General features: G+C 36.5%; 19 protein-coding genes across 31 annotated transcripts; 11 read left to right on the forward strand and 8 right to left on the reverse strand.

The window, feature by feature from the left end:
- Positions 1-657: 657 nt before the first annotated feature.
- On the reverse strand, positions 658-5,117 carry LOC306860676 (2-aminomuconic semialdehyde dehydrogenase). Its single transcript, XM_079402489.1, has 7 exons — positions 4,885-5,117; positions 4,077-4,224; positions 3,418-3,573; positions 3,174-3,323; positions 2,388-2,644; positions 1,420-1,581; positions 658-1,239 (listed from the first exon to the last, which is right to left on the reverse strand). Exons 1-7 carry the CDS (start codon positions 5,017-5,019, stop codon positions 787-789), a joined length of 1,461 nt encoding a protein of 486 aa, XP_079258615.1. The 5' UTR covers positions 5,020-5,117; the 3' UTR covers positions 658-786.
- Positions 5,118-6,707: 1,590 nt separating this feature from the next.
- LOC306861043 (HBS1-like protein) lies at positions 6,708-37,197 on the reverse strand. Of its 3 annotated transcripts, XM_079403107.1 has the most exons (19): positions 37,027-37,197; positions 36,443-36,508; positions 35,933-36,073; positions 33,633-33,842; positions 32,769-32,975; positions 23,961-24,069; positions 21,702-21,928; positions 21,330-21,495; positions 21,117-21,234; positions 15,786-15,932; positions 15,573-15,647; positions 12,660-12,777; positions 11,966-12,034; positions 11,663-11,767; positions 10,623-10,713; positions 10,416-10,524; positions 10,199-10,299; positions 9,187-9,331; positions 8,217-9,058 (listed from the first exon to the last, which is right to left on the reverse strand). In XM_079403107.1, exons 1-19 carry the CDS (start codon positions 37,067-37,069, stop codon positions 9,047-9,049), a joined length of 2,259 nt encoding a protein of 752 aa, XP_079259233.1. In that variant the 5' UTR covers positions 37,070-37,197; the 3' UTR covers positions 8,217-9,046. The 3 variants fall into 3 exon arrangements, with proteins under 3 accessions (XP_079259234.1, XP_079259235.1, XP_079259233.1); XM_079403108.1 differs by lacking the exon at positions 32,769-32,975 and having other exon boundaries at positions 6,708-9,058; positions 37,027-37,194; XM_079403109.1 differs by lacking the exon at positions 32,769-32,975 and having other exon boundaries at positions 8,216-9,058; positions 23,961-24,063; positions 37,027-37,194.
- A 3,984-nt stretch (positions 37,198-41,181) lies between these two features.
- On the forward strand, positions 41,182-51,214 carry LOC306860129 (transcriptional activator Myb-like). Of its 3 annotated transcripts, XM_079401673.1 has the most exons (16): positions 41,257-41,403; positions 43,267-43,384; positions 43,877-43,948; positions 44,615-44,707; positions 45,117-45,337; positions 45,419-45,644; positions 45,777-45,845; positions 46,163-46,267; positions 46,564-46,755; positions 46,855-47,022; positions 47,834-47,958; positions 48,138-48,249; positions 48,727-48,849; positions 49,131-49,214; positions 49,315-49,416; positions 49,830-51,214. In XM_079401673.1, exons 1-16 carry the CDS (start codon positions 41,381-41,383, stop codon positions 49,941-49,943), a joined length of 1,947 nt encoding a protein of 648 aa, XP_079257799.1. In that variant the 5' UTR covers positions 41,257-41,380; the 3' UTR covers positions 49,944-51,214. The 3 variants fall into 3 exon arrangements, with proteins under 3 accessions (XP_079257801.1, XP_079257800.1, XP_079257799.1); XM_079401675.1 differs by lacking the exon at positions 46,855-47,022 and having other exon boundaries at positions 41,182-41,403; positions 49,833-51,214; XM_079401674.1 differs by lacking the exon at positions 46,855-47,022 and having other exon boundaries at positions 41,211-41,403.
- Positions 51,215-64,005: 12,791 nt separating this feature from the next.
- Positions 64,006-69,023, reverse strand: LOC306860390 (uncharacterized protein). Its single transcript, XM_079402062.1, has 2 exons — positions 67,187-69,023; positions 64,006-65,582 (listed from the first exon to the last, which is right to left on the reverse strand). The coding sequence occupies exons 1-2, from the start codon at positions 67,217-67,219 to the stop codon at positions 65,253-65,255; spliced, it is 363 nt and encodes a 120-aa protein (XP_079258188.1). The 5' UTR covers positions 67,220-69,023; the 3' UTR covers positions 64,006-65,252.
- Positions 69,024-89,413: 20,390 nt separating this feature from the next.
- Positions 89,414-95,066, reverse strand: LOC306860342 (mitochondrial fission regulator 2-like). Of its 2 annotated transcripts, XM_079401991.1 has the most exons (8): positions 95,012-95,066; positions 94,526-94,715; positions 94,294-94,398; positions 93,433-93,557; positions 92,999-93,201; positions 91,628-91,907; positions 91,373-91,556; positions 89,414-90,030 (listed from the first exon to the last, which is right to left on the reverse strand). In XM_079401991.1, exons 2-8 carry the CDS (start codon positions 94,595-94,597, stop codon positions 89,986-89,988), a joined length of 1,014 nt encoding a protein of 337 aa, XP_079258117.1. In that variant the 5' UTR covers positions 94,598-94,715; positions 95,012-95,066; the 3' UTR covers positions 89,414-89,985. The 2 variants fall into 2 exon arrangements, with proteins under 2 accessions (XP_079258117.1, XP_079258118.1); XM_079401992.1 differs by having other exon boundaries at positions 94,526-95,059.
- On the forward strand, positions 94,703-99,118 carry LOC306860343 (armadillo repeat-containing protein 1-like). Of its 3 annotated transcripts, none has more exons than XM_079401994.1 (7): positions 94,703-95,189; positions 96,366-96,530; positions 96,648-96,739; positions 97,491-97,680; positions 97,803-97,919; positions 98,013-98,087; positions 98,463-99,118. In XM_079401994.1, the coding sequence occupies exons 2-7, from the start codon at positions 96,378-96,380 to the stop codon at positions 98,652-98,654; spliced, it is 819 nt and encodes a 272-aa protein (XP_079258120.1). In that variant the 5' UTR covers positions 94,703-95,189; positions 96,366-96,377; the 3' UTR covers positions 98,655-99,118. The 3 variants fall into 3 exon arrangements, with proteins under 3 accessions (XP_079258120.1, XP_079258119.1, XP_079258121.1); XM_079401993.1 differs by having other exon boundaries at positions 95,172-95,229; XM_079401995.1 differs by having other exon boundaries at positions 95,181-95,236.
- Positions 99,119-103,534: 4,416 nt separating this feature from the next.
- Positions 103,535-107,946, forward strand: LOC306860706 (uncharacterized protein). The gene is made up of 2 exons (XM_079402539.1): positions 103,535-103,837; positions 107,004-107,946. The coding sequence occupies exons 1-2, from the start codon at positions 103,589-103,591 to the stop codon at positions 107,139-107,141; spliced, it is 387 nt and encodes a 128-aa protein (XP_079258665.1). The 5' UTR covers positions 103,535-103,588; the 3' UTR covers positions 107,142-107,946.
- A 310-nt stretch (positions 107,947-108,256) lies between these two features.
- LOC306860372 (nuclear envelope integral membrane protein 1-like) lies at positions 108,257-113,931 on the forward strand. The gene is made up of 9 exons (XM_079402039.1): positions 108,257-108,389; positions 108,692-108,813; positions 108,903-109,119; positions 109,245-109,317; positions 109,540-109,633; positions 109,759-109,873; positions 111,856-112,081; positions 112,167-112,334; positions 112,919-113,931. The coding sequence occupies exons 1-9, from the start codon at positions 108,281-108,283 to the stop codon at positions 113,121-113,123; spliced, it is 1,329 nt and encodes a 442-aa protein (XP_079258165.1). The 5' UTR covers positions 108,257-108,280; the 3' UTR covers positions 113,124-113,931.
- Positions 113,932-115,617: 1,686 nt separating this feature from the next.
- LOC306860823 (ORM1-like protein 2) lies at positions 115,618-122,434 on the reverse strand. The gene is made up of 4 exons (XM_079402767.1): positions 122,253-122,434; positions 121,623-121,797; positions 117,370-117,521; positions 115,618-117,096 (listed from the first exon to the last, which is right to left on the reverse strand). The coding sequence occupies exons 2-4, from the start codon at positions 121,794-121,796 to the stop codon at positions 116,961-116,963; spliced, it is 462 nt and encodes a 153-aa protein (XP_079258893.1). The 5' UTR covers position 121,797; positions 122,253-122,434; the 3' UTR covers positions 115,618-116,960.
- Positions 122,435-128,559: 6,125 nt separating this feature from the next.
- LOC306860286 (PAN2-PAN3 deadenylation complex catalytic subunit PAN2-like) lies at positions 128,560-148,597 on the forward strand. 2 transcript variants are annotated; one of them, XM_079401904.1, is made up of 26 exons: positions 128,560-128,638; positions 131,129-131,429; positions 133,492-133,661; positions 133,863-133,983; positions 134,400-134,477; positions 135,287-135,557; positions 136,515-136,860; positions 138,000-138,096; positions 138,334-138,453; positions 138,680-138,799; positions 139,786-139,914; positions 140,014-140,213; positions 140,295-140,446; positions 140,534-140,640; positions 141,086-141,184; positions 141,444-141,526; positions 141,604-141,745; positions 141,861-141,998; positions 142,088-142,147; positions 142,276-142,366; positions 142,823-142,980; positions 143,072-143,215; positions 143,501-143,680; positions 143,757-143,850; positions 144,448-144,639; positions 148,029-148,597. In XM_079401904.1, exons 2-26 carry the CDS (start codon positions 131,142-131,144, stop codon positions 148,061-148,063), a joined length of 3,615 nt encoding a protein of 1,204 aa, XP_079258030.1. In that variant the 5' UTR covers positions 128,560-128,638; positions 131,129-131,141; the 3' UTR covers positions 148,064-148,597. The 2 variants fall into 2 exon arrangements, with proteins under 2 accessions (XP_079258030.1, XP_079258031.1); XM_079401905.1 differs by having other exon boundaries at positions 140,298-140,446; positions 148,029-148,592.
- A 2,000-nt stretch (positions 148,598-150,597) lies between these two features.
- Positions 150,598-155,997, forward strand: LOC306860809 (zinc finger protein PLAGL2-like). 3 transcript variants are annotated; one of them, XM_079402747.1, is made up of 4 exons: positions 150,618-150,824; positions 151,667-151,743; positions 152,685-152,751; positions 152,951-155,991. In XM_079402747.1, the coding sequence occupies exon 4, from the start codon at positions 152,997-152,999 to the stop codon at positions 154,134-154,136; it is 1,140 nt and encodes a 379-aa protein (XP_079258873.1). In that variant the 5' UTR covers positions 150,618-150,824; positions 151,667-151,743; positions 152,685-152,751; positions 152,951-152,996; the 3' UTR covers positions 154,137-155,991. The 3 variants fall into 3 exon arrangements, with proteins under 3 accessions (XP_079258872.1, XP_079258871.1, XP_079258873.1); XM_079402746.1 differs by lacking the exon at positions 151,667-151,743 and having other exon boundaries at positions 150,598-150,824; positions 152,685-152,836; positions 152,951-155,997; XM_079402745.1 differs by lacking the exon at positions 151,667-151,743 and having other exon boundaries at positions 150,598-150,824.
- A 579-nt stretch (positions 155,998-156,576) lies between these two features.
- Positions 156,577-159,159, forward strand: LOC306860810 (trafficking protein particle complex subunit 6b). The gene is made up of 6 exons (XM_079402748.1): positions 156,577-156,859; positions 156,975-157,042; positions 157,273-157,390; positions 157,482-157,565; positions 158,028-158,121; positions 158,337-159,159. The coding sequence occupies exons 1-6, from the start codon at positions 156,782-156,784 to the stop codon at positions 158,366-158,368; spliced, it is 474 nt and encodes a 157-aa protein (XP_079258874.1). The 5' UTR covers positions 156,577-156,781; the 3' UTR covers positions 158,369-159,159.
- Positions 159,160-159,731: 572 nt separating this feature from the next.
- Positions 159,732-168,039, forward strand: tpx2 (TPX2 microtubule nucleation factor). 2 transcript variants are annotated; one of them, XM_079402160.1, is made up of 17 exons: positions 159,732-159,844; positions 160,442-160,567; positions 161,480-161,623; positions 161,716-161,833; positions 161,933-162,007; positions 162,293-162,436; positions 162,892-163,001; positions 163,113-163,276; positions 163,363-163,531; positions 163,747-163,885; positions 163,970-164,186; positions 164,290-164,382; positions 164,462-164,632; positions 164,717-164,863; positions 166,970-167,081; positions 167,301-167,488; positions 167,674-168,039. In XM_079402160.1, the coding sequence occupies exons 2-17, from the start codon at positions 160,459-160,461 to the stop codon at positions 167,782-167,784; spliced, it is 2,211 nt and encodes a 736-aa protein (XP_079258286.1). In that variant the 5' UTR covers positions 159,732-159,844; positions 160,442-160,458; the 3' UTR covers positions 167,785-168,039. The 2 variants fall into 2 exon arrangements, with proteins under 2 accessions (XP_079258286.1, XP_079258287.1); XM_079402161.1 differs by having other exon boundaries at positions 167,322-167,488.
- A 289-nt stretch (positions 168,040-168,328) lies between these two features.
- On the forward strand, positions 168,329-181,379 carry LOC306860366 (uncharacterized protein). Its single transcript, XM_079402028.1, has 18 exons — positions 168,329-168,446; positions 169,816-170,032; positions 170,766-171,042; positions 171,355-171,440; positions 171,911-171,983; positions 172,295-173,039; positions 173,241-173,410; positions 173,867-173,975; positions 174,087-174,180; positions 175,759-175,868; positions 175,964-176,105; positions 176,277-176,347; positions 176,581-176,709; positions 177,135-177,206; positions 177,369-177,449; positions 178,082-178,214; positions 178,313-180,658; positions 181,106-181,379. Exons 3-17 carry the CDS (start codon positions 170,781-170,783, stop codon positions 178,391-178,393), a joined length of 2,358 nt encoding a protein of 785 aa, XP_079258154.1. The 5' UTR covers positions 168,329-168,446; positions 169,816-170,032; positions 170,766-170,780; the 3' UTR covers positions 178,394-180,658; positions 181,106-181,379.
- A 506-nt stretch (positions 181,380-181,885) lies between these two features.
- Positions 181,886-192,904, forward strand: cd63 (CD63 molecule). Its single transcript, XM_079402030.1, has 8 exons — positions 181,886-182,169; positions 184,565-184,649; positions 187,817-187,999; positions 188,977-189,051; positions 189,138-189,230; positions 191,738-191,884; positions 192,095-192,178; positions 192,280-192,904. Exons 2-8 carry the CDS (start codon positions 184,584-184,586, stop codon positions 192,343-192,345), a joined length of 714 nt encoding a protein of 237 aa, XP_079258156.1. The 5' UTR covers positions 181,886-182,169; positions 184,565-184,583; the 3' UTR covers positions 192,346-192,904.
- Positions 192,812-197,745, reverse strand: LOC306860367 (LETM1 domain-containing protein 1-like). Its single transcript, XM_079402029.1, has 9 exons — positions 197,445-197,745; positions 196,995-197,152; positions 196,772-196,887; positions 196,599-196,681; positions 195,464-195,650; positions 195,235-195,336; positions 194,990-195,142; positions 194,801-194,897; positions 192,812-194,014 (listed from the first exon to the last, which is right to left on the reverse strand). Exons 1-9 carry the CDS (start codon positions 197,561-197,563, stop codon positions 193,941-193,943), a joined length of 1,089 nt encoding a protein of 362 aa, XP_079258155.1. The 5' UTR covers positions 197,564-197,745; the 3' UTR covers positions 192,812-193,940.
- A 1,248-nt stretch (positions 197,746-198,993) lies between these two features.
- On the forward strand, positions 198,994-212,288 carry gtsf1 (gametocyte specific factor 1). Of its 2 annotated transcripts, XM_079402177.1 has the most exons (11): positions 199,017-199,068; positions 199,309-199,473; positions 199,580-199,689; positions 199,817-199,943; positions 200,074-200,154; positions 200,369-200,432; positions 200,659-200,729; positions 209,346-209,380; positions 209,932-210,041; positions 210,536-210,662; positions 211,747-212,288. In XM_079402177.1, the coding sequence occupies exons 2-9, from the start codon at positions 199,389-199,391 to the stop codon at positions 210,025-210,027; spliced, it is 669 nt and encodes a 222-aa protein (XP_079258303.1). In that variant the 5' UTR covers positions 199,017-199,068; positions 199,309-199,388; the 3' UTR covers positions 210,028-210,041; positions 210,536-210,662; positions 211,747-212,288. The 2 variants fall into 2 exon arrangements, with proteins under 2 accessions (XP_079258304.1, XP_079258303.1); XM_079402178.1 differs by lacking the exons at positions 209,346-209,380; positions 209,932-210,041; positions 210,536-210,662; positions 211,747-212,288 and adding an exon at positions 201,121-203,220 and having other exon boundaries at positions 198,994-199,068.
- A 1,109-nt stretch (positions 212,289-213,397) lies between these two features.
- rprm3 (reprimo, TP53 dependent G2 arrest mediator homolog 3) lies at positions 213,398-213,709 on the reverse strand (the record flags this gene model as incomplete). The annotated part of the gene is made up of 1 exon (XM_079403136.1): positions 213,398-213,709. The coding sequence occupies one exon, from the start codon at positions 213,707-213,709 to the stop codon at positions 213,398-213,400; it is 312 nt and encodes a 103-aa protein (XP_079259262.1).
- Positions 213,710-223,369: 9,660 nt separating this feature from the next.
- nr4a1 (nuclear receptor subfamily 4, group A, member 1) lies at positions 223,370-228,586 on the reverse strand. Its single transcript, XM_079401763.1, has 7 exons — positions 228,478-228,586; positions 226,040-226,812; positions 225,769-225,898; positions 225,469-225,632; positions 225,159-225,361; positions 224,892-225,070; positions 223,370-224,808 (listed from the first exon to the last, which is right to left on the reverse strand). Exons 2-7 carry the CDS (start codon positions 226,808-226,810, stop codon positions 224,552-224,554), a joined length of 1,704 nt encoding a protein of 567 aa, XP_079257889.1. The 5' UTR covers positions 226,811-226,812; positions 228,478-228,586; the 3' UTR covers positions 223,370-224,551.
- Positions 228,587-240,056: the final 11,470 nt, after the last annotated feature.

The following is a 240,056-nucleotide window of genomic DNA, read 5'->3' on the forward strand; positions in this document are numbered from 1 at the left end:
TTGTAATTGAGCTAATTCCTTTTTGAGCTAATTTGCTACAATGAAGAGCAAATTAAGTTTTATAAGTTTCACAGATGGCGTTCATCACTTTTCCACTAGGAGTGCCATTAAAAAATAAAACAAATAAATGATCTGTTTATTAATTCAAAAAATAAAATAAAAGTAAAAATACACTTAAAATGTTTATTTTTTATTCTACAAAATGTAATGTGACAATAAAAAGATGCATAACTTTAAATGCTTTTATTATACGTGACCCTGGATCACAAAACTATTCATAAGGGTCCATTTTTTTAAATTGGGATTTTCTACATCATCTTAAAGCTGAATAAATAAGCATTAGTTTCTATTTAAATCTATTCATTGTCATTTTGAAAGTGATCCATCATTTTATCTAAGTTAAGATTTGCATCTTTCTTGTTTTGTTTTTTTAAGGAATTTTAGGAACAACAAAGTTAGTTAAATAGAAAATAAGACAAAGCAGATTATTAAACAAAGCAGACCTGAGAACTACATTGTTTCTAAGATATGAAACAGCAACTTCTAAGCAATAAAATTGAAGTCTGGTATGTCTTAAAATGAAATATGCTAAAGAATATAACTGTTTAAGACCACCGAGATGATTCACCCACATTCAATCACCAAAAACAGTATGAATCACTTAGATTTTCTCTTGGACTTTATTCCCAATCATATCAAGTCTGATTGCTTCCTCTATATAATTTGTACACAGATTTGAAATGACACATGAAGCACACGGTGACTCATATACTGCTTCATTCTGTGTCAGTGTTTGATGGTGATGGACTTAACCTCAGTGAAGAAGTGGTAAGAGTCTTTTCCCCCCTCTCGACCAATGCCCGAGTTTTTCATGCCACCAAACGGGAGGTTTAAATCTCTGACCAGCCAGCAGTTGGTCCACACCAACCCAGACTGCAGTTTCCTAGCAACCCTGTGCACGCGCCCCACATCTCGGGACCACACCGTGGCGGATAAACCATAGCGGACGCCGTTGGCCCGTGATATCACTTCCTCCTCCTCATCGAAGGGTGTCACACAGGTTACGGGACCAAATATCTCTTCCTGCATCAATGCGGAGGAGTCTTTCATTCCAGAGATGACAGTGGGCAACATGAAATAGCCGCCCACATTTTGTTGTGGAAGGATAAGTTTGTCCACACCCTCCCCACAATGCACCTGGGCACCTTCTTCCAGTGCCAAAGCAACATAACCTTTAACCTGGAGGAGTAAGCAGGCAATTTAAAAGTGTCTATTTGTAAATGTAGTAATTCAATTTTATAAGAAGATAAAGACTGTATTTTTCATATATCCACTTTCTAATCCCACATTGTCTGACATTTAACATGGAAAACACTGCTTGTTTTATCAAAAGAAACACATCTGTGATTATCATCAGACCTTCTGTAGATGCTCTTTGCTGATGAGCGCTCCATTGTCGTTGGAGGGGTCAGAGGGCACTCCAGTTTTCCACCGACGAGCCGCCTCCACGAAACGAGCAAGAAATTTTGGGTAAATGCTGCGCTCAACGAAGATTCTGCTGGTACACAGACAGATCTCTCCCTGAGAGTGAAGAGAAAAAGATGTAAATAAGTTCTTAAGTAAATCTCACAATTATCACTGGGCTGTGTAAACTAATTATATACAGACACTGTAAATATTAGCACAGAGATGATGTGTTTGTGTGTGTAATGTGATGTGAAGAGAGAAAAAGAGAAAGAGAGGGAAAGAGTGTGAGAGAACACAATGTACAATGCTGCATTAACAATGTATGTGTTCTGAGCACCACGGTGTGGCAGAAAACTGAACTACATTGTGTCATCCCATTAAAAAGAAAGGTTTGATGCAGTATAATATAATGTAATTTCATAGTTGGTCCGATATGTTGTTTAATTTTGCTAATGGAGTCAGGTTATCATGTGTTGTTACTATTAACTAAAATTGAATGATTTTCAAAATCATTTTCCCTAAAAAAAAAAAAAAAAAAAAGGAAAAAACTAATTAGACATGTTGCCTTAGCAGATTACTGAAATAAAAGTGAATTACTAAAATTACTGAAACTAAAAAAAAAATTAAAGCTAAACAAAAAAATTGGAAAAAAAACAAATAAAATTACTAAACAACCGAAAATGAAAATGAAAAAGGAAAGTTAATTTAAAATATACTATAATAGTTTATAAATAATACTACAATAACAGATTATCATATATTATATTTTACTTAGAAGTCGCATTTTAGTAAGCAATTCTGCACAAAGCTAGTCTTGAATAGAGAAACCTGCAGGACTTTGATTGGTTGAGCTCAGTAATATAGTACATTTCTGCACTATGTAAAAATCTGAATGGTTAAGCTCCTCTGCATGAGCTAACCTGATTGGAGAAGCTGGATCGTACAGTAGTACTGATGCACTGCTCCATGTCAGCATCAGCAAATATAATAGCTGGGTTTTTCCCACCAAGCTCCAGTGAAAGCTTCTTACAGTACGGTGAACTGCGCTCTGTTATCAGTCTTGCTGTAGCTGTGCTCCCCGTGAATGAGATCAATGGCACATCAGGGTGGGACACCAGTGCATCCCCGGCTCGTGGGCCCGTACCAAACACAATGTTGATCACTCCAGGTGGAAAGCCTAGAACAAGCAGACACGGATTATACAGAAATATTCACTCAATTCGGGTGTTATTTAAAGGGCATGCCTGTAATAAAAGAATAACACAGCTACTAACCACAGGCTATCCAAAGATGTAGATGAGTTTGTTTCTTGATTTGGAAATATTTAGCATTTTATTACTTGCTCACCAATGGATTCTCTACAGTGAATGGGTGCCGTCACTGCAAATAATACACAAGTAATCCTGTCCATCAATTAATGTCTTGTGAAATGAAAAGCTGCATGTTTAATAAACAAATCCATCTTGTGGAATATTATGTTTTTATCAGATGTCAGATTCTCGTTCTGACGGCACCCATTCACAGCAAAGGATCCACTGGTGAACAAGTGATCGAAAGCTAAATTTCTACAAATCTGTTCTGATAAACAAACAAACTCATCAACATCTTGGATGGCCTGAAAGTGAGTAAATTTTGAGCAAATTTTCATTTTTGGGTGAACTACTCCTTTTTAAAATCTGACATAGATAAACACACAAATCCCTCACCAGCTTCCTCCAATAGCTGACACATCATCCAGGCAGTAACGGAGGTCATTTCACTGGGTTTTGCCACCACAGTATTGCCTGCAGCAACAGCCGGGGCGATCTTCCAGGTAAGGAGGTACAACGGCAGGTTCCATGGGCTTATAAGACCAGCTATAGACAGAGAAATTTAACACAGATAGACCATATGAAAGTGAGTGATGTACTAATGAGAATAATAGTATAGTATGTATAGACAGACACATACCCACTCCTACAGGACAGCGTACTGTGTAGTTGAGACAGCCCATGTGATCCATCTGACTGCAGTCATTAGTGTGATGCAGGACAGATGAAGCAAAAAAACGGAAGTTGTATGCTGATCGTGGAATGTCCACATTTTGGGCAAAAGTTATAGTCTTCCCTGGAAAGAAAAAGCAGTGGAACTGAGTCCTTTTAATGCTTTAAGAGACCTCCAAAAACAACTTGAATGAAAGTCAATGAAAATGTTCAGTGACAAAGTAATAGTGGCATATCTATCTATCTATCTATCTATCTATCTATCTATCTATCTATCTATCTGTTGATTAAAAAAATAGCTAAAAAAGTTTAAGTTAAAGCCAGATAGACAAGAGCTAGATGAAAAAAAAGAAGCTATTTCACAATATTAATAGACACTATAGCAGTATATAAATTCTATTAAATAACACTCACATATGTGGCCATTCAGCTCTCTAGATGTTATATAAGCCACTGAAAAACACCATATCTGTTGAACACTAGAAAAAGTACATTGCTGACTCACTTAAATTCTGTCTACCTTTGGTCTATTGTGCGCTAGCAAGTCCTTTGAACATATTTAGTGTAAGCTGTTTAGTGTGTCCTGTATTATGGTACTGTATCACAGTGCAGTTTCTAGTGTTTTACCCTGGTCTTTAGACTCAGCCTGGACAAACTCCTCCAGTCGAGCCTCTATCAGGTCTGCTAGTTTATTCAGTACTTTGGATCTCTCTGCTGGACTCTTTGCTGACCAATCAGGAAAGGCCTCTTTGGCTGCCCTCACTGCAGCATCCACCTATAAGCAGTGGGAAAAGGGTTAACTCGCGTCAATTGGGTATATCTTCCTTTGTACAGACATTGGCCCATTTTAGGATATGATAGTATTATGTAATGCCATCATTTCAGTATTAAAACTCTTTATTAAGTGCATAAAAATGGACTCTACTGACTATAAAATATATTTTAAAAATTAAGTGAATCTATAATATAATATAGCACAAAGCAGTAATGGACTGTACATCCTATATCTAAACTCTTTTCTGTTCCACTGACCCAGACAAGTTCTTCTGGTATGAGCTATAATAGTTACTAATTAAACACTGGACCTTGAGCGTCGCCCACCTGATTATGACCAGTGTTTACTGTGAGAAGTATATGAGACCAAAGGTATGTCACCCTGACTCAGTTAGTATCATTACTCTTGCCTTCCTTGGAATTTGTGTCTTTATCCAGATAATCTTGTGACTAGTTACATATTATTAAAGGTGAAACTACAATGATTTTTTTTACACTAGAAACAAGTGAAAATGTTCAACTCATGAAATACGCATTCAGAGAAATGTACAAGACAGTATATCTATAGCAACACAGCACATAATTGATCATGCACAACTGACATCTTCAAATATTAAAAAGAAATTGAGAATAAGAAGAAAAAGATCAAGAAAAACCTTACCTCCTCAGGTCCACTGTCTGGAACTTTGCAATAAACCTCTCCAGTCGATGGGTTGAAAGAGTCTATTAGCTTGGAACATGGTACAAACTTCCCACCAATATAGTTTTCCAGCACTAGGTATTTGTCTTTTGACATTGTAGAAAAATTAGATTAAAAATCAGTTTTGCAGACAAAAGAAAAACCTGAAATGTTTGCGCACCAGTCAGCACACTGGTACATATGAGCTTTCACCAGACTCTTATGCAATCTGTTTACTCAAGTAAATGAGAGATTATATAGTAAACTAAATGGCTCCTACAGCAGATATGACACTCATTAATAAGAGCATGAGTTGGACATTAAAAGCCCTTAACTTGCTGGAGGGTTTGAGATATTATTCACATTTCTATGAAAAGGGAATTGTCTTGAGTTGAATATTATACACTGCTATTGACGACTGACCAGTAAATTTACAAGACATTTTACTAAAAATCAATACAAAACTATATAAACTAAGACTAATCCTCAATGCCTTAATCCTCCACACATTTAAAAGGCTTATTTTAAAGACAAATGTGTTTATAATATACTGAAATGCTCATTTGAGCAAATGGAGTTGGTGCTTTTATCCTGTAACGTGCACAGAAATAGCACCCAGTGCTGATAAGGTTTTTGAGGAACACGTTTTGAGGAAGCTCGTTCTGGAAAGAAATGAGAAGCAAAATATGTACAGGTGTGGAGGAGGCTGACAGATGTGTCACAGTATTGAGGTTACATTGGGACTGTTTGTGTTTCTGAGTGTAGTACTTCAGGCCTGAAATACCCTGGGATGCGGAGGATGAGGCAGAGATCAATCACAAGAAGAAAGCTGCAAAGATAGTAACGCAAGTAAGGCTACCTTCTTTGCTTGGTGAAATGCACAACACCACAAATGATCATATACCACCACAAGTCAACAAATGTTGAGAAAAGTCACTGGTAAGGCATGTGATGGTTTATGTTCACACAGGCTAACAATGTTTCACCTTTGGTTCCTTAAAAAATCTATATAAATTATCTACATATTTAAGGATGTGGTGAAGTGGTTCGTTAAATGAACCGAATCAAAAAAAAAAAAGATTCAATCCCTTTAAAAAACTTCCTGTGCAGATTTTCAGGTCTTTTTATAGTGAAATATTCAGTTGCATGATGATATTCATTATGTTTTCGACTTGTACAAATTATAATTCATTCCAGTTTTGTTAAAAAACACTAGATTTCTACAAGAAAAAATTTGAAAAAAGATGAAATTATCATTAAAAAGGCAAAAACAAAACATTTAACTACAGACATTTACTGACTTAAATTACGAGTAAATATAGTTTGAAAATTAAGTGACTTATTTTAGGTTAATAGTAACCAGGTCTCCAACAGAAACTACAGACGTGATAAACATTTAAAGAGATCTTAAATAATGTAAAAGAGAGACAGACCACACTTAAACCAAGATAGCTGATGGATGTCTGCCATCTTCTTACTTTGCAGAAGATGGTACTGCTGGCGGGAATCCAATCTGACTCAGGTTCTCAATGCAACACTAGACCTCGATTTCCATTTCATGAGATAACTCCTCTTCACTGAGAGACCAATGAAAGAGTCTCTTGAGGCATATTTGTCAGTTTGAAGTTTAGAGCGAGATATTACACAAATTCAGAACATGGAACTTAGAAAAAGCTTCCAGAATATTGACAACAAGAGAGTCAAAACAAATAATGAAAGCGTGAGAGTTGGGATATGGAAACACACACACAAAAAAACATTGTATATACATAACTGCTTTATACAGGTCACTGAGAAGCTTAATTAGAAAGATGTTATATATCACTTTAATGTTTCATGAAGCAGCATTAGAACGAAACATGAAGGTTTTATGGAGAAGAGCAGAGAGTGAGAGACTTTGCTCATTCCAAATCAAAAGACCAGCCCCAGAGAAAAAGTGGGTGGATGTTGAAATTTCGTTCCTCAAGAAAAGATATAAACCTCCATGCAGAGAAAAATAACATCTATAAGGAGAATTAATAAACAAAAAAAGACAACTCTTACTGTCAAAATGCCATTGTATGCAGTGATACAGAAAATTAGAGGAAGGAAACGATCATTAGACAATTATTTTGGATGATTTACAAAAGAGGATCAAAGAGAACAATGAGATGAAATTAGAGAAAGACAGCATTAAAAAGTTGTCATTGTCAAAAATGTAACTTGTGGGTAATTCAGAAAACTCTTTGATGCTTTTAAAGCAGAGCTAATGTCAGGATCTCTTGAGACTGATTACTGCACTTATAATTGGCCTAACTCTGCAGCACAGAACACATACACTTAATATCCCAATGCTCAGTCGAGAAGTCATGTGTTACGCTGATTGAACCACTTCAGCAACCCCAGTGCTATAAACTAAAAAGGTCAAATCCCCCATTTTTCACTTTTGATGGTAATTATTCTTAATTACTATCTTGTGTGGTGGATAAGGTCTTAAGCAGCATATTTTTCTTCAATTTCAGCATATTTTCTTTGTGCCTACCAGTGGAAACATACTATTAAGTTTTCAGCGTATTTCTCTACAATCAAGAGGCAGAGACGAATTGATTAAACCAAGCTTCACTGAATCAATGTGTCATCATCTTTGAGTCTATCTATTCTGAACAAGCTGCATTCGTGAAATCTTTTGATTATCAGGCCATGATGTGGAAAATTACAGCAGCACATTCTCACACAAGAAAACAACTTATTAGCTACATCTGTTAGCATTTGAGCACATATAATGAGCATCTGTCAGAGTGAGCACTTTCTGGAATAAGTGGAAAATTACATGATTTGCATAACTCCCATTATACTGCAATAGTAAAGTGTGTTCACAAAACATCAATGCACTGAGATTCATGTCATTCAACATCAGGCCAAAAGGTGGTAAAACCCGAATCAAGAACTCATGAAAATTGTAAGGATGAAAACAAACAGTTTGCATGCAAGAAAAACATACATTCCCGTCCAGAGAATAATCAATGCTTTTGTAAATGTTGAGCAGGGTCATAAAGTATGAAGCCAATTTTAACAGAATAAAAAATGAAAAATGGTAATTGCAACTTTCTATCTCACAATTCAGACTTTTTCCTCTGAATTCTGAGTTTACATCTTGCAATTGTTTTGTTTTTTCCACCGTGGAACAAAAAAAGTTAACCGCAACTTTTTCATCTCACTTTATGTGCTGGAAACAGGTTTCCATGATAAAACCAAACACTTTCCAAAATGGCAAAATAAATGTAAGACTGAATAAACACTATATTTACTGGCCCAACAATACACACACATGTTTTCCAGTGATCAATATTTTTTATTTTTCTGATGAAGAAGCTTTTTCCCAATTGAACAACTTCACAAAATTACAAAATGTTCTTTAAATTAAAACACCTTAATAATCAAATCAAAACAGATGAGTAAGTCATGTCCGTTAGTCCTTTAAGTGATTACTGTTCAATTATAGACATGAGTTTCTCCACAGCCCACTGGTTCTCGATCCTTCCGTTTTCTCATTAATGATCAAAAAAGACCGAGTAGCAGCAATAGAAGGGCAGGTTTCATTCACACTGTCCCGCTCACATGAGAAACTGATGGAGGAGATGAGAGCTGCCAGCTGTGTTGCTTAATCTATTTTCCCTTTCACAAATGTACACATCCATAACTAATTTGATTAAACCTTAAAAACCTTCCATTTGAACCAAAACTAAATGTCCATTATGTGCTGCCATCTTAGTCAAAAATGATGCACTTTACAATAATCTTAATAAAATATCAAATAATAAAACAATGAGTTCAGTTTATGATGCAATCAATGAATGGAAGCAAATTAAATTACAGATAAATTATCTCTGTTTTAGGGGGGTTTAAGCTGAAATTTGGGATGAATTATTACACAAATCAATTGTATACTGCAAGTTGAGGGGCAGGCCAAAATGCAGTCTCTCTCTAACACACACTCATTCTAAGGCATTTAACAAGGTGAAACGTGAACTGGCTTGATGTTGCCTTGCGGGCATCTGTGTGTGTTCACTTTGTGTTTGTGTTACTGTAGCTCTGAGGGGAAATTGCACTTCTGTCCAGAGGTTTCGCATAGTTTTTTTCTGGAGGATCCAGTTCCAACTGGTTCTTACGCTTTGATCTAGAACAGTATAAACATTAGCAGTATTAACAAGCATCACATTCTCATGATGCAATATCAAGAAATGCTGATTAATACAAAACTGGAATGTGTTTTGTGAGAAAAGGTGGATATGTACTGCCTTTTACCTCTGTGACAACTCCAGCAGCAATGGTCGAGCCCACATATCTCAGCATGAACCGCCCCAGTTCTTTATAGTCCTTATAGAGCTCCAGAGCGACAGGCCTCAGTGTTTGAATCTCCACCACAGCATTCTGTCCTTTACTCAAACACCTGCACAACATTCATACGCCATCAACAACAAGCCGACAATGATTCTTCTGCAAAAACACAATCATTAAAGAAACAATTCACCCAAAGATTATATCAGAAAGTGTCAATAGCAAACACAAACTTGGAATACATGGAAGATTTTTATATTTGGTTGTATTTTTATTCATACTAAAATTTGAATAAATAATATTTTAGTGTCTATTAACTTTGATTTTGCGTCTTTCTTTTTTCTTTTTCATTTTATTTTAAGTGATACTAATTTTATGTGCTTTTGACATTTTTACAGGATTAAAAAAAAATAAAAATCTATTTAGCTTCAATTAATTTTTATTTCTGCTTTAGTTACTTTTAGTTCCTCAACTTAAACTTTTTAGTTGGTTTTCAAGGAAAGTTTTTACATTCAATTGTTTTCATCTAATATTTACATTTTATTTTATACATTCAGCTTTATGTTGCCAAAATTTATTTTTAATAGTTTTATTTTTAATTAACAATAACAACACTGATGTGGAAGCACAAATGAGATTTGAGAGCTAGTGCAAAGGAGAAGAGACTCCTATATATATAAATCTCTAAAAAAAAAAAAAAAAATTATTCAACCAAGAGCAGGAAACATTACACATTTATGTTCATCATAAAACAATACTTAATGTTCATCATCAAAAATCTGTCATATGGGTTTGTTTAGAACATGCCTTTTTTTTTCTTTTTCTTTTTTATATATGACAGTCGCTGTTCACTTTTCATTGTTCATTGGGCTACTAAAGACAAAGTTATCCATGGAAGTTTGGAACAACATGAGGTTGAATAAAATTATAATAAATGATCATGTGCACAAATATGACTCCATATCATTCATCCACTTACTTTGGTTTCTTCTTGAGAACTTCTCCACTGCTCTTGTGTAATACACTGACTAACTTCCTAATAGTGGCCGGTTCGCTTACGGTCTGATAATGTAACAGCACCTGACAATCAAACACAAAAAACAAGTAAATGTTAACAAATGCCCTTGCACATTCCTCATAAATAAATAAATAATAAATACAGAAGTCGTCTAAACAGAGAGAAGGTGCTTTCTTACGGGGAAGCCTTGCGTGACGGGAACTTCTATATTAAAGAGGAGAATTCTTGCTCGGAATCTTGTACAGGCTTTGATGGGCTCTTTGGGATCACAGAATATACATCCAACACTAGAAAGAGAAGAGAATGTGACGAGAAAACATCATACATGACTACAGAATCAACAGTGCCCAGAGTTTTTCACACTAGTGTTGCTTCGCACACTCACTTTATTTTGATGATGTCCATGCCAGTTACAGTTAGACTGACATGATCACCAGCAACTGCCCAGTCTAAAGCTTCATCATGGAGAGTGATCCCTAGAGAGAGACAGATGCATAAATTTAGAAAACTTTATGAAATAAATTAAAATAATTGCCATAATCAATGCCAATGAGGGCTAGGCGATACACTACCACTCAAAAGTTTGAGGCTGGTAAAATCTTTGAAAGAAGTATTTTATTCTCACCTAGGCTTCATTTATCTTATTGAAAAAAAACTGTAAAAACAGTAACATTGTGATTTTTTTTTTTTAACAATTTAAAAATCAGTTTTCTATTTTAACACTATTTAAAATGTAGTTTATTCTTGTGATGGCAAAGCAGTATTAAAAAAAAGTTAAAATTTCTGACCTGAAACATTTTTGAACTATATTTTCATAATATTCATGATGTACAGTGGTGTGAAAAAGTGTTGGCCCCCTTCCTGATTATTTATTTTATTGCATGTGTGTCACACTTTGATGTTTCAGATCAAACTAATTTAAATATTAATCAAAGATAACAAGTAAACACAACATGCAGTTTTTAAATGGGGGGGGGGGGGGGGTATGAAGGGAAAACAAAATCCAAACTCACATGGCCCATGGTTTTCACACCACTATATATGAAATGATTTTGTTGGCAAAACAAAATTATGCAATATCATAACTATTGCAATAATATTAATAATACACGTTTTGTACCATTACACTAGTTTTGCTATCTTTTCTTGTCTCAGTAGGACAGATATAAAAAGTAACAGAGTTATAATAGTTTGTATCATTATTGTGAATCAGTTCAAACTATCTATTTGAATGAATCAACTGACAACTTATGCAATGATTTGTCAAAAATGTTTTATATAGTGTTTTAATTTTTATTGCATATTATTCCATAATTCATATTTATATGTTGCACAGTCTTTCACGACAACACCAGAAGAGGGCACTGTTGCATGTACTCTTAAAGCAAATCCTGTGTGTCGAAGTAGAAAAAGCTGTGTGTTTACCTTTAACCGTGCAGGTCTCATTAGGAGGCATGGCCAGAACTTTATCTCCTGTCTGAATGAAGCCAGCCTCGATCTTCCCAGTCACACAGAACCCAGATCCCTGATCTGAAAACAGTGAGGCTGTTTAGGTGATCATAAAGTAAAACATCTCTTAACTGGCTATTATGAAAGTATAAAAATAAGGTTTTTTTTCACTTTTAGGTTTCATTGTTTAAATAAAGGAATACATGCAAAGAATCCACCTTGATATTTTTGCATTTAGGTTTTGTACATTTTGCTTTTATTTGTGGTACCAAAGCTAACCTTTGAAGACGTCTGAGACACAAAGCCTGAAGGGCTTCTCCACTGACCTCTGGGGTGGTTTAAACGCGTCTGCAGATAGACAGAGAGAAAGAGATGAGGAAAGATGCAGTCGTCTGAAGGTTTTCAAAATGTGATGAGTCAGAGTAAAACTGCTGAGGATTCGCACAAGTCAGCCACCAATCAATTCACGGCATCAAGACACAAGAACTTCTGTGAAAATCACCACAGCAGAGGATTCTACTCTTACACACACATCTCTGTACATGAAAACAGAAGCACTCATTCAAACATTTAAATGCGCCGCATCAGATTTTTGAGCCAGGTGGATGTTTTTAATGCAACTTAAAAAAAAACTTTGATAATTTGCATAAGTATTGGAGGGGAAATCACTAAGGCACAAATAACCCTTTCACATGTCTAAATTTGGTCAATTTAGTCAGTCACACCTTCTGTAGACCATTATCAACTCACCCTCATTTTGCAAAGAAGACAGGATTTTCCCACAGAAAATGTCAAAGCTCCTCTTTTCCAATTTTTTAAATAATAAAATAACATTATATTGCATTTTCTATATTCTATGCACATATAATATATGTAATAATAAATATATGTGCATGACATCTTTGCTTGAATGCAGTTCAAAACGCACACAAAAAATGAAAATGGACACACACACACACACACACACACACACCTATCTGTTCCAGTAGGCAAGGTCCAGTGTACCAGGCTGTAAGATCTGCAACTTTACTCCTTGTAGTCAGATTCTCTCCTGATAGGCCACTGGTAGGGATGTAAAACACATCAGAATCCTGCAAAGACAAGCACGTTTGTAACACATGGCACAGATAATTTCCATAGTGGAATGTGCTGTTGATGGATCAAATCAACAGTCTGAAAGGAACCATGAAATGTTGCTATACATTTCCAAACCATTCACCACCCACGTTTTTACTGGCCACTGGATGTATCCAATTACTCTTTGTGCTAGGACATCATAGATGACATATACAACATCAGTACAGTATCAATACTGCAAAAACATCTAATGAAGATCTATAAAATGCAAAAGATATACACTGAACAAAATTATAAACGCAAAATTTTTTTTGCCCACATTTTTCATGAGCTGAACTCAAAGATCTAAGACTTTTTCTATGTACACAAAAGGCCTATTTCTCTCAAATATTGTTCACAAATCTGTCTAAATCTGTGTTAGTGAGCACTTCTCCTTTGCCGAGATAATCCATCCACCTCATAGGTGTGGCATATCAAGATGCTGATGAGACAGCATGATTAATGCACAGGTGTGCCTTAGGCTGGCTACAATAAAAGGCCACTCTAAAATGTACAGTTTTATCACACAGCACAATGCCACAGATTGCAATTGGCATGCTGACTGCAGGAATGTCCACCAGAGCTGTTGCCCGTGAATTGAATGTTCATTTCTCTACCATAAGCCGTCTCCAAAGGAGTTTCAGAGAATTTGGCAGTACACCCAACCAGCCTCACAACCGCAGACCACGTGTGACCACACCAGCCCAGGACCTCCACATCCAGCATCTTCACCTCCAAGATCGTCTGAGACCAGCCACCCGGACAGCTGCTGCAACAATCGGTTTGCATAACAAAAGAATTTCTGCACAAACTGTCAGAAACAGTCCCAGGGAAGCTCATCTGCATGCTCGTCGTCCTCATCAGGTCTCTGACTGCAGTTTGTCGTCGTAACCGACTTGGGAGTGGGCAAACGCTCACATTCGATGGCGTCTGGCACTTTGGAGAGGTGTTCTCTTCATGGATGAATCCCGGTTTTCACTGTACAGAGCAGATGGCAGACAGCGTGTATGGCGTCGTGTGGGTGAGTGGTTTGCTGATGTCAATGCTGTGGATCGAGTAGCCCATGGTGGCGGTGTGGCTATGGTATGGGCAGGCATATGTTATGGACAACGAACACAGGTGCATTTTATTGATGGCATTTTGAAAGCACAGAGATACCGTGACGAGATCCTGAGGCCCATGGTTGTGCCATTCATCCACGACCATCACCTCATGTTGCAGCATGATAATGCATGGCCCCATGTTGCAAGGATCTGTTTATTCCTGGAAGCTGAAAACATCCCAGTTCTTGCATGGCCAGCATACTCACCGGCCATGTCACCCATTGAGCATGTTTGGGATGCTCTGGATCGGAGTATACGACAGCGTGTTCCAGTTCCTGCCAATATCCAGCAACTTCGTACAGCCATTGAAGAGGAGTGGACCAACATTCCACAGGCCACAATCAACAACCTGATCAACTCTATGCGAAGGAGATGTGTTGCACTGCGTGAGACAAATGGTGGTCACACCAGATACTGACTGGTTTCCGGACCCCCCCAATACAGTAAAACTGCACATTTTAGAGTGGCCTTTATGGTGGCCAGCCTAAGGCACACCTGTGCAATAATCATGCTGTCTAAATCAGCATCTTGATATGCCACACCTGTGAGGTGGATGGATTACCTCGGCAAAGGAGAAGTGCTCACTAACACAGATTTAGACAGATTTGTGAACAATATTTGAGAGAAATAGGCCTTTTGTGTACATAGAAAAAGTCTTCAATCTTTGAGTTCAGCTCATGAAAAATGGGGGCAAAAACAAAAGTGTTGCGTTTATAATTTTGTTCGATGTATTTATATAACCTAAAATACTAGAAAATGCCAATAATAACATATGCACAATAGTCTCCATTGTTGTGAGAGTAGAGCTGCATTTACATTTTAAACAATTTTAAGAATTTCTCATGTTGGCAAGAATTAACACATCACACTCATAATATTTTAGAAACTAGACATACTAGAAACAAGTTGAGCAAAGGTGAAACTAGTAAAAAGCTGAGGCCTGCAGTCAGTTTCTCTTCCGTAGCCCATATTTCATTATTACAGTGTAAGAATTATCTCCTATTCTTGTCATAATATGTACGGTTTTGAACAAAATTGAAAATTCTGTCATTTTTTTAGTCACCATTCAAACAAAAATATTTTGTATTTAGCAAAATATCCACACTGCCTTATTGTACTAAGACTTTGCAAGCATTTTAACTTAAAACGTCATTCATAATTCATAAGATGTAGCAAAAGATAAAATGTTCCTCTACACCACAGCCTTATCTTGCTCAATTAAAATATAGCATGTCAAAATGCACAGCAAACAGGTTTGATGTCAAATGTCATCGGTTCTTATATTTTCTATTAAAATATTTGAAGATTTTCAACAAATGATTTTCAATCTAATTTTCACACAGCTATATCATATCAAGCAGCATTTGCAATAAACGAGTATGGAAAATCAGGCAGAAAAGACTGACAAGTATCAGCCTGTAAGCTGATAGTGTGTTAGATTCAATCAAAAATGTGTGAAACATTTTTTAAATGCAGTTTCTGGATGTGTCATCAATCAGATAAAGCCTTACTTTATCCAGAAGCACTAACAGACAAATGCTTGCGGACACACTCAACAAACACACAAGAAAAATCATGCACATAAATGACAGTAACAAAATTACTCAGGGACAACATGTAGAGGGGGAAAATATATAAACATCCTCCCTGTGCAAAGACTACATTACCTTAAAACCAGCCTGCTTCAGAAAGTGACCGAGCTTCGAGACTATTTCCTGGAACCGCTCCTGCTGCCAGTTCACCTGCAAACACACACACACACAATGTGATGAGCAGGATTGGTGGGAGAGGGATTAAAGCAGGGTTCTCAGACATAAATAAAATTATGATTGACACTGCCGTGGTTACTCTACGCTGTTGTGGTCACCATGGTTACCCACCTGGTCCATCTTGTTGACAGCAACTGCAAGCTGCGTGACTCCGAGGGATCGAACCAACAGGCCATGCTCACGGGTCTGCCCCCCTGCCTCGAACCCGGCCTCAAACTCCCCACGACTGGCATCTACGACCAACACAGCCACATCTGCCTGCAAAACACATACACACACTACCTCAGATACTCGGACCAGAATGCACTGGAACACTGAAGTCGCTCACAAGACATTTTACTTTAGTATTGTGATGTGCAATATTGACCCAATTTTTATTTGTATTTTATATATATATATATATATATATATATGTGTGTGTGTGTGTGTGTGTGAGAGAGTGTAATATATATATAAATTTTTTGTTTCATTTATGTGAGTGAATTTTCTTGGGTGTTTGTGTGAGTGTGTCCACATAGATTTGTCTGTAAGTGATTCTGGATATGTATGTAATGCATGGCTCTACAGTACAGTGCATTTGCGACTGAAAACTACTGCGTGCGACTGACCCGATCAGCATATATGTGTTTGTGCTGAGGGAGCTTTAAAGGTTTCTAACATACTTGCGTGTTGAGTAATGTATCACAGACGTAGTCTCTCATTATAACAAAAAAAAATTAAAAAAAGTGTAGACCGTGTAAATAAGAGATTCATTGTGCAGTGTAAGGAGCTTCGTTGATTATAAGGGAGTTTTGTGAGATCGGGATGAGTGACAGCTTATTATTTTATAGTTTGCAAATGTGATATTGATTTAATACAACAGTTCATTAAACAAGAAGTTAATATTAAGTGACTTATATTGTCTGACTACAACACTATTGCCTTATTTTGCTCTATTTCATCAGCGAAAATAGTTTCAAATAACGTCCCAGCCAAGCTGCTGCGCATCTCCATTCAAACACAGCGGTGTTTCGTTTATGAATGAACTGCGTTTTTAAACGAATCTAGTGAGTCAATGATTCAATTACCCATTCATAAAGAGAGTCACGTTCTTCATTCCTGAATGAATCAGTGTTCGAACGAATCAATTAAATTAATGATTCAGTGATCAAATCAGTGACATACCGCCACCTACTGGTGGTTTCAGTTTAATTTTTAACGTATCTTTTCTGTTATTTAAATCATTTAATATTTCTACATTCAAAATTGTATATTTAAAACATTAACCTCAACATGAATTCATGAATTTAATTGCACTTATGCACCCTCTGAGCCTCATTACTCTGAGCCTCATGAGTTCTTCTGTGCCACCTCTGTAGTACAAATTTATTTCTTAAATACTGATTTCGTTTGATTGGTATCTTATTCTACTTGTTTTTATTCTGTTGTTTTAATTAGAAATGATAAAAAGCTTATAAATATTTGAAATAAAAGATTTCATACTTTTAATAAAGTTATAAAAACGCCATTACAAAGGTAAAAACAAAATTCCCTGTAAATCACTTTAAGGAGTCAAATATCACCTCATAATGGGAAGGTTCATTTTTGATCAGAATTTTTGATTATTGATTTGAAGGTGCTCCTAAATTTTTGACGTGCTCCTAAATTTTTTAAATTAGGAGCACAAGCGCTCCTAAAAATAAAAGTAAGCGTAGAGCCCTGATGTAATGTGTATATACAATTGCCTGTATTCGTCGTAAGGCCTCATGATGTCCAAGATGTCCGTACAGTGACTGTTCGGTACGAATACATGTACCGTGCCACCCCTAACATATACAGTAGGGCAAATAAGTATTTGATCCAATGCCGATTTTTCAAGTTTTCCCCACTTACAAAGAATGGAGAGATCTGTAATTTTCATTGTAGGTACACCTCAACTGTGAGAGACAGAATATTTTAAAAAATCCAGAAAATCACATTGTATGATTTTTGAATAATTAATTTCCATTTTATTGCATGAAATAAGTATTTGATCACCTACCAACCAGCAAGAACTCTGGCTCTCACAGACCTGTTAGTTTGTCTTTAAGGCTACGTCCACACGAAGACTGGTTTCTCCGTATCCAATCTTTTTTTTTGCCTCAAATTCCGTAAACACGGAGTCGTCTCAGGAAATATCTGCGTCCACACGGAATCACTGAAACCGACTGAAAACGATGTAGTACACATGCCAGACCAATATGTGGCGCTGTAATTCTGCCAAAATGATCGGTTTCACTCTTCGAAAACGCCGGTTTCGTGTGGACGAAACGCCTATACGGTAAAAAATGTATGCGTATACAGAGAAACCCGTCTAACGCATACATTTTTTACCGTTTAGGCGTTTCGTCCACACGAAACCGGCGTTTTCGAAGAGTGAAACCGATCATTTTTGAAACCGGGTCCCAGGGTGGATAAATTTGAAAACGCCGAATCAATTTTATTTTGATTCGGCGTAAAATTGATTTTGAAAAAAATCAATTTTATTGATGTTTTATTGGTTGTCTTGTTTGCTTCTTTTTTGTTTTCTTTTCTCATTTTAATTCATGTTACATTGTTAAGCACTTTGGATAGCTTTGCTATGTTTAAATGTGCTATATAAATAAAATTTACTTACACTATGGGTAAGACCAAAGAGCTAAGGACACTAGGGACAAAATTGTAGACCTGCACAAGGCTGGGATGGGCTACAGGATAATAGGCAAACAGCTTGGTGAGAAGGCAACAACTGTTGGCGCAATTATTAGAGAATGGAAGAAATTCAAGATGACTGTCAATCTCCCTCGGACTGGGGCTCCATGCAAGATCTCACCTCGTGGAGTATCAATGATCCTGAGAAAGATGAGGGATCAGCCTAGAACTACACTGCAGCGTGCGCAAGGTCCCCCTGCTCAAGCCAGCACATGTCCAGGCCTGTCTGAAGTTTGCCAAAGACCATCTGGATGATCCAGAGGAGGCATGGGAGAAGGTCATGTGGTCAGATGAGACCAAAATATAACTTTTTGGTATAAACTCCACTCACTGTTTGGAGGAAGGAGGATGAGTACAATCCCAAGAAAACCATCCCAACCGTGAAGCATGGGGGTGGAAACATCATGCTTTGGGGATGCTTTTCTGCAAAGGGGACAGGACGACTGCACCGTATTGAGGGAAGGATGGATGGGGCCATGTATCGCGAGATTTTGGGAAACAACCTCCTTCCCTCAGTAAGAGCATTGAAGATGGGTCATGGCTGGGTCTTCCAGCATGACAATGACCCCAAACACACAGCAAGGGCAACTAAGGAGTGGCTCTGTAAGAAGCATTTCAAGGCCCTGGAGTGGCCTAGCCAGTCTCCAGACCTGAATCCAATAGATAATCTATGGAGGGAGCTGAAACTGTGTTGCCCCAAAACCTGAAAGATCTGGAGAAAACCTGTATCGAGGAGTGGGCCAAAATCCCTTCTGCAGTATGTGCAAACCTTGTCAAGAACTACAGGAAACGCCTGACCTCTGTAATTGTAAACAAAGGTTTCTGTACCAGATATTTAAGTTCTATTTTCTATTGTATCAAATACTTATTTCATGCAATAAAATGGAATTAATTTATTAATTAATTATTCAAAAATCATACAATGTGATTTTCTGGATTTTATTTTCATATTCTGTCTCTCACAATTGAGGTGTACCTACGATGAAAATTACAGATCTCTCCATTCTTTGTAAGTGGGAAAACTTGAAAAATCGGCATTGTATCAAATACTTATTTGCCCTACTGTATGCATGTATGTATATGTATGCATGCATGTATATATATATATATATATATATATGTGCGTGCGTGCGTGCGTGCGTGCGTATATATATATATATATATATATATATATATATATATATATATATATATATATATATATATATATATATATATATTTATTTATTTATTTATTTATTTATTATACATGCACATATACACATACATATATTAGGGGTGGCACGGTACACAGATGTCACTGTTCGGTACGTACCTCGGTTTGGGGGTCACGGCTCGATACGATTTCGGGAAAAAAAACAACAGGAAAAAAAAATAAAATCTACTATGCTCAGTTTCTTTTCATTCATTATGAACAGACAGTAGTGCAAATTACAATTTTTTCCACCTAGATGTGAAAATACTAAATATTATTACGTTATATAAAAAAGTTTTGTTTTCATTGTGAGTGCACACGAATAAAAGCAGACCTTTATACAGTGATTATTAATAAGACAGTAAGTGTTTAAAGTTGATTCTGCTGGTATATATATAAGACGTTTCAGATTCTTAAATCAGTATTGCTTCGACATGTCAATTTCAGCTTCCGAAATCATACAGTAATAGTCTAGACCCAATACACACCCACCCTCAATATACACACACACCCACTTGCCCCCAAAAACCCTTTCTCAGCAGACTGACAGGAGGAAATGAGTAAATCCAGCCTGTACATGTGACTAATTTCATTCAATGCATTTATAGGTATCAGCCAAATCCAAACACACACTCATATACAGAGTACTTAGTGGTGGTGGCACCCAAATCCACAAAGAATAAGTTTCATTGAGACTTTGCAGTGCACAAGAAATTATGCATCGACATCAGTTGTCCTCTCGTCAACTTGTGCACACAAAAAGGGTGTAGGCAAATAAAGAACAGGACTTCATTAAAAGATTAGTTCAACCAGAAATAAAAAATTAGGTCATTTACTCACTTCACTATCACTCTGAATCTGTAAGTCTTTCTTATGCGGAGAAATTCTGAATAAAGTGCCCATGCAATTACAATGAATGGGCACTGAAGTTTTCAAATTTCATAAAACACACTATGAAAGCAGCATAAAAGTGGTTCATATGACTTGTGCACTAATTTCCAAGTCCTCTTAAGCCAGACGATAACTTTGTAAGAGAAACAGACCATAATTACATCACTATTCAAAGGTAATTTTCCCCTGTAGTGAGCTCTTAACCACTGTGGCCAGACCATTGAGCCAGTAAACTGAACTTTTGAATCAGTCCGATGTGTCAATGATTCATTCAGACCATTTTTTACCCATATCAACTGCCTCATTAAAGATCCAACTCAACAAAATGATTCATTCATGAATCAGACAACGTTACTGCACTTCTTTCAAGAACACACCAATCATTTACAGTAGGGCAGAAGTCAAGGTTTTCAGCGTACCACTTTTTTAGTTGGAAATTTCTGTCTAATTCACACACAAAGGTATTATATGGTTCTATAAGATTGGGAATATAGTGCACAAGTTGGATGGGTCACTTTTACAGTGCCTCTTAAAGCTTTACTTGATTTCTGCTCATTGCAAATGCTTGAAAAAAATTATTCAGTGTTGTGGGGAAAATTTAAAACAACATGATGTGAGAAAATGTTGGGGTGGACTAAGGAAAGTACCTGTGCAGCCCCTGTAATCATATTCGGAATGAAGTCTTTGTGTCCTGGTGCATCCATGAGAGTTATAACCTTCGAGTCGGTCTCAAATTTTGTCATGCCCACATCCATGGTCACTCCTCTGTGAAACAGAACAGATGATAAACAAATAAATCTTGGTTTGGGTCATTTTTACCAAACAGAAATGACAGCTGAATGTGTTTGTATTAAACATACCTGTCTCTCTCTTCTCCTGTCTCGTCCAGTACCCACGCATAAGCGAATGAGGCCTTGCCAGCTTTCTTGGCCTCTTGCTCATATTTATGCATGGTTCTCTTATTAACGTTCCCCAGCAGATATAACAGATGACCCATGAGAGTGCTCTTACCAGCATCTACATGACCTACACGCATACAAAATCAAAGTTCAAGTTTCATGTTTACAGCATATATACTTTTATCTAACAGAGACATTAGACATCCAAATACTTTAGGGAGTGACTTTATGGTAATTGGATTAATCAAAAGAATAAAACCAATTCAAATGCAACACCAAAATATTAAGAGAATGATAATGTGGCAGGATGAATAGTGAGAGAGAATATCATGCCTATGACCACCAGGTTGAGTAACGGTTTTCCTCTTTGTCTCTTCTCCAGTTCAGCACGAATGTTGAGCTGCTGTTTGCTCTTTCCAGCTGGTCGAGTCGGGGTTGGGGCGGCAGAGTCTTCATTCACAGCTGATGCTTTGGATGGGGTCTCTGTGGTTGTTGCAGCGGTGACCTCTGGACTCGGCCCTCTGCGAACTGACGGGGCAACAACACCGTTTTCTTCCACACTATAAAGACACAAAATCAAATGTTACCTCAGAATTTTTAGCATGGCTTGTCTTGTATTATTGTTGTTCTTACACTCAATAAAAACCTAATTTAGCTGAGGTATAAACATACATTGTATATAAACATACAATCCATTATGTCATTCGGTCTTTTTTATTTTTGGGGGTCAGTAACGTAATGTTTACATTTGCAAGAAGCTTTGCTCACCAAGGCTGCATTTATTTCCTTAAAATACAGTAATATTGCAAAACATTATTACAATTTTTAAAAATGTTTTATATTTCAATATATTTTAAGATGTAGCCATTACTCCAGTCTTCCCTGTTACATGATACTTCAGAAATAATTATTATATGCTGATTTGGAGCTTAAGAAACATTTTGTTAATTTATTATTAATATTTTTGTGGACATCATGATATGTTTTCAGGACTCTTTGATGAATAGAAATTTAAAAAAAGAACAACTTACTGTATTTGATGTGCAATGTAATTTGATGTGTAATGTAATTATACATTACCCAATTATTCATACAAGTACTGAGTAATATTAATTAACTACATGCACTTATTATATGGTTAGGGCTAAGATTAGGGTTTGGCTTGGGTTATTTGCATGTAATTGTGCATAATTAATTGTTATCATAATAGTAGTACATGTACCGTGTCACAAGTATATTTTGTAACATTATAAATGTCTTTACTGTCACTTTTGATTAATTTAATGCTTAAAAAGTATTAATTTCTTTCAAACCAAAAAATAAATCTTACTAACTCCATACTTTCTGAATGTTAATGTACTGAACAGTCTGCATTTGAACTTTTTAAACTCAAAACGCCGACATATTTTTAGTAAAAACCTACGAATTTCTTATGAAATGTAAAGATTGTGGGGAAACTTTAGCACGAGTCCTCTGACAGCCATTTAAACAAACCGTTCAGAACAAACTTAACCTATTAAATAAAAGTACACTGGTTGTTCCACCTGCAGATACCCCTACACCCTTTTTACTGAGCTTGACGGGTGTGGTCTGTGGCTGAAGGAGTGTGAGTGATAGGCTGTGGGTTTGTGAGTGTGTGAGATTAATCTACAGGCACCAGCCATCCCAGTGGTTTTGTGCTATCCCAGAATGCAATGCAGGTAGAGAAACTTGGCCTGGTTTGGAGAATGAATTCTGTACTATCTGCTATGTTGTGTATTGCAGATGACGAAGATGATCTTTTTTTTTTTGTACATTTCAAAAAAGCATGTTAACAAAGGACGCAAATCTCAATTCCACTATATCAAGACACAAGGTAAACCATCTAATTAGCAATTCATCTGACAATTTTATCCAAAACCACCTATACTTTCTATTACTTTGGCATCATGCTGCAAAATGTTAAAAATAAATGTAAAAAAAAAAAAAAAAAAAACTAGAAGCGTAATAAATTAAATAAAAATTAAATAAAAATTTGACATTTTGCTGAAATAAAATACATTTTAGTTTAAGTACTAAATTTAGTAGAAATTAGTAAAACTGAAGTAAAAAATGCATCTTAAAAAAAAAAAACTTACACAAGACAAAATACAAAAGCACATATTACTAAAACTAAAATGAAATCAGACAAGATAAAAATAAAAGCTAATTCAAAATATTACTAAATATTATAATAGTATATAAATAAAACTAAAGTAACACTACCCTGCCAATCAAAAATCTAATTCAAAACCCTGTTAATTGTAACTGTATATTGAGCTAAAAAACTACATCACATACTATGAAATATCTTATAAGTGGCTTTGAGCATTTCACTAGTGTTCGCTCTAGACTGACGGATCACTGAAAACGTGACCTATCTTGATTTGGACACGGTGATACAGTGATACTTATTTCAGGGACAGTCCCCGTGGAGTGAGCTGTGGTTAAATGCTTTGTTCAAAAGTGAAAGATCACAGTTTATAGAGCACCCCTTATAAGGTTTGAACCTACTATGTTTGGGTTACAAGGGCAGATCTTTAAACCACTTCCACGTTACCTCGATTGGCTTACCTTCGCACATCAAAGCCCATGGTCTGCTTCTTGCCTGACACAGTCATGCGGGCAACCTTTGGGACAACCTCTGCTTCAACACGACTCTCTGAAGCCTCCCGTGCTTTAGCTAGAATGTAGAAAACAGCATGCATACACTAAATTTGGATTTTTAAATAATATATATTAATGATTTTTAACTTTAACATTTCAATAAAGGTTCAAATATTAATTCACCCAAAATAATTAATTTACTCACTCTCAGGCCATCCAAGATAAGTTTGTTTCTTTTAAAGGAACAGATTTGGAGAAATTTAGCATTACATCACTTGTTCACCAATGAATCCTATGCAGTAAATGGGTGCCGTCAGAATAAGAGTCCAATTGCTGATAAAAACATCACGATAATCCAAAAGTAATCCACACGACTCCAGTCCATCAATTAACATCTTGAGAAGCAAAAGGCTGTTTTTAATAAATTTAGAATGTTTTAACTTTAAACCATTTGTAAAGCTAAATACTCGTCCTCTATAATATTGCTTTCTCAAAAAGAAAATAAAGTTATCTTGTCTGAATCAGGAGAGAAATATGCACAGATTACTTTTTCACTGGAGAAAGCATTGGATTATATTTTGGTCAGAAGCTACAGTTTAAATTTACAATGCCTTAAAGATGGATTTGTTTCATAAACGTAAAGCTTTTCACTTCACAATATGTACATTGATGGACCGGAGTCATGTGGATTGATGTTTCTATCAGCTGTTGGGACTCTCGTTCAGCAAATAATGTAATGCGAAACATTTTTCTCCAAATCTGTTTCGATTAAGAAATACATCTCATCAAGAATCTCAAGGGAGAGTACATTTAAATTTTTGGGTGAACTATTCCTTTAAAGAAAAAAAAAAAAAAAAAAAACGTTTTTCAGCATAAAGCAAGCCTTTTGCCCTATACTACTTTCATAAAATGTATGACAGTGTACATTTTATGAAGGCAAGTTTCCTGTTTGGTACATTATAAAGGGTTACTCATTTTCAGATGAGCAGATGTGTGTGTCAGTGCAATAGACGTGCTGAGCCTTGTTTTCTCACTAGCTTACTGAAATTCATGAGTCAACTCCTCCACGTTGCACCAAAACAGGCTCTCAAAGCCAGAGAGGGGGAAGGGATGAACAAAAACGAGGATGAGAGAGTATATTTTTCTGTCCCTGTAAGGTAAATGGCTACAGCGAGTGCTTGGTGTCTCGTCATAGCAGTAGAGCCGTTTCAGTAGCAACGGCCACAGCCAGTCATCTTGCACTGAGCAGTAAACGCTCTGGCCAGGAAAGGGTTAACTCTGGCACGTCACTTGTACTCCCACACTGACTGTGCACTTCCAGCACACAGAGGGTTAATGTGCTAAAATAATGCAACCTCTAACCCCCAAGAACAAAATGAGAATAGAAGCTGAGAAGACGAGTAGGTTACAGGGATCTTATATTTATTTAGAATAAAATTCAAGCGAAAAATGCAACAGGAAAAAAAACGCACTTTGAACTTCGGGACAACTTGCGAGATGTCTGACTCACCTTGGGGGAAAAAAACATTGATCTTAATCATTTTTAAGGTATCATAACGTGGGAATTTACATCTATTTGCATTGTTATAGAAACTAATGTTGATAGTTATATAAAAAATAAACACCATACAAGTCCCCAGATGTGTTTGAGTTGGAATAGCCACACCACAAGGACCCTTTACACATACAGAGCTCAAGACAACAAAACACCTGTTACAGGGACAGGAAGTGCTGGGGAATGTAGATATCAGTTCACCTGCTCTCTCGCTCACACACACTCGGCCACACCCACAAAATATCTCCCATCTGAACACACACACACACACTCAGCAACACTTTACACACAAACCACACCCACACAACATATCTCTACAAACACAGCCGCCAGAACACTCTGTGCTGCCAAATTCAATTCGATTCTGTCAAAGAGCTCACTACATACAAAAAAAAAAAGTAAAAAAAAAAAAAAAAAAGAACCATAAAATACAGAAAAAAAACACTGCCTTTTGACATTTCCACTCTGATAGTCAATTAAAAAAATAATTTTATGGATCAAGGAAATGAACGACCGTGTTAACATGCATCACCAAACAATTATTACTTTAACAGCATTTATTATTAATACTTTCCATATGCCACAGTCACTATTTAAATTCACTCCTGATAAACTCCATTTATTTTTACTATTTCCTCTATATACGTCATTTATACATTTACCTTACTGAGTATCTTGTCTATTTCAACACTAAAAATATGCTTTGGAAATATTGTAAACTTTAGCTATAGTGTTAATACGGCATTGTTGTCTCTGTGTCGGATGTTGTTCAAAAGAGCATTACTCAGCTGTGATGACAAACACATGTATAAAAGTTCTCTACAGGTAGTACAAAAAAAAACTGAGACACACACCCTTCAGGATATGTAAATGTGCTCTTCTTAGAAAAACGGATCCAGGACTAGTCAAACACAAGGGAGACATGATCCTACCTGATTATCTGTCATCTCATGTACTCACTGTCAGTCAGTGACTGTACACACATCTCTCACTCTGTTCTTAATCCATCCTTCAAGATCTGTTAACTACCTGCTAGCCCTCGCACCTCCTGTTTGCTAGACATATGAACCAAATTCAATTGAGCAATGGGGGTAGAATCAAAGTAACAGAAATCAAGAAAATTCAACTAAATTTCAAATAATAATAAAAAAGTAAAGATAAATAAAAATACAAGTTGGATTCCATCAAAACACACCATCTAACTAAAGAAGTCTGGAAAGTCCAATGTGTTGGGCATATTTTGTTCCAGGAGGGGGCGCTAGTGTAACAACTCCTGGAAAGAAACAGGACAATAAACCCATGCAAAAACCGAAAGAAGGAACGGTCGTCTTTCCAAAACACTTACAGCCTACAGTATCTTTTCTCCAGCTTATCTTTCATCCCCTTCTTTTCCATATCAGTTATTTTTATTGGGTTGAGTGTAGCACGGCTGTCCCATAACTATGGGGAATCCCCACACACTCACCTCACTACTGCCATTCAGACATCCTCAATTCACAATGACATATCGCGCACTATTACAGATTCTCTCACATACAGCCTTGCCCATGTGGTACACACCTGCTGAAAACAATACAGACACACTCGGATGCATCACAGACTAGTCTTATTTAATCTCTTACACAAACAGGGAAGGGCAAAGGTTGACAAAGGCCTAAAAGTCTGCATGAATGGGACATTCTTCAACACCTCCATCTTTAAAACACCTTTGTAACCAACTTAGAACAACTGCATTGGAACCAATAAGATTCAGAACACCCTTAGCAGCGACCTAATCTTGTCCTTTTTCAGTGTCCGAAGAAAATGTGAGTGGCAATAGCCTCATGAAAAAATTCACTACCATGATGCTAGGGGTAAAGCACTTGAGTGAAAGGCATTGTGAGTGAATTTTAGCACATTGCTATGTGATAGCACTGCAAAAAAAATAAAAATAAAAAATAAAAATCCATAATTTACAGTAAAATACCAAAATAAACTGGCAGGTGTGGTTGCCAGAATTTTACCGTAAAAAATATGGTAGCAACATTTTAGATTTTACGGATTTAATTTAAATTACATTTAAATATCGTAATTTCATTAACTGATAAAATGTTAATATACCAACCTACGGAAGTACTGAAATCTGTTTTGTACATTTGTAATACACTGATAACCACCAAAAGCAGATGGTGATGAGAAAGTCACATAATGAACCAAAGGCCATCACAAGCAGCTTTTAAACATTAACATTTAGAAGGTGCACACACAAACACTAAACACCATCATGGTAACACACAAAACTGAAATAACGAAATAAACATGAACTGTACAGCATCAGTTGTAACAACATACAGAAGAAAGTTATTTTGACGAAAATTCTGGGAATGTCAATTTATGGTTATTCCCTGTATACATACGTTTTCACTTCCAAAAACAGTATACTACCGTAAAAATAACATTACAAAATGAATGTCCAATAGAGTTTTTCACTGTATATAGTAGGGGAATTTACCGTTAATCAATTAATAGGTTTTTACAGTAGCATTTTTGAAAGAGAGAGAAATGTTGACTTGGCATCTAAATTGATAAGCATAAGCTGAAATACTAAAATTACCAATTAGCAAAAAAAAACAGTAAAAGACAAAACTATGCATCAATGCATAGCAACTATGTTCGCAAGGTCTGTTGTTACCAAGAGAGTTCAACAGAACTGCCAGCCACAGTTGGCTAATGATGCTGTTGGGAAACACACCCCTGAATGGGTATTCTATGCAACCGAAAAGGCATTGCTAAGTGGTTGCAAAAGGTGTCAGAATCTCAGCCCAGTATCAAATCAGTTTTAGTTTTGCTAATTAGTTTCTTACTTCATAGAAAAACCAACCATGAATCTATGATATTCAGACCCTTCGATATGAATTAGGTTCCTACTACTTACATCTATGGGACTGTATCACTCATTTTACAATCTGTCATATAAATAAATAAATCTTAGTAGCACAAACAGTTCAGGACGAGTTGATGCCAAACTTTAATTTCTAACATTTAGGGTTTGTTCAAATCTGCAACTCCAACAATGATGCTTAAATTGGCAAACACCACTAATAAACCTAACCATCAATTCTTATTCTTAGCTAAATTAAATAGGTATACAGATTACTGTATATGAAGCCTCTGCAGGTCTTCACAGTCTAATTTGGGTAAAATGGTCTCTAGTTCTACTGACAGGATTCAGGGGAGAGCAAAGTATGAGAAAACAAGAAACAGTCTGACAGAGAAAGAGAAAACTAGCTACAAATGATCTTTATTGATGCTCTCAAATAGGGTCAATAACCTCTCTCGTTCTCTCTCTCTGACCAATCTATGTAGTGCTGCACGTCTCGCAGCACAGGCACAATGACATACCATTTCTGCAAAAGCCACAAAGTGCAAAAAAGGGAGAAAACGTCAAAGAGCAGTAACACGACCAGCTGTAAACCAGTCACTCTTTCCTGTGTGGGTGGCAAATGAAGGCAGAGAAAACAGAGAGGGGGAAAAAAAGGGATAGATGACTTGAGGTGGTCAGATGGCAAAGAGATAGAATTTGCAAAACAGAGTGAAAGACAGCAAGTGTGAAAGGTGAGATACACCATGCTTTTCAAACACAGGCCTTCACCCACGCTTGGCTCGGCAAACAGAGAGTTAACAAGAACACATGAGAAAGAATAAAAGTCTGTTTAGTCAAAGCATCTTAACAGTAAAACAGGATTTTTACATTTTCTGACGAAAAAAAGTGAACGCTTGCCCATCCAAAACTCCATCACCATTGTCATGCTAGAGTTTTTCAAATGTTTGCCAGGGTGTTGCTAAGAACATTCAAAGAGGTTATAAAGTTGTTGCTTACGGTTCCAAATCAAAAGAGCCCATCAACAAGATATTCTGGTCCCTCGTTTCATTTAAGTCTAGGGGATTTTCACCAGTTTAATTATCTGCCAGATGCAAAATCATAACGGTGATTTCTTAGAAATGTAAAAAACACACCTCTCCTTAAACTGCAAGATCTCATTCATGTGTGACCCAAAAATACATTTACATTTATTCATTTAGCTGACGCTTTTATCCAAAGAGACTTACAATTGCTATATATGTCAGAGGTCGCACGCCTCTGGAGCAACTAGGGGGTTAAGTGTCTTGCTCAGGGACACATTGGTGTCTCACAGTGGATTCGAACCCGGGTCTCTCACACCAAAGGCATGTGTCTTATCCACTGCGCCATCACCACCCCAGATTATGCAGGAAAGGTTACACAAAGATTTATTTAAAGGTTCACACAAAAGAAAATCGTCGTTTACTCACCCTAATGTTGTTCCAAACCTGTATAACACAAACTTTTGTTCATAAAATGAAAGACAGTGTTTGGACACCATTGACTATCATTGTATGGACAAAAACAGTTCTTCAAAAGGACTTATTTTGTGTTCTGCAGAGAAATGGAATTAAATGGCAGAATTGTAGAATTTTTAGAATCTTTTAAGATTGAGTTAAAATCTCTAATTACGAATTAGAGTAATAGTGATCCTTGCTACATAAAGGAAATTTTCCACATCATGGAAGATCCATGCACATTTAAACCCAACAAGAACTGTCAGTGATTAAATGTTCAAAACTTTGTGTCTCTAAATTGATTCTTCTAGTTTATTTAGGCTTAACGAAGTCTAATTCACTAACAATCCCAATGAACACCCTTTTTTTCAAGTGATTATCAGGATTAAACTGGTTTTGGAGAGTAGGTCAGTGTGCAATGAGGAAATAAAGTCAATCTGAATGTGCATAGGGTGTATGTTGTGTGTGTTTTCAGACCATCTTCAGATCTGTGCATGCGTGTATCATCTCCCATGGTGGATGGTCTACCACAATGAAAGCAAAGCCTTCCAATATGCTCTGGGCGTGTTAACACCTTTATGTGGCCAAAAAGACTCTCTCTTTTACATGTACATATGCGCACACACACGCAGTCAAAGCAGACACACGTAGTCAAAGCAGACACACGTAAGTGATAAACACCACAAGTTAACACACCCTTTAAGGTGAGCAAAAAAAACAAGCTCAGCCTCAACACACACATCAAGTTCCCCTCCACCCCCACATATTCACACACACCTCAACATCAACCTCAGAAATGAAACTGGAAAATCTTTATTGCTGAATATATATAAAACGCCAGGCCCATGGCCACAGCAGTCACATATGTACATCAGTGCTTTAAAACAAATAAAAAAGGCAGCAAACAATCAAAACGGAATTGAAAAATATGAAAATGTGTATCAAACTTGTATTATAATAACTAAAATGCACTTTTACAGCGCTGAGTGTCAAACACGTAATAGAAAAAAACTCCAGGTGTCCCCAAACCCAAATGTCTTCCCTCTTTCTGTGTTTGTGGTAAACCAGCACTGCAGCTCATTTCAAAAGGCAGCAAAACAGATGTAGAGAGAATCTGTTGTTTTTTCCTTTATTTTTGCACTGTATCTGCTCCTGTATTTTCTTTTTTGCTAAGTAGCGCAACTCTAGAATTTAAGCATAATTTGTCATAAAACTACATAATCAAGTACAAAAATACATATTTAGCTTAATGAACCATTTTAAAAATTCTGAAAATATGAAAATCCAATTGAAAAATTTTAAATATGAAAGACTTCAAAAGTAATACTCAATTACTATGAGGTTTCAGACACAAAAAAAGGTCATTTTTTCACTTTCCATTTTAATGGTTAGCTGTAAATAAATATACAAAATTCAAAAATACAAAGTATTATTTGGGCAATAAAATAAACTAGCAGTCTTAATGATTTAAATAATTGCAGGGCTCAAATGTACAAACCATCTGAGTGCTGACTTATGACTGACATCTGAAAGTTCATATTTTCCTAAAATAATAAACGCTAATCTATTCAGTTCATTCTATATACACTACTATACACCATTCAGTCTGACAACTTCTCGATATAGCCTTGCTCCTTTAAATTATGGCCAAAAATGTGGCTGTGGCATGTAAAACAAAATGAATCTGAGGTGCAAAATACCAAGTGTTTTAAGAGAGATGTACGTTTGGGAGATGTTAAAAATTTACAGAAAAAGGTGTTTCTCAAGTCAGTCTCGAGTAAAAGCTTTTCTCTGATTCGCTTTGACTACGTCATCCGGAGAGGGTGTGTCAAAAGAAAATGGGGTGATGTGATGGAGAGGTGGACACTGCACTCGCTCTTTCACCCTCTCCATCTGTCTGTTGTATAAGAAAGCATTATGAGTCACTTTATTGCACCGGCTCTTCTCATTTCTCACACGCACACACATTGCGAATGCAAAAATCGATGGTTTAGCAAACACACGTTTTTTCTGACTGGCAGAGATGTGACCAAAACTCAATAGGATTGGCGAAAGACCGTCGGGAGACATTTTAGACATGAGTGCGCTAAGATCGACGCTCTGATTTAAGATAAGTGGGCGGGGCTTATGTACAGCTGCTGCAGATTTGTTCGATGCTTGATGCTTAGACCCATTTTCACTCTTAAGCGATGCAGTGCATGTTGGGAGTTGCAGACCAACTGACGCTTGGTGTTGGGACATGAGGTCAGACAGGGATGGTGCCTCTGAAAAGCCAGGAGGAGCATTTGCAGCAGATGTTCGGATAGGCTTTTGATTGTTTTGAGGACAAGTTGTATGCGAATTGTGTGTGTTTTGGCGTCCTGGCAAACTGTCATAGAGTTTGGGACTGTTGTCCTGATGCTCCTGGATCAGCTCAGCCAATGAAAGGCTTCCAGAGCTCTTTGCGTGCCCAGGTACTCTCAACGGTCCACTGCTTTGCAGGACAGTGCTCAAACTTCCTAACGAGACAGGAAGAGGGGCGGATGGCTTGGGATCCTGTAGCGCTAGACTACTGAGAGTGCTGGTTAAAAGAGATGAGGATGTCGCACCCAGACCAGCTGGGACAGATGTGCCCAAAGAGAGACCAGAAGAGAGTGTCGCACTAGCACCAACAGACAAACTGGACATAGTTGGGACACTAGGACCTTGAAAGAACACTGCAGAACGTGGGGCAGCAGGACCAAGAAAAGAACCAAAAGGACTGGTAGTGATGGGAACCGTGTTATCCAATGAGAGACCACTGGAGGGAATTAGAGGAGGAACATTTGTACACTTCTGTTCATGCTCAGCTATTAGGAACGCCAGTGAACTTTGTCCTAAAGTGGACCGCCCACTATCACTACCTAAATTCTGAGACGAAATCACTTTTAAATGGTCTTTTCCTAAACTTCCCAGACCAGGGGGAGGATTTAGAGCAGCAGGTATGGACTTGTTTGGGTCAGGCATGGCTAGCAGATCACTGAGGATGTAAGATTGTTCGCTGCCTCGTTTGCATGAACGTGCACTTGATACAGACTTGGTACTATTGTGTGAGGGAGGAAATAAGGCTCCTTACCTTACGAGGGCCAATCGTAGTCAAAGAGTGCAACCGAGAGGATGAGGAAGATGATCGAATTTCATTGGTTAGCCGAGACCACAGAGAAAGCAAGAAAAAGGCAATACGTTATACACTGTAAAATTAATGACATCAGCGATTAAAAAATAAAAAAAATTATAAATTTAAGCAGAGAGAAAAATTTGTATCTTATATTTTTATATTTTATAATTATAAGTTAAAGAAGGGTGTCTATAACATTTTAATTAATTTATACACAATAATAATAATAATAATAATAATAAATATTTGTATTAGTCATATTAGTACTAGTTATTTTTTTTTATTATTAGAATTTTTAAAAATTATTTAAATTAATTATTTATTATTTATTTATAGGTTCTAACACTGAAAAAAATTTGGTTCTCCCCAGTTTTGGAAAAACCCTGGAATTTAGCATTTTCCCCTGAGACCTCATGCCAACCTTATGCGTGTTTTTTTTCTATCTGTGGTCTTGGAGTGGTTTTCACTTTCATTTTAGATGAAAATACATAATAGGGCACATTTGTAAGTGGAAGTAACGCAGATGTATTCTGGGTAGCTGGGTGGCTATAAGGGTGTGTAGGGTTTTTTTTGTGATTTTGGTTTTGGGTGGAAGGGCGTATGCGTGTACCTTTCTGTGGTGCAGCTATGGTGATAGGCTCGGGCTGTGGGTTGGTTCTGGCTGTAGAGGCGTGTGTACTGGTGTTCTCCTCACTTAGAATAAAATCAAGGGCTCTGTGAGGGTCACAGTCATATTTCAGGGCTGCCTGAGTCAGTGTGGAGTCTGGAATTGAATCTCCTAGCACAGTTCTCATCTGATCCAAACAAGAATACAACTGACCTGTCCAAACACAAACAAACAGGAAAACAGGGACAACAGATGCAAATTATTCCCAATGCAATGTTAACATTCCTCAAAACTGAATCTGGATTTTGGACAAGCACAAAATATTATATGAATGATTAAATCAGTACAAAAACAATTGTTTTTGTTCATATAAAGACTAGTTGGTAAGATAGGATGCTTTTCTTTAAAACTTTATATTCATCGAAAACCCCCCAAAAATGTGTCAAGGTTTCCATAAAACAATTAAGCAGCTCAACTGTTTTCAACATTGATAATAATAAGAAACATTTCTTGAGCAGCAAATCAGCATAATGATGATTTTTGAGGTGCATGTGACATTGAAGACTGGAGTAATGTCTGCTGAAAATTAAGTTGTGTTATTACAGGAATAATTACATTTTAAACATATTAAATTGTAATGATATTTAACTATTTTACTGTACTTTTTAACAAATAAATGCAGCCTTGGTGAGCATGAAAGACTTTTCAAAATGATTTAAAAACTTTTATTTTAAAAATCTGCTAGTTTTTGGGTTGTCTGAACAAACTGGTTGTTTAGCCTGTCTTAAGGAAGCTGGTTAGGCTGATTTAGTCCACCTGACCCTGATCAGATGCATTTATTAGAGATACAACAGTGCAACACTTCAAAAGGGCAACTGACAGAAACTCACCAAATATATGCTGTAAGTTAAATAACTATTTAGTCTTTATTTCCACAACAACAACAAAAATCCATAGTTCTCACAAAAAAGCAAGTAACAAACTTCTCTGTGTGCGTTCACGGTGTGTGTGTATTCGCGTTCACTTGGATGGGTTAAAGGGTTAGTTCACCTGAAAATTCTGTCATTAATTACTCACCCTCATGTCGTTCAAAACCCGGAAGACTTTCGTTCATTTTCGGAACACAAATGAAGATATATTTTTTATGAAATCTGAGAGCTCTCTGACCCTCCATAGACAGCAACGCAACTGTAACTTAATTTGTGTTCCAAAGATGAACGAAGGTCTTCCGGGTTTGGAACGACATGAGGGTGAGTAATTAATGATAGAATTTTCATTTTTGGGTGAACTGAAGGTCATTGCACACAGTCCGAAATTTTCGCACATTAAAAAATAAATACGACCTCACGTTATGTCAATCACGTTTACACGCTGCCTCCGAAATTTTCGTTCGTCATAAAAAAAGTCGGATCGGTTTCGTTTTTTTCAATTTTTCGCATCCGTAGCAAGCATTTTGAGAGGTGTTTTGACAGATCAGAGCCACCATACAAGCAAACAACAAAATCCAGAACGGCAATCGTCAAGTTCATCCGCAGCACAAAGCACTCTATATATATATATCCTTGCACACTGAGTTCACAGAAATTGGTGGTCTTCTTTTTTATATGTGGCTCTAGTATCACTAGCAAAGCATCAAACTGACCCACTGACATCCTGAAGTAAACTTTGAATCGCCCGTGATAATCCCGCTGCTCCTTAATAAGGAGGGGGAACTCTCTGTCCTCTCTATATCTCAGGATTGGATGGACCCAATATTTTCTCTTTTTCCTTTTATTAAGAAGGGAAAGGACAACAAAATAATCCTCAATGCTTGAAGGTTCTATTCAGTAGGCTACTGTTTTGCGAATTTTTACGCAAAGGATTAATTAATACACATCAGTGTGCAAGCTTTCTGTGCATGACAAATTTTTAGGATTACGAATATGAAAAAACGCATACGAGAATTCATACGAATCAGACTCAATGACCTTAACCCTTTAAGTGCAGAGCACAAATTGATAGTATGGGTTACTACATTTCATTTTAAATTACATATACTAAGAGGAACATTATACACAACAGAAAATATGCATGCAATTGTCTTGATGGCCATAAAATTTATATAAATTTCATTCTGAAAGTCTATAGAAGCAACATGCCTAACTTTTAGACTATCTGCCCTCTGCAATCCTCTTTGAGAAGTTGCATCTCTACATTCAACCCCTTTACTTTAGGCTTACTATTAAAAATATTAAAGCTAAAAGACTTACTATCCAGCTAGTCGACTAACTGGCAATCTTAACCCATAAAGTCAGTGTGTGTACCTTGTTGTAGTGGGTCTAGTGTGCCTGCAATGGTGGGAGACGTTGGCATCTCCTCTTCCTCCTCCTCATATTCTGCCTCTTCCAGGGTCTCTACATGTCGAGCCTGCCTTGAGTCTCGACGTGAGTAGATAAACTGTGCGGCTATGAAAAACATGAATCCACAAACATCTCCATAAGAGACAAAACTTAACACCATTATTATACAGTTATTTATTCAACATCTAAATGAAAAAGTAAATAAATAACATAATGGCATGATAAATGGCATTGCATTGGCTCATACAAGCCTGTAAAATTCATAGGTCATTGAGTTCAAACCGAATCTTTTTATTAATTTAATCAAGCAAATATGGCCAAAATGATATGCAGATTATAATTAAATAAACAATCTTCAAACTAAAAATAAAAATTACATTAGAAACGTTTTGCAATTGGGTTTTATGACTGATCTAAATGACTGGCACCCTCATAATAGGGAATTTATACATTTATTTAATACTAAGCACAAACCAGTGGCAGGAGAGATGCAGTAGTCATCTTCCACTGACTGCCCGTACACGTCATCATCATCAAAGTCTATGAACAAGGAAGAAATGGAGACAATGTTAGATTCCCAGTTAGTTCAAGCAATCCCGCTGCATCAACAAACAGAAAAGCATTGATGGGGCCTAAAAAAGCTTAGCTTAGTCAGCCACTCCACCTAAAGCAATGCAAGAAAATTTATGAACAAAACTGACAGTCAAAAGGCACAAATACAGGGTTGAAAAATAGTAAATTTATGAAACCAGATGTTATTTTGTCTTATATAAACTACAAAGCTGATTTGTGCTCACCAAAATATAAAAACAAAATACAAAAGCCAGATGTACTGTAATGTTAGCTGTGTTTACTATAACTAGAAACTACTATCGGAGTTTAAAAGCACAGAACTCGTTATCAGGTGAACAGTACAGCTGTTACCATCTGAAACAGTAACACGACAGCAGTCTGTCATGATCTGCAGCACCGAACACTGCATAAATAAACCAGCTAACTAGCAACCATACAGGCCTCTTTACACAAAAGCGGTTAAATATCATATTCCTCCAATATACCTTCGTCGTAGTTATAACCTCGGACATTCCTGTGACGGGACATTTTTGTTCGACGGCTTTCTTTCACGTAAACAAAGTACGCGAATCAAGAAATCAATTATCAGTGTAAAGTTTAGACAAGCGTCTCACTCCAATGCCGCCATGTTGACGGCCATCGCGAACAGGAGAGACGCGCATGCGCAGTGAGAAAATACGAAGACTAAAAGTACATTGAAATTTAGATTCTTAAAGCCTCTAAAATTCTACGAAGGAGATTCGAGATTAAACATTTGTGTTTTTAGAGAAAGCAGTAATTTCATAACTTGAATTTAGGCCGATATTATAGTTAACATGGTAAGTTTTGTACGTTTTCATTTTGTGTATCAGAAAATATTTAGACGTAGGCTATAGATGTTTGCAGTTCAAATTATTAACAGAAGCGTAAAAAAGTATTTTTCAAACATTAATTTAAAAATTAAAACACTGACATCTATGGCATTGTGTAGCCTATCATAAACTAAATTTATGACAAGATTAACTGTTAATTATTGTGTGACTGTTGGGGAACCACTGTCAATGGATTTTCCAATATAGGTAGCCTATCTATAATGTATATATGTTTCACTTATTGTCATGTATTTCATTGATCTTTTGACCTCCATACAGCTGCCCAAGTGGAGAAAAATCCCCTGTAAAGTTTATCTGTCCTTGGAACACAAGACTCAGCAGCTGCAAAACCTACTCCTGGAAACCACCTTCGATCTTCCTCCTCCTCTCTGCTGTATCAGGTTTTTTAGGATCTTGATATTTCAGTTTCAGTACTCTACAATGACCCTAAAACCGGGGAGGAAAATCAGCTTAGTTCCCTGTTCATATCTCCTAAATTACCATTCATACTGCACTGTAGGAAACATCAGGTGAATTATCTTAAATATAAAGGAGAGGATATAGGAGTTGGTTAATGGTAAATTAATTTGATTACCATTTAATATCTTACAAGAATACTGAGGTAATGTATGAATGAGTTGTTCTGTATCAGGTAGGTACAGAGACATAATGAGAGACATTTAACCACAGTCACAGTCACTATCTCATATTGTTCGTGCTAAATAGGTTTCATTCACATCTGCATGACATTTAAAACCTTGAGTACATGTCTAAATTTAGCTTAAAAACACACTCAGCACTGCAGATATACAGATGCTTCATGCTTGCTTACAGTGACCCAGATATATCAAGTCTACATAGGCTGCAAAGACATGGGTGGGAGGGGTTATTTCCATGTGCAAAAAAAGCAACCCAATCTCAACCATTTCATGGGGTAGTGATTTTATATGTATTTTATTGGAAAAAAATTTAAGCATGAAGGTCCACCCCTCAACCAAACTGCAGTGGGATATTTGCAGATTGTACAAAAATGTATGAATGAGATTGTACGAATTCATGTGAATTAGCTATCAATTTGCCAAAACTTAAAACAATTATGAATTGCATGAGAGTGGGTTGAAAAAAGAGCCTCAATGCATGGCATGGATGGGAGGAGTTCTTATGTGGAGAAAAATCAACCTGATCTAATAAGGAAATATAACTTTTATGAGGTTGCAATTTTGTATGAATGTGTACAATGCGATTCATATGGATTTTTAGTAAAAAACGTAAGCATGAAGGTCCATTTGGAAAACTATTCAGTGCATGACCTGCATAACTACTTTGTGTTTCTCTTGCTATTGTTGACAAGGTAACCTAAACTAAACTAAGGTAGCAACTAGTAGAAGACAAAACAGGAGATAAACATTTGACTGGCCCATGATTCATGTGGTATGTGTGTGCAGTGGGGGATGTTTCTTTCATCTTTCTAAAAAGTGTTACCCACAGGCTGTGTCGGTGGCTGAGTATCATGGTGGACAGTGAGTTGGGGGGGGGGGCACATAAATAACATTCATAATTTTAATTGGGCCTTAAACACATGTCAGTCTCACACATCATTATGTCTGTATCTATATGTGGTGTCTGTTTCCAGACTGACAAATATTTTGAGGTCACAAACATGCTGCAATGGAGAACTGTGCACTTTAACATCATCATGCAGATGCACTCACATTAAGTGATTCTGCTTGAGCATTTGATGTTTCTAGAAGCCTCAGACATGTGTTTGAGTGGGGGCAAACAGGTTGGAGAGAGTATACAGTGAGATGAATCATCCAGTTAGTTACTGCATTTTTCTCAGAAACTTATGTCACAGATTAATGCTCTTAATTAATGCTATATTTCATAACTAACTGCAATAGTAGTGATAATATTAATAATAATATAATACTCCAGTTGGAATTTATTGCACATTTTTCCAGAGTAGTTAACTCTGGTCAATCTTAGCACTTTGCAGTCAAATATTTTATATAAAATACAATATAAATGAAAACATTGTAAAGGTAGTTTTAGATTCTGCTGGGCTTGATGTTAGGTTATCTACGCAATGCAATTCATACATTTTTATGTGTGGCTATTTCACCACAGCAAATAGTGACATGTTTTGATCTGTTGTGTAGTCTAGTCATAAATCACCTGCAAAATCATGGGGAAGTAGACTGCTGAAATAAAATGGCGCTTGTTTAAGTGTTTTCTCTTTTAATGAAGCACCCCCGCAATAACCCCTCCTTGTTCTGCAATGGGATGGATGGATGAGCGCTCTCAGCAAGCGCGCAGACACTATCAGCTCTGCTGAGCACGTGAGCGTCAGTGGTCAGAAACAATGGCTCGCGCTGACCGATATGATAAGTGACGGTCACAATATGCCCACCAAGTGAGCGCAATGAGCAGACAACCTATAAAACAAAACATATAGACCGCAAACCTCGAGAGTGTGTGACAGAGTGAGTTTGCTGGTGACCCTCCTCGATGATTATGCAATTACGCAGACTACCACATGGCAACAGGTTGGACATGTCGGAGAACTTAAACAAGCTGTACTACTTTTCCATCCAGACAAATAACCTGACTGTGACTTTCAGTAACAAAATGTGCCAAATGTATTGTGTAACGTGACGCAAAGTGAAATTATTAGCAACCCAGAGTTGGTACATTTCTGAAAAAGGAAAAGCGAAACTGTTGTAACCCAATGAAAGCGAGAGAAGTGAAAAAAAATTAATAATTCAACGGAAATAACAGAACATCACATTTCGAACGAATAAAATATCAAGCTGTTTTCTGGGCAACTGGCTTTCCACCTGAATCTTAGAATTGGGGACTTTCAAAAGTGCAATCTAATAACGTGAACTAAAACATGTAATTCGTTCGTCTTTACTAAAATTACTTTGTCATTACTAAAATATATTACTTAAATATTTTCTCAGTGTTTTCTGCACTGATATTAAGCGCTGAATTCACATTTCGAAATATACGGAGACAGTGCGGTCCAATTCTTAAACAAATGACTCTTATGAATCGGTTCTTTTAAGTGAATCAAAACATTCGCGCCCCTATGAAGTTCGATTCCTGAACGAATGACTCATATGAGTCGGTTCTTTTAAGTGAATCAAAAACAACTGAGTAATCAGTTACTATAATCATATCTCACTAAAGCATCGTAAAGCATCAATCAAACCATTAAATCAAATTAATCAAAGTTAATTGCTGATTGTTCATATGATAATGTGTTACACACACATTCTACGTTTTGCTGTAATTAGTGTTTTTTATAGAAATTAATAAAATGTGTCACGTTTTTAGTATTTTAATTATCATTTACAGATTTGCATTTATGGTACTTCTAAAATGTCTGGTAAAAGTCACAAAAAAGAGAGCACGTTTTGAAAGAATGTATTTATTTGTTATACTCTGTTAAACTACGATCTTATCATTTTGCAAATAAAATAAGAATAATTTTTTCACAGTATTTCATCTTCAAGAGGACTCACTTCAGTACAGCCTCAGTACCGCAGAAACAGTGCTGGGTCGAGAGAGGATGCCCAGACCCCTCACGCTCTGTTTCCCAAACTTTCACTCCCACTCAGAGTCCACATTGTCCTCTAAGAAACCCATTGCCACCCCTCCCCGTCATTTTGCCTCGAAAAACACAAAATAATTGTTCCAAAAGAACAACAGTGAACGATTAGCGCGGAGCTCTCCCTCAAAAGGCGCTCTGATGTCTGAATAGTAGAGCGCTTGTGCGCATGCGCAGAACCCGAGGCGCCAAATTTAGCGGGAGGGAGAGACAGCCCTAGCTTTGTCTGATGGATCTGTTTACAATATCGCACACTCAGTAGAGAGCTTAATATCGGCACTTCCTCCTCGAAGAGGAGCTGACAGCACTCCACTTCAGCACACTTGAGCCGAGCGCATTCACCATCACTTCTCTACCCTCCTCTTGAGCAGCGGGATGGCGAGGCGGCACAGACACAGGTGAGTTTTAAGAGTTACGCATTTTGATGAGCGCATGTATTTCCTTTATATTATGAGACTGCGCTCCACAGCCACACGCGCGCATTTAGACTCAAGACTAGCTAGACCGTTAGTGTTGACAGCATTACATTTACTAAATGCATGCTCAGAAGTGGAGCGCTTGTATTTAGTCGCATTTTTACAAACGCACTCATTTCTCCGCGGAACAGTTGTTTCTTCTGGTTGCGCCGCGCCGCGCTGAACAGGTGGATGGCATGTGCGCTCGCGCCAGCGCGGTGGTCTCGCGTACATTTAAATTTTCATTCATTCACCTGCGAGTGCAAATCCACTGGACAGGTTACGGTGAGCTCCGGTACTTCCCCAAAAAATACACCCTCGTTATGATTCAGACACAATGGATGGACGAGAGCCACAATGTCAGCGGCGACGTAGTGTGAATGAAAAATTGCGGGGGATTGCAGAAACATCTCGGCATGTTCGCCTGTAATTTTGCTGTTCACCAGTTTTTTTTATGGAGGTAATCCAGCATTATAACGTTTGGATTAATTATGAGATTATATGTAAACCGGATGGATTATATTCACTGAGTTTTCTAAATCCGCTTTACAGTTGTCGGATTTGGAATAACTAGTATTATAGTCTTAAAGGGATAGTTCACCCCAAAATGAAATACTGTCATAATTTACTCACCCTCATGTTGTTCCAAACTGTCATGACTCGTTTTTGCGTCCGTCGGACGAAAACAGCAGATTTAGGGTGAGCGTGAGGATCTGACAGCTCGGTCACCGTTTACTGCATCTTTTTTCCATACAATGAAACTGAATGGTGACAGCGGCTGTCATGCCACGTAATATTTCTATTTGAAGAAATATTAGACTGGATGAAAAAAAGAAAATAGCTTAACATGAGGGTAATTTTTGCATGCACTGTCCTTTAAGTTTGTGTTTCGAGTTTTCTATCATGCATGTGCTTTTGTGATACATCTCAGACCACAAGTTAAAAATAAGGCATTTGTTGAATTGGTCACGTGAGATGATAATGGTAAACTCAGACTGATGTTTTAAAAAAATTCCTCTGAATACGGTTTCAGCCACAGCTAGACTATTTTGACAAATATTTAAATTCACATGTACAGTTAGTCAACAACCCTCAATGCACACTAAAATGAAACTGTATCTATTTGACTAGCATATTTTTTTTAATTTCAGTGAGCTTGGTGCGTTTTGAGTTTTACATCTCCAGTTAAATACTTGTAGTCAAGGAAGTGAGCAATCATCTTAATCTTTTGTTTTAAGCACTGGCATTAAGTATAAACGTGAGGTTTAAAAGTACATAAACACACATACACCTGTGGCACAAAGGCCAGGAGAACATTGTTCTCCACGTCTGCTTGTGCTCCATCCTGATTGGCCAAGAGCCGGCCAGGTGAGATGGTTTTGACAGTACCTGTGCAGGTCTGAACACGCTCTCTCCATCATGAAATAGTGCCAGTCCACACACATGCTCGCTGTTTCTGTGGAAACCAAAAACATCAGAACAGGTTTCTCTGAGCATGTCCCCCCTGCACCCTAACCTGCCGGCTGTACTGGTTCATCAGCTCCAGTTTTGTGTTGACTGTGCTATCGCTTAATTTTTCTATAACGCATGATAGATGTATGGGGGTGAAAGGGTGTTTTTTACATATGTCATCAAACACATCAATCATGTTCATGAGGATCTGCTCCTGTCTTATTTCCTGTCCCCCACTCCCTCATTTCTTCTTTCCACATCCTTCATGTTTGCTTTTGCTGTTTCACTATTTACCCACCCTTTGATACCCTGTTCTCTTTATCTCACAATCTACCCCTCCCCCCCCCCCTCCAGTGTTTACAGTAGCGACGAAGATGATGATGATGTGGAGATTTATGATCATGACTACGATGGTCCTCATGCCAAGACAGGAAAACGCCACCTCGGCAAGACACGCTGGACCCGTGAGGAGGTATGCTAAACTGTTGTCTGGCTTTATTTGAGTGTTATTTTTTGTTTTGTTTAACCCTCTGATCCATACTTAAAAAACAAATACGTTTAAGTTCCAATTATTAATTATCTATTATTACAAATTAATTTGGATAATTTATATTATTATTATTATTGTTATTAATTTTGATAAAATACAAAAAATTAAGAATAAAAAAAACATTAAAACATATTTATATATATATAGTTCAAAGTGGGTCTTGCACCCACTAAGCTTTAGATTTTTGCACCTTCTGTTTTTGGTTGTTTTTGTTTGAGATTGTATCCTGTGTATTCAGTAACAAATTGAACACCATACTTACATTTAGTTTGACTGATAACACTTTATTTTTCAGGTAGCTTTATGTATTTTTTGTTTAATGTAAAGAGTATTTAATTACTGCTTATTTAACAATGCATTATTTATTTGTTTATGTATTCAGTGCTACAGTGTTGTTGTTTTTTTTTTTTACAGGATGAGAAGTTGAAGAGGATGGTAGAGCATCATGGTTCTGAAGACTGGAAAGTTATTGCCAGCTTTCTGCCTGTGAGTGTGTGTTTGTGTCTATGATTGTTTAAGTGTGCGTCCATGTATGCAGCTTGTGTATTTAGACTGTAGGGGGTTAGGTTAGGTTATGTTAGGTGTGGTGTTTTATATATGTGCATTTGCATGTGAATAGCCAAAGGATCAGGTACTGTAGAAGTGTGTGCACATTTTGGAAGATTTTGCATAATTGGGTATTCCTCATTGGTTGGCCTAGTTTGGAACAAAGTCAAATGGGGGGGGATATGGCAGGGTTTCAGAATCCACTGTGCACCTGCATGCACACACGGATGTACAAACAGACACACATAAATGTGCATTCAGGTAGAAACATATGTTCACATACAAATGTATAAAATTTCTCAGGCACAGTAACACACAGTACACATACACACATAACTATGAGCTAAATGCAGTCAAAAATCTTCTAATTCTTGATATAGATTTATTTTCGTCAATCTAAAAACATGAACAAGAATCAGAAACTAATGCTGTTTCATTTCTGATTCACTCTGTGTGGGGTTTCCGAAACACCTGGGATCTCTTGCGCAAAACATTGAACTCATATTAAACAACAATTTACTTTAATTCAAAGTACACACCACATTGACAACCTAAAGTTAGTTTCCATTCTCTATTACCTAACTGTTAAATGTGTGTGTGTCACAGAATCGCACAGATGTTCAGTGTCAGCATCGCTGGCAGAAAGTTCTCAACCCTGAACTTATAAAAGGACCGTGGACTAAAGAAGAAGACCAACGGGTAAGACATCTACAATTTAATTTGACGCAAAATAACCATACCACAACCAATATGTTACCTCAGATAACCAAAATACAGCCACAGGATTGCAGTTACAAAACCAACTAATCCGCATGCAACCAGGAGAAAGTTAAGGGGGAAAATAAAATCCATCAAGTGGGTGTTGTGTTGTAATGATTAACTGGCGGGACCAGGTGTTTCTCTATTTATCGTCATTTTTATGACCCAGCAGGTGTATTTTTGCAGATATTCAGCGTAATACCACTATCTGTATCTGTGTGCAATTCTAAAACACTTATGCAATGTTAGTTCCCTTTCTCTATGGGTTTGTGCTGGGCTGTAATACACCCCCTCTTTCAATTCTACCCTCATTTTCCTGCACTTCTAACTTTTTCTCTCTCTGTCTCAGGTGATCGAGTTGGTTCAGAAGTACGGCCCCAAACGTTGGTCTGTAATTGCGAAGCACTTAAAGGGGCGGATTGGGAAGCAATGTAGAGAGCGCTGGCACAACCACTTGAACCCTGAGGTGAAGAAGACTTCCTGGACTGAGGAAGAAGATCAGGTCATCTACCAGGCGCATGAGAAACTTGGAAACCGATGGGCTGAGATTGCCAAGCTACTTCCGGGCAGGTAAAGAAACGGTACTTACAAACTATATTCTATGCATTTGTATGTGATTATGACAGTCTAATATTATGTTCTTGTCATCAGAACCGATAATGCCATAAAGAACCACTGGAACTCCACGATGCGGCGGAAAGTCGAGCAGGAAGGCTACCTGCAGCACGCCGCTAAAGTCAGCCCCAGTCAGCTAAATAACAGCTACGCTAAATCTCACCTCCTGAACTACAATCAGACACCGACCAATACATCCATGCCTGCCTCTTCCATGAGCAATCAGTATCCGTACTACTCACTACTGTCTGACTCACAACGGGTACGAGTAAAATGTTTACATATTAAAATAACACTATTATTAGTCATTGAGTTAAAACAGTGTTTTGTATGAATGCTTTTTCTCAGTTGATAATTTATACCTTTTGTTTTTTTGTTTTTTTCTTGTGTTCAGGTGCCATTTCCACTCGCTGTTCAGTTGAACATCATGAACATTCCTCAACATGGCACTGCTGCTATCCAGGTAACCCAAGAGCAAATGACACTAAAATTGCTTTTAATTCAGCATGGATGCATTAAATTAAAATAACAGTAAATATATACGTGTATCTCGTTAGTAGACTTATTCAAACCAGATTATTTTGATAATCATAAAGAGTCGTCTCATTTATTTGTGAATCGAACTACACTTGTATGTTTTTGAACTGAATCCAGCTAACAATACAATTGTTTTCATTTTTTTTTTATCTAATTGCATTCAGTTCAGTATCACAATAGAGGAAATTAGAGCAATAGATCGAGTTTTGTTCACTTTGCACTGTTTTGATTCCTGTAATATAGAGACACTACAGCGAAGAGGACCCTGAGAAAGAAAAGAGGGTGAAGGAGATTGAGATGCTCTTGATGTCAACAGAAAACGAGCTGAAGGGACAGCAGGCACTACCAGTAAGTGTGTGTGTGTGTGTGTGTGTGTGTGATTAATTGGAGGAAGCATCTGGGGGTCTATTTCACATTCTAACTGCTTGGCTAAATGATGCAATTGTGCCTTATCACACCACAAGCTCTGTTTAACTCCTTGTGCAACTCCGAACCCCCTCCCAACACTTCACATCATTCAACTCGACAAGTTCCCTTTCTTTCTGACCGTTCTTCCTGCATGCATCCCTCTCTTTATTTTGCTTAATTTCTGTCCTACACCCACAGAGCTTCTCTTTAAATCTTTTTCTCACCCTCTCTCACAGATCTCCATGAGTGGCTACAGTGGGTGGAACCGAGGCTCTTTGACGGACAGCTCAGTTGGTGTGGTGGTTTCAGTCCCGGCTCCATCCCTAGAGCAGGGATGCCTTCCAGAAGAAAGCGCGCATGGCAACACGAACAGCCCAAACAATGACGCCAGCTCTACTTTACCGGAGTTTATTGACGCTATTGATTCGGTAAGAGACCATGAAAGTATCCTACGTTAGATCTAAAAAGAATGGTCAGCTGATAGTCAGCGTAACCCTCGCTGTCCTCACGTGATCTCATCTTCTCAGGCCCCGTCTATCTGGGCCAACATACACTCCAATAGGAGGTTTCCAAAAATGGAGGCTCAATCCAATCAGGGTTCGCCTGCCCACAGCGATGACAGCAGTGCCCTCACATTTCTTTGCTCTACGCCCAAACATTCAGCCACCCGACACCTGCCTTTTACTCCCTCTCAGGTAGCCTGAAAACGCTCTACTATAATCAACTAGTCACCCAATAACTCAATCATTGATTATCTGATCACCCTGAATCAATCTCTTCACACTAATGCATATCAATCTGCATTAGTCAACACGCATAGAACTCATCTAAATGTCTCATCACCAAACATAACCCATTTATAGAGCCCATGAGTGTTTTTAGGGTCATAATGTATGTGCTAACAAAATAGTAGAGTGTATTACATCAGCTCTTATTGCTACACTTTTATGATGTCTTAACTCACTATCTCTTCAGAATGAGTGTTTTAATCAGTGGCACTGTTGATTTTGCTTGTCTTATTATTGGTTGTTTTAGTAAATTAGTTTCCTAGCGATGTCAAACACTATATTCGAGACAGCATTTGACTTTAATATCAGAAATCGTTCGGGTTCAGCTCAGTATTGTGCATGAAGGAATGTTGTTGTTTTCTTGATTACCAGGGGGAAATCTAAAGAAATCTCCAATGAACAGATGTACGATTTTAAGCATGCAATCACTTTTTTTTTATTTCCTCTGACATTTATGTTGCACTTCACAATTTTATGCTTGGCAAATATTTGCAATGTTCTTCATTAAATATTAGTGATGCTCTGATCGTACAGTACCATAACAACCATAATGCTTTTAGCTTAGAGACAGTATTGTTCTTCATATGTGAAACTCAGTTGTTTAAATCAAATTTATGCTGATTTTGACCCCATTTAGAGGTCCTCCCACACCTCTGAATATTGAATATGTGGTTTTCAGTTCAATATCTGATTGTTGTCCTCTTTTTCTCTGTTGCAGTTCTTTAATGCATCAGTGAGCCCAGACTCAGACAGTCAAAACTTACCTGTCACGCCCTCGCCTGTCTGCTCCCAGAAAGCACTGCAACAAGACCTTGCTCTTCGGCCTCAGAAGGAAAATGAGCTGTAAGGGTCCATTCTAGTATTCTCTGCATTTATAGTTGCATTCTTTATGATCTGATTTATAAAGAAGTTTCCCATACACATACGAAGCAAAATCACAAGTTACATTAAATGATTGAGACTTAATGAGATTAATGTGATTGTAATGAGACACTCACATACATGTGTGCGTTCGGTTTCAGGTTCAGGACCCCAAACCTGAGGCGTTCCATCATGGAGTGCTCTCCTCGCACACCCACTCCATTCAAATCCACACTGACAATGCAAGACACCAAATACGGTCCATTGAAGAGGGTGAGACTAAATTACATAAATTTACAAAAAAATGTAAATTACATAAATTATATATTAAATAAAATATATAATTTATGTAAATATTTGCATTTTATATTATTAATATATGTATTTATTATTATATATACTTATTATTATAATATTTAATGCAATGGCTGATTTGATGTAAAATGTAAAATAAAACACTAAAAACAATAAACAATATTACTGTACATTTGTATATTTTTTTTTTTTTAGTTTTGCTAAAGATTTAACATTATTTATATTATATTATTTAATATGGTGTTTAAAAAAAAAATTACTTCGTAATTAGAAGTAGAAGAAAATGAGCATGCACAATTAAATATCCAATATTATCCAATAAGTTAAAAAGCCTTTAATATCAGCCAGTGATATCAGTAATATCAGACATGATACCGATTATATGGTACATCACTAGTTTGGAATATTTTATTCAAGACTCTGTTCTGGTTCCAGGTCCACAGTCCTTCACTGGACTCTGGAGTGGTTGGTGCTATTAAACAGGAGCCTCAGGAGTGTGAGATAAGCGTTGGGGGGGTGCACCTGGACCAGCCCCCCCTAAAGAAGATCAAACAGGAGGTCAGTTTGGGATAATGTAGGCCCCTTCATTTGAATACGTCTCAATGTGATATTCAAATAGGTGAAATGTAAGAGCTTCTTGTCTGAACATTGCTATTTGAATTTGTTAGTAATATCAGTATGCAGTCGAACTTGTCTGATCATTCTGTGTAAGAGCGGGTGTGTGAATTAGAAATGAGATATTATATGCAGGATTATGGAAGTAATATACAGTAATTTATGCATGGTGTATTTGGATGTAGTCAATAATGTAAATGGATTCTATGGATTGGGATCAATAGGTGGAGTCAGCTTGTCTGCAGTGGGAGGGGCAAGATCTCCATACCCAGCTGTTCCCTTCCAGTGGCTCTGCCCATGACATGCCTGTGAGTATTTTGAGATCGCTTGTATACATACATCAGAGTAAATGTTATTTCTCGCCATTAAGTTGACATTTGATTGCTCTTTTCTCTGTGGAACCTGTAGGATCTGTTGACTAGCTCTGTGCTGATGCTTCCAAACGCAGAGAAAACTGAGGACGGACACAAAGCCCAGCTGCCCCACAGACCCATGGGAAGCCCTATGCAGGTACCATATCTACTATCAGGATGCCCTATATGTACTCATCTAAAACGTATTCGAACATGAATTTTAGTGGATGTATCAGAGAAACCGATATGTAACTAATATGTAAAAGTCAGAAAGCATCCAAATATAAACTTTGAAAACTAAAGTTATTTAAACCTTTTTTTTTTATTGAAATGTTTTGCTTAAATATGTATTGTTGGTTGGTAAAACTTTATAGCTCATTTTGTAGTAGCACACATTGACTTTATGACTCCAGGTGCTGAATTACGCCATAAAATTGTGAAGTTATGATTTATTAGGCTATGCAAAACCTGACCAATCACCTTCATCTTTGACTTTTTCTACTTCTCTCCATCTTTACTTCCTCCCTCTCTCTCTCTCTCTCTCTCTCTCTCTCCTTTTCTCTCTCTCAGCAGTTGAGCACATGGGAACAGGTGCTTTGTGGGAAGACGGAAGAGCAGACGATGCCCTCCGAAGCCACGCACAAATACCTCAGCAATTATTCTTCACGAGCACTGGTCATGTAAAGAGACAGAATGAGATGGAGACAAATATAGAAAGGGAAGAGGAGTGAAAGAAGACAATCATTCTGAAAAGAAGTAAAAGAGGAACACTCCTACACTTGTGGTACATTATTTGGGAGAGGCTAAAAGCCATTTTGTAGACTGCACAGTCGATGTTAGTCGCCAATGTTTAAGCTGTGCCGTCATTTGATTCACGCAACCAAAGACATTTTTCATGTTGTGTTTTTCTACCTTTTTTGATTTCAATTTAATAATATTGTATTATATATTTTGTATTATATATGGGAAATGAATTCTCTATGTGGGTTCTAATTTTATGGATTTTAATATAAGGAACAATTTGCAGTAATTTATTATTATTTTGTATTAAGAATAATAATTAACTACAGTGAGCGCCTTTGCCAGTGTTTGACCCCAGTATTGCTCACTTCTTCATCGCTAAATGTGTGTTAATTGTAAGGAGTGTGTGTCCTCCTAGCATTATCAAAATCATACACCCAAAACTAGTCAGGATTTGTACTCCGTGTCTGTGGGTGTCCGATAGAACTGCCCTTACAGAGATCGTATGTATTTCAACCAAATGCCTGACAGCACTGCTATGTATTCCTGGCCAAAACAAACCGTGCCCAATGCCTAAAAATGACTTTGCCAAGTTTTAAAATTCAAGTTTGCCTAATGTAGATTTTAGGAGATATATCTAGTGTACAAAGGTACTCTGCCCGTTTAGTAGTGTTGCCATTTCAAAAGCGTTCAAGATCGAAACCACAATGTCGAGCTTTCATTGTATTAGCACTATTTCAGGATTTAGATCAACTATGCAGAGATTTCAAAAGAACAAAAAGTGTTTTTTTTTTATTTATTTTTTAGTTTTTATATTCGCTAAATAGGAAAAACAAGGTTTACCAAGCATTTTCACATCAAGGGTTTAAATGGTCACAAATTTGCCTTTGAGATAAAACATTTCTTGATCATGTTTTCATAAACACTTTTGTATGACAATTTGTAATCAGATTTACATTGGTATTTGTAGTTTTTGAAACACTGAAATGATTGTTGCTTTTATACCTAGTCGGCTTGTTTTTGATATTACAATCAGCCTTTGATACTAAGATTGCAGTGTCCAATCAAAAGCATTTAGCAATAACGTTTTTGTTATTCGCTGCCTTTTTGTATTAGCTTCAAGTACAGACACTTTTTTACACTGATTATGAACTTTTCATACGTTTTTTTTATACATACTTTTATAACTGCCTTGTAAATAAAGTGTGTTTTAGAAAAAATATCTCTGGCTTTCTGGTTTCTTTTCCACTTTAAAAAATTAATTGCTAAAGCCATTGTTTAAAAAGTGTGTTGCACAGATCTCAATACGACCAAAATAAAACTACTGTCAGCATTTGAAACCAATTTTATTATTTAATCAATTTATTTATTTTAATGATGCTAAGTGCTATACAGTGGCCCCAAATGTATTTGAAGGCTTGAGACAAGTCTTTTTAGTTTAAGAAAGTCAGTATGCAAATACATGTATATATCTTATTTATGAATAATATATAGTTTGTTTATAACAACAGAGGAATATATGTAATATTATTAAATGCTTAAAATATTTTAATTTTTTCAATAATGCAACTATAATATTTCTTGTAATAAAATGCAACACAAAAAAATGTTTAAGCTGTCTTTTAAAATATTCTTTTATGAAATTGATTCTATAAATAATAAAATCAAAATACATTTATGTGTTTTAAGTGTGGCCTTCTTCAGGCAAAGTGTATCTAATTACTTTTTGAGGCCACTGTACAGTGGCATGCGAAAGTTTGGGAACCCCTTGCAGAATCTGTGAAAATGTGGATAATTTTACCAAAATAAGAGAGATCATACAAAATGCATGTTATTTTTTATTTAGTACTGTCCTGAGTAAGATATTTTCCATAAAAGATGTTTACATATAGTCCACAAGACAAAAAAATAGCTGAAATTATTAAAATAACCACATTCAAAAGTTTGGGAACCCTTGGTTCTTAATACTGTGTGTGGTTCAACAGTTCAACTGAGCACTGTTCTTCAGAAAAATCCTCCAGGTCCTGCAGAATCTTCAGTTTTCCAGCATCTTTTGCATATTTTAACCCTTTCCAGCAGTAAATGTATGATTTTGAGATCCACCTTTTCACGCTGAGGATGATTGAGGGACTCAAACACAACAATTAAAAAAGGTTCAAACATTCACTGATGCTCCTGAAGGAAACACGATGCATTAAGAGCCGGGGGTGAAAACTTTTGAACAGGATGAAGATGTCCAAATTTTTCTTATTTTGTTGAAATATCATATTTTTCCATTTAGTACTGCCCTTCTGACGCGACAGAAGATACTTGCATGTTTCCTGGAAGACAAATGAAGTACAATTTACCTTGATCTTCAAATTCAAAAAGTTTTCACCCCCGGCTCTTAAAGCATCGTGTTTCCTTCAGGAACATCAGTGAATGTTTGAACCTTTTTTAATTGTTGTGTTTGAGTCCCTCAATCATCCTCAGCGTGAAAAGGTGGATCTCAAAATCATACAGTTACTGCTGGAAAGGGTTAAAATATGCAAAAGATGCTGGAAAACTGAAGATTCTGCAGGACCTGGAGGATTTTTCTGAAGAACAGTGCTCAGTTGAACTGTTGAACCACACACAGTATTAAGAACCAAGGGTTCCCAAACTTTTGAATGTGGTTATTTTAATAATTTCAGCTATTTTTTGTCTTGTGGACTATATGTAAACATCTTTTTTGGAAAATATCTTACTCAGGACAGTACTAAATAAAAAAAATAACATGCATTTTGTATGATCTCTCTTATTTTGGTAAAATTATCCACATTTTCACAGATTCTGCAAGGGGTTCCCAAACTTTCGATCCCCACTGTAAGTATGATGGATAATTTTGACTTTAATTCTCTTGAAGAAACAACACCACACACCACATAAGTGAAGGTAGCCATTTTCCATAGACCATTGAACCTTCTCACCAAGTGCCGTACTCAGTATTTACTCAAACACTTGTGGCAGTGAGATAACTACAATTGTATAGTAGCCTATTCAAATGGTTCTGTATAGCTCGTAACATAGGAAAGAAATGATAAAAGCTGAATATGAATGGAGAGAATCTGGAATGACCTATTAACTCTATCAGGGTTTGTAGTAGGAGATATGCAAATGCCACCAACTGTATTCTCTCAGGCTATCTTAGGAATGCTTTCCCTGAATGCCAACACACACCATCACAAACACATTAGACCAAATTAGATACACATCCTATTTGTTCATATGGGTGTGTTGACTGTTTTTGAGGGTGAATTTGAGATCTTTAAGCGAGGTGTTTTGTAGAGAGCTGTCAGTCCCCCAGGGCTTCACACTGATGGAAACACTTTCCAACTCGAGCCCTAACAGATGCTACCCCACTGTGTGTGTGTGTGTGCGTGTGTGTGTCGGTGCGGGTGAGAAAATGAAGTAAAAAAAATTAACATTATGGGTTGTATCCTAGCATTGGAACATGTATATGTGCATGTATGTGGTGTAGAAACTCTGCTCGAGTCTCTTGAGGATATTGCTTTTCCTATGTGGCTGTTGAAGGCGGAGGCCCGGATCAGACCAGGGCCTAAATTTGCACCTGCCCAGCTCTCACGTCATCCTGACCACCTGCTCGCTGGCCTCCCTACACCCACATTTAACCAAAATAAAAAAAAACAGAGGTGCCAAATATACACGGATTCAGCGCTAAAGAAGAGCTGGGGAGTTATTCATGGTTCAGTACACTAGCATAATATCACAACTTTCACACACACATAACGTTGATGTACTGTAAGAAAGATATGTGTGATCAACATAGGGTGGTTTTCTGACAGAAAGAGATGATGATGATCAAATATGAATTAACCTAAAAGTTTTTTAGTTCAAATGCTACACGTTTGGAGAGGATGCTCAAAAGGGGAAAGGGAGGTAAAACAAGGGGCAGATGAGATGAGAAACAGATAATTATTGTCTGAAAAGAGTTTTGCTACTGTGTCAGCTGATGTTCTTTTGTGCAAGCATCTGTTCACTAAATGTGTGTCATGTAATAATATATTTGTGTGTGTGTGTGTGTGTGTGTGTGTGTGTGTGTGTGTGTGTGTGTGAGTGTGAGTGAGTGCTGTGGGTTACAGGAACGGAAAGGCCTGTCAATGAAGAGACATCAGCAGACTTTCAGAACAGGAGCACAGCCCCCCAAAACCCCACACACCTGCTGTCTGAGAGAGAGAGAGAGAGTGAAAGAAAGAAAGAAAGAAAGAAAGAAAGAAAGAAAGAAAGAAAGAAAGAAAGAAAGAAAGAAAGAAAGAAAGAAAGAAAGAAAGAAAGAAAGAAAGAAAGAAAGAAAGAAAGAAAGAACGATGTGGTGCTGGTGCTGGTGCTGGTGGGGGGTGTATCACCACCCCAAAGTGACACCAAAAAACAAAAACACAGGTGCAAAGAGTTCCTTCCACTCACACACACACACACACACACCCTCTGAGCGTGACCTTTGTGTTGGAAACACAGTGTGTGGAACGTTTCCGAGCTCAATAATGACATCACATATATCTCTGTAGCCGTCCAATCAGAACTAAGGGTGTGAATTATACAGGGGGGTTGGAAGGGAGGATTTGACCCCCATGACTCACATTTTTTATGAAAATGTTTGGGGTGTTAATGTAAAAAGTTTATTAATGTAAAGAGTTTTGTTCATATCACACATGAAACATTTCAACAGCATTTTCCAACTTTAGTATAACTACAACAGTTTATATGATTATATTAGATTATATTATCAATTATTTGAAATATTGAAATATTTTATATATGCTGTTTTCCAAAAGATTTTTTAAAGTAATTAATACTTTAATTCAGCAAGGATGCAATAAATTGATACAAAGTGACTATAAAGACATTTATAAAAGTTACATAAATTTCTGTTTCAAATAATCACTTAAAAAAAAAAAGAGTTTTAAACACCTTCCTATATTCATCAAGTAATCCTGAAAAAAATATAATGGTTTCCAAACAAATATTAAGCACCAGAACTGTTTTCAACATTAATAATAACAAGAAATGTTTCACCATATCAGCATATTAGAATGATTTCTGAAGGACCATGTGACACTGAAGAATGGAGTAATGCCATCACAGAAATAAATAACATTTCAAAATATATATTAAAATTTCACAATTTTAGTTTACTGTTTTACTGTATTTTTTAACCAATAAATGCAGCCTTTGTTTAAAACCAATAAAAGCTTTTCACTTTTGAAAATGTAGAATTAATTACAATTTTAAACAGATAAATATATAATTAAAGTGTATTTTCCACTGGCACCAAATAAACGCTTGCCAAAGCAAATGTTAGCCTGAGTACATAACCGCTGCATTGAGATTTACTTTACATAACTGATTATTTATTTGCTTTAATATATTTACAAAGTATGACAAAAAAAAAAAAAAAATGTTGTTTAAAATCTTTGCTTAAAAACAAAAGTTTACTTTTTGCTAACTGTTAATAGAACTGAAAATGTGAGTGAACTTCAACATGTCCTATATAAATTACTTTACAATAGTGGACTGGGAGTCAACTTTACATAAATCAGAATGGATATCACACCACAATGATATCGTAAAGAAAACCCATTACAGTTCCATCACAAATATTACTGAATTAACTCTGCTGATGGCCCCAGTGTTGTATTTTAACCAGGGTTAAAGGTGCCGTGTCATCAAGGCGGTTTGTGAGATTATGTTTCAGGATGGTCACTGCGGTTAAAGTCAGCTCTGACCAATTTACCTGTCAATGGTTAGTTTACATGATAACACAATCAAAGCAGACACAAACATGCGCAGGCACCTCAATGCAAACTCCTCTTCAGGGCGACTGACATACAAAACCACAGACTTTGCGCAAAGCAATTAGAAACTTGCATTCATTTATGTCTCCAATTTGAATTGATTTGTATGTGAGTCTATAGGAGACATGAGGTAGCAAGAATAACTCTGGCATTCTTTCATATCTCTTGAGTCAGAGCTCCTTTTCCTCTCTGTGTTCAACAAGGCATCTGTGTGTCGCAAGTAGATTGGCACATAAATTCAGTTTGTTCAACCTGTCACAATAAATTATTAGCCGGATGTTGCAGCAGCACCATTTTCCTTATTTTTTCACTTTGACTTACCCACCCATACACACAAACACACACACACACACACACACATGCACCCACTGGGAAGATTACAATAGGCTGATTTCCTCTGTGGTCAGCCTATAGTAGCCACTCCTCATTCCACTAGCAGGTACACTGTCTCTGAGCCACCATGATAAGTCTATGTGTGTGTGTGTGTGATTGTGTGAAAGATCTAGAAGACTGACACAAAATTTGGAATATAAACATTAATTAAAAACATGGGGGGAAAAAACTCCATTCCTGTCTTTTTATGACGCTGCAGTAATGACAAATAATAAAAATGATCAAACACAAAAATAAAAAAAACAGTAGGAGGCATAGATAAACATGTTTGTCTGTTACTTAAACTTTCCAGTAACATCATCCAAAGCACAATACTCACATATAAACACTGCATGTGACGCACAAACAGCTTCATGTGGAGAAAGAGGAAAAACATTCTTATGGTAGATCATGGAGATGATCTCAATAAATACTGACTGTTAAATAGGAGTACATTTGAATATGCTTGAGGTTGTGACTGTGTGTGTGTGTGTGTGTATGTGTGTTCGTATATGAAGAGTTAATTTGCAAAAACAGATAAAAAATTTTAAAAATCATGTTTTTTCATTGTGCATTCCAATTAATCTCAATCAAACTGCAGTTGGGTTACTTTGATTAGATTAAAAAATATATAGCTAATACAATAAAACAATGAAAACATGATAACATAATAAAAAGTAACATAATTTTTGCAAATAAACTCTTCATGTATATATATATATATATATATATATATATATATATATAATTCTAACAACGAGTGTAACACTTGAAATAAATTTACTGCATATCCAAAATGGATTACACTTGCAATATTATTAATGTGCAAAAAATAAAGTGCTCAGTCACGGTCATGCAGGATATTTTTTTTTTATATATATTTTTATATACATTTTCTTACATATCAACACACATGTATTCAATCAATCTTTTATAGACCAGTTATCGTCGTATAGATTTAACTAATTTCATAACCGTAACTTGACCTACTATATCTCCAAACACCGTCAAGACTGTTCAGTTTCCAACTGTATTAATAAACAATACATTTCTTTATATTCATATGTATATGCCAAATTAATGTTATGATTTAAAAAAAACATGTTAGATGTATTATAAACAGACCAGAATGCAAGTTTCATTCATCCTCCCCTCAAGCAAGTTTATAATTTGAGAAATCAGTATCTTTGATTCACTGAGTTTGAAATTGAGAACCAGATCAGTCCGACAATGAACAAATCACTCAGACGGTACAAAAGAATGATATGTTCATGATTTGTTGCTTCTCTCATGAACTTAATATAGGGTGGATGTCAAGATTTTCAGTACTCCGATATGCTCATTGCACGAAGAATTGTACACTTTTGAGTGAACTGCCCTTTAATGTTGCCCTTTAGTGCTTTTTAAAATCATAACATTAATTTGGCATACACATATGAATATAAACAAATGTATAGTTTATTAATACAGTTGGAGACTCTGAACAGTCTGGACGGATGGTATGTTTGGATATATAGTAGGTCAAGTTACAATTATGAAATTACTTAAATCGATACGACGATAACTGGTCTATAAAAGATTGATTCATGTGTATTCAATCAAGGATATTTAATGTAGTCATTTAATGTGGTCATATGGACAACTTTTAAGATATTTTATGGTACTTTTGAAGCTTAAATGCTCCGGTTGACCTACATTTGTAAGGAAAAGAGGGACCAACACAGTATGCAAAATTTTCTATTTTGTTGCAAAGAAGAAACAAAGTCATACAGGTTTGGAACAACATGGGAATGAGTATGAAATTTTTGGGTGGACTATCCTTTCAGTAATAATCATAGCTGATGTTTTTCAAAGTACATTCATTTGACTGAATAATATGATACAAATTATTATCCAAAGTATGTTTAGCATTCAAATCAGCATTACCAATTATATTGTTTTATACAAGACAGCCTAAAGAATAAATCAGGACATTATTCATCTTACAATGCGCTTTTATGATGCACAAATCTAGTGCACATAATCCAGGCACTTGATAATTATTAAAAGTAACCATTTTCTATTTGAAAATGTTTCAAAAATATAATTTATTCCTGTGAAGCAAAACTGAATTTTGTTTTCTAAAGAATGCCATTTATGTGATATAATAGACAATTGAAATCTTTTGTAACATTATAAATGTCTTTACTGTCACTTTTGATCAATTTAATGCATCTTTCATCTACAAGAGCACATCAGTGCAGCTCAAAACAGTGTCAAAGTAAACAGAGTAAGCAACATACACTTTAATAATGAAATTATAAAGACACATTTCATCTCTTTGACAGAATTACAAGAACAGCGGAAATATGAGAAAGATGGAAGATGTGTAGTGCTGTGAAAATCTGTCTGTTAAGGTAAAGGTTGAAAGGATAAGGCAACACCGTGAGATAAAGAGAAAGCCTGTACTGATGAGTGTTAACAAAAGCGAACCAAAACCAAGTCACAAACAGACACACAAACACACGGAGGGATTGAGGTGACAGATGGTTTATTAGCGATAGAGGAGAGAACACAGGACCAGACCCCTGCCCAAAACGATCCGCTGGCAACCAGACACATGAATTCAGACACACACTCTCTCAAACTCAGAGAAACATACACAGATTGATCAGATAAAGAGAAAGCGAGAGAAAAGAAAGAGGAGAAAGGGAGGAGGGCCGAGCGAGGGAGCGCTGCACTGATGGTGATTAGCTGAATAAACCGTCTCTGTCCTCAGATTTGGCCCCGTGTTGGCATGCGTTCGTTTGACCGTTCTTTTGTGAGAGTGCAGAATCTTATATAGAGCAGCGTGCCAGTGGCTGATAATCACAGAAAAACAATATTAACTGTACACACACACAAAACAACAGCTCATAGATAAGAAGTAGGTCAAAGAGAAAAGCTACAACACAGGGCAAAAGTGATGCAAGAACAACAAGGAAACAGATAATAAAAGAATACTTAAAAAAATCACTCAAATCAGCTAAAATACTAAGCTTCTTGCAGTCAAATAGTCATTGCTTTTCACTGGCGTGCACTTCTAGCGAATTAGCGATCTAATTAAAAATTCTAGACCTAAAAGCGTAGTTCAATACTGTCACAGTTTGGAAAACAATGTGTTCAGAAGTACTGTAATTTGAGACACCAACAGTTTAAATACATGAACTCATAAATTATTCAGGTCATTCTTCCAAACGGGTGGCATTGTGTCCCCCAGATACGTTTAAAATTAAATAAAATAATGAACAGCTAACAGAAGCAACATTTTACTATGTGACAATATACTGGAGACACTTTTCTACATACATCAACTTTTTGAAAGAAAGAATACAATATATACATATATATTTTGCATACTATTATATATATATATACACATACACTCACCGGCCACTTTATTAGGTACACCTGTTCACTTGCTTGGTAACACAAATTGCTAATCAGCCAATCACATGGCAGCAACTCAATGCATTTAGGCATCTAGATGTGGTGAAGACGACTTGCTGAAGTTCAAACCGAGCATCAGAATGGGGAAGAAAGGGGATTTAAGTGACTTTGAATGTGAAATGGTTGTTGGTGCCAGACTGGCTGGTCTGAGTATTTCAAAAACTGCTGATCAACTGGGATTTTCCACGCACAATCATCTCTAGAATGGTCTGAAAAAGAGAAAATATCCAGTGAGCGGCAGTTGTGTGGAAGAAAATGCCTTCTTGATGTCAGAGGTCAGAGGAGAATGGGCAGACTGGTTAGAGATGACAGAAAGGCAACAGTAACTCAAATAACCACTCGTTACAACCAAGGTATGCAGAATACGTTCTCTGAACGCACAACACGTTGAAGCCTGAAGCAGATGGGCTACAGCAGCAGAACATCACACTGGGTGCCGCTCCTGTCAGCTAAGAACAGGAAACAGAGGCTACAATTCGCACAGGCTCACCAAAATTGGACATTAGAAGATTGGAAAAACGTTGCCTGGTCTGATGAGTCTTGATTTCTGCTGTGACGTTCAGATGGTAGGGTCAGAATTTGGCGTAAAGAACATGAAAGCATGGATCCATCCTGCCTTGTCTCAACGGTTCAGGCTGGTGGTGGTGGTGTAATCGTGTGAGGGATATTTTCTTGGCACATTTTGAGCCCCTTAGTACCAATTGAGCATCGTTTAAATGCCACAGCCTACCTGTGTATTGTTGCTGACCATGTCATGACCATTTATGACTACAGTGTACCCATCTTCTGATGGCTACTTCCAGCAGGATAATGCACCATGTCACAAAGCTCAAATCATCTCAGACTGGTTTCTTGAACACGACAATGAGTTCACTTTACTCAAATGGCCTCCACAGTCACGAGATCTCAATCCAATAGAGCACCTTTGGGATGTGGTGGAACGGGAGATTCACATCATGGATGTGCAGCCGACAAATCTGCAGCAGCTGCGTGATGCTATCATGTCAATATGGACCAAAATCTCAAGAATGTTTCCAACACCTTGTTGAATCTATGCCACGAAGAATTAAGGTAGTTCTGAAGGCAAAAGGGGGTCCAACCCGGTACTAGCAAGGTGTACCTAATAAAGTGGCCAGTGAGTGTATATACAGTATATATATATATATATATATATATATATATATATATATAAAATCAGTAATTTATCTGAATGTTTCAAAATCTTACAAAACATTTTTAATGACCTTATTAAACAATGAAATCACTACATTTCTACATTAATTCCTACCAATTATTACTTTTTTTTTTTATTATTTATTTTAAAAAAAACATTTAAGAGCAGCAGGTAACACTGACATCAAATTCATCAGCATCAATCTACTGCCATCTTCATATTTGTTATGTAAGTGAATACTTTTGTGAAATTCAGTTTTCAGTTTCTCAAATTATTAGTTTGCAAAATGGTCTTACTTGGAAACTAATAACTGCAATAGGTTCTAGGTTGAAATCTAGGTTGATTTCTTATTAAAGTGACCATGCGCTAATGAAAATTCTTTCATCATTTACTCTCTTTCATACATATAAGACATTTTGAGAAATGTCAGTGGTTTTTTTTTTTCTGTACAATGAAAGTCAGTGGGGTCCAGTGTTGTTCTTTCTTCTTTTCACATTTCACCAACATACACACACACTTTTACACAGGGGGACAAAACTAGAACTACCACTTCTGTGCAAGCTGAAAGCCCAGAGGGGCCTGTTCAGTGACTGCTGGTCCTGCTGAATATGATGACATATCCTGGCAGAGAACATTTCCTTATGGGAAATAATCTGCATACGTCCATATTGCTCATACAGGCCAAGCTATTCAAACACATAATAAGGCAAAACAGTTATGAAAAGGGCAGAAAAGTGAATATAAATGAAGAATGTGTGCACATGTATGCATGCTGGTTGGGGTCGTTTTGTTGCTAAAAAGTAAAAAGCAGCCTCTTGCTTCCCGCGCTAAGTCAGTTTGTGTATGTGTGTGTTGTACTCCATTCACCTGGTGAAATAGAGCAGAATGAAAAGACTAAATGGAGCTCATTATTCATCCCGATACACACTCCCACCACACACACACACGCATGCATGCATACCCCCTGCCCTGAACCCCCAACACCAGGCTGCTGGCCATGCTTTTGTTACACTCTAAATGATCCTGACAGCAAATGAGGCAGCACACACACACACACACACACACACAATTTGGGCCACTCGTCACTGGTCAGTGGACATCACCAGCTTGAAAATCTCTGAATGTGTCGCTCAATTATTCTATATTCATTTTGTCCCCCCAGTATCTTCATCTTTACAGTGATGCAACTGGTTCAGAATACTGTGAAATGAAAGTGAAAGTTGATCTGTAAATTACAGTATGGGTTGGTCACAAGTCTTTCCAGTTTCTCCTCTTCAGTGGTGTTTAGACGTGAATGCTGATTTTTCCACAGACCTGTCCTTTTGTAATACATGTCATTTCACACATTCCCACTTATATTTTAGAATCGAAACATTGCAACATGCGATTTGACTCTGGCTGTCATGAATGTGATGTAAACTCAATGACAGTCATTCATGAAATTCAAAGAATGAATTTCTCTGAATCATTCCTAAAAACACTCTTTCATAATTGTCACATGAATATATGTCAATTTTATGAATAATTGCAAATTGGAAAAAAAATTATAAATAAGCAACAGGTGATTTCCCCTCTCACTTTATTTGTAGATTTTTCGAATATTACAAAATTTTTCAATATTTCAAAATACAATTCCTCACTTTAACATTACATATATATATATACAGATATATATATATACATACATACACACACACACTGTATATATATATATATATATATATATATATATATATATATGAAGAAAAATTAGAAAATAAGAAACTATAATAAATAATATAATATATAATAATAATAAAATAAATAAAATACAATCAATTTTCCCCAAATGATACAATACAATCAGTTATCTCCAAAAAGGATACAATAACAGGTGATTTAAATAAAATCATTTTAATTTCAAATACACTTTACTTTCAAATACAGACATTTAAAAAAAATAAAAAAACATAACACTTTTATTCACCAAGGATGCATTAAATTTGTCCCAAGTTAAAGTAAAATTTCTATTTCAAAAAATTATTTTTATTTTCAATTCTTTATATTATATTATAAATTATTTTAAATATAGAAAAATGTATATATGCCATTCAAAAGATTTATTTATAAAAAAGTTTACAATTAATGCTTTTTTTATTTTCTATTCATCAAAGAATCCTGAAAACAATGTATCATGGTTTCTAAACAAAACAGCACAACTGTTTTGAACATTGATAATAATAAATGTTATTTGAGCAGCAAATCAGCATATTAGAATGATTTCTGAAGGATCATGTGACACTGAAGACTGGAGTAATGATGCTAAAAAAAATCAGTTTTGCATCACAGGAATAACATTTAAATTATTATTTTTTTTTTAATTAATATATATATATTAAAATAGAAAAGAGTAATGTAAAATCATAATATTATTTCACAATATTACCATAATGTTTTTATTTTAGTGTTACTTTAATCAAATAAATGCAGTCTTGGTGATCTTTAAAGATTTCTTAAAAATAAAAAAAAAATTAAAAAAATTTTTTTACCAATCCCAAACTTTTTTTAATGTCAAAAAGATTGCAAGACTTTTTTATTAATTATTTTGATTATTTCACTCTGTCTGTGTTGCATAGATGAGGCCCACTAAGTGAAAAGTTAATTTTAAAATTGTTTTTATTAAAGTTGTGTGAGTGTGTGCTGCAGGGGTGTGGCGTGAGTGCATGTAAGCCCTGATGAGGGGGTGTGTGTGTTATTGTGTAGTGCAATGCAGTCAGGGGATTCCACAACACCTGCTCAAGCGTTATCACTCATTTTATAGTGGTACATTAAATGGCAGTAGGCTACTGCTTCAATAAATATACACAAGTACAAAAACAAACAGACAACTCACACTGATATGCATCAATTCATGTTATTACATACAGTAGCCCCTCATGAGGGGGTTTCCAATTTGTGGATGTGTGGTCTTAAGTATATCCGTGTTTACAGCCAAAAGAATATTAGAAACATGAGTGTATTTTTAGTACATTTTGTACCATGAATGTGTTACATGCTCTCAAATAATGTTACATGCACACAAATACGAGTACATCATACACAAAGGAAAAGAAAAAAAGGAGAAGTAGTATATGTGTGCGATTTGTTAGTGGTTAGCGTAAGAGAGCTCGAGTACGAAATGAAAACAACTCGACAAGTCACTTCCCCTATAGCTACACACACACACACACACACAAACACACCTTCCACAATACCTTATTAGTATCATAGAAATATCCTCTTATGACAGCGAGGGGAGGGATTTGGAGATGATTTCAATTTGTGTTAGTGTGATTGGGTCAATACAGTGGAGGAGAGTCTGTCAGTGCTGGACAGTGCATGACGGTGCGAGGATGTGTGAAAAAGAGTGACAAAAGACGATACAATGGAAAGTGTTAAAAAATAATGCTGATTATGTTTAGAAGAAATGCAAAGGAAAAGCATAAGAAAAATAAATTATGCTAACTGTAAAAATTTTGCACTGTGCTTAAATTACGATAAATAAATAAGGTAGATGTAAAAAAAAAATAAAAAAAATAAGCAGAGTATAAATTTGTTTATTTGAACAAACTTGTATCAAATTCAAGAAGCGATATCTTAAAATGGTAATTACATTAAATATGTGTGTGTGTGTGTGCATGCATACACACACACACACACACATACATATAATGTGTTAAACAGATTAATAACATTAATATATCTCACATTAGTTTTACTTAAAACAGCAAATACATTTTAGTATATCAAACAGAACAGCTGAACGCACACACCATCACTGAACACATTGCTGCACATGCGCACAACTTTGCAAGACAAAAGGTGGAAAATACGTTTCGAGTTCTCTCATATCCACCCTAAACCACATCGCTATTAAACTGGGAAGCCACCACTCTGGGTTCCCCTTCACACACAAATGTATGCATGCATGCTCACACACACACATATACGTACACACACACACACACACACACACACACACACATACATACATGCAGAGAGAGAGATTTAAGTCAAGTCAAGTCACCTTTATTTATATAGCGCTTTTAACTGTAAATTGTCAAAAGCAACCGCACAATATCAAAAAAGGAAAATAGTGTGTCAATAATGTAAAATGAAAAGATTAAAAAAAAGATTTTCAGTTAAAGGCATTTCATTATTGAATTCAGTGATGTCATCATCCAGCTCAGTTCAGTTTAAATAGTGTCTTTGCAATCAGGTCGACGATATCGCTGGAAATGAAGTGTCCCCAACTGAGCAAGCCAGAGGCGACAGCGGCAAGAAAAAAAAACCTTGGGAGAAACCAGGCTCAGTTGGGTGGCCAGTTCTCCTCTGGCCAAACGAACCAGCAGTTCAATTCCAACTGCAGCAAAGTCAGATTGTAAGGGCTCAACTGGTTCCAGTGGTCTTTCCCGATGGCTGTCTAAGTGGCGGGGTCCTCACTGGGGACATGTCTCTGGAGCTTATCTCGGTGTCCTGGTCTCCGCTGACGTTCAGGGCTGTAGAGGTCGTCTCTGGGTGCTGATCCACCATCTGATCTGGATACGGATTGGATCTGGTGACTGCAGTGACCATCTGGGCTGGATACGGACCGGATTGGGTGGCTACGGTGACTGGGGATATGTCTCCGGGGCTCATCCAGGTGTCCGGCCTCCACTGATGATCAGGGCCACATACATCATCTCCCAGCGCCGATCCACCATCTGATCCGGACACGGACTGAGAAACAGAATAGAAACAGATAAATATTAGCGTAGATGCCATTCTTCTTATGATGTAACGAGTACATCATGTGTTATGGGGAGTGTTCCCGGTTCCGGTTGATCTAATTAATGCAGCCTAACAATCCTTTAACGGATTTGAATACTAGAAGTATATTAGTGTGTTATGTGTGAGCCAGGTTAAAGAAATGTGTCTTTAATCTAGATTTAAACTGACAGAGTGTGTCTGCCTCCCGAAAAGTATTAGGTAGATTGTTCCAGATTTTGGGTGCTAAATAGGAAAAGGATCTGCCGCCCGCAGTCGATTTTGATATTCTAGGTATTATCAAATGGCCAGAGTTTTGAGAACGCAGCAGACGTGGAGGACTATAATGTGATAAGAGCTCGCTCAAGTACTGAGGAGCTAAGCCATTCAGGGCTTTATAAGTAATTAACAAGATTTTAAAATCTATACAATGTTTGATAGGGAGCCAATGCAGTGTTGACAGAACCAGGCTAATATGGCCGTACTTCCTGGTTCTAGTAAGGACTCTAGCTACTTTTTATATCGACTATGCATTCCGTTAGTTTCTCAATTTGGTGTGTTTCACTGGGCCGCGAAGAAATATAGAGCTGAGTATCATCAACATAACAGTGAAAACTAACACCATGTCTGCTGATAATATCTCCCAAGGGTAACATGTAAAGCGTGAAAAGTAACGGCCCTAGTACTGAGCCTTGAGGTACTTCTGTACTGCACTTATGATCGATATGATACCTCTTCATTCACTGCTACGAACTGATGGCGTTCAGATAAGTACGATTTGAACCATGCTAATGCACTTCCACTAATGCCAACAAAGTGTTCTAGTCTATTTAAAAGAATGTTGTGGTCGATAGTGTCGAAGGCAGCACTAAGATCCAGAAGAACTAATAAAGAGATACAACCACGATCAGATGATAGAAGCAGGGCATTTGTAACTCTAATGAGAGCAGTCTCAGTACTATGATACGGTCTAGAAGGAATATAATTGCGAGGATACTACCTTTTCTAGTATCTTTGACAGAAAAGGGAGATTTGAGATCGGTCTGTAATGAACTAAATCTTTGGGGTCAAGTTGTGTTTTTTTAATGAGAGGCTTAATAACAGCCAATTTGAAGGTTTTGGGGACATATTCTAATGTCAGTGATGAATTAATAATAGCCAAAAGAGGATCTATGACTTCTGGAAGCAGCTCTTTTAGTAGTTTAGATGGAATAGGGTCTAACATACATGTTGTTGGTTTAGATGATTTAACTCTCCTATAGTAGAGAATGAGTGAAATTGTTCCTCAGGGGATCTATAGTGATGCGATATTGTAGCTGACGGCTGCATGGTTACAATTTTATCTCTGATAGAATCGATCTTGGAAGTAAAGTAGTTCATAAAGTCATTACTGCTGTGCTTTTGGGAAATGCCAACACCTGTTGATGCTTTATTTTTCGTTAATTTAGTGACTCTATTGAATAAATACCGGGGGTTATGTATGTTTTCTTCTAGAAGAGACGAAAAGTAATCAGATCTAGCAGTTTTTAATGCTTTTCTGTAGGATAGGGTATTTTCTCGCTAGGCTATAATAATACCTCTAGTTTTGTTTTCCTCCATCTGCGCTCCATTTTCCGGGCTGCTCACTTTAAGGTGCAAGTGTGCTCATTATACCACGGAGTCGGACTGTTTTCTTTGATCTTCCTTAAGTGTAAAGGACCAACTGTATCTAAAGTGCTAGAAAAGAGAGAGTCCATAGTTTCTGTAACATCATCAAGTTTTTCTGCACTGTTGGATATGCTGAGGAATTGAGATAAATCAGGAAGATTACTTACAAAGCAGTCTTTTGTGGTAGAGGTGATGGTTCTACCATACTTGTAACAAGGTGTAGAATTTACAGTTTTAGCTATATGGAGTTTACACAAGACTAGATAATGATCTGAGATATTATAGCTTTGCTGCAGAATTTCAATACCACTAACATCAATTCCATGTGACAGTATTAAATCTAGAGCATTATTTCGACAATGAGTAGGTCCGGAAACGTGTTGTCTAACCCCAATAGAGTTCAGAATGTCTATGAATGCTGATCCTAATGCATCTTTGTCATTATCGACATGGATATTAAAATCGCCAACAATTAAGACTTTATCTGCAGCCAGTACTAACTCAGATAGAAAATCAGCAAATTCTTTAATAAAGTCTGTGTGGTGCCCTGGCGGCCTGTATACAGTAGCTAGTACAAACATCACAGGGGATTTATCACTAACACGTGTTTCTCTAGATAATAATATACGCAGCACCATAACTTCAAACGAGTTATAATTAAAGCCTGCCCTCCGAGAAATACTGAGAATATTGCTATAAATTGTAGTAACACCTCCCCCTTTACCTTTCGGACGTGGCTCATTTTTATAGCAGTAATCTTGGGGGGTGGACTCATTTAAAGTAATGTATTCATCTGGTTTTAGCCATGTTTCTGTCAAACAGAGCAAATCTAGATTATTATCATTGATCAAATCATTTACAAAAAGTTCTTTTGTAGAAAGGGACCTGATATTCAGTAAGCCAAGCTTTATCATTTGTTTCTCTGTATTGTAAAATATTTGTATTTGTTGAACATCAATTAAATTGTTACTCTTAATTTGGTTTGGATGTTTTCTGTATTTTCTAGTTTGGGGAACAGACACAGTCTCTATAGTGTGATATCTGGGTGAAGGAGTCTCTATGTGCTGAGTATTAACTGACTTCTGTGACGTAAGGCGGCTAGCAGACGGTCAGTTTAGCCAGTCTGTCTGCTTCCTGACCTGGGCCCCAGTTAGTCAAGTACGAACTCTAAGACTATGTGCCATATTTCTATAGAGAAGAGCAGCACCACCCCAAGAGGGATGAACACCATCTCTTTTCAACAGGGCAGGTCTGCCCCAAAAACTCATCCAATTGTCTATAAAGTCTATGCTATTCTGCGGGCACCACTTAGACATCCAGCCATTGAGTGACGACAGTCTGCTATGAATCTCATCGCCACGGTAAGCAGGGAGCGGACCAGAGCATATTACAGTGTCTGACATCGTACTTGCAAGTTCACACACCTCTTTAACATTATTTTTAGTGATCTCCGACTGGCGAAGTCGAACATCATTAGCGCCGATGTGGATAACAATCTCACTGAATTTACATTTAGAATTAGCCAGCACTTTTAAATTTGCCAAGATGTCAGGCGCTCTGGCTCCCGGTAAACAATGGACTATGGTGGCTGGTGTCTCTATTTCCACATTCCGTACATTAGAATCGCCAATAACCAGGGCACTTTCATCAGGTTTCTCAGTGGGTGCCTCACTGAGTGGGGAGAACCTGTTTGATGTTCTGATTGGAACGGAAGAGTGGTGTTTTGACCCGCGACTAGGCCGCATCACAGTCACCCAGCTGCCCTGCTGCACAGGCTCTACCGGAACCGAACAATGTACAGGACTCCCTGAGCTAGTTGCATCCAAAGCAGTATCTACAGCCCTCACATTCTTACTATCCTCAACTAAAGTTTGGATGCGTGTCTCTAATTCTGGAACCACGAGTAACAAGCTAACGATTTTTAAAAGCGATTTTAAAAGCGAATGATCAAATTAGTTAGATTAGTTTGATAGATAATACCAGAAATATGGTGGGAATTAAGTTATACATTATCACGTTAAACAACAGAGAGTGAAAGTAAGGTAAAGATTCAATAAAAAAGCGGAGCTACAAACGCAAACCTCTCAGCAGCACAACAGACAGGGACAGACTGAAGCAATCGATCCCTTAGGCCAGTGGTTCCCAAACTTTTTGCTGTGTGCACCCCTTTCTAGTGTTTGACACCTGTCAAGCACCCCCACCACCTTTTTCCGATTAAACTCCACATTTTTTAACTACAATAACTAAATACACATATTTTCTGTATATTAGAAAATATAAAAATTTCAGTTATAAATAAAAAATATTGCTTCCTACCTTTTTTAGTGAGAAGGATGGGCCTGCATGTTTGTACACAGATCATCCAAATTCGGTGCAATGGACGACAGTTTTACTCTCAGATCATTCTCAGCATCTAGTCTTTGTCGATGTTTGGTTTTCAACAATGTCAGTGCAGAAAAGCCTGCCTCACATAAGTACGTGGTTGCAAAGGGCATCAACACTTTCATTGCTTTGACAATCCTGGATATTCCACCATTGCTGAGGCCCAGAAATCCACGAGTGACTTATTTTTAAAAAAGTATGTTGTGTCTCCCATCAGATGATAACTCTAGTAATTGTTCTTGCTCTTGAAATGAGAGATGTGGGATTGGAGGAGTGACATCAAAAGCATTCCGAATCCATGTCTGAGACTGGTCCATAGGGGGGGGGAAGTAAGTCCGCAGATTTTGGCTGAGCTGCTTGAGATGTTTAATTATGAGGCATTTGATGTAATCACTTAGTGCAGCTTCCCGGGATTGCAAAAATTCAGACAGCAGAGGAAAGCACTCGGTGGAGTTTGTATTTATCCAGTTAGCCCAGAAGACTAGCTTTTTAATAAGTGCTTCAACTTTGTCCTGGGTGTTAAAAATGGTAATACTAAGGCCCTGCAGACTTAAATTAAGTTCATTAAGAGTACAAAATATGTCTGCCAGATATGCCAGCTTCTGAAGCCAGATGTCATCTTGCAAGAATGAAGACAAATGAAATGGGTTATGAACAAAAAATTCCTGCACTTCACATCTGAGCTCAAAAATTCTTGACAAGACCTTTCCACGCGATAACCAGCGCACTTCTGTGTGCAGCAGAAGTGTTTCATGCTCGCTGCCCATTTCGTTGCATATTGTGCGGAAAATACGTGAATTTAATGGACGAACTTTTATGAAGTTGACAATTTTCACAACGTCGTTAAGTACAGACAAAAGTTCATCTGGCATGTTTTTTGTCGCTAGAGCTTCTTGGTGTACGCTGCAGTGTTCCCAGGAAACTAAGGGTGCAACTTTTCGGATGAAAGCTACTGCTCCTTTGTACCTCCGTCATTGATTTTGCCCCGTCTGTACAAATTCCAACGCAGGGCGCCCAGTCAATTTCGTTTACTCTGAAAAAGCTATCCATCAAATTAAAAATATCTTCCCCTGTTGAACGAGTGGTAAGGGGACGGCAAAACAAAAACTCTTCATGCAATGTGTTCTCAAATAAATAACGGACATACACCAGAAGATTAGATAGATTGTCTACGTCAGTGGCCAAAAATTCGCTGTTTTGTATTCTGCTTATTAGCTGGCTGAGGATGTAGGCAGATCAATGCGATTGAATCAATGCGACGAGCCACAGTATTGTCGGAGAGAGGGATTTTGTCCAGCGTCTTTGCAGCTTTCTCTCCGAGCATACAGTTTACCATATCTATGGCAACAGGTAAGCACAGATTTTCTCCAATTTTGTGGGGCATGCCTCTTTTAGCTATGCGGTAACTCGCCAGATATGAAGCTCTCTGTGCATTTTTGGAAACCCCTAAGCCTGAATGGGAGTGGATAATTTTTTTCTTCTTCTGCAGTTCCTCCAATTTCCCTTGAAAAAAACTTGCAGGCATGTCTTGTAAGTGGCTGTGTCTTGTTTGCAAGCGCCGGACCATATATGAGGGCTTGAGACTGCTATTTGCTAAAACTTCACCACAGACTACACATTGCGGATTTGGATTTTCTGCATCTCCAATCCATGTAAACCCGAAACCAATGTAACTGTTGCAATATTTGCATTTCTTACTTGACATTTTCTCACTCTCTAGCGTAGGCCTAGGCCTAATTCTCTTCATCAGCACATCTCTGCTGGATTTCTCTGTTCCCGCCTCTTCTTCTCGTTCGTTCTCCACCGAGTCCACTCGATCGGGTTTCTCCATATATTCAAGATGGTGCACATCTCCACTGAAGAGGCCGATGTAGATGGCTCATCCCTACTGTCCCTTGATTTCGTTAAAGTGCCAGTTTTTAAGCAGGTGTCCATTTTGATGAATATAGTGATAAGTGAAAAAAAAAAGAATGAATTTACTATCACTTAGCGCCTAATGTGAAAGGGTGGAGCTATTGAAGCAGGCGATTAATTGCGAAATGAAATTGTGAATAATTTATAGGTTGCAAATTACACCTTGTAATGTGATTTTGTTTTTGTCTCTCTCAATAAAAATACATGTTAAGTTTATCCAAGGTAAATACATAAAAATAATAAAAAGACAATTTTTCCGCCATTACAAACATTCTCTCACGTACCCCTGGTGGTCAGTCTGTGCACCCCAGTTTGGGAACCGCTGCCTTAGGCATTATCAGAGCAGAGCACTTGGGTAATGTGTCATCAGAAGCACTTGGGTTTCAGACAGACCTAAGCAAAGATAACAGAGACAAAAACCACAGATACACACACAGAGAAAGAGAGAGAAAGTGGATAGGATTGAAATAAAGTAGAAGCACAGAAGGTCAGAGAGATAAGAGATGTTTTTGTATGTTGTTTAATAGAAAGTGAGAATAGCAACATATCAGTGAAGACTTCTCAAACAATCAACTACCTTCATATCATAAATAAGGCAAGAATACTTTATATAAAACCAAACTATTAAATACGCAATAAAAAATGATAACCCACATTTTTTCCTACAAAACAAAACAAAAAAAGTAATATTACAGAAAAAAAAAATTCGTACTGAAGATTTCAAGCATTAATATGGATGCAAAAGTATCAGAAAATGTGGTCCATATGTGTTTTGCTATATTCCAAGTAATAAAATAGCTTAGTTTGACCACTACTGTGACCGATCATTGAGTCAATGAGCTGAACTTCAGAAATGAACCAATTCATTGAAAAAAAATTCAACAATATGCTCATGAATTGGACATCGTTTTTCTCTCATTAATTTTAAAGTAGACCTATTGCATGGATGACTTTCACGATACTGTTTTTACTTTTGTGTCCTTTTTGATGCCTAAAACCACCAGTCCTTGTGCAACTAGAGCGATATTCTTCAAAATTCTCCCTCTTGACAGAAAATGATACACTTTTGGAACAACACGAGGAATAAAGATTTTGTCTAAATGAGCAGAAATCAAAGTTATTTTTTGTTAAGTGATTCTTTCAACAGAACATATACTGTGTTTATGAATTGTAGAGGAAATTTTGTTGTAAATATACTATGCAGACTTTCTAACTTCAGAATCGTTTGAAGAATGTCGTCATAATCCTTTTAATGAATCTGTAGTACTGACTAACTAAAAATCACCTTTAAGCTCGTAAGGTTAAGTTATGCTTTATGTTTTTTTCATCAAGACCTTTGACAGCGAAAAAGTCATCATTAAAGTAAAAAACATTAGCCTTAAAGAAATCACGTCATAATGGTATTCAACGTTCCTTTCACACTTTCACAAATAATTCCAAGACTGTTGCCATAGTAACCGACAAGATCAAAATAAAGTCGAAACTGTTACGTTGAGAATATTTGAAGAATTGTCTCATTTTTCTGAATAATTCTAATTCTGCATAATGATAAACTCTGAATAATTACTAAAATACCTTACAAGCCAACAAGAAAATAACAGAATGGAGAATGAAAGAAAGTTCCCCATGTAACCTCCATCACTGTGGCGATTTAACCTACCTTCACGTTTTATCCTTTAACATACAAAGTCTCTAATCCATCTGAAAAACCACAGAAACACGCACAAACTAAATCACATACAAGTGCTCAAACGATATTTGCTTCATAAATCACTTTGTCCTTTGAAATCTCAACAAATTGACTACATACAAACCACGCAAAGCCAAGTAAGAACGAGTAGATTAAGCCAACTCACAGTGTGATGTTTGATCAGAATGGGGAAGAGGGAGCATAGAAGTTATGCAAAACACACATAGATTCCCTGCTACTTTGCACAGCTGACTCATTACACTGCTTTTGGACAAACTTTTGGCTCAAAGGTTAGAGTTCTGATGTTTAAGGGAATAACAATTTTGAGAAACGTAACGTATGAACACATAAATCAATCCAGTCACCTGCTTTTAAAGGTAAAGTCAATGTATTGGGATTGTACCGCGAATACCACAGCATATTTGTCTACTTCCTAAATTCTCACATGCATTAAATGTCCATGAGGCCAACACTATAAAATGTAAGTGATTGCAAAGTGTGACCTTTGACATGGTGTTGTAGTGTAGTGCAATGTTAACAGCTAAAAGTATTCCAATGTAGTCATAATACTAACCATAAACTTTATCAAAATCAATTGCACAAATCATTTTATAATTTATTCTAGTGGGTAGTTAAACCAGATGCAAATTAGAATATTTTTGGTTTATTCAATTCTACAAGCTATAATGGCAGTATCATCATGTCCATTATCATTACCATAATTGTATAGACAAGGGAACACTAAAGCAGCATACATGCAAACTTCCACTATATAATGACGATTTTAACTCAAAAGTTAACTGTGTACTTAAAAGGAATAGTTCATGAAAAAAAGGAAAATTTGCTGAAAATGTACTCACCCTCAGGCCATTAAAGATGTAGATGAGTATGTTTCTTAATTGGAACAGATTCTGAGAAATTTAGCATTACATCACTTGCTCACCAGTGGATCCTCTGAAGTGAATGGGTGCCGTCAGAATGAGAGTTCAAACAGCTGATAAAAACATCATAATAAGTAATCCATTTTCCATTTACAAGCGAAAACGGTCTAAACCAGCTCTAAACAATTATGTTGGTGGATGTAAGAGGACAACATGAGATGGACTTTTCATTATGTACTAAAGAAGTAAAGGTTTAAAGTTAAAATGTCTTATTGATGAATTTGTTTACAAACACACAGATTTTCACTTTACAAGATGTTAGTTGATGGACTGGAGTGGTGTGGATTACTTGTGGATTATTGTGGTGCTTTTATCAGCTGTTTGAACTCTCATTCTGATGGCACCCATTCACTGCAGAAGATCTATTGGTGATGTAATGCTAAATTTCTTTTAAAACAAGAAATAAACTCATCTACATTTTTTCAATGGCCCGAAGTTGAGTACATTTTAATTTTTGGGTGACTATCCCTTTAAAAGTCTGGTGCATGTTTTCACCTTTTTATTGGTACATGTTGCATGTGTATTCAATGTTGTAATTTTAGAGTTAATTATATGATTATTATTTTATAATTGATTAGATGTTCATCAGGACACTGGTTTGATATTGTATAATTTGACAATTATTAATGTTTTGGCTGAAAAGTCATTAAATAACAATAGAGAAAGTTCCAATTTACCCCATATAATGTGAAAACATGCACTGCTGTTCAGCCATGACCATGGGGAATATTCACTGGAGTAAAAAGAAAAGAAAAGTGACAATTCCCCCCAGTATTCAATATTTCACAGTTCAGAAAAGTAAAAAAGTGGATGTGAGCTATGTGGGCAGACCATCAAAGTACACTGTTCCTATTCAACATAGATAAATGTGGATGGTAAGGTGCCTGTTAGCCAGACTGGAGAAAGATATAAGGAAGTGAATTTAAGGTTTTAAAACATTACAAAACAAAATAGAAAAACCTGAGGGCAAATGCAGGTACAGAATAGAAACAACACTGAAATTAAGACAAGAAAGACCTCCGCATAATGCAATCTCCTGTGTGCTGGGATTTTCCACTATTTTGCAATTGCCAAATTCATTGACATACATTTTTAAGAATTTATGGCAGAAGTTGAAAGAAGTGGTCAGAAAGTTTTTCAGGGGTTCCCTGGCATGGCAGTAATCCACCACAAACTGCCTTGTCTTGCTGATTCAGCTGAAGTTGTCCTTGCACACAATACAAATGTCCCCACCAGTTCCTGTACTCTAAATCATTCTACATTGTTGATGCTGTCTACAATGGACGAGTCGTCAGAACACATTTTGGAGAGGAAATCTAACTGGTGGTGCCCCAAGGCAATTCACTATACTTTGGGTGAATCATTACCATAGTCTTTCCTTTACCACCCATTGGTAAGATAATATGTGATCCTGGAAAATAAAGTCCCAGGATGTTCCACTTCAACACCCTTGTGAGGTTATTCACAAGTCAGCTATATAGGATAGTGGTAAAGCCACTGGAGGTGTCAAAGAACATAATATTGTGGAGCCAATCACAGAAGAATTGAGAATGCCAGTTTGAACTGAAGTAGCCAAAGAATGCATAATTAGAATTAGAAATAGAATTCAAATGGAATGAGATTCACAACTGCTGTAAGTGTAGATTTAGTAAAACATTTCTTTCTCTTTTCAAGAACAAATTACACTTAAACACGTTAACAATTTCCAGAAACATTCAATGATATTAATAATGAATGTTTTTATATTTCAATTTATATTAAATTCATATGCATTTTTTTTAAAGAAATCAGTAGTTTTATTCAACAAGCAAGCTTGAAATTGCTCAAAAATGACAGTACACACATTAATAGTGTTACAAAATATTTCTAGAGCAGCAAATCAGCATATTAGAATGATTTCTGAAGGATCATGTGACACTGAAGACGGGAGTAATGGATAATATACTTCAGCCTTGCATCACAGGAATAAATTATATTTTTTAAATGTATTAAAATAGAAAACAGTTATTTTAAATTGCAATAATATTTCACATTATTACAGTTTTTACTGTATTTTAGAGACCTTTTTCAAAAACATTACAAAAAACTTTTACAAAAAAAATCTTACTGAGCTCAAACAGTAGTGCAATGCAATTAATGTATTTATTTTTAATAAAATGTTCTGAAACAATTAGTGGAAATTGTTGTACTATGTAGCAAAATCAAAAAAGCTGGTTTTTATTTTTGTTTTGACAGTACTAAATTAAGTTTAAAATAACCAGAATATCAAGAAATAAACAAGCTAAATTAATAGAGTAATTATTTATACATGCTGAAACAAGACTAAACTAACGCAGTTCATCTGTTGAATTTCAGCTCAGTGAATTCCACTTCCTGCTATTTTAATCCATCTTCCTTCAGGGACAATTCAAATTCCAATTTATGAACTGAAATAAAAGAATCCTTAATTGTATATTTTAAATATGCACCTTTAGCTCTATTAGCCAGCATTCTTGAACTCATACGGGACAATAGGGAACACAATGGTTCTGTCAGGACACATCAGTCCTCTCGCATGTGTCCCAGAACAAACCTATACCGTCTTACAGACCAAAACACTCCCTGAACCACAGACACACCTTGCACACATACACACAAACACAAACAAATAAACTTTACTACCACACCTCAGTCTGTACACCCACACAGCCACATGAAAGGCAACAACTCTTATTTGCTGTATTTTAATCCTTATATTATTTCTATTAACCTCTCTAACTCATTGAAGACCACCTCTGAGATCTCATCTTGACTTGTACACACAAAAACACTTCCAAGGAATGGATTTTTAGCAGAGCAAATATTTAACACAAGTGGAGGGGGAAACCCATGCTATGACGTGACCCTATTCGCTTTTTATGATATCAGCACACTAGCATGAGCATACAGGTATGTATAGTGGCTTTGAGTTTGACTGACAGGTGAGTTATAAAGAACAGGTGCAGAGCCTTGAGACCTGATAAGAGCTGCTCAACCCTGCACCCTCCCCCATTAACACACACACACACGTTTAAATACACATTACATACACATTCATGCAAACATGCAATTGTGGTGATACAAACAATGGATGCCTGAGCTCTTGGGGTGCTTACACAACAGGAAGACAGATTTTGATAAAGACAGGGAGGCAGGTTGCGGAAAGGGGCAATGCATCCTATAAACACAGGCTATTTCCAACATCTACCTACTCAGAAGTACCCACCCATGCAACACGCATACATTTTAAATATTAAAAGGACATAAATGCTCCATCCCAAATAGTGTTGAATAGATCATTATCTACCCTCTAAGAATTTTTTTGAAAAACCATAAAAATTTTGCGCATTGAAATTTTGCTTATTTTGACTTATGCATTGCATCATGTTAAATGCCCATAGAGCTAATAGATAATGTCCTAGAATAATTTTTTAAAGTGTAAAACTGAAACTAAAACTATTTCTTTAAACTGTTTGAAATAAAGTTCTAAAACCTATAGTGAGCTGCCTACATTTACAGCATAATGATGCAAAGGCTTTTCGCAGAAGTCGTGGCCTAATGGTTAGAGAGTCGGACTCGTAATCCAAAAGTTGCGGGTTCAAGTCTCGGGCCGGCAGGAATTGTAGGTGGGGAGGAGTGAATGTCCAGCGCTCTTTCCACCCTCAATACCACGACTGAGGTGCCCTTGAGCAAGGCAACGAACCCCCAACTGCTCCACGGGCGCCGCAGCATATATGGCTGCCCACTGCTCCGTGTGTGTGTTCACTGCTGTGTGTGTGTGTGTGTGTGCGTGCATGTTGGATGGATTAAATGCAGAGCACGAATTCCGAGTATGGGTCACCATACTTGGCAGTATATCATTTCACTTTTCCAAAAGTAGCTATTTTAATTATGCTACCTCATAAGATACTTCATTCTAGCCTTAAATTTTAATGCAGCATCGTATCTATGTATTTTAATAGAGAAGGAAATCCCAGAATGCATTGCGGTGAGCTAAGTGAAATGACTTACTGAATACTGAATAAAACATTCATAAAAACATTTAATTAAAAAATTGACTCTTTACATAATATTAGCTTATGCTGTGCATTTTTATGGTTATTTGAGTATTATGCTCTTAGCTTAGCACTATGCTAATGGCAAACTGTACTGAAGGCAATGCAAAAGCATTAGCACAGAGATTCTGTTTATGTAGAGTGTTAAAAACTAGTCACTTATGAGGGTCCTTGAGGATGATGACTACGTAGTAAATATGCAGCTCAACATGTTTTGGAAGACAGCTACAGCCTAGAAAATGAGAAGTAAAGAGAAGACAAAAGCCATCAACAATTCTGTCAAATGTACCCACCCATGCAAACACACACATACACAACCGTGTGATTGTGCACACGCAATGACGAGGAAGGAACACAAAAAACAAGAAGAAAGGACAGGATAGAAAAGGAGGATGTAAGAGTGGTGCTATGTGATCCTTCTTGCAGAACCAGATTGGGATAAGGGTGAATCACCATAGGCTCGGCTCAGCTCGTCTCTGCCCCCTCACCCTCCCATCACGCCCTGGACCTCTCCCCTGGGATCCGGGATCAGTCCAGACATGCTAACACACACAACACAACCTGGACATGCACGACTAACCTGTACTGTCACCCTGCTTCTCATTCTTTTCAATAATATCAGAGTGAAAGAGAGATTTGTGAACGCATGTGACGCATATATGTGTTGTTTACTGAAAAGTAGGGCCACAGAGATGCTATTTTCTTTTTAAAATTAGATTTAATTACTAAGATTTCATAAAATAGGCAGCAACATTTCAAAAACAAACTGAAAGGCCTGTGAAAAATGTGCAACTATTCGGTGTAACATTAATATTGAGTGGAAAGCAAAATAAGCAATGTAGAGAGTACGAAGCATAAGTTATAGCCGAATGCCAAAAGTTACACAAATGTGAAATTGCATGGTCTTTTAGTGTGTTTAAAGCTGCAGTCCGTAACTTTTTTTGGTTAAAAATGATCCAAAATCAATATTTGAGCAAGTACATAACCAGCAAGTGTTCAAAACTATCGCCTTGCTTTAGCGCCATTCACAGCGGTTACCTTATAATAATGTTTCTAATTTGAGTAGTACGGGTAGGTTTTCACGGGAAATTCGAGCATGGCACGGCGTCATTACGTCACGTCTGTAAACATAAAGATGATGTCCCGGCTACTAGGCTATCGCACGTGAGGATCCTGCAGGAGGCGGATCGTTTATAGCCTTTTCTCACAGCAGCTAGAATAATTAAATGTATCATTTTGATGGTGGATTGTAATCCAGAAAGGATTATGTGTTTATGAAACACATGTGAATGAAATTCAATTATATTCCAGTCTTAAATGTGCTACTGATTACAGATAGCCTAGGATTACACAAGATTTGAATTTGAAAAGAAAACCAGTTCGAAGGGAGCATAATTAGCTTTTTGGGTTAAAAGAATTTCTTAATATGAAATTCAAATGGCATGACAATTAGATTAGATTGTACAGAAATTGAAATCTACACATTAATACACACTATACTCATAGTCACGCAATGCTGATGTTGTTAACATGAATAATTTGGAAATAAAGTATAATAATAATTTGCACGGTTAGGTGTGATATGAGCTAATTGATCGTTAGATTAAATCACCATCGGTAGCGCGATTTATTGTAATGCTTTTTTCTCAGTTGGTCAGAACAAAGTGGCAGACTTGTTACTTACTTGTTCAGATGGCAATATACAGTGAAAATTCTTATTTGGGTCATATATTCCAAGATGTAGGCTAGAATCTGTGATTGCGAAGTACAGTAAACCTCCACACCGGTGCAATGACTGACAGCCACATATACTCCTCAAAACATTAGATTTTAGATTGTGCCGTGCCGGAGCACAATCCCACGCAAGGAAGATAATTCCGCAAGCAGCTGTAATTCCAGGTTTTCAAACAGAGATGACGACAAAGAGGCAAAACTTATGGACTGCAGCTTTAAGTTTACCACACTGTAAATTTGTTGCAATTTTTACAGAATAATGTTGTAAAAATGCTAAAAACTTGTTTAACTGTAAGTGTACTTACCATTGCTAAATGTTTTAACATTGCATTATATGTCATATAAAATAAGACAATGAATTGCCATATATTATTTATGATGAAAAATCCCTGTGTGACCTGTCACAGATGACTATATAAATCATTTTGTATAAATCTTTGTTTCTTAATTTTGTTATCAGTAAATGTACAGTAGGGTGTTTTGCGTTACATTTTCTCTTAATGTGAATGTTTATAAAATTTTACTGTCATCTACATATAAGTATCAGACAAGCTACTTACGATGCACTTTCTATTGTCACATTATTATTAAGGTGGTTATTAATAAATTTGATTATAAAAAACGTATTTTTATAATGCAAGTAGACATTAAATAAGCGTATATGGTTATAAGTTGTACCATTGTCACCATTGTATTTTAGAGTTAATTTCTGGCTGCCATTATTTTAACAGAAAAATTAACAGAATATTATTTACAGCATAATTAACCATGTACTGATGAGAGCAGAAGGCCTTTGGTGGGGGAAACCATGGTTATTATGGTTCAGTGGGAGTGTAGCAAGAAAAGAAAGTGACAATAGAATAAAGAGACATGGTTAGCAAGAAACCAAAGCATTGTCATCAAAGTCGTCAGCCTGCCTGACAAATGGAAGAGCCACAGGCCATGGCAATCCTTCTCTCATCAGAGGTACCTACGTCAGTCTCCCGTGTCCTGGGAACCTAACCAGCTGGTTTAGCTCAGAGATATCTTTGCCTCCAGTCCAAACAAGTACATCATGTCAGGCTGCACTGATCCAGGAGAGATACAGGAGGAGACACAGCCAGGTTTCTGCCCACCTGAAGCACCTTTCGCACCTCAAAAACTGCTGTCAATGTAGACACACCATAAAGAAGGGACAGAGTCAGTGAAATTTGGGAAAAATAATTAGCCTACAGATGTTACATTGACACACAGAGTTAAAATCCAATTGCTGCCAGTACAGGTTCAAATTACTGACAAAATTTATTTTTGATGACTATTATAAACAATGCCATGATACTTAACAAATAACAGATGTCTCACATACTGCCCACATGGCACTTAATCAGACAGAGTAAACACAGAGACCTTTTCATGCCGATTAAAAATTGCTCTTTACGCAACCCTTCAACAAACACTTGTAGCAACCCGATAAGCATTCATGTGACTTGTCAAATTCATAGGAAAAGGCAACGTCATGGATCTGGGTTCTAGAACATCTAGAATTAAAGAGGATTGTATTAAAGAAATAGTTCACCCAGAAATTACAATTAAGTTATAATTTACCCACTTTCATGTCAGTCCAAGCCAGTATGACTTAATTTTTTAAGAGTGTTCTGGTTGCTCTTTTCCATTGAATTACAATAAATGGGGACTGAGGCTGTCAAGCTTCATAAAGGATTCAAAAACACCATTAAAATTAGTATTTATGAAATTTGTTAGCAACATACACTACCATTCAAAAGTTTGGAGTAAGATTTTTTAAATACATAAAATGCATAATCAGCATTTATTTAATCAGAAAATACAGTAAAAGAAGCAATACTGTGAAATATTAATGCAATTTAAAATAAATTGTTTATATTTAAAAGTTAATTTTCAAATAAAATGAAAGAATTGAATTTCAACACTTTTTATTAGCGTTGAAGCAGTTCAAAAGAACAGCACTTATTTGAAAAGGAAATCTTCTGCAACACTATACTATATATATGTCTTTGCTGAATAAAAAGTTAACTAAAAAGCTGAATAAAAGCATTAGAATATTTCTTTTAACCATATATCTAAAGTTTAGTATCAACAAAATAAAATTACTATACCATGATACTTGGATAAATGCATTATGGACTTTTAAGCTGCAGTGTTTTAGATCAGAATAGATAACATTCGTTTCAGCAAAGAGAATATAACTCCTTCAGGACAAACTGCTTGCAAATTAGACATTACTTAGTGATTCATAGAATTGTTACTTAACGATTTATAGTGGCTAAACAGCACAGTATGGACAAATATTTGAACATGCAAAAACGTTTTAGGGAGAATCCAACATTTAAATTGTTTTCAGTTCGTTTAAAAAACAAAGGTCCCAGAAGTCACAGAGACACGTGCTGGATAAATCTCTGATAACACACAGAGAGATTCCATCCTGATTCTTCCCTGTGGGACCCCCAGAGTCGAATGGAAGGTCACGACTGTTCTCGTGGGAAAATGCTGGACCGATACTCCCTCGGTCGGGACACAGAGCTGGAATCCCGTCAGGCCTGTTTCCACCTTCTCCCTATTCTCAGAGTTCCGATCCCAGCATGTCCAAACCCGTCATGATGCAGACTTGCCGAACGGGAAAAATGTGACCCATATGACTTGGGGATCTTATTTAGGTTTCATTTGCGCTTGTTCTGTCAGAAAAGGTTGTTTGTTCTTCTCATTTCTTGTAAGTTTCATTAGGAAGTCTTTAGAGGAATAATAAGAAGTTAAATGAAGTTTAAAAATGTTTTAATACAGCTGAATCCAATGACTGACTTTCACTGGGGTCACACTTCTGTATTGACCACAGGTTACACAAAGGTTCAACTTCTCCTAAAACACAGAACGTGCCTGGAAACATCCTGATACACCGATAAGCCTAACCTCTTCCCCTCCACCTTTTTTGCCACTTCTTCTTTCCTATAAATTCCAGAGATAGAGGAAAGTGGAGGCAAACAGGACAGACTGGATCTGACTGATGTATAGTTCTGCCAGAGGATTCTCCATCTTTATGTGGGAGGTTAATCACCTGCCTGAAGCTCTGGCAAGCAGGGTTTCGCCTGAAAGAAGGAAGTCATTTTCCCAAAAAATTTGTCAGTGTGCCATGGACAGGTTTTGCTGCCTACGTTCTGAATTCTACTAAACCCGTACATTCCTAGTTCTAAAGGATTATATAAAATTAGAGCAAACATTTAATTGCAGTTATTCTCATATTTCTCTTAGTTAATAAGTCCAGTTCCTTTTTAAGGAAAGAACAGTAAAGAATAATAATAAATATAATATTCTTTATTGTTCTTTATAAACAAACTAATATAGATGCCACTTGGTCTTATTTTTGTAATAAATGCAATAGCGTTCATTCATTTTTGAGTGTCCAAATATTAATCTAGTTTCCACAGCATTTTGCATATATAAACAGCATAGTACTGGTCACTAGTGCCCAGTTACTGAATTAGCCCATACAATTGTATGTAGTTTGTGAGTTTGAGTGCTGGTAACATTTTACAGTAAGTTTCATTTGTTAACATTATTAACAAAGTCTAAAATTGAACAGTACTTTCATATTTATTCATCTTAGTTAACGTTGGAATCAAAAGTCATATCTTTAACATTAGGTATTGCACTGTGAACTGAACAAGCAATCGCATTAAGTGTAACAAAAAAGTAAAAATATATAATATTTTGCTAGTTGTTAGTTTATGTCAGTTAATGCATTAACTAATGTTAACAAACAAGACCTTATTGTAGACTGTTATCAATACAGCCTCATGTTGGCACTGAATCATTTTAAAGCAAACTCAAGAGCAACAATACTTAATTTGCCTCAGCAGCCATTATGATGTAACTCTCTCTATACCCCTCTAAAAAACACCTGGCAATGTCTTGACACACCTTGTCACGGGTCTCCTTATTTGCATAGCATTTGCAAGTCAAATTAAATGATCTGCCTGATATCAGGCCAGGGGTCTCAGCAGCCAGTTTTCCACACATTCTGTCTGCCTCTTCAACCTCCCAGACACATCTCAAACTACCCCTAAAACATAGCCTCAAGCACAGAAACACATCCAGACTTCCAGAAAACACCACACGCCAGTTAATGACACAAAATTAATTATTAAATTATTAACTACACTAGGCCATTTGTGAATAGTGAGCCTTCTGGAACAGACATTGTATGAATGTTTCTTTATAGGAATATTTATAGATTCTCCACCACATTTGAAAAAAAGTTTGAAGGTTTGAATAAAAGTTTGAAAGTTCAAAAAAGACTGAAATTGAGAAAGCCTGAAAAAAAAAAAAAAAAAACCCCAAAAGGAAGCATGTTTGAAATAAAGTAAAAAAAAAAAAAAAAAGAAAGAAAGAAATTATATATGTATATATATATATGTATATATATATATATATATATATATATATATATATATATATATATATATATATATATTTTTTTTTTTTTTTTTTTTTTTTTTAGAAAGTTCAATAGAAAGATAGTTTTAAAGAAAATTTAAAAAATTGTTTAAAAGAAAATTTTACAAATATCTGAAAGATAAAGAAGTTAAAAAAAGAGATGAAAACAAAGTCTGAACATTAAATACAAAGTTATTTTCATTAAATCAAAAGTTCTAAAGCTTAGAAAATGTCTGAAAGAAAGTTATAATTGTTTGAAATTTAGAAAGTAGAAAGAAATAAAATATTGAAAAGATTAGACAGAAAGACTCAAAAAAAAATTAAAAAGTTCATTTAAACACATAAAATATTAAATAAAATAAATAAAACATTAACTAAAAGCAATTCATGAATAAGCGACACCACTCCGTGTCTTTGCAAAAAAGAAAGCAGAAAATTTCGAAAGAAAAAAGCTAGCATAAGAAAGTAGGCAGGAATGTTCTTCCAAGCAATCTCTCAATAAGAATTCTTGGGAAGAAACGAAAACATAATGTTGCAAGAACGCTGTGGACCACTCCACTCATAGTGTGGGCAGACAGTGTCACAGTAAGCATTATTAGGGGACCCGCAAAGATGTAAAACCTGAAAACCTGACATTTTTGACATTGTGGGGACTGGCCTGCGGTCCCCACAAGGGTAATTATTATTTTTTTTAAATAGTAAATGATGCGTTTATCTGAACATGAAACAATGCAAACAGGTTTTCTGCAAGGGGTAGGTTTAGGGTTAGGGGGTAGAAAATATTGTTTGGCCAGTATAAAAGCAATAGAAGTCTATGCAAAGTCCCAGAAATCACAGAAACAAACATTGTGTGTGTGTGTACACACACACATACACACACACACAATATTGAGTAGTTTGAATTCCATTACATAACTTGAAGTGTTTCACAGGAGCATTTAATTTTCTGATTGGTGGATTTCTTTGCAGAATCATGGGTAATGTAGTTTCTCACTGTAGAAATTTTCCTGCTAAACATGATTATGTAAAAAGTACGTTGAAATAATGTGGGCTGATGGCTTCAACAAAAGCATTTACCATGGATTAATAGCCTCACAGTTCACAATGGGCCTATCTTTAACGCTTTAGAAGTTATCATTAAAAAAAGTATTCTCCTATGGAGAAAATTGAAAATTTTTACCTTCAGAACCCAGCTGCACTCTATTGGCTGACCATGTTGCTGGTCAAAATTCTCAAGCAATGTTCAGTGGAACCAACCTGTCTTTCTTACAACTGTAATATTAAACTAATTTAACTAGTGCTTCTTTTTTTAACACCTCAAATCATACCTCACTTTTAATGTTTATATCTGAACATTACATCTCAGTGCAATGCCACACATTTGCATCATGAACCTCTGGGAAACAAATGTACTCAAACATCAAATGTTTTCATAATCACGGTAACTTTTTAGTCATCTCATTAAGTCACGGTGAGTCAGTGTGTATTCACGGAAGAAGATTGTATTGTTTGTGACCTAATGTTTGCCTTTAATTAAACCCAAAAATACAATAATTAAAGCAGACAGCTGAAAAGCAGACAAACTAGCTCAACTCATCCTATAGGTTCAACTTATTGAAACACCGTTTTTTCTATTTATCATCTCTCTTGCTTGTGTGGAAATCACACACACAGAGCAGCTGACCCATGACCCTTAGTGGCCTGCTAACATACAAAAAGCCGCTGTCTCTTTCTTACACACGCCTATTTGTAATGTTTATGATTGCAATAAGAGCAGGTGATAGAGACAGGTGTGTTTTCCTCTGTTTATGGGGGCTAATAAAAAATACATGAGACTGTGAAAAGCACAAAGTAGTATTTAAACACACGCACAACCACTATCCACAAATAAAACACCCATATGTGTGTCAGAGGGCAAGATGTGCGTAGCGTTAATATAAAAGTCTAAATGAAGTACAGAGAGCTGCCAAACAAAACAGAAAAAGGAGAGCAGGAAGAGAGTGACAGGTAGAAAGAGAGAGGAAAGAGAAAAGGATAGAAAAAGAGATGGGGGCAGTGAAAAATTAACCCTTTCCTTCCCAGAATCAACAGCTTACTCATTTAAGAACTCAAATGACTCTCACTGGGAAAGTACCAAGCCTAGGCCAGAAAGAAGGTTATACACACACACATGATGCTTATACAGTGCATTTGTGTGTTGTTAACGTTAAAATTAATTTAATTCTAGAGAAACTGAATTAGTCAAGTGCAGTCCTGACAAATGGTGTAAGTGCAAATAGGGTCATACCAGTCACAATGGGCCTCATGGGGCTTTGTGTTGAGTGTAAATAGTGCTTGTGTAACATACACACATAAAAACAGATTATGTTTAATGACTTTAAACATGTAATTTGCACTTCCTGCTAAAACTCAGCATGTAGTCTGAGCTCCTTTAACAATGCAAGTCAAAAGTCACATGAACTTTTGTAACCTCAAAACCCTACAAATTAGTTGGTCCACTAATATAGTTAATATATATAAACCTTCATCAAGGTCTGAGGTACAAGTGCTTTGTAGTGCTGTAAATACCTTAATTTGACCTGCACTTCGGTTGTTCAGCTTCTTGTCAATAGCATGGCCTGCACATGTTTTTCAAACACGGAAAACGCCTCTGTCAGGAACACATACAAACAACAACAACAGAAAAATATGCAAATTGATGTGTGGAAACCCTCCACAATGAATTCTTCTCCCAGGTAAATAGGTAAATGTTCAAAATAGTGAACAAAGCGTGTGTCAGGTGACCAAACGAGCAGCCAATCACATTGCAGTGTTCCTTTAAATCTTTGGTTTGATTTTGCATTGCAAATATGTTCATACAAGTATGCAAATTCAAAATGACACCGACTCATGAACTTTCGCGGCCTCACCCTTGCCTCTTTCCCTCACTCTTATCACATCTCTGCAAAGTGGTCCTGTTCATCAGTTAGATATCAGTTTCTGCAGCGTTAGTTCTGATTACACGATGATGGCAATCCTTAAGCGCCCTCAAGTGGTTATTTAACTCATATTTGATCATAAAAGGTCGTCTTCAAACACAGAATCTTCAGGGAACAGAGCCTGTATTTATTCTTTACCTTTTTTTAATCATGATATGTGCAGTTAAGAGCTTATATTAAGGAATATGTACTTATTGGTATTTAAAAAAATGATTACAGAGACAATTTAAGTAAATATTTAACCGAATAAAAACTGAAAATTTTTTTTTTTTGAAATTTATTACAAAAATATATATTTTTAAAAAGACATGTTCCCTTAAACACTGAATATACATTTTTATGTAAAATCCTGATGGTGAATATAAAAATTGACTTGTCAAAGCCGTGTCAGTTTGCTTCATGCTATTGCTAATCAGAAGCAGGTATTAATAAACAAAAATGCCCATGATAGTGTCGGGAAGAGAATATACATTTTTAAAGTGTAAAAATCTGTTTATCATTCTTTTGGAAAGCTTTAGTAGTACGGCTGCAAATTTATGGTCTTAAAACTAAATTAAAAGCCAACTGTTCAACAGTTTTGTGCCAACTTTTGAATTTTGAAACAATGAAACCAGATTTTTTTTCCTTCCAAATGCTCAAACCATCTTACATTGTTCAAAATCTTAGAGGGAAAGCAAATAGCCATCCACAAAATGATCAGCCAACAGATGCGGGCTGCTGCCAAAAATCACAGGGCCTGGGAAACTTATTTCCTGTTTGATAGCAGTGACATTTTATTTGCAGTACTAACAAAAAGAAAAGGGGAGGGAAAAACATCATCATTATCACCCTTCTGGCAAATTCTGTGAGCCTTAAGAACAAACAAACATGTGTTACGGAAACGTGGGGGTATTAAATTTAGTCCACAAGTTTCTCATTAGAGCAGGTGCATTTCTGAAGATAAACAAAAATAGAAAGCATATGCCAGATATAGCAGTGGGGGAGAGACTTTACACTACAATATTCCACTCTGAACACCCTCCTGTCAGGCCAGCATCACAACACGTCTGACGGAAGCAAAGGATCAATCAGATTTTCAGCGTGTAACCATTTCCTGTCTCGGTAGACCAGCATATCCTCGCCATGATAACCTTTAGTGATTGGAAGGATGTGGTTTACAGACAAAACACGTTGCAATTATTCCATCAAACAAGCATCCACCCACACATAAAAACACTCGGCCTGACAACAACAGTGTAAACGCATGCTGGTGTGTGGAGGTTGTTAGGTCAAGGTCACGCAGTGCACATCCATAGTTTCACACACAAAAAAAAGTTTGCAAATGCATGCAGCCATCAGTAGTTTTACAGCATTTAATGCCCTATTTGTCTGTTACTGCTGCTATATCTTTATATGGTAAGTATGCCTCTTAATAAGAGGCATACTTACCATGAAGTATGTATGAATTAAATACATACTTCATGGTAAGTATGTTTTTTTACTGAATTAAAAAAACTGTATTTAAAATGTATTGTTTACTGCTAAATTTGATGTTAAAAATATTCAAATAAATTATTACTGAACAATTTGTTGAAATAACATAGCCGGAAAAATATTATTGCAAAATATACTCTTTCAGGGTGATACAGGACCCTGTCAGGATTTATCTTGCGATAATTAATAGAGAGTGCTAGTGTTAGAGGGTTCTTTAAAAGTTGTTTTATTTAAATAAATAAAAGTAGAAATAGATCAGATAATGCTAGTATTAGATGGTCAGACATTTATATATATTTTTTTATAATAATAAAAAAAAAGTAGATAGAATAGAAATAGAGTAGAGAGTGCTACTGTTAGAGGGGTCAAGTGTATACATGTATTCATGATATATACAACATTGTCATGGAAGACGGCATTATCGGGACATACTGCTTTATGGTGAGACTAACCAATCAGAATCAAGTATTCCAGAGAGCTGTATAATAAACTAGATTATGTAATAGTACACACTTTAAACACATTTGAAAGGCTTATAACTTGTTTATTGCTTTTGAGTGTGATACTACATTAGCACTTTGTAGAAGAGGGTGATAACAGGAGAAACATGGATGAACACATTATCAACAAACCAAGTACCATTTTTCAAAACTTAAAACTGATAGTATTTTGTTCAGATAATTTTTGTTAGTCCATCTAGGCTTTAAATAAAATAAAAAAAGATCTGTATAAAAAAAAAATCAGCATTGCATAGATCAGAGTAGACATTAATTATTTATATACTACATTTGTGGCTGAAAGAAATTAACCTGTAACATCCTATGAGACAATTGCTGCCATCGTTTATCAATACTCGTAATTAGCAATTTGTAATTTGCTGTACATAATATTTACAAATAAAAATCTGTACATACAAAAAAATGTCAGCACAAAAATCTCAAAAACATGCACAGTGTACTCAGATGGAGGCCCAAGTGATTAATTCAGAGAGAAAGGGGAAAGAGAAAGAGAGACAGTGCAACCAGCATTAAAAAGGAATATGTCCGTCATCTCAGTCCATGACACAACTTTGTTCCTAAAAGACTTTAAGGTTGAGGGTCAAAGGTGAATGCGTCCCTGGCTGCGTCTGGTGTGAGGGAGAATCTGTAAACCAATACAACACTAAAGTCACAATGCATTCAATGCAAAAGCACACAATGCATTCTCATTAAACTGCATTTGCAGCTAAACTTTATAGCAAAACGTCAAAGGTTCTGTTCAAGTATTGTGTAATAGTGCTAGAAACCAAACACTGGTGTAGCAAAGACTTGGAAAGTGGGGAGGAAAATCTGATTAGAAGATGAAGACCACAAGTATTTCAGAAAGGCATATCAAGAGCCGAGCAAAAAAAAAAAAAAAAAAAAGAGCTCCAAAGTTAATCATTAATGCCCATAAATGCTTTTAATAGGAATATACACATACATATATATATTTTTTATTTTATTTTTATTTTTTTTTCATAAACTGTTCAGATAAAAATGTGTTCAGTCAAAGCTGAGATGGCTAGTTTGCACAGCTTTAACGTGGCTGTTGCACTGGACACAGAAATGAAAAGTCACTCTCTGCTGGTCTAAATGGAACACTATTAAGTTTTAATACATATATATTCCCCTAGTGGTTCAAATGAGATGAGACTATTATTGCACTCTGAAGGGTCAAAATTCCAACCTGAATCCTGCTCCCAGCTAGTTTAACATCTATTTCCCAGGTTGGGTACTCAAAAACCCCAATACCACCTCTAAAATCTGCAATAAATTTACTTATCTATAATCTAAGGAAGTTACTACTCGGAAGCAACAGTAACGAGTGTGTGTACATGTTCAACAACACAAAGATAAAGATCAAACATCTGCTTTTTCAACAACAACCAAAAAAAAGACAATATGAGAAAACTGTTTAGATCAGATTTTCTCTAGTTTTTATGGAATATTATTAATAAACAAGAATATTCAACAAAATCAGATACACACTATATTGCCAAAAGTATTGGGTCACCCCCTTCTAATGAACAAGTTTGACTGCTTTAGTAATTTCTAGTACAAATCTTAATGTTTAAGCATATAAAGATATTCTAGGGAATTGTGTGCTTCTAATTTTATTGCAACAGTTTGGACAGGACCCTTTTCTAGTCCAACATGACAGTGCCTCTGTGCATAAGGCAAGGTTCAAAAAGAAATGATTGTTTCAGTCAGTATGGAAGAACTTGACTGGTCTGCATAAAGCAAAGTCCTAATCTCAGCTGAACACCTCTGGTGTGACTTTAAATGCAGACCTTGAGCCGAAAACTCATCACCAAACTATATGGAAGGATTTCATTCCATCCATATAGTTAACTTGAAACACTGTGCGCAACATTGATATAACGGTAATATGACCCTTACACTCCATTGAGTACTTGAACAGTTAAAACCACATTCACCAACAGTCAAACGAAGAGTTCACCTACCCTGGGAGTATCTGGACTGCTGAAAGGTGAGGGTTCAGCCGAGCAGTTCTCTTTACCAAACGAATCGTTCCTCTGTTTGTGTGCAAACTTCCTTTTCAGTGCTTCAGCGATAAGAGCTACCGGATCAGATGAACATGCTACACCTTTACTTCTCCGTTTCCTTACTGGAGTTCCACCTGGAGATCTACAAATCCATACTCAGTACTGAATTTAAAATGCAGCTGTGCTTAAAGTTTGAGCACGTTAAATCCATACCTCTCCACAGAACGCAGTTTGACTTGATTCAGGTCTTTGAGCACCTCTAACATGGAGGGCATGGCAGGCACTGAAGACACAAATGGATCACACTGTGCAAGCTTTTCTCTTTTTGCTGCCTGTCTTTGTCGAATCACAGCTGACATGGACACCTCCACGCAGCTGCCCGTACCCAGAGGAGGAAGTGGTGGTGGAGGTGGAGGTGGCAGCGGAGGACAGACAGGAGTGGAGGTGAGGACAGGAACTGGAAGAGGAGTAGAGCATGGAGTGCCAGGATCAGCTGGAAAGACAAATGAGAAATAAATATAAAAGGATATCAGTGTGATGTATTAACGGGGTCATAACATACTTTTTAATCCTTTTATTTTGCCCATGGGGTCCACTAATGTTAGTCAAGTTATTCTATTTTCCTGAAATGGAAGAATTTTACCCATGTAATGACTTCATAATTAATGCTATTATTCTAAAAAATACTTGCATTTTGTTACAAGATATCAGAGTGATGAATTGAAGGGGTTACATCAAACATTTAAATGTAGTTTTTCCTCTGTGCCTCTCTAATACATTTTTTGAGACAAAAATGTAGTTTAAATTTAATGACCATTTTCTACCCTCTCTCTGACCCTTAAAATAATATTTTTTCCTGTCCCTTTAAGAAACACCCCTGTTCGCATAAGAAATTAGTGCTTTTCTATTGCCATGGGATGCAAGCTTTTTGTGGGTTTTATGTAGTGTTTAAATGTAGCTCCATTCTTCAATAAATGTCTTTTATGTAATGCCTCAATCACACCATCATAAAGACACCAAGTGCTACACCAGACGTAAAGTCTCCAGGTATTTAAAGTAAAAAATTATCTTCATTTAATTCATAAAAATATAATTAATGCACGTGTTAAAAATAATTAAAAAACATATAACAAAATCTGGCTTTAATTCTAAATGAAAAAAGCACATTAAAACCAAGACGTAAACTGAAATCATATTTCTTTTTCCTCCTTAACAACTATTGTTTTTATTAATGAACATACAGTTCTTCCAACTTCTGGAATCACAAAATAAATTGTGGAAATGCCTTAGCCCATATGGGGAGCCTTCAAATATTGTGTTGACAACTAGGGGCCTTTGAGTGAAAATGGTTGAGAACCATAACATCACAAGGTCATCAGACTTTCTAACCTTTTGTCTCCTTTAAGCACTTTCAAAATCAACAAACTATATGTCTTAAAAACTACAACGTGATCTCTGTGAACCTGAGTTTGTGACTAAAAATAATTGGCTGCCCCCACAGACAGCCTTTTCATTTTATGGGATCTTTGCATTGGCAGAATTTCAATCAATCTTTCAGTTAAAGAAATTCATAGCATATGTTACCAGCTGGAGCTGTGACTATCATAGCAATCTGTGCTCGTAGTCTCTGCAGTTCCTCTTCCAGAGCTGAGATCTTCTGAAGGGCCTCTGGCTGGGTGCCCTGTCCCAGCACCCTGCCTCCCCTCTGAGCCGGGACAGACACAGACAATGGACATTCAGACCCCAACGAGGGAGTCTCAAAAGCTTTCCTCAACGGGACGGCATTCCTGTTATAAACATGGTAAGATATGACGACACTGAACTTTCTCCATAAACCAAACATATAAAAATACCATACATACTCATACAGAAATCTCATAACAGGTGTAACTTCTGTTCAGAAGTATATTAAGCACTCTCATACAGATGCTGTCAGTGAGCTATTAATAAACACCTATTAATGTGCTAATAATAAACAACAGACAATTGTGTTTATATGGGTTCTGATGTGTGACTACCTGAATTTAGTGCGGCTGTCCCCTTCATCCTCCAACAGCCAAAGCACATCCGCTAATGTAGGAATGGCCGGCGTGTCCACCATCACATCAATATGGCCGTGTTTACTGAATGTCTGCAGAGGAATCTTGAAATGAAGAGTAAGAACTCATTAGTGATGGTGCTCTCAAGTCCTTCAAAGCCTTTTACATGTGAAGAGACATTAAAGTGCTTCCCAAAACTCTTATTAATAATTAATATCAAGTGAAGACATGCATATCCTATACAAGCATCCATTACGCTTGTGTTACTAATGAACCAACCATAAATCTTATATATTTTCCTCTGATGTGCAAAAATGGTTATTTGATTTTAATAATAGCTAAACAGCAGCTTTGAGATTTAAGAAAAATAGGAAACTACTTGTTAAAGGTTAAGTTAAAAGTGTACTTGCTATATGGACATTTTTATAATTTTTTTTGTCAACATGACCATGCATGTAAAATAAAACTGCTTTATTTTATTAGAGTTTATCTAATTGTTATTGTTTAAATTGAGTGTTGTAACTGTTTTTAGTAATTGAAATTATAAATTAATAAGCTTAATAAACTGTTGATTTTTAATTACACTTTTTTTTCCTTTATTTTACTTCCTTTATTTTACTGAACTAAAATAAAGGAAGAAAAAACCAAGCACAAAACAAAAACCCATACTAAGGTGAAAATGAAAATATTTTATTAAATTAAAATACGAATAAATACTATGAGTACATAAAACTAAAACTGTTGTGTATATCATTTTAGTGATATTTCTCAAAAGTACTCAAAATTAGAACAAAAAAAAAAATGACTTCGTACAAACAACACAACAGAATACATGTTTACCTGAAACCGTAGTCGAGGCTGAGGAGAGAGGGGAAGGTTTGTCCCAATCATACGGACTATGCTTCGGTATTGTCCACAATATGTACTGTCCCATACTGGAACCAACTGCACAAAGATGTACAGTTAAAAAGTTGCACTTACAACCATACTGTAAACCAGCTTGTAAAACTATGTTTTTTGTTTTAATAATATATGCAAATATTTATGTACACTAAATTAATTTTCCGTTTACCATGTCAGGTGGCACTCCAAAGTATTCCAGGACACATCTCAGCAAGTCAACGATGTCCTCCAGCAGAGACATTGACAGTATTGCTGTGTGCTTCCACGCTGGATTTCTGCTGACAGATGAACCAACAACACACTGCACCAAACTTCTCCACGTGACCTGAGGGATCCAATCAGCTGCATTCCATTCAATTCTGTAACAAAGCGCCGTTTAAATGTGCAACGTTAAATTTTAATAACTCGGGGGAAATTATCAGTATCAATTTGAGAGAAGCGTAATTAACTACAGCAGTAATTAACTATCAGCATCAACTAAGACTATCTCCGGCATCAGCCAATACGTTACCGATCCCAGGGTTCGTGAGAACATGCACGTATTTCAAACCCATGCGTTAATCTGCTCTTAATTTAAACACATATGCATTGTATTATTTAAAAAATTAGATTCTACATACAATGTCGATTTATTTCATGCGTATTTGTCACTTACCTCTTCCTCGTATCACGCTTCCCGTGCAGGTAAACTCAAATAAAGCTCGTTGCGTGAGAGCGTTTGTGATTGGTCCGGAGAGAAGGGCTGGCGCCTGTAGCCAATTGGCTTGAAGGATTTAGAAATATCGTCAGAGGCCTTCGACCAATCAGTTTGTTTAAAAAGAAGCAGTGGGAAGGTTTGTATTTTGAGTGCGCTGATATTAAGTAACTGTGGTGGTGAGTAGTACGTTGTAATTTTATTATTTAATTAATATGTTACACGAAGTAGTTTTTTTAAGAATGATGTATAAGAAGATAAAAATGGATTCGCTCAATTACAGGAATGCACATTTACATTAAACTCAAATCTGAATTGCAGCGATGTAGCTTTCATGCTAATAGACTAAGTTAGCTTACTACTGTATAAGGAAATGATTGTATCCAGGTTGTTAATGTCTTCGGCGTTTGTGCTGTAATTAATTCTTTTTCTGTTAACTCATTTAGTTTCGCCGGTAATATTAGTGACAAAAATTTACTTTTGAGAAGTATATGTATTTTTAATATAATTGAAAATGTACGTGTTTTGATTTTCTGTGGACACTTACGTGGCTGATGTAAGTTAAGTTAAATGGTCACATAACCGGATATGTTGCTTTCTTTGAAAGATATAATGTGTGTGTGTGTGTGTGTGTGTGTGTGTGTCAAAGTTCCATAAAATGAAGCATGTGAAACATGCCACAATCCTCCTACAGATACTATATTATTTAGGAAATATACTATTTAAAGGGCCTATTATTAATGTACTATTAAAAATTGCTCTGTCTCATATACATAATGATCATAGTAGTGTCCAGTGGGAAAACCAAGAGATATGTGACCCTGACAAATGATATATGACAAAACGAGTCATAAGGGTCCATTTTTCCATTGGTGTATGGTTTGTTAGGATTGGACAATATTTGACCGAGATCCAACTATTTGAAAATCTGGAATCTGAGGGTGCAAAAAAAATGTAAATATTGAGAAAATCACTTTTAAAGTTGTCCAAATGAAGTTCTTAGCAATACATATTACTAATCAAAAATTAAGTTTTGATATATTTACGGTAGGAAATTTACAAAATATCTTCATGGAACATGATCTTTACTTGATATCCAAATGATTTTTGGCATAAAAGAAAAATCGATAATTTTGACTCTTACAATGTATTTTTGGCTATTGCTACAAATATACCCCAGCGACTTCAGACTGGTTTTGTGGTCCAGGGTCACATATAGTTTTGAATAAATTCAAGTATTGGATCATGTTTTAGTTTTAAAAGTGAATCTGTGTAATCAGATTCAACAAATTAGTTTTCGCATCCTTTTTTTCAGATATCCACAAAAATGATGGACGCATTATCAGTAGTCACACAGTTGCGGGACCTGGCATCTGAACCACAGAATCGGGAGGCGATTGTTCAGGACCAAGGTTGCCTTCCAGGACTAGTGCTGTTTCTTGACCACAAAGACCCTAAAGTGCTCTTTGCCACCCTCCAGGTACACCCAGACCTGATTTGCCAGTGCAAAAATTCTTGTCAAGCCAGTTGTGATAATAAATTTATTAATGTCTTGTATGTTTCTTGTACTGACCTCTTAAGGCTTGTGTCTCCTCAGACTTTGCGGTACCTGGCTGAATCACCGCGCAACATCAACGCCATGAAAAATGAGCTTGGCATGATGGTGAGCCTGGAGACACTGATGGAGAGGTGATTTTATTTATTGGAAGATAAATTGATTTATTTTACTTTTAAAGTCAACTAAGGATATTAATATTTAGATTTTTTAATATATATATATATATATATATATATATATATATATATATATATATATATATATATATATATATATATATATATATATATATATATATATATATATATATATATATATATATATATATTCGGTTTTCATTTTAATTATTTGGTTTTAGTTGTCTATATCTATGTTCTTTATACCAGTTAGTGTCATTGAGATAATATCATAGCTTTTATTAATATTTTGATCTTTTTCTTTTTTTAGTTTTTTTCATTTGTTTTAGTAATTTTGTTGTGTTTTTTTTTACTTTAGTTTCGTTTAATATGTCTGTATAGGTTTTTAATTCATTTTTATATCAGATTTAGTTATTTTAGAACAAGTTAAAACTAAATGAAAATGAGAAATGCTGCTACAAACACATTTAAGGTTTTTATTTATATTATATTATAAACATTAAACTGAAATATTTTATTTCAGTTTAATGTTTATTTCAAGTAGCAGCTATTTTATTTATTTATATTTTTTATGTTTTAAAGCAGTGTTATTATATGTTTTAAATCAGGGTTATTATAGTTAATTAAAACATGTTCAGAGTCTTACTTTGTCCAATCCATCAATCCACATTATTCCAAAGTGGGAAAAAAAATCTTGTTTTCATGATTTCTTTGCTCTTTTTTCCCCCTTTTCTACCATTTGAAGGACTGGTATGACGACTGATATTACAGACCTTGCAAAAGAGGTGTATGGTGTGTTGAGTTCTCAAACACAGAGACCGGCTTGTCGGACTCCAGAGCAACAGAAGAAGAGGAACAAACCCCAGTTCTTCATCAACAGCTCCAACAAGAAAGCAAAATCAGTTACCCTCCATATACAAGGCTTGGATGGGGCAGTATGTACCATAACAAATCTTTCACACATGCACTTTGTTGATCTTACCTGAGTTGTAAACAATCTCTCTCATATTTATGCAGATTACAGAGTAAAATCAGATGTGTGGCATTGTGTTGACAGGATCAGAGAGGTGTGTGTGAGGAGGCCCTTTTGAGAGTCAAAGGAGTAATCAGCTTCACCTTCCAGATGGCTCTAAAGAGATGTACTGTACGCATCCGTGCCGACCTGCCCACTGAGGTACACAATATTCCTCTTTCTGTAAGGGGAGAGGCAACTAATAAAAGCAGATTTGTTTTCATGAAATACTAAAAGCAAATATCTTTTGTTTAGAGTCTGGTCACTGCCATTGGTGCTACAAAAGTGCTTTCAGCTAAGCAGGTAGTGAAAAATGAAAATGGAGAAGAGGTGGGTGTTTCTGTTGCTTTTAAGTATGTATTTAAGGCCCAGTTTCATAGACCGGGCTTATCCTAAACCAGGATTAGGCCATTGTTTAATTAGGACATTTAAGTAATTTTTATAAACATGCCTTAGAACAAAACATTACTGGTGTGCATCTTAAGACAAAACAAAGGCACTGACATGTTTTAAGATCAGTCAGTGCAAGTTTCTTTCAGTTGAAACAGCTCAGATTTACAGTTTAGTATAGGACTAGACTTGAGCCTTGTTTATGAAACCGGAGGTTTATATGTTTTACAATGAGAGTGATTATATGCTGTTTCAATAGTTTTATGACCCATAGACTTGCTGTTATTTATTTACATGTCTGTGCTATGGTTACAGGTTCTCATTCCACTCAGCACCTCTGGCTCAAAGGCAGAAGATAATTCCCACCTGCCTGATTACCTGCCAGAGGATGAGAGTCCGGAGAAAGAGCTAGACCGCGCAGTGTCCCGTACTGGTGCTAAACAAGACACTGGTGGCAGCTGGCTGAACACAGCAGCCAGTTTCCTCACTAAAACCTTCTACTGGTAAAGCTTGAGTTTCACAGACATTTCCTGGCTGAGTTTGGACCTCAACATTTTTAAGATCAGCCAAGAAGAGCAAGTTGCACCACTATTGGAGCTTAAAGGACTAAATGACAAATGTGCTTTAGCAAGCTACTAAAGGTGTTGTTCCAATTTATGAGCAAATGTGTGAGATCTCCGCTACGTCACAACTCTATATTGATGTATAGATGCGGAGTTCATATTGTACATTTATATATGTTTATGAAAACCTGTCTTTCCTCCCTCTCAGGATCCAAAATTTCCTGTTTCTGCTGTCAAGTTTGTCTGTTGTATCATCATTCTTCCTGATTTCTTGTAAATATTTCCATTTTGGTGTGTTATAAGGGGAAAGTATCTTGAGTCTCATCTACCAATGGAAACAACTGAAAGACAGATTAAATGTTTAATGCTGTTTCATGTAAAATAAAGGTTTGGAAGGAAGAAGTCAGTACTGATTTTTGTGATGACATTATATAAATTTAAGTGTTCAAAATATGCTTTCATGATGAAAACGGTGAGTGAATACAGATGCCCAAACCAAATAACTATTTTAATTAAGTTGGTTTATTGATACAAAAAAAAACAAATTCTCTAAATAAATGACAAATACACATATATAAAATTTGTGTGTAACTTAAGGTTTTACATTATAACTGTCTTACCATACATTAAAAAATAAATGGCATTAATTTAAACATACATACATAAACAAAAAACATTATAACCAATTAAATGTATGCAAACAACCTTCCTGATGGCTTTAGAGCTACATCTTGTAATGACACGTTTTGTATAGTGAAGTGGAAATAGTGTGTTAATGACCTTTACAGTTAAGAGACTCTGAGCCTTTTCTTAGGAGTTAAAAAACAAACATGCACACTTTGGCTCATCTTTTGAAAAACAGCTGTACATAGTACATATTGGTATCAAAAGGAAAGCATGGCTTTGTATAACCAAAACTAATGCAGTGCAATTGAATTATCTGTGCTCAGTAATTCATAATAGAAAAACAATAAGAAAAATATCAATAAAGGATTTAAAAATAAAACATCTGGGGTGTATTCCAGAAAGCACAGTTAACTTGCTGTCAGCTGAACTTAAAACCCTGAACTTTCAGTTGCTTACTCGAGGTATGTGGCTCCAAAAACACGTCTGGGAGTAAGTTCGTTCAATTCAGAGTTTGTTTCTGGTTAAGACAACACATTCTCAATAGAGCGACGAATCGACGAGTCACTATGGAAACGGACGCTAAATTTCTAAGTTTCGTTCTTCTTCTTTTGTTCAATGGTCGTTTACATGCTTGGTGCATATCGCCAACTAATTGATGGTTGTGGTGATGTAGGTGCTGGCAGTTTCATAACATTTTACGTTGATTGGAAATTCTTAATTATTGCGCTGATGGTGGAAATGGACATTTTCACTGCTCTAGCTCTTTTCTTAAAGCCACTTCACTAATTTGTGAAGCTCAATTATCTTTTGCTGCACATCAGAAATATATTATTTGGTTTTTCTCATTGTGATGGATAATTAAGGGAATTTTGGGCTTTCCTATTTATATTTCTGTAAAACAGGAAGCCATGGCTGGATAATTTTATGTTCATAATCACCACTGAAGGCTGGTCAGTATGCATGCGCTGATGCATGCGCTGGTGGCTCTGAAGTGAACTAACCCTGGAACATAACCTGCTCCAGAACAGGTTATCTTCAGAGAGTGTATACACGTTGGACACAATTATTGGCACCCCTAGAAATTCTAATGAGTAAAATATCTCTGAAGTATATTCCCATTCATATTCACAATTTTGAGCACTCCGGGGTGATTATGAACATGAAATTATCCAGCCATGGCTTTCTGTTTCACAGAAATATAAATAGGAGGGATCATCCATCACAATGAGAAAAACCAAAGAATATATTTCTGATGTGCAGCAAAAGATAATTGAGCTTCACAAATTAGTGAAGTGGCTTTAAGAAAGGAGCTAGAGCAGTGAAAATTCCCATCAGGACAATAATTAAGAATTTCCGATCTACAGAAATGTTATGAAACTGCCTGGAAGAGGACATGTGTCTATATCGTCCTAATGCACGGTGAGAAAGAGAGTTTGAGTGGCTACAGACTCTCCACGGACCACAGCTGGAGAATTGCAGAAAATAGTTGAGTCTCGGGGTCAGAAAACCTTGTCAAACATTTGAAAAATTGTCAAACAGCACCTACATCACCACATGTTGTTTGGGAGGGCTTCAAGAAACATTCTCCTAGCTCATCCAAAAACAAACTCCATCATATTCAGTTATCAGACAGGACTGGAACTTCAAATGGGACTGGCTTCTATGGTCAGATGAAACTAAAAAATGTGCTTTTTAGCAGCAAACACTCAAGATGGGTTTGGTGAACACATGGATAAAAAGTACCCCATGTATACAATGAAATATACTGCTCTGTTTTTAATGTTGTGGGCCTATATTTCTGCTGGAGATCCTGGACATCTTGTTTAGACACATGGCATCATGGATTCTATCAAATACCAACAGATAATAAATCAACAAGTGACTGACTCTATTAGAAGTCTTATAATGGACCATGTTTGGATCTTCCAACCGGACAATAATCCAAACACAAACCTCAAAAACAACACAAAAATGGGTCGCTGGGCACAAAACCAAGCTTCTGCTATGGCCATTCCAGTCCTCTGACCTGAACCCTGTAGAAAATGAGTGAGGTGAACTGAAGAGAAGAAGCACCGTCATGGAGCTGTGAATCCAAAGGATCTGGAGTGATTCTGGATGAAGGAATGGTCTCTGATCTCTTGTCAGGTGTTCTCTAAACTCATCAGGCATTATAGGATAAAATGTAGAGCTGTTAAACTGACAAATGGAGGTTTCTAAAACTATTGAATAAAAGGGTGCCATTAATTGTGGCCAATGTGTATTAGAGAAAAACATTTATTTCATAATGATACCCCCCCCCCCCCCCCCCCCATTTTAAATTATTATTATCCAATGAAAGGTTAGATTTGTGTGAATTTTTTAAATAAAAGATCAAAAGGATTAACAATGAAGATTCATTCTCACAGCCGCATTTGATCATATTTACCAAGGGTGCCGATATTTTTGGCCATGACATACATATATATATATATATATATATATATATAAGCAGATAAACATGACTGTATATCCATGTACACTTAATGTCATGTGATTTTGAGAACATCACATGCCAAAAAAAATCACCACTGGTACTTGCATCACACATATATCTTGAACTACTCATAAAATAACAGTAACAAAACAGGTTGCCAAATCATGAACTAAACTTTGGATTGATGTGTTATGTATGCAATTTTTGCTTTGAAATATACCATTGTGTAATTTAAGCTAAAAATGACGACAACAGTAAACACATAGTTTGTAACTAACACACCCAGTTAAAGAATTTGCCATTTTTATTGCCACCCTTGTTGTCATTGTCAGTCTAAAGTAGGTGTAATCCAATTAAAGAACGTTTGCCTTCTAATATCAAGCGTAATAAATTTAATCTATTATTTCATTCACTTTTGTACCACAGTGATGCTGATGATATGGTATCTGGACTGAGTAAAATACAGATAGCCTAATTGTGCTACCAGAGACTAATGAGAGCGTTTAAAACGGAACATAAAGTAGATTAGAAACACTACTAAAAATCCAAAAAAGGAAAAAAATAAAAGTATTATTAATTAATTAGCATTCAGTTAACAGTCAATGTAATGACCATCATCCACTGTAAATTTGAAATATAAATTTTAACCCTTAAAGTTCAATTCACCTAATGAGTTTAAGACAAGCACAAAACCTTTTATCCTAGTTATTTAAGAAACTATGTGTACTTACGAACAAGCCGAGTATGATGTCCAAATGTGTCGCTCATACTACTTTCGCTTCAGTGATGTCACTCCTGTCAGTCAATGATCACGTGGTCACAAAGGGGCGGGTCTGCGCTGGGTCAGGCTTTTGCACCACATGCTGGTCTGTCTTTACAAAAACAGATGCAAGCGGCATTTCAGTCAATTTCATTTGTTTATAACTTTGCTGTAACGTTTTATGTTATTTGTAGGAAAATTACATTTTGCTTGTGTTAATGATTTAAAAAAATAGATTAAATTATTTTAAAAAGTAGGCTACACATTCAACAAATATGGTACTTTTAGTGTCCCCTGACCCTTAAGAAAATACTGTTTCTAGAAATAACTCATTTAATTTAATAAAATTAATAGCATGTTAAGTTATTTTAAGAAAGGGAAATGGGCTATATGGGCTCACCAAACTGAGAGGCTAATTTTGCAATCCATATCCTAAATTTACAATAATCTATTTAGCCTATTTATTGGTTGTTTGTTTTTAATCTTTTTTTAATAGCTTCATATTGACATGAATTGCAAAGTCAAACAAATCAGAGTTTTAAACCGTTTTTAGACCAAAATAATAAAATAGCTCATTTAAAATTTAGTATGACCTTCTGAAGTTGATCTACATCTACAATTTCTGAATCATTTCCTTCACTGACTACTTTTTTTTTTTTTTTTTTAGAAAGTGCCAGCATGCTCTAATCTAAATCAATCGATTGAATTAATCAATGATTTCCACCCCACACACACAATAGGCTATGTTTGGTTGGCTTTGGTGCTCTATATGTAGCATTAGTTCAATAGAATGAAAATTAAATTAGATTTAAATATACTTCACTGACCCCGGACTGTCAACGAGAGTTTGCGCTCCAGTCTCTCAGACGCCCACCTGCTGTGAACCTGGTGATGTGAGTCCAATCAGAGCTGGAGTCCAGCCAAACCCGAACACTGTGGAGCCGCTCCAAGAGGATGTGCTTATGCAGTCCTGAGAGCTTGATCAGAGTGCACGAGGAACACGTTCCTGGTGAAGACAATGAAGCCCAAGTCTCTCTGTGTCCCGCGGCTTGGCCTCTTTGAGGCCGGCAGATACAGGCGGCAGGTCGATCCCGGCGCACCGGAGCAGATCCTCGATCCGCCGGCGGAGAAGAGGCCCAGAGATCTGCGCTTCACTTTACTGCCAGAGAGATCTCCATACGAGTCTTTAGTGGAAGACGACAGCCAACACAAACTAAAGGAGGAAAAGAATGCTAAAAATAAAGAAAAGTATAAAAAATACAGAAAGGTAAGATGAATATTAGCCTTATACCTTGTGGACTAAATATTTCACAAATTTTTTTTCTTTATGTAGCTGATGTTTATAGCCTAACCTTTCTTAGCCTAAGGCTCCATAAGACTTTTAAAATGTTTTTAAAACAAGTGTATTATGCTCACCAAAGCTGCATTTATTTGATAAAAACACAGTAAAACCAATAATATTTTGAAGTATTATTATCATTTAAAATGTATGTTTTTCTATTTGAATATAATTCATGTAATTTATTCCTGTGATGGCAAAGCTGAATTTTCAGAAAACATTCCAATATGCTGATTTGGTGCTCAACATTTCTTATCAATGTTAAAAAATAGTTGTCTTTCTAAATATTTTTGTAGAAACTGATCTGGTTTCTAACAACTACATTTATTTTCTAATTAATTTATTTCAAATAAATATCTTACTGACCCTGAACTTCTAATGTACTGTTGATTTTATTTTTATTTTTTTCTGCTCCAAAAATAATATAACAGTCTACAGACCTTTGTTAAACTAACTTTTATTCATGTAGACTAACTAGTATTTTTATGTTATTATTGCTACTATAAATAAAATACTATTTTAAGTAAAATATATATATTTTTAATTTTCACTAGTAACTTTCCATTAGTATTCATGTTGTACTATTGGGATACAGAAAATCCCAAGCAGGCCTACCTGTTCATTACTAGGCCTACTTATTATTGGCTAGTATAGTTTACACTCCAACAGTAAAACAGTAGTAAACAGTAAAACCGTTGCCATTGGTAAATTTGTTATTTTTGTGGTTTGTAATTCTTGCGGCTCAGATATCAACTATTCAGTTCGGATTAATTTTATTTGCAGGTGTTGTTGATTTTTCTGTTGCACAAATTTGAGGATATAGCATAATTCTTAGCATAATTCTTCAGATTTGTCAAAATGGTGTTTTTCTGATTTAAAATCGTACAAACATTGAGTTTCAGAATAGTAGTGTCCTGTTTATGAGTAAAAGGGTGACATTAAACAACAGAAATCTGTCATGTGTGTTTAATTAATTACGTCTAATGAAAAGATGCTTTCAAAAACAATGTTTTTGCAATAACCAGGAAATTTTGAATATGAAATCATATACAGTTCCCACTTCAGTTGATTCTTTGTATATAAAAACCATATAAATTATTTTCTGAACAAGTACATGACTTTTTCAGTGAATTTGCTGACCCAGTGTTAGACTGGGTCAAAGATCAACGGGTAACCTGTCTGGCGTCTTAGACTGTTTCCTTATCAGACTTAGCCAATTAAAACTGATGAGACCGTGAGTAAATGGAGTATCTTTAGTAAACATCTCACTGTAATCCACAAAGCATCACTGTTTTTTCCAAAGCATTCACAAGTAACTCGATCAGGTTTGGTGCTTATGGTCAGATTTTCAATAATGCAAAGTATAACAATAAGGATTTTATGTTGCTGGCCCACTTTGTTCCTCCATGGCCACAACCATAAATGGTACAGATTTTCCTTTTTTTTTTTTTATTTTTTTTTTTTTTTATGCAAATTTATGTTTGAGACTCAAAACATTTTAAATCATGTCAGACAACCAGCTTTTTATGTTTGCAAAGCATAAATACACATGTATTGATTTTGTTCATGCGTTTTTGGCCATATGGAGACCTTTTCTAGTTGACCTGAAATACAGCTAGGCCTACGTAGTCAGAGATTTATTTATTTATTTGGGAGGGAGAGGGTCATTCAGCTCACATGCAGTGGTCCATTGTCAAGCAGCAGAAACTTCCTCTCGCAAGATAAAGCATTGCATCCTGTTTCTGACCTGTTGTCACACAGAGAAACAGTCACTAACGTAAAGCCACAAAACTGCATGCTGTTTACAGTCTAAAATGATAAAGCCTAGTGTTTAATCCAGCTAAATTGTCTACTTGGAAATCCTTTAGGTATTTAAACCACTCAAAGTCTTAATTCTGTAACATTGCTGCTGGCACAGGCTAAACCTCCTGGATATGTGAATGAAGCTGTGTTGCCTTGGTCCTAAAATAGTTTTTTTTTTTCAAAGGGACTGTATACTGCATTTCAATCCAATTGTTTAAATGATTTTGATTTGCTGCTCAGATATACCAAATGCCTAAACACTTTAAGTCATTTATCTAAAAACAAAACATCATTTTAAATAAAGAATTAATGAAATAAAGTATTAACCAACCTGAATTAAAATTGGAAATTAAAAACTAGCAGCAAACAAACAGGGGAAATACAAACCATCAAGATATTTTTCCTACCTAAACCCCCCAGAACACAACCCAACAGTGCTATCCAATAGTAAGATTGGAGAGTATAGTAATAAAAAGGGGACCAGATAGAACAAGCATTTTGTCATGCAATACTTTCTCTATTAATTCCATTTAATTTGATTTATTTTTAATATAAAATTTTAGATGTCATGTAAAATGGATTTCTGTAATAAAAGAAAAGCAAAGCTACTAATAGTTCACCCAAAAATTTCAATTTGCTCAAATTTACTCCGCTTAACACCATCTAAGATGTAGAAGAGTTTTTCTTCTTTGGAACAGATTTGGATAAATGTAGCATTACGTAACTTGCTCATCAATGGATCCTTTGCAGTGAATGGGTGCCGTCAGAATGAGAGTCCAAACAGCTGTTGAAAACATTATGATAATCCACAAGTAATCCACATTACTCCAGGCCGCTATCCAAAATATTGCTTTCTCCAGTGAAAAAAAAAAATCGTCTCATCCGAATCAGGAGAGAATTATGCACAAATCAAGGACCATCTACAAGCAAAAACGGTCCAAAACTGCTCTAAACAAATATGTGGATGTGAGAGGACAACAGGGGATGGACTTTTTTACTGAATGAAGTGACTGTTTAGGAACGTTTTGGCCAGAAGTGACCGTTAAAATGCCTTGCTTGATTAGTTTCTTACAAATGCTCATTCTGACGGCACCCATTCACTGCAGAGGATCCATTGGTGAGCAAGTGATGTAGTGCTAAATTTCTCCTAATCTGTTCCAATGAAGAAACAATCATCAACTACATTTTGGATGGCCTGAGGGTTTTTGGCAAATTTCAACAAATCCTTTTGGGCAATACATTTGTTATATATTCAGTATGTTTAATTTTTAACATTCTGTTTGTTTTACAGAACGTAGGAAAGGCTCTTCGCTACAGTTGGAAATGTCTGATGTTGGGTCTGCAGAACTTCACTGTGGGATACTCCACCCCTTTCTCCGCTGCTGCTTCAGTTGTCCCAGATTTCCATCCAGGAGGAGCCTGGGGTTGACGCAGTCTCTGACCCAGAATTTGTACTTTATTTGTATCTTTATGGACCATTTAATGCTGCATATCCAGATGCTAATTAAAAAATGGACAATACATCTGCCCTGGACAGCTTTACCTGTCATGCTGTAAATTGTTCAATTGTTGTAAACATCTTCTCTTTGAGTTTGTGTTCAAGTGGAGTTTTCATCTTGCATTAGTGATTTACAGCTATAAGAAAGACATGCATCTCTTTTTACTTTCATATATATCTGTATATACAGTATTTTGCTTTGATTGAAAAAATTCATATGAATTCAAAATGAATCATTCACTCTTCAGCAAGTTGCAAGTGATATGGTCACATGAATTCATGCTGCTTGGATGTAATGATGACAAAGGTGAAAGCGATGTAGACCCTTAAGTGGAAGAGATCGGTATGTTTATGCTCTGTAAAGTGAATTGAATGTCTTCTGAAATGTTTTATTTGATTTAGTCCATTTCATGGACAAAACAGGATTTGCTTGACGTAAGGAAGCTGAATGCTCTTAGAGAGGGAAGTAAGTGCTTTCAAGTGGTAATTAGGGCAAGAGCCTTAAAGACAAAGGATGGGATTATGAGAAACCACAACAGGAAAAGACAGTCTGGCGCAGGGCAGAAAAACGGCTGTGCCATGACTTGTTTAATAGGGTTAGTGAAGCTGAGTGTCTGTCATGCTTGTAACGACGGTTTAAAATGAATCACAAGAAATGTGATGGAAAAACTTTAATAAATTTATAAAATTTGTTTTTTTTGGTTTTCTTTATTATTAAAGCAAGACATTTTATTTGCAAAGTGCTGTTTTTTAATGCATTTTTATAGAATATAAATTAAGAACTATATATTAGCCTATATCTGTTTTATAGATTGCCTTATAGATTATAAGTGTAAAATATCACATCAAAAATATTTTAACATGTATCCCAATTTGAATAGAAACAGTGGTTTAACAAATGAGAACGATTCAGTCAGTGTTTTATAAGATCCTTTTTGACTTTGCTGTAGATGCAAAGAGGAGTTGCAGCGGACAGATGCGCTGTTTCCTCCAGTGCGGCAGGTGGCGCTGTTCAGCACGCAAGTCTCGTCGGTAACGTCACTCCGACCATCGAAGAAACGCGAGAAGACATGATGGCGGGATTAATGAAATCCGAAAGTTGTTTTGGAATCGAAACCGTCAGATTAAAAGTAATCTTGACTGCTGTGTTGTTTTTATTTTATTTGTCTCAAACGTCAGGTAAGCAATAGTTATGGTTTAATATATTATGTTTTGAGATATATTGCTTTTAAATGATTTAGGATAATTAAGAAAGCTAAGTGTTGTTAGCGTACTAAGTGTGTAAGATGTTGTTAAAGCTGTAAAAAACGGACCTTTTGAAAATAACGATATGTCAGAAAATACGTTTTTTTTTTGTTGATTGAAAAAAATAATTAACACTTCATAAATAAAATGTTTTATTTTCCCCTTAATGGCATATTTAACTGTATATATATATATTCACCAAAAGTATGACTCTTGTTATTTTCATCCACCTTCAGGTGCCACCCGTTCCATTATAGAAGTTAAAGATGGACAAGAAATCAAAGTACAAGATGCACAACATTTTTGCTACAATAATTCAATCCTTCCTGGATGGAGGGAAACATGGACTAGAATACAGGTAGAGGACTTTTAACTATGACTCTTGTTTATGTCGTAAGTAATGTTTGCATCAATATTGTAGGCGCCTTCCTCCCATTTGATTGACAGGTGAGAGTGTGGAGCACTACAAAGCTGAAGGTGACGGTGGTTAATGATGAGCAGGACCTGCAGGAGCTTGAGCATTTCAGCATCTGGAAACTCGTGCAGTACTTTGTTCGTGAACAGACCAATGAGACCACCGTGAGCATCAGTCTCTTTAACAAGACCTGTTTTAGAGTGGACCCTTCAGATTCCTGGACATTCTATACAGTACAACCTAGTCGACGTGAGTTGAAAACATTTTTAAAAGAAAGAAAATGGAACAGAAAACCCATTCCAGTCATGCTGTAAAGTCTTCATGCTTTGACTGTGATATTGATTTTGAGATTGACATTGGTTTTTCTCTTATAGATTTTGACATCTACTTGTTTTTGGTTTTTCTGGCTGGACTGTTACTGTTCTTTTTTGCAGATACTCTGAGCAGGTAATTGACACTATATCTGTTTATATAGAATAGTTCACCCAAAAATGAAAATTTGCTGAAGATTCACTTACCCTAGTGAGTAAAATTATTACAAATGATTATTAAAGTGAGCTATTCCTTTAATCAAAAATTTTAGCCAACTCTGCTCTTCCTTTTCTTGGATGGAGGCACAATTTGGGTTGTTTGACGTAGTGTTAACTCTGTGCTTGATCTGTCTTGTAGGAGTCAAGTGTTCTACTACTCTGCTGGCATGAGCACTGGAATGATCGCCTCCCTCATCATCATCATCTTCGTCATTGGCCGTTTTCTACCCAAGGTAGATTCCTGACATTCTTTAATGTGTTTTAAACATCTTTCTCTCTAGTCTCTACCATTGAGCTCCTCAGGATTTTGTTCGGCTTTTGGTCTTATTTTCAACATGTTTGTTTCCTTGGCCTGTAGAAAAGCCCATTCTATGTGCTGCTGATGGGCGGATGGTCTTTTTCTCTCTACGTCATCCAGCTGGTGTTTAGGAATCTCCAAATAATTTTTAAAGATCACTGGCATCTGGCTATCGGTAAGAGAACCATCAAAACATTGTAGTGTAATTCAACCCTGGGTTTGGTAGTTGGGTTTTAAGAAGAATTTTTGATTTAGACTTTTTTTTAAATATAAATAAAAGTTAAATCTTTTTAATGTGCATAAAGGCTAACATAAAATACATTTATTTTTGTAGTATAGCATTTCTTAGTGAAACAATATTCAGTGTGAAATAATGGATGTGGATAAAACTTCTATTCGCTGGATTTGATCGATTTGTAAAAAATATTTTTTTAAATGTAATAAAAATGATTACGCCCTTTGTTTTTATGGTATACTGTAGCTTATTTGCCATCACGTGATTTTGATGATGTGCAAAATGCAGATGGAGGGCAGGAAGTGAAAAGCAGAATGGACTAGATGGAGGAAAATCCTTACTGTACTGGTTTAAACACCATTACAAAAAACTAAATCATGTGTTGGACATGTTCCTTATGATATAAAGCGATTTTTGTACTGAATTGAAATATTTGCCTGCTATTGAGGCGGTAACAAAGACTATTGGTGGTAAGCGACTTGTCCTCCAGTGCCCCGTTGCATAAAGCACCTTAAGTTGTCCCTTAAGTATTGCACTTATTGCTTGATTTCCCCTTACCTATGGGAATGACTTAAGGGTGTTGCATATAATCCCTTAAACATTTCTCTAAGGTAATGGAAACCAGCAATCCACGTTTTGCCGTTGTAAAATTTTATTGTTGCTATGGACACGTTAATACAGACAGTGGCAAGTTTTTACAGAAAACAGCATAACATGTTGTTCCAAATACAATAAGACTTTCATTCATCTTTAATTTTTTATATATATATTCTCTCATAATTTCTGTCCATTCATTGAAGGGCATAAATTTAATCCATATGATTTATGATTCATATATATATATATATATATATATATATATATATATATATATATATATATATTATTTTTTTTTTATTTTTTTTATTATTTTTTTTTTTGGAAGCTCAAACATGTGAGCAAGTTCAACGCACTCACATTTGCGCTACTGTTGACCACATTGGATATGTGCTACATATGTAATTTGATCCATGTTTATGTGAATAAATGCCTAAATTAAAATGTTTATAATATCAAGTGGCCAATAGTTACTTATTAGAAGGCTTTGATTGAACCTGCTTGCTCCGTGTAACACTTAAGGTGCTTTATGCAACCGGGCACAGACATCCTATCACTCCAGAAAAGAAACAAAAGCATAAAAAATATGAAGGTAAACAGCTTTTTTGTTAGTGGGCACATATTTAAGTTATATTGACTTTTGACACATTGGTTACTGCACAGACAAGCATTTTCAGACTCTGCTCCTCCCGACCGCAAATGCAGGTTTACAAGCCACTTTTCCTGCATTTTTCTGTCAAATTTCTTTCATTTTCCCCCTTGATGAACTACAACAATAAAACATAGGCATTTGATAGTGCACTCTATGTAGAAAATCACTTCCTGCCCTCCATCTGCATTTCGTGCCACCCCTTGGCATCATGTGCAAATAACCTATTATTTTTATTTTATTGGAATATTATTAATAGTGCTGTCAAATGATTGATCGCATATAAAATAAAAGTTTTTGTTTGCATAATATATGTGTGTATTTATGTATATATAAATACACAAACAGTATATTTTGAAAATATTTACGTGTACTTGCATGTCTATATTTATATTCATATAATTTATATTATAAATATTTCATATATAAACAAATCTTTTTTAAATATATACTTGCATGTGTGTGTATTTATATATACACAGTACACATACATATATTATGTAAACAAAAACTTTTTTGTATGCGATTAATCATTTGACAACACTAATTATTAACATTTGAGTTATTTTGCTCAATATGACTTGATTTCATGTTCTATTTTAATAAACTTTTTAAATTTATGCTAGTCTTGTAGGTATATCAGTTGCTGATTGTTCTTTATTTTGTAAATGTTTAGGTTATACCATTGTGGTTGGGTTCATCAGTTTTGCAGTGTGTTACCGCTATGGTCCCCTGGTGGATAAGCGAAGTATCAACATCCTGTCCTGGACGCTGCAGATCTTCGGCCTTCTGTTGGTGTACGCTGGAATTCAGGTCCAGCAAGTGGCTCTGGCCATCACGATAGCTGCATTCTGCTCCAAGAACGTGGAGTACCCTTTTACCAAGGTCTTCATGCTTTATCAGTGAGTATACAACTTTAATAAATGCTGTTCAAGGATATGGTGAGCAACGTAGTCATTGTCTTCTTGCTGAATAAATGCTCTGAAGGAAGCTGAAGCCAAAGAAACTCGAGCCACGCCGTCTGCTGACAGAAGAGGAGTACCAGAGACAGTCAGAGATGGAGACTCAGAAAGCTCTGGAGGAGCTTAGGACATATTGCAGCAGTCCCGAGTTGAAAACCTGGAAGACTGTCTCCAGGCTCCAGTCTCCTAAGAGGTATGACAGGATATTTGAAAAACAAAGGCCCGGTTTCATAGACAGGGCTTAGCCTAAACCAGGATTAGGCCATAGTTCAATTAGGACATTTAAGTAATTTTTATAAACATGCCTTAGAAAAAAACATTACTGGTGTGCATCTTAAGACAAAACAAAGACACTGACATGTTTTAAGATCAGTCAGTGCAAGTTTCTTTCAGTCGAAACAGCTCAGATTTACATTTTAGTCTAGGACTAGGTTTAAGCCTTGTCTGTGAAACCGGGGGAAATAGTGTTAATAAAATAATGCCTTTTATGGAGAATGTCATTAGAGAAACCTAAAATGCCAAATTATGCAATTTTGGTTGCATACTTAAAGCCTACTGTGTCGTATTGGATACACAAAATTATCAACAAGATCAAAACTGTTGTAAACAATATTGTACATTGTCATAATTTAGCAATTAAAAGGCCTTTTAGTATAATTCTGGCTTCAGAATATTGAAGAAACATGCTCAATAAGACCAAAAATGTATATACAAAAAGAATGTCATGAGTCAGATTTGATTTTGTCATCTAATAATAGTACTCTGTCTTGCACTCAGGTTTGCAGACTTCATTGAGGGTTCTCCACATCTGCTGTCCAATGAGGTGTCGGTTCATACACAGGAGTACGGGCTGGGCGGATCGTTCTTTGAGGATGAGCTGTTCTCCACTGATGAAGAAAATCAGGAGGAGGAGGAGGAGGGCTGGGAGACGGACGATGATGTGAAGCCAGATGGCATCTCCACGACTCAACAACACGGGTGAAATGACTGATGAAGCATATGAAAGTATTTAATTTAAGCGGATCTGAGATCTGTTCAAGTGTAGCATTCACTGTTCTTCTGTATGTATCTTTTGGAGGTTTTCATTCATGACTTTGGTCTCTGATGCATTCATAATGGACTATTAACAGTGAAAATGCCCAGTTGTTTTCATGGCTCATGGGGAAGGCCAAAAGTTGTTTGATTTATTTTTCTTATGATCGGTTTGTATTTGTCTTAAATCTTTGCGTTCGAAATTCTGCAGAGACTTCCTGTGTGAGGAGGGAACTGTGAACGCTGTGTTATTACATGGACTGTATTTTATGTGTTTTGTTTTTAAGTTTAGAATATTAAAATGGTGGATCGGAAGAGGTGCATACGTTATAGTTTTTTGTGGCCACTGTCTGGAGCTGTAAGTCTGTTTAGGGTCAAAGGATTATTTTTTTTTATAAATGAGTAATAAAAGCAGAGACATACTGTGTGTCTTCATGTATTGGCTTTACTTTGTACGCCAATAAATATGGTCAAATCTCTCATGTTCAGAAACTGTTACGTGCGTCTTTGTAGTGGCCACTTGGTGGCAGCATAAAATTAACATTTATAAAGGGCACTGTTGATGTATTCCTGTGCTTTGCAAGAAATACTACGGAATGAGATTTTTTTTTAGATAGTGCAAATATAACTAATGAAATTATTTTTATAGCTGTACCTGCCATTGTTACACATAGTGTAATTGTTGAAACTTTTAAAGATTTACATATTTTCTGTGCTTAAAGTCCCCTTATCAGCACCATTAAAGGATTTCATAAACTAATTTTTAAAATTATTTTTGGAATATTTATATATCATCAGTAGTTTTTTTTGTATTTAATCTATTGAACATCACGATAGTGCGAAGCCCCCTATACGGACATGGTGATGGGGAAAATGTAATCGGAGGAAAAATAATGTTTTAATTTTTTTGCGTCGAGAAACTTGCTAAATTGAAAAACTAAATTTCATTGTTTTTGCGAGCGAACAAAGGTTTAAAGGGGACGCAAAACTTGTATGTTCTCTCATAAAAAAAGTTGAGTTCCCCCAAAAAAACTTTCGTTTGCTCCTAGAAATATGAAAATATTTTTTCTCCCACTCAGTGCTTTTGAGAATGCTTTCGAGAACTTGTGTTGCCACGAGAAAGTGTGCATTTGCTCGCAAAACGTTTGTGAAAAACTATATTTAAGTATTTTTGCTAGCCTATGGAGGAAAGCAAATGTTTTGCTAGAGAAAGTTTCTGGGTAACGCAAACACATTGGAATATTATTTTTCCCATTTTTTATTTATTGTTTCTTTTTTATCTATCACCATGTTAGATGCTTCTTAAACAGTTTATTTCATGCGTTTTCAACAGTTTAAGAAACAAATCGGCTTAAGTCGGAATAAGGTTCCGCTAAATAATTTTCACTTTTTTTCTGTCTCGTTTTTATTATTGCTTACTGATTTCTACATTCCCTCCTCACCTCTCCAGTAAAAACCATATTCCGTCAGCAGAATAAGACGCAGTCCCTCTTTAACCACAGTTTTACGGCTCATCACCTTTTGGTTTTCTTTATACAAATGCTGTGGTTTGGCTGACCTTCATCGATCAGTGCAGGCCTTTCTTACAGCAGGCTCTGGAACAGGAACACGCAGAAAGCAGAATTGCGAGAAACAGCAGATGCATTGTCTGTTCTGTCACTGCAGCGCCTCAGCTTTTGGTTTTGGATCCGAAAGGCTGAAGCTAAAGTTGCGGGCAAGAACAGATATCACAGCCTTCCTTGTTGCTGTTCTTCCTCTGCAGCTCATGCAAATGCTGTTTGCATTCCAGCAGTGACATCAGCGGTGGTCCCCTAGTGTCACGAGCACGATTCCTCAGTATTCTAGCGCACTGGGCCAGAATACTATTTGCATGTGCTTCCGTGGTAAATAGACAGCGTGTATTACATATGCTAGGCAAATCTGTGGCATAGGTGGGCCGAGGACACTCTTCCCCTCCTCCTACCTCTTCCCTGAAATGCAGCTGGGAGACACCTGAGCTTGTAGGTGGGTATTCCCGTCCAGCTATCAGCTTATCTCAGTCGCTGATGGGCTTGCCCCGTCCATGTGTAGGTGTGTAGCATGTAAAACTCACGGATTTCCCCCCGGTACACCTTCACAACTTATCCAAATTCGTATCTATATTCACCGGACTGACACAACCGAGGCTGTGAGTGTGTGTTTGTTTAGCTTCCTCGTGGCTCTTTCTCACACCTTTTCCTTGTTCACCTGTGTGGTTTGTTGTTATCCAATAGGCGAGAGGCGAGGATTCCCACGTTAACTGTTCATCCGCATGTGGTTACATTGATCCTGTAGTATTATGATTGCTTCCGTGCAATGTGATGCAACTTAATGCCATCCTCTCTAGCATCAGACTTTAATGCTGTGCTTATCATATGGAATAAACACCGGTGACTCAGTAATGAGGGCCATATACTGCGACACATGCAATTGTAAATGTCATTTATTTGATATATATTGATGTATGCAGTGATTTCCATATCATTACATTTGAGCCTTTGAATATTAGTCCAAATGGCTTTATGACTGAGAAGTTATCTTGTGCAAGAGCCATTTAAATTATACCAGTGAAAAAAAAACTGAACATACTAAACCTGAAATCTGATGCTTAAATGTTGTATTGGGTCCAATAGTAAAAAAAAAAAAAATTCAAATTATAACAAAACATTGAATTTCAGATTATTCGAATATTTAGTCTCAATGCATTGTATGAACTCCACATCTTTGTTTAAAACTTGATGATTTTCAGCATTACTTGAGAACGATCCATCTTATCAACATCTGACCTTGTGTACGTTTCACATAAAGAAATGAACATGGAGGATGTAAAAATTGCAGAATATACTATTTCTTTTTCATTTTACATTCTTATGTTTAATTTTTAAACGTTCTAAAACTTTCCACCTGTAAATTAGATTTTGAATACTACATTTTTAATGTGGTCTCAGACTTTAGTTCCCCACTGTGCATACTTTCACTTTTGTTTTGTTAACAACTATGACCCATGCAGACATGAACATTTAAAAAATCTATAACAATAATGTATGTGCACTATGGCAATTGTTTCAAATTGGAACGTTTCATGATATGATGACAAATGAAATAAATACAGGAATTCAAAGAAAACTAATATAACAGCGCTCTACGAGAAACTTAAGCATTAAACTTTAAGTGAGCACTTTAAGATTGTTTCTCATATCACTTTCATACATTGTCACAGATCACCGTTTAGCATTTTTGGAGGAAATTAAATGAAAAATACAGTTCAAATTAAGATCAAAATCAGTTTTTCTAATAATTCAACAATTTATTTACTGCAGTTGTCCAAGTTGTATATATATATACACCAGAACACTGACAAAAACTCTCGGAATATTATAATTCAGAACTATCATGTTTTGCCCCCACAGTGACAGAGCTTGTTGTGGCAAATAGGTTTATGCAAAGAATATCAGCAGGCGATAACTGGCACATTGTCTGGTGCAATGGCACATTGTCTGGATGCAAAAGCATCCTTGAATGTGATGAATCTAGAGATTATGATGAAGAGAAATTACAGACATAAGACAGGATTTAAAAAAAGAAACGTCACAGATTGAATAAACCTGAGCATTTTAAATAGTGTACTTCAGTCCAGTGCAGTTTTGGCTCCTTAAGGCCTTACGGCTTTGGACCAAGGAAGCATCATATGGAGAATAAAGGAATTTCAGTCATCTCATCTCATCTCCATGATGCTACATCCCATCCAAGAGTGGCCAGAAGTGTCATGTCAGTATTTATTTATACCAAACAGACGAACTCCATGAAACTGAGGCAATTTAGGAAGGACGACACTTAGTAGTGAACCTGTGTTGACTATGAAGTGAGCGGTTTCATATTTGGTGTAGAAGCTGGCCAAGATGTACCTATGAAAAAAATAACAGCATTTAATGTAAATATTATAATAAAACGTAATGTTTTTACTGCAAAAAATTCTATATAATTGAAAACATGAAATACATATTATATAATTATAAAAATATAATAAAGCTATAAACAAAATAAAAGTTGATATAGAATTGTAATTAAAAAAATAAGTAATTTCAATTAATGATTATAAGATGAAGTAATAAAGCAGTTTAGTAAGTGCAAATAGTCCTATTTCTGTCAGTTACTACATAAATATGAATATGACTCACAGTACAATAGGTGAGATGGTGAGGAACTTTCTTGATGCTGTAAATTGGACGCCATAGTCCATCTGTTCCCAGTGAGTGAGCAAACGTGCCTTGCCTTGGTCCGGCGTCTCGAACGGCGTGCCTTTGACGGTATGTAAAAACAGATACATCGCCTAGATGGCAGAGAAGTGAGTTAACACTTGACCACTGAACTAATTTATGTTTATTCTACAGACATAACAATTACTGAAGCTTGACGTGGCTTTATTAATGTTACTAATTATGAATGTGTCATTTAGCTGATGCTTTTATTATTGCTTTAATGTTCTATGAAGGACAGACAATGGGGGAGAGTAAATAATGACAGAATTTTTGGGTGAACTCTCTCTTTAAGAGTGAGAATTTTTTTTTTTTAAAGAAATAGTTTACCCAAAGCTGTACATTTGCTAATTAATTAATCACCCTGAGGCCATCCAAGATGTAGCTGAGTTTGATGGACTAATTGATGGGCTGGAGTCATGTGGATTACTTATGGATTATTGTGATGTTTTCATCAGCTGTTTGGACTCTCATTCTGATGGCACCCATTCACTGCTGAGGGTGAGAACTGGTGAGCAACTGAGATATTGCTAAATTTTTTTCAAAACTGTTCGAATGAAGAAACAAAGTATCTACATCTTGGATGGCCTGAGGGTGAATACATTTTCAGCAAATTTTCATTTTGAGTGGTCTATTCCTCCAAAGAGAGAGAGAGAGAAATCATTTTAAAAGAATAGTTTATCCAAAATGAAAATTTGCTATTTATTTAATGACCCTGAGGCCATCCAAGATGTAGATGACTTTGAGGGACTAATTGATGGCCTGGAATTGTGTGGATTATTGTGATGGTTTTTATCAGCTGTTTGGACTCTTATTCTGATGGCACCCATTCACTACTGAGGTAAAATTTGTGAGCAACCGATATACTGCTACATTTTGCCAAATCTGTTGAAGATGAAGAAACAAACTCATCTACATCTTGCATGGCTTGAGGGTACATTTTCAGCAAATTTTAATTTTTGCGTGAACTATTCCTCCATAGAGAGAGAGAGAGAGAGAAAACAACGCTGAAGAATATAAGAAAGCACTTAGCAGCCAAAAAATACAAGCGCTGGTAGATAACTTTCTGAATAACACCTATGCTCACACTAATGAAGGTGTCAATCTTGATGTCGGAGATATAAATGACATATTTGAAAAATCAGCAAAACAATCCAAATTGAAAACAAAAAATGGAAAAAATCAAATACCCAAAAATGTGAAAAACTGGTTTGATCAGGACTGCCAAACTATTCACAAAAAACTGAGAACGTTGTCAAATCAGAAACACAAAGATCCAAATAATGCAGAGACAGTGAAACACTAAAACAATACAAACATACACTCAGAACCAAAAAAGCACAATACATCCAAAAACAACTGACAATAATCGAGAAGTCAGTGAACACAAACCAGTTTTGGGAAAATTGGAACAATCTGAAAAAACTGATCATGAAGAATTGGCAATCCAAATGGTGACAAACACTGTTTAATAAGGTACAAACAAACACAAACTGTAAGCAAATTCAAACAATCAACCAATTGGAAAAACTAGAATTAACAATCAAAGATAACCAAAACCCATTAGATTTCCCAATAACTGATAAAGAACTTAAAGAAAAATCAAAAACCTCCAACACAAAAAAGCATCTGGACCTGATGGGATATTAAATGAAATGATAAAACACACAAGCAGTAAATTCCAATTGGCCATTCTAAAACTATTCAATGTGGTTCTGAGTGTAGGTTACTTCCCTGACATCTGGAATCAAGGCTTGATAACACCAATCTTTAAAAACGGAGACTACAACTACAGAGGCATCTGTGTGAGCAGCAACCTGGGAAAGTTATTGTGTAGCATAATAAACGCTCGACTATTAGACTTCATCATCACACACAATGTACTGAGCAGAAGTCAAATTGGATTTTTACCAAATTACCGTACATCTGATCACATCTATACATTACATACTCTAATTGAAAAACATGTTAACCAAGATAAAGGTAAAATATATGCATGTTTTATCGACTTCAAAAAAGCTTTTGACTCAATTTGGCACCAAGGACTATTTTACAAAATTATTGAAAGTGGCATAGGAGATAAAACCTATGACCTTATCAAATCAATGTACACTGAAAGTAAATGTGGTGTAAAAATCAGCACCAAATGTACAGGGTATCTTTCCTAGGAGCGTGGAGTGAGACAGGGCTGCTGCTTAAGCCCAACATTATTTAACATTTATATCAATGAACTGGCGCTCAGTCTGGAGCGATCTGCAGCCCTGGCCTCACTCTACACAACTCACAGATCAGATGCCTGCTGTATGCGGATGATCTGGTTCTGCTGTCTCCCACTCAACATGGTTTACAGCAGAACCTGGACCTGCTAGAGAAATACTGCCACACCTGGGCCCTGACAGTCAACCTGAAGGAAACCAAATTATTATATTTCAGAAAAGATCCAGATCCCAGGGAACACAACACACATTTACATTAGGCACTAACCAGATAACACACACATCACACTACAACTACCTGGGTTTGACAATCACTTCCACAGGAAACTTTAACCATGCTGTGACAGAACTGAGAGATAAAGCACGCAGGCCCTTCTATGCCATAAAAAGACAATGTCCTATAGAAATCCCTATTAGAATTTGGCTGAAAATATTAGAATCAGTAATTGAGCCCATTGCCCTCTATGGCAGTGAGGTGTGGGGTCCACTGACAAATCCAAATCAAGATCTCACCAAATGGGAAAAACATCCAATTGAGACCCTGCATGCAGAACTCTGTAAAACTATATTACCCGTGCACCAGCACACAACAAATAACGCATGCAGGGCAGAATTAGGCAAATATCCTCTAATCATAAAGATACAAAAAAAGAGCAATTAAATTCTGGAAACATCTGAAACTCAGTGACCCCCAATCATATCATTATAAAGCCCTGCAATACCAAGAGATGAGCAAAGAAAGCAACCTCTTCCCTCAGCTGATCCAGAGCTTCAGTCCTGATGCTTCACTAACATCTACTGATGCTCTGAATCACAACATCAGAATCAATCAGATTACTGCACAAATCAAACAGAGTTACATCACTCATTGGCAAACCCAAACACAACAACAGAGTAAAATGCAATGCTATTCGGCCCTAGAGAGAGTACAGTATGACAGAGTATCTGTACACAGTGTCAGATAAGAAGCTGAGAAGCACATTGACCAGATACAGACTCAGCGGACACAAGCTGATGATAAGAGATGGGCAGACACAGAAAAACATGGCTGCCCCCGGAGCAGAGATTGTGTTCACACTGTGATCTGAATCAGACAGAAACAGAACTGCACTTCCCAACAGAATGCTCCAAATACACAGATATACAGACAGTGTTCTCTGATAAAATACAGCAGACCCATCCGACATTTAAAACTCTTTCAAACCAGGAGAAACTGCTGTGTGTTTGCTGCTCAATATGCGTTTGCCTGTCACCATAGAAGAGAAAACACTCAATCTGCCCTGATCTGATGTTTCCAGCACATCTAGATTATATTAAACCATATTACTCTATTATATTACTTAGATGTACATTTTGCCTCTGTAAATATGTCTAATCCCTTATCTTATTTTTATTTCTAGTTTATATACATGCATTAGTACTACATGCTAAATACTTTTATACATTTTTATTATTTTTCTTTCTGTTAATACATATATGCACTATTTGTAAGAAGCCCAGCTGCAATTGCTTTGACAATACAAATGTATAGTTTTTGTCATGCCAATAAAGCACACTTTAATTGAATTGAATTGAATTGAGAGAGAGAGAGAGAGAGAGAGAGAGAGAGAAATATAATTATAAAAGAATAGTTTATCCAAAATGAAAATTTGCTGTTTATTTAATGACCCTGAGGCCATCCAAGATGTAGATGACTTTGAGGGACTAATTGATGGCCTGGAATTGTGTGGATTATTGTGATGTTTTTTATCAGCTGTTTGGACTCTTATTCTGATGGCACACATTCACTACTGAGGCTAAATTGGTGAGCAACTGATATACTGCTACGTTTCACCAAATCTGTTGAAGATGACGAAACAAACTCATCTACATCTTGCATGGCTTGAGGGTAAGTAAATTTTCAGCAAATTTATTTTTTAGCGTGAGCTATTCCTTTAAAGACTTCTTGCATGGACTGACCAGGTTGTGTATGACATTGGTGAGTGTCCACACCGCAGGCACACTGAGGAAAGGGATGCTGAGTAGGACCACATGCAGGGCAGTGGTGAGCAGCAGGTAGGCCAGCCAGATCCCCCGGCTGTTCATCACCCGCGTGTTTGGGTTCACCTCGCTGTGAGCAACGCCCACATTCATCCTGCACGAAAACAACAGCCGTGATATACTTCATGCAAACACCCAAAGCCATTAAAAAACAAACAAGGATGCCCTTTAACAGAGACCACACTCTTTACAATGACACATTCGTTATCACAATTATAGGCTATAACATTAACCTCTGCGACGATAAATTGTTTGTGGTATATTTAGGTGTGTATACGACCGACCAAGTCTAATATGGACTTTGCGGGGTCTTAATAACAGTATGTACAACATTCATGCAGATTTGTCATCCGAACACTGTTAGCTATCCAGCTAGTGGATTCAACAGTATTCAGTCGCTGCTGATAAAAGCTGAAGAAAAGGCTCCATGAAAAAGGGCCATGTTTGAAATACAAATGAAACAGGCAATTAAGACTGCTAAAAATGCAAGTTAAAGTACATTAAATAGTGTAAATAAAGAGCTAATTTTGTCAAATGACGGCCACCCACCTTGCGAAGTAACCAGGAAATAGACAGTCTGCGGCTGTGTTTGAAAACCTAGAGAGTTGCCTATGTAGACAGCATCCTAAGCGCGTGCCGGGCAGAGCCGATGAAGATGTCTAGCAAGCAGCGCACTAGGTTTGAAACACAGCCATAAATCCTCCTCTCCGCCCTCTGACCATTACTACTACGAGGATTTAATTTTTAAAACGCATTTTAATTAGTTTTATTTTTTATTTCACTGTTTTAGTATGTTTTTTTTTTTTTTTTTTTTATTATTATTATTATTATATTACCAGGGTATTTTTGTGTAGGAGTTTGTTTAGATATGTCAGCTTGTAAGGATTAGGCTATGTAGGATCATTTATAATTTTATTTTCAAGAATTACATTTTCGCTCTCTCTCTTTCCCCAAAGGCTGCTGGAGGACCCTGTACAAACCTCCTATTGAGAAAAGACCTGGAGATTTGCAGTGGAGGATTGTGCATGGTATAATAGCCACGAACAGACACAGAGCACACCTTGACCCACAGGCAGGGGAGGGCTGTATGTTTTGTGGAACACCAGAACAGTTTTTAATTTACTTTTTACTTGTGTGAGGTTACAACAGTCATTTTATAAGTTGGAGGAGTGGTGTCAAACACTTGGGGAGGTTTTTACACCTGAAATGTTTATTTATGGACCCAAGTACAGTAGAGTCATGTCTTATTAAATGATTTATTTGGGCAAGCCAAGATGGCTATATGGTTGTCAAGAAAAAGTAAATTGATTGATAGGGGCTCAACTGATGTTATTTTAATTTTAAAGGGATTAATAAAAATCTGGCACTATAGAGTATTACAAGTTGGTAAATAATTTGCAGATGTTCAATCAAAACTGGGGAGTAAACCAGTGTATTTGTGAAGTTGACTCTGATGATTATTTGAACATTTATGTTTGAAGGGTCAGTTTGTGGTTTTATGTTTGTATCTGTATGAGTATTTACACATATATCTATTTTGTTTATGTGTGTGTGGGTAATTTTTCTCCATTTTTTCTTATGATGTATTTTTGAAAACTTAACTTTTCTAAAAGAGAAAAAAAATTATCTCTCTCTATATATAAATATATAGGCCTATAATATAATTAGAGTAATATGGCCTAGATATATCAATATAATAATATAGAGTAAGAAATAAGAAATAAAATTTACTGTGTTTGTATTACTTTTATCTTTTAATATGTTTGTATCATCATAATTCCTACACTGTAAAAAGTGATAAGTTGACTTAACTTCAAAAAATTGAGGAAACCTGTTGCCTTATATGAACCTGACAATTCACTTAACTTAATTTTTTCAATTATTATTTACTTGATAATTTTAAGGCAACAATTTTTTGAAGTTAAGTCAACTTATCACTTTTTACAGTGTAGTTTGTAGTAAAGTATATTTTATTACACTTCCACAAGTACTGATATTGATGTTGTACATTTGACCAATTAAACTTTTAACATTTTAAAAATATTAATAGACTGTATTAAAAATATTTAATGAGTGAAAGAAGTTATCAGAGATGATATCTAGAGTTTTTATAGATTCACTGGTAGTGGCAATATTCCTACTTCCTTTTCACATACTGTGACCACAGGAAAATTTCACACATATGTCATAATGAGAAGACTGATAAGAATAGTTGAATATTTTAGCAGTGATGTCAGAAAATATCTGATGATGCTTGAACTCTATTATTTGTTCAAATTTTTCTTTGAATATATTATTAATTTGTTGTTCTTGCGTATGTGTCTTTCCTGTCAAAAGGAAAAAACACAGTATTAGCTGGAATAAGTAAATAACGTGAACTCTGTCTTTGCTTGTGTTGTGTGTTTGTTGGTAAACCAAGTTCCCTTTTGTAGTTATGACATCATTCTTGGCAGGACAATACACGCACGTTCCTGAGAGAACTGAGCGGTGACAGAGTCTCAAAGTTTGGGACATATTTTGCAGGAAGCTTCATACCGCCATAAAATGTAGCATGAATGTTTATGGAAATCACATCTTCCCTCTCTTTTAACAGAGAGCTGTTGACCAGACTGGGAAATTTGACCACATTTGCTCAGTCATTTCCTTGTTGATTAGAGTACTACTAGTAAAAGTAATTTGCCTTCATGTTAGTTCTTCAATTAATTTCTTTGTTCCCTCAACAAACAATACACATGAACGAAGACAATAGAAGACTTGACTTGTCGATATATTTATTAGCTAACACGCTGTTTAATTTAAAAACATGTTGCACATTGTAATAAAATTGTACAATAAATATAGAAATAAATAAGAACACAATAAATAGTTCTATAAATAGTTCACCTCATGTCAAGCATGAACTCTTAATGTTAACGCAAGATGTTATTAAATCCATGTTATTATAACACTAGGAGAAACTTTGTAGAAGCAGCAAAAGCTGTTTGAACGTTTTGACCAACATGGTCACAACTGACTCTTTCCTCTCAATCTAACACTGTTTCATCTCCACTTTAGGAGCTTCTGTGGATGCCAGAAATGAGAAGACGCGTGCAGATATGATAGAAAAGGAGTAGAGCCTTTCCATGCTGTCCAGGCACAACGCGTTGTCATACCAATTCACTGCAGTCAAGGGATGGTCCTCCACTGGTTCCTGATCATCAAACAAGAACAATAATGAAATTAAAAGTGTTTACTAGAGAAACCGATGCTGCAATAATTTACATACGAAACTTTCCAGGAGGATAACAGATAAGGATGTGGGAACAACTTTGTGCCTCTTGCTGGTGGCAGGTGTCCAGACATTATATCAAAAGGAAGTACATGAAACATTAGCAAAGATTTTGAATAAAAACAGACATACCTTAAGCATGCGCAGGAGGTCTCTTGTAACGTTTGCGATCTCGTTGGCGCGCTTTCTCCACTTACTGCAAGCTGAATTCTCAAACACGCCATTCTTGTGGAAAATTCTGGTGTAGTTTTTCAGAGCAAGAATAATTCTTGATTGACAAGTCTGAAATGCAAGACACATAGGGACAAATTACAACATTTGACAGAGTAAACACACTTTTTTTGTATAGACCTTACAGTCAGGTTAGACCGACGCCATATTGAATTTTATGTGGATGAAAGCGAGGCTGTGAAGAATAGCCTATGGCACACGCAGTATAAAAGTTTTAATTTTCACAACTTAAAAAAATATTATGGAGTTTGTTTGTTTTTTCTTAAAAACACTTTATTAGGTGAACAATTGGAATGTTGTTAAATAGCAGTACAAATATTCTCATTCCTGTCAAAATTAAATATGGCTTTACACTAGCCTATATAACATAGTTGATATACAAGAGAAATTAAAAAAAGACATTAATATAAAAACATGCATCTGAATTATTCCGTTATTTACCTCTTTGTTGCTTTGAAGGCTCAGTGGGTCACATGTGTCAATCGGTCTTATAGACACTGGAGGGTCATCAATGATACTTGAAGTTTTTGGAGACTCAACCTGCAGAGAGCATAAAATGCGTTGTTATTATTATTATCAAGAACTCTTGAAGGTGTCTGAAAAAAAAAATCTTAAAACAAATGAAGAGAAGTTATCAAATTAATATATCGTCCTTAATGTACGTACCGTGTTGTATAAATCTCTCGCCATCTCATTGAGTTTGATGGACAGCGCTTTACACTCCGAGAAGTTCACCTCACCGGCGGAGCGCGCAGGAGCGCCACTGGTGCCTGACAGCGCCACGCAACATACCAATAATAATGATGAATACATAGTTACAAAATGTCCTATAGAATCTGTAACAGTTTATCCTTTTGTCTGCAGTGCTTAGAAGGCAAATTACTTGTAGTGGCAGGATTTCATCCTTTTTATTCAAGCGGTGAGTCACAGGATTTTCCCTAGGTAGACTAGTCTAATTCAGTCTTTTGAGTTTCGATTTTATAATATATATATATATATATATATATATATATATATATATATATATATATATATATATATATATATATATATATATATATAATATAATAGTATAATATATATATATATATATATATATAATATAAATATAAATTATTGTTAATATAAATATAAATTATTGTTTATATAATATAAATATATATTGTTCTTCAAATTTCATTCTCCAAGATGCTCAACATAATACTTAAAACCTTGATGAGCTCAAATAATAATTTTATGTTTTATTTTTTTTTATATAAGTAACGGCATGACGCCATCAAAATTGAGTTTGAAGGACCTTTAAAGACTGAAATACTTTAAATATCTTTTGAATTGTTTGAACCAGGGTGCTAAGCCCTACTGTAATTATGGGAGCCGGTTGTGGTTTGGGGGTCTTAAAGGGATGAAACTTTTGGCATCGTTTATTCAGCTTTACACCAGATGTAGGCTATATGACTTAATTTTCTTCTGATAAAGATTTTAGAAAAACAATCCATCTCTGTGTCCATATAATGCACGTGGATATTCACCCAAAAGTTGACAATTAAGTGTTATAAATAAGTGGTTTATATTCATAGGAGAATTTTAATTTCATTTTTAAAGGTATAAATTCTTTTTACAAATAACAAATGCATATTATGGCCTTGGGCCAAAAATAAATGTTGCATTATATCCAAACATATTATATTAAAAAGTAGCCTATTACATTTTCAATTTTTAAAAATCAAATTCAATTATATAGTTTTTACATTTCAATGCAAATAAATAAATAAATAACAAAAATGACAATGAATGAATGATGCATTTATATAGCGCTTTATTGTGTATAGCTGTACACCCAAAGCGCTTTACAATCATTTGGGGGTCTCTCTTCAACCACCAATAAATAAATAAAATTAAAAATGAACATATGCTTCGGCAGCATGAACTTTCCCCCTCCTCTTGTTATATGGCATAACGGACCAACTTGAAATGCTACAAAAAATGCTTTATTTAATTAGCCTTAAAGAGTTGCACCCCACCCCAAATGTCACTGAATTATTTACACACACACACACACACACACACACAGAAATTGTTTGTGTGTGTGTTTTATATTTTGATTTTACAATTTACATAAATTATGTTTTTACATTTCATTTGTTTATTGTATTTCTCACACTAGAATATTTTTCCTCTGGTTCTGCTGCTGATTGTGATGTTAGGTCAGATATGAGTGGAATTTTCTTGAAAATATTCTAACAAATATTATTAGTTAACTATTAAATTTGAAATGTAAAAGAATTGCCATCAACCAGTCCACAAAGGTGCTGTACTAAAAAAGAGGGCACAACAAAAGCGATTGGGGAAGTCTGATGATGTAATCATGAGTAACAGAATACATAGACCTACAGTAATACTGAACCATGCTATACTAACATAACTAACCTTGTATTGTTATATACAATTTTACAGCTCCAGGTCCAGCTATTTATATATGTATTTATATATGTATTTTTTTTTATTGATTGGTTGATGAGTTTCACATGGACTTGTTGTGAACCAAGGTATTTTTGGAGTATTCCTCTATTTTGCTGACAAACATCAGCATTAACTTAGAACTCTGCATTACATAGTTACAGGAATTTTCTTCCACCTCGACCAAGCACATATAAGATTCATGAGAATTTAAGGTGGTAAATCTCCTCTGCAGGTCTTCCCATTCACAAATGTTTCACCACTTCATTAACATTGTTGCTACATAACAAAACAATTCATCCATTATAACTGAAATGATAGAACTTCCAAAGCTGTAAATCCAATCATGTTTCTTAGAATCCTGAATGAGATAGTTCCCTCATCTGAAAGTTTTCTATTATGGGAGGAAGTGAGACTATGTCCACAATCCGTGCACACAGCAAGCGCAACATTTCTTCTTTCCTGAAGACAGCTCTGCTTGTAGTGATGTAAACATCTACCTTGACTGACCCTTAGCTGCTGCTGACTTTTTACAGCTTCTGGTCGTGTTTGTCTTCAAACTGTCCTACCTTACAGATCATCTCATCAATAAATAACCCTACCACATTTAAACTTGGGAAACCTTTCCAGACATTCATTTGACATGTCAGGGAAATGTTTAAGGTTTATTATTTGCTTGTGTTATTATCTGACCTATTAGAGACTGAGTTGTATTAACAAGAGCCTTTGTATTTTGGAGCCAACAGATCATGCAAGTTACATAATTAGCCTATATAATTTCTGTTTAGATAGATAGAGTGAGTGAGTGAGAGAGAGAGAGAGCGAAATCTAATGTTCTTAACTTAAATAATATTTTCATGTCAAACACGCTTAAATTGATGTTCCCGGATGCAGTTCGATCTAACCCGGAAGTGCGTGCTTGTTATTGTTTTGAATGAAGCGAGTAGTATGAGTATCCGAGGATAACCGTATTATAGAGGTATGAATTATCCTGTTAAATATTCACAATTCACATTTTAAGTCCCTTCCTGCTAGTTTGTTGAAAGAACTTTATAAACGAATTGAAATCCTGAGTTAGATCGTGCCATGCATAGAAAATGAATAACTTTTCTCCTTTATTCGGATGTATTTTTGCACGTGGATTTTAAAAGATTACGCTATAATCATTGTTTGTCTACATTGCGGTAGAATACCGGCAAACAGTCACACACTTAGATGCGATAACATTCCGTGTATTCACGATGTGTGCGACAGTATTGCTGTGTTTCAAAACCTAGTGAACTGCCTACCTAGACAGCAGTTTTAGGAAGCACTCATGTTGAACTCATGATGCCTAAAAATGCTGTCTAGGTAGGCAGCTAACTTGGTTTGTAAAAGCAGCATATGTAGTAAGTCTCCATGACAAATTAATTTAATTGTCTAAATGGGTGCCTTTCTCATTATGTTCATAAACTGTTGTGCCTTTGAAATGTCACAACGTTGACCGTTTTATAGTTTAGTTTAACCATTACTAACTTTCTAACTTTTTGTTTTCAAAAATGTATTTAGTGCCAATATTTATGGAAATATCCAGTTTTCAATAATCATTTTACTTGACAAACCTAGCAAATATTAGATAAATTGGTAAAAATAAATAAATAGTAAAATAATTTAAAAAATCTAGCATGTTTTCAGGGTAACATATTTTATACGATGCATCTTCAAGTCAATAAAATCTTATGTCACTAAAATTAAAAAAAATTGTAGAATAAATAATGTTAGCTTTTATTTCCATATTTTAAGGAGAACTTTGGATGGTAATAGGCTACAAATTCATTGCATTAAGAAGTAAGATGTAAATAATTATATCAAACAAACATATATATATATATATATATAAGTCTTTGGTTCTTTTAATTGTGATGATTTAGGCTCACATTTAACAAAAACCCACCAATTCACAATCTCAACAAATTAGAATACTTCATAAGAGACAAACATTTTTAGTTAATTGTTGGCCTTCTGGAAAGTATGTTCATTTACTGTATATGTACTCAATACTTGGTAGGGGCTCCTTTTGCTTTAATTACTGCCTTAATTCGGCGTGGCATGGAAGTGATCAGTTTGTGGCACTGTTGAGGTGGTATGGAAGCCCAGGTTGCTTTGATAGCGGCCTTCAGGTCATCTGCATTGTTGGGTCTGGTGTCTCTCATCTTCCTCTTGACAATACCCCATAGATTCTCTATGGGGTTCAGGTCAGGCAAGTTTGCTGGCCAATCAAGCACAGTGTAACACCATGGTCATTGAACCAGCTTTTGGTACCTTTGGCAGTGTGGGCACGTGCCAAGTCCTGCTGGAAAATGAAATCAGCATCTCCATAAAGCTTGTCAGTAGAAGGAAGCATGAAGTGCTCTAAAATTTCCTGGTAGATGGCTGTGTTGACTGTGGACTTCAGAAAACACAGTGGACCAACACCAGCAGATGACATGGCAGCCCAAATCATCACTGACTGTGGAAACTTCACGCTGGACTTCAAGCAACATGGATTCTGTGCCTCTCCACTCTTCCTCCAGACTCTGGGACCTTGATTTCCAAATGAAATGCAAAATTTACTTTCATCTGAAAAGAGGACTTTGGACCACTGAGCAACAGTCCAGTTAATTTTCTCCACAGCCCAGGTAAGACGCTTCTGACGTTGTCTCTGGTTCAGAAGTGGCTTGGTAGCCCTTTTCCTGAAGACGTCTGAGCGTGGTGACTCTTGATGCACTGACTCCAGCTTCAGTCCACTCCTTGTGAAGCTCTCCCAAGTGTTTGAATCAGCTTTGCTTGACAGTATTCTCAAGCTTGCGGTCATCCCTGTTGCTTGTGCACCTTTTCCTACCCAAATTCTTCCTTCCAGTCAACTTTGCATTTAATATGCTTTGATACAGCACTCTGTAAACAGCCACACCTTTCAGTAATGATCCTCTGTGACTTACCCTCTTTGTGGAGGGTGTCAATGTTCGTCTTCTGGACCATTGCCAAGTCAGCAGTCTTCTCCATTATTGTGGTTTCAAAGAACAAGAGATACCCGGAATTTATTCTGTAGGGATGGTTATTAATTGAAACTCAAATGTAAATATTCTAATATTTTGAGATACTGATTTTTGACTTTCATGAGGTGTAAACTCTAATCATCAAAATTAAAACAAAAAACTTTTGAAATGTTTTACTTTACATGCAATGAATCTAAAATATATGAATGTTTCACTTTTTGAAATAACTTACAAGAAAAAATTTACTTTTTCACGACATTCTAATTTATTGAGATGCACTTGTGTGTGTGTGTGTATATATATATATATATATATATATATATATATATATATATATATATATATATATACACACACACATGGAAAAACACAACAAAAAATTTTTTTGAAGTCATATAATTTTTAAGGGACACAAAAGGAACCCTTGACCCCATTTTCCTATCCCTCTAACCCAGCACCACCATCCTCATGATGAACTTTGAGGGTCTGGACCCTGGTTTGGGCGAGTACACGGCCGGCATGCATGGTGGCCTGGAGCCCGGTCTGGACTCTTCAATGGACCCGCGTCTCGACCCAGCGCTGCTGCAGGGCGTGGAGCTCGACCCCGATGCGCTGGCTGTTCCCGTGTCTGAATCCATGCACATAGTGGAGGGCATGTACTCGGAGTTGCACAGCGTGGCTGCTGAAGTTGGGATCCCTGTGACGACAACACATTTCGATCTGCAGGAGGAGCTGCTGTGGATGGGGAACCACCGGGTGAAGTGACAGATTTATTGCTGCATTTACGCTACCGGTCAAATTTTTGGAATAATTCAGATAAAAAAAAAAAAAAAGTTTTTCAAAGAGGTCTCTTATGCTCACCAAGTCTGCATTTAATTGAAAAACACTTATATTGTGATGTATAACTACAAATTAAAATTTTAATAATTATTTTAACATATTTCAAGATCTAATTTATTCCTGTGTTGGCAAAGCTGAATTTTCAGCAGCCATTGCTCTAGTATTTAGTGTCAAATAATCTTTCAGAAATTATTCCAATATGCTGATTTGGTACTTAATTATTATTGGGGCTAATTTATTAACAATGGTTCTTCTTATTATTAATACTTACAACAGTTTTTGCTGCTCTGTATTTTTGTGAAAACAGTGATATATAATTTTTTTTAGGATTCTTTGATTAATAGAAAGTTCAAAAGAATTGTTTATTTGAAATAGAAATCTTTTGTAACATTATAAATGTCTTTGCTGTCACATTTAATCAATTTAATGTGTTCTTGCTGAACAAAATATACATTTCTTCTTTTAAAAATAATTACCCCAAACTTTTGAATGACAGTGTATTTTTTGAGCAACAAATCAGCATATTAGAATGATTTCTTAAGGATCACGTGACACTGAAGACTGGAGAAATGGAAAATTCAGCTTTACCATCACAGGAATAAATTGCATTTCAAAATGTCAAAAAATAGAACACAGTTATTTTAAATTGTAATAATATTTCACTGTATTATGGTTTCACAAAAAAAAATCACAGTTATTCCAAACTTTTTTAATTAATATTTTTATTGAAGGAAGAACAGAGTGACGTATTACATACTCACAACTCACAGAACAAAAAACAAAAAAAAACAATGAATAATCTTAATAAATAAAAACAAATTCCAAAATGGTAAACCAAAATCTTGTTTTGATATTACAAACAGTGAGGAAATAATTGACATCATTGTTAGCCTATTGTGTCTGATTGTGTTATCCAGTTCAAAGTGCATTTCACTATTTATTTTAGTTTGGGGTAAGAGTTATGCCCTTTTCAAAATATGTAATCATTGGGTTTTTTGCGGTTCGTGCGCCGACAAACAGCGCAGCTGCGCTCACGGCGACCCGAGTTCGAATCCCGGCTCGTGGTCTTTTGCCAATCCCGTTCCCCTCTCTCTTCACCCAAAGCTTTCTTGTATACTCTGCATTGTCCTGTCCAATTAAAGGCATAAAAAGCCCATACATCTCTTTTAAAATAAGTAATCATTGGAATCCATACTGAATAAAAACGTTTGGTGGATCCTCTAAGAGAATATTTAATTTTCTCCAATTTCAAAAACCGCATCACATCACTTAGCCAGAGTGAATCTAAAAGTAGTTTACTTGATTTCAAGTCCAATGGTTTTGATAATGAACTTGAAAATATCTAAACAAGTGTGATCTTGGCAGATTGTATTTTGAGGAGAGTGTTGAATGGGGCAAAAACATTATAAATAAAAATATTGCTGAATTTGACAAGACCCAACTGTTGCCACTGACTGAAGACTGAGTCCAATAGCGCTGGAAGGAATAGGTGATTCTTGCAGATATAGGACTGGCTGTGGAGAAGTCTTTGAAACCAAAACATTGTGTAAATTGAAATCAAATCTGGAGGGTATTTTACTATGACTGGGCATTGAGTATACAATGAAATACAAATGGGCAATTTGAATAAAGCTAAAGCAGGAAGGGGTGATGAATTACAGGAATTATTATTCCAAACATTTGATCAGCCGTATAGTCATCTACTCAAATAATATGCAGAGCTGTAAAATGAATCAGTGTACCTAGCAAGTGTTTTCACCAAAAATTCTGCATAAATGGATACATGTTTCTATTGAAGTTGGGACATTTAAGGCTAACGTTTAATCTCGCTCCAAAAATTCAGCTGTGGTTTTGATAGCCATCGAATGCATCATCTCTGATGTACTTCCACATTGCGGTGATGTCACTTTATCCACAAGCATGAGCCACATTACTGACTTGTGTGTGTCTGTTTGTTCTTTCCTCGGTTTCATAACAGGGACATGCAAGTTCCTTCTTTCGTCCAACAATGGGCCGCTACTCCTCTTTCCAGGTGCACATGACTGATGATATTCGCCACATCCAGAGTATGGACACTGGGGTGCTGTTTCTGACCAAAAACAACCTCAAATGCCTCACCCGAGGAGGTTTAATTATGTTTGATTATACGTGAGTTGCACACCCACATATACTACTATGATCATTTGAAGATGTAAATGCAGGTATCATGTCCATACTAGCACTGCTGTGAGTCGGAAGCTCTCAACGCATAATGTCATGCAAATACTGTAATCAAAGGTTTTATTTGCTTATGCATGCCAATGTGTGGGTGTTCATTCATTCATTCGTTCATTTATTTATTTTTTTCAGAACGGAGGAGGGTGCTGACATGCACAGTTTGATTCTGACTGATAATAACACATTGTTAATGGGGGGTCTGCAGAACTATGTGGCCGAATTGGACCTCACAACAGTACAGGAAACACAAAAAGTAGGATGATACAATACTACTACAGTAATACTTTAAAACAAACTGTACCTGTTTTATATAGCATTTATTAATGAACGTTTTAAAAAAAATAAAAATTAAAGAATAAAGGTTCAAATGAAATGTACATTTATAGTTATAAAATTAATATTGTTTTAATCATTTAATGATTTTTAAAGATGATTGAATAAATAAATGAATGGAATTTATAAAATAATGATAAATTATATATATGTATATATTCTAAATAAGTATATATAGAAAAAAGTTTTCATTTTATTATCTTTATCATTTATGGCTTTTGTGGGATATTTCTTAATGGGAATTTTACACCTATCTATAATAGATTAGAGGATGTTTCAGTATTAAAATAGTACTGAAGGTCTTTTCCTGACATTTCATTTCCACTGTCACTTTAGTTTACTGTTGAGGTGCCTGGAGTCGCCATCATGAGACAGTCCAATCGCTTCTTCTTTTGTGGTCACACATCTGGCAAGGTGAGTGAAGGAGTAAAACGAAAATGGATGTGGAACAAATTGTTTCCTCCTTTCGATTTTCCTGCAGAATAGAGGGATGTTGTGTGTGAAAAGTTTTGCTCTGAGCTAATGTGGGAACATGCTGCCTACACTTTAGCTTTAAACATGGGTAGAATACATAGGGCTTTTTCGTTTTGTGCTTTCACACATTCTTAATTTGTTCACAGGCTGATCAGTTCAGACTATTTGGTAGTTGAAATTTTCAGCTTGTCTACAAAATTAAGTGGAAGAATTATGTATATAATATGCATGGATCCATCTGTCTCACTATAACAACTTATATGGTGGTTCATTGAAAAACATGGAAAAAGATTTTAGTATTTTGTTAGTAAATGCAGTTAATTTCATTTTCCAGCATATTGCCATTTATTTAAATATATATATTTTTAAAGGTTTTTTTTTTTTTTTTTACATTTCTGTATGTGGCTTATATATATATATATATATATATATATATATATATATATATATATATATATATATATATATATATATAAATAAACTGAGAACAAAGCTAAAAGATGGTGACCATATTCTGCATCTAAACTTATAGCATATAAAATAGATATTTTCCCTTATAAATTTTAACCTTATTTTCTGGCATAGATTTATGGATAACAAAAGATGACATGAATTTTTTTTTTCAAATGCATTCATTTATATGTATAACCTTATATAATCTCTGCAGTATGTAGTAAAATATATAGCAATCAACATTAATTCAATCTCTTCATTGTCATTTGTGAATTTGTGTCAATTATTTGCCATAGATGTCTCTGCGTGATCTACGCACATTTAAAATGGAGCACGAGTTTGACGCGTTCTCTGGCAGCCTGTCTGATTTCGACGTACATGGTAACCTGTTGGCAGCGTGTGGCTTCTCGAGCCGTGGCCTGAATGGACTGTCATGTGACCGGTTTCTCATGGTGTACGACCTGCGCATGATGAGAGCCATCACCCCACTGCAGGTCCACGTGGACCCCCTTTTCCTCCGCTTCATCCCCACATACACCTCCCGCCTGGCTATCATTTCACAAACAGGTATGATGCATGGACGTGTATGTCACGAAGGTGGTAGTACTGGTGGTATTTACCTAACTGTTGTCACTAAAAGGAGAACTTTAATGGTAATTCGCTGAATAAAATACTATGAAAAATGAGATGGGATTGGTGTGGCTGCCACACCCAAGTCAGCTGCTAACTGTCCCTGATGTGTTGAAGAAATGTTGGGGGATTTTTGTTTGCAACTTGCAAAGTATTTTAATCATCCAGTAGTGGTCTTCTTTGGATTACCGTTGTTGTTCCCAGCCTCACGTTTAATCTAGTTCTTTTCTGCTGAAGCTTACTGATGTTATTGCAGTTTTTCAGCATTCAAAAGTCCCACCTTACTTTCATTTCCCCTTTGGTGGTTGTCATGTTGTCCACATAGATTTTCAGTCGGTGGGTCACATGAACAAATCATGCTGAAGGTGCTAAACAGCATTCCAGACATGTATTACAAAGTACTTGGCTTGAAAACATTGGCTCAGCATTTTTAATGCATTTAACATAATGTGTAATGTGTTGTATTTTCAAGTAGAAAATGAACAAAATATAGGCGGATTTTGATTTTATAAAAAAAAAAGAGAGGGAAAAGAAATGTTGAGTGTTTTTAAAGATTTCAGGTTAAACATAAAATCGTTATTTATTAATTATATTGTGAATAAAACATAAAAGATAATAATTATTAATAAAATTTTATAAGAACATTTTAATAAAAAAAACTGATGAAAAGGTCTCTTGCTCTTGACTTAGAAGTTGAGTCGGACATCCGATTTGAAATAAGCACTGTATTTACTTTTTGGTTCATTATTTTTAAATACACATATATACAACATAGATTTGCTAATTAGTAATTGTAGTCTGGTTTAAAAAAAATCTAATCTTTCTAATATAGCTAATGATTATCTTTTTGTCACTGAGATCTTGATGTGTGAGTCTGTCTCTTTGTGTCTGTAGGTCAGTGTCAGTTCTGCGAGCCCACCGGCCTGGCCAATCTGGCTGATATCTTCCATGTCAACACTGTGGGGCAGCTGCTGATGAGCTTTGACGTGTCCTCCAGCAAACAGGCGCTCTCCTTTGGGGACTCTGGTGGCTGTGTGCACCTGTGGTCCAGCGCCCCAGAGGTGTCCTTTAACAGTTACTCCAGGGAGACAGAGTTAGCTCTACCCTGCCTGGTGGACTCCCTGCCCCAGCTGGACTGGAACCATGAGCTCATGCCTCTGTCTCTTCTGCCCATGCCCCTCACCAGTACCGAACCCCTGCTCTCTGATTGGTCCACCTCCCTTATCACGCCCAGCCCCAGGTATGACAACACCTCGTATATACACTAGGGTCAGTAAGATATTTTAATGTCTTTGAAAGAAGTCTCACAAAAGCTGCATTTATTTGATCAAAATACAGTAAAAACTGTTTTATTGTGAAATATTATCACAATTTTAAAAAAACATTTTTCATTTTAATATAGTTTATTTCTGTGAGGGCAAAGCTGAATTTTCAGCAGCCGTTAATCCAGTTTTTACCGTTTTAATATGACAATATGCTCAAGAAACATTTAAAATTATTATTTAAAATTATTATTATTATTTATCAACAACATTGAAAACCATTTTGGTGCTTCATATTTTTTGGGGATTTGATGACTACAAACAAACAGCATTTATTTGAAATACATTTTTTTTTGTAACATTGTAAATTCTTTACTGTCAATCTTGATATATTTAATGCATCCTTACATCAAGCTTTTGAACAGTTGTGTATATGTAAATATTTTAAAATAAGTAAAAGATGTAGTGTGTGAAGATACATTGAGATGAAGTGCTATTTTATATCAATGTCATATGTATTATTACATTCATTTTGTTATGCAACTATTTATTTAGATTTTGTTCATATCAGATGTAAACTTAAGTCATGTTTTTAATCCAATTGTGTCCAAACATTTTTTTTTTGGCTGTCCAATTACATTATGAGTCAAAAAAAGAGAGAAAAATTGCAGCTGATATTTCTTTGGAAATTGAAAATTGAGCATATTGCATTGTGAGAAGCAGTATTCAAATATTTGTTCCTTTGTATACTGCAAATTTTGGCAAATGTAGTAGGTCATCTGGGTATTCTATGCATACATACAGTTTGCATATTTTGTACAATATACATTCTATATTTTGCAGAAAATCATAGAGTGTTAGGGTAGTATGGTATTCTGCACAGCCCCTGTTTTTGAGTGTTATTGTGTAATACTGCCCTCTGCAGTATGTCTCAGGCTAGGTCATGATCCTGTGTCATAGACCTGGATCTATTGTTTAAATTTTAGCAAAAATATATTTGGTAGCTTTACATTTTTTAGTCATGCTACTTTCATTTACAGTTTTAATATAAATTCCCTTATCAAATGACATGCTATATGGTGATTAGTTAATGTGAATGTGTTCTTTTCACTCTCAGACAGGCCCCTCCGGTAGATCCAGAAATTCTTAGGACTATGAAAACTGTGGGCTTTATTGGATACGCCCCCAATCCTAGAACCCGTCCCAGAAACCAGGTAAACTCAACAGATTTGAAAGATTTCAATGGTTTCAGCATCACTAAATGTGTAAAAATGGTAAACAACTATTAAGACAAAGACTTTCCATATGCTGTAAGAGGGAAGTCCTGTCTTACAGTAATGTAGCTGATCTAGTATCTCTGGTATGTTATTTGACAATGTGTCAATCATTTCAGTGCAGTAATGCTGTCCAACCAGTAATTTCTTTATGCTTTTTGTCTCTGTTTTTGCCAGGTTCCTTATAAGATTAAAGACACAGAACTTGAGTATGACAGCTATAATCAGGTCCCGGAATCTCCTATTGGTCGAGATGAGGAGCCACATCTTTACATGATTCCAAAGAAATACAGGAAGGTAGTGATCAGCCATTGTTGTGCATAATTCTATGATCTTTGGTGATAATTATGTACTACTCGAGCTATTTTGTCCATTACAAATGTTGGCATGCAGGTTATGTTTAGATGAGATAATGTTAAATGTATTGTTTTTAGAACAAAAACTGAGCTGTTTGTATACTATTTAAGACACCTGAGATACTGGGTTTAGACTGTTCTGATTATGTGGCACATGTTTATGTCAGGTCACCATTAAATATTCCAAACTGGGACTGGAAGACTTTGATTTTAAGCACTATAACCGGACTTTGTTTGCTGGTTTGGAGCCTCACATACCCAACGCTTACTGCAACTGCATGATCCAGGTGAAAATACTATTTTTACTGCATTTATAGTTTTATACTGAATATATTATATGTGACCCTGGACCACAAAACCAGTCTTAAGTCGCTGGGGTATATTTGTAGCAATAGCCAAAAATATGTTGTATGGGTAAAAAATTGTTGATTTTTCTTTTATGCCAAAAATCATTAGGACATTGAGTAAAGATCATGTTCCATGAAGATATATTGTAAATTTCCTACTGTAAATACACTGAACAAAATTATAAACGCAACACTTTTGTTTTTGCCCCTTTTTTCATGAGCTGAATTCAAAGATCTAAGACTTTTTCTATGTACACAAAAGGCCTATTTCGTTCAAATATTGTTCACAAATCTGTCTAAATCTGTGTTAGTGAGCACTTCTGCTTTGCCGAGATAATCCATCCACCTCACAGGTGTGGCATATCAAGATGCTGATGAGACAGCATGATTAATGCACAGGTGTGCCTTAGGCTGGTCACAATAAAAGGCCACTCTAAAATGTGATTTTGATATATTTTTAAATATATCAAAACTTAATTTTTGATTAGTAATATGCATTGTTAAGAACTTCATTTGGACAACTTTAAAGGCGATTTTCTCAATATTTTGAATTTTTTTGCACCCTCAGATTACAGATTTTCAAATAGTTGTATCTCGGTCAAATATTGTCCGATCCTAACAAACATACATCAATGGAAAGCTTATTTATTCAGCTTGTATAAATCTCAGTTTTGAAAAATTGACACTTATGACTGGTTTTGTGGTCCAGGGTCACATATATAATATTAAATGTATTAAATGGTGACACATTTATTCTGATTCATAGTTATACACATTAAAATGTATTTGCCTGATATATGCTGATTCCTCTAAAAAGTCCTTGGAATTTTTATTGCTCTCTACAGAATTTTAGGAATGCTCAACTTTCACTTTGTTCCAGTTCTCTGGAATTCTGCTAATAATTATTTCTGTGTATGCTGTGGCAGGTGCTGTACTTCCTGGAGCCAGTCAGGTGCCTGGTTCAGAATCATTTGTGTCAGAAGGAGTTCTGTCTGGCCTGTGAGCTGGGATACCTTTTTCACATGCTGGACTTGAGCAGAGGAGACCCCTGCCAGGTACACTAACAATCAATTAAATCAGAATTCATCCCCAGCTGTATCAGTGCTTTCAGAGCATATGCACATACACAAAGCTCTTGTTTGTTTTCTTAACAGGCCAGTAATTTTCTCCGGGCTTTCCGGACAATCCCGGAGGCGTCGGCGTTAGGTTTGATCCTGGCTGACTCTGATGAGCAGACAGGGAAAGCCCGTCTAGGCCGTCTCATCCAGAGCTGGAATCGTTTCATTCTTGCACAGCTGCATCAGGAAACACTGGAGCAGGAAGGGCCGCAGGCATACAGAGGAGCCAGCAGCAGGTGTGGAACATCATTCTTGAATTCAGTGCAATAATTTACACACGAACAGAGTTGAGTACAATTTAGGTTTTGTCTCCAAAGCAGCACGCTGGGTTCCTCAGGGGAGTCTGTGATTGGCCGGTTGTTTGGCTGTGAAGTTGAGAACAGCAGTTTGTGTCGCTGTGGAAAGGAGACGGTTCGCTCGTCCTTGACTCTGCTGTTTACCATGCATTACCCTGAGCAGAGCTCTCTAGGTCAGAACCACCAAACATTCACACATGCATACGTCTTCTTTTATAAACTGAATTAATTAATTAAATGATCTCTTTGGTTTTTGACAGATAAGATGATAGAGGAATATGACTTTGCTGAAATCCTAAAGAAGAGTATATGTCTGGAACAAAGCACACAGGCCTGGTGTGACAACTGTGAGAAATACCAGCCAACAGTAAGTTTTTATACACCTATCTATATATACACATTCAAAATGTTAAAAAAATTGGGGTCGGTTGGATTTTTATTTGGAAAGAAATAATTACTTTTTTCAGCAAAGATGTATTAGATTGAAGGCTATTACAAATAAATGCTGTTTACACTGAATTTTTAACATTGATGATAATAACAATAAATATTTAACTCCAAAACAGCATATTGGAATGATTTCTGAAGGATCATGTGACACTGACTTTTAAAATATATTAAAATAAAAAAACAGTTATTTTAAATTGTAATAATATTTCATAATTTTACTGTTTTTACTGTATTTTTGATCAAATAAATGCAGCCTTGGTGAGCAGAAGAGACGTACTTCAAAAACTCGTTTAAAAAAATCTTACCAAATACCAACCAAAAGTGTAAAAGCACAAAATACTAAATATTAATGCATTTTTTAGGTGCAGACCAGGAACATTCGCTGTCTGCCTGATGTTCTGGTAATCAACTGTGAGGTGAACAGCGCTAAGGAGGCAGAGTTCTGGAAAGCACAGACCGAGGTTAGACCCATATCCCCTCCTGTTGCCAGGGTATATAGCCATGCATTTATAGAATTCAGCCATAAATCCACCCTTAAATATCCTCTAATGCTTTACACATCCGATCGAGTCATTACTTAAAGATGTCTTTGTTATATGATATTTTTCTGTCGTATGACAGTAACATATGTCAGTGGTGTATTAGCAACGCAACAGCCTGTTCATTCAGCTGATCTGTCTTAAATTTTCCTTTCATTCATTTTTTTTTTTTTGTTAACAGTATACATACAACAAAGCTCTAAAGAAAGAAGCAGCTGAACCTCCGAAACCCAAAGAGCCTTTACCGACAGAATGGTGTTTAGAGTAAGTGTGCTGATTGTAGAAACGCATCTGTTGATATAAAATTTTTTATATTATAATAATATATATATATTGTACAGGGAAGAGCTGTGCAACGTGGAGGGCTTGACCTTTGACACTCAAGCAGAGGACATGAGGCATGTGTGGATCCCTCTCGGTCTAAAGATGTGCATCAGTAAGGCCCAGGGCCTGGAGGTCAGCAGCCTGTCTGCGGGAGAGGAGGTGAGGAACACCTTTGTCACTGTTTCAAAGGGTCAACTTCATTAACCACATCAAGATTTGTCATACCTGGGAAAGATGACTCTTGAATTTTTTTGGGTCTTGTTACTTCTCATAGCTGACTGAAAGTGAAGAGGCAGAAGGAGCATCTGTCTATGACCTGGTCGTCACCGTATCTCATATCCAGGATGCTCGGACCGGAGGAAACCTGATAGCACATATCAAAGTGGGCGAGACCTACCATCAAAGGAAAGAGGTGTGAGCGAATCTTTAAAGTACTTGCTAGATTTTTGACTTAATATGTTGGACATAAGGCACGAACTGTGTTTTCTGTCTTTCTTTCAGGGAGTAACACATCAGCAGTGGTATCTGTTCAATGATTTTCTGATTGAGCCTATTGACAAGGTAAAAATACCTAACATCAGGCAAATTCCAACTTTTACAATTATGAAAAGACCCCATGTGTACTCGCACAGTGAGTTCTCTAAATGCGTCATATGTGACCCTGAATTGTATTGCAATGTCTCCATTAGGCTGAATCAGCTCAGTTTGATGTGAACTGGAAGGTTCCTGCTGTACTTTACTACGTCAAGAGGAACTACCATCCCAAGTATGATTTGCGAAGTATGTGATCATTCATCTCACAGAATGTACTTTTGGTCTTCTCACTAAAATGTATCAGTGCTATCACAAAAATGTTATAAAGTTTGAAATTTATTAAGACGATGAACATTTATAAAATGCATACACTACTGTTCAAGAATGTAGGGTCAGGTTTTTTTTTTTTTTTTAACAGAGATGCATTGAATTGATTAAAAATTAGAATAAAGTCATTTGTTACATAAAAATGCTTTTCTTTTGAACTCCATGACAAACAACTTTTAGCAGCACAACTATTTTCAACATTGAAAATAACAAGAAATGTTTCTTGAGCATCAAATTAGCATATTAGAATGATTTCTTGTCAAGTTGTAATAATATTTCACAACATTATTTCACGACTGTATTTTTGATCAAAGAAATGCAGCCTTGATGAGCATCTGTTTTAATTATTCCTGCATCTTCTCCATTTCCTCCTAGTTAAGAACCCTATTGATGCCAGCGTTCTGCTGACGGAGGCCTCGTTGGCACGGAAACAGAGGAAGAGTCACGCCACCTTCATACCTCTAATGGTGAGCGAGATGCCGCAGGCTGCAGACCTTGTTGGATTGGATGCAGAATTTGTCACGCTCAACCAGGTCAGTGGGAAACACTTTAATGTTCTATAATTACTGACATTTTTATTCCTACTCCAAATATTTAATGCTTTGTGTGTTGCTGCTTGAACAGGAAGAGGCAGAACTGCGCAGTGACGGGACCAAGTCCACCATTAAGCCCAGCCAGATGTCTGTTGCTCGTATCACATGCGTGAGAGGCCAGGGACCCAATGAGGGAGTGCCGTTCATTGATGACTACATATCCACACAGGAACAGGTCATAAATCAGTAGAATCATTTTACATGTAACTCACACAATAAGGAAATTACCTTTTGAAATCATCAGGACCTTTTAATGACCTCAAAGTGAGAACCACAGTTTTATGCTTTATCAGATGAGATGTGTTATCTGTTAGTGTCACTTGTGACAATGAATATTTTTGAATCATTTAATTGTAAGGTGAATCACGGGAAATAACTATTACTGTACTAGTGACTTCCAAACTTTGTGTTGGGAAAAACCTTTCTGCTTCTTACTAGTTTAACCTCTTTGGATGTACAGGTGGTGGACTACCTGACCCAGTACTCTGGAATCAAACCTGGAGACCTGGATGCAAAGATTTCCTCTAAACATTTGACTACTCTGAAATCTACATATCTGAAATTGCGATTTCTTATCGACACTGGCGTTCGCTTTGTCGGCCACGGGTTACAGAAAGATTTCCGGGTCATAAACTTGATGGTGAGTTGAATTTTTGTGAGTTAATGTTTTATTTAGTATGTGGAAGTGTTTAAATTGTAACCCCTCGCATTTTTAGGTTCCAAAAGAACAGGTGATTGACACCGTCTACCTCTTCCACATGCCTAGGAAACGAATGATCTCTCTACGTTTCCTCGCGTGGTACTTTCTCGGTAGGTTTCTTGCTTAAGGGTCATTCCGTGTCAAATCAACCAAATTTCAAAAACTTCCCCAGCTCAAATGTTTGATTTTGCTAATATTTTTTCTGAAGAAAGACTGACATGTATAGTGATGAAAGCCAAAATATTTAATGTTATGGATGAATATTTACAGAGTAATCCACTACTTTGTAGAGGGGGGTCAAAATGACAAATTTCACCTGAGATTCAGAGCCAAATAACAAGGGGCTAAAATGACTTCAGAAAGATGGCAGCACCATAATGTTATTTTTACACAGATAGGTCTGTTAGTAAAATCTGTTGACTTTAGCAATCTTTGTTGCATTATGTGCCAATGGTGACAAATTTTTTGGATTCAACAAAATAGTGGATTACTCAGTAAATATTTATCCATGACATTTAATATTTTGGCTTTCATCACTATACATGTTTGTCTTTCTTCAGAAAAATATTAGCAAAATCAAAAATTTGAGCCAGGGACCTCTGGTTGAGTTGACATGGAATGACCCATAAACTCTCCCTTATCTCATGACCTCATATGTAATTTTCTATGTATCAGTGTTTAAGGGCAATTTGTGGCTATTTGTTTAGATCTGAACATTCAGGGTGAAACTCACGATAGTATCGAAGATGCACGGACTGCCCTACAGTTGTACAGGAAGTATTTGGAACTGAGTCATAACGGAGGACAAGAAGAGTTCCGGAAGGTTCTCAAGGCTCTCTATGAGAAAGGACGCAAGCTAGACTGGAAAGTTCCAGACATTGACTCTGCAGATGGTCAAGGTAGCCCAAAAAGTACAAATCACTGACAAGGCAGTGAGATTATTTTATGTAATATATATTAGTGTGTGTGTCTGTATATAACAGGCATTAAACAAGTAATAATTGGCTTTTCAATTGTTTAAAAAAAAAGTTTTGCAACGCATTCACAGTTGAGCGATATAGGTTTGTCAAATGCAGATATAAATGTCCTTTAAGTTAATTTATTGCTAAAATACTATATGGCCCGGTTTCACAGACAGGGTTTAGCTTAAGCCAGGACTAGGCCTTAGTTAAATTAAGATATTTAAGCAGCTTTTATAAAAATGCCTTGGAAGAAAACGTTACTGGTGTGCATCTTGAGACAGATCAGTGGCACTAACATATTTTAATCAGAGGTGGAAAGTAACGAGTTACATTTACTCGCTTTACTGTAATTGAGTAGCTTTTTTGTGTACTTTTTTTAAAAGTAATTTTTAAAATCTGTCATTTTACTTTTACTCAAGTATATTTTGTTTGAAAATATCTCGACATCACCCCTTTGCAAGCATGTAGAGGTAAGGTAAATAACGTTATAATTGCATCATTGCATTGGTGGTTAAAATGAAGCTTTGACAGTTTAGCAAAAGGTTTTGCACAAATTAGCCATAAAGACAGTGGTGCAGCAGGGTGTGCGATAATATCGTAGTTATTGTTTTAACGATGTGCGATTTGACATTATCAGTTATGCCAAAAACCAAACAAAACACTCCTACAGAGTGCCGTGAAGTCTAGTAGATTAGACTAGTGCGCGCGCATTGGGAGTGTGTTTCACTGCGTGATTGTTAAAATGCATTTAAAATAATCACAAAATTGAAGATATAGGGGCAGAAAATGTATATTTATATAATTTCATATAGTAAATCAATATCACACGAAGAGTGACGTTTATTTATCCAAAAATCAGCGTGATTACATATAGATTTTTTTTTTACAACAAGTTAATTAAGAGACTTGCCTTTTAGACACCATATTGCCTGTTTATGCTCTATTTCGACAACAAAAATAATTCCAAACACAGCCACCAAAGCACAGTATTGCGTCACTGAGCAAATGACAGTGATTCGTTCCTGAATGAATCAACTGTTTAAATGATTCGGTTCAAGAGGACTCACTTATTAATAGTGACTTGCTGACACCTACTGGCGGTTTTAATTTCACATTTAAAGTATCTTATATTATTTAAATAATTTCAAATATCAGTATTTATATCAGTATGTCATATATCGCAACATTATTTCTGCATTTGTAACTGCAGACTAAATGCATTCATGTCCTGCATTAAACAGTCTGTAAATGCATCTAAATGCCTCTTCAGATGAAGCTTCTGTGTTTCCTCTGCATTGCAAAGATGAATTTTGTTGATACGGATTTAATTTGCCTGGTAACAGCCCAAATGTCTTATTATTCTAAATAACTGATTCCTTTAATTAAAAGCAACTAGTTTGAGATTTATAGGCCTATCCCAGGGGTGTCAAACTCAGTTCCTGGAGGGCTGCAGCCCTGCAGAGTTTAGTTCCAACCCTGCTCCAACACATATACCATCTAGTTTTCAAATAAGCCTAAATGATTAGATTAGCTGGATCAGATGTGTTTAACTAGGGTTATATCTAAACTGTGCAGGGCTGTGGCCCTCCAGGAACTGAGTTTGACAGCCTTGGCCTTTCCCATTTTTGCCCCCTCCCACTGTTAAAATGTAACGAAGTAATTTTTACTCTGAGTTTAAATTAGGTACTTTGTACTTAAAGGTGCCATAGAATGAAAAACTGTCTTTACCCTGGCATATTTAAATAATAACAGTTCTGTACATGGAAATGACATACAGTGAGCCTCAAACACCATAGTTTTCTCCTTCATATGTAAATCTCGTGATTAAAAAAGACCACTGAAAAACAGGCGAATCAGAACATAACACCGACAACAGTCGGGATCACTACGCCCCCAACATTTGCATAAACCCGCCCTTGTTCTAAGCCGGCCGAACCATCAGCTCTGCAGGTATTGTAAATAAACAAGCGCGGACAACAGCGAAAATAACAAAATAAATGTTATGTTCCAGGCCGTGCAGGGGGTGTGAAGTGCAGGGATGGGTTGGTGTCTGTATTCAGAAAGGCACAGAAAGCAAATAACGCGAGCCACTAAAAGGACATGGTTAGCTCCTTGCTAGCGGTAGCCTGTTACAGTACATAAGATTTCACTCTCAGTAAGGAGAGATGAGGATGATGGCGAATGATTTACAGATCCTGAGCACCACTGACAAGCATCTGATCTTGTGAAATGTGTGGTAAGTACTGTTGCTCCATAATGTAAACATAGTTTGTGTGATCGCGTCTCTTGAAAGTGAACTATAACGCGATCGATGGATCGTTCAAAAGCAGTTTCAATGCCTCGCATATTAATAACGGCCAATCAGAGCAGAGCTCATTATTATTCATGACCCTGCCAAATAAGCCAATAACAGACCGTTTCATTCTAGGGAGAAATCCTAGGGTTGTAAATGGACATGTAAAATCGTTTCTGGAGATTTTTTGCCCTTACCTAAGCCACATACCTTCTGTGTAGAATACTGTATGTTAATGTTAAAATACTGTATCAATGCATTCTATGGCACCTTTAAATACAAGTAAAAGTACCAATCTAAAAATCTACTCAAGTAAAAGTAAAATTTCATTAAGGTAATGGTACTTTTACTAAATAAAATATTTTCGTACTCTTTCCACCTCTGTTTTTAAGATATGTCAGAGCAAGATATTTTTAGTTGAGACAGCTCAAACACGCATTTTAGTCTGGGACTAGCCTTGTCTGTGAAACCGGGGGGGTATGTGTGTATGTATATATAAAATGAAATGCACACTAATTTTATATAATATTACCCATAAACAAGGCTGTCAGTAGATTTTGTAACTAACACAATGAAGAGGAGTAGTTCACACAAAATGAATGGGTGCCGTCAGAATGAGAGTTCAAACAGCTGATAAAAACATATCAATAATCCACAAGTGATAAATACGACTCCAGTCCATCAAATTCATCTTGGATGGCCTCGGGGTGATTAAATAATGAACAAACTTTCATTTTTGGGTGAACTGTTCCTTTAAAATAAGTAAATTTTTAGCACATTTCCATTGTTAGGTAAACTATTCCTATTTGCCCAAGAAGGCCAAATATTGGCCAAATACTGGCCAGTTAATCATCCTGAATAGTAGCTGTGTCTATCTTTTATAATTGCAAAAACTGAAATATTTCAATTTAACTGTATAACAAAGCTTGTGCGTATAATTAATTTTTTTTTAATCATATTCATTTGTTTGTTTGTTTTTGTACAATTTTAACATGTTGTTTGATGAACTTCCGATGCTCTTTTCCCTTTGCAGGTACAGCTGTGTTTCCCTCTGTGATGGGGTTATGATTAGACCGGTGTTAGTTATATTTCTGCCAAACGGATGCCAGCTCAGTAGTCATTCCTTGTACAGCCTTTCAGTTCTCCTCTAACAGCTCTTGAGCTCATTATCATTAGATGGTAAATCTGAAATAAGGCTTGTTATACTGTGTTATAGAAATGTCTGTTTTGTTATGAAAAAACTGTTGGAATCAAAGGAAATGTTAAAACTTTTCGTCATGTCAGGGTTTTCTCCACTGCTTTGTGTAGCCTGTAAGTGGTGTTAAGAAGAATATGCATAAGGAACAGGGAAAAAAAATGTTTTCAGGACTGAGACCCGCTTCAAAACTCATTAACCAAGTGTTTGTTTGCTCGTGTTTGACTCCACGGTGGCTTTTTCACCAAGGTATTTATGTTGTCAAAAACTGTACTTATACAGAATATGAATTACTGCACAAAGAATATGAATTAAGCGGTCAATGGATTTACAGTGTTATTTTTTATATTGTAACTATGATGTACACTTTCATAATGTGGCAGCTGAATAAAGACTTTGGATAAATCTTTGAGTCTATTTTAAAGCTCATAGACTTTTATATAGGCTGGGTGTATTATTTCAGCAACTTTAATAGCATTATGGGAAACTATTATTTAAAAATACTGAGGGCTAGTGTTGTCTCAAAGTAAAAAGAAAGTTCACTCTGTTTATGTAAGGTATGTACTCAGATAAATGAGTATAAATAAAATGCTATTAGAACACATAAAAACAGCAAGGATGCATTTAATTAAAAAAATCACAAAAATGAATAAAGCCATATATATAATTCATATTCATTTACTCTGCCTTAAAATATTTAATTAGCCGAATATCGCTCTTGTGAACAGCACATCTGCTCACAAATGATATTGATATTTGATTTGGGAGTGAATAATTATCTTAATATGGCTCTTCTCCAATGAAAGAGTCAAACTGTTCTGACAATTTAGAAATGAAATGATCTGAATTTCAATACTTTGTGAAAATCAGCAGTTTAAAAACTTTTTAGTAATAATTTATTATTGTAAACTTTTTATACATGATCATACTGCTTATGATCTTCAATTACAATTCAAAGTTTAACACTGTTCAGAGTTATTAGCCAGACCATCTTCTTAAATTCAGCTCCGGTTTGCCTGGCTGGTGGGGAGCTGTAAGTGATGGAAATATTTTTAGCCTTGACACTCTTGAGTTGACAACAATGATGTATTATTTCTGTCCTACTGATTAAACAATGCATGGATGCCTTACCAGCAAATATAACTCTGCGGTCGAAAGCGTATACAGACATTTATCCAGTTTGTTATATTTATTTTCCTAGACTAGTCTGTACTTTTCCATACTGCAAACAAACATTGCACATTAAAGCACAATATTTAGTTGAAGACTCTTCAGTCTTGTGTATTTTATTTAACCTATTTTTCTTACAAATCTTATGTGTATTTCTGGAATAAGAACTACTATTTGCTAAGCAAGAAAATATGAACACATTTATTTCTACTCAAAGGTCCCGAGTTTGTTGTTAGTAGTTTTATAACAGGGTGAAAACTAGATGTGAGGAATGCATATATATTATATAAGACAACAATATGCATTTACTGCAACCTTGCTTTAAAATTCTTCATTTAATGCAATAATATATATTGTTTTTAATAGCATTCTTTTCCACTGAAAAAGTGACAGCTCTTATTTTGTTAAATTAAAATAAATGCTAAATTTACATTCTATACACACTATGAATAACAAAATAGCATTATGTTGTTCATTTTCATTATCCAACTTCTAAATGTAAATATAATGTTAAAATATGTGTTTAAAGTAATATTATAAAATATAATACTTGGATATTTTTGATGTATTATTTTAGGTTCTAGCATAATTATTATAAATACATTATTTACACTTACTGAGCTTCTTCAATGAGCAGTTACCGACAGCAATAACATAATTTCAAGAACAAATACACAAATGATGCTCTTACATCAGTTTCTAACGAGACTTCACCGGATGTTATTTTGCACGTACATTTACTTGCTGGAGACTAAAACGCTCATCGTGAAATGGAAACAATTTTAGAAAAGCATTTCTCATTTCATATACTCAAAGCAAAAACGAAATTGTGCTAAACGTTACCTCGGAATAATACATAATGAACTGAGAAGGGAAGAAAAGCTCTGCTACTTGGTCAAGTTCGTTCCTGCACCTAAAGGTTTCATTGGCAACTTAATACTCGAGTGCAACCGGACGTTGTGGTGATATTAATTGCATCTTGTCAAATACAGTATTATCCATTCAAATGTTTTAAAAGATATGTTAATTCTCAGAAACTTTCATTTTTACTTCTCTAGTGAGTTGAAATAATTCATAATTTTTGAAAATGGCCATACCGCGTAATTTATATTCGTTTTTAGTCTATTTATAGAACTCACTGTGATGCAATGCGAGTGTTTGTAATAGTTTAAGAGTGAAAAATAACTGAAATCCCACCCTGAAAGTTAGCCAAAGAGGTCTGACGTCACGTTCCCATAATGCACGCGCCCGTCAGCTACACCGCTGTTGTGTTTAGAGGGAAAGAAACACCAGGCCCGAAAAATACACACATTATTGAACAAAAAATCAATTATCCACTGCGAATGGTTTTTGAGAATTCATCGACATATGGCTGGGAAACGATTTTTTTATTAGCACCCTTGCGAGATGTAGAATGGAGGAATGCATGTGAACTGCAACTTTAGCGGGGATCAAAAGTTTCTGGTGAGCACAAGACTGTTTTTATGCAAATGTTAGACCGCGTGGACTGTTTGCATTGATGTTCAAATGTTTGAAACCCTCATGGAGTTCCGTGGGTAGTATTTTTAGACTTTTGAAAAGATAAATGTGCGCCATTAACACACATAAGAGGTTTAAATGTTGCGTGCATGAGCAAACACACTAGCTACGCGTAAGACTGTTGGTGCTTTCAATGTATCTTGTTTATATTTTTAACATGGGAAAGCACGAAAGGATAGTCTGAGTACAGATAATTTCGATTTTACCATTTAATCACAATGTTCTGCGGTCATTCGAGATTTTGCTGATCGAAATCTGCCAGAAATAAACAGACTAAAAGATGAAATCAACAAGGTGTTTTTTTAGGAAACTAAATATATAGTACCAGACACACCGTTTTAAAAAAATAAATAAATAAACAAGTGTAGTGAATTTTGTTTTATTTTATAAAATCACGAATATTATTACATTTGTATGTGCAATGTCATATTTGCAGTAAACTTCTAGTTGAAATGGAGAAATGCTATTACTATGTCATTTTAAATGCTCAAAGCTGAAAATAAGCAAACATATTTGTTTCTGTTATTGTATTTGGTAATTATGCTGCATTTCTACATGAACACGTTTCATGTTTGAAAGATCATAAATAAAGCAGCATGATTTGTCCCAATTGAACTTTTAAAGCAGAGCCAAATTCATAAGCTTCAAAAAGTAATATTTTTTATTAAATTAAAACAATTATAATAAAGTAAAATAGTTTGTATTTATGTTCATATTAAAATATTTCAAATGATTGCCTTGAATGATGTCCATCCATTCTCTAAAAGGGAGGGAGTAATAGTGGACATGCGTTTTCCGGAGGTCTGTCAAGATAATGAATGTGCTTTTGTGAGACTTGAAACAGGTAAACAAACCCTTTATAAATGTCACTAACCAATCATCATTGACATCCCCTCAGGGTGTTTTTAAGTTCTCCTGTTGAAATCTGTTACCATTCAGAGAGGCAGGTTGGTTCAAAGACTGCACTTTGCCATCAAGCACTCTTTAGGTTTTGATTATGCTGTCATTTTTTTTTTTTTTTTACAATGTAAAGTTTTATAAATAAATCTAAAAAATATTTTTCCATTGTTCATATTTAAAACAAATTTCTGACTGTTAAACAATTCCAAATCCTTTTAAAATAATTTTTTATCTAAACTAAAACAAGAATTGATTCTTTTTTCTGTTTATTTCTCTTTTATTATCTCTTTGTCAAAATTCTCTAGGGATCTTTTTCTTTTTCAGAAATGTTCTGTGTTTTTTAGCCTAAATGATATGTTGAAGGAAGACCGAAATTGATGCATTTTTGTCCTCCAGGAATTTTGAAACAAGATATCTATATAAGCATTGCATTTTATTACATTGTATATGCCTTAAATAATTTTGTTCGGATAATGTAGCAGCAAAAAAAAAAAAAAAGCTTTAAATTATATATGTTGTACTTTGATAAAGGGATTGTTCATCCAAAAATGAAAATTGCCATCATTTACTAATCCTCTTTCTATGGAACACAAAAGAAGATAATTAAAGAATTTTAGAAATTTGGTTACCATTAATGTACATTGCATGGCCTAATCCACTGTGGCTTTATAACTATTTTAGATACACATTTGCATAAAATAACTTTAAGGGGAAAATCATTGGTTATACTTTATTTACTTTTACTTCCAGGGTCACATATATGGTTAGATTTAGAGTTTTATTTATTGTTGTAACTGTGCATTTTTACTGTTATTACTGTGATAAGTGCATGTATAAGAAGATGTTACCAAATCCTCACCTGCTGCATTTTTTGTTTATGTGCAGAAGACTGAACATGCAAAAAAACAATCTTCACTCCCAAGAAAAATCACCTGTTGGAGCTTCTTCTCAGGTACCTGCTTTTGTCTCTAAAACAGGGATGTCCAATCCTCTTCCTGGAGATCTACCCGATTAAATTTGGAACAAAAACTTTACAGGTAGGTAGATCTCCAGAAACAGGATTGGGCACCCCTGCTCTAAAACAATGTGATTATAATTGTACTCTATTTTTTAACCTTGAATTATAATCACCGATTGTTGGCTTTTCACAGATGTACAGTGACATACTCCCTGACAACTACCCTTATATGTGAGAAAATGTTTCATGGCAAAGACCAGCTAAACAGCCACCTGCAAAACCACGACCCCAACAAGCAGGAACTGCAGTGCGAGGAATGCGGAAAGCATTACAACACTCGCCTGGGTCTTAGACGCCACGTGGCCACGCATGCCACCTCCGCCAGCGGTGACCTCACCTGTAAGGTCTGTCGTCAGGCGTTCGAGAGCATGCCGGCGCTACTCGAGCACTTGAGTACGCACACCGGCCGGCCACCTCCGGGGACTGTGGTACGAGAAAGGAAGCATCAGTGTGAACGGTGCGGCCGGCGTTTCTTCACTCGCAAGGATGTGAGGCGCCACGCAGTGGTGCACACCGGCAGACGGGACTTCCTGTGCCCACGTTGCGCCCAACGCTTCGGCCGTCGCGACCACCTCACCCGACACCTGAAGAAAAGCCACGCGCAAGATTTGGAGACCCTTCCTCCGATGCCCATTAAAGAGGAGCCCAGTCCTACCCTGTGCTCTGTTGGATCTCTAAAAGATGCCACAGAGGCGTTTTCCATGGCCATGTTCAACCCTCAAGGCCTTCCGAGCACATCTACCTCAGGGGTCAATCATCACCATCACACGATGGTGTCTGGCCCCCTTTCCAGCCCAATGGGTTTGGGCTGCTACATTGAGCCAAACAAGCCTCCTCCGCAGCAGCAGTACCAGCAGGCTTCCAGATATCAGCCGAGTTCCACTACTTCATATCTGAAAGTGGAGATGGAGAACTTCCTGACCGAACTCCAGTGCGGGCCAATGCCACCGCAGGCCGCCATAGCAACTGCCGTCTCCCGGCCTGGCGACCTTCTCCCTGAAAGTCTGGGAGGCCAGAGTGCCCATTTCACTCTCAGGAACTCAGCGTTCACGTCAGCTGAGCCGCTTACCACCTCCGCCAACATGGACCTCTCGCACCTGTTGGGCTTCCTGCCGTTTGGCCTGCCTCCCTACAGCACTCCCTTGGGATACTCGACCACCACCAACGCCGTGTCCCCAAGCCCTACCTCTCAGATCTCTGGGCCACTTACCTCATTTCAGCCACAGTCACTGCATGAGCCTCAGGCTTCAGGGCACTTAAACCAGCTCTCTGGTTTCTCTTCAACTCTACCTCGATTCCATCAGGCTTTCCAGCAATGAAGTTGCCCGTGTCCACTGTGACCTGCCAATCAAATGCGACTATTCTGTTGCGTCTTTGCCAAGTAGCTTATAGGTAATGAACTGGAGCTGGTGAAGTTTGGTGGGTGCGAGGTCTTCAAATGGATCCTGTAGAATTAGATGAAAGGATCACTAGGATAGATGGAGTTTTGCTTTTAGTTTTGAATAGTTTTAACTTTGGTTTTTCCTAGAGGGTCTTCAGAGTAACTGTTTTGTAGTGATAAATGAACTTATAAAATTCATTAAAAAAAAAAACTGAAACTGAAAAGTTAGCTAAAGAAATACCTCAATATTTTTGTCAAGAAGGAAAATAATGCTATTACAGTGTTCTCCGTTGTATAATGAAGCACTTTTTATCAACGGCACTTCTGACTAAAGGTGCGGTCACATTTATTGTTTTTCATCTGCAAAATCCAGTTGTTTCAATAGGAATCCACATGGGTACTTTAGCAGGCGGGTGAAAGATTTCCCTGCCCAATTTTAGTTATATGGTCATTTATATTTGCTGCATTGACCAACAAAAATTTGCATAGTTTGGAAGTGACTTCTGTGTGTGCTGTGCTTCATACATCTACTCTATTGACCTTTTTTGTCCATGACATTTTGCAGAAAATTTGCTAATGTGACCGCACCATAAAAGTCAAGTTGAACTGTGTTCTTAGATGTACCTCTCAGCTCACGGTCACACAACACAAAAAAACCTACCTCTCTAAGCTGAACTCTTGTCACGAAAAGGATTCAACCATTTGACAAGAAATGAAGCAAATCCTCACGCGAATTGCGTGAAGAACGTTATCTCATTTGATTTTCTTTTTCTTTTTGAATGCTCAATGGTTTAGTTATGATTATGATTAGTTAGAGTCAGGTGATTAATTAGCATTTAATTAATTAGCTTGCGTTGATTTTAGCCTTTAGGTAAAAGTTTTTAGGCGCTGTTGTGTTCACATCCTTAATGCTAATGGAAGGAATCACAGTTATTGTGGAGACTCTTCTCCTGTAAATCCCCATCTCTCTGTTCATTCCAGAGTATTTTGTGAATGAAATGCAGAATAAAGCATTGATTCATCTGGAATTGAAAATCAATGAAAAGTGAATATTTGTTTCAAATTAAGTAGCCCATTCTGACAAATTCTTAATATGGGAACTAAGTAAAATATAACTTTAATTTTTTGTTTAGTAATAAACAAGAATGGATCATATTTGCGTCCTGAATATTCATGTAAAAAGTAGTTATACTGGTTTTACACAATACATAGTTCTCACACTACAAATTAATCTTAGCACATACCCAGTTATTGCTGAAAAGCACTTTGTGTATCTCTCCAAGCTAAACCAGAAGCACTGTCAGAAAAGAAAATGTTTTATGTAAATTTGAATGGTATTTTAGCACTACTTTGCTGTCTGTTCTTTTGACTCAGTGTTACATGCACCAATGGCCTATAATGGCATATGTTGTCAACTCCATTTTGTTTAGGCCAGCTGAAGGTGTGAAATCATTTCATGAGTTTTTATTTTATTTAGAAACCATCATGGGCATTTCCTTCATTGGCTGAACTGAAATTAAATTGACCTCAAGTCAACTGTGATGTTCAGACTCCGACTGATCTACCTCAGTGAGATGCACACTGTGCACAGGTGTACTGTACCTTTAGTGAGAAATGTAAAGTTTCAATGGCTGTTTAGCTGGAGTAAAGAGGTGTTTTACATCTTTAAAATTCCACGCATTGGCATTTTTGGGGTTCCAAGGACTGCAAGCAAAAGTGGGTGAGTGAGACATTAAGGTGTATGTGGAAAGAAACAATGTTAAGGATGAATTAAGAAATAAAGCATCTTGTAGAATTTGAGTTTCTGGTGTTTCATTCATGATTTACTGTCAGTAATATCATATTAGTTGAGGTTTTTACCAAAGCCACTAAAACGTCAATATGTCAAGTTATTCATATTAATGCAATGGGCAACTAAAAATCATTAACAATTTAAGTCTTTAATGAACTATATAAAAGTTATATAATTATAAAGATGAATTATAGAAATTATTTAAAATATAAATACGAAAAATAAGCAAACATTCATTTACAGGTGTTTTTTATGATATTTCAAATGGCTTTATAAACTGAATCCTGTGTATCATTTAAAAACTACAATCAAAACGTTAATATTGTGATATCTACTAATAAGACTGCAAAAGATTAATACTAGTATGTGCAATAAAACAATCGTTTATTAATAAATTAATAGTAGCAAACCAATTTAGATATAAAAGGCAACGTGTTGATTATAATAGTCAATCGGGTGTACATGACTACATCACTTTTCAATACTTAATTCAATACAAAACAAGAAAGAAATCGGTTTTTCCAAACAAAACGAGAGAAAAACATCCTTACGTTCAGGCATATACAAGGGCAGCTAATTCTCAGCCAAACAGGAAGTGGAACAGATGTGAAGAAGGACCCTAATAGTAAATTAGAGAGCAGTCGAATACACACACTGGCGAATTATTTGAATTCAGTTGATTTATTCGCACAATGAATGGTGTCCATTTACTAAAGTAGTAGGTTAAGTGATTTATACCCGTAGTCGGTTTGGGTCGCTTGTCAGTTTCAGTCTGCCTGAGCTGACTCGAGATGGCAGACGAGGCTCTCTTTCAGTTCCTTCACAGTGAAATTATTCAATATGTCAACAGTGCAGAAACTGGGGAATCGGTAAGAGCCTTGAAAACACTGTCATAGAATAATAGAACTGAGTAAGCCCAGCACACTAATAAAACAAACTGAGAAAGTTACATGTTGAATTAATGTAATGTTGTGCTGTGTTCAGGAGAATGGACGATGTGTTTCTAAACTTGAGAACATGGGGTTTCGTGTGGGACAAGGACTTATTGAGAGGTATCATGGTAGATCTTTTTGTTCGTAGGTCAAGCAGATCCTCTGATAACATCATGCTATAATCTGATGTTATGTTTATTGCCGTTTTATCTGTAGTACTGCAGATTGGCAGTGGACCCAAATTTAACTAAATGGGTTTTAATGCATTTAACGGAAAACTTCATTAGTATTTCAAATAAATAGCCATTTGTTCTTGAGAAGATGTGTCTCAGGCACATTTTTGTTTGCAGGTTTACCAAAGACACACCACGTTTTAAAGATGAGCTTGATTTTATGAAGTTTATCTGCAAAGATTTCTGGACCAGTGTTTTTAAGAAGCAAATTGACAACCTGAGAACAAACCACCAGGTGTGTACATTATAATGCTAATTTATGTCATCTCAATTCGTTTAAGTGTTTGCTTATTAAGAAAATCATCACATGTTCAAATTGTTTGTAGGGTATTTATGTGCTACAAGATAACAAGTTCCGCCTGCTGACCCAACTGTCTGCTGGAAAACAGTATTTGGAACATGCGCCGAAGGTAAGCAGCATAAATAACTTCAATAACCTTTGATGGTGAGTTGAATAAAAACATAATCATAACCAGACTTAATCTTTTAAACTGAAACTGCAGAACCAATATCTTTGTCATATATTTTTTGTTGTAAATACCATAATGAGATATGTAGTATTTCAATTTGTTTTGTAGTAATATTGTATCTACAGACAGGGAAAAAGGAAGATATAATATTTAATAAAATATCAAATAATGTAATTAAAGAATAGTTCACCCAAAAAAGAAAATTCAGTAATTTACTCACCCTCATGTTGTCGCAAACCTGTACGACTTTTGTTCATCTTCGGAACACAAGTGAATATGGTTTTAATTAAATCTTAGATTTCTGTCCCACCATCGACAGTCTATACAACTACTACTTTTATGCTTCAAAAAAAAATAGAGATCGTAAAACTCATTCTTCTCTCTCATTTTTAATTCCTGCAGTTCTTAGCCTTCACCTGTGGACTGGTCCGAGGAGCACTTTCAAACCTTGGTGTGAAAAGTATAGTCACAGCAGAGGTGTCAGTCATGCCTGCTTGTAAGGAGCACATTTTATGCAAAAATATACAGTCTTAGTGAAATCACCACTTGATTTTCAGTATTTTTTTATGATCTTAATCTGAAACTTAACATTAATGAAGTTAGTTCTCTGAGTCTGAGCTCATCAAGTTCTAATTAAATGTAAAATGCAACTAATTGTTTCTTTCTTGTCTTCTGCCATCCCTCCTCTTCTGCACCTTCTTTTTTTCTTAGGCAAATTCCAGGTGATGATCCAGAAGATGTAATTCACTACACAGAAGCGTATTGCTTATAACATGTACATCTTCATTTTATTGCCATTTTTATATTCCCTTACCCATTTTATTGTCACTATGATTGTTGCAATAACTTGCAAACTGCTGGCATTAAAAGTGATTTGACATGCAAAGGTCAAGCCTTATTGTACTGTATTGTGTTAGTATTTTGACATTCATTATTGTCTGTCCACATTCACTGTGTTTTGATTATTAAGTTGCACTGATAACATTAAAGCTGGAATCCTAGTATGAGTCTGTGCTTCATTTTCACTGAATTTTAAAGGGAGACACTGCAAGCAAAAAAATGCTTTTCATGCACCTGTCAAATTTGAGATTTTGGGCTTTTTGGTTTTTCATGAAGTATTTTTTCAGACTAGTGGAAAGAAAACATCCAAAAGACACTGTTAAGTGTTTCTTTTATAGCACTTTATCTATTTGTCAATAGATTTCAATTACAAAACATATTTTTAAAGGCTGTTTTCTCAAAATGAGTTTTCTCTCCTGCATTGAGCCATATATCTCCGCTTCAGTAGCACTTCCACACACCAAACTTTACATCTTTAATCCTGTCTATATCCGGAAGGTTTTTAAAGAGGGATTTGTACATATATAATTTGCTTGATTATATACAACATTTTATTACCCCCAAAATTGTGAATGTTTATTGTTTTCTGTCTGTTCTAAGTATTTCTGAATTATGGAGTGACAAAATGAGATACCCAAAATTCCCTCTGTAAAACTTTTGACTAATATGTCAATAAAATGAAATAAGAATTTTGAAATTTGTTTGTTTAGATTTTTGTTCTAGAAATGTATGCGAATTAGCACATATTTCATTAAATAATGCATCATTTGCATATTTAAACCTAACATTTTAGAAAGCTTGTAATACAAAAAAATGTTTGCAGTTATCATTGTAATCAATGAACTAGGTAAGTAGGGTGATAACTATTAGGTGTTTTTTTTTTTTACCCTATTCACCTGCAGTGTCTCGCCTTAATAAAAAATGTTTTTAATGAATTTTTAGTGGGAAAAAAAGAATAGCCTATTGAGAATTAAGATAATTGTATGAAAATATAACTACTTTTCTTTTTTACTAACAACTGATTACAAAAGATCGTTTTGTAGAACAGAAGTCCGTAAATGAAAGTAATATGTAAATAAAACAATTTATTTAAAGTAACATCAGTCAGTTTTTAAATATCCTCCTGTTATGCTTCTCTGTGCGTCTCAGCAAGTCACGTGGTTATCTCGTTCGAAAACGTCACAAGCGCGGAGCTAATAGGAAACGAGACGCGTCGCGTCAAGCGCTCTGATTGGCTGATTCATAAACGCAGTTCTAACGGCACCCACATTCAAACTAGCATTCTCGTCTGGTTGTTTGAGGAGGAGGTTACGCGCGTCTGTTGATTCAAGTTTTTACTATATTTTTTCAGGTTGTGATAGTAAGCATCGATTTAAAACGTAAGTATGTTTTCTTACATATTTTTTTTAAATATGATCATGTTTTGATTTTGACTCTGCATTTAAGCTGCTGCATTTAAATTAAGCGTTAAATGGTGCGATTGTGTTTGGCCGTAATGGCTGCAAAGCAAGTTTTTCATGTTTAATGTAAAACAACGACGGATTTCAGCGTTTATTTGCTGTAATGTTATCTTAACTTTATGTAAAGATATTATTTAGGCTTCGTTTGTTTACATTTAGCCTTTTGTTCATGATTATGAGTAATGAGAGAGGCAGGCGGATGTTTCATATGCTAAACTGATTCAGAAATGATCGTGTAAAGTGCCGATCTGCCACTTAGGATGAATTAGAATATTAATAATCTGTAATTTACATAGATTATTTTTTATAATCCATAGTTGATGGATCAATTTAGCGCTGCTATTGCAGTCTGGGCCTTGAGTCTGAGATTAACGTTAGCCATCAACTGCCATTTGGCGCCGCTCCGCGCAGGAAATGTAGAACTACTTTATCATTTTTTCCTCCTTTATTATTTGTGCATCTTTGCTACAGATTACGTTTTAACTGTATAAATCCTTTGTCTTTTTGCATTTGCAGAAGATTCCGGTGTGAATATGGAAGGGGGCTCTGCTGATGCATACACATGGGATGCCCCTTCTCATGTTATAGAGTCTATAGATGATTTTGCCCTGGACCCTCAGGATAATGCTGACCAGTGGTTTGGTATGACTTCAGTCTTTATATATATATGTGTGTGTATGTATGTATATATATATATATATATATATATATATATATATATATATATATATATATATATGAGTTGTAACTTTTTAGTTTTAGTTACTTTTTCTTATTTGTAAGTCGCTTTGGACAAAAGTGTCTGCTAAATGACAAAAGTAAAAAAGTAAAGAGTGTAAAGACCATCGACTCTACCGTGCGACTCCACCGGGCAGGGACACCGGCAAGGGATAGTAGTAGCTTTTTATTTAATTTATTCATTGATATGTTTATTATTGAAATGTTGTTGTTATATGCATGTGTTAATTTTATTTAATTTCTTTATTTTCTTAAATATGTGGGTAGATAGTATTTATAGAGTTGTAACTTTTTAGTTTTAGTTACTTTTTCTTATTTGTAAGTCGCTTTGGACAAAAGCGTCTGCTAAATGACAAAAGTAAAGTATATATATATATATAATTAGTGCTCTCAAACGATTAATCGCATCCTAAAAAAAAAAATTGTTTGCTTAATGTGTGCTGTGTAAGTTATTTATTACGTATACATAAAACACACATGGATGTATATTTCAGAAAAATATTGTTTATATATATTAAATATTTATGATATAGATTATGAATAGATGTAAATATTTTCAAAAGATAGTATACTGTGTGTATTTATATATACATAATAAATATACTCAGAACACTCACACATTATGCAAACAAGCTTTTATTTTGGACTTATTTTCATTTGACAGCGTACACATAATATATACTATGTGTGTTGAGCATTCACTCAGTATCGTGATCTAATTTTTGACAAATGGCTCTGAGGCTTTTGCATTGGAAGTATATAATAAGTAAATGCACGTATGTTCAAATGCACAACTTTGTTCTGTTTTGCTATTAGAGTTGAAGGCAGATCCTAAAGGTGGCACTATGGAACAGCTCACCACCCCTTTACAGACAAAGCTTTTTGATGAAACCCACAATAACAACAGACCCAAAGCTCTAGTGTCTCCCATGGTCAAAAAAGATGAGACGACAAGCTCAGGTTGGGGAAAAATTGCTTCAATTAGGAAACTCTTAAGGAAAAACTTCAGTGTTTGATTTGCATGTGGGATCTTAATATTTGCTCTGTTTCAGATGTCAAAGAAAGCACCTCAATGGAGGTTCAATCTAACATAGTCACATCATGGGGAAACGGCAGAACTACTACAGCTCCTGGTCAGGCCCAGAAATCTATTCCTACTCAACCACGAAGGTAAATGAGACCTTATCCGTGATTTTATAAACACCCTATTAAACTAGTTTTTGTCACTCTTTTCTAACATTGGTTGACTTTTCTTGTTTCTTCCTGTAGGGTGTCCAAACGGCCTGTACCTAAAAATGAAAAGGCTACAGCTCCTACAACACCTCCTCTTGTCAAGAAAAGAAGGTATGTTTTCAAAGTTTAGATCTGTTTTTAGTCTATTAGAGTGCTCAATTAGCCGCTTTGTCTCGCTGCATAGAATTGTACCGGCTGCCACAGCATGGAGAGTTTTTGATCAGCGGCGAAGGTAAAATGAACTGAGAAATGTGTGTGTGCTAAGATGAGAAGGGCACCTAGTGGGCATCTACTAGACTTCACTGGTGAAAATGCTGGTAATGTGGGTTGTTACCTGGAAGTAACAATATTCTATTATTTTTTATAATAAAATGCTTTTGGTTTTTCTCCTCGCAGAAGCTCAACATCCCGAACTGTGAGACGCAGCGGTGCTGTTGCGAGACGCAGCGGTGCTGGTGCAAGGAGCAGTGTCCGGTTGAGAAACAAACCAGCCATTGCTTCAAAGACCTCAGATACTGCTTCTGCCTCCAACACTACACAGTGAGAGAGAATCCTATTAGCAAAAATGTTTGTTAGCAAAGTCAAACTACACTACACTATCAAAAGTTTTTGGTTTTATTTTAAAAATACTTTCAGTTGATTTAACTTCAAGGTATATTTTCAGACTTTAAGGATCATGTGACACTGGAGACTGTAGTAATGAAATTGAAAATTCAGCTCTACCAGCTCAGGAATAAATTGCATTTTTAAAATTGAATTTTTTTAAATGTAGTATAATTTTGACAGATTGCTCTTTTACTGTATCAAAATAACTAAAGCTGAGGTGAGACTTTACAAAAAAAAACATGAAAACATACCCAACCTCAAGCTTTAGGTTTGAAGGGTGCTCCCCCTTGTCTTTTCAGTTGATTTAACATCATGTATTTTTAATCATTTACTTATCAGAAGGGTTTAATCTTATAGTAAAGTCTATATATGCTGTCTTTGAATTTCAGAAAGAAAAGCACAGAACAGCAAGAGTTGGAGCGCATCGAGGCTCTACAGAAAGAGGTGGCAGAACAGCGGCGTAAGAACGAGGCGAGCTACAGGGCTGCACTGGCAGGCAGTGAGTCACTAGCAAAACTATTTTCTGTTCTTAATCATGAGAGCAAATGGTGCATTTTATTTTTTTATTTTTGCAATGCAATTTTAATTGGCTGTTCTGGTTGTTTTAAAGGTCAGCCTCCTAAGAAGAATGTGCTGTCCACCACCATTCCCAAAGAATTCAACTTCTGCTCGGATAGCAGGCTGAAGAACCACACGGATGGAGGCTCTGTAGTCGACAACTCTTACAAGGAGGTGGATTTCACTTCTCAGCTCCGCAAGCACCCATCTTCCCCTGTGAGTACAGTCACTAGGAGTATTTGGATTCTTTTTGAAGCTGCTTGATGATTTCAAGTTATTTAAATGTTGATGTCTTTCTGTAGTTGAAGGCTCCAAAGGGAACAACCATTCCCAAACCTTTCAACCTCTCCAGAGGAAAGAGGAAGCTTGATGAGGCAGGAGCCTACGTGCCAATGGCCCAGCAGATTGAACAGTTTCAGAAACGCACTCCCTCCCGCTATCACCTGCGTAGTCGGCAGAGCCAGGAAAGAGGTTCGTCTCATGTCAGACCCTATTTCTGGCAGCTTTGAATATTATTAGCCTTGCCTTCTTGTGTGATGCTATTAAATCATCATTTATTCACTCATGTAGTTCCAGAACCATATGACTTTCTTCAGTGGGAAAAATACATGATTACTTCCTCTGAAATATGATCCGTAATCTACCCTTTAGACGATTGACTAATTTTGCCTGTATTTTATTTGCAGGACCTTCACCAGTGAAGGCTGAGAAGCCAAAAATCACACACCCCAAAACGCCACAGCTACTGACTCGCCAGAGACATCGTCCCACAATGGTGAAAAGCACTGCAGAAATTGAGGCAGAAGAAACAGAAAAAATGCAGCAGTAAGTTTTGCAGAGACTTGTTTTGGTAATACTTTTTAATTTGGCACAAGAACGTCTCTTCAAACGTTCCTTCTGTCATCTCAGGTTTAAGTTCAAAGCTCTAGAACTCAACCGAAAGATTCTAGAAGGAGCTTTGATTCCTAAAAAGCCGACTAGTAAAGAAGTTACCAAGCCTGAGGGCTTCCAGCTGGAGATTGAGAAGCGACTTCAGGAGAGGCAGGCCAGTAAGAAGCCTGAGGAAGAAGAGGACCACGTGTTCCATCCCAGACCTCTACCAACTCGAATTCTGGAGGAAGTTGTGGTTAGTAACGGTTTCTTAACCCCTTTTTTGGTTTGTTTTATCAAGGTTGTGACTTCCTTTTTATAATTCCATTGTTACTGTTTGTTTATTTTCCCCCATAAAGGGTGTCCCAGAGAAGAAAGTTCTAAATCCAACTGTTCCAGAATCGCCTGCATTTGCTCTTAAAAATCGTGTGCGAATGGAAAAAAAAAAAGAGGTACATTTTAATCATGCTTTATTTAAAATATCTTGAAACTGATTTGTTGACTCTTCACCTAATTCCTTGGCACTTTCAGGAAAAGCCTCCTGCTCCAATTAAGGCACATGCTGTGCCCCACTTCCTGCCCTTCCAACCCAAACTACCAGTCAAGAGCCAGGTAGAAATGTGCCCTTTCTCATTCGAGGAACGTGAGCGTGAACGAAGGGTAATGAAGGAGAAGAAACTGGAGGAAATGAGAAATGAAGAGGTATTTTCTTTATGGAGCAGCTAAAAGTCTTCTTGTTCTTCATTTAATAACCGTCTAAATGAACTGCCTCACCAAATCTCACAGGTACCCAAGTTTAAGGCCCAACCCCTTCCTGACTTCCATGATGTGCATCTCCCTGAGAAAAAGGTAGTAGAGCCCACCAAACCTGCTCCTTTCAAGCTGATGGTTGATGAACGAGGAGCTGCAAAGGGTGAACGCTGGGAGCATATGGTAAGAGCTTCATCTAAACCTTTCCTCTTCATCTTCCATGGATCATCCATATATTAAGATGCTCTAGACCAGGGGTTTGAAACCTTCAACATCAAAAGAGCCTTATTGGGCCCTTTCCCACTGAATACATTTCAGCTATGTTACAGGGCAGGGGCATAACAGTCATTTCAGAAACTAGGGGGGCAGAAATGTCAGTAGAAGCAGTAGTAGTTATGTATGTGTAATTGACACAACTTGTCCATTTTTTAATTGGCCAAAAAATAAAATGCACTGCTATAATAACCAATAATTTGTGTTCTGTTATTTTCCTTATGATAATTTTGATTATTGGTTTTATGTACTACAAACTTTTTTTTTTTTCTTCTATTTGTCACAGAATAAGGCAGAAAATATATTTTATTGCTTCTGTACTGTAATAAATGCTATGTCAACTAGCACTGTATCATTCATATACTTTACCTGCCTTGAGAAGAACTTGAAAAACATGCAAATCATTGTCACAATCGTTTATTGTCTTCGTTTCATCAGTTAAGGTTTATGTTTGTTACTCAGCCTAGCTACAGTGAAAGCGCAATGCCTTTGTTAATATAAATCTCTTTAAACTTTCTGCGCGAGTGCTCCCTCATACTTCAAGATAGGGCGGTGCGATTTGGGGAAAAATATTAATTTTTCTTTGTTGATGTATTGCGATTTGATTTGCAATTTTAAATGTGCAAAGTCAAGCGTCAGCTCAATATTGTCAATGTGCAGCACAGTATGAGTATCGTTACCCTGCTGAAAAAAAACAATAGAAACCATTACAAAATTATTTTGTTTTGGGTATTATTCCAATAGGAATTACTGTTGTTCTATTGGTTGCCATCTGCTAGATTACATCCCACCAATAGAATGCATCAAATACCAGTAGACACCATTATAGTTTACATTAAAACCAATACAATTCCCATTATAACCCTTAAATCCATGACATTTTCTATTGTGTTTTGGGAGGGGTTCTACTTTTTTCTTTTCTCTGCGGGGAAGATTATAATGGTATTACTACTTTTACTGAATTTCACAGGAAAGATTTCTTTATTTTTTTATAAATCAAGAACTATTTCTTTAGTCAGTTATTAAAGTATTAGTATGTTACACGGGCTGATTTATTCATTAAGTATTTGGGATTTTAAGAACAAGTGGGAAATGTGCTGAAAAACGCAGGCTGTGTGTGCGGCCTTCTGAATTTGCAAACATGCATTATAAACTTATTTCAAATTAATCTGTTGGGGAGATGAAATGTGTAAGATGATGTTCATGTAGCCTACTAATAAAAACGTCTAAAAATGTATCTTATTCTCCAGTCCTGAAAGCAGAACCGTTAAGGGAGCTCTTGATATGTGTTGTGATGCAGCTCTTGCAAATTACCTTTTTTGTTCGTTGTCTGTCATTTCGAAGCTGTAGTTGCATAAGTTTTTCTTTAATTTTAATTTGCCTAACTTTCGATCTGACCCTTTTTAAATGGTGGGCGTTTACACAGTTGCTAGAGCAGATCGGGGAGAACGGAGGTACGCTAACTCTATTGGTTAGTAAGATCGCCACTCAATGCTGGCCATCATGCATATGCTCTGGAACAGTAATATTGCGTCCAAATCGCAGGCTTTGCGATCAATTTTTTTTTTTTTTTTTTTTTTTTAGCAAATCGCAACGTCTCAAATCGCGATTTCGATTAATCGCACAGCCCTAATACACTGCATGAGTGTTTGGCGCTTTGTAATGTTCACATTGTTTTAGATTCATATTTGTTTGCATCTCGTCTTTTTTAATTTAGGTTTATTCACACTGGTCCTTAAATCTCTACGTGAGCACACTTGCCTGAAAAAAGTGCAGGGGAAAAGTGTAGGTTTAATAAAATTTGGGGGAACACGTCCCCTGCGTGTTTTACGGGTATTTTAAAGCCACGGGTTGCCAACCCCTGTTCTAGACCACACATGACCAATGTTCTGCTTAGCAATTGTGTTTGCATGCTTGCAACTAGCTAGGCAGTGGAAAATCACTTGTTTCTGCATTTGTGACATTGTTTACAATCTGTATCTTAATTGGTTCCTTCCCTTTAAAATGTTTCTCCAGATGAAAGAGGAGTTGAAACGACAGGCTGAAGCCGCATGTTTTAAGGCACAACCAAACAATGTAACGCACAAAGAGCCATTTGTACCGAAAAAGGAGAATCACTCCATCTTGGGTATGTGGCAGGTGGTTTTTGTGATCTTTCCATGTCGTGTTGCACACCCCATATTGTGCGGTCTCCAGTCTGACCTTCTTTTGGGCTTGCTGGCTTTTTGTGAATTGTGCACAGCTAATTCCAAAACCAACTCTCGCTTCCTTCCAACTTTCACCACTGCTCTCACCTTTACCTGACCACTTAATTTGGTCCTCTGTTCACTTTTGGCACTTTCTCAAGCCAATACTACTAATTCTGCAGTTCCAGAGGGATTCCAGTTGGCCACTGAACGGAGAGCCAAGGAACGTATGGAGTTCGAAAAGGAGTTGAGCGAGAAGGAGACGCTGAGGGCTCGTGTGGAAGAGGAGTGGGCAAGAGAACGAGAGGAGCAGGAAAAGGAGGAGATTGCAAGGCTGCGACAGGAACAGGTAAGATTTCAGAATGAATGTTGCTTATCCTCCCAGGCCTGGAAAGTTTTGAATTAGGATCAAGTAATTCGAACATTTATATACACTTAAAAGAAGAATGTATTTTATTTCTTCATCACTTCAAATGTAAAATTATTTGGCCCATTTATATTGTAAGTTTAATTCCATCTCTTCTTTTTCGAAAGGTGCGCAAGGCCCAGCCAATCAGACGCTACAAGCCAATGGAGTTGAAAAAGAGTGACGTGTCTCTCACAGTGCCCCAATCTCCAAACTTTTCAGATCGTTTCCGCTTGTAAATGCGCAATTCACCGTTACATTGACTTAAATGTACATAGATCTTTTAATGCGTTTTGCGATTTTGTCTGTCTGTGGTTGATGCATTAAGCCTTTGTTGTCAAGTAAAACCATTTATAGTTGGGTGTGGTGACCGCTCCAGCTAAATGTTTCTTTTTAATCTTTTTTTTTTTTTTTTTTTTTTTTTTTTTTTTTTTTTATACCTATTCTCCTTTTTTTGACTCCTTCCATTTTCTTGCAATAAAAACTTTTAGTATAAATGGTTTGTGTACTGACTGTAGTGGCTGAACTGAAATTGGACCATTCAACCTCTCCATAAAACTATTTCAGACCTGCCAACCTGTACGCATTTTGCGTAGCGGACACGCATTTTGACCTCAAAGTACGCAGGTACGATTTGTCACTTTAAACTACGCAAAAACCTGTTGACGCCTTTGTGCAGCACAAACCAATCAAGCGACAGCAATGAAAAAGCACTTCGACCAATCAGAGCGCTGGGTTCATTCCCCATCTAGCAAGTGGGATGATTGACAAATGCGTAGACCTATCAATAAAAAGAGATTACAAATAGACAGCAAAACAAAATCCCGCTCGGTCTCGTACATTTTTTACTCCCGCCGTCTGATTGCTTAAGCGGACCGTACACACGGTACTTACAACTAAGGTAAACGGGTTGGGGTGGATGTGGAAAGTTGAAATATTGAGTTGAGTTAACTTAATCCTCTGAAGTCGACATGATCGCATTCATATTCTAGACGAACTGTGAATAAAATAAAAGCACACATTCATATTCAGTCAGATCTGCTGCGGTTTATTTGTGTTCATATAGCTGCACTTACTGAACAGCGTCCTAATATTAGGGCTTTTAGTCCAAAAAAGTGCACGTAACGTTACATGGATAAATACTGATATATTTGCACTAGAGCTTCGCCCGTGTCTAATAAAACTTTAAAAAAAAAAGTCTTCCCGGACTATTCACATCTGCGTTCAGCTGCTGACAGAGCAGACAGTTATGTTTGGGTAACAGCTTCACAAACAGCCTTTTCAGCTGCATAGTATTATTTCTGTATTACAGTCATTCATAAGTTAATAGTTCAGATATAAAGACTGATGCTTATGGTAGCGATCAAAATAGACCTTTTGAAAGTTAACTGGTGCTTCAAATAACGTTTGTGTCGATTGCATTGTTTCGCCACGAGATGGAGAAAGTGACAATGTATTTGTGATTGAATCAAGAGATTAGTTTAAAAACACTGTAAAGAAACAAGTGAAGTATTTGAGTGAGACATTAAATCATTCATTCAAACCACTTTTTCATAATTGTAATATGAACTAAATATATTATAAATACATATTAATTTAAATGTTTAATAATTCGTTCAAATTAAACCCTTTTAAATAGACTGCAGCAATGGTATTTTGTCACACATTATTTTGTTTCGTGGGAGAATCGTGAGCTCTGTTTGAAAAAAAAAAAATCGTGATTCTCAATTTATCCAGAATCGTGCAGCTGTCGTATGTGACTGAGTGCAGACCTTTGGGAAATATCTAGCATGAATAACGTCATCCTAACACTACATCATTTTCAAGCTAGTTTGCCTATTCACCTGGCATTTAAGTTGGCAAAGTAGGGTAAAGTTAAAAAACAAAAACCATGACATCAGATGAGGACACTGACAGGGAGAGAGAGCATGCAGACCTAAAAAGAAACCAAAAAGAGTCTATGCCTCACCGCAGTTCCTCACAAAATATCAGGATATGTCATATACCCCCCCCCCCCCCCCCATAAGGACTCAACAGTCTTGATCTTGCACTTTCTAATTATTATTATTAGTCACTTTTGACTAAATACTTGTCATGCTAAATTTTATTCTTGTTTTGATATGTAATTTATATGTAGGTTATGTAAAGGGCAGAGATTTTATTCCATTAACGCTGCATGACTGTCAGCAGTTCATGGTTGAATGCTAGAGGTACATATCTCACATTCGTTCAGCTCATGCTTTATCGTCTACTCTTTTTGTCTTGGAAAGACTTTGTGCCCCCTCCCGAGGGCCAGCTCTGCGTGCCTCTATTATCAGTTTACTGTTTGTGAGCTCCTCTCTCTCGTCTGCCTATTTCTGGTGAGGTGGCCACAGAGTGATAAAAGGATTCTGACAGGCTGGTACTCTGCGAGCTTCCAGAGAACAGTCTGTTCAAACCCTTGGTCGGAAAACGCATGTACTTTTCACTGGGCAAACATCTTTACAGGTGGGTGTGAAATGGTTGAATTTATTGTAAAATATCTTATTTGGAGTAGAGTCTGAAGACATTTAGATTATACAGAGGTTAGTTGAAAAGCTATATGTAATGTTTTTTTCTTCAAAACACATTCAAACTACATGTATGTGTACATCTACCTATCATTACAGAACAGTTACACGTGGAATATTTCTACTTTTAAAAAGTTATTTGTCAGACTGCAGGAAGTTTTCAGTGAACTACAAAAATTATAAACTTGAAATGTTACAGCTGAAATGCATTTGCTAGACTAAAATAGGCTACTTACTAAAATATTCCTTAATATTGTTTAAAGTAATGTATTTAATTTAATTCCTTGATTACATTTAGTTAATTGTATTAATTTAACCTTAAATAAAGTCCATGTTACTTGTCACCTGTGCAAGCTGTGAGTTTTTTGTTTCCCTGCTGGGTGAAAAAACTGTTCGACCAGTCTAAGCTTGTTTGCTGGTCTTAGTTGGATATATTGAATTATCTTTTTTTTTTTTTTAAGGAGGTTGTGTTATTTTCAGCTGGTCATGCTAGGAGACGAGCTTAAGCCAGCTAAGACCAGCAAACCAACTTAGTCTATTAATTTATTTCAGCAGGGTTTCTATTAAAAGCTTGAAAGTAGCAACAATGAAGTTCACTGTGTGTGTAATCCACTGGCCTAATTGTAATTTTGACCTTGTCTTCAATACCTCTATTTTTCATCTCTCTCTAGCACAACCTTCATTCCATGTCTGTCAAGGGCTCTATGAAATGCCCCCTGCCTCCATCCAGCCCCACAACCCTGGAGGCCAAGGTTGATGACCTACGATTTAAAGTGGAGCAGCGCCTCTTGAACCCAGGGAGAAGTTGCCCCATGTGTGGGACCTGCGTTCAGCACAGCATGCTGCAGGAGACTGTGGCCAGCCAGCTGTCAGCTCAGACCAGACTTCTGGATTCTCTTGGAAAGAAAGTCCTGGAGATGAGAACAGCTCTGGAGGAACTTGCACGTGGTATGGAGCCAGAATTAGTCTTAAAGGGGATAGTCCAACCAAACTGAAAATTGTGGTCATTTACTCATGTCATTCCAAACCTTATTTTCTACTGCTGAACACATATTTTGAAGAATGTTAATAACAATTGGTTCCCGCTGACTTCCATTGTATTTTTTGTCCATTCAATGAAAGTCAATGGGAACCAAAAGTGTTTTGTTACCAGTTTTCTTCAAAATATGCTCTTGTGTTCCACTGAATAAACAAGTCGTACAGGTTTGGAACTAGGTTGGTGTCTAAATAATTTTCTGTTTTGTGCCTTAAATTTGTAAGGTCTGGAGGACAGACAATGTGAGAGAGTGTCTGTACCTTTAGTGGCTCTACAGAGACGGAAATCACTGCCTGTTCGAACATCTGCGGTCAGTGGAAAGAAGGACAACAGTCAGAATTGCTTGTGTGAATAAATGGTTGCCTTAATTCATAAGACTATGGCAGACAGTGATTGCTTTAATCAAAATGGCATAAATTACATTTAAGGCCCATTAACACAAAGAACAATAACTGTAGTTTTAAAAGTTCACACCATAACTGATGATAATGACACAGAAGCACAATATCATTGGAATTACTTTCAGAATTGAGCTGATGAATAAAAAAAAAACAAACATTGACAGCCAATCAGAATACATTCAGTTTTAAAGATCTTGAGCATTTAAAGCAGCAAACACCAAAACTGCAGTACGCTCATATAATAAGCAGAATGTTATCAGCCATTAGTGTTGACACTAACATAGCTATTGCTACAGTTATCGTTTTTGGTCTGATCAGGCTTTGACCATGTATTTTATTCATGTTTGTAAACAATTTTTTCTTCACTCTCTATTGACAGGAGGAAGTCTATGTTCGCTTGGACAGAGACCGTAAAATGGTGCCACATGCTTTTAATATGCCTTCAGAGAAAGGTAACTACAGTATATTTTATTACACCATATATGTCATTTGGAAAGGTGAAGTGGGATGGCAGGATTGTCATGGTCATTTTTGATGGACATAAATCTGAATGACGGGCCTGTTAGCGTGTCAACTATTTATGCGCTGCAGAATGACAGGGAGATCCACAAATCACCAGACTAGAGAACAAACTATAAAAGGTTATACAAATAAAAGAGAATGATTTTGGGGTTTAAAATATATATACTATGTACTATATGTACTACAACTTGTGTACTAGTATAATAAAGCCTTATGTTGTATATTCTTTGTGTTTGTGCAGGTATTTTGCAAGACATCAGTGAAAACAATGGTACGATAAGAGAGGACCATCAAGCTAAAAAAGATTCAACAAACGTCAAAGCTCAACAGGAACCTAAATTGCAAATCAAGGGAGAAAAAGAAATATCCACTGTAACCCCAAGATCAGTACTATCTCATCATCAAACACAGAAAATGAATAAGGTTGAAAATAAGAACATGCCACCAAACCAGAATGATGTCCCGAAACCCATGATTGCTGCATCAGTGGTGACCCAGAGGACTCCAGGTATTGCTCCACCAAAGACAGAAGCCCAAGACGACAGGAAGGTGTCACCGCCAACCACCAAAGCACCTATTCCTGTGAAAAATATTGTGGTTTTGCCCGACGCAATCGGGCCGAAGCATACTGAAGCAGTGAATTTAACCCTATCAAATCAAACCGTACCGAAAACAACTGGACTGCTTGCTCCAGTAATGCCTCAATGTACAGCTTCACTGGTACCCAACAATCCTCCCAATGTCCCTAGAGATGCAACACCAATCCAAACATTTCCCAAAACAAGTCAGGGTCCTCCTGTAGCAACTGGACTGAGTTCTGGAAAGTCATCAGTAAATAAACCTACAGCAAAAATGTCATCACAAGATGCAACATTGTTACCGCCAAGCCACAAACCACCAAAAACAATGGGTTTGAATGTTACTACAGCCACAAAAGAGGCTTTCACGCTCAGACAAGTGTACAGCTGTCCTAATTCCCTACAGAGGTAAGGTAAAACAAGCAATGGATGCATTGTATTACTTTCGGAGTGGTGGTTGACTTGGGCTATGTTTTTTAAAATATTACCGTTTTTGTGTTTTTCATCAAATAAATGCAGTTTGTAAGCAAAAGTGACTATATAGAGTCTGTGAATAAACATATAGTACTGCATAGTTTTGTAAATGGCAATGTTTTTCATCTTTTACAGATTGCAGGTCCACACGGTATTACCACCTCTGGCAAAGAAAACAACTGAAGCAATCGCAGCAGCAAACCACATTTCAGGGGGAATACAGATTAAAATAACACCAGCTACAGACAATAATTCAGTACAGATGAAGAGCCATATCCCTCCTAAAACATATTTTAAACTAATAGGCGAGTAACCTGTATTTTTTTATTTGTTCTGATAACATAAAAACTAATTAAAAGTAAAAAATTTAAATATTTGAAAGGAAATTAAGTTCAAGGATATGTGTAATTGGCAATGTCAGTAAAACGTTTTCAGAAGAGAATGAAATAACCACCGAATGACACTGTGCTTGTGTGAATTTGTTTTCAAAGGTTAAAGAGGTGACAGGAGGCCTCTAGTATAGCCTGACCTTAGAAATCTGAAGTATCTAGAAAATGATAATCCTTTGTCCCTGGCACCTTATTGTATCATCCACTCTCCTGCAGCTGTTCCCACTCCAACCCAACATGAAGAGCATTATAGATCAGATATCAACAACACCATGAACGTCTCATAGTGATTGCTGACCCAAGATTCCCATTGATTTAGACAAATCATTGTCTGAAAAACATATATAACAGTGTCTTTCTGGCTCTTTTCAGATGATGTTTCACCTCAGCCTGCGCCTTTTGTTCACCGGTTTGTCTCGATGAAGTCTAACCCTCCACCCAGTGATACCTTTAGTATCCACACCAGAGAAGTGCTGGGAGGGTGAGATGATCATTTCTGCTTACTGTTAGCATTCAATTATTTGTGTAAAATAATTTATTTAGTAACTTTGAATTTTTTTTTTACCACCATATTTAATATCTGTATCATCAGTGGTCGCTTTGGCAAGGTGCACAAATGTACGGAGACTAAGACAGGGATGAGGCTTGCTGCTAAAATCATCAACACAAGAAATACCAGAGAAAGAGTAAGTAGATCTGTGTACATACGTAATACTTTACAAATATAACTGAATGCATCTGCACTTTGAATAGAAGTGTCATAACATACATGTAGAGCTAGGTACATTACTTGTGTAGTCAATTACTGTTTACATGAAAACTGTAGTTTCCCAAATTGGGCTTAATGTAAGAACTACAGTGGGTTTGTGAGCTTATTTAAACACTTGAACACTAAAAATATTATTAGCTTTTTTTTAACCTGCAAACAACACTGAAAACATGCAAATGTGTTGTTAAATTATTGAAATATTAGCTTCCTGAGAGATATTTCAAGTAAATATCTCATGTCAAAGGTGTTTGGCTGACAAAAACGTTTAGGAATCCTGGCATTAATGAACAAACACTAAAGAACATAAAAATAACAATGATATTACACATCCAGAGTCTTTTAGATTTGAAAATATTTTGTCCAGAATCAACAGTAAATGAAGGTCACTCTATATATAATGAAGACAAACAATAATTAGGGAAAATGAATACATTCTAAATGATTTATGGCCATTGTTTACATAATATGTAATCATGTAATCCATAAAAAGGTGATTGTAATTTGATTATAAGCATTATAAAATGTAATTACAAATACTTGATTTTTGGAATCAGATTACGTAATCCTGATTATATGTAATCAATTACTACCCAGCTCTGCATACATGATGCTGTCAAACTAGTGCTCTGCTACCACAATTTGTTTTTATTACCAACATACCTGTACCATAATAAACTAGAGGTTATTTGAGACCAACAAAACGAGTTGGATATTTACAACTGTGACAAAAATCTAGAAACACTTAGTTAAAGGCCCTCAGCTTGATTCCAAGCCATAGCGACTTGATAGATAAATGATCTATAAGAAGATCGATCTTGTGCAAGTTGACTGAGCTCGGCCAGTGTCCGTGTTGTCATTGCAGTGATTTTATCGAGCCTTTGAGTTGCTGGCCTTCCTCGTTTCCTTGTTTCCTATGTTCGGCCAAGCATGATGTCCTTTTCCAGTGTTTAAAGTTTTCTTATGATGTGGCCAAAGTAGGCAAGTCGTAATTGTGTGATCTGAGATTCGAGTGATATTGCTGGTTTGATTTGTTTTAAGACTGATTTGTTTGTCCTTCTTGCGGTCCATGGGATTAATAAAATTCGTCTTCAGCACCACATTTCAAATGCATTGATCCTTCAACTGTCCTGTTTCCTGTTGTGTTTGTGTAATTTTTCCTAATTAAAGATATTGAGATTATGGTTTAATTATGGTTAGATAGTTGCACTACTGTTCAAAAGTCTTGGGTCGATAGATTTGTTTAATGTGTTTGAAATACTTCAATTATGCTCACCAAACACGTGCATAATGCTCATGCATTAGTTGACCGCAATGTTGTGAAATATTACAATTTAAAATAACTGTTTTCTATTTTTATGTTTAAAGTGTATTCCTGTGATGGCAAAGCTTAATTTTCAACAATTATTATTCCAGTCTTCAGTGTCATATGAACAAAAGTGCTCACAAAACAGGCTCATGATATGAATTTTTTAAGGTTGTTCCTGTTGTTTTGCAGGATATGGCACTAAATGAGATCCAGGTCATGAACCAGCTCAGTCACCCCAATATCCTCCAACTTTATGAAGCCTTTGAGGTCAAGAATCAAGTTGTGCTGATCCTGGAGTAGTGAGTAGTGTGATTCTTTTTAAGCAATAAAACACAACTGGCTAAAGTGCAACATGGCAAATGAAACAACAGAGATGATTGCCTTTTTTATTCAGTGTGGAGGGAGGCGAGTTGTTTGAGAGAATCGTGGATGAGAGCTGTCCGCTTACTGAGGTGGATGCCATGGTGTTTGTGAAACAGATCTGTGAGGGTGTCCAGTACATGCACCAGATGTATGTACTTCACCTGGACCTCAAGGTAACAGATGAAGCAAAAAGGATTCATGTTGTTCTGTCAAATTTAGGCTAGTGATTTTGTTCTTTTCTCAAGGGATTCAGTAAGATTATAGCGTAAGCTTTTATGGAAACTGGAATGTCAGAGGGAAATGTGTAACAGTTTATCACTTTTATTTATTTTATTTTTTTCCAGCCAGAGAACATTCTTCTTGTTAATCGCTCTGGCCATCAGGTGAAAATTATTGACTTTGGACTAGCGAGGAGGTGGGATTTATACATATACACTACTTTTGTATTGTACTTGTCGATGCATGTTTATGTGTTCAAATGAAGATTAGTGTTGTCATCAGCCATTTTTGCTGGCATGACATTTGCCTTACATACCTTTCCAGCAACCACTGTGTATTTCTGAATGTGTTAATCCTCTGAGAGTTCAAATAATATAGCCAAGGCTTATTTTTATGGTTCAAGTGACTCTTCTCCTCATCTCTCTTCAGATATAAACCACGAGAGAAGCTCAAAGTTTCATTCGGCACGCCTGAATTTTTAGCTCCAGAGGTGGTGAACTTCGATTTTGTCTCCTTCCCTACAGATATGTGGACTTTGGGAGTCGTCACATACATGCTGTAAATCACATTAACATACACACCAGAACATGTAATTCACAGTTACATAATAATTTGACCAAATTTTTATATTTGAATTTAAAATTTGCTGTACCACTCCAAAAGAGACATATAAGCTGGCCTTTATTACAAATTCAAATAAAAAAAAGTGATTTCATACAAATTAGTCCAAGATTGGCTAACAGTTGTGACGTCCAGTAAATGTACTGGGAGTGAATCCAAAAACATCAAACAAGGCCGTAAAACAGCATCCAGGGTCACTCAGTTAACTGCTTAGTTTGATTAAAGCAATACCAGTGTTATGGAGTATTCTGGGCCTCCTCCAAAACAGAAAAAGAAACTTGTGTAACCCTGTTAGCTTCATGTTAGATTAATTCTTGAACTGGAGAAGCATTAAAAATCATATTTGATTTCTGTTGCTCTAGATTAAGTGGCCTCTCTCCTTTTCTGGGTGATGACGACAGCCAGACCCTCAACAATGTGCTTTTGGGCAACTGGTAGGCCGCTATTTTATCGATTCTATACTCAACAGAACATGAGCTAACTGTAAACAGGCGATGAGACATCTATTTAAAAATCATAAAGTCTACAAACAGCTCTAAAGAACGGTTTAAAGTGAAATCTGTTGTAAAACAACACCCCTTGTTGGTTGTTTGTAGGTACTTTGATGAGGATGCGTTTGAGCATGTGTCTGCTGAGGCTCGGGACTTCATCTCCAACCTGCTGATCAGAGAAAGAAGGTGACAAAATAATGAAGTTAAAGAGAAGAGACTAGTTCTAAGAGACTAATTCCATCTTAATAAAATCATGTATCTAAAAAAACATATGAAGGAATAGTTGTTTACCCCAAAATAAATATATTTACTTAAATTTTGCCCTCAGGCCATCCGAGATGTAATTGAGTTTCTTCATTAGAAAGGATTTGGGGAAATGTATCATTATATCACTTGCCCACCAATGGATCCTCTGTAGTGAATGGGTGCCGTTAAGAGTCCAAACAGCTGATAAAAACATTACAATAATCCACAGTGATCTACTGGTAACAAAGTGATGTAATGCTAAATTTTTTTCAAATATGGTCTGATGAGGAAACAAACTCACCTATATCTTGGATAGACTGAAGATGAATACATTTTCATTAAAATTGTCATTTTTATGTGAAGTATTCCTGTAAATATGTTCCAAGGAACACAAAATGAGATGCTTTACAGAATGTCTGAGCTGCATGTTTCTGTACAAAGAAAGTGTACCATGACTAGTGGCAGTCAATCTCCAAAAAACAAAACAAAATGCAAAAGCACCATAAAAGTACTTCATAAAATTTGTATTGTATATTCCATGTTTTCCAAAGATGTTTCATCTTTATTTACAGTGGTCGTATGAGTGCCACGCAGTGTCTCAAACACCCGTGGCTCAACAACATCACTGAGAAAGCCAAGAGCAGCAACATTGTGCTCAAGTCTCAGGTTCTCCTCAAGAAGTATATGGCCAGACGAATGTGGAAGGTGAAACAGAGAACACACAATGATTTACCACTTTCTTAACACTGTTTAAAGATACCAAATGCTTGTTTTCTCCCTTCATTTTTGTCTCCTTTGTGCAGAAAAACTACATAGCCATTGCTGCAGCAAATAGGTTTAAGAAGATTGGAAGTTCAGGTTCCTTAACCACGCTTGGAATCTGAGAGTGTCAGAGATGTCCTGCTGACAGTGCTCACTATGTGTGCTTTTATAATATGCAGATCATGTCTTTGTATTGTGTGCTGCATTGCCACACCCCTTTCGTATCTGAATACTCACTGGCTGCAGTGTAATTACTCGAATCCATCTGTAACATGCAGTAAAACTGATGTACAAATCCTTTTGGCATCACATTATTAAACTTTATAAAACTGTTTGTCAAGGATTAATTAATTTATCACTTTTGTCTTTACCAAAATGTTATTCTAATTGAAAAAGCATGTGGTAGAGACAAAAAGAATGTAAGAAAATTTTGTAACTCTTAAACGGAGTATTGCTTGCAGCTGATTATTCATATATTGAAAGGTATATAGTAAACGAAAACCAGTGGTGTGATCATTGAATCAGGTTTATCTTAAATGTGAACAGAATACTGCTGGCTTTTGTCGAGTTTGGTGAGGTGAGTGTTACACCATAAAGAGGAAGTAAAAACAGGATGTTCAAACCTTATGTTGTGCACAGTAATGCTGTGCAGAAGAACCTGTTTTTGAAAATACATTAATGTCATTCTTTCGCTGATGAAACACAATATGTTTTCCCTTTTTTACTTGGTCTAAGTAAAGTTATGGGTTAAATAATCAGCATGCCCATTCAAATTTCACGTGTCCAATTTTTTGAATGCAACTTCAAAAAACAAAACAATTAATTGGTTAAATGCTGGTTATGTACTGTGAACTATTTTTCAACTTTGCAGAGGAAAAATTTAATTAATCATCATTCACATCAACACAGTCACACTGGGGGAGGCTTAAACATAAAATGAGATCACCCCCACCCCACCCTCTTGCATTTAAAAACAGGATCAGTCCTTGCATCCCCCGCTCTGAACATTTTGTACGTTTCTCTTATCGCTTCAGACGTTCTATTAGACGAAGTGCCCTGCTGCGAAGTGGACATCAAAGGATATTCCACCATGATTCCAGTTCGAGGCCAACGGTTATGTTCCATTCAAAGGGCAATGAAGTGTGTGACGTAAATTTAAATATCTCTTTACATGATAATGAGTTCTGCTCAGTGGAAGAGCAAAGGTGATTAGCAAATAATCATTAAAAAAAATTAATAAATTGTAAAACGTACTACTTCTGGAAGTGCATCTGGATCACGAACAATCGGTACTGATCCATCCTTGAGTTTTAATTTTTTAACAAAACCTGCCTTAAATTGTCCCTCATTCAGAAAGCAAAGGAGTAAAATGATTTGCGTAGACACAAATGAATTTAGGTGTATTCGTTGGCGCATTACCATCAAAATCAAAGGCTAATCCTCTGCGTCCTCAGTGGCTCTGATGTTTGGAGAAAATTAGGACTCTTATATTCTCCTACATCTAACAACAAAACACCTGCATTGCTTACAAGACATTGTTGTCGCTACAGCTGCTCAAGCGTGGAAAAAATGACGAATTTCGTACAACTGGCTGAGGGCGGAAATATTTTAATACGGGACAGTACATCAGTGGTCGTGGGAGGGGCCTGATCAATATAACATCATATTGGCTTGATAACTGTTTAGGTTTTTGGGGGATTGAAAAAAAGGAGTGAATGTATTTTTATCATTGGGTGATAAAGGGTAGTTGTGTCTACACACTACTAAGACACAATTATATGCAAATGAAGATATTTAGCCTCCAAACTTAAGTGACGAAGGATTTTGAAAGTCTGACAGTAATCAGTGTTCTGTACTACTGTAAGGTTAACCCTGCCTGGTTTACGTTTAAAAATGATTACTAGTTGAAAACACTGGAATTTCAAAAAGTAATCAAATGTAATCAGTTACATTACTTTCATAAAGTAATTTAAAAGTTACACTACTTATTACATTTTAAGTAATGGGGTAATCTGGGGTAATTTGTCATCTGTAACCTATTACATTTTCAAAGTAACCTTCCCAACACTGATTATGTCACACTTCACGCTTCTCTAGTAAGTTTCGTCTGTGTGTGAAGACGCTGCGCAGCACAAATCCGTGAATGAATGTTCCGAAGTGAAGTAAACTTCAACAGATTTCCCCTGCTCAGGGAGTAGGGAGCAATGAACACTGTGTAGGGACCATGTCAATTGTCCCAATGTGCATACTATCCACCCTATCTGCCCTAAATAGTATTGAAAATTACTACTATCACATAGAATTTAGGATGGATAGTATGCACATTGGGACGCAGGCACAGTTCATGAGGAGCGTCTCGCTGCAGCCCACAAGATCCATGGGGCATGGTTGGATCCAGATCCAACTCCTCCCACCTTACATATACCTAAACCTACCCATCTCCACCCCCTGATCCCTACATCCACCCCTAAACCTACCAATCTCCACCCCCTAGATGTGGATCCAACCACGCCCTCTGGATCTTGTGGGCTGCAACGAGCTGGTTATCTGAATCGGGTGTGTTAACAAAGAGAGACATGCAAAATATGCAGAGCGGGGGTACGCGAGGACCGGTGTTGTGTCCATTTTGAAATCGCTACCTTATTGCCTAATCCTAACCCCACCCCTAATCCTAACCCTAAACCTCAGTAGCCCCACACTGCAGAACAAAGATCCAGGGGGCGTGGTTGGATCCACATCTAGGGGGTGGAGATGGTAGGTTTAGGGGTGGGGATGGGTGGGTTTAGGCATCAGGGGGTGGAGACAGGTAGGTTTAGGTATATGCAAGGTGGGAGGAGTTGGATCTAGGTCCAACCACACCCCCTGGATCTTGTGTTCTGCAGTGAGGACCATCTCCTAAACCTACCGAATTGAGAACCTCTGATCTACATGACTGTCATGCTGAGAAAATACTAGTGATAAAATCTAAAAGTCTTTTATTTTTGTTGACCTCCCTTAAATGATTGTGATAAATTTCATTCATTCCTGTGGTCTATTAAAATTATTTTTTTCAGGCCATGACAATATTGCAATAAAATGATATCACACTGGGTGTGAGTGTGTAATGCGAAAGATGAAGCTAAATTATTTCTAATCTTTGTCAAATTATATTTGCAAAACTGTAATAAATCGATCTCAAATTAATTGTAGTTAGTATAACAAACAACATGACTCCTTAACACATTTATTAGTGATATGAACTGGTTAAGTGTTATATATGATGCAATAATCATATGATCAAAAATATGAAGTTTTATTTTATTATCTTTTTTTACAGCTGTTTTAGTCTTGGTTTTAGACTTAATACTGACACGTACTGGTGTAAAAATATTTTGTTTACTGATAATACACTCATCCATATAATATACATAGAAAAACAATTTATAATATTATTGAACATGACTGCTGGTCACGAGGCAGCGACCTCTTCATGTAGAATAAAACAGCTGGTACATACTTAATTAAAAGTGAAAAACCCTTTTAATTAGTAAAATACTGAGTGCACCTTTAAAATGTGACGCTCGTATTGTTGTTGACAATACCTTTTAACCATTATGAACTATTTGAACTGTTTTAGGCAATTTATACGATCGAGGAGATGCATGTTTAACATTTGATGGAAGAAAATCTGCGAGAAGATTGTGTTTTATGTGTGTGTGGATCTTTAAAGAAGTTTGAGCACAGTTTTAGCGTAACTTATTGATGAATGTACTAGGCTCACTGGCTCAGCCTCTTTGCAGAAAGGGGTGGGGGTCACTTTTACACGGTCTCACATCCGCGTGCTGTTGCTTGGACAGATAGCATCCGATGTTTCACTCTACAGGTTTCCTGCAGACTAGACTTGACATTTTGACCAGAGGTAACGTTAAAACATCTTTATTTCTCGACACTTCTAATTCAACAATGTAACGTTAACGGACATTTTTCGAGTAAACTCGAGATTGAAGCGAATGTCTCACTTTCTCTTATTAGAAGTACTTGTTGTTTGTTATCTTAAGTAATTAGTTTTAACTGGAAATCTTCGAAATCACACGCGTTGTGTAATTAAGTTAACCCAGTGAATACTCACGTTGTTTCCTCTCCTTTGCGATTTTCTTGTGTCGTACTATGAATTTCAAGTCAAGAGAATTTCAAGTCCTCAAAACTTCAGACATTTGGGTGTTTTTTTTTTTTAACATGCGAAACCTGTGTTTTGTCAGATTTAAAATACGTTCGTGTAAAGCCTTCTAAAGTTAAGGATTTGGTTAAAAAATAAGGCGTTTGTTTAACACACGAAGACGGGGATTATCAGGAAAAAAGATGTTACTGTTGAGCCTCGTCATACACAGAAACTTTATTTACATATTTATTATTTATTTACAACCGGCTTAGCGACTTGGTTAAAGAACGTGTAGCCGTTAAAAGCCAATTTGACAGTAAACATTCACAATTTATTTAAAACATCAAACTAAACTCAGGTGACATTAATCTCGTGACTGCAGTCAGATGAGGTAATAACCACAGTTTCACCTTTCTCAATGTTTTAATTTGTTACTTGTTACTTAAGACATTTTTAATGTCAATTTTTACCTGATTAATTTCCTTTTTTGGTCTATTATATATTAGGCCTTCGTATCCAAAACCAACATTTTATCTTACCTTTATTTATTTCGTCTATAGTCAATTTGTTCACATCTTTCTCTCAAAGATGTTTACATTTTACATATAATAATAATAGTAATAATAAAAAACGTGGGTTATCTCTTGTTTGTATCTTGAGTTACTGTCCAGTGATACTATGTCTTGTATGAACTAACAAACATATGTCCACCCTGGAAAATCTTGGAGGAAAAAATCTGGTCTATTTATTTTTAAAGGTTATAGTTATCTATACAATTGTCTTTTTCAGTCATATCACTTTGTAATCTTTCGCAATTCATCTTTACATATTCTTGCCCTTTGACTATTTTAGTTTCTTGTTTTTTATGGTTTCTTTCAGTTACCTGAAAACAGTGTTAATTTTGGCAGGCATTTTTGATTTAGTCTTAGTCTTTATCTTGAGACGAAAAAGCTTAATAGTCTTAGTCACATTTGAGTCATTTGAGTCTATCATAGCTTTAGTCTAGTTTTAGTCGACGAAAAGTCATTGCATTTTTGTCAACTTTTAGTCATTACTTTTAGTCAAACTGCAGTTACCACATTTATTTTGGTAGCTATTTTATATGTAGTATTCTAACAAAAACAGTCATCAATACTTCTCTCTTTAGAAATCAATTAAGCTTAGTTATGAGAAATTTGAATCAAGGATTGAATTTGGAAAAACTGGAATACATTTTCTTTTTTTGGTAGAAATATAAATTAAACTCATTTTTCAGATACAGTAGGTTTACTTAAGAAGTATACATTTATTTAACATCTTTTGTTGGTTAACATTTATGACAGATAATTAGGAATGCTGTCCATTTAAGACGGAAGGTATGCATGCTATAGCCCACTGACATACATTCAGTTTTAACCCACCTGTTTAAGCTCACTTAAACCATAACCGACTGTATTTCCGTGAGATACTCTACATGAGAGACATGTGGACTGCTGTGTGTGTATTTGAGCACTGAGAGAACTGATCGCGCGCTGTATGAGAACTGAAGAAGTGGAGCGCGCGCGAGAGCACTTCTATCAGCGCGTTTCCGCCTATGGCACCTTCACTGACTTTAAGTTAATCGACAATGAATTGTGACTCCTGGGAAAAACGGGACGTCTGGTCACCCACTCCCTAACCCTTCGGGTGCTGAGGCCATTGTTTCAGATCGCTAGTTCGCGTTTTGGTAGCCTATCCGTCCACCACGGCTGCCATGCAAATGCCCCTTTTCCAATGACAGAGACGCACATTTTGAAAGACAAGACAGTTAACTTAGCCTATAGGATGTATTTTGAATGTCCGGTAGTCCTCAAATAACATTTTAGTCCCTGTCTCGTCTTGTTAACGAAGACGCGCATAAATTTCGTCATAGTTTTTATCATCAGATATTAGTTTTAGCTCGTCAACGTCTAGTCTTAGTCACAGAAAAAAGGTTCGTCGATGAATATTTTTCGTCGTCGTCTTCGTCAACGAAATTAACACTGCCTGAAAAGGATATTTGACTTTGATTAATATACAGTTAATCAATACACTGACCTATATACTGTTTCTGTATTTTTAACCTTGCAGGTATTAAGGGCAGTGAGTTCTGGTCATTTACTTTCATTAATGGGTTTTTACCTTAATTTTTCTACAGGATTTAATTGAAAAGCACCATGGCTGTAGAAGGTGGAGCGAAATGTATCAAATACCTGCTCTTTTTCTTTAATTTCATCTTTTGGGTGAGTAACAAATAATACCTTTATTATTTCACGTTACATTTTGCATTTGCTAAGACATGTGTTATAACTGCTGACCCATATTCCTGAACTACAGTTGGCTTATTGCATGTTATCTGGAGACTTTATTGTGAAAGATTTATATGAAACGCTTTCCTAACCCTCCCCTTTTACAATTTATGCTGCTTCACGCTGACTTTAGCTTAGTGAGGTGCTTTAACATAAAAAGGAGAAATAAAATGGACAGTTTTTTTCTTTACTTCTCATATAAGTCTTGTGGTATACCCCCCCCCCAGAAAAAACTCAAAGTTTTGAGTGTTCATCGTAGCAGTGACTCACAGTCAAGGAGTTCAACAGAGTAAAAAAATTCCTCTTTTAGTGAATGGAAAGCCCAAAACTTTCACAACATACAGTAATATGTGTTTCCTGGCTTTGTCAGATATCAGGAATACAATCATTTAGTGTTAGCCTGTAGATCAAACATGGCTGTTGAGTTTTCAAAGACCAATCACTCATGAGCACGGGTGTTAACTCAGGAACTGCATGGGAAAACCTTCGCATAACATGCTTAAAGCTAATGAGAATGTTGTAGTGAACTCAATTTCATTTAATTACCCTCCAAACTTGTAGAAAGACAAAACCATTTCAAGGCATAAAATTAAAGTAGTGCTTAATGTTGAAATGTGGTTTTGTTGTTAACACGTCGCTGTTAGTTGACTTTGGGGATTAAAGTGTTTATGGCTGTCCTTCAGCAGCTCGCTGATAATGTAGGCTTCTTTTTAGGTCACGGAAAATAGCACTCACTTTATTCCAGCAAGTTTGTTTGATCACACAACGCACTGCTTTCTCATGCATTCATCTTGTGCGGTTGGTGTTGACATTGTTTGGTGTCTAAGCATTCCCTGGTGTAAATGTGCACACCACGCACTCTGTATAAAGTGTAACCTGAGCATTTAGTGGTGTGTTTTCTGAAAGAAATAAAAACATTGTTGCATGTACAGCACTCTATCCTTCAAATTGACTAATGGCCATGTACTTGTATGAACTGACAGCTTGTTTTTCACATATACAGACCCCAAGCTCATTTTAGCACCTTTATCATCTATGCTTCCTGTGATCACACAAGCACACTGAAATTACTTTCTGTTGCACTATAAGGATGTATTTAATTTTCTAAAGTACATTTGAGTATTATTATGCATATAATTATAGGAAGGAATTATTTAGGTATCTGTCTTGTTGCAAAGGCAGTGGCCATTTAAGCACTTTCTGGGATTCAGCTTATTTTTGTTTTAAGTTTTATATTTAATTTTCTGTTTATTCTAGTGTACCCCACGGTACTTGAACGGTTTACTCAGAAATCCTCCCCAATGAGGATTTTCACCATTTCTAATTTAAATAAATGATTTTTGGCACAAAACATTACTTTAGATATGGTATTCAGTGAACATCAAAATAAATGAGAAATGTTTTAAAAATATATTTCCACAATCAAAAAAAAAAAGTGTACAGTTCAGATTGGTTTAAAAACAGTATATGTGTGCAACTAGTGTAACTTCCCCAGGGAAATTTTGTTGTGTCTGAATACGACATTATAATTTTTTTATTTATTTAACTTTTGGTGCATTTCCTGATACAAACCAAACATTCAGCCGTTAACAATTCCAGTGATTTTGAGAATTACAGTTGTGTTTGCATTGCAGCAACAAAGTTTTGAACTAAAAAAACAAAACAAAAAATTCAGGAAAAACTACTCTGTGGAGCTTTGTACTAGGATCTCTTATATTTCTATGTGAAAGCAAGAGAAATTTAAAAGTTCAGTTTCAGTCATGTGATTGATCTTCTTATTTGGGACGGCATCATGTGACTTTCCCCATATGAGTATCAACAGTCATCAATGACACATTCAGTAAAAAAAAATGCCTATGGGCTGATAATAGGCAATTAAATACCACTCCTTATTTGGGACATTGTCATGTGTTTCTTTGTGTAATAATAGACACTTGTGGCAATTTCAAACGTATATCTTTATTTCACTCAGCAGGATTCACCCTCCTGTTATTTTCTCTTTGTCAGTTTTGTTCAGATACCTGCTGCTACTTATTACCTTCAAATATTTGCATGGGTGTTGCTTTGTATGTTTGCCGGATCGGTATAGTCATAAAAGTTGTTCTGGGTTGTTGACTTGCTGCGAGACACCCATACATCCTTCATTTGTACAGCCGACATATACGTATTACTAAACATCCTTTACACTTTGCTCAGCTGTGCCGATCAGTCCTACTTTACTTAAGAGACATTTACACAGTACTTTATCTGTGTGATAATGATGGTGTGTAACTAATTTCCTGATTACTGACAAACTTTACATAGCGCGATGAATAGATATTTCAAGCCATCGCCAATGGCAAATTATTGTACTGCAATTTGCAATGACTCGCATAGCTCTAATAACTTCCCCACACCTAGTTACAACTACCTTTTTATTTTTCTCTTTAATGCTAACACAAACATCCTACAGTCAGAATCAGGGTTAGGGAACAGAGTAATGAAATAAGCTATGGTACCATTTATTTTCTTTACATCTTCAGCGGAAAACAACACTTAAAAATTAAAGTTGATATTAATTACTAAACTGAAAAGATAGGGTCACATTTTATTTAAAGGTATCCTTGTTACTGTGTAATTATACATTTAAATACTGAGTGATATTAATTACCGACATGTACTTATATGGTTAGGGTTTGGCTTAGGGTTACTTGCATGCAATTATGCATAATGTGTTGTTATTATAATAGTAAGTACATGTAACGTGTGTAACAAGGACACCTTAAAATAAAGTGTTACCAAAGATAGTTACATCATAACATAGTCTCAGATCAGAATTTAATAAATAATTTTATTTAATTTGAGAATGCAAACACATTGACTTATGGCTTCTGTCTTGAGGGCCATTCCAGTTCCTCTTTTTGGGTCTCTTTTTCATCATCGTTCTTCTGTTTCGGTTTTTACGATTCCAAATAAGTAACTGTTGTAAGTTTAATAATGTAAGTTATTAGCAGGTTAATATCAGTTTAACTACAGAATGAGGAATAACGCCATTATTATAGAAGAGCCTTTTAAAGTCACTGTTTTTCCTCTCACTTCCTCTCTCTGTCTCTTATCCCTAGCTGTGTGGCCTGGCCTTAATAGTTCTGGGGGTATTGGCTAAAGTTTCTATCAGCACCACGGCCGTCATCAAAGGATACTCCGGGTCTCCTCTAGTGCTCATAGTGGTGGGAGTTATCATCTTCTTCATCGCATTCTTTGGCTGCTGTGGTGCCTGGAAAGAGAGTCAGTGCATGGTCACAACGGTAAGAATGTGTGATGAAAATGTTCATGTTCTAGTGCATATAATGAGATTCAGGGATTCAAGTAAATGTAATTTAATGGGTAGGGTTGCTTCAACTGTTTGCACTAGGGGCTAAAATTAGTTTGCACCATTTATTCTTAATGCTTTGGTATTAGATCACAAGCTCATTGTAAACAAAGGCCTAGTTACCATGTATGACATGACATTTACCTTTATTGATAATCCAGTAAGCGGCTTTCACATTTGTAAATAAGAAGTAGTGCTGAAATCCATGCATTTTACTTTTAATTGTTAGGTTTGTTTTGATCTTATTTTACCCTATGCAGAAGTCAGCTGTCAAAAATTTCAGTTGCTATAATGCACATTTTTCCAGATTTTAATATAAAATAATTACATTATAAATTACATAAATGGTGAGTATTAATGGAAAAATGGGGAAAAAAGACAAGTAAATCTTAAGTAAATGTATACAAGTGTATTTGTGAACATATACTGTTGACTGACTGAAATATGAAGTTTATATGTGGCGTTAAGTTTAGTGGTGAAGCACACTAATATTCAAGTCCGTTCTGGTGAGGAGAGTGTTTATGGATACTCTGGCTAAACTGGGAAAGTGATGTCATCAGAGAAGGAATGCCATTCCAGAGTTTAATCCAGTGTTCAGATTTTGATTAAAGATTACCAAGACAAACTTTTTTTTTTTAAATTGATCACCTCGAGACTAGCAATGTGTGCTAAAAAAGTAAATAGTGTAAATTTTGATTTTGTGCAGACTTTAAATCTTGTCCAAATAACTTGGTACACATTTACATTATTACACTACATGTAGACTTTATTTCCAGTAACTTGCTGCTGATGCGTTTGTTTACATACTGACTGCTGTAAAGCTGCAGCATGTCTTTGTTGACATGGTCAACACATGGCCAACAGGACAAACCAGATTCCTATTTTACCTCTCCTTTATTTATTCTCTCCTAGTTTGCTGTTATTCTATCCCTCATCGTCATCACTGAAATCGGAGCTGCCATCGCTGGATATGTATTGCGTCAGAACGTGAGCACTCTTCTCATTGGCACTTCATTTTTATTAATCTGTTTCCTAGTACCATTTGGCTAATAATAATTTATCTTTCTCTGCAGCTGACTGATCTGCTGAATAAAAGCTTTCAGAGCATGATCACAGGATACAATGAAACAGACAACCGTGAAGCCATTGATGCCATGCAGAAACATGTTAGTAAACCCATACTTCTTACATTTTGGCTGTGCTGCTTGTCCAAACAAGGCCTGTGATCCTGCTTCGATGACATGATTGTGTCTCAAGAGTTTCTCCCATTTTGTTTGCTCAGTGCCATCTGTTGACACTAAACTGACATTCTGCTTCCTCTTGTGCTGTCATGTGGCTAAATGTCACTTTAGACTTGTGCTTAATGATTTATATAAATTATATATATATATATATATATATATATATATATATATATATATATATATATATATATATATATATATATACATATTAGGGCTGGGCAAAATAACATGTTATCGCATTAACGCATTCATTAATTAACGCTGACAATTACAGCAGGCCTAAACACTGACAGCAGGCCTAAAGACTGCTGCAGCGCTCACATGAATGCTCCCAATAAAATTATTTAGGCTAAGCATCAACATTCACAAACCACTGTTCATTGTTATTTTAACAGAAAAGCAAGCATGGGCTGCTGTGTGCATGGTTTGGCATGGCAGAATACGTCCAGCGCCCCCTTTAATATCACTTAAAATCTGACATCTCAGTTAATTGAGATCTCATAAAGCTCTGTTATAACACAATGAATATATGCACAATTAATCTTCTATAATGTCTACACTTCGTGTGTTATAATGAGAGGATTCGTGAGCACACAGTTTTCAGCACTGCACAAGAACTTTTGAGCGGTGAGTGGATTACTTAAATGCCTTTGATTGGGCATTGTGTTCCTGAAATCAACAGAAATGTCTGTGATTGTCTACATTGCTCAACGCGGTAAACGTGTTATAATAAAAACTGCCTATGCTTGCTCATGTTAATCATTGTCATGTTATATTAGTTGTTGTTTTTGTGCAGTAGATGAATAACAATTTATGTTTTTAGATATTTTATGTTTATATTTTATTCACCCACACACCGCACACACACACGATCCTCTATCCACCCGCACCCATACTCGCCCATCAAGTGTTGTCCCGTGCCACACTCATTGGGTCCCGCGAGAGTGTAAGTCTCTACTCGGAAGGTGCCTGTTATAATGTTATGATCGAGGCTCTGGACTCTGAGCATAACTTGCTTTTCTATAACAAACTAGACAAAATAGCTTTGATTTTATATTTAATTTGATTTTATTAATGTATAAATTGAGATTTACAATAAATATTTTAACTGCTACTATGTAATGGGAATACTGCTGTAAAAAAGGACCTTATTTGTATAAAGTGTTTGCAAACAAATGTTATTGCACTTTTATTCATATAGCAGCACTTTTAACACCACTTTCAAATTCATTATTCAATTTTGTGCATAAAAATCCGATTAATCGCTATTAAAAATTAATTGTTGCCCAGCAATATATATATAATATATATATAATAAAAGGCCGCTCTAAAATTGGCAGTTTTACTGTATTGGGGGTGGTCCGGAAACCAGTCAGTATCTGGTGTGACCACCATTTGCCTCGCGCAGTGTAACACATCTCCTTCGCATAGAGTTGATCAGGTTGTTGATTGTGGCCTGTGGAATGCTGGTCCACTCCTCTTCAATGGCTGTGCGAAGTTGCTGGATATTGGCAGGAACTGGAGCACGCTGTCGTATACTCCGATCCAGAGCATCCCAAACATGCTCAATGGGTGACATGTCCGGTGAGTATGCTGGCCATGCAAGAACTGGGATGTTTTCAGCTTCCAGGAATTGTGTACAGATCCTTGCAACATGGGGCCGAGCATTATCATGCTGCAACATGAGGTGATGGTCGTGGATGAATGGCACAACCATGGGCCTCAGGATCTCGTCACGGTATCTCTGTGCTTTCAAAATGCCATCAATAAAATGCACCTGTGTTCGTTGTCTATAACATATGCCTGCCCATACCATAGCCACACCGCCACCATGGGCTACTCGATCCACAGCATTGACATCAGCAAACCGCTCACCCACACGACGCCATACACGCTGTCTGCCATCTGCTCTGTACAGTGAAAACCGGGATTCATCCGCGAAGAGAACACCTGTCCAAAGTGCCAGACGCCATCGAATGTGAGCATTTGCCCACTAAAGTCGGTTACGACGACAAACTGCAGTCAGGTTGAGACCCTGATGAGGACGACAAGCATGCAGATGAGCTTCCCTGAGACTGTTTCTGACAGTTTGTGCAGAAATTCTTTGGTTATGGATTCTTTGGTTATGCAAACTTGATATGCCACACCTATGAGGTGGATGGATTATCTCGGCAAAGGAGAAGTGCTCACTAACACAGATTTAGACAGATTTGTGAACAATATTTGAGAGAAATAGGTCTTGTGTACATAGAAAAAGTCTTAGATCTTTGAGTTCAGATCATGAAAAATGGGGGCAAAAACAAAAGTGTTGCTTTTATAATTTTGTTCAGTGTCTATTACAATAAGTCCAGTTAAATATGAACTCAATAAGTCCAGTTAAATAGGAATTCAATAAGACCAGTTAAATATGAATTTGTAATGTCTTCTAGTTCAAGTGCTGTGGAGGAAACTCCTCTGAAGATTGGTCGAAATCGAAATCCGTCCCTTCCAATTCAGTCCCAGACACCTGCTGTAAAAATGTCACTAAGAATTGTGGTAATGGAGCTATCCACGACACCAACAAAATCTACACAGACGTAAGTGCACTTTGGCTGTCTCTTCTGTACTATGGCATTTTTACAAAGAAAGTCCTCATAGCTACAAAGAAAGTACTCATAGCTAAAAAATCTAATTTATTATTTAAATTTCCTTTTTTTAAATAACACTGGTTCAAATTGTTTATTGGACAGAATATGCGGGATGTGCTATAAGCACTTAGGTTTTGTTTTTGTGTGTGTTTGACACAGGGATGTCAGCCCATTCTGGACAAACTTCTAAAGCAAAATTTCCTGTGGATCGCTGTGGCAGCTCTGGTCATTGCATTTGTGCAGGTAAGACCAGCAAGATTGGTTTTCCTATTATATGCACATCAAAACATCAATGCAAACTCCCCTTCATACACTAACCAATAAATTTGTTTGTTTTTTTGTAGATCACAGGCATTGTGTTGTCCTGCATTCTGATGCGAGCCATCCGCAGCGGCTATGAGGTCATGTGATCATACAGCACTTCATCCATATCAGCACATCACTTAAAGCTCTTAGAGATTGTTCAGGTGTTTTTAAAACTATTATATAAATGGCAATTATTTCCCCCCTTGCTTTGTAAGTTGATAGTACTCATTTTCTTTGAGAATGAAATATCTATGACGTCTGTGCTTCTGTGAATAATCCAGTAATTAGTCTCCTGTTAAGTCTCTGATTTATACTTTAGACATGGTTTTAAACTTGATCTTTACTGCAGTGACATTCCAATGGGTTACAGGACAACAATCAATTAATAACTGATATGGCAAATTTGATACATTTTATAAAACATTTGTGTCAAAAAATAAGGAATAAAATGTTCTAAACAAGCTTGTCCTTGTCTTAAATATAATTAACTTAAATATTAGTTATTTCAGTTTACTACTGTGTTGTTGGTGAATCAGTGCTACTTTAATGAGGGATCCAAACAGAGACCATAAAGTTTGAAGTCTTTTAATAGAAGTTCCAATCTTTTCATACTGCATTGACTATGTACTTTAACACCGAAACAAACAGCATTGCCTCTTTATATAAAAACAAAATAATGCAACACATTTGGCAACATATAAAGATAACGGCATGAACTGCACCTCATTTGTACATGTGTTCTTAAGTAAAAGGCACCTGTTAAAAGGCTGAATAAGAAGATCAAGTTATTTCAGAACATGTATAGACTCATTTAGCATAACATAAATGCCATGACCAAATAGCCCAGTGATCACAGCAAACAGCTTCTTATTGGATAGGACAGGAACAAGGTGCAATATTGTTTATGTAGTCTTTAGAACTCAAAAATAAATAACAAATGTTATTAAAATAAGTATATGCTGCATTATAGAACATAGCTTAATAATATATTAAGGAATACACTTTATCTCCAGTATTTTTAAAGCCTGTAAACCTCTTTTCAGTTTTGACATCAAATTTAAAACATAAAAATGGGTTTCTATAGTAAATATTTTAAACAATCTGAGAGAGAAAATAGAAAAATGAATGTGATGGGTGATGCTTGTCAGTGCAGGTTTTAAACAAAGGTACAAAATCAATTCACAATTGACTGTGCATGAACAACTGTTGTTAGTAGAATAAATATTCAGAATGAAAACATTTCAATGTAAGACCAATGAGCTTTAATTCCAAATAGATGCATTTGGCATATGTTTAGTGTGCTTTTTTTCTCCGATGTGGTTAGAACCTCTCCCAGTGCAAATGTACATAATTAATTACACACCCATGAAATTATTAGACAAATTCCAGAATCCCGATGACATATTTCAATGACCATGTCCCTCCTATCTGTTCCTTACTGAAGTAAACAAAATTGGATACATCTCCAAGAAAGACTTTAAAGCATGTCACCCTTTTTAAAGAATAATTCCTGCAAAAACCTAAAAAAAAATCCATTCATTATGAAAGTAACATTCGACTAAGCCAAAAGACTTGTGTTGCGCTGTTTGGATTTGCATACACGAGTCTTGTTTGTTCCCGCTGTGTTTTGCCTTTGGGTATGATGGTGGATGATCTGTGCCAGGCATTAAGAAGAGAAGCCATCTACTTCCTCCAGAGGTCAGTGATGTGGGTGTTTAGGGAAGTTTACAGTTAGCAGTACCATACAGTGCAGATAGAGGGAGGTCTCAGACTCTGGTCAAACAGGAAGGAAATGTAATACCACAATGAATGTGCAACACAGTAACTGTCAAGTCAGTTTCAAAACAACAACAGTGGTTTCTTCTGTGCTATTTGTTCATGCTATTTAACCAAAACCACTACAATTAGGAAACATTCAGGGCATTTTAAAAGAAAACTTTAGAGCACATCTATGCTCAAATACAGAATACTCTGCAGTGCACACTATACTTCAAAATATTGTGACTATAATGATTAATATAAATATGCTACACTGTTATCTCATGTTTTCATCTAGTATTGTAAAAAGTCTTACATTTTGGCAGTTAAATGAAATAGTTTAAAAAAAGCAATTGCTTTTGGTTCATTCTTATTTCACATTAAATTTAAATGTTTTTCACAGAAGGGATTTTGGACATCTGTTTTTATCACTCCATAAATCTATAAAGTACTTTCAGCAGCCAGGAAATGTTTTTAGGAATAAAATGTTGTATAAAAGCAGACAAATAATATACTTTATAAACAAACCCTTATGTAAAAAAAATTACTTCATAATATAGATAGCAATAAAACTATAAAGTTTAGTGTAAGTTCTATTGAGGTTCTATTTCTGATTTTTTTTTAAAAAAAGGATAAGAAATCAGCCTTTAAAGCCAATAATTCCTGCTCTAAAGACGAGAATGGCTCGGAGTAAAACGACCAGGTTTTCATCTAGTAATTATGACCTGGCATGAATGCAACATAAAAGTAGCATGCTAGTACGCTAGTCATAACAAAACCTTGATCTTATGACTTGTGTACCTTTGAGGTGTGTTGAGAACTGCAACCACTGTGTGAGCCATTCCCGGCACTGTCCTGGACTCAGGCGGTCTGGATTCAGCCCTCTCACATAACATGCCTAGCAGATGTGAAGTAAAAATATTCTTCAAAAATCTCGAAATAAAGGCTACTAACAGAATGTAACAGGCAAAATAAGGAGTGACCTCTGACCTCTCTGAGCTCTGCGTCGTTTAACTGATGCAAGCCTAATCGAACAATGGCACGGTCAAGCTGCATGAGTTCTAAAGCGTGGCTGTTCAAGCGTCGACCAATCCAGAAGCCTGGGAGGCGGGGCGTCAGAAAGAGCAAAGCACAGAGGTGTCTCTGCAAATACATTTTAAACAAGACTAAGACTAAAGACTAAGTACTTTTGAAGTGAAGTTCATTGTTAAACTAGCTGATTATCTGGAGCTCACCATCTGATCTGCATACATTTTCTTGATACCCAAAGGAGGTCCAGAGAACAAAGCTCTCACTGCATGGACATCAGACACCACAGGATGGACTCCACTTCGGACCTGCAGACACACATTTATAATTATTAAAATCTGTATATAAAATCTATAATTGTCAAAATCTGAATAAAATAACTAACAAAGGCTAAGATTTTACACATTTGTAAAATAATGAATTAGCTCAGGCTACCTTACTGCAGAGCTCTGTAAGGCGGCTTTTGAGTCGGCGGTCTTGGACCAATGTTGACGTGCTCTCCATCCCTTTGACTATAACCCAGTGGTGCTGGGCTCTCTGGGTGTGATACACCCCCTGAAACTCCACCAACTGCTGTGGGGTCCAGAAGTGCCGGATCAGAAGCTGGCGAGGATAGAGGTACCTAGAGGACAATGCAGGCATGTGATCAGCTAAGTAAAACACCCCTTACCCCACTTAATAATAATAATAATAAAATATTATTATTATTCAAAATATTTTTATTTACATTTAAAAACTAATCAAAGAAATATATTACTATTGTAAACAAGTTACTGTGCTGTAAAATAAAAAGCTTATTATATATATATATATATATATATATATATATATATATATATATATATATATATATATATATATATATATATATATATATATATATATATAATAAACTATTAATGAAAACAGTATTTCGATTGTGAAAATTAAAATCAATAAATAAATATTACTATGAAAATAATACTATTGGACTGTAAAATAAAAATAATATTTAATAACAATAAAGTTATAATTATTCAAAGTGTTTAAAATTATTAAACATCTAATTTAAAACAATAAATTAATCTTAAATTATAAAACAAATTGCAATAATACTATTATACTGCAAAATAAAAAAAAGAGTATTAATAATAACAAACTATTGTTATTAAAATATTTAAATAGTTTACTTTTATATACATATTTAAATATTTTGTTTACAATTTAACAATTAAATCAATATATTACTTTTGCAAAATATTTTTGTAATATAGCTTTGTATTAATAATAATAATTTTTATAATACCTAGCTATACTACAATAATAATTAATTAATTCTTATTATTATTACTTTAAAATGTACCCATTTTTCATTCAGATTGACAATTCATGTGGGTCATACGTGTCAGGTCAGAAATTTGTATAAATATGGAAAAATCACATCCTTGAGGGTGGATCAATTAATGGAAGAGCAACAGATAATAAGGGAGACATTCGATATTCAATCAGCTTCAAAGATGCAGAAATACTTCATAATTGCTAAAAAGACAAAACACTGAATAATCAGCAGAGTAAGATGCTAAATACTCACATAAGGATGAAGACCACATAGTTGGCAAAAGGAGGTATTGATAAGATGACCAATGGAATGGCTCTGATCAAGTCCCTGCGGACCTGAAAGCAACACACAACAATGATAACAATTTAATACAACTTATAACAGCAATATATCCCATAAATATCTGCTTCAGTTCTTTGACTCGCCTGCCTGATTTTCTCCATATCACGGTAAGGCAAATTCTGGTGCTCTATTCTTTCACTGAGCATGCAGGCTACGATTCTTCTCACTTCTTTACCATCTTGAAACAGGAGTCGGAAACCTTTATAGAAAATCATAAAACCAATATCATAACATATTTGGCAGCGATGGTTTGAGAATAAAAAAACAGTAATATTTTATTATTAAAGAGTTATTATTCACTCTGACCTCTCATAAAAGTGCTATAAATAAAGTAAAATCGTGGAAAGCGACGTTGCAGGAATCTCTCATATTTCTCATTGGCCCATTTCAGACCGGACACAACGCTTCGACCGACCCCGTGTCTGGCTTGTGAAGAAGAGTAGTGTCTAACAAACCACAAACTACTACACAGACAGACAGAAATAAACAAACAAATAAAAAAAAGATGTGTGATGTCACAGGGTAGGGCATGTGCTGTATTTCCTGATGAACCCAATGCTTTTTTTTTCTTTCTTAAAGGAGGATAGACAATGAGAAATATTTATTTTGGCCCCATTTGTATTATTTATGATGAAACGTCATCATCAATATCCTTTCATAACGAGTCTATTTGCAAAAAACACCTAACTTAGCTGTATGGTACGAAAACCGGCGCCTACATTTGATCGATCATTCTGAACTTGTTGTAAATAGTACCTGGACTTTGTGGATGCCAGTCTAGGTGTGCAGAGACTTGCTTTGACCCCGACAGGTCGTTTTCCGTACATTAAGATCAGTGAAGCCCCGCGGCATACCCCTCTACAGGACAGCGCCATCTTGGACTGAGCAGCTGACAGTTCTACGTGGGCGTGTCTTCAGGGAATGGAATGCGGGCGCGACGCTGTGATTGGCTGCTTCAATAACCGCATTACCAATGCGCACCATGGATACCGTAGTATTTATGTGATAGGAGCAAGCGGCAACCTCCCGCTCCCTCTAGTGAAACCAACACGGAAGTGATTAAAACTGCAATTCATCGACTAGCCGCTGGAGGCTGGCTCCAAAAGGGAGTCACATTGACTCTCCATGTTAAAATGCCCAACTTTACAGTAGAAAAAAACATGTTTACAGCCTGGTACAAAAATTTATTTTGGTCTATATAGCTAATTTTGCCCTTCATGACAACTGTGAGGGGGGTAAATTTTTTTATAACTCATCCATTTAAATTATATTAAGCCTTAAACGTCTGCATAATTAAGGGCGTGGCCACTTGAGTGACAGGTTGATTGACGTTGCTGTCTCTATCTGCTGTCTGTTAGCCGTCACGTTACCTCAGCCGCTGAACTTGGCATCTCTGCCGTGTTTCTGCTTTTGTTTTATACAGTCTATGGCTTTTTTCGTTATTATTTCTTAAAATTATCTAATAAAATGGCTTGTTGTGCGGTTAATTGTACTAACAGACCGTCCAAGTCTAGGCTCCATTTTTTCCGGTGAGTGATATTGTAATGTAATTTTATTTATTAATTTATTTATTCTTTATAATTTTATTTAAAACTTAACTACACTCCAGAATCCGACAGACTGTGATTGGCTGTAACGTTAGGCCTGTAATTAACGTTACTGGTTAAGCGTTTTCCTCCAATAGAAAACTGTTAGGCTATAATACAAACTCTGTGGCTTAAAGAATTAAAACCGATTAAAACTGTTTTTAAAAGACGAAACTCAGTGAGAACATGATTAATAAAGCATACTATATACAGACAACCAGGCACCTCAGTTCCGCCCACGTCCCGCCTCATTGCCCATTTTGGATCATCCGGGAGTGACGCGCGGTGACGCGTTGCCAAGATGGCGGTGGTCGGCTCCGCCCACTTTAGGCTTCAAAAACGCTCTTCAGAAACCTACGAGTGACGTCACGGACACTACGTCCATTTTTTTTACAGTCTATGGATAGGAGTCTTCATTTAAAAAACAGGAGTCTTCTTGCCTCATATATAGATTAATGAACCCTGTTGGCTGAAACCTCAGAATGGTCTGTATAAGGCTGTTAAAATAACCGATAGTCAAAGTCCCCCCCCCCCCCCCCCCCCCCCTCTCCTCCGCCATCTAATTTCATTTGATTGTTTTATTCTATTTTATTTTATTTTATATAAAGCCGTTTCGCTCGTTCTCGTTTGTTTACTGCCTGTATTTGGAAAAGTGTTGACCGTGGTATATAATTATGATAATACAATAATGACGAAGCAAATTGAGGTTTTTAAATAGTGCATCACGTGATCTCAATAGATTGACGTCAGCAGAGGGAGCACACGCTGTGCCTCACGACTACGAAAGACAAGTTGTAAGTGTTCTGACAAGATAATGCTATTTAGAGAATTTAAAAAGTACTTAAAATTGTGATTTTTAAAGAAAACTTGCACGTGTTTTTGATCGAATTTCCTTGACTTTTGGTGTTCGGCGGCCTCCCTTCTTTTAAGTGGTTTGACCGACTTGTTTAAAACGCGCCGTTTTTCTACTCATCAGTTTGTGTATTTTATAGTTTGGTTTGTTTTTCAACTGGGTGGTTTTTTATTTTATTTAGGGTGACATTTTTATGAAATCCAACGGAGCACGGAAGGCCGAGCAAACTAACGTTAGCCAGATCTCCAGAAGGAAGCAAGCATGGCCGCTATTAGATTCGGGAGCAGTGTCGGTCCGTCTGGAGTAAACTCTGAAAATCAACAGCAAGGCTGGAATGAAGAGACCGGTAATGTAGCAGTCCGATTTTTCTATAGGCCTAACACTTTTTAAGTCTCAAATAGTTAAAACGTGTCTGTCTAGTATAGAAAAACAATGGACTCTCGTTTCCACAGATTATGGTGAAGACGCCAGTGACCCCAACAAGATTGTGCAGTGCCCATATGACAAAAACCACCAGATCAGAGCCTCTCGCTTCCCCTTTCATGTGCTCAAGTGCAGGAAGGTGGGTTATTGCAAGGGGAACCTTTTCCATGTGCTAATATTTCATGTAATATTTACTGAAATTGTAAAAAAAAAACAGTGCATTTGGTGTAACGAGAACTTTATCTGTCCACCCCCATCTGTTTCAGAACCACCCCAAACTGGCCAGTGAACTGAAGACCTGCCCCTTTAATGCCAGGCACTTGATTCCCAAGCACGAGTTGTCTCATCACATCGCAAACTGTGAGGACAAGAGGACACTAAATGCTGAAGATGGTTAGTGTGGCATATTTGAGCATGGGCTGTTACTGTGATCATTTCACTGTACTTTCATGTAGAAAAAAGTCTTGTTGTTATTTGGATGAAAATGATAAACTAGTGAAATCATTTTTTATTTTTTTTTAAGGAAATGTGGAGCTGCTGAAGAAGTTTCAGGTGCCTGTTAACACCTGGACAAACCCTTCCCCCAATGAGGACTGGGAAACAGGTCTGCGAGCTGTTGAATGCATGCTATGCCTTTTTGGATGTTTTTGTCTTCATATACTAGGCTTCTACTGTATTTGCTGCGGCATTACCACTTTGCCTAATTTATCTATACATGTATAGTTTCTGGGTTCAGTTTTTATTTTTTTATTTTTTTTATTAAAAGAATAAATCGCTGCTTTGTGGATGATTTCCTCTCTTTGGGCCTTTGATTGCAGAGACTGATGATAATGCTGCTATGTTTGTCTGGGGTGAATCCAACAATCAGCTTGCTCTAAACAAGTGAGTCTTAATGTTCTTTTCCCTTGACAAAAATAATAATAACACCCAGTAAGGCATACATGCAATGTTTCTGAGCATTACATTTTTGGGTAAATTAACCTTGTAATGTTTTGTTGAAAGTAACCAAGTTTAACCACTAGGGGCACTCTTATTTATACTTATTTATTTTTGATAAAATGGGGCTGAAGTGATTTTTGCTTTACATCTGCACTCATGTTTTTGTTAGGCCAGAGCCATCTACCACCATCAGTTTATCCGATGGACTTCGCGCACCACGGACTCTTCCATGGAAACTCTGTAAGCACTAACATTTTTATTTAACCAGGGGTTTTAGCTTATTAACTAGTCTGCTCTTCTGTCTGTGGGTGTTACAAAGGCTCCTGTAGATGGCAGCAGCACCCTTAGCTGATTCAAGCAGTCCTGTGACATTTTCAGGGGCCAGTTGTTTAAACATAGCCGTTATGTCTTAAGACTGTCTTAAGAACTAGTTTCTCAAGATTGACATAGACCAATCTGCTTTTTTGTAACTGAATTTAAAGAAAGTATGACTTGTTTTGAAGGGGGGAAAAAAAAAGAATGACTCATAACTTAAGACTAGTCCAAGCAGTTTATGCTACCTGCCCCTGGCTGTGTATATGTAACAATATTACAGTCTTTCTCACTACCTTTCCTCCCTCTTTTTACTAAGGATGTCACCTCTGGATGGACTTTACTGGCTAATATGACTTATTTAATACTTTGAGCCCTGTGATTTCGAGCCCAACTTGATTAAAATCTACTTGTATTTTAAAGCTTTTAATTTTAAATTGTTGTGAAGTTTCCCTTTTCCCATTTTCTACAAGTTAATACGCTGTCTATAACCAGCTATGGTCCATGTGTAGAGACGCTCCTTATTAAACCAAAGAAGAGTGTCTTATTTCTAAGGAGAAACCATCAGTGCCATTCTTTCTGGACTATTTGCTTTAAACTTTCTTTGCATTTTGTGGAAGGGTTAACCTTTAATCTTGACGTGTATGATTCATTAAAGATTTCTTAATGCAAATCTCTATTGCTTTATTTTTAAATCCATACTGCAACAGAGCACAAATTAATTCAAATTTCTTTTGGGAGTTTGATAAATTTAGTTATAAATGGTCATATTTAACTGAAATTTTACTTAACATTTTACAACAGTTAGGGCTATAGTGATTTTATTAGCTTAATTTAAAATAAATAAATGTCTGTTTTGATGATGCAAAAGCCTTAAAAAAAAAAAAAAAAAAAAAAAAACAACAAAAAAAAACTTGTGCATAATATGGAGTACATTTTTTACACTGCGTTTAGGCTTCAGTTTGCAGAATAACATTGAGTAAGATCTAAAATGTTTTTAAATTCAGGATATTTCTAAATCTCAGTACACTAACAATAGTGTTTATAAATGAACAGGTCATATGCAACTGTAAATTGTTGCATTGTAGGATCTTTGAAAATACACTTTTTTTTTTTTTTTCTTTTTTTTTTTTTTTTTTTTTTTTTTTTTTCTACTTAAGTTTTTGGTTTTAATTACCCTCATTCTTGTATTACAGGTTGTTTTATTTTATTATTTTAAATTTTGAGATCACTGTTCTCGCACAGTGTGCTTTGAGCATTTTTAATTAGTGTGAACGTTCTGTCCTTTTTTCCGTTAGAGTGGCTGCTTTGAGTCACAGAGACGATGGGCTAGTGTAACCCATGTGTCAATATGAACGGAGCATGAGTTAGTATGGCATGGCCACAGGTCTGCCCCCTCTTCCTCATCTCCTGTGCCTTGTTTAACCCGCACAGACAGCTGGCCACACCAGCTCTCCCCTGCTAGCTGCACTGACTACAGACATTTGCTCAAATGACAGGGTCTCTGTGTGTGTGCTTGTGTTTGCGTAGGCAGGGCTGATTGCTCGCCCCCTCTGGCATCTCTGTATATGTGTGCCTGTTAAATACAGCTGTGTAGCGCTTCCTTCAGTGCAGTGTTGCTCCGAGGAGCACTTTACAAGCTCGCTTTCATTTTTAAACTTCACACTTTGGGCATGTGAGCAAATTAAATGCAGTGCTGTTGGAGTTTTGTGATTCTTTGATTTTTCACATTAGTTAAAATTAAAGCCGTATCCTGCAAGATAATGTCCTATACTTAATCTAAAAGTGTTTTTACTTTATTTAATTGTAAGTGTAAAAAGGCTAAAGGATTCATTAAAATGGTGAAATAAATAATGGCCAAGTTTCACTATGTAAAACAGACTTTTGAAAACTTCAATCGGGATCAGTAAGGTTTAATATTTTTGAAAAGAAGTCTCTTATAACAAATCTATTTTTAATGTTGTGAAGGTTTTTTTTTTTTCCTCCTGTAATGGCAAATCGTTCTAATTTTCTATTTTGTGCTCAAGTAACACTTATTTTCAGTGTTGAAAATAATTGTGCGGCCCAATTTAACTTTTTCCAGAATTTGCATGGAAAGTTTAAAAATCACTTAATGAAATTTTGTTCTTAACAATATACGTGAAAAATACAATTCTTCAACAGCGCATTCATTATTTCAAGCTGTTATAATATAGCTTCATGAATGATATTTGGGAAATGCTAAAAAAAAAAAAAAAAAAAATCTCATGAGACCACAGGATTTTTCTCCCATAGCTCATTAATATGGGATAGAATATTGCCCCGCTCCTCAATTCTTTCATTTTTAAGCCATAACTGAACCACATCTGAATGCAGAGACAAATCCTAGATTACACACAAGACATGCTGCAACGTGACTGACAATAAAGATCCCTCATCTGAACGAGCGTGTCAGTTCATCATTAGCCACGATGGTCTGCAGAATGGGACATTACTTGTGGAGCTGACTAGAAATGGGTCACTTGTTCCCGTCAGCTATGCTGAAAGAAAAATAACGCAATGTAGAATTGCATTTGCCTCATTCATCTAGATTTTAATGTAGTCGTTAAAAGGCTATACTTGGATAATAAAATTGAATGTGAATGCATTGTTGTATGAGTGTTGTTCTCTGCCCTTTCTCTGGATTGCTGTATACTATTCATAAGGTGCAAATGTATTCTGTCCTTCAATTAATTTTCCCCAGAGAGCAATTCTAGCAGCCTGTGCTGTCTTTCCGTTCTGCCAGCGTTTTACAGTTGCATCAGAGAGCGCCTAACATCAACATTTGGTTGCTGTTTACTGGACCAAAAATGGTTTAGTATTTCGTAGTTGAGTGAGGTTTTTTTTTTTTTTTCTTTTTTTTTTTTTGTTATAAACCTATCGTTTCACTCCATACTGTCTTTCTGTCTTTTTTTATTTTTTATTTATTTTGTAGTAATATTCCTTATTACTCTTTATTGTAGTAGTGAATAATAGCATTTCCACCACATAATTGACAATATTTGATTGTCATAACTATGACTTGGGTCCTTCATAATTTCAACTTGTCATAATTATAACCGTCAATTTCTACTTTTAAATCTCAACCTTATGACTCTAAAGTTGAAGTTCACATTGACTTTGTCTCTTTTGTCATAATTGACTTCACATCTCTATCATAATTTTAACTTGCTATAATTTTGATTTAGTATCTTAATTTTGATTCGTCAGTTTCAACTTCATAATTTTGATTTTTTTTTTTTTTGTCAATTGACTAACTCAATTTTGATTTTCATCTCCTAATTGACTGTCATAATTTTATTGTTGCCATAATTACGAATTAGGGTCTCAATTTCGATTTAATTTTGTATCAATTTCAACATTTCTTCTAATAATTGACTCATTTTAACTTTCCATGTGACATGACTAATTTAACTCGTTAATTTCAACTGTCAATTTTGTAGCATAATTGTATCATAATTGACTTCATAACTTACCGTCCATTTAAACTTTTTGCCGTAGTTATGACTTAATATCTAAGAATTGACTCATGTCATGAGTTTTTACATTGAATTTTTAAACTTCAGTCGCACTTTGTTTTATGGTCCAGTTCTCACAATTAACCAACTTTTAACTATTACTTTTGCCTCAATCCTAATTTGTTGCGTGTAGGTAGTTAAGTTTAGGTATGGGGTGGCTTAAGGGTTCTAAAATATGGTTATGCAGAATAAGACATTAGTATGTGCTTTATAAGTACTAATAAACAGCCGTTTTGCTAGTAATATGCATGCTAATAAGCAACGAGTAAATGGCAAGAATTGGTCCCTAAGCTGTAAAGCACATTGCACTGTGGTGGTCTGTTGTATGGCATATTTTTAGTTGTTTTATACGTACAGGTACATATGTACACTATACATATTGCAAAAATAGTAGTATGAACATCCAGCTTTTGCTGATTTTAGTTCTAATCAAGTCATTAGTGATATTTTTTTTAAATTGTCTTCAGAAAAGAAGTTTATCTGTTTCTACAGATACTTCGGTCAAAAGTTTCAGTATGGCTAGCAAAACTATAAAGGGGAAAAGACACTTAAGCAATGTTTGATCTTTGGACAAAATTGATTTTAAAGAAGTTATATTCTTCAGTGTTCTTTTTGCTGTAAATTCATCCAACATCAAATTTCCCCCCTTTTCTATTGATTTTATTTTTTCCTTTATTGGTGAGCCAGCATTAAACCTTGATTTGACTTTAACAAGATTTTCTCAATGCAGAGCAGTGATGCACTTAAAGCATTCAATATTTGCTTTAAATAGTGCTCTCTCTGTTTGTAAGGGTTCCTGAAGCCCAGACAGTACAATTAGTGGGGGAAGGATGCCTAATAAAGGTGTATTATTTGCATGCAATGTGATAATTGAAGGACTCCGAGCGTGAAGTTTCTGCACTGTCTGGGTCACCATCTGAGTAAGCACCGTGTGAAAGAGCTGCGCTGCAGTTTGAGACTTGCATGTTTGAAAAGGTTCAGCAAGACATTTCTGACAGAAACCCATGGGAAGTTCAGTCATGCAGAGCGAGTGGGTAGACCAGCATAAATTTGATTACATCACTGTTCCTTAAGACTCAGAGAACTTGCCTTATATTACCATTTAACATGATTGCTTTAGTTATTGTTTATAACAGTTTTCTGAAATACTTGACTACCATACCATATGGCTACTTGCATGTCTCTCCCATCACAGCGCTGACTCACAATCTCTTGTTTCATACAAACTCACAAGACTTTAGTATATTATTGGAATATTGTGTGTTCATCTTGTAGCTATAGGCAGATTTTGTACTTTTTTTTTTTTTTTTAAGATTAAGATATTATACACTCAATATTTTACTACTACTTGTGACACTTCACAATTGATGGTTTGTTATTTAATTAACTTGTACACTAGAGTTTTATTTGGCATCTTATGTTGTTAATTGCATAATTTTAGTGTCGTGTGTTACCATGTTTTGTATTTGCATGACACCATGCACCTCAGCTATTTACCACTACTTATTTACCACCGCAGCTTGTGGAAAAGCTGCTTGTTGATGAGCTTTGATTCATCATGTATTTCTCATCACCAACATACAGTTTTTACTGAAACGTAAAGTGTTGCTGGTTTTTGTTTTTTTACCTTTTTTTTGCAGTGAAGATTTTAAACCGTAATAAAAACTAAGTTTTTATTTTTTTGCATTCAAAAACGCAGAGTCAAATGAAATTCAAAGTATGTCTTCCTCATATGACTTTGAAATCAACACCCACAAAACTCTCGCAAGCCTTTCATCAGAAAATAAAATGGGTAATAATATACAGCCAGCAACTCAAGCTGTCAATTCTCATTGAAATCTAGTTATGCAATATTTGGTGCGCTGTACAAACATTTGCGCTTTGCAGTACTGTGGCAGGGCTTAAAATGCCTTTTGCTGTCAATCACATTTAGACTCATTGGACTGAACAAAAAGGAAGGGAAGGGGGAAAAAACAGTGTCACTTCCTGTTCCTCACACACCACTGGAGTGATGGGTCGCTCTGTCCTGACTGTGATGGAAAGGTATTGCAGCTGCTACTTCCAAATGCTGAGCTAAAGTCTGAGGCTCAGGGGATGACAGTGAGCGCATTAAAGCATTTGTGCATGCAAAACGGAGACAGGCATTCAGAGGGATAGAGAACAATAGCAACTAAATTAGTAGGGTGAATTAAAACTGGTGAGAAAAGTCTGGACATCATGGTGCCTCATGTCAGTTATTAAAGTTTCTGTGGGTGTATGATTAATACCATACTAAGGCTAGGCAAATAGCAGCCTGTTGTTTTTCTCCAAAGCTAACAGCTGTGTGACCGTGAAAACTCAGTCTTTCACATTTGCAAAGACTTAATTAAGCCACAGCCTCCCCAAAGAACTCCATTCTAGGACGGACTTCTGAATGAAGGATTTCTGTATATTGTATGTTGAGGGTAACTGAGGCTATGAGATGGTGTGATTTAAACGCAGCAGTTTTACTCCCCGAGTCACGCAGTTAGTCTCCAGAGAATCTTTTTTAGGCCGTGTCCCCCGTGGCTTTTCGGCAGACCCTTGATTTTGTATAACATCTGTCAGCGATGAATAAAAATACTGATTACTTGTGGGAGTTAAAGCTGTCAGATATGATCTAAAAGGAAGAGATTTCATTGATGGCGAATGGTTTTGGATTCACCTCAAAGTAGTTTAGGGCATTGTTATAATTGTTTCTCTGTAAGTATAAGTCTCAGTGACGGGTGGTGGCAAAGAGTGACTTCCTGTGTGCAAAGAGGTTTACTGAAGAATCACTATAAAAATCTGAAATTATGTCTACCTACTTGAGTTTTACACAATGGCTTGTTGCATAACAGGTTAAGGTGGTTGCATCCCACCTAGACCCTTTTTTTATGCTTTTCACATTTATGCTAACATGTATTGTAGAGGCCTCACATTTTTTCCCCTCTTTTTACTGACATTTCCCCTGCTCCATAGCCTTTCTCTAGCTCTGTCAGTTTGTAATGCCACGTCACTTCTCAGGACCGTACCGCTGTCTGACAGCCACTACCACCGGGAGTGACCTTTTCTTCCATTCCTTTCATCCATGCTACCACTCGCTCTCCCTCTATCTTTAAAGAAGGGCTGAAGAAATATAAAGCAATCACGGCATCAATCATTCAGTGGCTCTCTGGGGAAAATTCATGAGAACCCGTAGCAAGATTCTCATGATATTCTGAGGGAGAAAAATAACATCTGCATAAATGTCAGAGCACAGGCTGAAAAAAGCTTAAATTTTTTTTTTATCTCCTAACTGTGAAATTTTTTAAATATTTAAACAACAGATGAGCATAAAGATATCTACCCATAATATATATTCATCCTAGAATGGCCCAAAGAGAATCTGCAATATTATACACGCATGTACTGCATTCATTTAAACAAAATGCAGGATTGGGCTATTAGTAAACTAAAACCATAAACTTGCAAGAAACTAAAAGTGAAATAAAAATGAATAAAAACTATATAAATTTAAATACAAAATAAGAAAATATAAAAATAAAAACCAGTTCAAGATATTTATATAAACCTATAATAGTATCTCAATTACTAAACACAAAAATCATACTATGCTGTTTTGGTGCTCAAAAAACATTCATTTTTATTATGTTTAAAAACAGTTGAGTTGCTTAATATTTTTGTGCATGAATCAATTTTTTCAGGATTCTTTGATGGACAAAGTTCAAAAGAATAGCATTTATTTGAAATATTTTTTTGTAACATTATAAATGTCTTTACTATGGCATTTGATTAATCTTTACTGAATAAAATATGAATTTATTTTTTATAGTATAAGAAACCAGCATCTGTATGGTAAAGCAGTGCATTACAAGCTTCATATAAAGCACTGTGAATAAAAATAAAAAAGCAGCAGTGGCCAGTTACATGTGTGCGGGTGGGGTCTGGTGAGCTGAATGTCCTAGGATTGGGGTCAATGATATAGCATGCAGCCTTAATCTCTAATTTGGATTTTGGTTCCCTATTCTCGATTGCATGTTTTTCAGTACCATCTGTTTTAAGGCACTGAATATAGTAACATCTTTGGCATGTTTTCAACAGTCACATGTATTATACAGTGAATGGCTTTGACCGTGTTCTTATGATGTCATGCTTGTATGCAGCAGTATGTGTACAAGGTATTATCCAACTGATTTTAGAAAATTATGCAACATCTCTGTAATGTTACCTTCAGGTTTTGGTTATGAACACTGATATGAGATGCTGACTGCAAATAAATATAAGGCCAATCTTTTGCATAATAGTTTGTTAATGGAATTAAGAAACTAATGGCTGCAGGTTAAGTTACATAATGTTATAGTTTGCATGCTACAGTCATTACACAATTCATTCACTTCCATATTTGTGGTTCAAAAGTACTGTCTTAAAATAAAATGCACCACTTGTTATGTTCTCCTCAGGCTAAAGCTTGTGTGGAAAGGCAGCTGGTGAGTCAGCAGAATGTCAAATTAAAAAGCTGACATATTTTGTGTCATTCTAAGCTTTTTAGCTGCTTGTTGGTGGAAAAACATTGTTGCAGTTTAAAATGTTAACATCAGCCATCTGTTTTAAGCTTCCAAGGACATGAGCTGTTAACAGAATTAAAACGTTTGATGGCCTTTTCTACCAAATATGAATATTAGATTAATTTTATATTTGTGGAGAGATTAAGTCCACCAAAGCTTAGCTGTAAGTGATCTGCACTGTGGTGTAATGCAGCTGCCAAGATACCTACACGCTTAAAAGTGCTGGGTTATTTCCGTAAACACATTGTTGGGTTAATTGTGCTGGGTCATAATTCTGGGTTGTTTGAGGTACTGTAAACATAGTTGGGTTGTTCATGCTGGGTCAAATGGACTGCAAGGGGTTCTTCACCACTGAACACCTAGGTTGGGTTATTTTGACCCTGCCGGTTTGTTTATTTTTCCTCCATCGAATTTTCTGGATTCTTCACTCGTCTCGTCATCAGACAGTCAAGCAACTCGCAGCAAGCAGGATTATAAGGTAAATTAATGACAATATGATTATTTACCTCTATTTTTAATAAGCTGTGGTAAGAGCACACTGATTTCACGGTTAATGTGATATTTGATCTGTCGCTGTGCGGGTTAACATTCTGTAAACGAAGTAGCCGCCTACACTTATTTTTTTTTTGACACAGTCTTCAACAGTCTCTTTATCGTTATATGTGTGTGCGTGCAAAGTTTTATTTATATATATATATATATATATATATATATATATATATATATATATATATATATATATATATATATATATATATATATATATATATATATATAAAAAACGCCTCATGGAAAAGGTATGAACTATCATTAGGTTAATTTGAATACATGGTATTTTAGTGAATGCTTGTTGCTTTAATCAGAACACGAGGTTAGAAGTTAGAGAGGCCATGTAAAGTGTTCTTTGTTACTGTTAGAAATAATTTGTATTCGAGATTGATGAATAATAGACAGATCACTGGATTTCCAGGCTGGCATACTATATGGTTTTGCTAGCTTTTAACCCAGTTTTTCATCCTTATTTTACAGAATCTCTTTTGCCTCCCAAAAACATTTGAGAAATGGTGGATTCACAGCAATCGGTCTACAAGCATCCCAGAAATCTTGGAGTTCCCAGACTTCTAGAAAAACTTGGCATGGTAAGAAATCATTTTGATTTTATGGTTTCGTTTACAGAAATTTGAAATGGTTAAGTTGCTAGTGGGGTTGTGCAGATAGACGATATAGTGTAATGACGATGGTCAGAGATATCGTTGAAAGCTGATGTCTTTGTCGATAGTCAAGTAGATATTACAGGAGCTGCCCCCCATCTTTAAAATGTGAGCACATTGTTTTGTGAGTGTACACAGCAGCAGCACCTCTGCCTTAAGGTCACTAACATCTACATATTCCTAATAAATTACATTATGTTTGTCTCAGGATGTCATTAATGTAGGCTGACTAAGTCACACTTCAGCCATGCCATTGTCACGTGGTCTGCCTGTGTCATTTGTTTCTGATCCAATCTATTTAAATCCAATCCGATCCAAGCTATTTTATGGAATGAAGACATTTTCACAGGAAAAGTGTTTTAATGTGTCGTTTTGATTGAGATCAGTTTCACAGTTTGCACTGTATTATTCTTATGGTTTAGATTCTAAAAAGGAGAGTGCTTTCAAAGTACTACCCACTCTGCTTTCCCAATCAATATTCAAGAACAGGAAAGGTCTTCAAACCCACAACCACGGAATCCTGGAAGTCATTAATTTGACGTACAACATGCAAGTTATCTTTTACTTTTTCTACTCCATACACAGTACTGTGTAAAAGTTTTAGGCCACTAGTATTTTCACCAGTTAAAAAATGGTTTTAAGTCAGTTATTTCTATCTTTTGCTGTAGTGTCAGTAGGAAATATCAGTTTACATTTCCAAACATTCATTTTGCCATTAATTGTAATAATCCAGTGAATGTCTGACAACAGCCAGTGCTCCACACAGAGATCTGATCATCATCCAGTCTGTCTGGAATGACATGAAGAAACTGAGACCGACTAAATCCAAAATAACTGTGGCAACATCTCCAAGATGCTACAAGAAACCTAGCTGTAAAGCTACAGTACTGTTAAAAGTTGTAGACGCTTGTGAAAAAATGCTGTAAAATGAGGATGCTGTCAAAAATAATGTCATAAATAGATTTCCTTTATCAATGAACTCCTTTTAACTAAATTAAATCAACATTTGGTGTGAGCATCCTTTGCATTTAAAGCAGCTTTTGCCCTCGGTGCATTTGTGCATAGTTTTTCAGGAAGCTTTGCAGTGAGGTTTCTTGAAGCATTTTGGAGATGTTGCCACAGTTCTTCTGGATTTAGTCTTTCTCAGTTTGTTTCTTCCAGACAGACTGGATCAGATCTCTGTGTGGAGCGCTGGCTGTTTTCAGACAATCTCGCTGGATTATTACAATTAATGGTAAAATGAATGTTTGGAAATGTAAACTGATATTTCCTACAGACACATTACAGCAAAAGATTGAAATAACTGACTTAAAACCATTTTTTTTAGCTGGTTAAAATACTAGTGGCCTAAAACTTTTGCACAGTAGTGTGTGTGTTTGTTATTGGGGGCTTTAAATACCTCATTTATGCCATGTTGGTTGGATGAAATTTAGGTAGACCCTAACCAAGAAGTGCCAGTAAGCAGGAAAAAACCTAAATCAGTAGCACAAATATTTTGTTTGAGCAACCTTTACCAGACCCAGTTCACAGGAAAACCCTGATGGTTTGGCTGATTTCCATAAAATACACTTAAATGTTACAACTTGTAAAAATGAAAGTTATGTTGCAAGACTAAGTGTCGTGTAATTAACAGGTGGGGACCAACATGGTGATGCATTCCTGCAGATTTTGTGCCTTGCTGACGAGACAACGACATCCCATACCTTCACCATTGTTTCGGGCTTGAGGCCATTTATCTTTTTCAAGTCCTTTTTTTGTGCTTTATGTTAGCTACACTAACATCTTCCTTCCTGGGAATTTCTCCAGCATGCAGTACATCATATTGATGGACATGAGTCTTCATGTGTGAAGTGTTTGAGGATAACAGTTTTTTCTGGCCACTTGTAACATTTACATTTTGTCACATGTATTGTCTTTTGTAGGTCTCTTTGTTTGGCTTGGTTTTAATGCACAATGTTTGGACTGATTCTCATGTGGCAATAATCAATTTCATAGTGTTATGATGCTGCAATGTTGACACAGAATAGGAATCTACAAAGTTTTGTTTTTAAAAAAACTGATCTACAAAAAACGTTGTTTTATTTGTGTTTGGATGTAACGTGTAACAGTAGCACCCATTCAAAAATTGTTTTAAAAAGAAATGTGAAAACTCATTAAATTGATGTTTACAGTTGCATTTTTTGTGATGTGTAATTGTATTACAGAAAAATAATAATTTTACTTTCCTTTGTGTTTGTTATTTATTATTATTGGTAAATATAAAGGTAGCAAGGCAATGAGACAACAAATAACCCAATGTTTAGGTAATGTTTAACCCAGCAACAGTTAACCTGACCCACTGGTTGGGTCAAATAAACAACCCAGCATATTTTGGGTCAAATGGTTAAACCCAAAACAACCCAGCGTGTGTTCGGTCACATAGTTACCCGGCGGCAGGGTTAAGATTGGGTTATTTTTTTAACCCAGCATTTTTAGTGTAAGGAAAAGATGAACTAATATGCTTCCGTGTGGAAAAGGTCATGTGATAAATGAAAATTAAATTCATTTGTTGTCCCTTTCTTTCTTGCATTTTTTGTTTTTGTTTTGTAGAACTTCTTTCACGTTTTTTCCTCTACGGAAGCCACTATTGGACCTTTGCAACTGACCTGCAGAGGTTGAGTAGTCATGTATCTGATTTTTGTGATATATCAGAATACAATTTATGTATTTATTAAGAATGTGAAATGTGATGGCTGCTAGTTAATCATCTAACCTGATGGACAGATACAGTTATAATTGCCTGTTAACTGGATTTTCATGTTTTGAACCTTTGAAAAAACTAAAATGTCATCTAGGAACTAAAGTGGAACAGTATTTTTAGAGTTCTCCTTTTAATTCATTTTGCATGCAAGTTCTCACAATCATTCTTTAACACATAAAGAAATTCTTGAATACTTTCAACAAGTCACATGAATCAATTCAGCTAATGTAAATGCAAAACAAATCTCAATTTCAAATGATCTGTCCTGTATTAATGAATTTGTCCGGTTATCTTTCTCTGCTCTTGTTGTTTCCAGGTGTCTTCATGATGTGTTTTGAAAGATGTAGACAAATATTCATTACCACACATTTCTGGGTTTTAAAAAAGTTGAATGCTTTGTTCGGTCTCCATTGTTTGCGACATTAACAGGTTCTGATCCAAGATGAAATATATAAAAATACATTGTTCATCATTGGCATGAGAATCATACCAACAGGTGTCGTTCATGAGAGATTGCCAGTTTGTGTCAGATTTATGGCACGACTCATGCAGCAATCATAATAATGTCCGCATCTTTGGAAGGTCTTCTGTCCTCCACCAGCAGATTTATTAAACTCTCGGACTTGATGAGTAGATTGCAACCGAGGAAAAAGACGCCAAAAATGACCGTCAGTGACAGCACGCAGAGAACCGCGATCTGCACCAAACGCATGATGAACTGATCGCGCTCGTCCTGAATCGGTGACCCGAACCCGTCGCTCGTGATCACCGAGAAGTTGCAGCATCCTCGAACGCTTTCCAAAGGCTGCTTCGCTGTAGAGATCGTCCGGTTCAGTAGTCCTTGTGAAGCATTCATGTCGAGTTTTCTGTGTCGTGTGTAACGCGTATTGACGTATTATTAACTTCCAAAGGGTCCTGGGTTTGCCAAGGTCACTTGTACGTTTACATGGATATAGTTTAAACGTCAAGAAAAAAGTCGTCAAAGCGTCGGTTTGTGGCAGATAGTCTGGTTTATGTGCTACATATGATGGAGTACATCATCCAAGCATCTCTGCAGCAGTCTCAGTGATGTCTGGAAGAGCGCACTCCGGTATTTTAGTGAGCCTTGGAGCGCGCGCTACGCGCGCACACACACACACACAGACAGACAGACAGACAGACAGAGAGACACACACACGCATGTTGGTTTTGTGGTTTATGGGGACTCTCCATAGGCGTAATGGTTTTTATACTGAACAAACTGTGTGTGCTATTGCCCTACACCTAAACTTAGCCCTCACAGGAGACTTTGTGCATTTTTAGATTTTCAAAAAAAACACCATTTAGTATGTTTTTTTTTTTAAAGCCTTTTGAATTACGGGGACATAGGCAGTGTCCCCATAAACCACCTTCATATTGTAATACCTCTGTCATACCCATGTCATTATACAAATTTGTGTCCTCATAAACCACATAAACATGCGCACACACACACACACACACTTCTGAACTCAGTGACCATGGGGCGTTTGAGGGAGGGGATGTCTTAAAAGTATGTACCTGTTCAAACAAAATTCAGTAACCACGAATGGTTTTCTTCCTTTTTTTTTTTCTTTTTCAAAAGTTAGTGTACTCCGTTACCAAAGAGAAACCGCGTATGTCAGAGTTGATCATCTCGAAGATAAATTTGTGAAGTAAATTCAAGATAAATCAAGGTAAGCCTAAATGTCACTAAACAGAATTATTTATTTTTTTATCCTGTGCCATTTGAAATCAAGTTCTGAAAATATTGTTTATTTAAGCGTGTTTAGGATAGAATAATATAATAAATTACATCATAAAATGCTAGCTATGAAATTTAGTGGGTCGGCCACTTTATTCCAAAAACGACTAAAATATAAATTCCACCACCATAATTTCCATCATAGTGTTTTGAAATGTGGTTAAATGTACTTTCTTCGATTCCGAGTTTCAGTAACAAATCGACAACACAATTATGCTGTGACGTTCCACCGTCGAAAATTGTAATAAAGTAATTAAATAAGTGTAAAAAGTGAGGTTTAAGGGTGGTTCAATTTATAAATGTCCTCATATATCTTTATAAATAGACAAAATGTCCAATAGTGGAAAGCAACACCCCGCAATTTATGCAGTGATTCGAATAACTTGGTGTAGCTCTACATCGGAACGCTAGATGGCAGTATTACCCTGCTTTACCAGTGGAGCTGGCTGCACCTAGGCGTTTTCTGTATCATTACACACACACACACACAAACACACACGCTCAAAGCTATAAGGATTGAATCAATTAGCCATTTCTTTTACAGCTACACAGATGAAGTTTGGCCTTCAGGTGAATCTTGTGTTTACTTTAGTGTTGGTCACTTTCACAACATTGAGAATAGTCCCACACAAAAATGTGCACAATTCAGTTTTTTTTTTTTTTTTTTTTTTTCAATGTTATATTACTTTTACATCCTCAATGGCATAACTTTATTTTGAATGCCAAAGCAACACAAATGTATGCACAAATGTGATTTTCAAGTGCACACTTTTTGCCTTGGATTCTTGATGGAAAACATCAAATGACATGAATTCTATCTCTCCTTTTTACAATGAAACACATTATCACACTTATCTGAAATTCATCACAGCCTGTGTATATACATAGTTCTTAGTCTTACAGAAAGTTATATTTAATGTTATTTGAATATTTTTAATGACAAATACTTTAATTCTGAATGACTAAATTGCTTTCATCAGCCATTCACCTCATGCTAGCGTTGCTCAGAGATTCACCTTCAACCTTTTGCTTTTTAGAACGCATATGTAATTGCTGGTTTACGATTACTCTCTAAGGATAGGCTGATGATCTTTCCAGATGCATGACAACTTTTTAACGTTATCTAATTAATATTATACAAGCTAATTCCTGTCCTTTAAATTGATTGGCCGAGGGCCATTCCAAGAGAGCTGATATACAGTCCAGCAGCACTGGAACTTTTCACTCTTAATATCACTCTGCTTGAACATGTTAGCAGGGTTCCTGATGGGCTGACAGTGCAAATATTGATCACGCTTGACTACTTTATTATTCCTTTTTTTATTGCTTTTCACCTCAAATAATTAATTTTAATAAATTATTAAAATTTTTATTTTTAATGTATAGAAAATAATAATATTTTTATTTTACTATAATGAATACTACAATAATACTATTTGTATTTTAATTATACATTTATTTAATCTGGTCTAAAATTATTAAAATTCTTTATTACTACTTATAAAATGTGACAAAATCAAGCTCATAGTGGTTATACATTCTTTATCAGACTATACTGAGATTGGCATAAACCAGATGAGGTTAATTTATGCTGTCGAAAAAGGGGGAACATTATTTGCTGTAACTGGAATATTGGTAGCAGGTAAATTAGTCAGCACCATGTTGTTAGCAACTTGTTTCCGTTTTACCGTGGCGCAGGATTTTCCTCAGGTCCAGGTGAGAGTGATGGTGTCACTTACACTTGCCAAGTAGTGATAATCCCAGAGGGGCCTGACTTTGGGAACATGCACTCCATCACATCTAAGTGCCGTTATTGATTTCATGTGATGAGAGGTTATTTTTAAACTCAAGGCTAATGTTGGGGACCGGCAATCCCCACCCACGACACCCTTCTGGAAGCCCAAAATATAATTCCTCTGGGGAACAACGTGTACACTGAGAGGAATCTATGCCTGTAGTGTGTGGGAGAAATAGAGTGTGTGTGTGTGTGTATTAGCAGGTTAGAATGTGCTCTCATGTTTGTGTAAGATATACAATCTAAAATTACATGCATAAATGGAAAAAGTTGGAAGGAGAAAGCAAATTATTTCTAATTTAAAAAATATGGAAACACTGCAGTTCGTGTCAGATTCGACTTTATTTGCAACAGAACAATTGGCGTAGTTGTTTTACTCATTCATTTGCATTCTGTAAAAGTATAAACCTGCTCAGCCAGTTTCATAGACCGGATCCTGCCTTTTGTGGTTGACAAAACATGTGAATTGAGTGAAATGCCATGTTAATACAAACAGAGCAATTTTTACTATATATCAGTTGAAATGTGCGACATTCTGCCTGTTCTCACTGTGTCTCGTGGTAAAGCTGGTTTTCTAACAGCTGTGTTGTAACAATGCAGTTGCTGGGTGAACAGGCCTCGCTGCACATATTGAAGCATTCCCTGCGGGGTCATGCCGCTCTAAGAGGGGATCCCTACGTGACCAACTGAGTGTAAATAATTTATGCATTTAAGGTGTCAAATCCTAAGGAATGAGTTTTTCTTTAATAAGATACAGGAGCTCAGTATAGTTAAAAATAACTTTTTGTGAATTTCTTGATATCAGAATACATCAACACATACTTGTCCAAGCTCGGTTTAATATACTTATTTTTTTTAATGTTGTAGATGATTATTTATTATTTAATTTTGTTATTTTTATTTTTGTTTTATTTGTGTTATTGTATCAGTTTATTTTTGCCATCCATAGGCACCGTTACATAAGGAATTAAATTTTCCTCGATAAGATGTACACAAAATTGTTTATTCTCAATTTCCGTAATGTTTATAATGTCAGATTACATCGACACGATTGTCCAAGTTCAGTTTATTATTATTATTATTGTAGATGATTATTTATTAATGTTTATTTTTTAACTAGTTAATTTCATTACATTTGTGCTGAGTGTAATAATTTATCATTATGTGTTACTCTTTATTATTGTAATAATAATAAGAATTATTATTATCTAAATCTAGAAATAAAAACAATTGAATAGCACAAATTAAAAAACTGAATAATAATAATTATTATTAAATGTCTCATGTATAGGGGGATTCACACTTATGGTATTTTTTGTTAATGCATGCAATTTATTTGATTTAAAAACTTTTCTTTTTGGCAGATTTGATATGCTCATTTGGTCTCCAAATTGACATCACGTTACAACATTTTGCAGAACTCTTTGTTCCTGTTCCTTTGACTTTTCTCCCATTTCAGGCAGAAGAATGAACTGAGAATGTATACTTGTATCAGAGCTAAAATGTGGTGTTAGAAATCCAGAATTTGTGTGATTATTCCCAGAGATAAGGCTTTCTCTGTTGAGTGGGAAGGCTCATGTCCGGGAGCTGTTCTGTGATTTCTTTTATTATCCGTCCAAGCATTCATTCAAATGGAACGATTGAGTGTTGAACTGAAACAAGTGCTGGATGGAAATAACTAAAGATTCTCATTTTTGACACTTGAGTCATACAACATCCATCTATCTTTATCTATTATCAGTCTCTCCTATCTTCCTCCTGTATTAGTATTCAGTCTCTGTCCCTTGCCCTCTCAACACCCCTAATTTACAACTACAGGGCCATATTATCATAGATGAAACATGACACATTTTCACACTGCATGATCGAACACATGATCCCCAATCTGGATTGGTTTAGCATGTTCGGATTGAGTCATGAGTTGAGTGTGCACAGTAAATGTTCCCTCCGCTTTATGCTCCGCTCACTATCATTCATATGGCTGCTGCACCTGTTTAGAGCATGACAAGTCGTCAACAACACTTTTTCACTGAATCTACATGGACTCACGGTTTATAAAAATAGCCCTGCTGTCTGTCCCAGAGTGAGCAAGACTGCAGGCTGAATCAGGAAAGAATTATAGTACAAATAATACAAAGTTGCTAATGCATGTTTAAGGCTAAATCCAGGAGAAGGATTTGAAAAGACGTTTGCATGCAGTGTCTTTGGATGATTTGTCAGAATTTGCTTGCACCAAACAGTGAGGCTCAAAAATTGAAAGGCTGTCGATGACTTTATATATATATATATATATATATATATATATATATATATATATATACACCTGTTAAATGGTTAGTATCTGGTTATGAGGGTCCTGCATGTGTTCATTTTGTGCCTCCTTGTTCTTGGAGTGTGGAAGAACTCAGAACAACCTCTGGGCTCTTATCCAAAACTTGCAGCTCTTCATCGAAACTTGAGCCTCCCTGTCGGTCATGTTTTATATCCCAGCATTCTCATGTTCTCAAGGCTGTCGGTGACCAGTACAGGAGGCTTATATAATAACTTTATTATTTGTAGGTGAACCAGTCTTGTTTAATTGTCACCATGGCAATGTGCTTTTCGACACCTTGTTTTGATTTTGCACCAAAAAGCTGTCTTTACCAGAGTAATCCGAACTTGGAAACTGTGGATATTTTTGTATGTTGTTTCTGGCCTTGCCCACATAACTGCTGTAATCGTAGTGATAGTGACTTTATCCAATTACTTCTTGTGGATGAGCTCTGCTATTTTTTATTAGTGCGCTGCCATGCCCTTCAGATGTTCCTATAGGCTTGCCAGACCATTTCATAACAGTTAAAAACTCTCTTTAGCAACCAAGTAACCATCAAAAACAGCCTAGCAACGCCCTAGCAATTATCTAGAGCACCTTACCTCTATCTGTCTGTCTGTCTGTCTGTCTGCCTGCCTGCCTGCCTGTCTGTCTGTCTATCTGTAGAAATCTACAGGACGACAAACATCATTGCAACAGTCCACCAATCTGGGCTATATGCTAGTCTGGCAAGGCTCAATCCTATCTTTAAGACACATGAAAACACACTTAGAATTTGCAAAAAAAAAGCACCTAAAGGACCCTCAGACTCTGAGAAACAAGATTCTCTGGTCTGATGAACCTCAATACCAAACATCATGTTTGAAGGAAGCCAGCTCTGCTCATCACCAGTAGAGTACCATCCCAGAAATAAAGTGTGCTGGTAGCAGCCTCTTGCTGTGGGGCTGTTTTTCAGTGGCAGGGACTGAGGAACTCGTCAGAGTAGATGAAAAGCTCAGTTCACCAAAACATTGAGATAGCCTTAATGAAAACCCAGTCCAGAGCATTCAGAACCTCAGACTGGGCAGAAGGTTCACCTTCCAACAGGACAATTACTCTAAACACACAGCAAGAGTGGCTTTTAGACAACTCTGTCAATGTCCTTAAGTGGCCCAACCAGAGCCTGAGCTTGAACCCAATCAAATATTTCTGGAGAAACCTGAAAATGTGCATCTGCCCCCATCCAGCCTCACAGAGCTTGAGAGGTGAAGAGGTGAGGAGAAGAATGGCAGATAATTGCCAAATGTTGATGAGCAAAGCTTGTCGCATCAAACAAAAAAGTCTCGAGACTGTAAAGGTGCTTCAGCTAAATATTTAGTTAAGTGTATGAATACTTATGCAATGTTTTTATTTCTATTTTTAATCAATTTACAAAGTTGGGACAATTCTGTTTTTGCTTTGTCAATATGTTGTACGGCGTGTAGATTGATGTGGAAAAAAGTCATTTAAAGCAGTTTAACATAAGGCAGCTATCAATCTGTCTGTCTGTCTATCTATCATCTGTCTGCAGTTTATAGGTCTTCATTTTGAATGGACTCAGTTCATAATACTACATAAGCCAGGAAAATGTGGCTCTTCCCCTCTCATCTGTCATTGTCAAATTGACAATGAAGCAGATTGAGTTACCGGACACAATGATGAGCTAAATGTATTTACCACAGGGTTTCCTCTTTTCTCTCGCTGTCTTTGCAAGGTACCCACAAGAGCTGTATGAATTATTTATTAAAATATAAACATGAATACTCCAAGTAAGCTGTTTATACAGACATGTAATTCAGCGAAGAAGAGAGTTTTAACGACAAACTATGCAAATGATTAGAAAATATAAGGTGCTGCATTGACCCACTCTCAGAAAACTCATTGTTTCTTGGGATATCCCTTTTCTAAAATGACTCACTTCATGAGGCATACTGTAATCCACTTTTGGGCCAATTTCATTGCCACCGCCCAGGTATTATGTATTATAGTTAAATTTAGAATGGCCTGGCATATTACGTAACATTTCTGCCCAGGGTCACTAATGTTGAGGATCCTTTTCAATTTAAGCCCCAAAATGCATCTGTTGGTCTGGAGAGCTGGAGGAAGGTGTCACACGAAGTCCCTGGCACTTATTCTGTCTGCTCAGTTGTACTTTCTTTGGTGATACCATCGGCTGCATACCTTGGCAGGCACAGGATATGTCAGAGCAAATTACAGTGGCCCAAAATTAGGCCATAGAATCTGGTGTCCTCTGAAGGGAGGAGGGGATATGTGACACCCTGCAGGCCTTGTGGTGTGTAGCGTGACTGTCAGCCATCAGACTCAGTGTTTTAAAGCTACCGCACAAAATTATTTAGAAATACAACTTAGGGACAAAAAGGCTCTCCGTGTTCCAAGGTAGTCTGGCTTGAGGTATCATTATAGTTGCAGGATAGGTCTGCAGGGGTAACGGTGACTCATAAACCCTATTTGTTAGAACGGGACGCAGTCAGACGATGAAGCTTCTGTACCTACAATGTCATACAATGTTGTGATGAAATTAGCTGAATGAAATCTGATGATGATTTACACACCCTCCAATAAGCTACCGTGGGACAGACAGATCCCTTTAGACGAACTGCAAATTGGCTAGTAGTCTGTTCGTTTTCATCATTACAGCAATGAGGGTTTACAGGGAGTTGCTGTATGGTTGCTGAGATGTTCATAGTGCTTTTTTACTCTGCTATTTCTTTAGTACTAACAAACTGAATGTGTTTTAAATACATAACCATGTTTATTCAGCAGAAAATCCAATTTCTTTCAATACTTTAAGTAATTATATAATCGTCCCACTTTTACCCCACCTCATAGTCGGGGGTATGTTGAAATCCCTTAGTCTAAATATGAGCAGTAAAGTAATTACACTGCTATTGTTAGGCTCATAAATCAATATAATGACGTATGTGATAATCTGATTGAAAATGGCCTGATAGTAAAAAAGAAAGACAGATCTAAATGTAGTACCACGTCAAACCGTGACATCAAGTTCAGATCTGAATCATTCACATGACACAGATTAGCCAGCTAACTGTCCATATGGAGAATGTTCAAAACCACAACTTCCCTCTAGAAAGGGAAAGCTCATCGCAGTGCAGTAACCAGATGGCATCATTATTATTCAATTACAGCTGTTATGAAAGCAATGTTGAAACCCTATATAACAAAGAAACAGATCTATAATTGAGCTATATGATAACTTGTATTTTCTTCTTTGTTTTTTGTTTTTCTTCTTTGTTTCTCTTTGCAGTATAATGAAAGTGAATGAAGACTGGAGTTGTCAAAAAAAGTGACAAAAAATAAAAGAACCATAAAATTGTCATAAATATTATCTTTATGACTGCATGCTATTTTAAGCCCTACGTTTCTTTGGCATGTTCATTTTACAGCATGTCTGATTCATAAATGACTCTTTTGAATTAGATATTGTAATGTAGCTCACAAAACAGGTCTGGATGATTTGTTGAAAAATTGGATTCACTGACTCAATACTGTCACAGGAGTTAACACAACCTACACCTAAAAATAAAGGTGCTTAAAAGGTTATACACAGTGATGCCATAGGACAGGGGTAGGCAATGTCGGTCCTGGAGTGCCGCTGTCCTGTAGAGTTTAGCTCCAACCCTAATCAAACACACTTGAACAAGCTAATCAAGGTCTTCAGAATTACTAGGGCTACAGGCAGGTGAGGTTTTTTTTTCAGGGTTGGAGCTAAACTCTGCAGGACATCGGCACTCCAACACCGACGTTGCCTACCCCTGCCATAGAAAAAACAATTTTGGTTCCACAAAGAACTATTCAGTCAAAGGTTCTTTAAAGAACCATCTCTTTCTTACCTTTTTCATAATCGGAAGAACCTTCTTTCATCACAAAGAACCTTTTGTGAAACAAAAAGATTCTTCAGATGTTAAAGGTTCTTTATGGAAGCATTTAGACAAATGTTCTTCTATGGGATTGTGAAGCACCTTTATTTTTAAGAGTGTATATTAATCAGTTTGTTGCATAAAATCATTTATTTGGCTTTCAGAAGATGCCTCATTTATAAAACGTGCATATGCACAGAAATGCTCAGTTAGATACTAAGCGGGCTTCCATGATTTCCTTGTGGCAGAGTTGAGTAATGCAGTTATTTGGAAATCTAAAGCAATTCTCAAGTGAAGGATTTGGACATTGACTGGTGCTCGTTTTTATGCAGATGACATAAATTAGGGGCCGTTTGCAGGGCAGAGATCTGAGATCATTCAGCCGCACACAATTTCGAGATCATTTGTGATTTATAGATGACTCATCTGCATGAGAGTCATACGCATGTTTTTTTGTGTGCAAATTTTCATTTCTCAGAATCACGTACGCATGTAGACGTTTTATAAATGAGGCCCACAGGATACAAGCTAGAAGTTCTAAACACTTTTTTATGTTTCAAAGAAGAAAGAAAAACAGGTTTGGAATCGTGAGCAAATGATGACAGAAACCACCCTTTAACCGTTTTTTTTTGTTCGTTTTTTTTTTATGAAAGATGCGGATCTTGCTATATCCCTTTTATTGATAAACTAAATGATGTAAAGAAATGTTTCATAGCACCCAAGATGATTTTGGTTCAAATGTCTTTTATTTAGAGAGCTGCACAAAATCAATGAAAGATAAGCAATACCTCTCATTTTATGTAAAAAAAAAAACAAAACAGAATGCCCGATTTTGATTTTGTCATTATGAGAAAAGTTACAGTCTGCAGTAGCTCTAGTCATACCTATACATCTTTAAAATACATACATACAAATATAATTACTCTAAGGTTTGACTGGTACACTAAACTAAGTCAGGAGTCTGTGATAATACTCAAAGTATTTGCATTTAAGAGGCTGTACGTGGTACATGTACAGTAGCTGCACTGGATCTCCCGTGACTTTTCAAAAACACAAGTGTCACTGGATCAGAAACATTAGACAGGTGTACCACTGTCCTCCAATGCACTCCCATCAGTCCTGTACTCAAACATAGTAAATCTCTGTTTTCAGTGTAAGCACGTTTTGGAGCATATTTATGGGAAACAGTTATCTGGCACTTGAGCGTATTTAAGGCTTTGTATGATCATTTAAGCATCCAAGTAAATGCTGTGTGTACTGCCAGTTTTGGTCCATGGCATTTCTAACTTGAAGTTGGAAGATGTTTTACTGGATTCTTGGATTCTGTCTTCTAGAATATGCAGTCTGAACATATCTGTAATACTAACAGGACTTGTTTCATCCAGAAGTCACATGCAGAGCTTTTGAGCTACTTGTTTTGAATGAATGATCTGAAATGCTACTGACTAAAGCCACCATTTCAGCTAAAATATACTAAGATTTGAATCTCCATGTCTGTTTAGAACAGGGGTAGGCAACGTCGGTCCTGGAGTGCCGATGTCCTGCAGAGTTTAGCTCCAACCCTAAAAAAACCTCACCTGCCTGTAGCCCTAGTAATTCTGAAGACCTTGATTAGCTTGTTCAGGTGTGTTTGATTAGGGTTGGCGTTAAACTCTACAGGACAGCGGCACTCCAGGACCAACGTTGCCTACCCCTGGTTTAGAGTTACCAACACGTTCAACCAAATGCATGATTCTCGTTATGTCTCTTAGTGAGTTCAATGCTGAAGACTGTGTGATAGAATGTAATCGTTCTCTGATTGCATTCCAAGAAAGCAGTAAGCGATAAAGTCCTTTGACTAGTCAAACCCTCAAATCCATCTCTTTCATCTGTTTAAGTCACTCCGATTGTCCATTTTTTAAGCCATTCTATATTCAGAATGGCAATGTGTCCATGAAGATTTTATCCACAATGGGTGGAGGTGGGACCAAGTCTTCCAGTTTAAGATAGAAGATTCGTTGGAGGCCCTGGGTGCACAGTGTTCTGAGCTCCGGAAGTTTGCCTAGGAGTCGGGACAGGTAGTTGGGCCGGGTGGCCTCAGGGGTACTTGTGGAGACGTGGTCTCTGAGACACGTGATCAGGTGGTTTTGGAGGTCTTCGATCCGTTTGGGTTCTTTCAAGCCATGTCGATCTGTTGGTCACAAGTGAAGGTTAGAGGTCTGTTTGGGATAAAACATTACATTTCTGTAGGCTGCATAGAACAAAGTCATTTACCTGTGATTATGACCAGTGTGGCAAGACAGGAGAAAGACGATACGTCCAAGTTCAAGCGGTGTAAACTCTGAGAAAACTCCATAATAGAGTCAATCCAGTCGCCAAAGCTTCGTATGCACTGCGTCCGGTGCAGAACCACACCGTTGCAGAAAATAAGTTTGTCTGTCTCAGGGTTTGACCTAAATGTAAAGAGATAAATAGATGCTTAGTTACCCCAAACAGTACTTTTATAATGCTAAATTCAGTGTCGTATGAACTGACATGTACCTGTAAGCTAGCCGAAGTATGAAGAGCTCAACAAATGCTGACTCCAGAAGAAGGTCTTGGTCCTCCTTACAGAAGGCACTGAATCCAGGGATGCTTCCAGCCCACTTCCTGATCACATCCATTGACCCTGTTAGCAGATCATAAAACTGCTGTACGTCATTGGCATCCTCCTTCTCAGACAATCCGGATACTGATTCCTGATACTAAACAATGACCAAAAATACAAAATATTAATTGACAATACTATTAAAACAGCACTATAGCTTTAAATTTTGCTGTCAGATTGTTGTGAAGTGTGTTCTGTCCTCACCTTTGAATAGTCTAGATTTCCACTGGCAGGGTTTGAGTCCATATGGGCAGTGACGAGAGAGGCGATGATGTTTACAGGCGAAGACACCGACAGTGAGTCCTGAGCAACTTTTGGCTTTGATGGCAGACGACCTCTTCTACCTTTCAGGCTGTCTGTTCTCACAACTACACAGAGGCACAATATGTACATTTATTAAAACTGCTTTTAGGGTATGTGGGTATTTTAAATTCTTTATGCATTTTGAATTCATTGATATTATGTTATTTTTTTATTTATTAATATAATACTTTTAATTCTCACCTTCTTTCACCATCCCCACAGCTAGGCACTTTTGGAAGCGACAGAACTGGCACCTGTTTCGCCGCCTTTTGTCCACTGGGCAGTCTTTGTTGGCGAGGCAAACATACTTGGCGTTTTTCTGTACTGTGCGCTACAAAATCAAAAAGGAAACCTAGTCAGTGAAATAAGCCAGATTCCCAAATCCAAAATTCTGAGGTGAGTTGACATAACATGACATTCAAACGTATAATAATTTATCAGCAAGACAAGTACAGTACGCTCACGCTCTCACCTTGAAAAAGCCTTTGCATCCTTCACAAGTGCGCACCCCGTAATGCTGACAGGAAGCGTTGTCTCCGCACACTGCACAGCGCCCTTCGTTTCCTGTGGGGCTCCTTACTTTAGGAGACAGGTGTCCGTCCATCAGTCCTGAGCCATCCCGACTGCCCTGCTCCAGGCTAAAGGGAAGTGGAGAACCGTGTTGCTGGGACTGGGAAAAGGGATCCTGATCTGGGAGTTGTGGCTGCAGGTGTCCCAGTGGAGAAAGCTCGTCGTGTCCAAACGTGAAGAAAGAGGCGGTCTGGTTCAGAGGCTTCTCTGAACCCCAGCAGCCCTCATTGGGGGAACAGGGCCCGAAGGTGCTGTCCCAGGCAGACATGGGCTGGAATCCCGGGGTAGAGGGTGACGGCGCAGATGCTGGACTTCCAAAGCAGTTTGACCCACCTGAAGAGGACAATGTCTCGTCTAGGTAGCTAAAAGCGAATGTGCCTGGGTAACAGCCGTACACCTGGAGGTCATCCAGCTTGAACGAGTCCTGCCCGGAGGTGCCACCCAGACAGGAAGAAGCAGCGCCTGTGGCGATCTGGCATGAGTAGGTATCAAACTCCCCAACGTAGCCTCCGACCAGAGAGGTGATGCTGGGCAGGGAGGGTGTGGAGAGCTGGTCCCGCTGGTCAGTCACATCCATGGCCAACCTGGAGGTGAAGTCAGGATTCAAAAACTCTGAGCTGAAGAGGGAGCTCTCATAGGTCTGGACTCCATGTTGACTTTGAACACAGGTCATTTCTGTAGAACAGAACCACAACATCTACTTTTCAATATTGTAGATATTGCTACTGAAACGTCAAACGCCTCAAGAGTTGAATAACGCCATCCTAACCTATACCTAGATAGACTTACTCGACGGCCAGCAAGTAGACACAGTTCTCTGAAGTGCCTTTGAGATTTCTGAGAAAACTTAGAAAGCCGTCTGGCTGGAAAGGGCAGCCATGCTTATTGTGTTACCACATTAAGGACGTCAGACGAACATGACACGTGGGTTGCCTCACTAAGAGGGCGTGTGTATTTGCAAGTGTGAGTGGGCGGTGTATGTATATGGAACTTTTTTAAGATAGACTCAAATTTCCCCTGCAAACTTAGACATTGTGTTCCAGAAGGTAAGTGATAAGATAAATTAAGAAAGAAAAAAAAAACTACAGATAGAGAAAAAGTGCTTACATTCAATCATTCTACATTCTAACCACATGGATTCAATCTTTAGACCGGCAATGGAAATATTTGGAAAACGTGCCACTATTAACAAGTTTTAAAAGAGTAATTCTGCAGAAAGTAATGAGCTTGATAAATGCATAAGATAATTATGGCTCTACAGTTTGACAGACATTCATGACCTTGCACCCAGAGCAAGGTGAGAACATGGCAGCTGATGATCATTTGACCCCTAAACATTTCATTGCCTCTATGTGGACTAATACACAAGTGCATTAGATATGTTTCTTAAAGTCAAAAATGTCTAGGTGGTGTAACTGTCTGACAAGTGTAATAAATAAAAACGTTTTGTTTAAAAAAATAAATGCTGGTCATAAGTAGTTTAGCATAATATTTTATAATTATTTGTTTAAAAATAATCACTGAAACAATTTTGTTTTAGAATAGTATTCATATAGCGAAAAACCTGTCAGTGTGGCATAACCAACATGCAGGAAGCCAAATCATTTTGTTTACAAAATAATAATAATAAAAGTAAACAAATAAGCAGACAGAACCCCCTTCAGACCCTGAGTGTCAAGGTCATTACTGTTATTATTTTTTTCACATCGTTTGTGTGTGTACACTGAAGGCTACACCACTTGATATTTTTAGAGTAGCCTAAATCAAAATGTGTAGTAAATTAACGTTTTTATATGAATATACATTATTTGTCTTTTACCTATGTGAACCGTTTAGTATATCAATGTATCATACAAAAAGCCTAAGTACAGTCAGGTTGAAAAGGAGAGTGTATGCAGATAAGTAGTTGGCTGTTGCGCGAGCACCTGTTGCATCGAGGCGCGTGCAGAAGCGCACCACTCACTGTAACATACACACACCCTCTCAGTCTATTTTTATTTCGTATCTTCTGACATTCAAGTCTTTTTACATTTAATATATGATAAATTCCAGAAGCCAACTCATTCTGTGGATTCAACTCAATCTAGATATGCGCTAGGCTGTTTGTTTCTGAATAACTCGCGCGCTCCACGTAGCAAAGAATACAAAATACATCAAATTAGCAATATCTCAAAATTAGACCTCAACAGCACGAATGTTTCCATTTATAAACACGCACACCTACTTTGAATAACTGTGAACTCTTCTGCTGTTCGTATGTTATTTGAAAGAACCATAAAACGGAAAGAAAGGTGTTCACTGACTTATTAAATATATTAAATGACAAAAATATTCACGTACCTGAAAATGTGTTGTGGTGAGGGACCTATAAGTGTCCGTATTCCAAGTGATGGATAAGCATGTATAAACGTCCCCGGCCACGACAAGACTGTTTTCTCAAATTTCTGTGAGCGAGCAGATATATAGTGACTACTTTATTGTGCCGTTACGTCAAAGGTGCATCCTCTCGAGGCGTTCCACTGGCAAATATGGCCATGCAGGGGCGGAGATCTTCGGCAAATCTTTCCGGCTGCCGACCAATCAGAGCGCTCGCAGTCAAAAGACATGACGCACACACGGGATTCCATTGACGCAAACAATCCGCACGTTTATTGTTCTAATTATAGCAGCGTACTGCTGTGCAACTGGTTGAATTTAGTTAAAAATAGTGAGGAGAAGACACAAATAACTAGCAGATAAGCAAAGAAGAGCATCAGAAAGAGTAAAAAAACACAGCTTTTTAAAAAACATTTCAAACAAGATTCATTAAGTTCATTAAATTAAATTAAAGTATTTTTTTAGCTAATTTAGGTGGCATATATACATATATTTATTGTTAGAAAATAATAAAAAAATATATATTACATAAGGTAAATGCATTGTTTTGATTCGACTTATTTTTTTTTAATTTCCCTTAAATTCTCATTTATTATTGCTACCGCATGAGACAGTTTCCTCCTAAAGAAAACCACAAAGAGCCCACGAGGAGAGGGAAGGGCTACACCTGCACAGCCTGAACGTGTCAAAACATGAAAGTGTTAGAAGAAAAAATAAAAACGGAAGTGTGTGCTGTCTGAGTGCTACAATACAGGGTGTGCGAGGGATCGACAGTGCCAGTAAATGCCACGTTTCTTGTGCCATGCGGTGATTCTCATGCTGGGAATGAAAATCAAGCATAACTTCGTCACAAATAATATTTTATCCAAATAAAACTTCGGACTGTAAGATTTAAAAAATATTTTTGTGAACCTATTTTTCAAAGCACATTTTAAAATTGCACTCTGTTTATCACAAATAAAAAGTATGTAGTGAAATATTAACAATTGGAAATAAGGAAATATTGAAAAATACAACTATTCTGAATATTTGAAGAGACTATGGTGGTTATGGCCCTGCCTGCCATATCTGTTCATCTATAAGGTCAAAAATCTGACCTTATGTGTGTCACACCACCATTTAACTTTCACTTGCAGAATGAATTCACATGACAAAAGATAAAGAAAAAAGCTTTACTGATCTCCATCATCTTAGGTTGATATTCTGATCATTAGTAACTCTTCACAAATGTAAAAACATCCTGTCTCTGCATGTAGCATGCTAGGTGTAAATATTCATACTAGTAAACAATTGTACTCTAATTGGCTACATTTTAGGTGCAATAAACCAAAACAGCCAACCATGAATTTCTGAAGGTGAGATGTTTGTGCTGCTATTTTAAAGAGCATGTCCTGGTCCAGATATGCTTGCCGAATGGGCTGCTACGTGTTGATAGAAGCAGTCCATATCAGTTGTTTCTCACATAGGACTTTCACACCTGAGACAGACAGTTTCCTCTGCCACATCGGCAAGTATAACCTTTCAGTAAAACTCACTGAACGAGTGCTGGCAGCCAAGTACATGAAATGCAGGCCGCTGACACAGTATCCAGTTTAGGTATTTAAAAACGAGGACATCAGGTCTTCAAAAGAATTCAGAATAGGCCAGCATGTGGCCTGTGCTTGACCTGGGATCAAATGTGACCCTGGACCACAAAACCAGTCACAAGGGTCAATTTCTTTAAATATAAAATTGCTTTCCATTGATGTATGGTTTGTTAGGATAGGACAATATTTGGCTGAGATGCAGCTATTTAAAAATCTGGAATCTGAGGGGTCTTTAAATTTGTCCAAATGAAGTTCTTAGCAATGCACATTACTAATCAAAAATTAAGTTTTGATATATTTATGGTAGGAAATTTACTAAATATCTTCATGGAACATGATCTTTACTTAATATCCTAATGATTTTTGGTATAAAAGAAAAATTGATCATTTTGACCCATACAATGTATTATTTGCTATTGCTACAAATATACCCATGCTACTTATGATTGGTTTTGTGGTTCAGGGTCACATATTATCAACATAAGCTGAAAGTGTAACTATTATGTTTGTCTTCCAGTTTAGGTATTTCATAAGTAGACAAAGCACAATAAAAACATTTTCAGAATTTATTTATTCTCAGTTATGCATGCATGATTTATCTTTTTTATTTTAAGATTGAATCTCTTGTCCACGTCACATTTCACTCCAAAATAAACAAATACCCTAATATGCATAAATAATATGAAGCCTATTTGCAAATATATATATATATATATATATATATTAAAACATTTAAATCATAAAGGCAATGCAACAAATAATCATTATTCACTTTTTTTTTCTTTTTTTGTAGTTTAAGACGTAGGCCTACATCACATTACAGTCATGCATGAATTATAATTGACAAAATCAAATTTTATTTTTGTATTTCTTTCTTTTTATTTGGTGGTTAAATGGCATATTTATTGCATATTCTTGGTAGGTTGCAGTCTTAAACACGCTTTATCGGTGTTTGCTGACATTCTCCGTGTTTTTGCCAATTTCCATCTCGCAGTCTGTGTAAGTTACGCAGAATTGGCTTTACCTCCTCTTTCCGCCGTTATCACGAGTTGGCATCTTTTCTCCTGATCAAAGACTTTTGCTCACGAGCCTGTTATTTCTCAAGGCAGCCGCGGAATCTCCTTCGTTCTTCCACCTGTGATGCGCGGACAGGAGCGGGAGCCGTGCCATCGATCTCAGTGTAGATTCGCTCTTCTTCTTTTGACTTTGCGGTCGGAGAAAAGAAAGGATGTGTCTTGTCTCAGTCACAGAGACCAAAAAGAGGAAGCTTCGTCAATGACGTCATGACGCGCTTCGGCTGAAGTAGCAGGAATCCCTCCCGCGCGCGCTGATATGGGGAAGCCCAGCCGAATACAGCAGAAGCGTCTGTTGCTAAATGACGCGACAGTTTTCCATTACGGCGTCCATTTACTTCGTGCCATAAGCCGGATCACGAGCTTAATTACTTTTAAAATAAACCTTTTAGGGACTGATGATAAGGCAAACGAGCACCGAAGGACAGTTACAGTTCAATTATCTTACAGCTGCTGAGCTGTTGGCATATAGGTTGAGCTGAACTTGTCACGAGGGGCGGGATAGGAAAAAGACGAAGAGGAAGTGGTCACAAGACCATGAGAAAAACATTGTGCTGACACGCAGAAAGCGATCAGATCGGAACAGGTGTTACGAGAAAATAAATAAATAAAATAAATACAAAGGCCAAAAATATATACATTTCAAATGAGTAAGTAATATCTCAGAACCCCACCACAAGACACGAAATAATAACAATTTCGAAAAACACTCTCTTGGTCATGTGAAATGTTAGTCACATTGAGCTGTTTTACGTAAAATTAAAGCTTTTTCTGGGCGGAAAAAGTGGCGATGCAAGTGGACATTTTGGGTGCTGTTGTACTTGTCTAACATTTTCAAAACCATGGACATTAGGGGATTTGTCCTCCCTAACCACTTCCACTGTTCTGGCAAGACTTTCCATTAGTTTTTGGAATGCTGCTGTGGGGATTGCACGCACTGAGACACAAGAACATCAGTGAAGTCAGGTGCTGATGTTGGGTAATGGGTCTGGCTTGATATCTGCGTTCAGATTCATCCCAAAGGTGTTCAGTGGGGTTCAGGTTTGGCCTTTGTGGAGGCCAGTCAAGCTCTACTGCATCAGACCCTACAGGAGGATCCTAAGGAGATTATATAATAGACTTTATTCAACTGTTAGCATTGGGTGTAGAGGAAAAACCCTAACCTTTTAATTATATGGGGTTGTCCACATACTTTTAGCCATGTGGTGTATTTATGTTATTCGTTTCTTTAGGTTTAAATCTTTTTTTCTAATGGACAAAATATGTGAACGTTTAAAAAAAAAAATCATAGTTATTTTTAACATATTCTTCTATATACATATTTTTTCTCTGTTGTAAAAAGATTTTATAAAACTGTGGAATGTCGTCATTCTTTTTGATGTTTCAAATGTGTCTCACATTTCACTCAGTAAAAAAAAAAAAGAAACTTAAAATAACTTATTCAGTAGAGGGATTGCTTGGTCCTTTCAACAGAATGTGCACTTGCATTAGCTGGATAATATATACACACATATATATATATATATATATATATATATATATATATATATATATATATATATATATATATATACACATATACACACAGTATCTCACAGAAGTGAGTACACCCCTCACATTTTTGTAAATATTTTATTATATCTTTTCATGTGACAACACTGAAGAAATGACACTTTGCTACAATGTAAAGTAGTGAGTGTACAGCTTGTGTAACAGTGTAAATTTGCTGTCCCCTCAAAATAACTCAACACACAGCCATTAATGTCTAAACCGCTGGCCACAAAAATGAGTACACCCCTAAGTGAAAATGTCCAAATTGGACCCAATTAGCCATTTTCTCTCCCCAGTGTCATGTGACTCCTTAGTGTTACAAGGTCTCAGGTGTGAATGGGGAGCAGGTGTGTTAAATTGGGTGTTATCGCTCTCTCTCTCTCTCATACTGGTCACTGGAAGTTCAGCATGGCACCTCATGCCAAAGAACTCTCTGAGGATCTGAAAAAAGGAATTGTTGCTCTATATAAAGATGGCATAGGCTATAAGAAGATTGCCAAGACCCTGAACCTGAGCGGCAGCACGATGGCCAAGACCATACAGCAGTTTAACAGGACAGGTTCCACTCAGAACAGGCCTCGCCATGGTCGACCAAAGAAGTTGAGTGCATTTGCTCAGCGTCATATCCAGAGGTTGTGTTTGGGAAATAGATATATGAGTGCTACCAGCATTGCTGCAGAGGTTGAAGGGGTGGGGGGTCAGCCTGTCAGTGCTCAGACCATACGCCGCACACTGCATCAAAATTGGTCTACATGGCTGTCGTCCCAGAAGGAAGCCTCTTCTAAAGATGATGCACAAGAAAGTCCGCAAACAGTTTGCTGAAGACAAGCAGACGAAGGACATGGATTACTGGAACCATGTCCTGTGGTCTGATGAGACCAAGATAAACTTATTTGGTTCAGATGGTGTCAAGCGTGTGTAAAGGCAAACCAGGTGAGGAGTACAAAGACAAGTGTGTCTTGCCTACAGTCAAGCATGGTGGTGGGAGTGTCATGGTCTGGGGCTGCATGAGTGCTGCCGGCACTGGGGAGCTACAGTTCATTGAGGGAACCATGAATGCCAACATGTACTGTGACATACAGAAGCAGAGACTGGGCCGCAGGGCAGTATTCCAACATGATAACGACCCCAAACACACCTCCAAGACGACTACTGCAGGGTAAAGGTGATGGACTGGCCAAGCATGTCTCCAGACCTAAACCCTATTGATGAAGTGACATTCAGCCAAGTATGGTGACCCATACTCGGAATTCGTGCTCTGCATTTAACCCATCCAACGTGCACACACACAGCAGTGAACACACACACACCGTGAACACACACCCGGAGCAGCGGGCAGCCATTTATGCTGCGGCGCCCGGGGAGCAGTTGGGGGTTCGGTGCCTTGGGCACCTCAGTCGTGGTATTGAGGGTGGAGAGAGCGCTGGACATTCACTCCCCCCACCTACAATTCCTGCCGGCCGGAGACTCGAACCCGCAACCTTCGGATTACAAGTCCGACTCTCTAACCATTAGGCCACGACTTCCCCTGATCATCTGTGGGGCATCCTCAAACGGAAAGTGGAGGAGTGCAAGGTCTCTAACATCCACCAGCTGCGTGATGTCATCATGGAGGAGTGGAAGAGGACTCCAGTGGCAACCTGTGAAGCTCTGGTGAACTTCATGCCCAAGAGGGTTAAGGCAGTGCTGGAAAATAATGGTGGCCACACAAAATATTGACACTTTTGGCCCAATTTGGACATTTTCACTTAGGGGTGTACTCACTTTTGTGGCCAGCGTTTTAGACATTAATGGCTGTGTGTTGAGTTATTTTGAGGGGACAGCAAATTTACACTGTTATACAAGCTGTAATTTCTTCAGTGTTGTCACATGAAAAGATATTATGTATTATGGTTTCCACAAAAATATAAAGCAGCACATGTCTTCTAAAATATTTCTTGAGCAAATCAGCATAATAGAATGATTTCTATCATATGACTCTAAAGACTGGAGTAATGGCTGCTCAAAATTCAGCATTTCCATTACCCGAATAAATTACATTTTTAATATATCAAAATGGAAAACAACTATTTTTAAATCATAATAATATTTTACAATATTATTGTTTTAACTTTTTTATTCATTTATTTTTACTTGTGTCTAACAGAGAGACAGAAGGCCCTAGGCTCGTTTTTACCATTGCTCTCAATCACATATATATTATGGGACATTGTGTACTACCTGATGAAGGCATAAAGGGTTGAAATGTTGTTTGTTTACTATTAAAATAGAGTTTGAGAGCATCATGGCAGTGTGCTGTCCTTTCATTCTTTTTTGAAGGCCTTCTTTGATCATTTGATCATGCACCAGCTCTAAAGTGTTTTTGGATGTGCACATACCATTTCGATATGAACTATGGAACATCATGCACTAGTTATTTTACCATATAGCACGTATACTGTACATACCCGGTTGCTGAGTTCAGAGTCAGGCACCTGTTGTTAAATCAAAGTGATTTACTTACAGCTGTTTGCTTTCAAGACAGAGTTAGCTCCCCCTGTCTGTTCGTCAGTAACTGCATCATGTGGCTCTCCACACTGCAGCATGCCTAGAGAGCCTTGAATGCAGCCTGGTTTTTGAATCAGATCAAGTGCATATCATCCTTCTAAATAGCCAGTTTGCTGTTTTGATTTAACTGTAGCTTAGCACGCTGATTATGTAATATGCAAATGTGCTAAGATATGGTCCCTTGACTTTGGCTGGATCTTGAACTTGACCTTGAGAGGATACTGACTGCCAGCGCAAGTCCCAAAAGGCTTAGGCCAAAGCAGACAGCTGCCTTGTGCCTTCGAGATGAAGCTATCAAATGTAAACCACTAACCTGATCACTGTATTTTCATTTCACCTTTTTAATGAGGACGTGTGATACTGTTAAAGGGACAGTTCACACAAAAATTCTGACATAACCTGAATAACTGGACACGCTTCTCAATATAGATTGCTGCAATTATGCATATTTTATAGGCTAACCTGGAAGTTAACATCACCCTGGTCTCCTAAACACAAACCCAACAGGATTTTTCCAATGGCTTTTGGATTATTGCAGAAAAAAGGCCATGTGACCAAAAGCTATAACTGAACAATGCCACTTCAAATGTCATCACTATTAAGCCTCCGACAACTATTTCAATCTTTATTTAAAAGTATTTTTGCTTAAAGTTTAAATTAGAATAGTTCTCAAGAGCATGATTATAAACACAACGAGACTGTGAAAGCAGACTGTTTAGCATGATGATGTTTAATGTCCCCATTACATCTGTTGTCCCGTTTAGCCACTTGTTAGCAACCGCCTTTTTGGAGACAAGTAAAAGCTGTAAAGAAATCACAAGAGGGTATTACTGATGTATTTGTATTGTCAAATAAAACACGAAAATATCTAGTGTTAACCACAAACCTGATTTCAGTTATTTAACCAAAAACCAACTGACTTTAGGACGATGGAAACATAAGTGCTAAAATGCTAACTCTGAATTTCTTGATTTAGCTTGCATTCATTTTCTCTATAAAGAATGAGGACTGGGGACTGTCAAGCTCCAAAAAAACAAAGAGCACCATATAAAAGTAGCCCATTTGACATTGTCAATCCAAGTCTAAATTTTTATGAACAACATTCAGTAAGTCTTTATTCACACAAAGTCTTGCCATCCGCACTAGCTGTGATTAGTGTATTCATGAGAGAAATAATAAATATTTTTTTCATGACTCATTTGATCAATACTGGTCTGGATTATTCTAATCTGGTTCTTGTGTTCAACTCGCTCAAAGATCCATCAGCAACATTTAACAGCTGGGGACAAGTACCAAGTAACAACCAAAATTTTGGTTTGTTCCTTAATTTTTTTTTTTTTACCACATCTTTGAAAGTTATTTGTAACACACAGGTTATCTGGACCACTTTTGCTTTTTTTTTTTGGTGTTTGTCAGCCCTCTAGTCTTAAAGAGACCTGTAAGACCTTCATTCATCTGCAGAACACAAATTAATTAATTTTTGATAAATTCCGAGAGCTTTCCGACCCTGCATAGACCTCAATACAATTGAAACGTTCAAGGCCTATATAAGGCAGTAAGGACATTGTTAAAATAGTCCATGTGACATCAGTGGCTCAACCGTAATGTTATGAAGCTACAAAAATACTTTTAGTGTGCAAATAAAACAAAAATAACAACTTTATTCAATAATTTCTTTTCTTCTGTGAAGTGACATACTGCCAAGTATGGTGACCCATACTCAGAATTCATGCTCTGCATTTAACCCATCCAACGTGCACACACACAGCAGTGAACACACACACACACACACACACACACAGCAGTGAACACACACACAGCCGGAGCAGTGGGCATTTATGCTGCGGCGCCCGGGGAGCAGTTGGGGGTTCGGTGCCTTGCTCAAGGACACCTCAGTCGTGGTATTGAGGGCGGAGAGAGCGCTTGACATTCACTCCCCCCACCTACAATCCCTGCCAGCGCGAGACTCGAACCCACAATCTTTGGATTACGAGTCCGACTCTCTAACCATTAGGCCACGACTTCTGTGTCAGTCTCCACCACATGTTCTGGAGAGTATCATGAGAGTACCTTTCTGGGCCTTGAACGAGTCAGTTGCATTGCTGTCTATGCAGGGTCAGAAAGCTCTTGGATTTCATCAAAAATATTTTAATTTGTGTTCCGAATATGAACGAAGGTCTTACAGGTTTGGAACAACATGAGGGTGAGTAATTAATAAATTAATAAAGTATTCAGGATATTCTTCAGAAATGCCCTATGAACTGGACCAGCATTATTGTGTTGGAATCCCAGAGCCTCTATTGCACTGCTTCCTAGAGTTCAGGCATTCCTCCGGCAGGCTTAAGTCACCATTCACCTTATCCAGTTCCATTCCTGGCGCACCAGTAAATAGATAGGAGGCCATATTTAAATATAGACTACATAAATTACAGCAGTGAGTTCATTAGGGGACCACGAGATACTGAGTCTTAGCGGCGTAGTCCACTGTGAATCCTACTGTGAATTCCTGTTTTGCCTGAAGACACTATCATTGCCCATGAGGTACAAAGATGATATAAGAAACGCGGAGATGTTTGGGTAGGGGGAAGGTGGCAGAGTAGAATGCTCCTTTAAAACATTCCCAAATTTGTGATAGCTCACATTCAGAAGAAAAATAATGTTTTATAAAAGTAAAAACATTTTATAAAATTCATAATGAAATATCCAGGTTTATATATATAGAAACATCAGTTTCCCAGATCCTGTTTTATCTATTGGAAGGTTTTACATTAATTAGGTTCTTTTGCACTTTTTAGGGCATTACTTAATTTAACATTTAGCTACTTTTATTGGACTCATAAGAGCCATTATAGATCTCATACGCCCTCTGCTGGTAACTTAAATGCATTAAGTTCATTAAAAGACAGTTTGGATCATCCAAGTATTGTAGCGCTGTGACATTTGGTCTGTCATCAAGTAAAGCACAACTCATAGATGCACAAACTCAATACTCACTCACACAGCTCTCAAATGAGAAGGATGTCTTTCCAAAGCCTTTGACACTTGATTCGTGTGGACATTTAGCACATGGTTTAGCAGCGTTGGTGTGAATTCATAACCATATTAGAGCCCCTGTTGTGCCCTTGACGAAACCCTAGCACCTAGAAAAACCTACAGGCTGAAACCAAACTACACCCGGAAATAGACAAATAACTTCTACTGCCAAATGTGGTAGGCTACTTGAAAAACCTGTCAGTCTTCAATGTTAAATAAAACAGTATATGCATTAGTACACACTACCATTTTAAATTCGGTGTCAGTCAGTTTATGCATTTATTTTGTTTTTGGAAAGAAACTAATATTTTAATTCAGACACATTCAATTTATTTACACATTGACGTTCTATTCATCAGAGAATCCTAACAAAAAATAAATAAAAAAATCACAGTTTCCATGAAAATGTTAAGCAGCACAACTTTTTCAACATTGTTAATAATAAGAAATATTTATTTAGCAGCAAATCAGCATATCAAGTGACACTGAAGACTGGACTATTTTAAATTTCAATCATAATGTATACAGTTTTTACAGTATTATTAATCAAATAAATTTAGCCTTGGTAAACAAAAATACTAATGCACTTTCTCTGTATTACACTACTACTATTATATTACTACTATATTATGACTACTTGACAACGCTTTGCATACTTTGTTGGGACAGTGCTAACAGTCAAGAGCTTGGCTCTTAGTTAGGTAGTGTACAACTGGCTAAATTTGCCATAAACACCGGTTTATTTCGTGTTGAATTTCTGCTCGGGACAGCAGAGGGTCAGGTGTCACGGCTGTGTGAAGCTGTGGGAGATGAACCAGTCCTCAAGTTACTCAGCTACTGGTGCTAATACTCCCCTATCGCTTCTGGAGGCAACTGAGTGGAAAGATAGGAGCTGGAAACTGTACAAACACTATAAACAGAACCATATTCAGCATATCATCACATGATTTCACAGCATGAATGCATACACAAACAGCAAATATAGAGAAGCATTTTAGTTATGAGAAAATTTCCATATGTTTTGAATCATTATATGCCAGCAATTTCTAAAATCAAGACTTCACTTTTCTTCCTGCCTGTTTACATTTATGTGTATTAGCAAGAAACCATCCTTTACAGGTAAAGTTCACTTTCCATCACAATTCTATTAATTACCAATGCTAATTTCACTATAAATGTGTAGGAATTTCTTTAGTTGATTGTCCTTGGCTCTATAACAGTATTAGGTAGACCTGTTAGCCTCTTAGGAGTTTTGTAACTGGTTGATTGATTTGATCCACTGGAGGGCAGTATCTAATCATGTGTATGAAATTCATTACACAATCCTCTTCAAGTTAAAGTTTCTGTCTAATAACGATTCTGTTGTATCATATCCATGCATTTATATAACCTATCTTTGTTACTTTGTTTAACGTTTTTACATTCAACATGCTTTACGTTACTCTTGGACACAATACAGCCATAAATGATTGCAGGCCTGTGATGAATGAGAGCAGTCAAGGACTAAATAAAAAAATAAAAACTTGTACTTAAGGGGCATGAGTCATTTATATGGGCCAGGATATCATTCAGACTTTTTTGACTGATGAAACCACCTAGAACACCCTAGCAAATACCAATGTACTAAAAATGACTCACAACACCTTATTAAGTGCAGTATGAATATAGTATGAAATAGGAAAATATGGAGCTCATACTTCAGGAAAAAAACATCCGTTTTATTCAGAGGTCCAAAGTGAGCAAAAATATGCCA

The sequence above is a fragment of the Barbus barbus genome (genome assembly GCF_936440315.1).
Source record: "Barbus barbus genome assembly, chromosome: 41".
NCBI lineage: Eukaryota > Metazoa > Chordata > Actinopteri > Cypriniformes > Cyprinidae > Barbus > Barbus barbus.

Excerpts from the sequence above, each read along its gene's own strand:
- LOC306860706 (XM_079402539.1), top strand. The coding sequence starts at position 103,589 with ATGAAGCCCAAGTCTCTCTGTGTCCCGCGGCTTGGCCTCTTTGAGGCC. Across the intron at positions 103,838-107,003 it reads AGTATAAAAAATACAGAAAG|AACGTAGGAAAGGCTCTTCG; the intron begins GTAAGATGAATA and ends TTTGTTTTACAG.
- gtsf1 (XM_079402177.1), top strand. The coding sequence starts at position 199,389 with ATGGCCGCTATTAGATTCGGGAGCAGTGTCGGTCCGTCTGGAGTAAAC. Across the intron at positions 199,690-199,816 it reads ATGTGCTCAAGTGCAGGAAG|AACCACCCCAAACTGGCCAG; the intron begins GTGGGTTATTGC and ends CATCTGTTTCAG. Across the intron at positions 200,433-200,658 it reads AATCAGCTTGCTCTAAACAA|GCCAGAGCCATCTACCACCA; the intron begins GTGAGTCTTAAT and ends TGTTTTTGTTAG.
- LOC306860809 (XM_079402746.1), top strand. The coding sequence starts at position 152,997 with ATGTTTCATGGCAAAGACCAGCTAAACAGCCACCTGCAAAACCACGAC.
- LOC306860366 (XM_079402028.1), top strand. The coding sequence starts at position 170,781 with ATGTCTGTCAAGGGCTCTATGAAATGCCCCCTGCCTCCATCCAGCCCC. Across the intron at positions 173,040-173,240 it reads TGTCCTAATTCCCTACAGAG|ATTGCAGGTCCACACGGTAT; the intron begins GTAAGGTAAAAC and ends CATCTTTTACAG. Across the intron at positions 173,976-174,086 it reads ACCAGAGAAGTGCTGGGAGG|TGGTCGCTTTGGCAAGGTGC; the intron begins GTGAGATGATCA and ends CTGTATCATCAG.
- cd63 (XM_079402030.1), top strand. The coding sequence starts at position 184,584 with ATGGCTGTAGAAGGTGGAGCGAAATGTATCAAATACCTGCTCTTTTTC. Across the intron at positions 188,000-188,976 it reads GTCAGTGCATGGTCACAACG|TTTGCTGTTATTCTATCCCT; the intron begins GTAAGAATGTGT and ends ATTCTCTCCTAG. Across the intron at positions 191,885-192,094 it reads CCAACAAAATCTACACAGAC|GGATGTCAGCCCATTCTGGA; the intron begins GTAAGTGCACTT and ends TGTTTGACACAG.
- LOC306860823 (XM_079402767.1), bottom strand. The coding sequence starts at position 121,796 with ATGAATGTGGGCGTTGCTCACAGCGAGGTGAACCCAAACACGCGGGTG. Across the intron at positions 117,522-121,622 it reads CCAATGTCATACACAACCTG|GCGATGTATCTGTTTTTACA; the intron begins GTCAGTCCATGC and ends TCTGCCATCTAG. Across the intron at positions 117,097-117,369 it reads ACCATCTCACCTATTGTACT|GTACATCTTGGCCAGCTTCT; the intron begins GTGAGTCATATT and ends TTTTTTTCATAG.
- nr4a1 (XM_079401763.1), bottom strand. The coding sequence starts at position 226,810 with ATGACCTGTGTTCAAAGTCAACATGGAGTCCAGACCTATGAGAGCTCC. Across the intron at positions 225,899-226,039 it reads GATGCAAAGGCTTTTTCAAG|CGCACAGTACAGAAAAACGC; the intron begins GTGAGAGCGTGA and ends TTGATTTTGTAG. Across the intron at positions 225,362-225,468 it reads GAAATCTAGACTATTCAAAG|TATCAGGAATCAGTATCCGG; the intron begins GTGAGGACAGAA and ends GTCATTGTTTAG.
- LOC306860286 (XM_079401904.1), top strand. The coding sequence starts at position 131,142 with ATGATGAACTTTGAGGGTCTGGACCCTGGTTTGGGCGAGTACACGGCC. Across the intron at positions 138,454-138,679 it reads TTCCAAAGAAATACAGGAAG|GTCACCATTAAATATTCCAA; the intron begins GTAGTGATCAGC and ends TGTTTATGTCAG. Across the intron at positions 141,999-142,087 it reads CCTACCATCAAAGGAAAGAG|GGAGTAACACATCAGCAGTG; the intron begins GTGTGAGCGAAT and ends TCTTTCTTTCAG.
- LOC306860367 (XM_079402029.1), bottom strand. The coding sequence starts at position 197,563 with ATGGCGCTGTCCTGTAGAGGGGTATGCCGCGGGGCTTCACTGATCTTA. Across the intron at positions 195,337-195,463 it reads TTACAGAGCTCTGCAGTAAG|GTCCGAAGTGGAGTCCATCC; the intron begins GTAGCCTGAGCT and ends GTGTGTCTGCAG. Across the intron at positions 194,898-194,989 it reads ACGACGCAGAGCTCAGAGAG|GCATGTTATGTGAGAGGGCT; the intron begins GTCAGAGGTCAC and ends CACATCTGCTAG.
- tpx2 (XM_079402160.1), top strand. The coding sequence starts at position 160,459 with ATGGAAGGGGGCTCTGCTGATGCATACACATGGGATGCCCCTTCTCAT. Across the intron at positions 161,624-161,715 it reads AGATGAGACGACAAGCTCAG|ATGTCAAAGAAAGCACCTCA; the intron begins GTTGGGGAAAAA and ends GCTCTGTTTCAG. Across the intron at positions 164,864-166,969 it reads GTGAACGCTGGGAGCATATG|ATGAAAGAGGAGTTGAAACG; the intron begins GTAAGAGCTTCA and ends ATGTTTCTCCAG.
- LOC306861043 (XM_079403107.1), bottom strand. The coding sequence starts at position 37,069 with ATGTCCCGTCACAGGAATGTCCGAGGTTATAACTACGACGAAG. Across the intron at positions 36,074-36,442 it reads CTGCATCTCTCCTGCCACTG|CCGCACAGTTTATCTACTCA; the intron begins GTTTGTGCTTAG and ends TGTTTTTCATAG. Across the intron at positions 15,933-21,116 it reads TGATTACAGGGGCTGCACAG|GCAGATGTGGCTGTGTTGGT; the intron begins GTACTTTCCTTA and ends TGTGTTTTGCAG.
- LOC306860343 (XM_079401994.1), top strand. The coding sequence starts at position 96,378 with ATGATGGACGCATTATCAGTAGTCACACAGTTGCGGGACCTGGCATCT. Across the intron at positions 97,920-98,012 it reads GTGCCGACCTGCCCACTGAG|AGTCTGGTCACTGCCATTGG; the intron begins GTACACAATATT and ends TCTTTTGTTTAG. Across the intron at positions 98,088-98,462 it reads AAAATGAAAATGGAGAAGAG|GTTCTCATTCCACTCAGCAC; the intron begins GTGGGTGTTTCT and ends CTATGGTTACAG.
- LOC306860390 (XM_079402062.1), bottom strand. The coding sequence starts at position 67,219 with ATGGAGCGCAGATGGAGGAAAACAAAACTAGAG. Across the intron at positions 65,583-67,186 it reads GGAGGAAAACAAAACTAGAG|TCCGTGTCCGGATCAGATGG; the intron begins GTATTATTATAG and ends TCTGTTTCTCAG.
- LOC306860342 (XM_079401991.1), bottom strand. The coding sequence starts at position 94,597 with ATGTCTCTGCTGGAGGACATCGTTGACTTGCTGAGATGTGTCCTGGAA. Across the intron at positions 94,399-94,525 it reads TTGGAGTGCCACCTGACATG|TTGGTTCCAGTATGGGACAG; the intron begins GTAAACGGAAAA and ends ATCTTTGTGCAG. Across the intron at positions 93,202-93,432 it reads GACAGCCGCACTAAATTCAG|GAATGCCGTCCCGTTGAGGA; the intron begins GTAGTCACACAT and ends TGTTTATAACAG.
- LOC306860676 (XM_079402489.1), bottom strand. The coding sequence starts at position 5,019 with ATGTCAAAAGACAAATACCTAGTGCTGGAAAACTATATTGGTGGGAAG. Across the intron at positions 3,574-4,076 it reads GGCTGAGTCTAAAGACCAGG|GGAAGACTATAACTTTTGCC; the intron begins GTAAAACACTAG and ends TTTTCTTTCCAG. Across the intron at positions 1,240-1,419 it reads GCAAAGAGCATCTACAGAAG|GTTAAAGGTTATGTTGCTTT; the intron begins GTCTGATGATAA and ends TTACTCCTCCAG.
- LOC306860810 (XM_079402748.1), top strand. The coding sequence starts at position 156,782 with ATGGCAGACGAGGCTCTCTTTCAGTTCCTTCACAGTGAAATTATTCAA. Across the intron at positions 157,391-157,481 it reads ACCTGAGAACAAACCACCAG|GGTATTTATGTGCTACAAGA; the intron begins GTGTGTACATTA and ends AATTGTTTGTAG. Across the intron at positions 158,122-158,336 it reads GGTGTCAGTCATGCCTGCTT|GCAAATTCCAGGTGATGATC; the intron begins GTAAGGAGCACA and ends TTTTTTTCTTAG.
- LOC306860372 (XM_079402039.1), top strand. The coding sequence starts at position 108,281 with ATGATGGCGGGATTAATGAAATCCGAAAGTTGTTTTGGAATCGAAACC. Across the intron at positions 109,874-111,855 it reads TCACTGGCATCTGGCTATCG|GTTATACCATTGTGGTTGGG; the intron begins GTAAGAGAACCA and ends GTAAATGTTTAG. Across the intron at positions 112,335-112,918 it reads AGGCTCCAGTCTCCTAAGAG|GTTTGCAGACTTCATTGAGG; the intron begins GTATGACAGGAT and ends TCTTGCACTCAG.
- LOC306860129 (XM_079401673.1), top strand. The coding sequence starts at position 41,381 with ATGGCGAGGCGGCACAGACACAG. Across the intron at positions 44,708-45,116 it reads CTAAAGAAGAAGACCAACGG|GTGATCGAGTTGGTTCAGAA; the intron begins GTAAGACATCTA and ends TCTCTGTCTCAG. Across the intron at positions 47,023-47,833 it reads TGCCTTTTACTCCCTCTCAG|TTCTTTAATGCATCAGTGAG; the intron begins GTAGCCTGAAAA and ends TCTCTGTTGCAG.